Raw genomic sequence first — 288,358 nt, 5'->3', positions numbered from 1 at the left:
TGTTCCCATGAGGCACAGGGTCAGACTGATTTGCATATAGCCATGTCTGAACTGGGGTGGCAGAGTGGGCTAAAGAACGGTGATGGATCAAACCCAGATCTTTTGACTGGGTGTGAGTGTTTGATTGGTTCAGATGCTCCGTCCATCACCACCCCCTTTTGTACCGCTTTGGCTGCCATAAGTGTGGCAGGGTATGCTCAGACGTGAGTCCCTTGCTCACTTTGCCACTGGATTCAAGCAAGCCGGGCTGAAGACGGCTGTAATGCCTGAAACCGGTCCTCGGAAGCTTGTTTCCGGTCCAGGGAAGGCATGGTTTGGCAGTTCGGGCTGGACTGTTCCCATGAGGCACAGGGTCAGACTGATTTGCATATAGCCATGTCTGAACTGGGGTGGCAGAGTGGGCTAAAGAACGGTGATGGATCAAACCCAGATCTTTTGACTGGGTGTGAGTGTTTGATTGGTTCAGATGCTCCGTCCATCACCACCCCCTTTTGTACCGCTTTGGACACCATAAGTGTGGCAGGGTATGCTCAGACGTGAGTCCCTTGCTCACTTTGCCACTGGATTCAAGCAAGCCTGGCTGAAGACGGCTGTAATGCCAGAAACCGGTCCTCGGAAGCTTTTTTCCGGTCCAGGGAAGGCATGGTTTGGCAGTTCGGGCTGGACTGTTCCCATGAGGCACAGGGCCAGACTGATTTGCATATAGCCATGTCTGAACTGGGGTGGCAGAGTGGGCTAAAGAATGGTGATGGATCAAACCCAGATCTTTTGACTGGGTGTGAGTGTTTGATTGGTTCAGATGCTTCGTCCATCACCACCCCCTTTTGTACCGCTTTGGCCGCCATAAGTGTGGCAGGGTATGCTCAGACTTGAGTCCCTTGCTCACTTTGCCACTGGATTCAAGCAAGCCGGGCTGAAGACGGCTGTAATGCCAGAAACTGGTCCTCGGAAGCTTGTTTCCGGTCCAGGGAAGGCATTGGTTTGGCAGTTCGGGGTGGACTGTTCCCATGAGGCACAGGGTCAGACTGATTTGCATATAGCCATGTCTGAACGGGGGTGGCAGAGTGGGCTAAAGAACGGTGATGGATCAAACCCAGATCTTTTGACTGGGTGTGAGTGTTTGATTGGTTCAGATGCTCCGTCCATCACCACCCCATTTTGTACCACTGAGTTATAAAGCTGGAGAGGAATAGCAACAGGGGTTTCTGTAACTCAAAAATGACTGTTTGCATTTTGAGCAGCATTCAGTGAGAATTTATCAAAGTAATGGTATTGAAACAGCTAATTATAGCACTGCAATAGAAACGTCTCGAGGTACGATTATAAAAAATGTGCACTTGTGCAAATATAGAGTGGACAGTATTTGTTCTGCTTTTGCTAGTTACATAACTACAAAGCAGTTTTACCCCTACTTCATGATACATAAGCATGCTTGCAACAGGGGGAAAAATGGTGAAAACATATTGTAAAACTTATTACATATATAATAACATGTTCAATAAAAAACAAAACAAATTAATTAATAGCCTCTTTTTTCAAAAATGAATACAAATATATATTGCATTGTTTGAGTAATATTTTTTAATATGAAACGAAAATAATCTTAGCTAAAAATGTCTGTCTTAGACATAAAAAAATGGAGGAAAGTATGGGTGTCATTTATGAGGAACTGGCATAGAGTAGCGCCACAAGTCTTCTTGCTGCGCTGCCCTACGCCAATGTGAAAGGGTGGAAATGCACCGTATTTATGAAATACAGTGCATTCCTGTCCTTTCCCCCTGTTCTGGAGCACAATTAGCTACCTAGCGCCAGCATAGGCAGCTTTGCAACATGGTGCAAGGGTGTCTCCGTTGCAGGCAGGATTGTTTTTGTGCAGGAAGGGGAATCTTCCTGCACAAAAACAATCCCGAGAGAATGCAACAGACACGTAAAGAGGAAAAATGAGGAGAAATGAAAATATTTCTCCTTGTTACACCTGCTCTAGAGATGCGTAAGGTTTTAGCGCTGCCCCAGGTTTACATGAGTAAATCTGAGGCAGCGTCAAAATCCATGGGAAAACAGAGCACAACGCCCATGGAACACCTCCTTAATGCAGAATAAGGCAAAACAGCGACTTGCACAGCTTTGTCTTCTCCATATCTATGAGCCCATGCAAAGCAATGCAGAGAGGCTCATCATTGCCTCTTAGATATGATTGAGAGGCTTGCGCTGCTGTAATATCAAGAAAAGTGACGCTCCGGCAGCTCAAGCCTCTCATAAATAAGCCCCTACATGGTTCCTTCCTTATTATTGTCCTTATTCACAAAGCGTTAGTTGAAGTGGAAGGACATGTGATCCCGTTATTTGAGTGTTTGGGAACATTTTTTAGTAATTTACAAACATAGACTTTGCCAATGAATTCTATGCCGGTTATAGATTTCCTTGTGCTTTATAATGAGTAATATTTGCTAATGCAGGCAGTCCACCACGTGAAAAATGCTAAATGGATAATTGTGACGCAAATGCTCATTTTTACATGTAACTTTTTGGGAGCTGAGGTGGAATACATTTTTCTTCCTGTGGAAATGTATTCTGTTACACCCTATTAAATATGATGATTTTTCCTCCTCATGCCCACCCCCCAAACATTCTTAGAGCCAGTGTATTATTTAGTGCTTGCAAAATACTTGTCGCAATTTGCGGGAAGTATTTTTGCGGTCAATAATGATTTTCTGAAACGACATATAACCTTGTGCACATGTAATATATCACTCATTTATGTGCGTGCATCCCGAAGTACTCTGATGTCACATGAGGTCAAATGCTGTGATTCACAAAAAACAAAAATACAAAGATAAAATAATTTAAAGTTGTTTCTCATAAATACATAATCGTTCACTTTCAGCTATATATGGGAAAAGCTCTGTCAGGCTTAATTCTGGCTTGGACCAAAGGCATGGCTCTCATCCAAGTCTTGAATCAAATTAAAGAACGAGCCTTAGACCAGCCATGGTCCTGCCTCTTTCACCCCCTCAGCACAAACTGTTTTCTGTATAATAAAAGAGAGTGTCTGCAAACACACGTAGGTTTGCATGTATGTATATTCTATTTTTAAAATGTGAACCTCGCCAAAAGACAACAGAGTGCTTCTACATGGTCAAAAACAAGAATAATGTCAACACATAATACAAAAGGAAGCTGGGTTGTGCACAGTTAATGCAATGAGGATAATCTTCAATACTTTCCTAAACTGGAGCAGTGTTGGGGCAAATCTGACGGCTGTGGGGATGTTGTTTCAGATCCTGGGTACATAGGTGAAAAGGCCTGCTGTCTGGTTTTAAATTTTTTCCACTTCTGAGGACTTCATTTATATCCTGGTGGACTGCTTGTTGTACTGCCAGGGCCCAACAGATTTATTTTATAAATGACCGCCATGCTGTTGGAGGCTTGTAAACTTTCTTTTGCCTACCTGGACGCTGCTGGGCTGTGAGGTGTCCCTGATTCCAGCGCGGAGCGAGGAAAGCGCTGAAGGCACGGAGGAGGGCTGAGCATCAGAGGGAGTCGAAGTCCCAGGAGTCCACTGCCTAACTACACACCTGGCTCCACTTGAGAACTCCGCCCACAACTTGCCGCCGTCTCTAAACCAATTGCCTCATCCGCTGCGTGGGAGCACGCGGGAGCGTCCGGGGAGAAGCCCGGGACAAGGGCGGGCCATCTGTGGCCATCTGGGGCCAGACGAGGCCGGGCTACCTCCCCAAAATCTTATCTTCATGGACTTGGACTCGACCCTAGCTAAGTGACCCTGAAAGCTGTTATATTGTTCCACCACTGTATCCATATATGCGGGAGTAACTCTGTATCCGAGTGCTTATATATTTCATGTATTCGGGTTTAGTTGCAGCATTGTATGGTTAACTCGCCACTGTTACTTACCATTAAATCTACCGGTGAAGTATAATAGCGCATAATGGAGGAAAAGGGAGAAAATCTGTGACAGGTAGCATTGGAGGGACAGTTATTGGAACTTTGGACCAGTTCATTACAAGAGCTGCAGTCGTCCTAGAACGCAAAATTGCGTTAACGGAAAAAAGATTTTATTTGAGCCAATATTTTCGAAAAGATCTTCATTGGGCACTATTAGAGAAGCTGTTACACCTGAGCGGCCATCAGTGTATCAACCTAATGGTGGTTGGTTGGGACACTAGCGTAGAGATAGCTGGTTCTGATAGGTCCGTTGTTTGTACTTCGGCAAATTCCACCAGGGATAGTATAATAATTTTGGGGAACAAGCAGGGCGAGATAAATACTCATACAACATCTAGTACCTTGCTTGATTAAAGATCTAAAAAAGATAAAGATATAGTTACTGATGAACTTAAGAAATCTGGGAAGAGAAAGCGTGGAGGAGGTGCCCAAAAGGGTAGATGGCCGAAAATCTTTAAAACTACCACAACCATTAAGTTAGGGGGGAATAAGGGTAAGTCTACCCAAATGTCTGCTAACAATGTAACTCAAAACAAAGATCAAGGTAAACAAATATCTGAGCACCCACAATGCTCCCACTGATGACCCAAATTCCCGATGGTCTTCTGGGACATATTGAACACCTAATAAAGTCACTAATGCTACCCTTATTTGAAAGAATAAAATTAATTACGAAAATATGGGTAAACTAGAAAGAATCATTACGGACGATTTAAATTCCTTCCGGAAGGTATTGGCCACTATAGTGAATTCTGACTGTGTAATACAAGATAGAACAGCCTGAGAACCTAATGGGACTATAAATGGCACACTGCATAGAAAAGAAGTTAGTCTGAAAGGGCAACCAAATAATATTGACAATGGGGGTATTATTAAGGTAAAAAATGCAAAACAATCTAGCAGGGAGGGAGCAGGAGCATCTGGAAAGATGGTTAGTAAGAGCCTGCTACCCCAAAACTAGTTGGTGATGCAATCAATAAAGGGAGAAAGGACTCAGGCCCAGATTGTGGGAAAAAGAGGCACCCGTGTATTGATTTACCCCCAGAGTCTGCCCCATACACTGTGATACTGACAGGGGTGCCAGAGATTCAACAGGATAAATTAGAAACCCATAGGGAATTGAAAAACAAGGTCATTTTTTGGCTTAATAGTAATAGGTCGCTTCCGGGTTAAACAAACGCAGACATTCTGCATGTAAGAAGAGTGAGCTGGTTCGGACGCAGATGTAAGGATCAGGAGGGGAACTGTGTAATTGTGAACTTTAGTGACCCGAGGGTGGTAAAGTTTATATGTGATGGGAAATTATTTAATATGGAGAGTGGGATCCAAACTTTTGACTTGAGCTATTTTTATCCATGCTCAACATTTGGTACCCCACTTTTCTATGGAAAAGGGTTAGACATGCCACACATACGATCAAATATGGCATATAGATCAGAGTTTTGCCTTCCCCTATTCAATCGATTTGAGTCACTGCATGGATTGGAGGGAGTTGATTGACTGGGTAATAGCACTTTGGGTACAATCTCTGAGTCACTGATGTGCAATGATAGTTCAAACCAAGTTATGGCATCCAATAGAGTTAATATTTGTGTGGAGGATTTTGGAATAGAAATAGAGACCTTTGATAAAGTATGTCATGGAATTATGGGTCATGATATTAACAACTTCAGTACTTTGTCAGCAGTTAACTCAGGTATCCCGGATCGCACTGGTAGTGAGGTAGCAACATTAAAAGAGACATCTTGGCTAATTATGTTTTGCAATGTTGCGGGCCTCAAAACGAAACTCTCTAATTCTATATGTTTGAATGCAATCAAAGACTACAATATTGTAAGTCTACAAGAGACATGGGTGACAGAAGCTCAGCATATATGCGGTTTTAAGACCTTTCATTCACCAGCAACTCCCTCTATTTATGGTAGGGCAAAAGGAGGTCAGTGTACCTATGTGTCTAATCTGCTAAGGTGTAGTAAGATCGAGATGGTGGTTAACAACCAATATTATCAAATAATTAGGATCGTTGTTGAAAAAGATTTACACTTGGTCTTTGTAAATTTTTATAATAATGTGTTGGTGGCTGCCCTTGAACAGACGTTCCTAAGTTTGGGCAAAGACATAAGGAGTCAAATGGAAGGTAGGGCTAAATTTGTTTGTGTAATCTGGGGAGGAGATTTTAATTGTCACCTATGCAAATATCGGAAAAAGGGCACTTGTGGTTTAATGTTAGATAAGGTGACTAACTTCACAAATAAAATTGGTAAGAGCGAAGTCCCGTTTTGTCCAACATTTAATGGCAGAGACGCAAACTCCACCATAGACTTTATATTAATGTCAACGCGATATGGTGAGGAGGTGCTAGAATTTAAAACTCTTGGAAACCCCATGAGCGACCACTTCCCCCTAAGTCTGGAGATTGCCCAGCTAGGCAAAGATCCAATTAAATTTTGCTCCCCGGTTAAGGAAGCAAGGGATATAATTCTTAATCGCCAGAATGGATATACCCTTAAATGGGATAAAATAGTACCTGAAGACTTTCAAAATAAGGTGATTAAAGAATGTAATTTTAATATTTTAGCATGTCTTGAGGAGAATGCAGATGATTCGGATATCGTGTCCAATTTTAAATTTATAACTGAAAATATTAAAAAAGCCCTGTGGGTAGACACAAAAAATTCCAAAGCTAGGCATTCGAGCTGGTTTGATACAGTTTGTACCAAGACCTGCTCGAAGCTGAAGCGTGCTTTGAATGCTCCGGTCCGTGATACGGCCCTTGTAAAAAAGCTTAGAAAGGAGTAAAAGAAAAATCTCAAACTAAGGAGAGATATTATAAAAAAAGGAAGCTTGGGATGCCCTCTGTGAAGCATTGCAGAATAAAGATTCCGCAGCATTCTGGCAAGTGGCAAATGCTCCCCTCTTTGAAGATAAAACTAAGGCTAGGCTTGAGATAGCCATATCTGAAGTGGAGTGGGTAAAACACTATGAAGAACTTTATAGTGTAAAATCTACTGATGTTCATGCCCTTAGTGATGACTATAAGAGACCCGAGTGGGCGTAGAGTAGGGTCGACTTAAAATTATGTATTGCACTAAGTGAAGTAATACAGAGTATAAAAGAGAGTGCAGGTGGCAAAGCGCCAGGCCCCGATGGCGTTCCAGTTGACATCTATAAAAGCAACATGGATCTTTGGGGCCCGTTGCTTACGCAACTTTTTAATGCATCTTGTTCCTATGGGCTATTAGACTCGTGGTGCGAGTCAATAATAGTCCCTATTTTCAAAAAGGGAGATAGATCGAGCTGCCACTGTTATCGTCCCATCTCGCTTTTGGACTCTACCATTGAAATCTTGGGCAGGGTCATTTTAAACAGATTGCAATTATGGGCCGATGAACGGTCCATAATAAGCGACCTTCAATATTGTTTTAGAAAGGGGTTAGGCACCATAATAATAATAATAATAATCCACATTTGTAAAGCGCACAATCACCCGTAAGGGTCTCTAGGCGCTGGGGGCCGTCGGGAAGATTAAGCAAGCTATTGCCCAGAGTCACATGGTGCTGGGCTAATCTGCCGCCGGTGCCGGGGATCGAACCGTGATCCCCAAATTCCGGAGTCAGTCGCCCTAGCCGCGGCGCCACACCTCTTCGACCAATGCCTTAACTTGCATCTTTTATTGGACAAGTATGCTAAAGTAAAGGGAGGCCGAGTGTTTTTAACATTCGTTGACTTAACGTCAGCTTTTGACTGTGTCACCCATTCTAAGTTATGGCTGGTCCTTCGGAATCTAGGAGTGGAGATAGATATAATTAACTATCTCAGAGAGCTTTATATGGGGGCTACAGCGTGGGTCAGGTATGGAACAAGCGGAGAATGCACTGATCATTTTCCTATATCTAGAGGAGTGCGGCAAGGCTGCGTCCTCGCTCCATTTCTGTTTACACTTTACATTAATGGTCTTGAAAAAATTCTATTGGAGGAGTGTAGGGACATGCCTCTTGTTGGGAGTAGGTCTGCTCCTGTGCCTCCATACGTTGATGATGCAGTTTTAATGGCCAGGACACCGCTGGCCATGCAAATGGTGGTGAATTCTTTTACTGATTTTATGACGAATTTAAATTTAAAAATTAACTGCACCAAGACCTTTAGTATGACTTATGGCACTAGAAAGTTTAAGAAGGATAAAACATTATTTTTCGGCTCCAAAACACTCGAACAGACACTGACATTTCCATATCTTGGAGTGCTGTTTGACGAAAAGGGTAGGTGGAATGAGGCAATACAATCCAGAAGATTACTGTATATCAGATCGATTTCAGCGTTAAAAACATTTAGCAGAAAGATGGGCAAAAAACCTGTCAGGGAGCTTCTAATTGTATATAGAGCTACGTGCGTGGCATTTGCCACATATGGTGCAGGGGTATGGGGTTATGTTAACACAAAAAGCCTACAAGTAGTAGAGAATAACTTCTTAAAAAACCTGTTAGCACTACCACAAAGTGTGTCAACCTATGTTTGTCACGCTGAGTTAGGGGTCCCATATATAGAGGATATTATTAAGGTTGCCCCGGTATTATTGTGGCACAGGATTTAGTAAACTGAAGAATGCGTGTTTAATCGCTTAATTTTACAGGATATCATGGGTCTTGAGAATGCAGGGAGGATTGCATGGTTAACCTATGTAAGAATTTTCCTCACTAAAATAGGGCATAGGGAATACTATGAGGACCCACCATCTGTATGTGAAATATCCAGGAAACTATTGAAAGATGTATGCTTGAGTCATTTGCACAACTCTAGGTTTAACTTAGAAATAGTAAAGAAAACAGTAGCCGCACACCAATTGACCATGATTTCCGATCACATGCAACCATACATCAAGCTAAAGATGAGCGATTTTGAAAGGTTTTTATTGACTCGTTTTAGATTAAATCTGTTATATCGCTCACTTAGCTTTCCTGTAGTGAATACTTGGATTAAACAATTGATCAAATGTCCTTGTGACGACTTATCAGAGCAGTCAGACATACATATCCTTTTTTTCTGTAGATTTTACACCACCCCTAGGAAAAAATTGATTGTGCCCTGTTTTTAGATTTCGAAAGACAATCATTTAATGAATTAATTATGATGGGTTATTTTAAAGCTTTGTAATGATTTATGTATGATTATCTGTTTGATGATAGATTTTATGTACTTTTATGGTTGTTTTACTTGATAACCGAATAAAGTTAAACTTGACTTGACCGCAATGCTGGTGGTCATTTATAAAGCCATGCTAGGAACCTCTATGATGGAGGTTTCTGTCAATGCTTTTCGCTGTTTGGTGCAGGGCTCCATCAACATTACGGAGCCTTGCACCAAAGAGTTTTCAAACTGAAAATTCATAAGTGGACATTTCTTATTTAAATAAAAAGATAATGCCCCCCTTGCCAAAGGGGGGGGCATTATTCCTTTTTTTTATTGTCCATTACTGCCAGGGTTTGCCTGGCAATGACAGACAGTACAAAATGGCTATATATCAGCCCATCCTAATTGGGTCGAAGGACATATTGCCAATTCTCCAATGGTCCTTACTCCATTAGAGAAGTTTGACCACGGCAGTGACAGAGGACTCACCGCTGTGGCCAAACTTAGGTTCCACCCATGCTAGTGAACCACTGTATTGGCAGGGAGGGAACTATGTTGTGTTATGGCCCCCCTCCACCAACATATGAATCAGGCCTTTTAATCTGCAGTCTGATGGTGTTCTGGCTGCTCGTGCATTGAGAACTATCAGGGATGACGAGCTTATCTGCAAAATATGTAGGGGTGCGGTTTGTTCTGACATTTCTGAATGATACAGAAGTTTTTGAAGATAGTGTGGGCTAACAAGGAGAGCCAATACATTTAATTCAGGATAAGGATGAGGTGATAATATTACTTCAGGCCCCTGGATGAGAGGTGCTTTGATGTGTAGGATGACTCTAAGAGGTGCCAGTGTGGAGTCTGGAAGGTCATGTAGTATGGTATTACCACCACCCAGATGTAAGAGTATAAAGGCTTGAACAGCAGTTATGAAAGTGCTTTCTGGTTGAAATGGTTTGACTTTCTTTATAAGAGAGAGCTGGTACCAGCCCATCTTTGTGTTTTTTGGCAATATGTTACTTGAGCGTGAGGTTGGTGTCCAGAATGAATCCAAGTGACTTGACATTCTGTGAAATTTGAGGTTCAAAGCCATCAAGATTCATGCCAATAAATTAGGTTTCTGCTGTTTCTTCATCAAAACCACTTTATTCGATTAATTAAAATCATAAAAGTACACATACAAATCACACATCAAAAAATACATTTAGGGTGTTAGAAAAATATTAAAAATACACAGAATATCCTGATGTAATACAATTTCATATCCCTTAAAAATACACGATAAAAACAGAGAAATTCATGATTCAATCATAACTGGGCATCTTAATTTTCTCGACCAAACAGCTGCAACAAAATAGTTTGCGATAATAAAAATATTCCAAGGGTTATCCAATAATTGCAGATATAATAGAGCAGGATTAGCCTGTAAAACACCTTACCTCTTAAGAGTGGAGTTATAAACTTATTTCTAATATCAGAATAATGATCGCAAAAAATATAAAATGCATAGTATCTTGAATTGAGCTCCTGTCGCAATCACAAAGTGCTGCCTCCTCTGGTTTACTCCAGCCTTGAAAAGTTCCCAAAAAAAGGTGAATCTGATTAAAAAGGAATCTAGTTAGTAACCAGCGATGATATGGCCTTGTTACTAGCTTGATGTAGGGCTCAATAGATGGTGATGTAACTAGTAAAAAATGGGCCCTAACTAGAGAGGTTTTTAATTCCTCACCCTCCCGTTCCTGGGTCCTTAAAGTCAAGAAATGCTTTTTAACCCAAATATCACCTTTAAAAATACCCTCTGGCGTTTCAAAAATTTGTGGGCGCCCAAGTTTCACAAACATTTACTTAATGTAGGAGAGCCACTGTATTTCATTTCCCCTTTCTAAAGTGACACAGTCTTTTAAAATCTGGCGATTTAACGTTAGTTCTGGGTTAAGCCAGGTTTTTAGCCAACAGATATGGGAAGCCATGCTAATCAGGTCGCAAACATACCCCATCCCCAGCTCCTGATGGGTAGCAAATGTTGAAGTAGATTGGGGGATAGACAGGAGAAAGCAAAAAAATGTATTTTCGACCTTCTGAACCTCTTCAACTTGCTTATACCCCCATATTGCTGCACCATATAACGCTATTGCAAGGCATTTTGAGAATCGCCTCACAAGGCTTTCGCCCTAGTCGTTAGGCAAAACTTAATAGTGCTGATGATGATCTTCCTAAGGCATTCTTTTTTGCTAAACGCTGGGGAGCCCAGGAACATCTGTCATCAAACAAAACCCCAAGGTAAGTAAAGACCTTCACCCTTTTAACCTCGGCCCCCTTACAATAAAAGGTCCTAACTTTGTTCTTTACGTAACCCCAAGGACATAACATGTGATTAAGCAATGTTCACCACCAGATCCATAGAGTTCATAAACTCCCCAAAGGAGTTCAGTAGTCTCTGTAGACCTATCGGAGTGCGAGCTAGTAGGACGGCATCGTCCACGTATAGGAGAACCGGGATGGTACTGTTCCCTATACGCGGGATGTCCAAAGTAGCAGTATCCAGGGATTTATCTATGGCGTTAATATACAATGTAAAAAGTAGAGGGGCCAGAATGCACCCTTGTCTGACCCCTCTACCAGATTTAAAGTGTCTTGTGCAAGTGCCCTCCTGTGTCATCCTGACGGACGCAAGTAGATCCCGGTGGAGATCTGCAAGAAAAAATACCAAACAGGGGTCAATCCCTAATTCTAATAAAAGGGTCCACAGCTTTGATCTGTTTACCAGATCAAAGGCTGTGGATAGGTCCATAAAGCCTAAATAAATAGACCCCTTAGAGGCTACAGTGTATTTATTCGTTAATAAATACAAATTAAGGCACTGGTCAACAGTACTTCTGCCGGATCTAAATGCATATTGGAGATCGGACAGAATCCTATTAACTGTTACCCACTCTGACACCTTAGGCAAGATAACTTTTCCCAGGATGTTAACAGAGGAATCTATTAAAGAAATGGGCCTGTAACACCTAGGGTCCCCTCTCTGCCCTTTTTCAAATACAGGAATAATAATAGAGTGGGACCATGAGGCAGGAAACCCATGGGAAACAGTAGAATTAAAAACATTCGTTAAAATTTTAGCCCATAGTTTGACATTGCCCTTATAAAGATCGTCGGGGACGCCGTCTGGGCCTGGAGCCTTATTACTTGCAGAATCATTTATTGCTCTCGCCACATCCTTCACATCAAACACTAGTGTGCACAATGGGGAACTACTGGTGGGAGCTACAAAAGAATTGAATACCTCGTTACTCGCATAGATATCTTCAAAGTGAGTCAACCACACATCTTCTGGGATATTAATTTCCAATACAGCATTCTCTTCACCTGAAAGCAGTGGGCTGTTAACAATAGACCAAAACTTCGAACTATCCTAGTAGGACTTCTTTAGACATCAAACTATCCCAAGCCTCTGATTTAATTTCATTTTTACGATTCTGTATTTTTAGTTTATATTCTTTTCTGAGGCTAGCTATGAGGGCTTTATCCCTGAGTATAACTTTCAATGATTTTATTAGGTTTTGGTGCGCCCGAGAGCATTTAGAGTCAAACCATCTTTTTTCTTGTTTTCATTTAGGCCTAGAGGTAACGGTTAGATCTAAAGCAATCTGTTTACAAATTGCTTCAAAAGCTATGATAGTTTCCCCGTCTGAAGTAGAGCAGTCAGCACATTTTATGATATCTTCTTTAACCTTCGTATTAAAACTATCAAAAAAGTGCTCAGGAACTATTTTTGCCCATTCCAACCTCCTCCCTTGGTCTACGGTTATCACACAACTAGGTCCCTTGGCGTTAGCAGTGGCATCTATAAGGCAAAAGCCTTTATCCAGTACTAGGATGACCGGATTGTGATCACTGAAGGGAGAGCTGGTGGCATTGTAAAAAAATACGTGCCCTAACAGAGCAGGGGATAAAAATATAAAATCAATAATCGTCTCGCTTTCCCTAGCTTTCAACGTTACAACCCTCTCATTGATATCAAAAAAACTTGGCTCATAGAGGTCAGCATGTGACAAAAGTTCTTCGAGAGCCTCCCCCTTATAAGTATGTTCAAAGTGAGGTAGCGACGCGAAGGAAGGGCCATGAATTTCATTAATTCGGCAGTTAAAATTACACAAATGATTATTAAAATCACCCATAAGAATAATATAGACATAAGTGGTTTGCTGCGCTTTATATGTTTCTAAAAACTGTGTCAAGTGGCAGAGATGTTCGTTGCAATACTCACTATCCCCAGAATTATAAAAGTTAATTATCAGAGTTTTAAAATTATTCGAGGTAGTGAGCTCCGCTATTAAACAATTAGGAGAAGCAGAATCTAACAGCCTGATTCATGTACATGCCGTTTTGCGTGGCCCTAATAGCGAATCATAGCGACTCGCTATTGAGGACACGCAAAACGGCATTCATGTAGGAATTGCTAATAAAATAGCGATTCCTACATGTTCTTTATTTGCGAGTAGCAAATTGCTACTCGCAAAAACTCCCTATTCATTCGTATGGGCCAAGAGGCCCATAGGAATGAATGGGGAGTATCCCTTATTTGCGAGTAGCAATTTGCTACTCGCAAATAAGATAGCGATTTTAAGGGTGCCAGGGGTGTCCAAAGGACGCCCTGTAGCACCCCTAAAATGCACATTTGAACAGGTGGTGCGCACACACATGTCCAAAGGACATGTGTGTGTGCAACATGCAACTTAGAAAAATGCTTTTAAAAGCATTTTTCTGAGTTTTTGCTATTTACCGACAGGTCTGACCTCTCGGTAAATAGCGGCCCCAAAAGTTCAAAATCGCAATTTCTTGATGTGTCTTGAATAGCATTTGAGGAATCTCTATTAGAGATTCCTTAAATGCCATTCCTCGCAAATATGCGAATTCTTAAATAGCGATTTTTGCATTTGGGATTGTGAATACCAAATGCAAAAATCGCACTCGCAAAGGGCCAGATTCTCAGAATCTGGCCCTTTTGCGAGCGCTATTGCCTACATGAATCAGGCTGTAAGATCGTTACTGTGCCCTTCAATCTCACCGAGAAGAGGAGCATCAACCCTCCCTTGGCTCTGCCCGCGGGAGTTTGGCAGGCTGGTTGGAAGTAAGATTTAAAACCATCCACCTAGAAGTTATTGTCCTTATCCCAGGTCTCTTGCAGGGCTACAACATCACAGGCTCTAATAAGCTCTAACTAATTCAGGTCACCCCTTTTAGACCGAAGCCCTGCAATGTTCCAGCTCATTAGCCTAAATTAGCATCTACCTATGCAATGGATTCAGGCTCAGGGGGAGGGAGGCGAGGAATCACAAATATAGGCCTAGTCAATCGTTCTCGTTTAATCGAGACAAAGGCGAAAACCTATTAGATAGAACTAAAGTGTCCCTACTCGTGGTTACCTGAGTACATAGTGTTTTAGGTGAGGAAACGGCTCTAGAACTATCCCTGACAGAAAAATGTTCCCTCTTTATGGAGTTATAGGGAAGCCAACCTAGACTTCCATGGGTATGTTGTAGATAAGGTCTTATAATTCCTTTTACCCGACTAGGGGGGGGGGTAAAAAAAACCAATGATAATGCCCTAATACTTCCTTCCTCTCTCTTCAGATCAGAGACGTCCCACAATAGACGGGGTACAACATGTGGATTATTAAAATTGACTATGATGCAGTCCCCTTTGATTATCTTTTGGGAACTTCCTAACCAACCAACCCGCCTTGCCATTATAATGTTTGAGGAAATTTCAGTATCGCCAGAGCAATTATGGTCACACCATTTTTTAGTAACTGCTAATAGAGCATCTATAGATTCAACCTCTCCCTCCGCCAATGGAGGAACCCTTACAAGGACTACCACCAGCGGGACTGCTTTAGGGGGTAGCTTAATATTAGGTTGAATAACAGTTTTGTTCCTAGGCTGTTGATCCATTTCTTTCCCCGTGCACCTAGATGGGACTAAATTGCTTTGCATCTCTGGTTTCCTTACTGTACTTCTCTGTGATTCCCCAGCCCCATTATAATCACTACGACCCCTAGGTATGGCGGGTCCAGGCGTAGGATTTTCAACCAGTAGGGGTTTTACTGACCTATACCCTTCACCTTGTTCCACATTTTTCTCAGTGCCCACTTTAGAGTGACATATAGAGCGGCCAGATATCTGAACCGAACCAGGTACACAATCATGCAAATTTAAAAACGCATTGATTCGATCAAATTTTTCGAATAAACCAGCAACACAAATGTTCAAAGTATCAATAATATCCTTGGCAATACTGGTTAGAGCCAACTCCAGCCGAGAGGTGAAAATGTCCTCCACCATGTCCCATACAGTAGTCTCTATTGTATTAGATGTGGCAGGCCCATGATTCTGTGTGGTACTTTTTGGCTCTTTGTCCCGCTTATTTGTTTTCTTCGGGGCTTTCTTTGACACAGCACTCTGTTTCTTATACTGACCTTTAGAAATCGGCGTCTGACTGGGGGATTTACTAGGGGCATTACTTGTGGGTTGGTGAGCCCTCTCCTCAGCGACAACATGGTGTACTTCCTGTGCACGGGTTGGAGGATTAATAATTACACGGGGTTCCAGGGGAACAGGGTTTTCCGGGGTGACCTCCAAGGGGTGGGTTCCTGCTACTTGAGCGGCGGTCGAATCCAGCCCAAGTTCCCTCTCAGCGGTTTCAATTTCTGTTGTCAACACACCCACCGCCTTTTATGAGGACAGAATTGGCCGTGCAGGGAATAAGCAAAGGGAGATTTTTTCTATCCTGAAGGAACTAACGCAGCTGGAGGGTAAAGTCCAAATAAATGATCGTCCAGACTGTGATACCTTCCAGAAGTTTTTTCTTCAGAAAGTGCAGGATATCATTATGGATATCACAAGAACTCCGATCGACCGCATGCCCCTAGACCTACCCAATCCCCAGGAGTTGGCTTGGAATCTGAACTGTATTCCACGTTTGGATGAAAGGGAGTTTGGCAGCAATTGCGTACCAAATTAAATCAGGATCCAGTGTGGATCCCTGCCCTTCGAGAATATTCCAAATGGCCTTGCCTGGTTTGGAAAGGCAGCTGCTAAGTCTATTGAATGAGTCATTGGACTCAGGTTACCGGCCAGCGAATCTGAAGGAAGCCAGGGTTATCCCTCTCCTGAAAAAAGCAGGAGCGGATATCAAGGCTTTAAAAAAACTATAGGCCCATTTCCCAACTCCCGTTTATAGGAAAGATCTTGGAAAAGCAAGTCTTGAATACTCTGGCCTGCTACTTGGAGGAAAATGGTCTACTCCTCCATAGACAGGCAGGCTTCCGGTCACAGCATAGCACGGAGCTGGTGATGGCCACGGTTGTTGACGATCTGAGAATCAGGGCTGACAATAAACAGCCGTGTGCCCTGATTCTCCTGGATTTGTCAGCAGCTTTCGATACGGTCAGCCATGCCATCCTGCTGACTCAAATGGCTCAAATCCTTCCTTACTAGCCACACCCAGAGAGTGCAATTGGGAGACCAACTATCCGGTGCTAGTGCTGTGACCTGTGGCGTTCCCCAGGGGTCTGCATTGTCCCCTCTGCTATTCAATATTTATCTGCAACCTTTAGTGGAGGAACTGACGCACAGGAACTGCCAAGTCTTTAACTATGCGGACGACACTCAACTATTAGTCCAGCTCGAGACACCCGTCAGGCACAAGACTCTGTAAAGAATCTGCTTAGATTCACGGTTAACTGGATGACAAACAATCTTCTGAAAGTTAACGCAGAGAAAACTGAGGTGTTGGTCATCACTAAACAAGAAAGTTCCTGGTGCGAGCTTTTTTGGCCCCCTGAATTAGGGGAGGTGCCAACTCCAGGAAGAGTGGTCAAAAGTTTAGGATTAAAAATTGATGCAGATGTATCTATGGCCCCTCAAGTCTCGGCGGTGGTAGGCTCCTGTATTGGCCTGCTCAGGCAACTCCGGAAATTGGTGCCCATCCTTTCTGTCCCCACATTGCAAGCTATTGTGTCCGCCACAGTTATCTCCCGGCTGGACTATGGCAATGCCCTTTATTTAGGTCTCCCGTGGAAACTTCTGAGGCAACTGCAAGTAGTGCAGAATGATGCGGCCAGGCTGGTCTTTTCCCTTCCGAGGAGAACTCGTGCGACTCCTCTTCTTTTGAAGCTGCACTGGCTGCCTATTGAATACAGAGTGCAGTTTAAATGTCTCTGTATAGCCCATAAAGCCATCTATGGAGAAGCCCCTAATTATATTAAAGATCGTCTAAGGAAGTACACTCCGGGCAGAGCTCTGCGCTCTGGCAAAGCTTGTAAACTAACTCAACCTCGATTTAATCTTAAATCTAAGAGTGGCAGAGCTTTGTCGATACTCCTTCCGCAAATCTGGAACGAGCTACCTGCAACCTTGCAAGGGGACTCAGCGTTACTTTCTTTTAGAAAGGAGTTAAAGACCTACCTGTTTAAAAAGATAACATCAACACCCTAATTGTTTGTTTTGATGGCGGAGGGCTCTCCGGTTGCAGCATGTTGTGTACTTTTTTCTGTGAAAGCGCTTAGAGACCAGTGGTGATTTGCGATATACAAAAACATAGTAACATAACATAACATAACCGCCGAGGTCAAATAGGAAATGATAGTCGTAGACTTCCTAGGGACTTTGGCCTTAACCCCCGCCCTGATCTTGTGAAGTATGTAATTTCCGCTTACCCATGATGGAGTTCACGTTGAAGAGGGGTGGCCCGGCCCGGCCTCTTCTGGCCCCTGGTGGCCACAGACGGCCCGCCCTTTGCCCGGGCTTAGTCCGGCGCACGTCCCGCGCGTCCCGCGGGACGAAAATGACGATCCACCTTTAAGATACTACAAGCGGAAAGGGAGGGCTGTAGCAATCACAGAGTGCCCCCAATGGCTCCTGGGGCCAGTAGTCCTGGTGTCAAGCGCCCTCTCACACACCTGGCGCTGCATCTCCCGCGAAGCGGGAGGCGCAAGGTGGTTTTAAGCCGGTGCGGGCGGAAGGGAGGGCTGTAGCAATCACAGAGTGCCCCCAATGGCTCCTGAGGCCAGTAGTCCTAGTGTCAAGCGCCCTCTCACACACCCGGCGCTGTTTCTTGTTCTTGGCAAATAACAGGAATTCTGTCTTTGATCAGTTGGGCTTCAGATAGGCGCTGGATATCCAGGTCTGGATTATGCCACTTTCACTGACCAGAAATACAATCTGAAGTACTTAACAGTGTCTTGTTAATACATTTTATTAACTCAATCAAAGTGTGAGTCTTCTTCTGAAGCAATTTCTGTGGGTAGTCATGGAGGGCCCATGATACTGACATGTAAACGGAGGGCTCTGCTTTCCTAACATTTAAGTTTGCCCTATGTGATGTCTTCAGCACGTGAATTCCAACTTGGAATCACATGCATAGAAGAAGTTGTGGAATGTAATGGTGTGATGCTATGTCAGTTGCTCTTGCCTGTTATTGGGTGAGGTGTTCTTAAATAAACCTGCAATACAGTTATCACCCACCTTCTGTGTAAGTGCAGTTTTTATCTAATGTCACACCAAATGGTGACTAAAAGAGGAGCATGCCAATTCTTCTAATCTCTTTAGATTTCCCGAGTGTTCTATACTAATTTTGCAGATATTCTTCTGTGAATCGATCGCTCTTACATTGCCCAACTTGTTTCAATGTACGTGTACTATTTTACTTGTATACATTGATCAGTCAATTGGATTCAACATTTTGAACACAGTGTACTGTCAGCTCCTGAAAGACAGTTGTACACAAAACATTCTTATTTCGTATAATACTTGGGAGAGGTGGAGGTAACTCTCACAGGTGAATTGCATGAGCCGTGATTGAAAATCCTGGCTTTCACTAGACCAAATTGTGTGATTCTTGACCAACAGCTTTACACCACTAAATCTTATTTTCGTTACCTGCACATATAATCACTGTAGAGTTATCCCATTAAAAACTTAATAATTCGTAGTTTAATGGAGTTCAAAGTTGGTCCATTTATGATAATAGTATTATTGGCAATGTATACTATTTATATTATTCACAGCAAAGTATGGATCATGTATCGCAAACTCTTTCAATCCTTCTTTCTTTAATATTTTCAAAATATCAAAACTGTTTGCTAATGTAATGTATCAAATTGAAATGCAATATCTGTAGTGTGATGCATCTGATCGACCTTACGGTGGTTCAGCTCGTGCTTTAGTTCTTAGGACCAAGTCAGAACCTTGGCCCAGCCCCGGTTTAGCTCTTCCTGACATTCCGAGCTTGTTCTCCTTCTTTAATCCTCGACCAATGTTGTTCACCTGACCAAAAACACAAACGTATTATCCGGTCCAAATTTACATCCAGGCATTTCCAAAACTGTAAATTATGTCCTAATATCATTTAAATATCCGCCCTTTCCTCTTATAAAATAGATTGAAACGTAAAGGTACTGCTTTAATTCCCTCACATGGTCATGCTACGTTCACTCCAATTCATACCTTTAGTAAATTCAGACGCGAAGAAGGTCGGGACCTCAAGGAGTCATTAAAAAACACAGGCCTATTTACTTGTATAACAATCAATTCTACTCTGGAGTTCAAAAAACAAAAATAATACTTTAACTAATTAACATCTACCTCAAATGCCTAGATTGCAATTTTCCAGACAACCTTTAGATGGCAGTCGAGGCGAAAATATAATAATTCAGTAAAACACAAACCTTTAGCTGAGTCATACCTCGTCATTTTGTGAAACATGCTTATGAGTGATCCTGTAAAGTGAAGTTTTGTCACGACTGGTTAAAAATTTGGGAGAGAATATGATGCTTTAAACGCCTAAGCACCCGAAATATGGCTGGTTAGATCAAATGCAGGAACAGCATTGGCAAAGCCAATATGTATATCTATAGAGTGATGCTGAGGCACACGTAGCTGTTCTTAAATTCAAAGAAAAGAGTGTGTGCTCATGGTCATAACGTCTATTGCTCGTTACATAAATAATTAAAGCGGCACTCCGTGCAGACAGATTGTACACTCGAATGAACCGGTTTTAATTGTTCGAATCGACTAGAAAAGGAAAGTCACCCCTCCGTCGACCATCCCTCCTTTCATCATTCATGCAAACAGCTAAAGAATAGGCACAGGCAGGCTCCAACCGAATACGTTTTACAGATGATCATTCATTCATGCTCGTCATCGGCCTGCACCCGAGGACAGGAGCAATTGACTGTCTGTTAGCTGCAGCAGCTCACAAGTGCATGTGTCTGAAGTCAAGTGAAGTGTGTTCGGCTGCCAGTGAGTGTGCGCGTGGAACTTACTTGGAGGAAGGAAAGGCAAGCTGAAGCACATGATTATTTGGAACTTTATTACATGCAACTAACTTGAACTTAGAAGGATTTTAATGCCCCATGCCTGCCTTAGACTCCGCCTATTGTATGTCAAGAAACAGTGGTTCATGTGGCAAACAATCATATAAAATGATGATAATTATGCTGCACAATGGCATTCAAACACGGATCATATGGATGTCAGACCGAGAGGAGACCGAATTAAGGGGCTCATTAGGATGGAGGATTTTCCGCATCCTCCGGGCCGGCGGAAGCCACCTCCGGCCCGGAGGATGCGGAAAATCCTCTGCGGACCCACCAAAGACCCACCGCCACATTAGGATGGCTGTTGAGTCCTGGTTTCAGTCCGCCGCTTTTCCGCCGCGGTTGACTTACAACCGCGGCGGAAAAGCTGCAACATGGCTGGCGGTGTCTATCAGACACCGCCAGCCATATTAGGATAGTGTAAAAGAGATGCTTTTCCACGGCGGCTTTTCCGCCGTGGAAAAGCATACGGACTTTGACTTCGGGGGCCCGTTGCGGGCCCCCTGGGTGAAGGTGGGGTGGGGGTGCACATGGGGGGTACCCATGGTACCCACCTGCATTTGTATGCAGAAATCGGCAGGCACCACGCGGTGCCTGCCGCTTTCTGCATACAAATGCAATGTATGCATTTTTAACATTGCGGCGGGTGCAGCTTGAAGCTGCACCCGCCGCAATGTTAGAGATAGAGGATGTGACCGCCACCCTGGCGGTCACATCCTAGTCTTCACGGAGGGAACGCCGCTGCCCATGCGGACGTTCCCTCCTACTCTGGGGTCGCGGACGGACTCAAGTCCGTCCGCGATCCTAATGAGCCCCATAGTTTGATTGAATATTTACAATTTATATAACAGTTATTCAAATAGTTTTCACATATATACAAACAAATATAGTGCTTTGTGTCCCCAGTGTGTATTGGAACCAAAAATCAAAAAAGAACGAACTTGTGACAACATTGATATATACAATTTGGTTTCCTTCATAAGAGAAACGATCAATGAGAATAATAGTTATTTATCCAAACACTGTGTTCAGTAAACAATGCTGGTGTGGTGATTCATTTCTCTTTTAAGTCGACGGCGTTTCGACCCCTCTGCGGGTGTGTGGTTTCTTCAGGACCTAATAATGTAGGGACATCTGAAAATTTAAACGGGACAAAGGCATCAACTTCCAATCAAGGGGAACGTGCATGTTTCATATATCAGGAAATAGGGTGAAAGGGCCAAGATGTTACCTGAACGATTAAGGAACAATATGCGCAGCCACGTGCAACTAGTGAAGAACACCGGTGTATGAATAAAGTAAATAGAATACTCACACTGGACCCAGCAGGGTGCTACACGTGTGAGAAGGAATAAAGAAGTAAAGAAATAGTTAGAGAGGTGGTAGCAATGATAGTGGCACTGATCAAGGGGAGTGTGTCAGATGTAGCTTACCTCAGTGTGAGGCAGGAAAGGAAGTGAAGGCTGGCAACTAGTTGCGAGGGACAGTGGATACCGCTGTCTCTTAACAGTGCTTCTCCTGGAGTGCTGATGAGGCTGTAATTTCAATTGGTTTACAAGGGGTACAGCCGTGTTACCCACGATAGCCAGTCTGCAGAAAGGTACAACAAGTCGCTGTAAGCACCCGATGAATAATAAGTGAAATACACAGGATGTGTGCTGATACATTAATATCCATATAATCTTGGCCTTTAATCATTGCATGGTACTATTTAATATAAATACCATCTGTGGGCCGTTATTTATAATTCAAGACAATTGATAGTCAAGGAATCGAGAGTCTAACGGCCATTATTCAAATGCAGGGAAAATAGTCCGTCGTAAAATGGAGCTTAGACTTGTGGTAAAATATTCCCCTCCCCGCGGAAAGAACAGAGCATATTTGCTAAATGTACACTAATATCGGGGGAATAATGCCGCCACGAAGGATAGCTGAAATATTATTAAAAAGGACCTAATCGCATGAAACAGGGCGTTTCTTCTTACCTGCTTCAATGAGCAGTTTTCAACGCATGCAGCGGCTGCGCGTAGGTTCCACCAGGCACCTGATAAGGCAGGTGCTCGAGTTGAAGAAAGCTAACTTTGTAACCATTTTAGAATGGCGCTGGCAAGCTGCCAGTGTTGCAACTTGCAAGTAAGCAACTCTGGCAGCTTGCCGGCGCCATTCTAAAATGGTTACAAAGTTAGCTGCAACTCGGGCACCTGCCTTAACTTTGTAAGTGCTTCCTGTGTGCCAAAAATTAAACCTCAACAGGAAGCACTTACAGATATAAATAAAGCAGGTGCCCGAGTTGAAGCTCAAATTCAGTAACGATGTAATCAGCCCAAAACATTAGTGAGCACGGTCGAGGCTGGGCAAGTGTGCTTTAACCCCATATCTGCAGTCGAAAATTAGCTGTAATACTCGAGGGAGGTCTTTGCATCCATGAGTTTCTCGAGCGCAATCCCCGTGTAGTTCCTCGGACCAGGAGGCTGCTTTCTCCTCACCTGCTGCCCTTCTCGCTCTCTGACCCTTTATTCACAAGAGGCATGTTGACACGCATAGAAGCCCTGCACCACAAACTAGCGGTATCAAACGTCTTACTGCCCTTTCCCAACTATGATGGACAGCTCACTCAAGGCACCTCGGCGCCTTTTGGCGCGGTGGCAAAGTTACAGGCACACATGGTCAGTGGAGACAAATCTTCTGGCCCTTTGCGCAGCTGCAGTGTAGGAAAAGCACTATACATTTACCCAACGAGGTAGCACTTACTGATTAGCCAGTAGAAAGTACTCCAGTTGAGTAGACGGAAATCGCAAAAAAATCCGCAAGTTCGTGGGAAAATACACAAATTCGCGGACTTTTTTGCGATTTCGCACGAATTCGCGGACCGCAGATCTGCAAAATTCGCCCATACTTAGTGTCTATGGTCCTTATCAGATGCCAACTCTTGTGAATTATGTTTCTCAATTTATTGGAGTGAACCCCAAATGTGGTGACACAAATCAATTTATCAATATTCTCTTTCTCTTTTGGCCTAAGCAGCTCCTCCCTTGGACAGAATCAGGTCCTTTTTAAGGATCTCCTATCCTATCATATTGGGATATCCTCTGGCCATCAATTTTTCTTTAAGGACTTCAGCCTCTGCCATGTAGTCTTGTTTGTGTGTGCAATTTCTGCGGAGATGCAGAAACTGACCAAATGGTAATCCATCTCTCACTGCTCTGGGGTGCTGACTCTGGTAGGCAAGGAGAGTATTTCTCTCAGTAGGTTTACGGTGCAATCCATACTAATATTATAAAGAGAGAGCCCAAACCTTTGAGGCGGGTAATCTCAGTAACCACAGCACCAATCACAACACCCAATACAGCGTTGGAAAGGGCAGTTGCAGCAGAAGGAGTTTTATATAGCGCAAACTTGACCCAAACTGAATAAGGTATCAGAGCGCTTTACATAGCACCAGTTACGTTACATGAGGACACACATTCATTTTTGTTAGGCACGGGGAGATTAAGTGATTTGCCCAGAATCACAGGATGTTTGGCGTCGTTACCAAGACTCAAACCCAGATCCCCAGGTCCGAGGTCGAGCACCTTAGCCGTTAGGCCAACTCCTCTATACATTTAAAAAAGGTAAAAGAACCGTGCCAGCAAAGTAGTCCCTTGTGGGCGTGTCTGCGTTGTGCTGTGGGCGTGGGCTGGGGACGTGACTATCGCTGGGGGCGTGTGGTACGGCCATCACATCGTGGGCTGTGGGTGTGTGCTGTGGGTGTGACAAACGCTGGGGGCGTGACAAATGCTTGGGCGTGTGTCTGCCCTTCATGCCATGTGAGTCGTACATACAAGTGCCAATTACGTTGCTGTGAAGCATCAAGGGGCACGAGAAACACTGGGGGCGTGTGTCCGGCCTTCATGCCATGTGAACGCAATTGCGCCGCATCAAGGGGCACGCTGGGGGCATGAGAAACGCTGGGGGCGTGTGCTACGTTCTGCCCTTCATGCCATGTGGGTTGTACATTAATCAGAAGATCGTCTGCTGTGGCCGTGTGCTGGGGCGTGACAAACGCGTTCACCTGGAGGCCTGGTAAGTAACATTACTGCAGCCTCTCCTGCGCGCTGTTACTGAACTCTCTCATTCAACGAAATTACACGCGCCTGCTACCATCAACCAGGGCTCTAGCCGGGCTCAGGCTGCGGATCAGTACACTAGTTACACGCACCTGATAACATCAACTAGGGCTGCAGCTGGGCCTCAAGCGGGGGAACACGCGCCTGCTAACATCAAACAGGACTGCATCTGGGCCTCAAGCGGGGAAACATGCAAATGAGCGTGTCTATGGGGACAATTACTGCAGCCTCTCCTACTCGCTGTCACTCAACTCTCTCATTAAACGGATTTATCCGCGGCTGATAACTCTCTCATTCAACGACATTACACGAGCCTGCTAACATCAACCAAGGCAGATCACTACACAAATTACACGCGCCTGCTAACATCAACCAGGGCTGCAGCTGGGCCTTCTCCATCCCTATTCTAATGAAACAAATAATGTTGTCTACCGCGAGATTTTAAAATAAATTGCCCTTGCCAAATACACACATTACACACATTCTATTTCATACGGGCTGCTAGTGATGTATAAAATGAGCCCTCTTCATGTTTTATGTTGAGATCTAGGAACGGAATAGATGATTTGTGGATGGTTGAGGTGAAAGTTAAATGTCTCTGTGTGTTATTTAGATATGTGACAAAGCATTCGAAGTCAGTTTTAGTACCTGATCATATCAGAAAAATATCGTCAATATACCTTTTCCAACGTTTAATGTTGGAATGGTACATGTTGGTCTCATTTAGGACATATGTGTGTTCTATGTTGCACATATAAATGTTAGCCAGATTTGGGGCAAAAATTGCTCCCATGCTGGTCCCCGAGCATTGTTGATAATAGACCCCATCAGATATGAAGTAATTACTTTCTAGTGCAATGCGTAAAAGATTGGTGATGAATGAAGTGGGTACCTGTAGTGGTCTTTCTCTGGTCTCTAGTAGGTTCTCTATCAATCAATCAATCAATCATAACATTTGTATAGCGCGCTACTCACCCGGAAGGGTCTCAAGGCGCTTGGGGGAAGGGTGGCGCTACTGCTCGAACAGCCAGGTCTTGAGTTGTTTCCTGAAGGCGAGGTGGTCCTGGGTCAGCCAAAGGTGGATGGGGAGGGAGTTCCATGTCTTGGCTGCCAGGTAGGAGAAGGATCTGCCTCCGGCGGTGTCTCTTCGGATGCGTGGTACGGCGGCTAGGGCGAGGCTAGCGGATCGTAGCTGGCGGGTAGGCGTGTGGAAGGTCAGGCGGTCGTTGAGGTACTTGGAGCCCAGGTTGTGGAGAGACTTGTGTGCGTGGGTGAGGAGCCTGAACGTGATCCTCTTGTTGACGGGGAGCCAGTGCAGATTCCTCAGGTGGCCGGAGATGTGGCTGCGTCGAGGGATGTCTAGGATGAGTCGGGCGGAGGCGTTCTGGATGTGTTGTAGTCTTTTCTGTAGCTTGGCTGTGGTTCCGGCGTAGAGGGTGTTTCCGTAGTCCAGCCGGCTGGTGACGAGGGCCTGGGTGACCGTCTTCCTGGTTTCGATCGGGATCCATTGGAAGATCTTGCGGAGCATGCGGAGGGTGTGAAAGCATGAAGAGGAGACGGCGTTGACTTGTCTGGTCATGGAGAGGGAGGAGTCCAGGATGAAGCCCAGGTTGCGTGCGTGGTCTGTCGGCTTGGGGGCGGTGCCCAGGGCTGGGGGCCACCAGGAGTCGTCCCAGGCGGAGGGTGATGGTCCAAGGATGAGGACTTCCGTCTTGTCTGAGTTCATTTTCAAGCGGCTGTTCTTCATCCAATCAGCACCGTCTTTCATCCCTTCATGGAGGCTGGTTCTGGTGGTGTCGGGGTCTCTGGTGAGGGAGAGGATCAGCTGGGTGTCTTCGGCGTAGGAGATGATGTTGAGGTTGTGTTGGCGTGCGATGGCTGCGAGAGGTCTCATGTAGACGTTGAAGAGGGTGGGGCTGAGTGATGATCCCTGCGGGACGCCGCAGATGACTTCGGTGGCCTCGGAGCGGAACGGGGGGAGGCGGACTCTCTGTGTTCTTCCAGCGAGGAACGAGATGATCCACTTCAGTGCCTTCTCTTGGATGCCGGTGTTGCTGAGGCGTTGGACTAGGGTGCGGTGGCAGACGGTATCGAACGCGGCGGAGAGGTCCAGGAGGATGAGTGCCGCTGTTTCTCCGTTGTCGAGAAGGGCTCGGATGTCGTCGGTGGCTGCGATGAGGGCGGTCTCGGTGCTGTGGTTGGCTTTGAAACCAGACTGCGAGGGGTCGAGGGATCCATTTGTCTCGAGGAAGGCGGCAAGCTGTCTGTTGGCGATCTTCTCGATGACTTTTGCAGGAAAAGGGAGGAGCGAGATGGGGCGGAAGTTCTTGAGGTCGGTGGGGTCCGCTGTTGGTTTCTTCAGTAGGGCGCTGAGCTCGGCATGCTTCCAGCTCTCCGGGAAGGTGGCGGTGTCGAAGGAGGTGTTGATGACGTCTCAGAGTTGGGGTGCGATGGTGGAGTCGACCTTGTTGAAGACGTGGTGGGGGCAGGGGTCAGTCGGAGATCCGGAGTGGATGGTGTTCATCGTGCGGGCTGTGTCTTCAGTGGTCACTGCGGTCCAGGTGCGAAGGGTGGCAGTGGGGTGCGTTGGTTCGACGGTTGGGTGCGGGGATGGTGTGTTGAAGCTGTTGTGGATGTCGGCAATCTTGCGGTGGAAGAACGAGGCGAGGGAGTCGCAGAGATCTTGTGAGGGGGTGATGTCGTTGTTGCCGGTGCTGGGGTCGGAGAACTTGTAGTGTAGTTCCTATAGTCCCAATAGGCTCTGCGCATTGGAATAATATATTCAGTAGTTTAGACGTAGGACTGAGGTTAACTAGGTCTCTACTGACTATATTAGACTTATGTTTTTTGCCAGCTAGCTCAGAGTTCACTAGAAACTTTCTCGAATAAGGGAGGAGGAGTTTAACCACCCTGGATAGACAAGAAGGGATTTAGTTTCTGACAACCATAAAACATGACAACGTTGCTCTCCCTGATTAAGAGTATATCTCTAGAGTCGTGTGAAAACAAAAGACAGCTATTTCACTCGGTCAAAGGTGCGTACTTAGTTTCACCAGATTGCAGAGAAAAAGAGAGATGGACATTTTCAATAAAAGGTGTTATTTATTGAGCAGTCTCTTTCCTCATACAAGAGAAATGAATTGCTACAATTGCAATACTTATAGTTAAGTAAAGTGCATACAGTAAAAGCAGGATTATGAAATAATACTGTAAAAGCATTGATATGGTTTCTTAGCCATATGATACTTTAAAATGGATAAAATAGATACATACATATATACATTGACTAATTGTACTCAACTGGTGCTTCTAACTACGCCTAGCCCGGTGTACCTGACCTAAGCCTAATACGTGGGAAGGAGTAAGTAAGTAGCAGTTTAAGTTAAGTTTGTTTTGCCAAGAATCTGACTCAAGAATTCTCTGTAAGGGTTTAGTCAGTTCAGTACCTGGGTATTAGAAGGCAGGAGGGCTGGTATCTCTCTCTCAGGACTCGGTATCCCAGTCACCCGCAAGGGTAGGCTGTAAATGCCGGAGGCTGGATTTCTCGGCAGGAGAAAAGACAGCGTCTTTCTCAGCGCGTCAAAAGGGAGGGGCAGCGTCCGTGGGCTCTCGCATCAGCTGGGCTCTCGGGCAAGTAGTAGCTGCTCCAGACTCATCACCACCGTGTGTTTGCTTAAGGCAACGTTGGTATATTTATACCTGAAAGGTGCCGGGTTTGACGTAAGGCTGGACATAAGACGTCAATAAAGATGACACTGGTCGTTCTTACAGTGCTTTACAGGAGTTTTTCGGACGAAATCAAAACAAAGCAGCAGGGATTTCCCAGGTTGCTGGAGGCTTGGATTTGTTTAAGAACTCGGTGTGCTTTCTAGGGAGCTGGAGGAATAGGCTTGCTTAATGTGACAGCATGCGCTATGACTGAATTATGAAAAGGGTTTCTATGCCGTTGCAGGGATAATATTGATTTATAACCGGACAAGGGCAAAGAATAGGATATTGATTCAGGTACCTAGATAAAACACACTACACCCACTCCACGAATTCATGTCCATAATTACTAAACTAAGCCATAGTAAACATATCTAACGGTGCATGTGTATACCGATCCACCCCAAAATACATTATTTTGCATCTGAAATAGTATATGCGAAATACACGAAAAATGAATATAGGTACTGTACGCTTTCAAGCAGTGTAATCATTCAGTAAAAAGGATGCACATATATCAGCAGGAATGATTTGCGAAAATTACACATGAAATGGCTCTTAATACAGAAAAGAAAGTGCGAGACCATTCCATCACATATAAATACGGTTATTTGTAAATATGCTAGAGGCTGAGGTAATATATTGTCTCTAGAGTTCCTAAAAATAGAAGCTCTGTTCTCTAAGAATAGTTCTACTTTAAGCAGAGGATGAGTGCCAAAAAAAGGTAAATATTTTGGAATCGGGAAAAAAAATAATTTCGTTTTTCAGGGGAAGAAGTCAAAACAGTTCCAAATATTTTCAGAAGCTTTTGTTTTTCAAAACTGAAGGCCAAATTCAGAGTTCAGGGAACGCTGAGTGCTCGTTTGCTTAAAAGTTCTATTCTTTCTGTTCGGGGGAGAACATCATTTCAGACAGACTTTCAAAAAAGCAGTTTACCGCTTCAGGTGAAAGATCGACCAAGTTGGAAAATGCCGCAACTGTGCAGTCGTGAGAATGATTGCTATCATCGATGACAGGATCAGCAGTGCTCACAGAAGGTCCTACCTGGTTGATGCTGCTCTCATCTTGTACTTCACTACCCTTCAATCGCAGTGGTGAAGTCTCAACGAATGCCGTCATCAGGATGGGTAACCGCTGGGGACAACACGATGCGTGAGCCTTTACTGGGCTTAGCAAAGCATCTGTATCCAATGGTACTTCTGTATTTAGTGTAAGACAGACTTCTAACACGCATTCCTCTCCACACAGCATACATCTTAACACAGGTAAGATACAGTTCTGCCAGAGGGGTCTGAATGAAAGAAACCAGGTCATATTCAGATCTCTTAGCCAGGCTAATCCAAGGACTTTAGTTATGCGGTCCCGATAGCGTATAGCTAGGATCGTTTCTTCCATTGTTGCTGGAGTCTTGTCTGTGACATGGCTTGCCATAACGAAGCAGGAGAATCAAAAATGAAATGCCTGCTACGAGTCCCAACAGGAGTGGAAGGCCGCCAAAGAGTGAATGGAAAAAATTAGGAAAGATGCCCAGGACTGCTTTGAAAGGTGTCAACAGTCCCGAAAAAATTGTCTTAAATACACTCGCGATACCATTCGTATCAGAAATGTTTAAGATTTCATTTAGCATTTCTGCGAAGTGTAGGGGGCAATTTGTTGATAAAAGGTTATGTATCTCTGCCGTTGTCCTTGCAACTTGGAGATCATACGTTTCTTTTGATGACGTCAAGTGCACTGGCGTCTGTAGAAGAACAGACTTCATTCTGCTTAAAGTATCAATTCGAATAGAAGAGATTTTCAAACTGGGCCAAATTTTTCCCTCCCTGTCTGGAGTGTCATTGGGATACAATACTTGCTCACAGCAAGTGACCCTGGACGTTACACATACGAGATAAGCTTTTCCTGGCACCAGGCCACAACATCTGTGGTCCACTATTAGAATGTAGCTCCCGTTTGAAAGCCGTCTAAAGAATGGCTCTATTCGAGTTGCAGGTGTGCCAAGCGGGTGACATGAAAGGTCATTTGAAGTCCCCTCACAGGCCCCATGTAGATTTATACCCTTACACAGAAGTGTACCACTTAGTGATTTTTCACAATTATCACCACTAAGAAATACATTCTGTCCTTTTTCACTATAACATGTGTGAGTGTAAGGTAATTTCCATGATGACTTGATGTATCCTTTACCCAACCTTTCATACTGGCCTGCCTGTATATACTGTTGGCAGTATCGAAATTGGAAAGTTGTTATCGGAATAGTTATTATCCCGTGTATTATCCATTCAATGACAGGTCGTTCTGACACTGTCAATGGTAATCTCTCAAGTTTTTCAATGCTCAGAATTGTATATTCTGCTCCCTTTTGTGCCAAGCTGATTTGTATATCAGTAAGGTTAAAGATAGAGAATAGTGACGTTGTGTTGATTAAACGCCAGGGCACGTAGCCTGAACGCAGATTTTGTAACGTCCAGCCAAGCTGTACAATAGAACACAATTGGGACTGACCATGTTGTAACATTAGCATGTCCTGCTCTATTATATCGATTGCAGATGATACAATACTGTCCAGTGAATATATTCTGGAAGACAGAGTCATTAACCCATTGTCCACAGCAGAAAGTGATTTTTCCAAATTAATACGGTCAATTTCCCATATTTTCTCTGCTGTTTTAATTTGAGTTTCTTTCCAAACTTTGTTATAAGCTGCATATATAGAGGCCGCTATGAAACGTTTTTGACGCTGTTTGCGTGGTCCCATAATGAAATCACGCAAGTCAGCACCTTCTTTAAGTAAAGTCAAGTGTTGCTTAATTTCTGCCAGTGTGAATGTATGTAGCCATTCAAGGCAGAGTTTTCCTACACTGTATGTTGTTACAATCCCAGGATGTTGTCGCTGGGAGTATCTAGGGTCTGGCTTGGTCAATTTGAACCCCTGTATTTTGTTCAAGAATCTATCTTGACAGTTATTTGTATCTGTGGGCCAGATCAACCATTTCTTCCAATCAGGATGTGTTCTGTTTTGGTTAAAAATATGGGATATGTCTATTTCAACATCTGTAGTGCTATTACTGTCAGGTGTTGGCTTTGGAATAGACGGTGTGTTTAAGTCTTTAATTTTGGCTAGGCCAAGACAGGTTGTTTGTTGAATTGTGTCATTCAAAAATAAAATATGTTCTGGGATCATGCAGGCTCTGAATAATGATTCTATACCTTGGACTTGCCAGTCTTTAGTACCCCAGATTGTTTTCGTTTCAATGTTATTTTTCCAAAAATCAAAACCAAATGTATTCATTTTTTCATAAAATGATTCCGAATAGATTAATTTTGTATTTTCAGCATGGTTTTAATTCCTGTCTTATTTAACAGTTTGAAATAAAATGTTTCTGCTTCACTTGTGTTAAACCCTGAGAAGTACGGGAATTTCTCATAGAATGTTTTTTGAACTACCTTTTGGTGGAGTTGCACAATGTTCCCATTGATTATAATTTAAAACATTTCTAGGTTGAGCAGATTTATGCAAATAATGGTTACCATAGTGGTTGTAGCAGTACATCTGATCATAATTCGATGAACCCTGTAAATAATCATGTTCTGTAAATTTTGCTGACATAACTAAGTCTGACATCATATCATTAATACTTTCAAAGTCCCAATCATCAGAGAATGTACTCGGTTTTACAAAGTCACTTAATGAAACCTTAAATTGATGAGGATACTTCAAGAGTTCGACCGGGCCATATATATCGTAATCTGTTTTGTCCCATGCTACCCCACCGGGTAATGGATTGGCTGTAAAGTTTACTGAGGAAAGTTCTATTTTCTCGATGTGTGAAGACTTGTGTGGCTTTAGGACCAGGTTGATGTTCTGGCTTGCTGTGTCCACTGTAACATATTTTCCCTCAATGAAGTGTCCCAAGCATAGCACCATGTTGAGCCAAAGCAGGAGGAAAAGTACACCTAGCACCACCCAAAATTCAATCCATGGGGAAATCAGATAGGTCTCTTTTAGTTGATGAAAGAGTTTTTTAGTCTTGTCTTTAAAAGTTGTTGATGTTGGCTGTTCCTCAGGTTCGCTCGGATCCTCGGAAAAGTCATCGAAGTTGATGAAGTAGCCTGACGCAGTTCTGTCAATTATTGGAATTGCTTCTGGATTTTTCTTTGTTTTATTGGTATAGTCTGTGGCTACATTGTTGTAGACAGGTGTTTCTTGACGAATTGTAGCAATTTGGGTTTCAAGAGGCATAAGTTCCATGGCTTTGTTGCATAGTCCTTGTTGATTCACTGTAGGTTTATCAAATGTGATTAGTCTCTCAGTTTCAACCTCTTGATTTGTAGCAAACTTTGGTGTTCTGCTACTTCTTGGGAGTTCACTGGGCCTACTACTTACTATTGGCCACATGAATGTGGTTTAACCAGGTCGATGGATACAACTCGGTTCTCCTTTTTACCAGCAAGGGGTGGTAGTACAACTGATCTTGTTCCGTTGACAGCTAAGATAGGTACTGCTTTTCTGTAAGAAGGCCCAAATTCCTTCTTCACCGCGATTTTCTCTCTGACCAGATCCCCAATCTTTGGAATCCAGACAGGCCTTGCTGGGACAGGTGGTTTCTCTTCAGTGGCTGTTGGCTGTTGTTTCAACTTTATGTTGCTCAGGTCTTTTCTTGTTTCATTTAAGTCCTGTAAAATAGCCAAACGATCTTTGATATCAAAGCATTTTCTTTCTACCACTGAAGTTTGACTATCGAGGTCCTGGATATGCATTCTAGTCCCGAACAATAGTTTGTACGGACTGAAACCTTTTAGAGAATTTCTTGGCAGATTATTAAGACTACGTTGGACACTTATTAAATGTTTGACCCACCCAACACCCGAACCTAATACCTTTGCCGTTATAGATTGCTTTATGTCTCGGTTTTTTCTTTCCACCATCCCATTTCCCTCAGGAAGGAAGTGATAAGATTCCCGCAATGCAATGCCCATGCTGGTCATGTCCTCTTCATAAGCTCGAGAGCTAAAAGCAGGATCCTGGTCAGAATGTAGCATGCCTATTGCGTCTATGCCGCTATAGACTCGCAAATCTTTTTATAACAGTTCAGACGTCAGCCGAGTGCTGGGGTCTACATTTTAAGTGAAACTAGTCCGAAATGATATACATTGGGACGCATATTTCCTGTTTAATCATGCGTATAGATCGCCTTATGCTTTCTATTAGGTGTTCTGGCACTATGCAGGCCGGTTCGCCACTGCGATCTCTGTTGCAGTTTTCACAATTTTTTGCAAATTTGTGATTATCCACGCTCATTTCCGGCCACCAGTATTCTGATTTTAATTCTGTCAGAGATTCCTTGATCCTCTGATGCCTTAGACTAATCCCATATGTGCTTCTTGTATTAAGAAGCCTCTCCTGTTCGTGTTTGGAATCACTCTATCCCCCACTCCAGGGATTTGAGCAAAAGGAACGGAGTTTGCATCAATTATGTATGTATAATTGAGTGGATAGTTGACAGGTAGCGCTGAACAGTCGCCTTTTGATTACGTTTTTACCGCCAGCATCGTTTCCCCATCTACATATTTTCCTGAACGCTTTTTTGTAGCTACGGAAGCCAACTTAGTTGCTTCCGCTGTGGCTGTCTTAGCCAATGAATTCCCTGAAACGTGAACGCCATCACGTTCATGACTCAATGAATGTATCACGTGAGTCTTTGGTAGTTCTTTCTGTAAAAGAACTACTTGTTCCCAAAGCGATTTTTGCTTTATTGTGGCACCTGTGTCATCTTTGTAACCGTTTTGAACCCATTTCTGCAAGTCGTTATTGTATGATTTGACGCAGTAATATGAATCGCACACTATTAGTGTCGGGAATTCGCGATCCGCATTATCTAGCGCCATTTTTAACGCTATTACTTCAGTTTGTTTATCTGAATTATTTTCTACAGAGTGTGATTTTGTTACCAGAGGTCTCAATTTACCTCCGCGCCACACGTATTTAACAATCTCGCATGTGGCGTTATAGGCTTGTTTTCCCCAAACTGAGGGTTGTGCATGTCCGTCTGTATATATTACACAGGCGTACTGTTGTATGGGCCGAATGTCGATTGGCAGAGGATATTCTCTTTCATATTCTAGATTTTTTCATTTTTTCATTTCTGGGTCAAAATAGTATTTCACTTTGTCTGTAGCAAGAGAATTTTCCCATTGTATCCATTTTGGATTTAATGCCACAGTAGGTAAATGACATGGGCTTGTTAATGCCTCAAAGGCTAAATCTGCTGTTCTAACAGTAATCTGTCTGCCATCAGCGTGGTCTCTTTCTTTTGCTACAGCCGTTTGAACAGGAGGACGGGAGGACTCGGATTACAAGGTTGCGAGTGTTATCGCGTGTTTGCAATTTTGTTTTAGCTAACATGTCTGTTTGCAATGATCTCAAATTTTCTGTGTGTTTTTGAGTCCAATTGATTGTTTTAAAATCCGGTTTTATTAGTTCATAGAGAGGTTTAACCCTCTCTGCATAATTTAGAATGTAAGTTCTTCCGAAATTCAGGAAGCCTAGAATTGATTGTAAGTTTTTCAGCGTTCTTGGTGCTTGGATTACAGCACATTTCTCTAAGAAATTGTCTGCCAGGCTCTTGCCTTCACTTGATAATTCATATCCTAAAAACAGGACAGTTAGATGGGCAATTCGTGACTTTTTAAAGTTGAATTTGTAACCCTCTGCTGCGAACCCAAGTATTATGGTGTTCACTCATATCAAGTGAGTATCCAAGTCGTCATCTGTTAGATAGATGTTATCGACATAAGATAATGCCTCATCATCATACATTTGTAGTAACTCTGTTACTCTCGCTGAGAATAATCCTGGGCTGTTCTTGAACCCCTAGGGAAGTCGACAGAATTTTATATGCGAGCCCATTATTGAGAAAGCGGTCAAATACCTGCTTTCAGGTGCTATGTTTTGACAAAAGAATCCATTAGAGATGTCTAATGTTGTTTCGTACTTTTTGCGCACGATGTTATTCATTAGTGCTGCACTATGTGAGTTTTGTACTGCAAAAGTTTTGCAACATGAGTTAAGGTGTCTGTAGTCCAAAACTAGACGATATGAATCGTCTGGCTTGGAGACAGGAAACAAAGGATTGTTCATTTGTGAGGTGCATGTTTCAATCACCCCCTGGTATTCAAGTTGATCTAAGATCTCCCTGACCTGTTTTTTTTTAGCTTCTTGCTTAATTGGGTACTGCCTCTGTGCAGTTGGTTGATTTTTTAACTGGATTTTGTGAGGAGGAGAGTCCTCATCCCATCCAACATGGTTTTTATATAATGCAGGAGCTTGGGCTACTGCCCACTTTCTTGCAAGTGTATATTTTTTATGTATTGGAATGTGATTTGAGAAGGCAGGCATAATCATTTCTTCGCCATGAGGGCACTCCCTGACAAACTCCGGTGGCCAGTCTTTTTCAGCTAAAAGGATGTCATAGCCTTTGGAGAGGTTATCCCAAAATAGACCCCTTATTTTCCTAGTCTTATCTCCCCTATACGTAATGGTATTTCGTATATTTTATGAGGTTTGCTAACTCTGGTGTCTGCAGTTTCCACCTGAATGTATTCATTCGTGTCCACTGTCTCCAGATGATTCATCAGGATCTTGCGAGCTATGCTCACTTCTGCTGCGCTGTCTAGCATTGTCTGAGCCCACTCTCCATTTTTCAGCTGAGTCCTCAGGATCCTCGGCATGTTTGATTATTTTAATGCTGGCTACCTTCTTTTTTGGAAATTGTAGTTTTTTACTTTGATGAGCAGGTTCCTTGTCTTTGGACTTGACGTGCTCTTCCCTGTGTTCTGAGCGTCCTCTTCTTTCCGATTGCTGCGAGGAAGTCTGAAAAGATCGAGAGGGACGTGTATCAATATCTTGACATCTATCAGGTTTCTTCAAATTGTCCTTATTTCTAAGGTTGTATCTTTTCTCAGAGGGCTCCCTCTGGGGAGACTTGTGTCCTTGGTCCGGAGATCTTTCTCTCCGCCGAGGAGACTTTCCTCTGGACTGGAATCTTTTTTCTTTGGGAGCGGATTGTTTATTTTTAATAAATATCTTTTCAGGATTTTTAGTTAGTTGGGGTTTTACTGGTTTCCCACCCAAACTATCTCTTCCTAGCTCTTCATAGGATTTTTCTATGATTCTGGCAAGTTCAAATGGTTGTTCTGCTATATCTGTTTCCTTCAATTTCTGGCGGATCGCCACAGATGCTGCATCTCCTTTTATGTTAGATAATAATAAAGCTGAGACCTGCTTGAAGTCTTTCAGTAATTTCATACCCAGAGTTAAAGCAGGTTCTGGACCGTATTCATTTTGAATTTGTCTTAGCACATCGGGTATTACCGCCATGGACGGCACACCATGTGTTTTTGTGTAAATGGAAGCAAAGACTGTGCCCCAAGTGTCACAGTCCTCCACATGTGGTGCGATCCCCATTGGAAGGCAGATAGTCAGAATTCTGTGTTTCTCAGTAGGGGTAGTATCTGGAAATACTGCCTCTATTTGAGTTATTTTTTGTGCTAACCAGAATGGAATTTGTTCCCGTTTTGCGGGTACTTTACCCAGACATGACTGTATGTTCTGTGGTGTAATTTTGTTTCTGTTCCCCTGATGAGGGGTCAGCAGTGGAATGTTAATAGCTGGTTGGACTGTTGAAGTCCACATTACATATTGGACTAGTTGTCTATGTATTTTAATCAGTTGTTTTAACTATACCAAAAGTTCTGGTATTGACATTTTTTCAATGTCTGGATGAGGTGTGTAGCTGGCTAGAACCGGCCACGTTGCTCCTGGTCTACCTAGTGGACCGAGCCTGGTGATGTGATTATTATGTTTTAGGGCGCCTTTAAACCAGAGCAGGTGCTCTTGGTATTTTAATGGGATTTCCACCTCCTCGAAAGTGGTGTACTCATCCGGTGGTTCCTCTATTTTGTAATAGTGGAACTCATGTGTGACAGCGTTTGCTGCTGGAAAGTTTATCCATGAATAGAATACCTCTGTCTGCCGATATTCATGTGCCTCAATTACGAATATGACTGTACCACCTCTCGATGTTAGTCCATTTTCTATTAGTTTAAGAGTTATAGTTTTTCTTATGCTGACCGGGATGAGTATTGCCTCCGGGTCTTGCTGTAGGAGACTTGTGTCTTCCGCTAGGAGTTGAGCTGCTATTCTAGCTGTCTCCCTATCTCCATCATTGTCTGACATTTTACTGACAGGAAGTTTTTTTTGTTGCAGATCAAGTTCTCAAGGAAACAAAGATTAGGTGCACAATATTTTGGAACACTGTATCCTTCAACGTTAAATAAACCAAAAACTATACATGGAAATCTCTTCCTACTAAGTTCTGGCGGATTTTAACCTTTGACCCACTCCAGACGTCTTTGGAGTATTTACGGGAGAAAGGGTCTGTGTGAAAAAGAAAGACTGAGTTACTCCAACGTCTTGCGTTAGATTTATCGCCTTACCAAATGTTGGGCGCCATGTAGTGTAGTTCCTTTAGTCTCAATAGGCTCTGCGCATTGGAATAATATATTCAGTAGTTTAGACGTAGGACTGAGGTTAACTAGGTCTCTACTGACTATATTAGACTTAAGTTTTTTGCCAGCTAGCTCAGAGTTCACTAGAAACTTTCTCGAATAAGCGAGGAGGAGTTTAACCTCCCTGGATAGACAAGAAGGGATTTAGTTTCTGATAAAACATGACAACTTTGCTCTCCCTGATCAAGAGTATATCTCTAGAGTTGTGTGAAAACAAAAGACAGCTATTCCACTCAGTCAAAGGTGCGTACTTAGTTTCACCAGATTGCAGAGAAAAAGAGAGACGGGCTTTTTCAATAAAAGGTGTTATTTATTGAGCAGTCTCTTTCCTCATACAAGAGAAATGAATTGCTACAATTGCAATACTTATAGTTAAGTAAAGTGCATACAGTAAAAGCAGGATTATGAAATAATACTGTGAAAGCATTGATATGGTTTCTTAGCCATATGATACTTTAAAATGGATAAAATAGATACATACATATATACATTGACTAATCGTACTCAACTGGTGCTTCTAACTACGCCTACCCCGGTGTACCTGACCTAAGCCTAATACGTGGGAAGGAGTAAGTAAGTAGCAGTTTAAGTTAAGTTTGTTTTGCCAAGAATCTGACTCAAGAATTCTCTGTAAGAGTTTAGTCAGTTCAGTACCTGGGTATTAGAAGGCAGGAGGGCTGGTATCTCTCTCTCAGGACTCGGTATCCCAGTCAAGGGTAGGCTAGAAACGCCGGAGGCTGGATTTCTCGGCAGGAGAAAAGACAGTGTCTTTCTCAGCGCGTCAAAAGGGAGGAGCAGCGTCCGTGGGCTCTCGCATCAGCTGGGCTCTCGGGCAAGTAGTAGCTGCTCCAGATTCATCACCACTGTGTGTTTGCTTAAGGCAACGTTGGTATATTTATACCTGAAAGGTGCCGGGTTTGACGTAAGGCTGGACATAAGACGTCAATAAAGATGTCACTAAGAACTGGTCGTTCTTACAGTGCTTTACAGGAGTTCTTCGGACGAAATCAAAACAAAGCAGCGGGGATTTCCCAGGTTGCTGGAGGCTTGGATTTGTTTAAGAACTCGGTGTGCTTTCTAGGGGGCTGGAGGAATAGGCTTGCTTAATGTGACAGCATGCGCTATGACTGAATTATGAAAAGGGTTTCTATGCCGTTGCAGGGATATTATTGATTTATAACCGGACAAGGGCAAAGAATAGGATATTGATTCAGGTACCTAGATAAAACACACTACAAACTCCTTGACGATGCTGAAGAGTTCCTTGCTGTCGTGGGAGTTGTTGTCCAGTCGATCCTTCAGGGATTTCTTCTTGGTGGTGCGGATGAGCTGGTGGTGCTTGCGGGTCGCGTCTTTGAGGGCGGTCATGTTGTCTGTGGTCCGTTCGAGGAGCCAGGCTTTCTCGAGGGTGCGGAAGGTTTTCTTGGAGTCCTTGAGTTCGTCGGTGAACCAGGGGGCCTTCTTGCTTCTGGGTTTGCTGGGAGGGTTCCTCAGTGGTGCGAGGTCGTCGGCGCAGGCGGTCAGCCACTGCGTGAAGTTGCGGGCTGCTTCGTTGGGGTCCGGTGTGCTGGCAGGTGGGTTCTGGCTGAGTGAGGCGGTGAGCTGGTCGGCGGTGATCTTGCTCCAGCTTCTGTGGGGAGCCTGTTGCGGGTGGTGGTGGATGGTGGTTTTTCTGAAGCTGAAGTTGACGCAGCTGTGGTTGGTCCAGTGAAGTCTGGTGGAGTGGCTGAGGGCGATGTGACTGCATGGATGGGAAGACGGGGTCAAGCGTGTGGCCGGCGTAGTGGGTGGGGGTGTTGACCAGTTGCTTGAGTCCGAGGTTGGCGAGGTTGTCCAGCAGGGTGACGGTGTTGCGGTCCTTGTTGTTCTCCAGGTGGAAGTTGAGGTATGACTTTGATGCTGTCCCCCTGGGGTATAATGGTATAGAGTGAGGTGATATCTAATGTTGCCTGCCAGTCAGTATCTGTATATATATTGTAGGGCATACCTTCTACCCGGTTTATCATGTACATTGAGTCTCTAATATAAGATTTCTGTGTGGGCACAAATTTCTTAATGAAATAATCTATGTTTTTCCCAATCGGTTCTAGTACTGAGCCACAGCCGGATAAAATTGGACGTCCCGGAAGGTTTGACGTACTCTTGTAGATTTTGGGCAGGGTGTATAGGACCGGGGTTCTGGGATTTTTGCCATTTAGGAACTCATATTCCTTTTTGCTAATGTAGCCTTCTTCTTTGCCTAGGGTGGTTATATTAAGAATGTGTGTACATATGTCATTAGGTGGGTTGCTGTTCAGTTTCTTGTAGTGTCTAACCTCACTTACTTGCTTGCCAATCTCATTGTCATAGTCTACTCTATCTTGCATCACTATTCCCCTACCCTTATCCGCGGGTTTTAGGATGATAGAGTTGTCATTGTCAAGGTTTTTGAGAGCCTCTCTCTCTAGTCTGGTGATGTTATATGGTACAAAGTAATTGGATTTTGGAGATTCTCAAGGCCTGCTAGAATGATTTTCTCAAAGACCAAAAGTTCTGGGGGCATCATACCATTGGTAGGATAAGATGTAGACGGTGGTCTCAGACCCGTGACCGAGTCAGGTGGCATTTCTTCTCTGTCCCTAAATAATATTCTTAGTCTTATTTTTCTGAAGAATTGATATATTTCAGTTTTCAAATCAAAGAAATTAGTCTGCTCGGTGATAACAAAAGATAGGCCTTTGCTTAGCAGGGATATCTCTTCAGACGAGAGGATATGTGGCGATAAGTTAAAAATGGGTATTGTATCAACACTGTCTGTTACTTGATTTAGTAAGGCTGGGGGCCCCACTGGTAATGTTTGCGCCTGGTATGTCGTTCCCCTGTGTATTGGTGCCATGGTCTGCCTCAAGTCTTCCCTCCTCGTTCTAAAAAAGGTTGTGCCTGGCGACTGTCTTGGCAACTGGTGCTTGGTTGAGGATCTGAATCGCTAGACCCACCAAATGATTCGGAGAATGTGACTGGCTGGTTTCTTTTGAACCTACCCCAAGTGTTCTGCCTGTATTGTGGTCCTACTGTGGTATAGTAGTCCTCTCTGAGATAAGGATAGGCTCTTTCCTTACTAAAGTTTTTTATGTCTTTAGTCACTTATCTGCCTTCTTTTTCAGCACAAATGAATTAAAGTCCTCTATTGTTTTGTTGAGTTTGTCTAGCAGTATTTTGGCTTCGGTCACTCCGTCACCTCCTAGTAGTTGTTTTTCTAAATATTCAATTTCTTTTAGCTCGAGTTTTGCGTGTTCTAGTGCCGTCTCAACCCCTAGCACCATCCAATGTCTTGAGCAGGTGGTCGAGATGTTACTAGATTTGCCCTTGAATTTAGAGTCTTCTCAGAAAATACCAGGTATGTTTCTTATTTGGAGTCCTTGGGGAGTTATAACTGCTTTTAAATAATCTGTTAACATGCGGGCATGCAACTCTGTTCGAACGTGTTTTTTCTTGGCCTTTTCTAGTTTTTCTAATAGTTGCTGCCTGGGACTGGTAGTGATGATAGGTTGGATGGAAAAAAGGGATGGGCCACTAACAATTTTAGTAATATACTCCTCAGTGTATAAGGGTGCCTCATTGTCTGACATCATGACCCAGGCACAAGTGGAAACCCTATGGTCACATAGGGTATGGGAAAGAAATTCTTATGGAAAATATCTCCCTTGCGGTGCAGCCACCGCTCTAAAGCTACTCACAAGCAACCAGGGTGGTTACTGTATGTCAAGAAACAGTGGTTCATGTGGCAAACAATCATATAAAAATGATGATAATTATACTGCGCAATGGCATTCAAAAATGGATCATATGGATGTCAGACAGAGAGGAGACCGAATACAGTTTGATTGAATACTTACAATTTATAACAGTTATTCAAATAGTTTTCACATATATACAAAACAATATAGTGCTTTGTGTCCCCAGTGTGTATTGGAACCAAAAAACAAAAAAGAACAAACTTGTGACAACAGTGATATATGCAATTTGGTTTCCTTCATATGAGAAACGATCAATGAGAATAATAGTTATTTATCCAAACACTGTGTTCAGTAAACAATACTGGTGTGGTGATTCATTTCTCTTTTAAGTCAAAAGGGTTTCGACCCCTCTGCGGGTGTGGGGTCTCTTCAGGACCTAATAAAGTAGGGGCATCTGAAAATTTAAACGGGAGAGTGGCATCAACTTCCAATCAAGGGGAGCGTGCGTGTTTCATATATCAGGAAATAAGATGAAAGGGCCAAGACATTACCTGAACGATTAAGGAACAATATGCGCAGCCAAGTGCAATTAGTGAAGAACACTGGTGTATGAATAAAGTAAATAGAATACTCACACTGGACCCAGCCGGGTGCTACACGTGTGAGAAGGAATAAAGAAGTAAAGAAATAATTAGAGAGGTGGTAGCAATGATAGCGGCACTGATCAAGGGGAGGTGTGTCACATGTAGCTTACCTCAGTGTGAGGCAGGAAAGGAGGGGAAGGCTGGCAATTAGTTGCGAGGCACGGTGGATGCCACTGTCTCTTAACAGTGCTTCTCCTGGAGTGCTGATGAGGCTGTAATTTCAATTGATATACAAGGGGTACAGCCATGTTACCCACGGGATTGGTGTCACTACAATGCATGCTTTTACCACGCATGCCTTTACAACGCGGTTTTTACCACGCAGTCCATTACAACGCATAATGCTTTTAGGCGCTGGATAGTGAATTATTTAATTTACTATTCCAACTCCAGTCCCCGTGGATAGCAGGGAAGGTGTTGGATAGTATATTAAATACATTCCCTATCCTAGAGCGCCCCCCAGCGCATTGCGTTGTAATGGTTTGCGTGGTAAAAGTTGCGATGTAATGGTAGTGCGTTGTAAAAAATTCGTTGTAACCGTGCTACACCTACCCACGATAGCCAATCTGCAGAAAGGTACAACAAGTCGCTGTAAGCACCCGATGAATAATAAGTGAAATACACAGGATGTGTGCTGATACATTATTATCCATATAATCTTGGCCTTTAATCATTGCATGGTACTATTTAATATAAATACCATCTGTGGGCCGTCATTTATAGTTTAAGACAATTGATAGTCAAGGAATCGAGAGTCCAACTGACATTATTCAAATGCAGGGAAAATAGTCCCCGGTAAAGGGAAGGCTGCAAACTAGTTGACTCCGCCTAGGCACACACATACTTGCTTGTACTTGTGACTGCTGTCGGTGGCTGGGCCACCTAGAGCAGCTGCATTTCTGCATACACGCAGGCCCCCTTACTCGCCTTTCTGTTTGCCGGCCGCCCTCATCAGGCTCGCTTGGGCCGGCTATCAGCTGCAGGGGTCGCGGTCATGATTACCACGGCACCGCAAACTCATGATGCAACCTTCTGAATTGCCGCCAGCTCGTACCATGGGATGGGGGCAGGCTTCGTAATGACCCTCACTCATATCTCGAGGGGACCCATTGGCAGACAATAACTTGAAGCCAGTCAAATATGCTGTGCCGCGGTGATTGAATGAGGATCCAGTGTTACATTGTAGTGAGGTGAGCTCAGCTCAGCCCCACCTCCTCAAGAAGTCTAAAATAAATGAATGTAGGGGGTCTGTTGAAACCCTCCGGCCCCAGGGACCACCACCTACTCAGGACTAACTTCTATGATTGAGGGGGCTGCATGGCCCCCTTCATGGAGCCATTTAAGGCCCTGGGGACCTCCATTCCCCGGGGCTGGCTCCGGCTACCTCTTGAGCGCCCACCTTTGGGAAGTAGCTGTTTGCTTTGGCTTGGTAGGAGCTGATAGCTCTCACCAAGCAGAAGCAAACATAACTCCACTGTCTGCGAGCCGGAGCAATCAAACAGCTACTGCATGCAGAAAGCAGAGTTTTCATCTGTTTTCCTGCATGCAAATATGCGTGCAGGGGAATAGATGAAAACATTTTCTCTGACAGACAGGGAGCTTCCTCTCAGCAGCCCCCTCCTTGTCAGAGCAATGCCGGCTCCCACAGTAAGCAGGGAGACAGGTGGGGCAGCAGGGCATTAGTGCTCTCCCATGGTCCATTGCACACTGGGTGCCCTGGGGCATCCGGGTGACATGGCTGGGCCTCTGGGGATAAGGTCCCTGGGGCTGGAATCTACCCAGGGCGGGAGGCCGTGCTGCCCCTCCCTCATTTAATTGTGGTTGGGGTCCCCAGACCTAAATCGGCCGGGGAGGGAGGGGTGCACGGTCTCTCCTCATATTATATTGGCTGGGCTCAGGGGTCCCCAGGGGCCTAAACCAACCCACGGAGGGGAGCCACACAACCCCTCCTCCCTGATTCTATTGCGACCGGGCCCTGGGAGATGCGTCCACATGGCTGAAATAGGCCCAGATAGCATGGTCGCATGGCTATTTTCCTCCATTCAGTTATAGCCGGGCACAGGGATAGGGTCTGCCCAGGCTGAAATCAGCCCAGGGAGGGGGGCTGCATGGCTCCTATCCCCATTCAAATGTGGCCTGGCCAGTCACACACTCACTAACAGACCCACTTACCCACTCACAGACCCACACAGACACACACACACAGTCCCAGACCCACTCAGACACTCATGCACCCCCTAAGAGACCCACTCAGATTCATGCAACCACTCAGAGGCCCACTCAAAGACTCACACACTCAGTGAGACACTTATGCAGACACTGCCAGAACCACTAAAACACTCACATACCCACTGACAGACCCATACGAATACTCACTCACACAACCATTGAGACACTGATGCATTTACTCACACACTCAATCTCAAAAGCTATAGTCTACAATATGGAAATAAAATTAAAAAGCCTTAGAAATTCACTTAAAAAATCAAAGCTTACCGGGACGTTATTGTTAGGAAATAGACTTAAAAAAACATAGGAATTCACGGAAAAAGCAAAGGTTACAGAGACGTTATAGTTAGGAAGTAGAATTTTTTTAAAAACCATTCCCTGAAAAAAACCAAAGATTAGACGGACGCTATAGTTAGAGTCACATTTCACTCATACAAAACTAGTGAAATTCAGCAGTTATAGTTACGTAAGCTAACTGTACCTTACGCCCCTCAATGCGCTGCTTATGACCTCATATATTACATCACTCATGACATGGTCAGTGACATCTCAGATGACATCACTGATTACATCTCAAAAGACACCAGGGATGACACCACTTTGACATCATTCACAAAACCACTCACACACCCTCTCAAATTCCATTAAAAGTCTCATATACCGACTCCCACACAACAACTCACTTATCCATTCACACAGTCACACACCCACTCCCTCATCCATAGTCACACACACATCCAGTCACCCATACACCCACTCACATATCCAGTCATATAGACAGGCACTTACACACAACCTCATACACTCTTACAGCCATTCAATCACCTATACAGAAATTCACTCAGCCACTCACTCACCCCATACAGGCACTCACACACCCACTCACTCACCCATATAGCCACTCATACTGCTTCTTACTCACCAATACAGCTACTCACACACCCATTCAGCCACTGACATACCAAAATACTCAACCTTAAAGCAACTCACAATGGCATTCACTCTCCAATACAGCCACTCCCACCCACTCACCTATACACACACAGCTACTCACTCATCCAAACAACCGCTCACACAGCCACTCACACACCTATGCAGCCACCCGCACAGCCACCACAGTGACGGATACACTCACTCCCACATACACACTCACCCACCCATACAGCCACTCACACAGTCACCCATACTGCTACTCACATACCCACTAAGACATCCATAGAGCGACTCGCACACCCACTCATACACCCATAAAGCTCGTCAGACACCAACTCCTCCACTAATACAGTCACTCAGATGAGATATATTATACAGTAGCACTCATTAGTAGAACAAGGATGGTAATTTTCAGCCTTCCGCCGTAATTCTCTAAGGCGGATTCTTGCTCGCTGTTTCTCAGGCGGAGCTCTCTTTGTACCTTATTGGGATCAACATACCTTACTAGATCGCATTTCCCGGTCCTCCAACGCCTCCTAAGAACCAGCCAAAGTCCCTTCCTCGGGCCGCGATGAAAACTCCTACCCCAGCAGTAGCAGCAGCGGGAACATTGGTACCGGCGTCGGCCTCCGTCTCAGCCATACCGATACCCCCCACTGCCCTGCAATTAGACACTGCGAAGAAGGCACAAACAGGGGCCAGCAGATCTGCAAAGGTGGCAACTCCAGTGATGTTTAAGCCTCGGGGAAATCCAGCAGGAAAGAACCTTTCCAACTAAGCAGCCTCCCTCACGGCTCCGGCAGCCCCTGCAGCTGCAGCTGAAACCGGTAAGACGGATGCAGGTACTTTGTTTCCCTCCCCTGTAGCAATATGTGATAAGGAAGTTGGGGGTAATTGCAGGAGCTTCAATCACACAAAGTGGCAGTGCGCAGGCTGCGGCCAACTATCCAGGGGCACCTTCAAGTACCGATTCTGTTTTGGGCTTGGTAGCACAGCCAAAGGGGATTCTGGGAGATGTAGTCCTACAGAGTCCAATGTTAAATCCACAGATTACAGTCTCCTAAAGCCCCACATTAATGACTGAATTTTCAAAAGCACCTACCTGACGCCATACCAGGGGACATGAACGCCGCCACCGGCCAAGAGTCACTTCCCACATTTTCATTGCGCCGCTGCCCAGGGACCACAATCCCGGGAAGCCTCAGCGGCGGCGCACTCTTCTGACCATGCACCAGCGCCACGAGGCGCTTTAAATCTGCGCTGAGGTCCGCTTCGTGAGACGCGAGCGGGACGCCGGGTGAAGCCCGGGCAAAGGGTGGGCCCTCTGTGGCCCTCAGAGGCCGGAGGAGGCTGGGCAGGGCCACCCCATTTGACTCTCACCTGATTTGTGCTGGAAAAAGGAGGTAAACCGAACTAACCCTCCACAGTGACTGACTCTACCTACATTTTGGCTCACCCTAAAGGATTACTTTCTGGTTATTAAGTTACGCACCCGACCAGCATAGGTGTCTGTTGTCGTTATATTTACACTGCTACACACACAAAAGCAAGCCACACTATGACTGGTAAAGGGGTTCCAAAAAATATTATCTCTCAGGGGGGCCACGGAAGGGGACATTGGACAACTATTTAACTAGGGCAACATCGGCAATCGAACGCAAAATAGAGAGAGCAGAACAAAGTCTTTCCATCGAATCCACATCTAGTATCCAATCTCCTCTGGTGGCAGCAGACCAAATTAAAAATTTCACATTACTGGAGGAATTAAATCAGATCTGTAAGACTATATATACTAATGTAGAAGAGGGAAACGAGCAAACCGGTGCTCCTACATGTGTAATGAGAAACACAAGTCCCCAGTTTAGCACTCCATCCCAAATAAACATAAGCCATCTTGGTTCCCCCCCTTTATTATCAGCTAAAAACAATACCCAATCGATAGCGAACCTTCAGGCCCCCTTTGTTAATAGAAAGCGCAAAGGTGCTAAACAAAGGGGAAGACTAGTAAAAATAACAAAAATTGCATTTAAGTCCCCCTTCGGTCATTAGCAACACCCCAAAAACATCTAAGGTATGTTCAATTCTGGAATCCCCTTTATCCACTATATCATCTGACTTACTGGTCCAGATTGAACTGGCAAAAATAATTAAGGTAATAGTGGAAAAGGTCGCAAGTATAGAGGAAACAACTAAGGCAAATGCGATACTTATAAAAAGAATGGTAGGATATAAGCAAGTAGAGTCCCTAGTCGCTATTGACATCCCCAACACCTCTGCACAAAGTAATACTGCTCAAATTCACTCAGTTGCCCCAAAAACATCATTAACATCAAATACTCAGTATGTAACATCAAACACCCCAATAGTCCAGAGCTCTGCCATCAGAGTAGGGCTGACTAAAGAATCCACGCTCACAGAGGGGATATCTTCCAACTATGGCAACATGCAAAGAAAGCTTAAACAAATAGATCTACTGCCGGAGGCGGCACCATTTGTGTGCATCCTCTCAGGCATCCCTGAACTTACTAATGGCAAAATGGAAGGACAACAGGAATTGGTAAATAAGGTATCTTTCTGGCTAACCAAAAACAGACCTCTTCCACCCAACATCGATGGAAGAATCTTAAATGTCAGAAGGGTGAGGTGGTTAGGATCCCTTCCGAAAGATATTCCTGGAGACCTGGTTATAGTAAATTTCAGGGACTCCCATGTCGTCCCATATCTGCTGAGTTGGCAGCCACAAATGTGTGACGGCCCAATAGTAACTTGAGAACTGTGCGACTTTTACCCTAGAACTATATACCTGCCCCCTGTAAGATCAAATGTAAAAAAGAAGATTACTTTTTGGTTATTAAGTTACGCACCCGACCAGCATAGGTGTCTGTTGTCGTTATATTTACACTGCTACACACACAAAAGCAAGCCACACTATGACTGGTAAAGGGGTTCCAAAAAATATTATCTCTCAGGGGGGCCACGGAAGGGGACATTGGACAACTATTTAACTAGGGCAACATCGGCAATCGAACGCAAAATAGAGAGAGCAGAACAAAGTCTTTCCATCGAATCCACATCTAGTATCCAATCTCCTCTGGTGGCAGCAGACCAAATTAAAAATTTCACATTACTGGAGGAATTAAATCAGATCTGTAAGACTATATATACTAATGTAGAAGGGGGAAACGAGCAAACCGGTGCTCCTACATGTGTAATGAGAAACACAAGTCCCCAGCTTAGCACTCCATCCCAAATAAACATAAGCCATCTTGGTTCCCCCCCTTTATTATCAGCTAAAAACAATACCCAATCGATAGCGAACCTTCAGGCCCCCTTTGTTAATAGAAAGCGCAAAGGTGCTAAACAAAGGGGAAGACTAGTAAAAAAACAAAAATTGCATTTAAGTCCCCCTTCGGTCATTAGCAACACCCCAAAAACATCTAAGGTATGTTCAATTCTGGAATCCCCTTTATCCACTATATCATCTGACTTACTGGTCCAGATTGAACTGGCAAAAATAATTAAGGTAATAGTGGAAAAGGCCGCAAGTATAGAGGAAACAACTAAGGCAAATGCGATACTTATAAAAAGAATGGTAGGATATAAGCAAGTAGAGTCCCTAGTCGCTATTGACATCCCCAACACCTCTGCACAAAGTAATACTGCTCAAATTCACTCAGTTGCCCCAAAAACATCATTAACATCAAATACTCAGTATGTAACATCAAACACCCCAATAGTCCAGAGCAATGCCATCAGAGTAGGGCTGACTAAAGAATCCACGCTCACAGAGGGGATATCTTCCAACTATGGCAACATGCAAAGAAAGCTTAAACAAATAGATCTACTGCCGGAGGCGGCACCATTTGTGTGCATCCTCTCAGGCATCCCTGAACTTACTAATGGCAAAATGGAAGGACAACAGGAATTGGTAAATAGGGTATCTTTCTGGCCAACCAAAAACAGACCTCTTCCACCCAACATCGATGGAAGAATCTTAAATGTCAGAAGGGTGAGGTGGTTAGGATCCCTTCCGAAAGATATTCCTGGAGACCTGGTTATAGTAAATTTCAGGGACTCCCATGTCGTCCCATATCTGCTAAGTTGGCAGCCACAAATGTGTGACGGCCCAATAGTAACTTGAGAACTGTGCGACTTTTACCCTAGAACTATATACCTGCCCCCTGTAAGATCAAATGTAAAAAAGAACCACTGCATGGGTAGCAGAGGCCCTGTATCTAGTAGCTACAACATACCCATTCACAATCGATTTGCTTTATTCTCTGGTATAGATCTGGTATACTGACTTGTTAATCTGATTTCTGAATGGTTTGTTAATAATGAAAATGACAACCACCCACCCTAAGCCTGGGGTTGGTCCTTACTAAAGTAAGCATCTATGCATTTTGCTCTTTTGCACATTCTGAAGCCTATTTGTTTTTATTCTTGTCACTATAAATTGTTCAAATCAAACAATACTACATGTAATACTGCTGCGAGTCTACCATTGCTGCTGGGGTTTGTTTATGCTGAATTATATTAACGATTTTTATTTGTATAATGAATTTGCTCCTAGAAAGTTTGTATAGGGAGTTTATTTTATTTTAACTGATAATGTTTTTTAAAATGTTCTTTTATGGCTTTCTTCGAAAATCGAATAAAGATAATTTTGAATTGAAAACAGTAGAACTCATTGGTAGAACAAGGATGGTAACTTAGCTTATACAGTAGCTCAATATATATCTTTAACTTTCAGAAACTTTGACGAAGCACTTATACTAGCGGGATGATGTCATCAGTGATGTCATTTGAGATGGCATTAGTGATGTCATCAGTGATGTCACTGACCATCACACGTGTGATGTAACATGTTAAGCCATAAGCAGTCCGTTGTGGGGCATAAGTTATTGCTCAGGCAACTATAACTGTTGAATTTCACTGATTTTGCACAAATAAATTGTGACCCTAACTATAAAGTCTCTGTAACATTTGTTTTTGTTTTCTCAGTCATTTCACAGATGACACTGCTTCATTTCCAAAAACATCTTGAGTGAAGATTCCATTTGGAACATTGAATGAATGCAGTCTGAGATCATCTGTGGTGTACCCCAAGGCTCATCCCTCAGCCCAACGTTGTTCAACGTCTGCATGGCACCGCTCGCCCACTTTGCACGAAGGCACGACCTCAACATCATCTCCTACGCCGACGACACCCGCTGATCCTCTCCCTCACCAAAGACCCCCATCCCACCAAAACCAACCTCCATGAGGGAATGAAGGCCGTCGCCGACTAGATGAGTAACAGCCGACTGAAGCTGAAGTCGGACAAGTCGGAGGTCCTCATCCTTGGATCCACCCCACTACCTGGGACGACTTCTGGTGGCCGACTGTGCTAGGAGCACACCCCACACCCACCGACCACGCACGCAACCTTGGGGTCATCCTCGACTCCACCCTCTCCATAACTAAGCAGGTCAACGCCGCCTCCCCCTCCTGCTTCATCACCCTCTGCATGCTTCGCAGGATCTTCAAGTGAATCCCCACCGAAACTAGAAGGACGGTCACCCAGGCCCTCGTCAGCAGTAGACTGGACTACGGCAACACACTCTACTCATAAGCCCCAGCCAAACTCCTGAAACGGCTCCAACACATCCAGAACGCCTCCGCACGCCTGATCCTCGACATCCCTCACCGGAGCCACATCACACCCCACCTGAGAGACCTGCACTGGATCCCCATCAACAAGAGGATAACCTTCAAGCTCCTCACCCACGCATACAAGGCACTCCACGACACCAGATCAGCGTACCTCAACAGCCAACTCAGTTTCTACACCCCCACCCACCAGTTCCACTCCGCCGACCACGCCCTCACCACCGCCCCCCGTATCCGAAGAGTGACCGCCGGCAGCAGATCATTCTCCCACCTCGCCGCCAAGACATGGAACAACCTCCTAACCTTCAGGAGACTCCTCAAGACCTGGCTCTTCGAACAGTCGCAGCACCCCCCCACCCTAGCACCTTGAGACCCTCACGGGTATGTAGTGCACTCTATAAATACCTTGATTGATTGATTGAGTGAGGCAGTAATCAGATGGTATTGTCAGTGATGTTCAGTCTATCTGGATGCAATGATTTTAAACAGTACATCCAAATGTTTTCTCTGGAGTCTAATAGTGCTTCCTGTAAGACATGTTCCAAAGGTAAATTCTTCAAATCTTACAGCAAATCGTCCACAAGATTTAAAGTGATTGGCTATAGGCTGTCGAAGTTTCTTATTATTTATTGCTGAATTGTTGTTCCTGAATTGTGTACAGAGGTCATTCACTGTTTGCCTATGAATTGTTTTTACAGCTTTGGTTTTTTATACCTAAATAACATCATTTAAATTGTTATCAGATATATACGGGATGGCTAGAAGTATTACCAATTACACAAAATATTGCAACAATTGAAAAAGTGGAGTGTTTTACATTTTACTATATCTCTGGCTGACATTGAATACTAAGATACAGGGCCTGTGCTGTGATTCATACTTTGCGAATGTTATGTAAGATGTACACATACCTCTCTAAGTCTAGACATGGGAAGTAGAAGTCATCACTTCATAGAGTCAAATATCTAATTCTAACTATCACCTATAAGTAGGGCCCCACTCTGCAGATCACCATCCATTGCTTGGATAGTAAAAGGGCCAAAGTTGTAAAGTGCGTTGTGGATTGCGGACCATCCTTGATATAGCCAGTAGTGCCACTGCTGGAGAGAAGTATTTTGATCACACTGTTCCCCGATTCTCTATAGCTCTCCTTCAAGTAAGTTGCTACTCCTGGACACCAGCAGACCACGCTAAAAACATTTTTCTCATATGAACATTTAACACATATGGTCTACATGGCTAGACTGAATGCTTTGAGTCTTGCAATGTGAAATAGACTCATTGGATGAATTTGAAATGAAGTTGCCTATATCTGCTTTCAAAGGATATACCCTTTATAAGGGAGCAGCAGTATTTCCACTGCACCTCTGAAGTCTTGCCATAGGTCTGCCTCACAATCCCATCTGGCTCCATGTGGCACAAAGTCTTGAGTCAATTAGGACTCTTGTATAGTTGGATACAAGAGGTCGGGCACTAGGATTATTAATCAGAGTTGTGAGAGAAGTAAGAGGGGGAAGTTCTTCGGGAAACTGTGGGAGAAGAGCTCTTAATGAGTTGTGCATTCTTTGGTATAGGAATTCATTCAGTGGTTTTAATGTAGGATAGTCTCCTTTGAAGTGATCCAAAGTTTAATATGGCCCACTGTGAATAGGTCTCCTGTTCAAGTCATCCACAGTTTCTTGGGTTGTTTTTTCACTTTAGGTTTCAATATTAACGGTAACCCAAAAGTTATCCCTAATTGGCACCAATGGGGACTAGGATCTTTGCTAACCCAGTTGTTGTATTCTAATTCCTATTATTACTTTGTTTTATCACTCTCTTGGTTCCTTTCCCCCTTCACCATTTCTGTGAGTATGGGTTCCTCCCTGAATGTTTAGGCTGGAACGTTCTATGAGAGACAGTCAACGTCATTCATTTTTATTGAACATGAGAAGTGAAGATGGAATAGAATTTGCTTGTCAATCTACCTGCTTCTGCCTTGGTGTGGGTTATTACACCAGTCTACCTGCCATACTGTTCCATAAGCCCACCACGCATAGCACCCGATCCAGTTAGCCCCCTGCTAACCAGTCAGTAAAAGCACGACCATTCTGAGAGAGCTGTCTCTATCTCTGTTCCAACATGGGAAAGTCCCTGAGATCCATTAATCTAAAAAGTGGGTAAATCTCACCGGAGCCACACAAACATATAGCTCAAAGTCCATTACAGAGAGCTATCGGGCCTCAAAGTGCAAAATAAGGGTGCTTATTTTGACCATAAGCTGTCCATCTGCCTGAATCAATCTAACCATGAATGAGTTAAAGTGTCTAATAAAGGCTCATGTTGGTGTAATTGGTATGCTAACAAAGAGGCGGATCGGCACAGGTAGAACTATAATTGTAATGAGTGCTATGCAACCAGCCATACAGATCGGCAGCATAATCTAATGGTTCACCCATTCAAATAACGTATTAATCATTTCCCCATAGTCATACATGAAGACCACCGAAAAGTCACGGTGCACCACCCCTTGGGATAGTGATTGAGTCCTCTGCCCAATCCAGCAACTAGTCTACACTCATTCATGCTACTGGTCAGGAAGAAGATTAAGGGTTTTTCCAACCGAGCTTGCGACCGGACAACACAATCAAATCTAATAGCCTTGCTTACTATCAGGGAGAGGTTAAGCCTGGGATCTCAAACATGCAGTAGGATGTGAAACAGAGAGATGAATATACACTGCCCTGACAATCATAGACCCCCTCCATGCATGATGGCCCTGTAACACGATTGCTAAAGAATAGCCCTGATGGTTGTTCCTGTCAATGAAGAACAGTTATCATAATAGCTGCACTCATATATGAGGTAAAATACTATTAAAGATGCTGTAGAAGAGCATACTGACAATAATTAGCACAAACAAACCTAGCCAGTCACAGATTTACGGTTCAAATAACGTGTGGCCTTTATTGTCACAATTAGCTTTGCTTTTGAAGATAAGACAATTATTTTCACTGAAGTCGTCCCAATATACATGACAAATGTGCAGGATTAGGATTTTAATGGCCATACTTTTTCCTTGTTGGCAATCCTTGTGGAATATTATTGTCTTCTAAAACAACCATTGGTTGTCTGTTCTCCCCCCTAAAAGGGTACACGTCACTAACGATGACTATAACCCTCTAGGGACTTGTCCATGTGGTTTATTGTATAATTTCGGGGAAAAGGATTTGGTCTCGTTCAATTTCCTCACTCTCTAGTTGTTTACAAATGAATATTATTGTCCACAATGGTTTCATACACTCCTCTGGATAATACTACAGATGCGTTAAGTGTCATGTAAAAAAAACAATTGATGGACAGAATGTTGGACAATATTACACATTCACCCCATTACAGAGATCTGGCCTAATCCATTGTTTTTTACTTCCCATGCCACTTGAGTTTAAACCTAGCCATATGCAAATCAGTCCTGACCCTGCTCCCAATGGGAACAGTCCAGCCCGGCTTTCCAGGCCAGGTCCTCCCTGGACTGGAAACAAGCATCAGCCAGGCTAGTGCGACTCTAGTGGCATGGAGAACACGGGACTAACGTCTGGGCATACCTGTCCCACTCTGGGTAACAAATTCAAAAAGAACAATTGATGGGCAGATTGTTGAACAATGTCAAACATTCACCCCAGTACAGAGATCTGGGCCTACATCCACATTTTTGTTTTCCAGTTCTTTGTGCTTTTGTTGCCCTAAGTACGAAGGGTATGCCCAGACATGGGACCTGCGCTCACTCTGCCACTGGATTCAAGCTAGCCTGGCTGATGAGTGGTAATGCCCGCAACTCGCAGGATGCTTGTTTCCCGTCCAGGGAGGATCTGGCTTGCTGTTTGGGATGGGCTGTTCCCACGAGGAGCAGGGCAAGGCTGATTTGCATATGGCTGGTTCCAAACTGGGGTGGCGTGGTGAGCAAAAGAATAATGGTTTAAACCCAGATCTTTGTGACTGGGGGTGATTGTTTGCATTGTTCAGCATTCTGACCATCATTTTTTCTTTTTGCTGATGCATTAAGTTTCATAGGGGAGCATATTCACTGGAGATCTCAATCAGGGCAATATTCCTTGGGGTTCTGCAATAACAACTACATATAATAACAGGTGTTTACAATGGGCATTTTCAGAAAAAAAATTGTACAAAGCGACACTGTGTAGTACTTTGTTTGGGGAGTCAGGGAGTAAGCATTGATCACTCACGTATCACAGGTCTTATGTTGGTCATCGTTGCTTCTTGTCTCTCCTGGAAAAACAATGGATCATTGCATTCATTTTATTTTTACTATACACAAACAAGACTAAGGCCGATTTCCATCTATACCTGAAATGTGAATCAGGCCATGACACTCCTTCGATTTCTTCTTTCTGGGTTCCTGTTGCACATAATGCAGCATCAGGGTCATCGCTCTCTCCTCTCTGCAGGCAGTTGCATTATGGATGTCTTCAATAGACAGAGCACTTTTCATTCCTTCTCCTGAGCTTCTTGTATACTCATTTGTGGTGCACAGTCTCCTTTTGCCACAATTCTGATGCAGAAATGAAAGCGGTACATTGGTCTGTTTCATATCCCTCCGAGGACATTTGGGCACATTCCTTGTCCTTAAACTATGGTTGCTATGGGAACGGCAATTCTCTTCTGGCAGTCTTTCGCTCTCGACTTCTGTTTCTTCAACTCTCACTAAGCATTGTCCTTTTTTCTGTTGAGCTTTTGACGTTTACTGAACTGGTCAATACTAAAGTGAATGAAGTATGGAGTGGGTGAGTTTTAGTGTCCTGACTGAATCATTCCATAGGACACTTAGTGATGTTGCTATCCTATGGATATGGTGACTCTTCCAGAGTGGAGTTTTTGTCAAAGATTTCTCTACCTCCTCAATCTCACAGTATCTCGAGGAATGCTAAAATTATATTTTAGGCAACTCCTGCAACTCAATTGGTCAAAATAGGTCAATCCGTGAACATTACACCATATGGCAATGCGCCTTCAGCTGTCCATTAAGATAGCTAATCATTTTCTGGCTTTCTCTGAATAGTGTTCAAATATCATTAAGACTACAAGTAACCCATCCTTGTATGTCATTGCTTAGGTCTCATTGTGCTCATCAGTTATCACAACCCTACGCACCCAGCGTGCCTGAAATTGAGAGTCTTTTTCATATCAGGAGCCACAGGGGATAATGTTGGAACACAATACGCATAAACTACCCACAGAACCATTGAAACTGTTTGACTTCATTTAAAAAAAAAAAGTAATTGCTCTTATTATTGGGATAAGGATTTGCCACGTATATCAAGATCGTCACCCTTTTGTGCCACTTAAGTATGTTTGAAAGCTAGAAGGTGGTGTGCTAGTTTGCTAAATGAAGTTGGTTTTGATGAAAAGAAATTTACAGGCATATTTATCAAGGGTTTGCTCTGGCCTTGCATCATGTAGTGTGAAGCAAGGGCAACACAAGCAGTAAGTCAAGTTTATCAAGCAATGCAAAAGCCCAAATATGTAATGCAACAATAAAAATGATTCAGATTGCTGTGCATTGCCAATGCAGGCATAGGAAATGATTCAGTGGCAGCATTATAACTATCTCAACATTACAGTACACTTTGACAAGCTCATCTACGCCATGGAGGTTGTCACATTGCAATTGGAATTAGGTAAGAGACAACCACATAGGCAGCAAACGAAGACATAGCTTGTTTTCGTTCAGTGCATATCCGTCATTGACTCATTGGTAAGGAAAGCAGATTATTCAATATGCCATAATAAATTGTAAACTATGATATATTAGCCATCTCTATGTTTGTGTTTGGATCTTATGTCATGTGTGCATAGTGGTAGTATTTCACTCAAACAAATATATCATTGTGGGATTACCTGATTACGCAATTAAAGTTGAAAAATATCCACAGTGAAAAGTATTGTGTCATTCCACATTGTGTGAGTTGACAGTATCACAATATCTGCAATGGCATAGACATCGACTGACAAATAATATGATCAACAAATATTTTTTATCTAAGGACAAATAATAAATCCTATAAATGTATGAGACGTGAGTATGTACAATGGTGTAGCAAGTCAGTAATAGTAAAAAAAATAATGTGGTTGAACAAATCTTGTTATCCTAAGCATATGTGTTACATATGGCAGTAGATATGTAGGATGATCAAATTGTTATAAACACAAATGGAAAATGCACATCAACAATTGGGGACGCCTCGACACAAGCCACTGCCCTGGTCACGCCATAAGTCTGCGGCTGTACTTTTTACCTTCTGGAATCTTCAGTATTCCTGCTCCCATTCCTGCTCCAGCGGACTGCCTCAAAGACTACCATTCCCAGGGGGCATAGCAGCAGGAAGACACGTATCAGCACCGCGCCAGCCGGCGCTTAAAACTCAGTAAGGCCTCCCGCGGCGCGGAAAGTGCGGGCTCACCCGGGCCAAGAGCGGGCCCGTCCTTGCCTGTCTGTGTCTGGATGAGGCTGGGCTGGGCCTAATCTCTTGGTTTTTCCCCTGGACTGAGTGAATGTTTGATCATTGGCATGGACTCATCTCATATGCTCAAGTAACTTTTTCACTTTTTAAGTATTACTGCTGGTTTTTACCTAGTCTCACTGTATAAGGGAGGAAAAGGCTAATTAGTTGCACCCTACTGCATATGACTATCTTGTTCCCATAAGTTTCAAGAACGCACGTATTTTTAATATTTGTTGACCGGAAGGGGATAAAGTAACAGATGGGGGCCTTCAGAACCAATCATATTATATTATAGGCATTTTATCCTGGCTACAGGAATTAACAATGGGTAAAAGAAAGTTACCAGCATAACCCACAAAGGGTCTCCAGTGAGGCACAGCAAACGCTATTGAGTTACCTTACAGGGGCAATGGGGACTCTGAATAAACAAATATCTTCTGTAGAAGAATCATTAGAGGCAGGCATGACCTGCGCTATTATTGAATCAGGTAAAAAACGTGAGGTACAAGAATCCAGAGGGTTAAGGTCAAAGGACAATTTATCTTGTAATGGCTGTATTCAACACGTATCTGAAGAAATGATATTAAGTGACTCTGACTCCTATCTACAACCCCCACGGAAAAAATTAAAAAATCCGACTATATCTGATAAAATGAATGACAAGTTTGAAGGGGGTATCACATACAAAAACATCAAAGAATTTGGACTCTACCACCCCAAAACAGTGTAAGTTGGGGGAAAAAAGAGTGGGGACAAGAAAAGGCTCCTGGAAATGTAAGGATGAAATCCATAGAAAGACCGATTCTTATGGTAACAACCTAAATAGTTTAACAGTTTTGGCCGGAAGATTAGATCTTTACCTACGAATTTCACTTGATAAAATGGGTGAACGATTATCTTTAATAGACGCCTCCTTGACCAATCATACCCAAAAGGGAAGCAGTAAAAAATTTACAGCCACTGATCTCAGAAAAGAGAATAGCGATAACTGTGTTAAAAGTAGGAATCGGGACCTGTTAACAATAAATCCTCACTGCATTCAAGTAAAAGAGGTTTTAGCCCCCAGTATGAGCAATCCCTCAGAAAATATTAAAGCCTTAAAAAAAGACTTCTATCAACAGAATAAGACTGATTGTCCAGATACTAGTGCAGAGAAAAGGGATAGAAAGGGTTGTGGTACAGATAAAGTCCTAGACAGTAGGTCTAATGATCCCACTCGAATTCAACATATTGGGCAACAAGCTGGGGTATCATCTCTAGAATTAAATCATGATCATACCACAAGACATCAACACCTAGACTTACTACCAGAGGCAACACCGTATATAGTAATCTTAGCAAATGTGCCAAAATTGGGACTATCTGAAAATGAAACTTGGGAAATGCTAAGGAATAAAGCATTGCATTGGCTATGCAGGAGGGTTGGGTCCACTGAACAACTCTTTGCCGAGTTTAAGATGCCAAGGAGGGTCCAGTGGGTTGGCAAGGGTAGGAAAACATTACCAGGGGATTGCATAGTATTAACATTTAAAACACCCCTATTGGTTGAGAATATCCTGTGGAAGGAAGGTAATAATCCTATATCAACAGAAGGGATCAATACACTACAGTTGGGTTTCTTTTATCCACCACTCTCTAGACCAGTGAGAGGTGACAATTTTAGAAAAGTAGAGGCGATGCAAAGCTATCATTATAACATCCCGACTGTTAACCGGTTCACCATGCTCTCAGGCCTGCAAGAGATAGATTGACCGGTCCAGTCATATGATACCCATTCTAGGAATGATGCAGGGTATATCTCTCCCGGAATACACTGTACAGACCCCATTCCTAACCCCAGCCCCCATGCCCCACGTTCAGAAACTAACTGAACGGCAGATCATCCATACAGAGAGTAAATTAGTAAGTTGTGGGTTAGCACCACATTTAAGCTTGGACAAAGATCAGGGAACATCTATGGACACAAGTCAAGTTGAACCCCAAATTAGCTCCACTGTAGCCGTCACTAAGTGGGAAGGAACCTCTAATGAATTTAATTTAAAATTTATATTCTGGAATATAGCGGGCCCATGATAAAAAATGATCAATGACATATGGCTTGATTTTGTTGGAAACTTGAATGTCCTTTGTTTATAAGAGACATGGGCCACCACTACTGAAACGCACATCGATGGGTACAAGACATATTACACACCAGCTATTCCATCTATTTCTGGGAGGGCAAAGGGGGTCCTGACAGTATATATTTCAAACCTGTTGAAGATCAAGGAAACCATTTTTACAAAGTCAGAACCTAACTTTCAAATAATAACCTTCAACATGAATAACCAATATAAGTATGTATTGGTTAATTTCTATAACAACATACACAAGGAACTGTTGGTGACAATATTAAAACAAATTAGAAATGTCCTGTTGGAAATTCAGAATAACTGTACCCAAAACGTTTTTCTTAAATGGGGGGGGGGGGACTTCAACTTAATGGCATGTGGACAAAATAGCGATTTAACATGTGGTCTAATTGATGAGAATAATAGTAACTTAACCCCTTTCCTCCACACAACACATGGTGACTGTTTAAATGAGATGCTATTTGTTTTAGAAATGGGTTTTGTGAACGAGTTACTTTCTCCACCAGTTCCACTCACACAGTCTTTTAATGGCAGAGGAGCAAGCACTATCATAGATTTTATTCTTATATCAAACAGGTGCGACTCCCGCCTGCTGAATTTTACCACCCACAATAATGCCACTAGTGATTATTTTCCAATCAGTGTCCTAATATATTGTCCGTATAAAACTGGTAAGAGCGAGAATGAGAGAAGGTATGGGCAAATAAATTTGGAAATGCAAAAAATAAATTCTATAATGAACTGCCTAAATCCCCATACCCCACACCATGAGGTTTTAAGTAGCTTTATGGAGATAACAAACGAAATAAAGGAAACACTGAGGGTCCAACAAAAACAAAGGAAAGACAAGCGAAAATGATGGTTTAACAAGATCTGAACAAAAGCATATGCCAATCTAAAATTTGCCCTACATAAAAAGGAGAGTGACAGACAAGAGATCAAAAAGCTTAGAAAAGCATATAATCAGGCCGTGAAATTGAGAAAAGGCGAATTAAAAAAAGAACCTTGGGAGGAACTACATAAAAACTGTATAAATAAGGACAGCACTGTTTTTTGGCGGGTTGTTAAATCCCCTTTTCTTTCATCAACTATGGATAAGCCAACCATAGAAATTGCTGTAGATGAAAAACACTTAGTGGATCATTTCTCTCAGATTTTTGGTGTAAATATCGAGGAGAATCATGTAATAGAAGGTAGGGATAACATCAGTCCTCACGCCAACTCGGTTACCTTTCCTATAGCTCTCAACATCACTTTAACAGATGTCGAGCTAGCCCTTAAGGCTGGTAAAGGGGTAAAGGCCCCAGGACCAGACGGGGATCCAGTTGACCTTTTTAAGCACAACATGGACTTATGGACCCCCGTACTGACCAGGGTGTTAGAAGCCACCTGTACAGCTGGGCTCATTGAATCATGGTCCAAATCAATTCTGGTCCCGATATTTAAGAAGGGAGATCGACAGAATCCAGCCTGTTATCGCCCTATTTCATTGTTAGATTCACTGGGCAAAGTGGCAGGTCGTATTGTCCTCAATCGCCTACAACAATGGTCAGACGATAATAAAGTACTGTCCGATCGCCAATTCGGGTTCAGGGAGGGATTGGGTACCATGGCTCAAGGCCTTAACTTGACCCTCTTAATGGAAAAATATGTTAATGCAAAAGGGAGAAAGTTGTATATGGCCTATTTAGACCTAACAGCCGCATTCAACTGTGTAAGTCACGCCAAATTATAGAGGACTTTAGAAGTGATGGGCGTGGAGATCCCCAGAGTTAACTTTTTAAGAGAATTATATGCGAATGCAACTGCTAGGGTGCAGTTTGGTATCAATGGGGAGCTTAGGGTGCCGTTCAAAGTGGAGAGGGGGTCAGGCAGGGTTGTGTCCTGGCACCCTTTCTTTTTACACTCTATACAAATGGTCTCGAGCACTCAATGTTGGATGGGTATCGTTATCACAGGAGAGAGAGAGGACTAGATAGCTAGTCCATATCCCCAAGGTTTATATGTGAAATCAATAAGGACTAGCCTATTTGTGAACTTTTTCGTAGACTCAAAACTGTATGACAGAGTACAAACCATTTTGTTTGTTCATGAAGCCCTCACCCACCAACCTAATTGGTGGCATGCTTCATCATCGGGCCCACCCAGTGACACTGAATGTGTCCCGGATGTGCTACGACGCCTGGATACAGTGGAGCAGGTATGTTACTGAGTGTGCTGTGTAGTGGCGTGAAGGTGAACGTTTAAAAGCTATACAGGGGTCCCAGTACATGAGGGTAAATTACACTTTAATAACTAGGTCACTCTTAGCATTAAAAAGGCTGGTGGATGTCATGGGAGTATCTATTACGGTCTCCTGCATCCAAGTGTGGTCTACATGTTTCAGCCAGGCCTTTATGATTAAAACTGGCTTTCCTCAGGACCAAAGTGTGAAGGTGCAATCTTAATTTAATTTAATGTGTAAATTTTGAAAAATGTGAAGCACTCGCTAAGGTGCTCTATATGTGCAAGAGGGATTACCTCTTAGAGCACCACTCGTCATACAACATAAGTGACATTACAAACATACAGGGGAGAGTCTTAGTATGGTAGCATATATTCACAAAACAGTCTGATTGCCGATTCCTATTGTGCTGTGTAGACGATAAAAAAGCGGCAAATGGTGTGACCATATTGGTGGTATGGCTAGAGTGAAAATTATCGTTCATGCATAAGGCTTTGTGGTGGGCTAGACATCTTAAGCATCACACGCACAAAAAATGGAGTGATAGGTGCATGAAGAGAATATTATCCTCACTTTGGCTATTTGCCACAAATGCCCCATGGAGTAGTCCGGCAGAGGTATGGACCCTAGAAAGATATAGGGTCCTCGGGAGGTTAGCGACCTGTAAAGAAAGAACCTACCCGGGCCATCGCTGAAGCTCACGTTTACTCACGAAACATTCGGTCGGGACCTGCGGTGAACCTGTTGCTCTCCATTCCGTAAGAATGCCATGAGAAGTGCTTTGGCCTTAAGTATTGTACAGCGGATTCAGTTCAATCATTGACACTTATAGAGCGCGCTACCTACCCGTAGGGTCTCAAGGCGCTGGGGGGGGGGGTGCCGCTACTGCTCGAACAGCCAGGTCTTCAGCTTCTTCCTGAAGGAGAGGTGGTCTTGGGTCAGGCGCAGGTCGGTCGGTCGGGAGTTCCAGGTCTTGGCGGCCAGGTAGGAGAAGGACCTTCCTCCTGTAGTCGCTCTTCGGATGCGGGGGACGGCGGCGAGGGCGTGGTTGGCTGATCGGAGGTGGCGTTTGGGAGCGTAGAAGTTGACTCGGCTGTTGAGGTAGCTCGGGCCTTGGTCGTGTAGGGCTTTGTGTGCGTGGGTGAGGAGGCGGAAGGTGATTCTTTTGTTGACGGGGAGCCAGTGAAGGTCTCTCAGATGTCCGGAGATGTGGCTAATTCGTGGGATGTCGAGGATGAGTCTGGCTGAGGCGTTCTGGATCCGCTGGAGTCTCTTCTGGAGCTTGGCGGTGGTCCCGGCGTAGAGGGCGTTGCCGTAGTCCAGTCGGCTGGTGACGAGGGCCTGGGTGACGGTCTTCCTTGTCTCGGTGGGGATCCACCAGAAGATCTTCCGTAGCATGCGTAGGATGTTGAAGCACGCCGAGGAGACGTTGTTGACTTGCCTGGTCATGGAGAGGGAGGAGTCCAGGATGAAGCCCAGGTTGCGTGCATGGTCTGTCGGTTTGGGTGCGGTGCCCAGGGCGGGGGGCCACCAGGAGTCGTCCCAGGCGGAGGGTGAGGAGCCCAGGATGAGGACCTCCGTCTTGTCCGAGTTCAGTTTCAGGCGGCTGGTCGTCATCCACTCGGCTACCTCTTTCATCCCTTCGTGCAGGTTGGCTCTGGCGGCGGCGGGGTCGTTCGTCAGGGAGAGGATCAGCTGGGTATCGTCGGCGTAGGAGATTATGCTGAGGTTGTGTTTGCGTACGATGGCCGCGAGGGGGCTCATGTAGACGTTGAAGAGGGTGGGGCTCAGAGATGATCCTTGGGGGACGCCGCAGATGACTTCGGAGGCCTCTGACTTGTACGGTGGTAGGCGGACTCTCTGTGTTCTTCCGTCGAGGAAGGAGATGATCCATTCCAGTGCCTTCCCCTGGATTCCGGCGTTGTTGAGACGCTGCACTAGGGTGCGGTGGCAGACCGTGTCGAAGGCCGCGGAGAGGTCTAGGAGGATGAGGGCCGCTGTTTCTCCATTGTCCATCAGGGTTCGGATGTCATCGGTGGCGGCGATGAGGGCGGTCTCGGTGCTGTGATTGGCTCGGAAGCCGGACTGTGAGGGGTCGAGGGATCCGTTCGTCTCGAGGAAGGCGGCCATCTGCTTGTTGACGGTCTTCTCGATGACTTTGGCTGGAAACGGGAGGAGCGAGATGGGGCGGTAATTCTTGAGGTCGGTGGGGTCCGCTGTTGGTTTCTTGAGTAGAGCGCTGAGTTCGGCGTGCTTCCAGCTCTCCGGGAAGATGGTGGTGTCGAAGGATGTGTTGATGATGTCTCGCAGGTGGGGTGCGATGACAGCGTCGGCCTTGTTGAAGACGTGGTGAGGGCAGGGGTCGGTCGGTGATCCGGAGTGGATGGAGTTCATCGTGCGGATGGTGTCTTCGGTGCTGATCGGGGTCCAGGCGTGGAGGGTGGTGGTGGGGGGTGGTTGTTCGGTCCTGGTGTGCGTTGGTTGGTTGTTGAAGCTGTTGTGTATGTCCGCGATCTTGTTGTGGAAGTATGAAGCGAGGGAGTTGCAGAGGTCTTGCGATGGGGTGATGTCGTTGTTTCCTGCGCTGGGGTTGGAAAGCTCTTTCACGATGTTGAAGAGTTCCTTGCCGTTGTGTGCGTTGTTGTCCAACCGGTCCTTGAATGCTGTTTTCTTGGCGGCGCGGATCAGCTGGTGGTGTTTCCGGGTGGCAAGTTCGAAGGAGGTCCTGTTGTCTGGTGTCGGTTCCCTTCTCCAGACTTTCTCGAGGGCTCGGCAGTTCTTCTTGGAGCTCTTGAGTTCGTCGGTGAACCATGGGGCCTTCTTGCTGCCGGGTCTGCTAGGCGGGGTCCTCAGTGGGGCGAGTTCGTCCGCGCAGTTGCTGATCCACTTCGTGAGGTTGTCGGCGGCCTGGCTGGGGTTCGCTGAGCTGGCAGGAGGGTGCTGGCTCAGGGAGGTGGCGAGCTGGTCTGCCGTGATCTTGTTCCAGCTTCTGCGGGCGGCCTGTTGCTGGTGTTGGTGGGTCGTTGTTCTCTTGAAGGTGAAGTGGACGCAGCTGTGGTCCGTCCATTGAAGCTCTGTGGCGTGGCTGAAGTCGATGTCTGTGCTGGAAGAGAAGACTGCGTCGAGTGTGTGTCCGGCGAGGTGGGTGGGGGTGGACACCAGTTGCTTGAGTCCCAGGTTGGCGAGGTTGTCGAGCAGGGTGCTGGTGTTGCGGTCGTTGTTGTTCTCCAGATGAAAGTTGAGGTCTCCCAGGAGGATGTAGTCAGCGGAGGGGAGGGCATGCGGGCTGACGAAGTCGGCGATGTCCTCGCTGAATTGCGTGCGTGGTCCAGGGAGTCGGTAGATCAGGGTGCCTCTGAGGGTGGTGTTCGGGTTGGTGTGGATCTGGAAATGCAGGTTTTCGGCGCTGGTCAGAGTGTTGTCGATGCTGGTCGTAAGACGGATGGTGCTCCTGTGGATTATGGCGATGCCTCCTCCCATCTGGTTGGCGTTTCGGTCCCTCCGGACGATCTTGTAGCCCTCTGGGATGGCGATGGCGATGTCAGGAGCTGACGAGGCGTTCATCCAGGTCTCCGTGAGGAAGGCAACGTCAGGGGCTGTGGCGTCTAGGAGGTTCCAGAGTTCGATGGCGTGTCTGTGGACGGAGCGGGTGTTGAGCAGGATGCACTTGAGGTGGGTGCTGCTGGTGTTCGACTTGGCGGGTGCTGGTGCGGGGCAGGTCCGGGTGCAGGTGAACTTGCAGGCGTGGCAGCTGAAAGGTCCGTGGGTACGTCGTGGAGTGGCTTGGTGGCAGTCTGGAAGTCGGCCGGTGTTGAGTGCGATGAGGGTTGCGGCGGAGTACGTCAGGCGGGTAGGTCGGGGTCTTCGTGGGCCAGGGGTCCTGGCGCTGGGCGCGGTCCAGGCGCGGCCGGGCGTAGACGGGCTTACCTTTGGCGCGCCTTCGGCGCACAATCGGCGCGCCCGCTGCGCGTGACCGCTGCGCGTTCGCACGGTCGCCATTTAAGGCGAAGTGCGCGGGTGGGCGGAGCAGCTGGGAGGCGGGAGCGGGGAGGGAACAGAAGAGAAAAGGGGCGTGGCCACAGGCGGTGGCGGGAGGCGGGAAGCGGGGAGGGAGAGCGGAGGGCGGCGAGGTAGGCGGGCAGACAGGAAGGACACTGGACACAGCAAAGAGGATAAAATTACAATTAACAGGCACAAATGGAGGGAAAAATAAGGCAAAAACAGGAAGGAAAAACGATGGTACAGCACAAGGGAATACAGGCACAATAGACGGGCAAAACAGAGGAAAAACAGCTAAAAAAAGCGATCGGACGGCACAGAGAAAAACAAGCACAAATTTTGGGCAAAACACTGGCAAAACCAGAGGGGAACGGCCAGGCGTCAGCGAGGCCGGCGGCGAGGCAGAGGGCAGGCAGAGGGAGACACACGCAGCAGCTGGTGGCCGTGCGGCGCGGGGGTGTCCCACAAGTGGGTCACACTCACCTGCGTCGCACGGTCGCCATTTAAGGCCAAGTGCGCGGGTGGGCGGAGCAGCTGGGAGGCGGGAGCAGGGAGGGAACAGAAGAGAAAAGGGGCGTGGCCACAGGCGGTGGCGGGAGGCGGGAAGCGGGGAGGGAGAGCGGAGGGCAGCGAGGTAGGCGGGCAGACAGGAAGGACACTGGACACAGCAAAGAGGATAAAATTACAATTAACAGGCACAAATGGAGGGAAAAATAAGGCAAAAACAGGAAGGAAAAACGATGGTACAGCACAAGGGAATACAGGCACAATAGACGGGCAAAACAGAGGAAAAACAGCTAAAAAAAGCGATCGGACGGCACAGAGAAAAACAAGCACAAATTTTGGGCAAAACACTGGCAAAACCAGAGGGGAACGGCCAGGCGTCAGCGAGGCCGGCGGCGAGGCAGAGGGCAGGCAGAGGGAGACACACGCAGCAGCTGGTGGCCGTGCGGCGCGGGGGTGTCCCACAGTTCACCTGTGCATGCGAGGACGTAAGGAGAGACTTTCCTCAGTGAGTCATGCCTGTAGTGCGCGTGTGCGGGAGGGAAGTGTCTTCCCCATGTGCGCATGCGTGGTGCTGTTTGTTGGCGCCTGCGCATTGTGTACATTCTTCAAGAAACTATACCGGGTGTAGTTCCTGGCTGAACAGGAGTTTGGCCAAGTGTAAATTATGAATTAAAAATTGAAGATTAAAAGCGCTATTGGTATTAGTGAGCCAGATGTACTGTTACTGGCTACTGCTAGCAAGCTGGAACAACAATTGAAATAACAGTGAATTGGGACAACCATTAAAACGGAGAGAAAAGAATCAAGGGTGGTGAGTCATACTCAGGGCATTGTCATGGTTTCAGTGAACTCCAAGGTATGGAGTCATTTAGGCCCTGTCACTGTGTTGAAAGATGGTAGATCCATCTTTGTTCTTTAGTAAGCAGGATCCGGACATTGTTTGGTTGGTTGGTGCCAAACTGCTCAATGACAGTCCAGGACATGTCATTGGGAGTATGATGTTTAGTGAGGTAATGCTCTGTCAATCTGCTGATGTTTTTGCCACACCTGATCGTGCTCCTGTGTTCAACCACTCTAGTCCTGACTTTATGGGTTGCCATGCCTCCATAGCGGAGCTCGCAGGGGCATGTTATGAGGTACACCAGATTGCTGGAGTTGCAGTTAGTGTGTTAACGTTTGCTGGCAGTCCCACAAGGTACCTCGACATTCGTCTGCCATTCAGGACTGGGAATACCGCATATTAGTGACATAATAAAAGCTCAACCCATTCTATTATGGCACCGCATTTGGTCATCCTCAAAAACATCATTTAATCAGGAGGTTTTGAAGGATTGTCTTGGTCTTGAGAATGCACATAAGATTGGGTGGCTCACGTCCGTGAAAAACTTCCTGTCTTACCTGGGCCTGTTAAATTACTATAACAGTCCCACACAGATTGCGCAGATCCCCAGGAAAAAGTTTAAAAAACAGTGTATGAGCCACCTGGTGGAGGTTAGATTTGCCACTGATGCAAATAAGCGTTCGGTGCAAGACAACTTAATGATGCAAATTACCCTCACAATTCAACCTTATCTAACGTTCACTCTGAGCGGATATGATGGGTTTGTCCTAACACGCTTCAGGCTGAATATATTTCATCATCTGGTAACCTTCCCTAAAATGAACGATTGGGCCAAAACTTTACCAACCTGCGCCTGTAATGAGGTATCATCTCAAACATCAATGCACATGGTTTTGTTCTGCAAATTCTTTAAAGAACTGAGGGAAAATGGATAATACCTATTTTAAAAATTTGGGGTATGAGACAATGTCGCCCAGCATATCTCACTCTGTAATTTCTTGATATGGATTGTTTTGCGAAAAACATTTCCCAATTTTTGAAACTTAGTGTTAGGCACAGAAAAAATCTATAAAAGAGATAGCGGTTGTAAATTCTGTCTGTGAATAAGATGTTCTTCTATTTTTCATTTTCACCACAGTTGCCTTTGAATATGTTTTGTTTGATCTTGGCATCCATTAATGTTGTATTGAATTTCATTGACTGATTTGAATCCTTTTAAATGATTTATTGTATATAGAGAATGACAATTGTCATTTTTTAATCAATGTTTTTAAAACTTTACTTTTATGTTTTTTTTGTATTTATATGAAAACCGAATAAAGGAATTCATTGACATCAACAATTAATGCTGGGCATGCACTGAAAGAGTAGTATTAAATCATGAAATGAATTTGTACTCTAGGTACATATGTGATACCAAATGAGCAAAGGGCAGCAAATTTCCAGATGTCACAACATTAAAAATCAAAATGTACACCTAGGTAATAATCCTCATTGACATAGTTATAAATTGGATACATGACACATTACTTGCCTCAAGTTACCCATATTTGCTGCTTCTCAGTTTTCCAAAGTAATAGTGACATAATGAGTATATAGGCTTACTAATACGTGATACATTAGGAAACCAACATAAGGTATCATAGACTACTCTATTGACAATAAAAATAAGAACTTTCTTTTGCTAAAGAAATGGTGTAAGAATTGAGGCATATAAGTATATATTCACAAACCAGGAAAAAATACATAGATACATGTATATACAGGAAATGTTGTGGAAATGTCTGTAGAACAATGTTACTTATTTCAACATCATTTGGCTTCATGTGAAAAATGGCTATGCTGTCATACCTATGAATCATTCTAAGTTCATCAAGACAACTTACAGTGCAAAACTCATTAGCTGATGTATGAAAAATCCCAATTAAAATTAGGGATGTGTGAATAATTCGGCTTCTCTGGTGGAGTTTTCTCTTTTGCGCGGTTAGCCAATGTTAATTTGGTGAGCGCGAGTGAGAATTGATGTCCCCTAGCATGTTTTTCGGGTGCTAGAACGCCTCCCAGTGATATTTCTTAATGAGGGTAGTCATGGCAGGTCACGACCATTTGCATTGAGAAAGCTGCAGCTCAAGTAGAAAATCTACTCAAGTGGCAGAAAGAAACAGTGCCATATGGTGCACCATGTGGTGCCATTCGTGCTGATTTTACAAACACAGAACAAGCTCCCAGGCTGAAAATCAGTTTGAGCAATGCAACTTGCTGTATTCCACCTGCTTGCGAAACCCCTCGGAATCTCACAGAGTTTTTATTTCACACCGCAGAAGTCCACAGAGTAAATTTCTACGAGTTTGGACCACCTCTAATCAAAATTTGCATGTAGCATGTTGAATAATGTCTATGTTTGCCAAGCAACTATCCATGCAAACCTATGTCAACTAATCTATGGCTGTACAACACTTATGTAGACAAACAAGGACATCATAGATGGAATTAGGAGAAATGTATGTGTAAGTCTTAAAGTTGCAGTCACTGTCCCTACCTAATCGCTCATAATGTATGCAAGATAACATGATCCAAAGTTAGAAACATACATACATATTGAGTGCAATTCTCATTGAGCTGAATCAAATATTCCAACTTTCTTAAAATACTAATCTGCTTAATAAACATCAATATTAGTATGTTGATGTGTTGTGAGTGTTACACTATGTACAATATGTGCAATGAACTATATATGTTGAACATTAACGTGTAAAGCAATGGTCCACAATATCCAAGACTTTTCAGCTTAAAATTAAGAGAAATGTGCAGGAAATTTCCAACACGCCTATTAGACATAGCTTGTTATGTAGAAGTAGCAACAAATCAATTACTTGAATGGTGTTTTCTCTCGTTTCAGGTAACTAAGGATATGATTTCCAGCCATAGATCATGACCCCCTATTAAAATTCCCTGACGGATTAACATAAAATATCTAATTCTGACCTGAGCAATGCTACAAATGTTGTGGAGTGCATGTTTAGGGAATTAAAGTCCAGTTTTAGATGCCTCAATCAGTCTGGTGGTAGCCAACTGTACTCACCACCAATATTTTGCAAGACAAATTTAATCTGTGCAATGTTGTACAACATATGTCTGACCAGGAAGTGGTGGGACCACACTGCTGACCTCCCAGCACAGTTCGCCCCTTAGCATTCTGATAAATGCAGTTTGCAGTACGTTTACTTGGTATTTTGATGGAGTGTTCCACTAAAGTTGGTACAGATTAGTGCTGTCATCTCTAGACACGTGTTTCTGGATTTTATCCGTCATCAGTAGAGATCAAAAAACGATTTTCTTCTGGGATTGCTGAGCAGGTTGCCAAAATTCTTACAGGTCTCAGTACCTCTCACAGGCGCACATGTGCATCTCCACTAGCTCGTCAGCTCAGTGGCTCAAGGAAACCTTTTTAAACAGGAAGGGGTGGGAGCACACTGCTGACCTCCCAGCACAGTTCGCCCCTTAGTATTCTGGTAAATGCAGTTTGCAATACACGCTTACTTGGTATTTTGCTGGGGTGTTGCATCAAAGTTGGTGCAGATTAGTGCTGTCATCTCTAGACACGTGTTTCTAGATTTTATCCGTCATCAGTGGAGATCACAAAACGATTTCTTTCTGGGGTTGCTGAGCAGGCTGCCAAAATTCTTACAGGTCTCAGTACCTCTCACAGGCACAAAGGTGCATCTCAACTAGCTCATCAGCTCAGCGGCTCAAGGGAGCCTTTTTAAACAGAAAGGGGTAGGAGCACAATGCTGACCTCACAGCACAGTTCGCCCCTTGGCATTCTGGTAAATGCAGTTTTCAGTGCACGCTTACTTGGTATTTTGCTGGAGTGTTACACCAAAGTTGGTGCAGATGAGTACTGTCATCTCTAGACACATATGTTTCTGGATTTTATCCGTCATCAAAAGAGATCAAAAAACTATTTTCTTCTGGGGTTGCTGAGCAGGCTGCCAAAATTCTTACAGGTCTCAGTACCTCTCACAACCGCACAGGTGCATCTCCACTAGCTCATCAGCTCAGTGGCTCAAGGGAGCCTTTTTAAACAGGAAGGGGTGGGAACACACTGCTGACCTCCCAGCACAGTTCACCCCTTAGCATTCTGGCATGTATTAAGAACTGCATTTACCATAAGGTTAAGGGGCGAACTGTGCTGGGAGGTGAAGCAGTGTGCTCCTACCCCTTCCAACATATGTCTAAAGACAAATGTTCCATGGGACTATTACTGTGCAATCCTACCTGATGATGATGACGAATCATAAGCAGATATTGTGCACACAATGGCAGGTGATGTGAGACGTGACTGAATTGTGGCCATTTATTTTGTTAATATTTGTCAAATCATTTTTAACGGATTTTTGATTTGTGACCTTTAACAATAAATATTTTTTCAGACTTCACAATGTCTTAAACTTTGTATTTTTCTATATTTGTTAAAAATATTGTACACCTAATCATTGTGACTGTCATCCAAAATGATGTGAAGACATATCATACAGACATTTGACATACCAAGTTATTTTGTATTGACAATATTTGGAACTTCAGAATTAGTTAAGTGTGACGTCTGATCCACTATCAACACATACTGATTGAAATGGCCATATTTTATGAGCCCACATAGATACATCACCCTCAATGAATAAATATTGTAAAACTACTTATTTAACATAAAATAGAATCCTACCACAACACCATCACTGTGAAGCTGTCAACGCTTTACCATACAAGTACTATTTCTATCATTTAACTTCACAATGCAAAATGACTGTGCAATTACTTTTTCAAAGGGTGACGTGTCTATATCAAGTCCCCATGTCGTCTGTCAAACATATGTCACTCATAGAAAATTATGTCTCACTCAGATTGTGATATGCAACAATCAGTTGCATACTTTAGCAATTGTCACAAAGACGTTTATCACCCAATGAGTAATGTAATGTGTTTGAATCCATCCGTACATATACATGATGAAGGTGATCATGTAATGGATCCCACATTAATTTTGAGGGCAATGAATAGTGCAATATTAACCCAGTTGGTGGAATACTCATCACATTTACATGCAAAAGAAAAAGTGCCACTATAGCTGTAACTTTCAAATAAAGTAATAATCAGTGGAGTTAAAAAAGAAAAAAATATGTGTACACAGTTATACATACACTATTTTGTGCATACAAAGTAACTCACAATCAATGCCTATCCTATACTGATAATCACACTGAAATTAAAATGTATAGACAAAAGTACTGGTAAAACATATCATCTGAGCAATGAGAATGCAAGGGAAATCAGAGAACAAACCAAAAGCATCTTATTATTAGGTTTTGGCAACAAGTCTATTTATTTGAACTTACAAATACCACCATATGGGCACATCATCACCAGTATGCCTGCAAATGACAAAAACGGTCTACAATTATGTGAGTGCAAAGTTAGGGCCAAATTTACAAGCCCCCTATGACACTTTTGCACCATTGTTGCATCACTTTTGTGATACAGCGGGGGCATACACAATGCAGCCAATTTCAAAATCTTTATTTCGGTTAAAATATAACCATAAAAGACATACATACAATAATTAAATCAGAACCAATTTATCATACCGGGCCCTTTTCCCACAATTCATTTGAGACCAATTGAGGTTCATTCAAAGGGATTTGCGATTATAAAACGATAAATACATTTGTAATTTTAAAACAATAATGCAAATCATCATTCTTAAGAAGTATTTACAATCACAAGTTAAAAATTTGTATTTCATTAGAGCCTAGTTTATATGTGAATTATTACTCTGTTTCCTATTGATAGAAAAATGGGTAAAAGGTGCAAATATTTATGACAATTGCGTTACATAAAACTAGCTAAATGGCATTACAGCTTAAGGCCATGTCTCTTCCGTACTATCGCCAGAGAAAAGAGGTATCTACTCACACTAAAAACCATTGGTTGAGTTGTTTCTGACCTAAGAATTCTTTCTGCCTCGCAATAGCGCCTAAAACCCAAGAGGCGGCAGATAGGTTTTATCCACTTTCTCCTCTGGTATGTGTATGCAGTGCAGAAGAATAATAAATGTGCTTCATCCTCTCTGGCATTGCTGTTACATAATTCACATTTAGTCAGGTCTTCCTTCCCTACATTACCCTCGTGACATACCCATCTCTCGGTGTTAACTTTGATTTGCAATATGCCATATCGCAACTTTAATTACAGTGATTTCGCTAGGCCTGGGTAGAATCTCATCCATAAAGGGTTCGAATCTACTCTCTGTCTTCATACTCAGATATTTGAGTTAAAAACCCGAAATTCGGGTTATGTAGTTTTAAATTTAAGACAAACTCCCAGTATCGTTCCTTTAGCAGTTTTTTGCAGCTCAGAGTAAGACCCTCAGGATCCACCCAGTAATGACTCAGCCCCAGCTTAAACAACCACTCCTTAATATGGTGTAACCATACCAATTTCGTGTTATTTTTTATTTTCATAATTTCTTTCAGGGCTTCTCTGTAGTCTACTAATTCATCAGTTGATACAAGCCAACCCAGTACAACAGGGGTTGTATAGCCGTGTGGTCATCAGCTCGATGAATACCAAGGTCCATTGTGAGTGGGAATAAGGGTGTGCACTGTGGAATCGCTAGGATAAGGTATTCTCGTGTACCATAAAGGCATGTTTAGCAACATGGCCCCATAACTCCGCCCCGTAAAGTGAGGCCGATTGTGCTTTGTACTTATACAACTTTAAAGCTGGAGTGACAGATTTCGAGTAACTAATCTTGTGGCGCCTTATTATTGGTGCTACATTTTGCGAGAGGATCATTTTGCTTTTATCTATCTGGGTCTTCCAATTTTATTTGGTGTCCATTGTAATACCTAAATAATTAAAATTCAGAACGTGTTCAATCGATTCCGCATTAACAGTTAGTGTCTTTTTAAAAGTTCTGTGGAGATTAACCGCCATGTACTTGGTTTTTGACGAGTTAATCTCCAGTCCTTTAGCTTCACAGTAAGACCGAAAGGTATCTAATAAGTTTTGCAGTCCTTTGGGTGTCTGTGGAATTAAAATGGTATCATCTGCAAATAACAAAGCAGGCACATGGACACCACCCAGCTTGGGAGAGTCATGCTCGCAGCCCAAGAGGGTGTCTGGTATATCATTAACATACAAGGAGAACAATGTTGGTGCCATCACGCATCCTTGCCTGACACTTCTATTTATATTAATTTGATCTGACAGTTCTCCATTTGGGCCCCATCTCACCCTAGAGAAATTTGCCTCATGCAACCTGACAATCTGTCCCAAAATTTCCCCAGGCACACCCTGGTCCCTTAATCTTGACCAGAGTAAGTTTCTGGGGATCAGGTCAAAGGCTGCCTTAAGGTCAACAAAGGCCACGTACAAATGTGCCCCCTTAATTTTTATATATTTCCAGATGATACATAAGAATCTGAACACCTGATCGATTGTACTAATCCATTCTCTAAAACCTGCTTGGTACTTGCTTAAGGTGTTTGTCTCCTCAATCCAAGAACCAAGCCTATTTAAAACCTGCCTCGCAAATACCTTCTGTGAACGTCAATTAGACTAATTGGTCTATAGTTGGCCGGATTCATACGATCCCCCTTTTTGAAAATTGTTACAATCTCAGCGACCCGCCACGTATCTGGAATAGGGGCATCCTTGGCAATATCATTACAAATGTAATTAACATATGGGGCCCACAGCATATTTCCATGCTTCCATAGGTCCCCCAGGATCTTGTCCGGTCCGGGTGGCTCTCCCAGTTTAATCGCTTTAATGGCTTCAATGGTTTCTGCCAAACTAAAAAACAGAGGTGTAACACTTACGTTCGGTCCTGGGTCATCAGTAATAAATGTGGATTCAGTATTGCTAGGGGAGTATAGCTTTGAAAAATAGGAGGCCCAAACATTTGCTTCAAGGAACCTATCCCTGCTGGGGATTCCACCTCCAGAGCCTTTAGCGATCAGGCCCCAAAATAAGGTCTGATCATTTGCCTTACAGGCTTCCAATAATTTGGACCAGTTTTCTTCCTCCCAGCGTTTCTTTGACTTGGCTATTATGCTCTTGTAGCACCTCCTTTTCTCCCTCAGCACTTGTATATTGTTGTTCTCTGCAGCCATTATAAGTTCCTTTTTGGCATTTCGGCAGCTTTTATCATACCATGTATCCCCTTTTGCTAGGTTTAGCTGACCCCTTTTACAATTTTACAATTTACAACATGACGCATCTAGGGAGATGAGTAAAGTTTGAAGCCCTGCTTCACATTATACTTGCATCCGGTATAATGTATGCAGGGTGGGGATTCCCACGCAGGAAAGCCTTGTAAGAATGATGCAGCGAAATCTACAAGATTTCACTGCATCACTTCTAGCTTCCCACTGCGTCAAAACCCTATGCCTACTTTAGGCAGGCTTAGGGAGTGACACAGTATAGTGGGAATAGGCCTCAAAATACATTGCTGGAGTTGCCTGGCGCTTGCGACATGACTTTAGTAATTCGTGACTTTGCCCCGACAGATGCATCAGAAATTCTGGCGCAGCTGTCAATCCTTGCTCCATGGTTCGCCGTATTGTAAATATGGCACATCCATGGTGGCGCAAGGGTGTCTAAGGGTGGCACAGGGAAATTGCATCACTTTTTTGTAAATCTGCCCTTTAGTCTTCTTACTGCAGAGTGATGCGTGAAAAGGAGAGGGCAGGAAAGTGGCACATTTTATATGAGATATCAGATTCCTGCTCTCTGCCTGTACTGGCACACATACTACTGCCTACTGCCAATGCAAACACCCTTGCACCATAGTGCAGGGGGGCCTGCTTGTTGCCTGGAATGGTTTTGGTGCAAGAAGTGATACCTGCCTGGCCATAACTAATCCTCATAGGCATTTATGTCTTGCTAAGTGTGCTGCATATGGCAGCTCACTTAGAGAGTGGTCACCACAAGAAGATACTACCCTATATCTCTTCATTAGCCCTCCCCAGTTAGTTGTAGCATAGTTATAGGTTCCCTGCTCTAACACTAATGCAACATATGTGTGTGCTACTAAATTATTGTATGGATGTGAGGGTACACACATGATCAAGACATGTACAGAATCAAGCATCAACGGGCGCGGAACCAGTGGGCACTGTGAATCTAAAATTGAATACAGTGAAAATGGTAAAGCAGAAGAAGAAGCTCCAGGCAGTTAGAAAAAAGCACCATGATAAATATAATTTTTTTAGAAGAATTCATATTGAGAAACCGGGAGAAAAATAAACAAAAATGACAAACGGAGAGAGAAAAAGTGAGAGGAGGAAGAGGAAAAGGAAGGGGCAGCAGAAAAAAAGAAGAGGAAGGCCCGATAAATAATGTGCCCCAATGAAAATAAGAAAGAGGGGACTCAAATTGGAACAGAAATGGAGAACACAATGAATGCGGTAGATTTATCTTATCGAACATTAACTAGTACTGATGTAAATGTAATGAAATTGAATTTATCCTTCAGTCCCATAAACGCATTCAACTATGTTCAGAGGCACATCGCATTGATCTTTTCAACTTTACTATAAAACTTAAGTAACACCAGTGGTACACACTAAAGGGTGACTGTCCTACTATGAAGACCCAATGAGGCTTTTCAAGTAATCTCAGTATCAGGGATGCAGCATTTTTAACATTGGTGCAACTGGACCCTGAGAGTGGGAACACTGGTGACAATTATTTTGACCTAGAGCACCTGGGCAATGAGCTTGGTAGGAGTTGTCCCAGTTATTTCAGGGCCAAATCTACCATCATTCCTACCCTTCCTCATGATGAGATTGATTCTTTTAAATCTTTTGTTGTTCAAGACTTAAATACATTGTTGAAGAAAAATAAATGGCAAGGTGCGAATCTGAGCCACAATGAGAGGCAAGCTATTAGAAACCTATAGACAAATACTAATTTTGGTTTAGGCAATTGGATAAAGGTGGTAATGTGGTTAATTTATCCAATGATATGTATCTGAAGAAGGTTATACTCAATTAAAAAATGGACAGTGGTATGAAATGGTACAAAAATGTGATATTTCTATTTCATCATGTATATTATCACACACTGATTAATAGTGTATAGAGAACATGGTCTGATTGAATGGAAAGAATATACGTTTGTGCTTTGTAAACATCCTTATATTCTGATCTTTTATTTGCTCCCCAAGATACATAAGGATGCTATAAATGCCCCAGATAGGCATACATTGACAAATTCCATCGTCCTTTTGTCACTTCCCTACCATCCTACATTCAGGACCATCTGGATTTTCTTGCCTGCATTTAGGGCATATATTTGGAGGATGAGTACCAATTATTATACTAGATGCTCGTAGTCTTTATACGAATATCAGTCATAGGCGTTAAACTATTTCTTAAAAGCAAGATCATTGTCATTTTTATTTCACACTAAAATGATTACAGAAAGGATTTGATTTTGCCTGCACAGCAATTTTTATGTGTTTGATGTCAAATATTTGGACAAATTTACACTCATGTGGTCACTTGAATATGACATATTGATGATCTATTTGTGGTATGGAGACGTAATAACATCAAATCCACCCCATTTGTAAAGAAACTTAATGATAATTAGCTGAATTTAAAATTCACCAGGCACATGAGCAGAACTGACATTGAGGGCCTTATTTATGAAAAGTGTTGCATCGCTGCGTGAAATCAGCGATGCAACACTTTTCAGTGCACTCTCCTTGTGACACTATGGGTGCACCGTATTTACTGTACGGCACTCCGTGTCACAAGGATTTACAGATAATTCAGTATTCCTGATGTATCTGTAGGCGCAAAAGTGGCGCATTGCTGGGGTGTCTGAAAACAGACGCAACTCCAGCAATGTGTTCTTTCACATTGACAAGCCCCATGTGAAAAGGGCCTTCATCAGTCTTACGCCTGCTGTGAGGCAGGCGTAAGCATTCAATGCAGGGGCATCCTAGAAGTGTCGCAACACTTCTATGACCCATTTTAGTGAGGGAACACCCACCCTGCATTCATTATACCTGATGCAGGTATGATGTAGCGCTAGGGGTTTATGAAGTGAAGCATCTGCTTAGATGCATCACCTTGTAAATATGTTTACATGTTTATTTTATGCCACCGGTGCATCTCTAAAAGGGACACCGCGGCAGTGCAAGGGGCTCATAAATAAGTCCCTGAGTGTTTAGAGTCCAAAGTGGAGGTAGTGAATAAAAGGTTCACTACTAGATTGTTCAGAAAGACCACAATAGGTAACACTCTTTTGCATGCTCAGAGTAGTGTCCCCAGAATACTTAATTTGTAGTACTGAGGCAGCCTACAAGTGGAATGCAAAAATAAAGATTCAAAGAGAGGGGTTACTCTGCTTATACACTAGATTGTCCCTCCAAATGGTACAGAAGGTACACAGAGAAGAACTGCTTATCTCCAAGACAGTTACACCAGCTCCCTATTCAGCACCTGCTTAAATTCATCACTACTTACAATCATAAGACTAGTGAGGTTTGACATTCTATGGAAGCCCAGGCAAATTTTGATGAGTGAAGAGAGCCTGGTTGATGCAACTGAAGGACATCCAAGACTGACATGTAGAAGAGGTGGGACCTTGAAGAACAGCCTGAGTAAAAATGCCATCAGCAACATCTACCCCTCAGACAATACCAGAGTAGGTTTCTTCACTTGCGAGCACTGTAAAGCTTGTAGAAACAGCACAAACATCAGCAAATATTATTCGCCTCTACGTGACATGGAGAGAACTATCGACAAACATCTTACTTTCACCTCCGATTTTGTGCTCTGTGTTTTAATTTGCCCATGTGAGACATGGTATTTGTGCAGCACAATTCACCCAATAAAAAACATATTTTGGAACATCTCAGAGCCATCAACCATACCAACAAATATTATCCTGTGGCTAGACACTTCACACAGATTCATGAAGGCAATAGAAATTTATTTTGATTTTTTGCCATTAACAGAATATTGTACATGGAAAGAGGCGGTGACAGAACACAGTCTTTGAGACATTTGGAATCCAGGAATATCCTGGAACAAGACACTAAGGCACTGAATGGGCTCAACCCTGATGAGGAATTGAATATTCATTTAGGTTGATGACTTTTCTTGCTGACATTATCCTAGCTTGTATGTATAACACTGTTTTTAACCGATAACCTGCTGTTTCTTTCTTCTTGTAAACCCAGTGCAATTGTGTTTCTAAAATGTTTTAATTACCTTTGCTTTTACAACACAGGGCAAGTGGAATTTAAGTAAATGTGGGCTGAGATTCTTCTTGAGATGAGGCTGCTGCCGTCGCACACTATGATGGAATAAATCAGTTACACTAGCAACTTTGAAATGCACGTTCTTTCTTTTTGTCAAAGTGGGAACTTTGTGCTGTGCAATGGATATATATATAACATTTCCAGCTAACTATAACTGGTGTGAAACCTATGGTTTTTTCAGTGAATATATATATATATATATATATATATATATATATATATATATATATATATATATATATATATATATATATATATATATATATATATATATATATATATATATATATATATACATATATATTACCTACTGGCGGTCGCCAGTAGGTAGTTATAGTTAGGACCTAGTTTCCATAGGAAATCCTCAACATTCTATTTGGATTAACTTTGGCCCTGGTGGATGAATCTTTGCGAATTTCTCAAAGAAGATGGCTCGGTCCGCTGCGCTCCTTCCCTGACAGTTTGGGGGGGAATGGTGAAGTGGAGGCTGAGATAAAAGGGGGGTCCCAAAACATGTTTTCTCCATTTTATTTTCCATAGGACGTTTAGACACGGCTACAGGTCGAACGGCTGAATGGATTTATAAGAAATTTGGCAAAACTATAGAGTCCGGCTCGCAGATTACGCTTTTTTTGGAATGGTGTAAATCTGTTCAGTAGTTGCTGAGAAAATTAAAGTTAAAGTAAATTATATATCTATAAGCGCGCACTCAAGCGGCTGCGCGCGAGCTGAATTTTTTTTTTGCTGCGTGACGTCTGTTAACGTTCGATTCGAAGGAAATCAGGAAGTGTTGACCGCCATTTTGTCACTGCGAGTAAATATATTGTCATTTCAAAGCGTTGGAACATGGAAAGGGGAGAAGGTAGAGATTGTTTTGCTGCGTAGGTTCTCTCAGGGTGTGTAGTAAGGCCCTTAAAAGCGAAAATATATATATATATTTTTTTTAAAGTTGCGGGGTGCGCGCACTTGGGCACGCACACCTATTTACAAGAGTGTGAAAATGGAGATAAATCAGAAGTTTGAGTGCTTTGATATAAGGTGGCTCTGAAAAGAGCCCTTGTGTTAATTGAGTTTTTTCTGCATTTATAAGTAAGTACCTATGCAGAGTCTGATGTTGCAGAGGAAGATTCTGTTTCCCTCATCCGTGAAATGAACACCATCTGTCCTATAGATGTCTTGCATGTGGTAACGCAAGTTGTTGTGGTAAATAGAACCCATGCTATAATCTCTGAGGAAAGCAGAAACAGATTTATTAACATGTCTCCTTGCTTTCTGAATTTGTGCACAATGTTGATTGGACCAATTCCATTTCTGTCTTTGGCATATATTGGAATATACCAAGGCAGTTCGAGGAAAAAGTGTCATCAATTGTCGAAAGGTGTCTTTTAGAAGCATTTCCAGACCTACCCCAGTCAATGTGCCTAGATCGTTCCCACCACAGTGCACAATTATAAGGTCTGGTTCTGGGAGATGCATAAAAGTTTTCACCAATGGTATTAATTGGTGACATCTTAATCCTCTTTGCCCAATCCACGTTATCTGCACATTTGGTAAATCAAGGTTGGAAATTCGTCTGCTTGCTGCATATTTTCCACTCCAGTGAATATAGCTGTGTCCTAAAAGCCAAACCTTCATTTTCAAGGCAGATGCACTCGTACTCCGATGGGTTCTGGAAGTGGAATGGCAGTTAGAAGCTAGAAGTCAGGCTAAAAAAATGGATGAAGCTTGGTGTGGTTGAAAAACGAAAAATGATTGGTTGATTCTAATACGTGAAGATTGAAGACTACGTTGCATGTTAATGTTATGTAAAAGAAAAAGTAGTATTGGGTGTGAAAAAAATGACATGTAACAGAGCTATGGATAGGCAGGTGTTTCTGGAGGGAAAACAGTGTTGTTAGTTTGCTGTAGAATGTTGAGATATGAACTTTTGACCTGTGCCTTCAGCCAGGTGCAGAATGAGGTGTTACCATGGAAACAGCCAGAGATGGCAGTGGGTGATGGGTGACTTTTATGTGACATTGAAAATATTGTGAGGGACAACCAACTGAAATGTAAATTTGAATACAAAATTTTGCTGGAGGAAATATGATTGGCTGAAGAGACATATATGAGTCTGTATTGACTGGATATCTGTGCCATTGAATTTTGGTTGCAGTGATAGCAGCATAATTGAGACTTCCGTCAAACGAATATCTATTTTGTGACTGTCACTGTTGTACATCGTACAAAGCATTGGTAAAGGTAAGTCTGTAACTGTTTGTTTTGTCATGTACCGTAAAATATGGTTTACTCACAAACAATGATTGATTTTCCTCATAGTTTGAAACTAAACTCATTTTTGGCTGTCATAATGTGTTGTATTTCTAAAACTATTTTTAATTTAAATGTGAAATATGAAGTATAAAATATGTTTAATATAAAGAGTAATTATTTGTGTGATTTTGAAGCCTTTATATATAATGAGAGAAGTTGTTTATGAAGTGAAAAAATGATATTAGCAGAGAGACAGATAATGCAGATAGAGAGAGAAATGGTAAATTACATGTGATACCGTCGTGAACAAATGTTAATGGTTAATGAATTCGTAAACTTTCTGTCACACGACAAAATTAGAGTGCGGTTTCTGGACGCGGCCTGCATTGGTGGGTGTAGGGTGAGAGGGGCAGGTGGTTGAGTGAAATAAAATGAAAAGTTGGTATATTACATGTGATACCGTGTTGAAAAAGTGGTAATGTTTAATGAATTCTTAAAGTTTGTGTCAGATGACAAAATTATAGTGCGGTTTGTGGCCGCGGCCTGCGATGGTGGGCGTAGGGTGAGAAGGGCAGGTGGTCGAGTAAAATAAAATGAAAAGTTGGTACATTACATGTGATATCGTCTTGAAAAGGTGGTAATGCTTAATGAATTCTTAAACTTTCTGACAGACGACAAAATTACATTGTAGTTTGTGGCCGCGGCTTGCACTGCTGGGGTGAGAGGGGGAGGTGGTCGAGTAAAATAAAATGAAAAGTTCTGACCATGAGGTTGTACACAGATTTGTGCAGTAAATGTGTTCGTAAATTGAGGTACCAAACGGAGTATAAAAATATCTCTCTCACTCCTGCTGTTTGAGTGCATCTTCATCTCCCTTCTGTTTTCCGTCTCCGTTGCCCTGTGTTATCTTATTGTGTGTGTGTCTGTCTGTGTCTGCCTTCAGTCCGGGTTGAGGAACTTTGCTGTGGAGGCACACACAGATAGTCTCATCAAAGTAGTTGGAACGTTTTGAAAAAACTATTTATATAATTGAAATGCTTTTTTGAAGCGCTAGTGAATGTTTTCTTTCACAATTACCGCTCAGTTGTTTCCATAGAGCAGAGGGTATGTTGTATTTCACTACTTAGTGCCTCTGCATCTGCACTCTGTTCTCTGGTGGCTGGCGGAGAAGTGTTTGTTATTGTGGAGATTAAAGCGTGATAAGGAGTGAAATACGACATAGCGTCTGGTCTGTAGAAGCATGGGAGCAGTGATTAACACTGAGAGAAGCGGAACTGCGGTAGTGCTTGGTAAGAGTAATAAATTATTTTTTTACAGAGGTACAACTGTCTGCATGGTGCGCGACCTAGTAAGAAAGGGTTCACGGGCTGTTATAGGCCTGTGGGTTCTAGTATGAGTAAATCAGGTCGACAAAAGAAAATATTAAGTTAGTACAGCTGAAGTTACGTGGAACACATGAATACTGTTTCAATATACAATCATTTTAGTTGAGATTATGGATTAAAAGAGAGAACGTGTATATTTGAAATGTTTATTCAGAAATGCACTGTTTTCAAGGCAAGTTTCTTATCTAATACGAGTACAGACATTGCAAAAAACAAAGTAATCGGTATAGCCACTAGTACATAAAATACAAACGGTATAGTTGATGAAATATGAATATGGTTTAGCAAAATTAATTATACACTCTTATGAGGAAGTATATTGGGGCACATTTATGAAGGCCTTGCGCCGCCGGTGCGTCACTTTTAACATGGGAAAAAGTGACACACCGGCGGCGCAAGGCCTTCATAAATAAGGCTCATTATATGTTAATAAATGGAAGAAGGTCTCTGGCCTTTCAGTTTAGGAACGATACATGAAAATGCTAGTGGTTAGACAATATGTCTTTATCAATGAGCTCTCTGCATGCGAAGCACTATCCCGTTTCTGTTATGCTATTGTGTAAGGGAAAAAAAACGCGCCAAAACCGACAAAATGGCGAGAGGTGCATGTATGTAATGTGTTGGATCGTTCGCAAATCAGTGTTGAGAAGAACTACTGTATTGAGATATCTTTTGAAGGTTGCAGTATTGCATTTGACGTACAGTACGAAAAACAATGGAAATATTATTGAAAGAACATATTTTTCTCTTATGTATTAGAAAATATTTTAGTTTATGGAAAATTAAACGAGCAGAGGTGTGTGAGGCGGAAATAAGCAGTTCAAATGCGAAATGGCGTTTACAGTTATAAAAAACTGATTCTATATTTACACATTAATTAGGGCACATGTAGCATATATTACCGAGTTTTGCTTCGAGTACGTTTGAAAGAACATAAGATAAGATATACAATAGAATTGTTGAGATTAGACTTTAATAAAAAATAAAGTTCAAAATCGAGTAGCTGAAGAAAAAAAATTTAGTCCACAGAAAAGATCAAAATTTAACCAGCAGGAAATCATAATGTCCACTGTTAGTAAAGCCAATAGGTCTGTTCATGTTAAGAAAATATCCAAGAAAACGTGAAAAAGATAGGGAGGCAAAACGAAATGTGGACGTCAATGGCTTGTATAACAGTCATCCAAGTATTGTATAGGCGAAGTAGGCAGCAACTGCTTCTAACAGGAAGTCACTGTTATGATCCGAAACCATGTCAGCCATCCAATTGAAAAGAGGAAAGCAGCATTCATGATCTGTTATTATCGGAGCCTCTAGTACCATCAGAGGACAGCTCGGTGGGTTTTCAATGTAGCTGTCTGTCAGGAAATCTTGCGCCGCTGCGAATATATTCCAATGACCTAGAACTCCTTGTATCGCTGCAAAGGCCATAATCCCTCCGTTGCAACATAGCTGTTCATGATCAATTAACGGATTCATGAGATGATTGTAATTCACTTCAGGAGGTACCAAGTTGCAAAGACATAAGTCCAGGGCCCACATGAAATCACAGCTCAGGCAATGAAATACAGGCTCTACACAGGTGAAATAGGAATGTCGAAATGATAATCGATATGAAGTATTCAGAGTCGAGAGTGCTAAGATGCCGTAGTAGTCAAGCATCTTCTGACGAAATAGTTCTAAGTGTTCCGGCTTGTTTGCGAAGACAGGAGGGACATCCATTTTGAAATAAACGAGATGGGAACACAAACGTCGCAGCACTGGCAGTTCAACAGGAAGTCCACAGAAATAGGTCGCAGAGCATGGAGTGAAGAGTAGCAGAATGACTTGATATAATTTTTGGCAGTCCGGTCACTAAACCATTGCTTAGTAGTTATACAAAAAATAGCCTGTCTTGAAGTGGAGGATGCGTTTAAAATTAAGGGAGTCACCTCAGTACATTGTAAAGGAAGGCCACTCTTTTATAAGGAATGGTGTTGTCTGTGAATATTAGCTAAGTGAAAGATATGTTCGCGAACAGATGCTACGCTAACTTCTTTTTGTGACAATAAGGCTGTTGTTCATGTCTTGTGATTCAAGGCCGGAATTCGCTGCCAGATGGAAACATCAAGGTTCAAATGCGTGGGGTAGATAAACTACATTCTTAAAGGGAAGCAAATGCAGAGTGATTTTTACCGCGTAAGCTTTGTCGTTTAAAAAGTCATAGTGATTTTCATTATATGTAATAAATAATATCACTGATGAAGAATGAAAAAAAATCGTTATAATAATAGGCACTGGTGTATTTTTGGGAAGATATGCAACATTACAGGGATTCAACTTAAATAAGTCATGTAATTGAAAGTGCCTGCATGTGGACGACTAAATACATGTTTAGGCGTTTAATATGCAGCTTTGAAAAAAAACGTGTGTATGGTTTAAAAATGAAATGTAAAGGTTTAAAGCAGGAGTTTCCAAAGCGGTCGTGGAGGGCCAGATGTATGGTAGATGAAAAAAAATTACTACATGTTTTTCAATTGAGTTATCTAAAAATATGTTTCATTATCTACTGTGTAGTTTTTCAGCATGTTGCTTATTGTTTGAGTTTTACTATTGCTGTGTCTTATACATTTTCAAGGGGCGGATCTAGGGTCATGGTGGCCGTGGGCAGGGAGCGTAGGTAGGGGGCCCTGTAACAGGGGGTCCCGGCGGGGCGGAGTGCGGAGCCCAGTGAAGAGGGGGGGGGGCAGGGTGTTTGGAAGTGGAACAGAGCCAGAGGACGCGTAATTCTTGGCATGGGCCATCACAGAAACATGTATCTATTGTCAGAGAATTATTATATTAAGGATATATATTGGCATGGTGGCCCCTGGGGTTTGGTGATCCAGTGCAGGTGTACAGCTTGCATATGCCTAAGGCCAGCTCTGCATTTTCTGTGTATGCAGTTGTTGTCCGTTACATGGGTTTTTACAAAACGTGTGTGTGGTGAAAATGAAATGTAAAGGTTTAAAGCAGGAGTTTCCAAAGCGGTCCTGGAGGGCCAGATGCATGGCAGATTAAAAAAATTACTACATGTTTTTCAATGGGGTTATCTTAAACATATGTTTCTTTATCTACTGTGCAGTTTTTCTGCATGTTGCCTATTCTTTGATTTTTACTGTTGCTGTGTCTTATACATTTTCCAGGGGTGGGTATAGGGTCATGGCAGCCCTGGGCAGGGAGCGTAGGTAGGGGGCTCTGTAACAGGGGGTTTGGGCGGGGCGGAGCGTGCAGCCCACTGAATAGGGGGGGGTGGATCAAGGTGTTTGGAAGTGGAACAGAGCCAGAGCACGCCAAATTCCTGCCATGGGCCGCTACGCAAATATGTATGCATCCTTAGAGGATTATTATATTAAGGATATATATTAATATGGTGGCTCCTGGGGTTTGGTGGTCCTGTGCAGGTGTACTGCTTGCATATGCCCAAGGTTGGCCCTGTATTTTCTGTCTATGCACTTGTTCTCCGTCACATGGGCTTTTAGTTATGAAGGCCTTGTGTCGCTGGTGCATCAGTTTTAACATGGGAAAAAGTGACATATCTGTGGCGCAATGGTTTCATAAATGAGACATTTTGTATCTTATTGTAATGATAGAGAATCTTGGGAAATGTATCTGTTATGCTTGTTCTTTGCTATAATGGCTCTATGTTGTGTAATAAATAAGTCTGTAATAACTTAATTAAATTTTATTATTTTCTTTTTTACAGTGTTTGGTGGTGAAAAGCAACAACCTGCCTTCTGAATTACACAATTTGAGGAATTATATTCTTTTTTTCAGGTGAGTTGGTATTTTTGCATAGGCAATTTTTTTGGGTGCACATGAAAATAATGAAGAAGATTTTTTTAAATGTTTGTAAAATTTCATTTTGAAATATTATTTTATTTTGAATTATTCACATGGGTTGTATCTGCTTATACTAGATATGTATTTTGAGATATTCTCCACTGACAGTTGAAATTATCTTTTAATGGGCTTGGTGCATGTGTTGTTTTTGATGGAGTTCAGATTTATGGATCATTGGGGTATAATTCTTTCATGTTTCCATTACTTAAATCTTGTGAAGTGCTCATGATTTTTGAAATCTTGTTGCATTATGTTTGGCAGTCTTTCTCCTTTTTTTACAGAGAGGTATTATGATATGGTTCTAGGTGTGATGGGTATCTTTCCTGCATATCTGTGATTATACTATGTATAGGTATTGTTTTACATATTCATGCAGAGGTTTATTATGAGGTTGTTCTTCATGCTTAGTATGACATTTTGTATATGCTATGACATTTACATGGTGAGTATGCTGTTGAAACATAAAAGGAACTGTCTCTGTGGAAAGTAGTAATCTGTTAAGTGAATGCTATGGTTTGTATAGTGTGAGCCTTCTCTTCAGAGTGCATATAGTTTAAATAGCTCTTTGTACTGGTGAACTGAAAAAATGGGTCTCTAAAAATTAATTCTACAGTTAATCAATATTTGTGATATCTAGAAAATCTAAAAAGAAATTTTACCGTAAAATGTCTTTTAAGAACAGTAATTATTTAATGGAAAAAAAAGATCAGTGTTAATGTTTAGGGTTATATTGCCAATTTCTTTTCAAAACAAGCGGAACGTGGTATCTTAATATATATACAGTTAATAAGTTAGAAATTATAAAAATATATGTAGTTTAAAAATTAGTAAAGGTACTTTTAAGTTATACATTTATGAAAAAAGATATAATTTAGTCTGTATATTTTTTTAAAAGGATACAGAAGAATAAACTGAGTCTAGTTATGGAGAATTCCTCAGAAGAGAAACAAATTCATTTTGAAATCATTAACAAAGTGATGGAGGAAATTTTAGATGCAGTCTTTGAAGAGGAAATTGATGAAAATAATGATTTTATGGACATGTCTTTATACTCAGCTTACTTAGAGATGGTAGAAGGAGATGAGGACTTTGGACTTGAAGAAGTTACTGATGATATAATGCTGGAAGTTCTACTAGATTATGAACTTTTCAATGAATAAAAAATTTTTTGATAGTAAAGCATTCTTGAAGACAGTTTTCTTGTCCTATTCATGGATGATGTGCTTTATGAGAGTGATAAGACATGTTCTCATGAAGTGTAAAAGAGATTGTAGTAAAAAAGGTTAAAACATCTACGATGACCCATAGTTCTTGAAAAAAGTGTACTGTTTGTATGCTTTAAAAATTAGAATTAAAAACTGTCTATAATGTTAAAACAGATATGGAGTGTGATAAAATTAAGAACCAACATTTACTACAGGATTTCCTACTCTGTTCAGAGACTTTCTGTTATTTTCTTTATTCTACTTAGAAAATGAATCTGTGGTTTAAATTTGTACGTTATATGCTAGTAGTCAACTATAATATTTGTTATGTTTGTGTTTTACAGATTGAGAATTTCATCAAAATCTTAAATTAAGATGCCGACCAGAACTGAAAAAAGAAAGCTCTATTAACGGACTTACAATTTGAAGAAGAAAGGAATTGAAGAAGTATCAAAAGAACATAGGACGGATAAAAAGAAGAGTGCTTCTGGTAAGCAAACCAAAAAGTTTTTGAGAGCAATATGTGGAAGGAAAAATGTTAGTATTGAAGTCCACAAGGAAAAAAGTATACCAGTATCGAGAAGGAGACATGGAACCAAAGATAAAAATGTTTCTGGAATCAGCAGACAGGAAAATCTGTACAGTAAAACTCGGATGAATCAATTTAGCCAAATCAGCAAGCGTATGTTTTACAACAGAGTAGTTTTGAATTTATTACAAAAGGAGAAAGTTTCTAAAAGAAGATCTGCTTTTCTTAAGAAGAAACAATATATAGAGGGTATTGTTGAGCGCACGTTTGAGACAAAAAGAAAATTATTTATTTTAGTACTTAATAGAATAAATACGCTAAATAAGGCAATACGAGTTTTAAAAGCTAAAAGTAAATGGAAGAGACACATAAATAGGAGTAATTTTTGTAAAGTGTTTTCTGGGAAGTGGATGCATACTTCAACTTCTGAACCATTTTTTAATGAAGAGAGTTACTTTCAAAGTAACGATTTGTTGCATGCTGTTGACACCAGGGGTCGAGGATATGAGGTGAAGGAGGGATGTGTAATTGAGAAAGAGAAAATTGTGGTTAGAAATGCAGAAGAGGTGATGGCTGGAGAAGCTTCAGGGGGACGTCCTAATGTTCCTGTTTACAGTTGGAATTGTAGTAGCATTTGTAGTGTACGACAGGATTCAATTGATTTCTTTCGCAATTTCTTACGTAAGTACACTAAAGAAAGTCTTAGAAAAAAAATTGTTATGTTGCAAGAATTAGATCATTGCAGAGTGCGAGAAAAAATAGGTCTGCAAGGTCATTCTCTGGCTTGTCTTTCTAAAAAAATATGCCAGAGTGTGTTTCATCACTTCAGGATGTTAGCAGTGCATCATACTAAAATGAGAAAATTAGTGAGAAAGTTGTATTATGCAAAAAGTCCAGCACTTAAACTTAAACAGTTAAATAGTGCTCTTTTGCATGGATGTGAATTAGATGTTAAGAAGATTTGTGCAGAAATTGAGGTAAGTCATTTTGGTCCAGAGGAAGATAATGCAGAAACTGATATAATTATAGAAGGAAATGTGTTAGAAAATGTTGGACATGTTAATATTGAAAATTTTGAACAGGAAATAATAAAGTTTAAGGTAATTGCAGGTGAGAAACCAAATTTTTCTTGTGTCTGTTGTCGACGCATTCATTACAAAAGTCAAACTAGGTTAGTTGACTTATATTTAAAAAGTGAAGATGAAAGTAATGGTCAATGGAAAGATTTAGCAACTTATTTGTTGGTGGAAAACTATTTTGATTTGGGTTTTGAGCGTATTTGTAAATATTGTTATAATAAATTAAATGAAAATAAAATGCCTGCTAGAGCTGTTCATAATAATCTAGAGTTGATAAATATTCCATCAGAATTGATGGATTTAAATACTTATGAGACTATTCTGATCCAATGTGTACATCCTTTTCAGGCTATTGTTCGTATGGAGCCTAAGACTGGTAAATTAAATCCTTCAGATTTACAAAGAGGATTAAAGGGTAGAGTTGTATATTTGCCACTTGATTTAAAAAAAATATGGAAACAATTGGTGTTGAAAATGTAGAAGAGGAACCTCTAGTTATTCTAGTTAATGGTGTACCTACAAAGAGTAAGAAAATCTGGCAAGATTTAGTGGATGTTAGAAAAGTCAAAAAGGCAACGTTGTATTTAGTTCAAAACAATAAGTACTATAAAGATGTATACGTAGAAGAAGAAGATGTAAGTGAAGAAGAGGAGAGTGATTTGTCTATTGGACAAATTGAAAAAGTTGACCTATCCAGAAGTGAAGACATTTATGAACATTACAGTGTTCATCCACTGCATTCCAAAGAAGCAATAGGGAATGCTATTGAATTATTTCAGATGAAAAAGGCGAAAGGAAATCCTATTAGTGTGTGGGAAGAAAGTTTGGAAGGTCGTTGTTTCCCACAGTTATTCCCTACAGGTGAAGGTACACGATATGATGATCGACCTATGCAGATTCCTGCATCTGAATACCGGACAACAGGATTATATGCAGAAGATCCGAGGTTTCGCCAATGCATTCCATATTTGTTTCATCTTCTGTTTGAGAGTGACTTATCTGGTCTCTCTTATGCAGTAAACCATATCTTAAAAAGTGGAGTTCATCTGCATAATATTTCAGCAAAGGAATTTATGGATAAAGTGCAACAGAAAGACAGTGTTTTGGATTCACATCTAATTAATTTAATGGCTTGTCCGTGTGGTACTAATGAGTATTGGTACCGTCGTCATGGAGATTTGAAGTGCATGCCTAGAAACTTAGGAGCACCAACATGGTTTTTAACTCTAAGCTGTGCAGAGTATGCTTGGGAAGATTTACTTGAATTTCTTCAGGAGGCGAATGCAAACATAGAAAATATAAACTACAAGACACCCGGAGAACTGTGTTCGTTAGATCCGGTTAATGTTTGCAGATATTTTAATCATAGATTTGAAGCTATGATGTCTTTTCTTACAAACAAGAAAAATCCGCCTCTTGGTGAAGTAGTGGATTTCTTTTGGAGAAAAGAATACCAAGCAAGAGGTGTTCCTCATATTCATATGCTGTTATGGATCAAGGATGCTCCTAAATTTGGAAGAGACTCGGATGAGACTGTACTGTCTTTTATTGAACAGTATGCCACTTGTGGCATACCTAATAGTACAACTGATAAGGACTTAAGAGGAAAAGTGTTACGCTTTCAAAGTCATCGTTGTGGAAAATATTGTCGGCGAAAATTCAAATCAAAGAGTAAATTCTACACCAAATGTCGTTTTGGATTTGCACGACCGGTACTTTCAAAAGGAAGAGTCAACAATTTGATGTCATCTTTGCGACATAACATCAGAAGAAGGTCACCTAAAAATACGTACAATTTAAGAAGAGGTGAAGAATCCAAATATATAAATGACTATAACCCAGTTATTTTGCCCATGTAGAATGCTAACATGGACATACAATATGTTGCAGACAACTCTATTGCTGTGGCTCGATATGTAACGTCTTACATCACAAAATCTGAAAAGACGGAACTGAAGGAGATGTGGGAAGACATTTCTCATGAAAAGAGCCTAAGCAAGAAATTGTATACGTACAGTTTGAAGATGTTGTCTCATCGAGAAATTGGAGCATATGAATGTTGTGACCGATTATCATCAGCAAGTCTTTATGCTAAATCAAGGACTATTCTCTGGGTGAGTTTGGGTCTTGCAGAAACACGAAACCGTGTTCTAAAACCTGTGCAAGAAATTGAATATTTAGCCCAGAAAGAACCAAACAGTACAGACATTCTGAAAACAAATATGTTGGATACATACTATCCAAATAGAAGTACTCATCTAGAAAACATTTGTCTGTATGAAATTCTTCAAAACTACACTTTTAAAAGGAATGTTACAGAGAACATTGATAAAGGTGTATACGCTGTAATTGGACAGGAAGGATGTCTGGTGAAACAAAGAAAAGGACACTTGATTAATCATCGGAAACTGAGTTGCGAAACACCTGACAAAAGAGAAGTTTACTATTTTGCTCTTTTGCAACTCTTTAAACCATGGCGTAGAGAAGAGGAACTACTTGGGGAGTTTCATAGTTATGAAGATTCATTCAACGCTTCTAAAAGTTGTATTGAATGTCCTGTTTTTAGTAATTATCTCCAAATGTTGAATGATGAAATAGAGCAAGAAGCGACAATTGCAGCGGAGATTGCTAGAGATAGTTCACAAGATAGTCAAAGTTCGGCTTCATTAAGTCAAGATCCACTGGGACAACCAATTATCCAAAATGAAGCAGCCACCGCCATGGATGAGGTGGAAAGAGCAATGCAGCAAGGTCAAGAGGAAGCAATCAACTTAGAAGAATTAAAGAAGCAATTTAATGTTGAGCAAAGACAGATATATGATGAAGTGACAGAGCACATTGAGCATGGCTTTCGTCATGAGAGAAAAGATTGCTCATGTATGTCATTTCAACCTATTCGATTATATGTAAGTGGAGAAGCTGGAACTGGTAAAAGTTTCCTAATTAAAGGAATTACTACATATTTACAGCAAAGAACTCAGTCAACACTGTCGTGTGTTGTTACTGCTCCAACTGGATTGGAAGCACATAATATTAAAGGTATTACTTTACATCGTTTACTGATGCTGCCTGTTGAACATGAAAATAAATTACAATATCACAAGCTATCTGGAGAAGCTTGTTTTGAAGTTTCTAGAGTGCTTAAAAAAATGAAACTTCTTATTATTGATGAAGTAAGCATGGTATCTAATTTAATGCTTGCTTTTGTGCATTTAAGAATGCAACAGATACTTAAGACAGAGTATGATGTGTTATTTGGAGGTAAACATGTCATAGTTTTTGGAGATCTACTCCAACTAACTCCAGTGAAAGGACAACCTGTATTTGAAACTGTTACGCATGAGGAGACTAGAAAGTGCCTGGGCAGTATTGGAAATGTTAATATATGGTCACATTTCAAATATACTGAACTGATTCAAAATATGCGACAGGCAAAGGATACTAAATATGGAAATATTCTTCAAGATATAAGGATTGGAAAACTAACTGAAGATGCGAAACACACTCTACGAACACGATTACTTTCCAAGCTGTTTCCTAATGAAGATAATGTACCTGAGAAAATATATAGTAAAGAGGTAGCAGATAAATCAGTGATATGCTTGATGCCAACTGTGAAAGAATGTTCAGTTTTTAATGAGAAAATGTTGAATTTAGAAAATCAAGAAATTAGGAAACTGGAAGCTAAAGATAGAATAGAGCATGAAGGTAGTACTACTGTTTTGTCTGAAAAGTTGAAGTTAAAATTGGATTCTCTTCAAAAAAGTATATCTAAAACTGCTGGTTTAGAGAAAAATCTGTATGTATGTTTAAATTGTCGTATAATTTTAAGGAGAAATTTACATGTAGAAAGAGGATTGGTAAATGGAGCAATGGGTAACGTTGTTGGTTTTGTCAATTATACAAATAGAGATGAAATTGAATTTTTAAGAATAAAATTTGATGGAATTGAGGAAGCTCAGAAAATTAGTCGCTGTTCAAATCGTTTTTTGCTTGTGAAAGACTTATATGTCCGTCGGAAGCAATTTCCAATTTGTTTGGCATATGCAGTGACTATTCACAAATCTCAAGGTTTAAGTGTAGATTGTGCTTTGGTAAATATTGGAAGCACTGTATTCAAAGAGGGTATGGCATATGTTGCTTTATCGCGAGTTAGAACTTTATGTGGACTTTATTTAATTGATTATGATGAGACAAAGATTAGTGCAGATTTAAATTGTGTGAAGGAGTATAATAGGTTAAGAAGAGAATATGCTCCAAGTTTACCTCAATATCCTTTAATTGAAAGGCGTATGGTTGGTCAGAAAAGGAAAAATGAGGTGAAATGTGCTGAAGTAGTTGAGAAACGACGAAAGAAAGATGTAGCTGTTGTTGGTAGGCATAAGAAAACGGTTAGTATTGAAGAGATTGTTGGATTTAAGTTTGAAAACAGGTCTGGTGTCAACTGTTATGCAAATGTAGTAGTTAATGTTGTTTTTTTTCTAAAAAATGTTAAGGAACAGATTGTAGAAAATCAAGAGCAAACATTTTGCTATTCCTTAAATTCTATATTTGAAAAATGTAGTAGTGGTGAAAGTGAAGTAGGAAGTGTTTCAGAACTAAGGAATGTTTTAGACATATGTGCAGGAGTAAATCAATTTTCACAGAATATTCAGCAAGATTGTCAGGAATTTATTATGTATATGTTTACAGTTTTGGAAGATGAAGGTGTAGATATTGATAATCTTTTTGGCCTTTCTTATAAATGGGAACATAAGTGTGATAATTGCTCATTTTCAAGTAATACTGATATACACAGTGAAAGATTTATATATTTAACATTACCAGACTGTAAAGAAGTGTCTTTTAATAAACTAGTAAAATATGCGCATCAGAACATGGTCTGTTCTCAATGTAAGTCTGAAATGTTATCAACTTTATTTATCCATAGATATGGACAATATGTAATATTAATGTTTCAACGATGCAGAGCTGATGGGAGTAAATTGTCAACTTTAATAAAAAATTTTGTGGCTACTCAAGTATCTATTTCTAGAAGAACATTTGTAACTGTAGCCATCATTTTTCATGAAGGGCCTTCCACATCATCAGGACATTATACAGCTTATTTGAAGTGTGGAAGTGGCTGGACGCTTTGCAATGATACCCAATTGACTTTTAAGAAACGTTTGCCTTTTGCCTTAACTAACTCCTATCTGCTATTTTTGGAACCCAAATTTCAGTAGAATCACTTGCTGTAGGAAGATTAATACTGTAAAGATATGAAACTTTCTTGTTTACAAATATCATGTGACTGAGGGTCTACAAATCTATAAATGAAATTTGTGTTTGGTATAGTGATAACATCAGGTAGAAATTTAGTTAATGTTTGATGGTATAAAACATGTTACAAATTGTTACTGTAAAGGTTCACAAAAGAATAGATAAGATTAAGATTAAGAAATTTCAGAAAAAAACTACTTAACTCATAGTATTTGGCCATGTGGAAAAATATGAGAGAAGAAAATGAGTACTTTAGATAATTATTTTAGAACATATATGGACGCAAGTTTTTGGGAGAGGTATTTAAAAGATAATGAGTTAACTTATACAATTTGGCCACGCGGAAAGGTATGAGAGAAGAAAATGTATAGTTAAGATAGATTTTTATAGGAGATACTTGCACGTGTTTTTTTGAGATATATTTAAAAATAGGTCGTATAGTTTAATTAGTTTGTAACTGTGGAAGATGTAGTGTGCTTACTCAAGAAATTGCGAATTTGAGAAAAACATTTAAGATATGTTTTTTTCAGGTATTTATAATATGTATGGAGATTTTGGATGGGTTTTTTAAACACAATCATTTTGATTGTGTTTTTTTTTCCCCGCTGTTATATGATGATTAATATTGAAATCACTGTTTATAGTGAAAATCAATGTATTCTGAGGACAGCAAAAATAAACCATTTAATATGTTGTTTGAGTTATTTTGTTACATTGAATTTAGAAATATGTATTAAAACATATTTTTTTACTGTCTTCCACAGATATTATATTTATAAGGTAAGTACAACTAATAACATCCGAGAGTTTTCTCTGCCTCTCTCTTATTGACTCCTACTTTTTTTTATTTTATGAAATGTACATTATAATCTTATTTTTACTTTTCTTCCACAGGTACTACGTTTTTAAAAGAAATTTACTTTACTTTTTTACTATTTTTTAGGTAAGTATAAAAAATAAAGAAACTTTTACATCACTGTGTCATTTCTTTGTCTATCCTGCTTAAAGCAATGTCATGTTTAATATAAGCACTTCCACATAGGATTGGGTGCATTGTTATAAGGCATGCTTTAAAAGTGATTTAATGAAATGAGCGACATTTTACTGAGTGAGTTCAGCAACACTGATATATGAAAACATTGGTGGGAAATGATATTAAATGTTACATGTTGTTCTTTCCAGGAGTTTAAGTCCTTCGCTGCAGTGGCAAATCTGCCTCAGCATTAGGGGGCCGGGGGGCTGAGTGGTACTTCTATGCTCATGATAGAGGTACTCCTTCATGAGCCACGGTTGAGATCTGTTCATGATACAGTGGTTCTGTCATGGCTCTGCTTAGTCAATAGAACGTGTCATGGAGGTACAATATTAGTGCTGTGCAAGCACAGCGGCAAGCCCATGACAAAACTGGTCTATTCTGAGGACAGCTGAGGCAATGCTCGTGATGGAGCGGCTCTGTCATGAGCATGGAAGGACTTAACAGGTGTTAAAAAAACATGAGGGGTCTCTTCAAAGAGAGTGTTGGTTGTAATTTAAAGGGCACTTTAAAACACATTGTAGCAGCTTTATGTTGACGTTGCGTCTCTTTGCGCCACAATTTCGTCAGTTTATTTAATACAATGACAGTGGAAATAATGTACCATATTTACAACGTTATGGATCTAGGAGATATGTCACATTCTAAAGCCCTGCACCATAAGGAAGTGTTCCTCTGAAAGAATGCGTCTTGAAAGTGGCTGACTGTAATGCATGATATTTCACTCAGTGACTTTCAGGCCCATGCTGTTTCAAAACTGTGCATGTGCTTGAAGCAGGCGTAGGTATTGACGCAGCATTGTGAATATAGTACATTGGTGAGCCTTGCTGGAGCTGCATCACAGTTGCGATGCAAAATGTATTACTTTTTCAGCACAGATGTGTTACGCATGTATGGTGTTTTTGTACCATGGTGCGCCACATTTCAAATGTGGCACACCATGGGTAACGGAGCACTAGCATACTGTGGTGCACATTAACTGGTGCATATCTGGGTATGAAGTAGTTAACATAAATCTGCCCCATAGGTTACAAATCCACGTTTAGTAGACTGTTTGGCCTTTGTAGTTTTATGTTTTTTCTGTTATTCTATGTAGGTATGTAATATTGCAATATTTTTGTCACGAAAAAGAAGCCATGAGTATTGGGTTTGTGAAAGATTGCAAGATTTTTAAAATTAAAAAGCAACAACCATGGCATTGTTTAATATAGTATTGTAAATACTTATCTTTAACAATGATGAGAGAGTAAAAAAAGGTTAACCTGATGTTTTAAAGTTATTCACAGGCTTCTTTAGAGGAAGTATTCTATATGATTGTAGCGTGGGTGTTTCACTTTTTTATAGGTAATACCATGCATTCTGTATGCTGTAGCAGGAGGAGTACTACATGCTTGAATAGCTTATTTTCATTTCGTAAGTGGTATTGAGACTGACACAGAACTTCAATGGATCGGAGGGGCTGTTCCTGTGCATCGGGAGGACTGCCAAGCCGTTGCAGCAGTGGGAGTGCGGCCTCTCACGACAGAGAACTTCAATGGATCGGAGGGGCTGTTCCTGTGCATCTGGAGGACTGCCAAGCCGTTGCAGCAGTGGGAGTGAGGCCTCTCACAGGGGCGTAGCGCAGCTCCTTTTGATGCTCACAATTGCAGATAACAGGGTAGAGATGTCTGTGGCATTTATTGATGGTTAGTCACACTAGAGTGTGGGCGGCGCCCCTAGCACTTCATTACGGCACACAGGGGAGCCGCGTTGCACAGTTTGAGAATCAGAGACTTAGGAGATAAACCTTCATAATAGGAAGGCTTCTAAGTGATAAAAATCGCCGGTGCTCGGCGTTAAAAATATCACTGCTATCGGTGGAATTTTCCACGGTGTTAGTGCTTCTACAGCAATGGGAACACAATACTGATAGAAAATCCTGTAACAATCTCAGTATTTCACATTATCGCGTGAAAAGAAAGTCTTTCGAAAGATGTTGAACGTTGTTCTCTTTTGAGAGTAGAAAAGATAGTGAGATAAGTGGGTGGAGTGCTCCGTGTAAATTGCAGAATAGAAACTACTAAGAACCAATTGGAAGTGTTGTTTTCAAGTCACATGACTTCACATGCGCGTCTCAGGACGTGTACGCGGTGATAGTATCTGGTCACGTACGCCATTTGGAAGTAGCGGTCTAATTCAGCAAAGTTTCAAAACGTGAAAAGGAGTAAATCCAAATATATCCGGATTTAATATATCTTCTGAGCTCGATTCAAGCATACAATTGTTAAAGTATAAAACCTTTTATATATTTTTTTAAAATATCAAGGTGTGTACATTCGGTCACGCACGAAAGTTTAAAAAGACATTCGGCTCCATTTAATGAAAATTTTCATAATAATAAAAAAGAAGCCTAGGTTTAGTGTCTTTGACGTAGTATAAGTTCTTTGATGGGTCTATGAAGAAATTTAATAAGTTGCAATTGCAAAGTTTTCACGAAATATATAGGCGGGTGCGCGCACACGGTTGCGCACGAACGAAAGCCAAAAAAGCGGAGATAAACCCCCTTTATAATATGCTCCTGGAGCTCTTTTTGGTAGAATGAGTTAGTTCTGAAAAGAACTTTTTTTTTAATTTTTTTTAAAACAAGTGTTATGTTGTTTTTGATTTTTTAAACTTGCAACAACATTTTCATGTGTGACACAGGATCAAAATGAAATGAAGAAATTTATCTTTTCTCGGGGCATTTATGACTCTCAATTTTTAGTTTAGTAAGAATGAGGCTCTGCTTTCCGTACAGAAGAATTTCTCCACACTCGTTGCATTTCATGTGCACCTTTGCAAGATATGGTCTCAAGTCCATCACAGCACTCGATGGAGATACAGGTCGTCCACCAGAAGATGTGCTGGCCACCTCTGATGGTAATAGCGTGGCCAGGGCTCTTGTCGATGCCTTTGCAAATTCCACAGGGTGCACTTGTTTGACATGCCGCACCATGGTATGTATGGAAAAGGAATATTTTATTCTTGGATTTCCTCTTGAGAGAACCGAATTGCATATCGTGCAGGTAACTTTTGGCGCATTCACTTTCTTTTGTTCTTCAGGATAAGTGAAAAATTGCCAAATACAAGATTCCTTTTTTCTTTTTAAAGGTAGTCGCTCATTTCCTTCAGATTCGGAAGATGAATGCGGGGCGGCAGCCATTTCAGCAAAGTCTTCCGAAGGGTGTTGAACGTCGTTCTCTTTTGAGAGTAGAAAAGATAGTGAGACAAGTGGGTGGAGTGCTCCGTGTAAATTGCAGAATAGAAACTACTAAGAACCAATTGGAAGTGTTGTTTTCAAGTCACATGACTTCACATGCGCGTCTCAGGACGTGTACGCGGTGATAGTATCTGGTCACGTACGCCATTTGGAAGTAGCGGTCTAATTCAGCAAAGTTTCAAAACGTGAAAAGGAGTAAATCCAAATATATCCGGATTTAATATATCTTCTGAGCTCGATTCAAGCATACAATTGTTAAAGTATAAAACCTTTTATATATTTTTTTAAAATACCAAGGTGTGTACATTCGGTCACACACGAAAGTTTAAATAGACATTCGGCTCCATTTAATGAAAATTTTCATAATATTAAAAAAGAAGCCTAGGTTTAGTCTCTTTGACGTAGTATAATTTCTTTGATGGGTCTATGAAGAAATTCAATAAGTTCAGATTGCAAAGTTTTCACAAAATATATAGGCGGGTGCGCGCAGTCGGTCGCGCACGAAAGCCTGGAAATGCGCTATCCATTTTATTGAGAACTGTTGCCGAGAGTGCGCACACCGGGTCGTGCACGAAAGTTTAGAAAGGCTATTTTTATTTACAGGCAAATTTTAATGCGTTGAAAAAAAGGCAAGGTACAGACTTTCTAATTCTGTATCGCTTTACAAGGAGTCTCTATGCAACTTGAACAGTGAAGAAAACGGCTTGTTTCCGAAAAAAATATTGCCAGAACTTTATTGACAAAAGTATAGGTTGTATACATGAGATATTTCTGAATTAGCATTTTAAAAACCAATGAAATTCACTGAAAAAACCATAGGTTTTACACACGTTATAGTTAGGAAGTAGCATTTACAAAACCTATGAAATTCACTGAAAAAACCATAGGTTTGACACCAGTTATAGTTAGCTGGAAATTTTACTGATATAAAACCAATGAAATTCCATGTTATAGTTAGTTGGACTCACTATAACTTGCGCGTGTAATGCACTGCTGATGACGTCACATATTACATCACTCATGACATCACTGATGACACCATCCTTGTGACACAGTGACAGACCTCCTTTCACTGTAATCTAACCCTTGAAACACATATTCAAAAATAGAAACTAAAATTTTCAAAACAATGGAGATACCGATACCAGTTACAACAACCAATTCAATAATTCCACCATCTATATACACATGCACTAATTCACCAACAGTTCTATATAGTCACTCATACATATATTCACTAATCATATGTAGTGATACACCTACACATCCTGTTACACACCGGCAGTCATCCAAAAGTTATTCACACACATACTCACACATGCAAATAAACTATTGAACATCCATTTATTTGCATAAACAGCTATACACACACTACCACTTTACTTCTAAGGAAACTTACACATACTTACTCTCTTACAAAATCACTTATAGAAACACATACTAATTTAAACAGGAACTCTTACAATCCCTCACTCTCACATATAGTCACTTATATACATCAATATTCACATATACTACATTAAAACATATGTAGTTACTGATAAAGACACTAATAAGACAGTCATTCACTCACTAACACAGACATATACACACCAATCCACCCATACAGTCCTTCACATATGCTGTCTTCAAAACACATACAAACAGAGACTCAGTCATTCTTGCATCTATGTACTAAGTAATACCTCCACCAAACCATGCAAACACTCATACTGATACTAAGAAAAACATCTAATAACCTATATACATACACATGTACCTACTCATCAACCCTGCAGCCACTTATACACAAAGTGAAACACTAATACATATATTTAAATATTTAAGCATTACTCAGTAATATATGTATTCACTAAGATATTCTATAATATATACATATATAACACATATTTATTTTTCAGAAAGACACACATTCACTGGATGGTGTCATCAGTGATGTCATGAGTGATGTAATATGTGACGTCATCAGCAGTGCATTACACGCGCAAGTTATAGTGAGTCCAACTAACTATAACGTGGAATTTCATTGGTTTTATATCAGTAAAATTTCCAGCTAACTATAACTGGTGTCAAACCTATGGTTTTTTCAGTGAATTTCATAGGTTTTGTAAATGCTACTTCCGAACTATAACGTGTGTAAAACCTATGGTTTTTTCAGTGAATATATATATATATATATATATATATATATATATATATATATATATATATTACCTACTGGCGGTCGCCAGTAGGTATATATAGTTAGGATTTTTTCTCTATGGGTTTTTTGAAAATTCTATGTCTAATAACTTTGGCGTTTGTGGACGGAATTGGCTGAAATTGTAAGGAAAATGGCACATTTTGTTTCTGAGCAGCCCTTGAAAATTTGGGGGGGGTTCGTCAAGGGGGGGCCGAGAAAAAAGGGGGGTCCCAAAACGTGTTTTTAACATTGAGTTTTCCATAGGGCGGTTGGCCTCACTTTTAGCCCGAACGGCTGAATGGATTTGCACGAAACTTGGCAAAATTGTAGGGACTGGTAGCCCGATGTGCCTTTTGTAGGTCTCAATATATGTGCTCCAGTGGATTTTGAGAAATTACCGTTTAAAAAAAGATATATATCTGTAACAGCGGACCGGGCAGCGCACTGGTTCGCGGACTTTTCGCGCAACGGAGCTTTGTGAAGCGAAGCTGATTGGTTCTCCGGCGTCTGTCAACATTCCAAACAGTCCGTAGCGGCCGCCATCTTGTCTCTCGGTAGGATCGAGAGACAAGAGGAGGTCAAAACAAAGGGGGAAATAACTATAAGGGGGCATAGTAGATCCTCGCTGACCCCCTAGTTTTGATGTGGAGGTTTTAAAAGGGCCCCGCGGGGCAAAAAAAAAACAAAATAATAATAATCGAACGGCTGAATGGATTTGCACGAAACTTGGCAAAATATTAGGGACTGGTAGCCCGATGTGCCTTTGCTAGGTCTCAATATATGTGCTCCAGTGGATTTTGAGAAATTAACGTTCAAAAAAAGATATATATCTGTAACAGCGCTCCGCTTCGCGTACTTTTCGCGTTACGGAGCTTTGCGAAGCTGATTGGTTCTCCGGCGTCTGTCAACATTCCAAACAGTCCGTAGCGGCCGCCATCTTGTCCCTCGGTAGGATTGAGAGACAAGAGGAGGCCAAAGCGAAGGGGGAAATGACCATAAGGGGGCATAGTAGATCCTTCCTGACCTCTTAGGTTTGATGTACCATTTTGCCAAGTTTGGTGTAATTCCGTTCAGCCATTCAGGCTGTAGACGTATGTAAATGTCCTATGGAAAATTGCATGGGGAAAACACATTTGAAAGTGTTGAAATTTAGAACCAATTAAAATGTTACTTTGGTTTTGTATTTGTGTGTGATGAAAGTTAATTGGTTATGTATATATGTCAAATGAGAGGAAACCACAGCCATTTTGTGATACTACTGTCTGAGGTACATTTGTGAGGAATTTTTGGTGGTGAATTTCTGGTGTTTGATTTACACAGTACTAACACTTCTGCTACTTTTAAAAAGGTGAGTTGTTAATTTGTAAGGGGAACTATGTTGTACACTTGAAGATAATTTGAAAAATGTTTTCTGTTATTTATTTGCAGTCCTTCTGTTATACTAAATACTTGATAAAGTTAGTTTTATATTATGTATTACTAAAAACGATAAATGAAAGTGATTATTTTTTTCTGCAATTTACAGCAAGCAATTTCAAAATAAAATGGCTCACAATGAAGAGACCGTGGCAATTTCTTTTGAATTGTCCAACACATTGATTGAAATTGAGAGCACCAATAATGAAATATTGTCACAAGGAGGACATGACTTGTATGATTCCATTAGATTGATTGAAATGGACAGCACCAAGAATGAAATATTGTCACAAGGAGATGACTTGAATGATTCCACTACATTGATTGAAATTGAGAGCACCAATAATGAAATATTGTCACAAGGAGGAGATGGCTTGTATGATTCCATTAGATTGATTGAAATGGACAGCACCAATAATGAAATATTGTCACAAGGAGGAGATGACTTGAATGATTCCACTACATTGATTGAAATTGAGAGCACCAATAATGAAATATTGTCACGAGGAGATGACTTGAATGATTCCACTACATTGATTGAAATTGACAGCACCAAAAATGAAATATTGTCACAAGGAGGAGATGACTTGAATGATTTTTTTGATCAATCTCTTGATGGCGAATTTATCGAGTGTTTGGAGACCATAGAGTTACAAGAATCATCATTGGAGACTTTTAATGAGGACATTGCTGATGAGGACATGTTACTAGTTCTTTCAAATTTAGAAAATTCTGAAGAATAAATTTATATTTAGAAATCAAAAATTGTTTGAGACATTATTCATTTTTATTTTTAATTTATGAGGTTGTAGGGAAGTGATTGTAGTATAAAATGAGACTTATAGTATAGAGTGCAACATTTTTATGTTACATGGTAAGTTTACTCATATTTACTTCCCTTCTGCCACTATATTATCTCCAATGTGTATTTGACATGTCTTCTTCATCTCCGGCCTCCTTTCTCTCACTGTGTGTCTCCGATGCATCTTATCGCTGGTATTTTGTGTAATTACAGAAGAGAGTAAAATAAAATAGTTCGGAACGTGAAAAGGGGGCAAAGTAGAGTACTCCTCACCCCCTAGGCCTTTTTAGGCGGTCCCAAAAGGATCAGTTTCTGCTTTCCTGAGAGATTATGGTATGAGTTCCATATACCACAATAACTTGCATTACAACATGCAAGATATCTATCTCCTATTACCAACTTTTGGAGATATTCGCGCTAAGCGCGAATATCTCCAAAAAGTAACACCTGCCCTGAGCAGTTCTTAGCCATGTTATCCAATGGGAGGTGGATAACATGGCTAAGAGCATTAGCTCGGTAATGCATGAATATCGCTGAGTTTTTAGCGATATTCATGCATTGCGGCCGTTTATTATCGCATTTGCGATAAACCTTGATAATAGTAAGGTTTATCTTCGATAATTTCTGACGATGCTTAGTGGTAAAAAATTGGTTGGTAAGCATCGTTAGCGATAAATATCGCTTAACTTTGGTAATATGCCCCAACGTCTGTTAACGTTCGATTCGAAGGAAATGAGGAAGTGTTGAAAAACATTGTCTGCGCCATCTTGCCTTTTTTGAAATGCCACACTTTTGTCGTGCACGGCAGCAATTTTAGGTGTCTTGACCAGACCCACTCTCTGCACGCTGTCGATTCGTAGCATGGCTCCTCACCCACGCAAGCATCTTCCCTAGGCACTGGTCACCACCGCTCTCTGTCTTATGCATGGGCAATAAACCTCCCCCCATCTGCGCTGCTCTTCCCTGAGAATCACACTCTGTGCCCGCCCAACACCTCCCTTTCGCCCTATTCACTACCGCACCCTCTGACACTCCTCTTTCTCTGTGTCCGATTGTCCAGGCTATCAGCTAGCCCTGCAGATGTAGTTTATGGCCCCAGCTGTAAAGAATCACCCCTCTTCAAAGGAGTTATAGTAGATCAAGGCCCACACTCGATGAGATCCGTCACACCACACGTGTTCCTACTATCTGAAAACCATCCTGTATTGTGATTGGGGAGGGGACCGAGCCTGAAGGGGAAGATTCCAGGAATGACTCTTTGTACATCAAAGTTTTTACAATTATGTGTCACATTAAAAATATATAGCACTCCAACAAAGTAGTAGGAATATAAAACTTTAATAACATATAAATATATACAACAAAACAAAAACAGTAAAAACATTTAAACAACGAAGAGACCGTGGCAATTTCTTTTTAATTATCCAATAGATTTATTGAAATTGACAGCACCAATAATGAAATATTCTTGTCAGTAGCGGTCTGTTGTGCGAATAGTTCCAAGGCAGCAGAACGCGCTGAAATCTAGATGGCACGAAAGTGATGTCTAGTAAGTTGCCGCCCAGCCAAAAACGGCGTGGGGCGCCGCGGGGGTGAGTGAGTCCAGTAGGCACCACAGCTATTCTTACCGGCATTGCAGAATTACTGCTGGGGACAATGCCTGTGCTGTAGCAGGGTCACAGCAGAAACAAAAAGGATTCTGTTGAAGATGTTGTTGGTTTTCAATTTGAAAACAGTTCTGGTGTCAACTGCTATGCTAATGTAGTGGTTAATGTTTTGTTTTCTCTAGAAAATGTAAAAGAGGGGGAGGCAGTCCAAAGTTCCGTTAAAAGGGCAAAGGAAAGGATCGGTGGTTTGAACTATCAGTCAAAAAGGGGAGGGGGTGCAATAATTTTTCCTACCGGGTCACACTGTGCTTTCACCGGAAGTGAGGTCTGCAGGATTCTAGTAATTCAAAGTGAGGCTGGCGCCAGCATGGGAGCGCCGACGTCCCGCGGATACAGTTTCGTCACTCCACGGGCGATCATGGCAGTCATTCCCCATCGGGGGTCGGAGACTCCCGCGGCTCCTCTAGAATCTTCAAGGTCGTGGAGGACTACGGTGGTGGAGTCAACCAGTGACCGGGCCATTTCTTTATGCTGGGCCCGCTCTTGCCAGGTCGACCGCCATTTTGAGAGTTCGGCAGCTACCGGCGATCGCGGGGTCACATGAGCGGACGGGCTCCACCCTGCCGGGCGAGACGTTGCAGCATGGCCACAGTGGAAGAACCGTTTTCCGGGCGCCTGGAGCGCTGAGGGTGCAGCTGGGAAGTCTCCACCTGGGGAGGCGGGAGAGGCCTGTTCGCACCGTCTCTCCCTCCCAGTGCACCCCACGGCGTCTCGCTTGAGATTTGTTATGGCCGGACCAGGCGATGAGGACGAGGGGGGGGTCGGAGGCATGTGCAAGACATCCCCCCCCAGTGTTGTCGCAGCCATTATAAAAGAAAGAAGTGTCCCGTCCGTCTTCGGGCCGGGCTTCCGGTGGATGTCGGCCGGACGCCCCTGGCTCTGGCCCCATGAACGGGTTTCTTGGTTTATCGGCTGCAGCCGGATCCCGTCGGCCTCGGCCCCCCGACCGTTGGTGGTCGGACCGGAAGAGCATGTGGCGGGACTACCTGCAACTCTCAAGGGCCACCGCGGCCGGACTGGGAGAGAGAGGGGAGGGTCGAGGAGACATCCCCCCCCCCTGCAACTGTTCAGCGTTGTAAAGGCAATCCCCTGGCCGGGTCCCGCTGGCCTCGGCCTCTCCTTCGGCTACACCCTACGTTAGGATCTCCTGGCCGAGGCGTGGCAGCAGGACCTGCCTTATATGGGCTGCTCCCGGCTGGGCGTAGCCGGAACCCTGCCCCACCTTGGAAGTTTCCAGAGTGGGGGTGGATGTTCTACTGACTTGCATTTTCCCTAGTCTATCGATTTTTTTGGTGTGGCAGGCGGTGGGACAGCGAGGGGTGATTTGATTTCTCTTACTGTTTTTCTGGTCTCTCACCACTGGCATATTTTAACGTTTTCTTGTTTCTAGGACATTAATAGGTTTTATCATTACGTTATGTTATCGTTTCTTTGTTCGTTGTTTAATAAAAGTTCATGTTCATCAGTGGCCTACTGATTTTCGTTTTCCTATTTTTTTCTTTCCAGGTTGTTTCATGGTAAAGTTTCTGTTAACAGGATACAGTGATCACTTCGTTATTATTGCATATGTCCTTTTCACTAGGGGTGCTCTCTGGTCGGGCCAGATGACGTATCTCTAGTAAATGGTCCGGGTGAAAAAGGTGCATCAATCAGTGGGGAGTAGATAGGCATGACAGATTACAACGGGGGAGAACGGTCCGCATTACGTACCCTTTCACTACTTGCAAAGATTTTCCTACGTTTATTTGCAAACAGGGAATACCTCCAAAAAGAACTAATTCCAAACAGTCAATGTTCGGACAATCAATCAATCAATGAGGAATGAAATAGGTACGACGTGTTAAAGGCTTGCGTTACCTACCCTTCACTATCTGCAAAGGGAGATAGAATATTCCTATTCTTCCTCGTTTGCAGGTAGAGAAGATCCTTAAGAGAATTAACTTCGAACAATTCAATGCTCGATTGAAACAATCAACAAGGGGTACTGTGAACACAAATGAACGCCGCTTATATACATACGCATTGCTATTTTCAACAGGTTGTTCCTAATGTTTCTATTTTAGCGAGGTCAAAAGAGATCCCATTAGTGGCCTACTGATTTTGCTCGATTCCTTTTGTTTTTTTACACGATTTTTCGCTATCTGCAAAGACTAAACAGAGTATTGCGACTCTGTGCTTGTTTGTAAATAGAGAATGAACCAAAGAGAACAATCAATCAAATGGAGAGAGAAGCAGGCACGACGGATTACAAAGGGGGCAAAGGGCTGCGTTAACTACCCTTCACTATCTGCAAAGAGAGAGTACTCCTAATAGAAATGAGGGGTGGGGGCAGCAATCAAAGCAGATCAGTGTGCATAAACACGAAAATGTTTTTACTTACCACGTACTTGACATTCGACAGCTTATGATATTTGCTATTAAAAAACCATTGAAATTCACTGAAAAAACCATAGGTTATAGACCATATATAGTTAGGAATTAGCATTTACAAAACCTTGAAAATTCACTGAAAAAACCATAGGTTATAGACCATATATAGTTAGGAATTAGCATTTACAAAACCATGAAAATTCACTGAAAAAACCATAGGTTATAGACCATATATAGTTAGGAATTAGCATTTAAAAAACCTTATTTTACTCACACAAAACCATTGAAATTCCATATATAGTTAGTTGCACTAACTATATATCGCGCACCCGCAATCCACTGCTGATGATGTCACATATTACATCATTCATGACATGGTCAGTGACATCACTGATGACATCACTGATGACATCTCAAATGACATCACTGATGACATCACTGATGACATCTCATTTGACATCAATGACCACATCACTGATGATATCATTCATGTGACAATACAATGCATCTCCTCACACTTTAATATAACCTCTGTTACACCCAGTGTTAAATACAGAGTATAATTTTTGAAACCATTGACACACCAATACTAGTTACTACATACGCACTCAGTGATTCCTATGTTTACACACACATCCACTCATTTACCCATACAATCATTCATACATACAATCACTCATCTTTACAACACTATCATATGCACTCATACACCTATACAGACTCTCACACTCTGTCACTCATCCATGGAGTTACTCACACACCTAGTCAGTCCTGTAAAGAATCAATCACACTTCCATTTTCTAATCTATACAGTTAAACATAGAGCACCTTACATTTTGAAACATATACTAACACATAATTACTCTCTTATACAATCATTGATACAAGTACACATTGATCTGCACAGAGTCACACACCTCCCAGCCAGCCACACACACACTCAGTCTCCCATACAAATACTTGGGCAATCAATCAATAACCCATATAGTTACTCATATAGCTACTGATCAACACATGCAGCAGTTTACAGAACAACAGACATAATGATGCACAAATTAAGACAGTTTAGTCACTAACCCATGCACTCAGTGAGACACATTTAATCACTCACTCATACAGTCAGTCACGCACCTACTAAATCCTTCATCCAGACACTTCTACATCTACTCATTCTTCAATATGTAAAACATATTTAAACTTTACAGAAACACACAGTCACTGGATGATGTCATCAGTGATGTCATTTGAGATGTCATCAGTGATGTCATCAGTGATGTCACTGACCATGTCATGAATGATGTAATATGTGACATCATCAGCAGTGGATTGCGGGTGCGCGATATATAGTTAGTGCAACTAACTATATATGGAATTTCAATGGTTTTGTGTGAGTAAAATAAGGTTTTTTAAATGCTAATTCCTAACTATATATGGTCTATAACCTATGGTTTTTTCAGTGAATATATATATATATATATATATATATATTCACTGAAAAAACCATAGGTTTCACACCAGTTATAGTTAGCTGGAAATTTTACTCGCATAAAACCATTGAAATTCCCACGTTATAGTTAGTTGGACTCACTATAACTTGCACGTCTGCAATGCACTGCTGATGACGTCACATATTACATCACTCATGACAGTGTTTTTAAAAAAAATTGATTGGTTAACTGGCTTATTAAGTGTATCTTAGTGAATACATATATTAGCGAGTAATGTTTAAATATTTAAATATATGCATGAGTGATGTAATATGTGACGTCATCAGCAGTGCATTGCAGACGTGCAAGGTATAGTGAGTCCAACTAACTATAACGTGGGAATTTCAATGGTTTTATGCGAGTAAAATTTCCAGCTAACTATAACTGGTGTGAAGCCTATGGTTTTTTCAGTGAATTTCAAAGGTTTTTTAAATGCTAATTCCTAACTATAACTGGTGTGTAACCTATGGTTTTTTCAGTGAATATATATATATATATACAATTTCTATGGCAAAATGAAACCCCTCATTTTGTTCCTTTTCAAATTAAATGTATTAAGTGTTACCACTTTATTCCAATCAAGATGACTTCAGGTGTGCCATACTTTTGTCATAAGTAAGACTGTTAGCGTTCTAGGTGTTCTTTAGAACACTCTGGGACATTCTGTCATTGGGCTATAGTTGGGCTACACCTGGATGATATTTGGGCTACATTTGGGCTCTTTTGTCTCTGGTGGCCATCTTGGGAGACTGCATATCAGAATTTTTTTGATGAAATATAAGAGGATTTGAGAAGTCACTCAAAATGTGCCCTAATTTTTCTTTCTTCAGCACTAATCATAATTTCTATTGCAAAATGAACCCCCTCATTTTGTTCCTTTGCAAATTAAATGTTTTAAGTGTTAACACTTTATTCCAATCAAGATGACTTCAGGTGTGCCATACTTTTGTCATTAGTAAGACTGTTAGCGCTCTAGTTGTTCTTTAGAACACTCTGGGAATTGGGCTATATTTGGGCTACATCTGGCTGATATTTGGGCTACATTTGTTTTTTTTTTGTCTCTGGTGGCCATCTTTGGGCTACATTGGGCTACATTTGGGCTCTAACATATATATATAGCCCAATGTAGCCCAATATATATTTTTTCAAAGTTAATTTTCTCTAAAAACCACTGGAGCATATATCTTGAGACATAGCAAATGCACATCGGGGTACCCGTCCCTACAATTTTGCCAAGTTTGGTGGAAATCCATTCAGCCATTCGGGCTAAAAGTGAGTCCAACCGCCCTATGGAAATGAACATGGGGAAAACACGTTTTGGGACCCCCCTTTTATCTCGGCCCCCGCTTGACGGATCCCCCCGAAACTTCCAGGTAAGGAGCGGAGCACAGCGAGGCAAAGTTAAGGAAAATTACAGGCAGATCCCTGATTTGGCGCCAAAGTTATTCCCAATAGAATGTTGCGGATTTCCTATGGAAAACAATCCTAACTACAACTACCTACTGGTGACCGCCAGTAGGTAATATATATATTTTATTATATGCCCATTCAGGGCAACGATAAACACATCAAAAACATATATAATTGTGACCTAACAGAGATTAATGCACATTAACAATGTCTTTATGGAATGTACTCATAAATGAAATGTTTGTGGTTCCAAAATTAATGTTTCTTTTAAAATGAGCACTTAAGCACTTTATTGATCGCCATTTAAAACCTCTAAAATTTTGGTAAAATATAAATACTACAAGATGGCCACCGCCTTTACAAATGAAATCTTTTTCTATTTCGTTGAAAGAAACGATGATGGGCAGGGTTTAAAATGGCGTAATTTGGTAGTACACGAACTGACACTGACGAAGCTAGTAGAGCGAAACGCGTCTGTCTGGGGTGAAGGGGGTTTGCAATAAACAATATTTGAAATCGGACACCAGTGTGCTTACCATTTTTTCAACTGGATGAAGTTGACTCGTGCTGCGGTCTGTAAGCGTTTCACCAACGCTGGTTAAGAGCACCCGGCAAGTAGGAGGAGCGACGGCAGTGAGGAACCTGTGCCTGAAGTTAATATGGCCGTCTGCCCCGAGGCGATGTAAGCAACTCGAGCATTGGAGGGACGAATATCGGCCTTCGAGAGGAACGTGAAAGAAACGAAGCTGTTTTCCGCTGCGCAGGAGCGGCCACAGGGGAGACGTCGGCCGACCTCTGCCCAACGCCAGCCCCGGCAGCGGTGAGTGAAGCTCCGCCCAAATCGGGTTCACGAACACTATTTGCTTAGCCTCTGTCCTGCTTGGTACCGTGTCTAAAAATTGCAAACCCCCGAAGGAAGTGGTTTATCCACCGCCCTTAGGTAAAATTGAATCGGAAGAGTACTTTCCATACTGCACTGAAATGTCGAATATGGAGGATATCACAGGAGAGAGAGAGGCAGCTGCCAAAGCAATGTTTAAGTCCACCTCAGAGAGACCGAGAAGTACAGAAAACATAGAGGCAATATCCCTAGTGAACAGCAATTTAAAGACACTCTATACCAAATTGGAAAAGTTAAAAGAGAGAGAGGTTAGGAAATGGTGGGAAGCCACCTCTCTTCAGCGGTATATAGAGTGTAATAGAATCCCTAGAGGACTGCGGATTTTTATTATACCGTCTTATGAAAATCCTGACCCAGCGCTCTTAAAGGACTGGGCGGAATATACAGCTGAGTCTTCCAAAGGGATGGTACGCATGCTTATCCAATATGCGTGGAGCGACCGGGATAACTGCATGCAAGAAATAACTGAATTGGACGACCTCATTGCTAAAGATAAAGATACACAGACAAGTGAACAACTAAAAACCACCATGTTAATAAGACTCAAGGAGTATGAACTAGCCATTAGGAAAAAGAAACAAACTAAATTCTTACGTGATGAGCAAGATTATCTAACAGGCAGAATCTTAACCTTTGCTTTAGGATTTGATGCGACAAGAAGACGACTTGCCCAAGGCAATGCAGCAACCAATGCTGTGGACACTGAAGAATCGGAGGTAGAAGTCTCGGATGAAGAGCAACATCCAATGCTGGCAACTAAAGATAAAACAACTAAACAACCTTTTTTCGACGAATACCAAATTATGAAGGAGAACCGCCAAAGACCGCAACAAAGAAATCACCCTCCACCAACAGGCCAAAAAAGAGGACAAGGCAGGGCAAAAGGGGCAAAGGCAAACACACAACAAGTTACCTCGCCAAGAGTGACGCGGAGTGCTGCCAACCGCAAGAGAAGATAACACCACAAGAAGATAACAACGTCATTAACCTGTCCAAAAGAATTCTAACGGGTGATGAAATTAAGGTATTGAAGAAGGGACTACGTTTTTGTCCGTCAAGTGATTTCAATCTTGTTGATACAAAGATAGATCTGTTTAGATACACACGCAAACTCAAGTTAAAAAAAATCTTTCTCCTGAATCCAAAAAATACGGCTGTGGGAAAGTATTCAGAATCCGCCATGGAGGAATCTGCGGAAGAACAACCCAATACCCTATTACAAGTCTTGTTGACTCCCACACAAGAGCTTCTTGAAGGAGGAACACAAAATGAGGGAAATGGCGTAGTATCTCCAACACAAACAAGAGCTCCCAGCAATCTTAAGAATACATTTAAAAGACTGCCAAATGCTTGTCATGATGCCATAGATGTTTTCAGTGAGGCGTTGTTTTCTGATCTGGAAAGAATGGCAAAGGATAAGATGGATATGAGGACGTCCAACATTACACGAAAGGAATGGGAGGCAATCAAATACCTCAAGAATGATAAATCTATAGAGATAAAAACTTCGGACAAAGGGGGGAATATAGTGATTTTTAGCAAAGCCAACTATGAACAAGAAGCACTCAGGCAATTGAAAGACACAGATTGTTATATGGTCATACAAAGAGCTGAGTATGTCAATAGCCTGACGCAATATCAAGCAATGCTAACAGAATGGAAGAACAAAGGCATGCTAAGCACAGAGGAGTTTCTGTTTCTTCAATGCGAATCACCAGTACTACCCACATTTTATCACTTGCTGAAGATCCATAAAAATGCCAAAAGGCCACCAGGGAGTCCTATAGTGTCAGCAATTGGAGGTCTTTTAGAGAACATATCCCGCTTCATTGACTCATATTTGGCCCCATTTGTCAGGGACTTGTCCTCCTACGTGAGGGACACACAGGATTTCCTCCGGATGATGGACAATATCTCCTGGGAACCGGACATGCTCCTTATAACACTAGATGTGGTAAATCTTTACACCTGCATAGCACATGAAGAAGGCCTGAAAGCGACGAAGTGGTTCCTTGATAAGAAACCAGAGAAATACAGGACACATAGCAGTATGTTGTTAAATATGATACGTTTTGCCTGTATAATAAAATTTTTATCTTCTCTGGACAATTGTACAAACAAATCAGGGGGACCTCGATGGGCTCGTGCTTCTCCCCCAGCTATGCGAACTTGTTCGTAGGCTGGTGGGAGAAGCACGAGGCATGGGGAGCAGCGAACGACAGATGGAGTGACAGAATACTTTTGTGGACTAGATATATAGACGATCTGTTCATTGTGTGGAGGGGTGATCAAACCTCGGCTGAGGAATATATCGCCACCTTGAACAACAATAACCTGAACCTGAGATTCTATTACAGGACCGGAGGCTTCGGATTATGCTTCTCTTTCTTATATTTGCTACTCACAGCAGCCAATGAAAAACGTTTTGTATGCAAATAAAAACTACATTTCCCATGATGCTTGTACATACATCACATCCTGTATAGCCCCATAAGAGCTGCTGTATCCAATGTATCCTCCTCTTTCTTTGCTGCTCACGCAGACAGTTAAGTGCTCACAACATTGTACCATGCTTAATGTCTTAATTGGCTGTTGGATTGCCTTTGATGTTATTACCTGTATGTTTGCGCTCATATCGCGCTGTTTGAATGCTTTGCGCTTATATCGCGCTATGTAAAAAATGCTCGGCAGCTTTTGTAGCGCTGTATTTACTGCTTGTGACAAGGACGTGTTTTTGATGCTGACCGTATCTTTTATCGATTTAAAACAGATTTACCATGCTTTGTCTTAGCGCTCGCGGGCGCCATTGATTGTTTTATGTTAAGCGGAGCGGCTCCCGCTGAGAGCGGCGTACTCCGGGGAAGCTTTTACTTAATTGACTGTTCGGCCTCTCCGGCCACGTTTTCCGTCCCCCGAGGGCCTGCGGGCATGGCAGTGTTTCTCGAGGGGGCGGCGTATGAATGTTGAGCCAGCGAGTCTGTCCCTGTTGGACGCTGAACAATACAGCTTCATGGCTCCCCTTCATAAAGGCAGGCGCGCGTCGCCTCGTTGTCTCCTAGGACTGTGAGTAGGCGGTGTAGCCGATACGCGGGTGGCCTTATCAGTCGTCCTGTACTCCCGCTGATTTTCCAGGGCCGTGCTGCCCTGCAGGGGGCCTCCTTAGCTTCGCCATGATTGGTTTACACGTGGCTTCGGGGCAAGGCTGTTGCCTCTTATCACCATGGTTCAGGGTTCGATCCCAGGTGCCTCCACTTTATATTTTCCAATTGCCACATGAAATGTAATGTTTATAATTCTATTTTCGTACTTTTATTACTATTTAGGTTTGATATTCCCCTGCTGCATGTTTTCATTATTTATACTGGAAGACAGGAGGGCCGAAAAGCCTCCTTAGCTTCGCCATGATTGGTTTACACGTGGCCTCGGGGCAAGGCTGTTGCCTCTTATCTCCATGGTTCAGGGTTCGATCCCAGGTGCCTTCACTTCATATTTTCCAATTGCCACATGAAATTTAATGTTTATAATTCTATTTTCGTACTTTTATTACTATTTAAGGTTGAGATTCCCCTGGTGCATGTTTTCATTATTTATAATGGTAGACAGTAGTGCGCTTGGTAGCGTTTTTTATTTCACCCACCAATACAAGTTTCGGATCGCTCCGGCAGGAGTGGTGAGGAGGCCTGACTCGGCCACAAACTGACTCAAACGCTCCTCCGGAGCTGAAATGCGGCGCTGGCATGGCGCCATGATGAAATGGGTACCGATGGCTTGTGTCTAGAATTTTAGCTCCTAGATTAGGTTCCAACTATGCTGTTTCCACATTGCAATAGATTTTCATGTCACTTCCATAGGGTTGGTTAATGGGTTGAGCAGCACTTTGAGCAAGATTGCGAAGGATGTACCAATTATACATGGTTCCCCTATTACTGCCTTACTTTATGCGGATGACGCAGTATTAATGGGGCGTACACCTAATGCTTTACGAATTTTAATTATTGGGTTTGTTGCTTTTATGTCCGATTTGGGTTTAAATACCAATTTAAAAAAATCTTTTATTATGAATTGTGGACCCAAAAATTGCAACATTACCTCAATTAAATCAGGTGACAATATTTTAAAATGTACCAGCACTTTTCCTTATCTAGGGTTATTATTTTCTAACACAGGCTCTTGGCAGCAACATGTTGCCTACGCGAGAAACAAGATTCGTAAGTCAATCAATTCAATCTTATCTCTCCGACAACCCAAATTGGCAGATGTTGTTACCCCCCTGCTCAATATTTATCGAACTCAATGCCAACCAACGGGGACATATGGAGCAGAAGTGTGGGGCTATTGTAACAGCATGCCTCTCCAGTTGGAGGAAAATAGATTTTGTAGGAGGGTGCTGGGGGGAGTTCCCTGTGCCCCCACATTTATTTGTCACAATGAGCTTAGGTTGCCATATATTGTTGATTTTATTAGGTCAAGGCCCGCGCTCTTTTGGATAAAAATATGGTCAAATCCAGCTGCTTCCCTAACACGCAGCATAATATCTGACTGCTTACTATGCGAAAGATCCCATCATATACCTTGGTTAAATGCTGTCGAGAATAGCCTGTTGAGCGTGGGACAGGGGTCTCTGTTTAGCTCTCCTAATACCATTGTCCCTGTTCACAAAAATAGTGTAAAACGGGCATTGCTCGACTTATACAAGGAGGAACGGACGAGATCTGAATTTGCCAAATCTGTTGTCATTAAATATTTGCCTTTTACTGATTCGGGTAATGATGATCTAAACAAGCTGAGTAGATACCTGTCAATCCCAATAGGAAGATGGAACCGAAGCCTTTTATTCCGGTTCCGGGATGGAAGCATTGTTAATCTACTAAGCTTCCCCCTTGGTTATAACAAAAACTTAGAAGAGTTCGACTGTCCCTGTTCTGAAGGTGGGAAACAAAGTTTGTTGCATTACTTTCTTTTCTGTGGCCATTATAAATTGTATATCCGCCAATATTTAATGCCGATTTTCCGCAAACATAACCTAAGGGATTTTAATCTGGCATTGAGATTTTTACAAATGTTGTCAACAGATGAAGTCATATATACTGTAAGCTGTTTCATAAAAGTCTGTGTGAGATCAAGGGCAAGTATGGAACATGCATAAGGGGCTACAGTATTGTGCTATTGAACGCACATTGCACTTTACTATTCTGATATAATTTCCACACAGATTCAATTATATATGTGTCTGGATATGTATGATTATTTTAGAGAGTGGATATATTGAAACCTATGATTAAATGTATAAATAGATCAATGTTTCTCCTTATTATGTACTATGCACCTTATGCCATATATGCTGCTTAAACTCAATTGGAAAATCTTGTTTTTAACTTTTATATATGTCTTTTATGTGCGTTTAATGTGTTTCATTCTGTATGTACTTTTATGGATGTACTAAATTCCGAATAAAGATCATTTGACTTGACTTGACATAGGGTTGGTTGAATTATTGCGCGGTCTCGCGCTTTCTCCGCCAAAGGCTTTCCCTAGTAGCCGAGTGCGGTTATGGAGTCATAACGCTCCGGTGTGCGTAACCCACTTGGGCACAATTTTGGGCTTAATTTTGGGCACTTTGGCCTACGCATGTCGCATGCGTCCCCAGTTTGTTTTGTTTTGAGGTCTCAGTGCCTCCTGCTTTATCTGAGCAGAGTGCCTGGTAGCCTCCAGGCTTTAACAATAGGCTGGCCCTCGGAGTGCGCACACGCTCCTTGTATTTTACAATGACTCCGACGCCCTCTGGGCTGGTATAATGACTACAGCTTTGCTGAGGAGCCGCTACATTATTCATTCTCTGTTTTAGTGTGCACAGGGTTGGCTCCCCCTCTACTCCTCCATTGCGCTGTGCTTTGCACTACCATATATATTAAATACGGATATCCCTTGAGGGTGATGGTGGGACATGTGTATATATATATGTATATATTGGAGGATGACAACTACTGATAGGAGCGCAAGAGCCTCCTGGACTAATTATGTTGACACCCAAGTTCTTTCCGTTCTTGTGTGATCAACAGGGCCTCGAGTATGACGTTACCTATCTAAGGGTGACAGGGCTTGATTGACGCCCACTTTTCATTCTGATACCACAAATCCTTGAGCATGATTTTTTATCTCTTTTATTTATTATATATTTTATTTATTATTTCATTTATTATTTTCATTTCGTATTTCTTTTTCGCCAACACGTAAGGCAGCAGCGCGCGTGTGACGGGATTTAGCCTAGGGCGTGCGACCCCCCCCTTTTTTGGGGTATAGCTGAGGAATTGCCCGACGGCGTCGCCAGACTTCTTTTTTCTAGTCATCCCTGAAAGGGACTCCCAGACTCGACAGGCTGCGAATCTAGTTTGTAGTCAGCCACGATCGGCGCCAGATCGCCGAGTGGCACATAGCCTTTCATATGGTTGGACACCAGCGCACCAGATCCAGGTGGGCCTTTTTGCGTCAGATCCCTATGGGACAGATTCATTATCGTTGAGTGTATAAAGGGTAGACGTTTTTTGCTTGTGGTCACATTCATACTAGTTGGTATTCGTTTCCATCGTTTTCCGCAGCTTTTGGCATATGGCGTTCAGGAGTGAGTCTGGTGATCTCCTCCTTCCTTGCAATGGCAGTTGTTCCGGTGGCGGTTCTAATGGTTGAGGCGAGGTATAGGTTGTCCCAAGCTCTCAACTCTCTAGTACCCTCCGAGTACCGAATTGATTTACCTTTCAAATTGGATACATTTATGTATGGATGGGTCTATCTTACCAGGCCTTGGCCTAACCTTTCCGGACATCGGATTGATGTGCTGGATTAGCCCGGTTATTACCTTCATGCATTTGTGGCTCTTAGTTTAGGTTCCAGGCTTATCTCCTTCCTACGCGACTCAGGGGTGGTATGACCCAATCTACATTGCGAGGATGAATTTTCCGATGGTATCAGTGCCAGCGTTCCCTTCATAGGGGTGCCATGGTAGCGGTGTGTTGGACACCATCAGTCCAATTATTGTTTCCGATCCTTCAGCTATTCGGGCTCTTTATCGTGCACGCCCCTGGAGGCTTACTGTTCAGCATTGCAATATCTCGACGGCGGTATCGATCAGCGGATATGGGCGTTTAGCTCATCTTCTTAAGTGGTCTTGTTCCAGGACTCCGGCCATTCTGCCGAAACGTTCATATTTAGGTTGCGGTATACCTCCTTAGCCTTCATGACGGTAAAGGATTGTTCCATCCGGTTCTTGGTATTTTTGGCGACTGAGTCGCAACTTTCGTGCAGGGTGGACTCCATTTTGACATTTCAATGCGTCTTGGGTTAGCGGAAACAGGTTCGATTTCCTGCCTGACCGTATTATTTTTCTTTTTCTCATGACGTAGCGCTCATGTAGATCAAGGCTGTTGCCTTTATGGTTCACCGGGGAGCTACGGCCCGCAGGTTCATCGTGGCCGTTTAGTAAGCACAGGTCTGGGTTTGACTCGTGGCCAGGTGGTAAGTACAGTTCTTCCCTAGGGTGTATGTATTCCAACTTACTTTGTTTACGATCAAGTTTCTGGTACATACAATACTTTTCTGGTTTTTCGAACGCGCTGAGGGCGTTCATTTTGTACTCTGGGTCCTTCCTTCCTGACATACGTTTCAGCGATAGAGGGTCGCTCTGTTGATGTGTACGCCTTTTTGGCGGCTTTGTGGGGCCTGATTTCCCTACTTGTGAATTATTTTTCAAATATTGTACGGGGACTTCAATACCGTGCACCTTATAGCCTCCATTTTTACAGTTTTTCTGCGGCTCATTCTCGGTCCAAGGCGAGTTACTGAACTTGCGTCGGGGTTTTTCCTTTTTATTACTAGGCATATAATCGTATGTCGACTGGACAGTAAATATTGTCAGGCTGTGTTACGAAGCATTCCGCCTTCAGGTGTTCCTATGGCGAGGCAGGGCCCGCGTTTTACAGGTACAGTATCTACTCTAAAAAGTTGCTCTGTCAGCGAAGTCTGAACTGCATGTGGTCAGGGCCTGGTCACACGAAGTCGAGATAAAGCACTTTATGAGTGTTTCTTCACACGCCTCATGGCTTACAACGAGGATTCTCGGATTTACTATCTGAGGTTTTCGAGTATATGTTCATATGTCTGTTAATGATCATTGACATTTTATATGTGAGTACGAGGCTATTACAGCCGATGATTGAGGGCCTTTTGCCGGAATGAGTGTTAGAACCAATTGTGAGACGCAGTTTGCTCAAGTACAATACTTACCATTCTTGTTTTGATAATTCCCATTGTTGTGCAAGGTTTAATTCTTCTGATGGAGTTTCTCAGACTCTATTTAAACTGTATATTATGTACCGGTGGGAGATTAAGACTGTAGTTGTGTTAATAAGCGTTAAACTACTAGCATAATCCGAAGCCTCCGGTCCTGTAATAGAATCAAAAATTAGCTAGCATTCGCGCCAAGAATTTTCAATTCTATTAAGGACACGGAGGCGAGGATTATCCCACCCGGTTTATTACAGTATTGGTAATAATTGCCCAACCGCATGTACTTGAAATTCTGTATCAGCAGAAGTTACGGGTTTTTCCTGTCTCATTCTTTTCAGCTTCGAGTAAAGATGAAGGAGCAGGTGTTCTTCTGGCTTAGAAGACGTGATATTTCCAGTTGCCGATGGTTCTCCATGTTGAAGGATGTTATTGAGACTCATATTCTGTGAAAAGGACTGGATTTATTAATGTGTGGACTGTATATGTTCGAGCAAAGAAAGAGGAGGAGACATTGGGTACAGCAGCTCTTATGGGGCTATACAGGATGTGATGTATGTACAAGCATCATGGGAAATGTAGTTTTTATTTGCATACAAAACGTTTTTCATTGGCTGCTGTGAGTAGCAAATATAAGAAAGAGAAGCATAATCCTCGCCTCCGTGTCCTTAATAGAATTGAAAATTCTTGGCGCGAATGCTAGCTAATTTTTGATTCACCAGTACAATCAGTTCAACCGGTGTGTGTTATTTGGATTTGGAGGTATTCATACAAGATAATACCCTAAAGACCAGACTGTATAGAAAACCCACAGCGGGTAGCACCGTGTTACACGTGGCAAGTTATCACCCTAAGAGTCTGATCAAGAACGTACCCTACGGTGAATTGCTGCGATTAAAAAGAAACTGTTCAGCAAACACCGATTACCAACAGGCACGACGAATAGAGGCCACTAAAAGATTTCAAAATAGAGGGTACTCCAGTAACATACTTAAATCTGCTGCAGAGAAAGTAGAAACAGTAAACAGAAGGGACCTCTTGGTGGCCAAAGAGGCCAAGAAGGAGGAAGATCAGGTCAGAATGATCACCAACTTTAACACTAAGTCCGGTGAGCTGGTTCAAAGTTTCAAGAGGAACTGGCACATTTTAGCCACAGACAATGTACTAAAGAAACATCTTTCGGACAGGCCTTTAATAACATACCGCCGATGCCAATCATTATCTGATCACCTAGTCCACAGTCACTTTTCACCTAAAGCCCAGCCCCAAAATTTGGCAGGTATAAATGGATTTTTTCCTTGTCTTCGCTGTAAAGCTTGCAAATTTAGCAAGAAAGCCGCTTTCTATCCAGGTAGAACGGGGACGGGTGAACTAAATAGAAAAATAGCCAAACTCTTAACCCCTTCGATGCTGGTGGTGGAACCTTTCCGTCATCAGTTACAGCTGAGCTGTGCTGATGACGGAACGGTTCCGTCACGACCGCGCCCTGTTCTGGAATGTCCAGCACAGGGCGCGGCTACGGCGCCGCACGGAAGCGGTTAAACTGTAATTCGGACTATACTATCTACTGCCTAGCATGTCCCTGCAAAAGCGATATATAGGGAACATCATTAACCCCACAAAACTTAGGATCCTGGAACATATGCGAGCAATCGCGAATAAGGATCGATCTTATCCGGTCGCTCGCCACTTCGCAGAATATCATCAAAGTAACAGGGATCTTCTTAGTTACTATTGTATTGACCAAGTAACCCGGTCAGAACGTGGGGGAGACAGGGTCAATGCACTCCGAACTTTAGAGTCTAGATACATCATCGACCTCAAAACACTGACACCTTGGGGTCTGAATAATGATGATGAGATGTGGGTTCACCTTTAATTTCATACATGGGATCATGTACAACGAAAGCCCAATCTACCGGAATAAGAGATTAAAAACAGTTAAAAAATATAACCATAATTAGGTTCCCTGTGATACCGTAAATGAGACAAAACAGTTCAGTCAACAAAAAAGGTGCTAACATTGCCCATTCAGGGCAAAAATAAGCTGTTAATAATGCCCATTCAGGGCAACGATAAACACATCAAAAACATATATAATCGTGACCTAACAGAGATTAATGCACATTAACAATGTCTTTATGGAATGTACTCATAAATGAAATGTTTGTGGTTCCAAAATTAATGTTTCTTTTAAAATGAGCACGTAAGCACTTTATTGATCGCCATTTAAAACCTATGAAATGTTTGGTAAAATATATATACTACAAGATGGCCACCGCCTTTACAAATGAAATCTTTTTCTATTTTGTTGAAAGAAACGATGATGGGCAGGGTTTAAAATGGCGTAATTTGGTAGTACATGAACTGACACTGACGAAGCTAGTAGAGCGAAACGCGTCTGTCTGGGGTGAAGGGGTTTGCAATAAACAATATCTGAAATCGGACACAAGTGTGCTTACCATTTCTGGATGAAGTTGACTCGTGCTGAGATATATATATATATATATTACCTACTGGCGGTCGCCAGTAGGTATATATAGTTAGGATTTTTTCCCTATGGGATTTTTGAAAATTCTATGTCTAATAACTTTGGCGTTTGTGGACGGAATTGGCTGAAATTTTCAGGAAAATGGAACATTTTGTTTCTGAGCAGCCCCTGGAAATTTGGGGGGGGTTCGTCCAGGGGGGGCCGAGAAAAAAGGGGGGTCCCAAAACGTGTTTTTAACATTGAGTTTTCCATTGGGCGGTTAGCCTCACTTTTAGCCCGAACGGCTGAATGGATTTGCACGAAACTTGGCAAAATTGTAGGGACTGGTAGCCCGATGTGCCTTTTGTAGGTCTCAATATATGTGCTGCAGTGGATTTTGAGAAATTAACGTTCAAAAAAAGATATATATCTGTAAGCGCGGACCAGGCAGCGCCCCGGTTCGCGGACCTTACGCGTATCGGAACTTCGCGTAGCGAAGCTGATTGGCTCTCCGGTGTCTGTCAACATTCTAAACAGTCCGGAGCGGCCGCCATCTTGTCTCTCGGTAGGATCGAGAGACAAGAGGAGGCCAAAACAAAGGGGGAAATAACCATAAGGGGGCATAGTAGATCCTCGCTGACCCCCTAGGTTTAATGTGGAGGTTTTAAAAGGGCCCCGCAGGGCAAAAAAAAATAAATTTTTTTTTTGTTTTTTTTCGTGGTTAGCGCCCGGTCCGCGAACCGGGAAGCGTTCTGGGGAGCGTACTACAATGAAAAATGAATGATAGTCTTTTTAAATGCTGTATGTTAATTGATTGTTGGATTTGTTGATTATTTTTTATTTCCTTTATCTTCCCAGGGAGCGACCCGGTACGCGAACCGTTGAGCGCCTCGGTTCGCGGACCTTAAGCGTTCCGGGAGTCCACCATTTTGTGTTTCGGTCGAATTAAGATACAAGATGGAGGGCAAATAATGTTCAGAATGGGTAGAAGGGGGCACGGTAGAGTTATCTTGACCCCCTAGGTTTTCTGAGGGTGGCTGAGGAGGCTTATATGTGCGAAAAAAAAACATTTTTTAAAAAAAATTTCGCGAGGTTAGCTCCCGGTACGCGTACCGGGTAGCGCCCCAGGGAGCGTACTTTGTTAAAAATTAGTGAAAAAAGTTAGAGTAAAATAATAATTGTGAGTGATTAGATGTAGGGTAGCTCTGAGAAGAGCTTTTGGGTTTATGGTACATTTAGGTACTTATAAGTAGGTACCAATGCACATTCTTAAATTCAGAGTGAAAATTCTGTTGCCCTCATCTGAGAAGTGAACTCCATCTCCTCTGTAGATATCTTGCATGTAGTAATGCAAGTTATTGTTGTACAGGGAGCCCATTCCATGGTCTCTCATGTAAGCTGAAACAGATTTGTTTACATGCTTCCTCGACTTCTCAATTTGTGGACCAAATTGGTTTGACCACCTCCATTTCTGTCTTTGGCATATATTTGAATATACCAAGGCAGTCTGAGGAAAAAGTCCCATTAATTGCTCAAAGGTGTCCTTTAAAAGCATTTCCAGACCTACACCAGTCAAAGTGCCCAAGTCATTACCTCCACAGTGCACAATTAACAGGTCAGGTTTTGGCAAATGCATAAAGGTTTTCACCAATGGTATCAATTGGTGACATTTTAATCCTCTGTGGCCAAACCACTTAATTTCCACATCTTGTAAATTGAGGTTAGGTAAATTCCTGCTTTCAACGTACCTTTGAGCCCAGTGAATATAACTATGACCAACAATCCAGACAGAAAACATGGTGAGAGAAGGTTCTCCTGCAGTCAGATGAAGTGTGGCAATGAAATGGCAGTTGAAAAAATGAGAGTGTAAAATGAAAAAAAAACTGTGGAGTTTCTGTGTTCATGAAGCAGTAACAGTGATTGGTGGATTTTGATTGATGAAAACAGAAAGTTAGGGTGCACAGATGTGTTCTTTGAAAGATGTATTTTGAGTGGTCAATAAAAAATCATTAAATGAAAGAATGCACTGGATATGCAGGTGCACTGAGAGTTCAGAGTTCAATTGCAACATTGTTGTGTGAACTTGCAAACACCAGAGGTCTTCCAAGAGGTGGTTGCTATGGAAAATAGGCAGAAAGGGCAGAGGGGGAAGGGTTTTCATTTGAAAAAAAGTGAGGGAAGAGTTTTGATTGGGTGACATGAGAAATATGTGTGAAGAATTACAGCATTTCTGTGCTTTTGATAGCTGCAGACTCTGGAGTGCATACCTTTTGCTCTGCTGAAGACAAATTGGTGTGTTTCTGAGACTGTTTTCAAACTCAAAGTATTTGCTAAGGTGAGAAAATATTTCTTTAATTTAGATAGAGAATAGTGTGCTTTAAGGAGAAAATTATGATTTATGTGGCGCAAATTGCTTGTAAATATGCTCTCACATGTGTATGGAAAATTTTGATTTTGAATGTTTGTGTTACATAGCCATGTTAAAAGTGACCCAACCATGCTGGAAAGGCAATCAAAAAATGCTTTCATGTGTTTTAATGACATTTTAAGTCATTTTCCCATGTGCAGTGTTTAGAAATTATGATTTGAAAATCGTTTTTGGGGAAAAGGAATTGTTTTTAAATTCATGACAAGGACATAATGGTGTATGCTTCTTTATAAGGCAATTGACTGTCCCTGATGTTATTTTTCTCATTTTAGTGTAAGACCTTTCTCTGTGGCGCAAATTGCTTGTAAATATGCTCCCACATGTGCATGGAAAATTTAGATTTTGAATGTTTGTGTTACATAGCCATGTTAAAAGTGACGCAACCATGCTCGAAAGGCAATCAAAAAACGCTTTCATGTGTTTTAATGACATTTTAAGTCATTTTCTCATGTGCAGTGTTTTGAAATTATGATTTGAAAATCGTTTTTGGGGAAAAGGAATTGTTTTTAAATTCATGACAAGGACATAATGGTGTATGGTTCTTTATAAGGCAATTGACTGTCCCTGATGTTATTTTGCTCATTTTAGTGTAAGACATTTCTCTGTGGCGCAAATTGCTTGTAAATATGCTCCCACATGTGCATGGAAAATTTAGATTTTGAATGTTTGTGTTACATAGCCATGTTAAAAGTGACCCTACCATGCAGGAAAGCCAATCAAAAAACGCTTTTATGTGTCTTAAGGACAATTTAAGTAATTTTCCCATGTGTAGTGGTTTGAAGTTATGATTTGAAAATCGTTGTTGAGGTAAAGGAATGTTGTTAAAATGTATGTGCGCCATATGCCCCCAAATTTCTTTTTTAGGGGTGCAGCAGGGTGTTCTTGAGACACCCCTGCACCTTTGGAATAAATTCCTAATTTGTGATGAGCAAATTGTTAATCGCAAATTGCACCTTCATTTATATGAGCCTCCTAGCCCATGGAAATGAATGGGTAAAATAGCAATTAGCAATTTTCTCATCGCAAATTTGGAATGGTAAAAAATCGCTATTTATTCCTTAAAATTCGCTTTTTTGGAAATGCAAAATAGTTATATGATACATATGGCGGTTGATGTCTAACAAGATAAGAAGATTATGGATTCATTTATGGTGACTGGCGCAATGAAGTAGACATCACTTACTTCATTGGTAGAGCTTTACATGTATTATCTCCTCTGTATTCTTCATCAAGCGTAACTTTAATCTGCAATCCTGAGTAGGCCTCACTTTAAACAAACCTCTGGATAGGCTACATCTTATTGTTATCCTGTATTAATCATTTAAAATGCTAGGGACAGATTTATGATAGGTGTATGCCTCTTTTGCGCCACTTAGAAAACATTGTCCATGGGGAAATGACTTAAAATGTCCTTAAGACACATGAATGTGTTATTTTAAAACGTTTGCAATTTTTTTGGGTCACTTTTAACATGGCTATGTGACTGAAACAGTCAAAATCTAAATTCGCAATGCACAGGTGGGAGCATATTTACAAGGAATGTGCTCCATGGGGAAAGGTCTTATAATGTAATATGGGAAAAATGACATCAGAGACACTGAAATGCCTTATAGAGAAGCATACACCATTATGTCCTTGTCATAAATTTGCAAACCATTACTTTTCCCCAAAAACGATTTTCAAATCATATTTTGAAAACACTGCACATGTGGAAATGACTTAAAATGTCAATAATTCAAAATTTGCGATTCCTTAAATGCAATGTATCAAACAAAAAATATGTAAAAAATGATATTAAGGATTTGGAAACTACCACCAACTTCTAGTTTGTGGTAATTTGCGAATTCTTTTCAAAAAGCATTTTTTTCTAAAAAACAAAAGGTCCCATATGACGCCCATACATGCCCTTAGGGCATGTAGGTGTGCCATATGCCCCCAAATTTCTTTTTTAGGGGTGCAGCAGGGTGTTCTTGAGACACCCCTGCACCTTTGGAATAAATTCCTATTTTGTGATGAGCTAATTGCTAATCACAAATTGCAACCTTCATTCCTATGAGCCTCCTAGCCCATGGAAATGAATGGGTAATTTGCAATTAGGAATTTGTTCATTGCAAATTAGGAATAGTAAAGAATTGCTATTTATTCCTTAAAATTTGCTATTTAGGAAATGCAAAATAGTTTGATGGTACATATGGTGGTTCATCTGTAACAAGATAAGAAGCTTAGGGATACATTTATGATGACTGGCGCTATAAAGTGCACATTACTTACTTCATTGGTAGGCCTTTATATGTATTATCTCCTCTGTATTCTTCATCAAGCGTAACTTTAATCTGCAATCCTGAGTAGGCCTCACCTTAAACAAACCTCTGGATAGGACACACTTTATTGTCATCCTGGATTAATCATTTAAAATGCTAGGGACAGATTTATGATAGATGTATGCCTCTTTTGTGCCACTGTGCGTCACTTTTATGATGCAGCGGTGGTGCAAAAGATTTGCTATGAGGCGACAACATTACAAATTGATGCATTTAGGCAGATATGTCATGGTGTAAAAAAAACGTACCACATAAAACCCAAGCAGCAGTGATGCAAAAGATGCACCATGTCGCAAGACAGGCCTCACTTGGGGCCATATGTATCAAGCTAATTAGAATTTGCAAAGATCAAAATTCTACGAATTTCGGCCTTTGCGAATGTTAATTAGACAAATGGTATGTATCAAACAAGTTTGATGCAAAATAAGGAGTAGCAAAATTTGCTATTCCTTATTTTGCAATTGCACTGAAGGATTTGCAAATTTTGTGACTACTTAAATGCAATGTATCAAACAAAAACTATGTAAAAAATGACATTAAGAATTTGGAAACTATTGTGGTAAATTGGTGGTAATTTGTGAATTCTTTTCAAAAAGCTTTTTTTTCAAAAAAACAAAAGGTGCCATATGACGCCAACACATGCCCTTAGGGCATGTATGTGTGCCATATGCCCCCAAAATTGTTTTTCAGGGGTGCAGCAGGGTTTTCTTGAGACACCCCTGCACCCTTGGAAAAATTCCTAATTTGTGATGAGCAAATTGCTAATCGCAAATTAAACCTTCATTCATATGAGCCTCCTAGCCCATGGAAATGAATGGGTAACTTGCAATTAGCAATTTGCTCATCGCAAATTAGGAATGGTAAAGAATCGCTATTTATTCCTTAAAATTCGCTATTTAGAAAATGTAAAATATTTTGATGATACATATGGCAGTTCATCTGTAACAAGATAAGAAGCTTAGGGATAGATTTATGATGACTGGCGCATCACCAGGGATGTGACAGTCATCCTGCGCCGCTGTTCCGCCACCCATGGTGTGCTGCATTTACAATGCGGCGCAGCATGGGGCAAAAACGGCACAGATGCGTGACGCATCTGTGCCGTAAAGGTGGCGCATTGCTGGAGTTGTATCGCAAGTGCAATACAGCTCCAGCAAGGCTCAGGGGTGCCCCATCTCCACAATGCTGCGTCAAGACCTATGCCAGCTTCAAGCAGGCACAGGGTTTTGACGCAGCTTTCTCCTATCTGATTGTAAATGCGGCACACCATGGGTGGTAGAGCAGTGGTGCACGTTAACTGGTGCATGCCTGGGGATGTGCCATTTAATATAAATCTGCCCTTTAACATTTAAGTATGTGCAGGGGACACAGAGTCGGTGAGGCTTATCCAAGGTTAAGAAGAGATGAGTCCTGTTCAGTGAAAAATTAGACATAGGCTTCACCTGCTCAGCATTGCTGGACATGGCTAAATAATAGCTGCAAAATGTTAATCTTGTTAAACAATTTTACTATTATAATCTCTGAGATTTGTCTCTTACTCTGCAACATCTCATTGTTGTTATCTTTCTTTAAAGATAAAGACAACCTCAACATGAGCGACAATCTGCAATCAGTTGATTTTGACCTCATCATTGAACTTGTAATTGAAACATCAGTGGATGTTGATCCTTTGGATGATTTAAATCCTGAGGATGAAGAAGAGCGTGATGAGGATGCAGATTTGTCCGAATTATATGATATAGGATGGGAAGCTGACCTGCTTGAGCCTTTGGAAATATAAACATTTATTTTTAAAATTTATAATCAATAAAAAGTAAAAAGGTAAACTGTTTAATTTAAAAATAAAGACACCTTCAAAAACAGGTTATGTGTAGTGTCTTCAATAAAATATTAAAATATGCTCATAAAATTAGATCAGATTCACATATAAAATAGCATAGGTAACATAAATATAAATGTCATTTCTTTTTTGGTATTTCTGTATTGTAAAATTGCCAATGACTAAAAAATCTTGAAATTAAAATGTCAAGTAGTGTGTTAAGTTTTTGATCACTGTTACTGATTTACTGTTTGGTAATAATGTTTAATAACATTTTTTATTATATTTTTCCACAGATTCAACTGCAGATCATTTCAAGATTTCACCATGCCTACAATACAAAGACAGATAAAGGCTGCAAAACGTCAAAGACAGCAGGTGAAAAAAAAAACGCAGCAGTCCTCTAACAAAAAGATTTCTCAAGCCACGAAGAAAGCACCGGGTAAGAGCTCTAAATATTTCATAAGAAATATTTGTATTAAAAAAAATATTACTACAGAAAATGTTTCAGTCCATAAAACGAGAAGGAAATCAAATGGAAAGAAAAGGACAATGAAAAATGTTACTGCTAGAGCAAGAGATAAATCTGTGCATGATAGTAGAAGGAAACAACAGTTTAGGGAGATTCGTAAACGAATGTTCCGCAACAGGATAATTGGCAATTTGTTAAAAAATATTAAGAAAGGTCAACAGAAACTAGTTTTTTATAAGAGAAAAAAAAAAGTTGAGAAAGTTATTGATCAGGCATTTGAAATTAAACGTAAGTTATTTATTTTGATAATCAATAGAATTAGGAAGCTAAACAAGGCAATTTTTGATTTCAAAAGAAATAGTAGATGGAAGAGAATAGTTAATCGTAGTAATTTTTGTGAAGTTTTTTCTGGAGAATGGATGCATAGTTCAAGCTGTGAGGCATTTTTTAATGAGGAGAGTTATTTCCAGGATAATGATTTGGTGCATGCAGTTGACACCAGTGGTCGTGCTTATGAAGTGAAAGATGGTTGTCCAGTTGAAAAAGAAAAACTTGTGACAACAGAGGCAGAAGAGGTGTTAGGTAATGAGGTTTTAGGAAGACGTGCTAAGGGTCCTGTGTACACCTGGAAGTGTAGTAGTATTTGCGGTGTGCGACAGGATTCCATCAATTTGCTTTGTGATTTTGTACGGTCATTTAACAAAAAAAGTTTGAAGCAGAAAATGATGTTGTTGCAAGAATTAGATCCTTGCAGAGTAAGAGAAGTGACAGGTTTGCATGGTCATTCACTGGCTTGTCTTTCCAGGAGAGTATGCCAGAGTGTTTTTCATCATTTCAGGATGCTAGCAGTGCATCATAACAAAGTGAGGAAATTAGTTAGAATGTTGTATTATGCTAAGAGTCCAGCAATTATGCTGAAACAATTATGCGCTGCTCTTTTGCATGGTTCTGAAATAGATGTGAAGAATATATGTGAAGAAATTGAGTTTTGTTACTTTGGAAGTAAAGAGGAGAATGTTGAAATTGAGCAAGAAGTAGAGGGTCATGTGGAAGATAGTGTACAGGTTTCCAGTACAGATAATTTCCAGAGGGAAATTGTGACGTTTGACGTGAAATCAAGTGAGAGGCCTAATTTCACTTGTGTGTGTTGTCAACGCACTTATTATAAGAATCAGACTAAGTTAGTGGATTTATATGCAAAAAGTGAAAGGGAAAATAATAGTGAATGGAAGGATTTTGCAACATACTTGATGGTAGAAAATTGTTTTGATTTGGGATTGGATCAACGTGTGTGTACTTATTGTTGTAACAAATTAAAACAAAACCAGATGCCTGCTAGAGCAGTTCATAATAATCTGGAATTGGTTGAGATTCCTTCTGAATTGAAGGACTTAAATACTTATGAATCTATTTTGATTCAAAGTATCCATCCCTTTCAGGCTATTGTAAGAATGGAGCCAAAGACAGGGAAATTGCCTCCATCAGATTTACAGAGAGGATTAAAGGGAAGAGTTGTTTATTTGCCTCTAGATTTCAAGAAAAACATTAACACAATTGGAGTAGAAAAAGTGGAAGAGGAACCTCTGGTTATCTTAGTTAATGGGGTTCCGACAAAGAATAAGAAAATATGGCAAGATTTAGTAGATGTTAGGAAAGTTAAAAAGGCAACATTGTATTTGAAAAAAAATAATAAATACTATAAGAATGTATATGTTGCAGAAGAGGAAGTAAGTGAGGAAGAGGATAGCGATTTGTGTGCTGGTCTAATTGAGAAAGTAGAACCCTCTACTAGTGAAGAAATATATGAACATTATAGTGTTCATCCTTTGCATTCCAAGGAAGTCATGGGGAATGCTATTGAGTTGTTTCAAATGAAACAAGCCAAAGGGAGTCCCATTAGTGTTTGGGAGGAAAGTTTGGAAGCTCGGTGTTTCCCACAGCTTTTTCCAACAGGTCAGGGAGGAAGATATGATGAGCGACCTCATCAAATTCCTGCTTCTGAATACCGGACTTTGCGATTGTATGCAGGAGATGCTAGGTTTCGACAATGCATTCCTTATTTGTTTCATCTCCTGTTTGAAAGCGATCTGTCTGGACTGTCATATGCAGTGAACCACATCTTGAAAAGTGGTATACACATGCAAAACATCTCGGCAAGTGATTTTATGGATAAAGTCAATGTCCAAGATAGTATTTTGGATTCTCACCTGATTAATCTCATGGCGTGTCAGCGTGGTACTAATGAGTACTGGTACCGTCGTCATGGTGATTTAAAATGTATGCTGAGGAACTTAGGTACTCCCACATGGTTCCTCACTCTGAGCTGTGCCGAGTATGGCTGGGAAGACTTACTTGAATTTCTACGAGAGGCAAATGCTAACGTAGATAACATCGAATTCAAGACACCTGGAGAACTGTGCTCTTTGGATCCAGTCAATGTATGTAGGTACTTCAATCATAGATTTGAAGCTATGATGTCTTTCATCATGAATAAGAAGAATCCACCTCTTGGAGAGGTGTTGGATTTCTTCTGGAGAAAGGAGTACCAAGCAAGAGGTGCTCCTCATATACATATGTTGCTGTGGATCAAGGATGCACCTAAATTTGGAACGGATCCAGAAGACTCAGTGATGAGTTTCATCCAACAGTATTCTACGTGTGCTGTTCCAAACGCAAAGGAGAAGAAAAGCCTAAGAGAAAAAGTTCTGCGTTTCCAAAGCCATCGATGTGGAAAGTACTGCCATCGTAAATTCCGAAACAAAGACAAGTTCTACACTAAATGTCGTTTCGGCTTTCCACGACCGGTGATTTCTAAAGGAAGAGTAAACAGTTTGATGTCTTCGTTGCGACACAATGTCATGAAGAAATCACCTAAAAACACTTACAATTTGAAGAGGAACGAAGAGTCCAAGTACATCAACGACTACAACCCGGTGATTTTGTCCATGTGGAATGCTAACATGGATATACAGTTTGTGGCTGATAACTGTATGGCTGTGGCTCGGTATGTGACGTCTTACATCACCAAAAAAGAGAAGACAGAATTGAAGGATATGTGGGAGGACATTTCCCATGAAAAGAGCCTCAGCAAGAAGTTGTACAGTTTCAGTCTGAAGATGTTGTCGCATCGAGAAATCGGAGCGTACGAATGTTCTGACCGGTTGTCTTCAGCAAGTCTCTATGCCAAGTCCAGGAGTATCGTTTGGGCGAGTCTTGGTCTTGCTGCAACGCGTAATCGAGTTCTCAAACCTGTGCGGGAAATTGAGTATTTGGCGGAAAAGGAGCCAAACAGTACCGACATTTTGAAGACAAACATGTTGGATACATATTATCCAAATCGAAGCAGTCACCTCGAGAATGTTTGTCTGTATGAGGTTCTGCAAAATTACATATTCAAGAGGAACATCAAAGAAGATACTGAGAAAGGAGTGTATGCTGTAATAGGAAGTGAGGGATGTCTGGTCAAGCAAAGAAAATGCCACTTGGTAAACCATCGAAAATTGAGTGGCGAATCTCCTGAAAAAAAGGAGTTTTTCTATTTAGCACTTTTGCAACTTTTCAAGCCTTGGCGTGCAGAAGAGGAACTGCTTGGAGATTTTCTCTGTTACGAAGACTCTTTCAATGCCGCCAAGGAGACCATAGAATGTCCTGCTTTTCCCAAATATGTAGAAATGTTGAATGCGGAAATTGAGCAGGAAGCAACGATTGCAGCCGAGATTGCCAGAGACAGTTCTCAGGACAGTCAGAGTTCTGCTTCATTGAGTCAGGATCCACTAGGAGGACCTGTTATCGAAAATGAAGCTGCCACTGCTATGAATGAAGTGGAAAGAGCCATGGCACATGCTCAAGAGGATGCGGTTAACTTAGAAGAGTTGGAAAGGCAACTCAACGTTGAGCAGAGGAAAATATATGACGAAATTACCATGCAAATTGATCATGGATTAAGTCATGATAAGAAAGAGTGCTCATGTACGTCGTTGAAGCCTGTCCGACTGTACGTGAGTGGAGAAGCGGGAACTGGAAAAAGTTTCCTCATTAAAGCAATTTCATGCTATTTGCAGGAAAGGACAGAGTCATCGCTGTCTTGTGTTGTCACTGCTCCAACTGGACTGGCAGCACATAATATTAAAGGGATTACTTTACATCGTTTACTGATGCTGCCAGTGGAGCATGACAACAAATTAGAATATCACAAGCTATCTGGAGATGCTTGTTTTGAAGTTTCAAGAATCTTGAGGAAAATGAAACTTCTTATCATTGACGAAGTAAGCATGGTTTCCAATGTCATGCTTGCCTTTGTGCATTTGAGGATGCAAGAAGTTCTCAAAACAGAGTATGATGTGTTATTTGGTGGCAAACACATCATTGTTTTCGGAGATCTTCTGCAGCTGACACCAGTGAAAGGGCAACCTGTGTTCAAAATGCTCACGCATGAAGATACCAGGAAGTGCCTAGGCAGCATTGGCAACGTCAATATATGGTTAAACTTCAATTATGCTGAACTGCATGAAAATATGCGTCAGGCGAAGGATGAAGTTTACAAGACTATTCTACAAGATGTTAGAATTGGAAAAGTGACCGAGCATGGGAAAGAAGTTTTACATGCACGATTACTGTCAAATTTATATCCAGAACAAGATGTTGTGCCTGAGAATATTTTTCAGAAAATTACTGAAAAGAAATCTGGAATATGTTTGATGCCAACTCTTGCAGAATGTGCCAAATTTAACAACAAAATGTTGCATTTAGAAAAGCAAGAGATTGTGAAACTGGAAGCTATTGATAGAGTAGAGCATATGGGATCAACAATTATTTTGTCTGAGAATCTGAAAACAAAATTGGATTCATTAGAGAAGAGTATATCTAAAACTGCAGGTTTTGAAAAGACTCTGAATGTGTGCTTGAACTGCCGTATAATTTTAAGAAGGAATTTACATGTTGAAAGAGGTCTGGTAAATGGATCAATGGGTAATGTTGTTGATTTTGTGAAATACAGAAATAGAGATGGAATTGAATTTTTAAAAATTAAATTTGATGGCATTGAGGAAGTACAGCTAATTGCTCGTTGTTCTGCTAGATTTTTGCTTGTAAAAGACGTATATGTTCGCCGTGAGCAGTTTCGAGTTTGCTTGGCATATGCGGTGACAATCCATAAATCGCAAGGTTTAAGTGTAGACAGTGCATTGGTGAATATTGGCAGTTCTGTGTTCAAGGAGGGTATGGCATATGTGGCATTGTCACGAGTTAGAACTTTATCGGGATTGTACTTGATTGAGTGTGATGTCACAAACATTTGTGCAGATCTAGATTGTGTTAAGGAATACAATAGGTTAAGAAGAGAGTATGCGCCACATTTGCCTCAGTTTCCTTTGTTTGAGAAACGTGTGGTAGGCCGGAAACGAAGAAATGAGAACAATACTGGGGAGGTTGTAGCAAAAAGACAAAAAGTCAATGAACCTAAAATTACAAGCAGAAACAAAAAGGATTCTGTTGAAGATGTTGTTGGTTTTCAGTTTGAAAACAGTTCTGGTGTCAACTGCTATGCTAATGTAGTAATTAATGTTTTGTTTTCTCTAAAAAATGTAAAAGAAGAGATTGTGGTCAATTCTGATCAAAGATTTTGCAGTTTGTTAAATTCTGTGTTAGAGAAATGTACCACTGATAGAAGAAACATAGAAAGTTTGTCTGAAATTCGAAATCTGTTAGACAGATGTTCAGGCCAAACACAATTCTCTCAAAATATTCAGCAAGATTGTCAGGAGTTTTTAATGTATATGCTTGATGTATTACATGCTGAAGGTGTAGATGTAGATCAGCTGTTTGGGCTTTCTTATCAATGGCAGCATGACTGCGAGAACTGTATGGTATCAAGTACTACTAGTGTAGACTCAGAAAGATTTATATATTTAACTTTGCCAGACAGTAAATCAGTCTCCTTTAATAAGCTAGTAAAAGCTGCTAATCACAACATGGAGTGTAGCCAATGTAAATCTGAAATGATGTCCACATTATTTATACGAACATATGGCCAGTACGTCATTTTAATGTTCCAACGATGTAGGCCTGATGGAACAAAATTGACAACTTTAATAAAAAAATTTGTAGCTTCGCAGTTGTCAATATCAGGAAGGACTTTTGTAACTACAGCAATTATATATCATGACGGCCCTTCAATAACATCAGGACATTACACAGCTTATTTAAAGTCTAGAAATGGCTGGTCATTCTGCAATGATTCTGTTTTAATTTTCAAAAAAAAATTGCCGTATGACCTTAAAAACTCTTACCTGGTGTTTTTAAAACCAAAATTTTAGGGAAATAATCTCGGGATGTGCTCTGTGGAATTTCAAGAAGTTCTAATGGCTCCTACACAATTTGGCCTTGAGGATAAGTGTAGTTCAGAGACATAACTTCTAATCATAGGACTGGACATCATGGAGATATATGTGCACTTTGAATGAGTTCAGAAAAACTGTTTCTTTTTATAAGCTAATTGAAGCAGCCAATCAAAACATGGAGTAGAGGGAATGTAAGTCTGCAATGCTGTCTACTGTTTTACATTGCTTTGTGATTAAAAGTGATGTAGAGAATTAAATAATTGTAGTAGTCATAGAGGTAGTGTAAGTCTGCTTCATATTAAGCAGTATCAGTGTCATAGGAAATGTAGAACATGACTGAGCAAGAAGGGGAAGATATTACTATTCCAGGATTGTGAAAATGATCTTCAACATTTTAATTCTGAAAGTTGCGGAAATGCCAAATGATGGGATTGGCTTACAAGAAATCCAAGAGTTATAAATGGCTCTGACTAGATTTGGCCTTGTGGAAAATAGTGGTAGAGAGCAAGAAGTCATTTATTGCATGTAACGTGTTTTTAAAAACGATGGAGGTTTTCTTTCAGAAAGTGGCGGGCTGAAAGTAATAACAGCACAAAAGAGTGTAAGCTGTTCATAGGACATCCTTGGACGTCATGGAAAGTAAGTTAACTTTAAGGAGTTCTGAATTTTGATTTCTGATGTTGTATGGGTTTTTTAAACACAATCATTTTGATTGTGTTTTTTTTTTCCCCGCTGTTACATGATGAATACCTTCAAGTCACTGTTTTTAGTGAATTTTGATACATTCTGAGAACAGCAAAAATAAACCATTTAACATGTATAATTAATTCTGTACTGTTTGCATTTATGATGTATATGTAGAACTGTGTAGGAGGCATGGAGAAGGTGAGGCTTCTGTAAGTGTCAAAGTTGTTGCATGCAGTGCTGCACTTCTACGTATTCTTTCATATGCTGGACTACATCTGCACAATGAGATACCTAAGCAAAGGAAACACAAGTGATGTGATTGTTAAATTAGCAAAATAAATTGCTCATATTTCAATTACATCACCTGTATTTCCTATCATTATGAATCACATTGTGCAGATCAAGTTTAGGTCTGTCCAGGGAAACATAGGAGGTTTCTACTTTGTTGAAGAGTGCAGTGGACATGACTCACTTCATTGGTAGACTTTCACAGATATTATCTCCTCTGTACACTTCAACAAGTGTAAATCTCATCTTGAACTCTGAGTAGGCCTCACCTCAAACAAATCTCTGGATAGGAGACATGTTATTGGCATCCTGAAGCGACACTTTTCTGAAACAAGAGCAATGCAAAAGATGCACCATGTTTTAAGATAGGCCTCACTTCATCTGCATCAAGATACTGTTAGTTTAAAATGTATATCTTTAGGACTGTGTAGGGGACCTGGAGAAGCAGAAGCTTCTGTCAGTGTCAAAGTTGTTGAAAAACTATTTGTCCTTCAATCTTTTCCCTTGTCTTTTGTAATTTTTAAATACATGTTTTAATATTTTTCAAATGTTGGTTCTCTCTTTCACAGATTGAAAGTATAAAAATAAAAAGTGATTAATTTAACGGCAATTATAAGGTAAATAGTTGTACTCTTTTCGTTACATTTCTATCACATTCACCTACTATTAGATCCACTGCTTCACTTCTTTAACCCTCAGTTTCCTGCCTTTGCTACTTTCCTCATTCCTTTCTCTATTACCTACTTACTCAACTCCTTTCACTCTTTTTCTCAGTCCCTCTGTTCTCATAGTTCCTCAGTCTTGTTCACTCACTCCGTCTCTATTACTCTTAGTGTCTGTGAATTACTTTCCCACCTTTTTTTTTGGACCGCTTCCCGGGAAGTGGCCCGGTTCGCAAACCAGCAGCGTTACGGGAGTCCACCATTTTGTGTTTCGGTCGAATCAAGATACAAGATGGAGGGCAAATAATGTTCAGAATGGGTAGAAGGGGGCACGGTAGATGTATCTTGACCCCCTTGGTTTTCTGAGGGTGGCTGAGGAGGACCATAGTTCTTCACTCTTGTTCACTCTCTCTGTTTCTATTAATGTCACTGTTTCTGACTGATCAAAAAATTTTTTAAAAAAAAAGAACAGTAACTATAAGGGAAGGAAACAGACAGTTATGTTAAAAGAAAGACAGCTATAGGGAGTAAACTAAGGATACTGTTACCCGCAATCCACTGCTGATGATGTTACTGACCATGTCATGAATGATGTAATATGTGACATCATCAGCAGTGGATTGTAGGTAACAGTATCTCTTGTTTACTCCCTAGAGCTGTCTTTCTTTTCACATAACTGTCTGTTTCCTTCCCTTATAGTTACTGTTCTTTTTTTAAAAAAATATTTTTTTGGGTTAGCTTCCGGTACGCGTACCGGGTAGCGCTCGGGGGAGCGAACTAAGAGAAATAGAGGTTGGCAGAGTTCCAAATATTCTACCAATTTTTTTATAACGGGGAGGTAGTTCTGAAAAGAACTTTTTTTTTTATGTTTTTGTTGTTTTATATTTTTTTTAGTATTTTTTGAACATTTTTTTACTTTTTTTGTATTTTCTGAACGTTTTTATATTTTTTTTGGGTTTTTTTGGGGGGGGGGAAACAAAAACGATCCATTGTAAAGGGCTCAACAGGAGCAACAAAAAAAAAAGAATTTATTTTTTGGGGCATCTCGGACAAACATTAACATGATTCTGAATAGCTCTCATAATCAAAATGATGCTACTTTCCCTGTAGCAGATGAAATCGCCGCAGTGCACGCACACTTGCTTCACGTGCCCAAACAACATTTGGATGTTTGGGATCATCTCCCTCGCCTCTGGTCCCGACACCTCTGGAACAACCGATCTTCTTGCCATTGGGAGGGGATTTTGTTGCTCATCACGTAGCTGGGCAGCACTATAATTATTTGGGTGCCACCTACTCATATGCCGATGCATAGTGTGATTGCCGTAACTGTATTTTTTTTCAGTTCCCCTTGACAATCTATCACCGCATATACGGCAAAACACGTAGCGTGCATTCACTTTTTTTTGCCCCTCAGGAATTCTATAGAATTGCCAAATGTAATTCTCCTTTCGATTGTACCTCCTGGGCTCCTCTGGCAAAAACCTTGGCTCTTCCTCCTCTTCCTCCTCTTCCTGTTCTTCCTCTTCTTGCAAAATTACTTCAGCAGGTGGTCCTCTCTTTCTTGGATTTGGTGGAGGTGGTGGGTTAGAACCAGCTGAAGCTACTAATGAAGCCATGTCAAAGTGTAAATAAAGGGTCTTTCTCTCACCAAGATGAAAGTCAGAGTGAGGAAAGAAGGAGGGGTTTTCATCATTTGGGAAAAGCAAAAGTTGTAAACCAATGAAAAGTGTTCATTTTAGATCACATGACCTAGTATTACATCATTAGGAAACCAAAAGTGAAATGAACCAATGAAAAGTGTTATTACCGAGTCACATGACCTGCTGTGTTTATGTTACGCGGTCGGCGCCGCGCCGCGGATAGCTTCCGGTTCGCGTACCGGTGCGCTTCCGGGTACGCTAACGTAGCACGTAATATGACGTATTACGCGAGAACGCGAAACGTCATGGTGACGCGACGCGTCACGATGTTGTTTTCTAACGCGAGAGGTGCGCAAACGGAACGTTTACCGGTTCGCGGACCGGGTCGCGCCTCCGAATTGAGCTAACGGGAAGCTAACCGGTTCGCGTACCGGGAGCGAAACAAAAAAAATAATAATAAAAAAAATTGTATTAAAAACATGTAAAAAATATTTTTCTATTTAAAGAAGAATACATTGTAAAGGTTTTGATATTAGCTGTTAAAAAACCAATGAAATTCACTGAAAAAACCATAGGTTATAGACCATATATAGTTAGGAATTAGCATTTACAAAACCTTGAAAATTCACTGAAAAAACCATAGGTTATAGACCATATATAGTTAGGGATTAGCATTTACAAAACCTTATTTTACTCACACAAAACCATTGAAATTCCATATATAGTTAGTTGTACTAACTATATATCGCGCACCCGCAATCCACTGCTGATCATGTCACATATTACATCATTCATGACATGGTCAGTGACATCACTGATGACATCACTGATGACATCTCAAATGACATCACTGATGACATCACTGATGACATCTCAAATGACATCACTGATGACATCATCTAGTGTCTGTGTGTTTTTGTAAAGTTTAAATATGTTTTACATATTGAAGAAAGAGTGGATGTATGGAAGACTGAGTGTGTGTGTGGCTGGCTGGGAGGTGTGTGACTCTGTGCATATCAATGTGTACTTGTATCAGTGATTGTATAAGAGAGTAAGTATGTGTTAGTATATGTGTGAAAAAGTTTGGTGTTCTGTGTTTAACTGTATAGATGAGGAAATCGAAGTGTGATTGATTCTTCACAGGACTGACTAGGTGTATGAGTGCATATGATAGTGTTGTAATAATGAGTGACTGTATGTATGAGTGATTGTATGGGTGAATGAGTGAATGTGTGTGTAGACGTAGGAATCAGTGAGTGCGTATGTAGTAACTGGTATTGGTGTGTCATGATGTCATCAGTGATGTCATTTGAGATGTCATCAGTGATGTCATTTGAGATGTCATCAGTGATGTCATCAGTGATGTCACTGAAGTATGGTGTTCTGTGTTCAACTGTATAGATGAGGAAATGGAAGTGTGATTGATTCTTTACAGGACTGACTAGGTGTGTGAGTAACTCCATGGATGAGTGGCAGTGTGTGAGTGTCTGCATAGGTGTATGAGTGCATATGATAGTGTTGTAATAATGAGTGACTGTATGTATGAGTGATTGTATGGGTGAATGAGTGAATGTGTGTGTAGACGTAGGAATCAGTGAGTGCGTATGTAGTAACTGGTATTGGTGTGTCATGATGTCATCAGTGATGTCATTTGAGATGTCATCAGTGATGTCATCAGTGATGTCATTTGAGATGTCATCAGTGATGTCATCAGTGATGTCACTGACCATGTCATGAATGATGTAATATGTGACATGATCAGCAGTGGATTGCGGGTGCGCGATATATAGTTAGTACAACTAACTATATATGGAATTTCAATGGTTTTGTGTGAGTAAAATAAGGTTTTGTAAATGCTAATCCCTAACTATATATGGTCTATAACCTATGGTTTTTTCAGTGAATATATATATATATATATATATATATATATATATATATATATATATATATCTATTACCTACTGGCGGTTGCCAGCAGGTAGTTATAGTTAGGACCTATTTTCCATAGGAAATCAGCAACATTCTATTTGGAATAACTTTGGCGCCGATTGACGAATGATCGCAAAATTTTCAAAAGTTGTGGGGAGCTCTGGTCTGCTCCTATCCTTAAAGGTTGGGGGTGGTTTATCAAACGGGGGCGAGAAAAAAGGGGGTCCCAAAGCACGTTTTTCCCATGCAATTTTCTGTAGGAACCTTTAGCCGCAGCTACAGCCCGAACTGCTGAACGGAATTACACCAAATTTGGCACATTGGTAGCCCTTGGTTCAGACTCATGCCTTTTTGTTAAATGGTGTAAATCTGTTCAGTAGTTACTGAGAAAATCACATATATATCTATGGGCGCCGTGGATCCACGCACCCTGTGCGCACCCTGCGTGTACCCTCCCGATCACAAGTTGCATGCTAATTGGCTGTCAACTGTCTGTCAACACCCCAAACCAGGAAGTGTTGGCAGCCATTTTGTTCCTTGGTAGAAGCAAAGCACAAGAAATCAGACCAACAAGCGTGCAAAACGTAAAAAGGGGTCAGGGTAGAAACACCCTGACCCCTTAGACCTGCTTAGGGGGTCACACAAGGACCCCAAGGGCCCCAAAAATTCTTTTTTTTTTTTAAAACGGCAAAATGCGTGAATCTTGCTGTGAAAAAAAAACGAAGCGCGGACTCCCGCGCTTCTTTAATAATTAGCCCCCTGGGGGGCCAAATTACAGAGGCAAAAATATTTAATGTAATGGGGGGCCAGAGGGGACCCCCAGCCCTGGGGACCGCTACCCCCGGGGCTACAAAATAAAGGGTTTCAGGGCTCAAAGGCCCCCCAACAAAATACATGGGTGGGGGGCTCAAATGCCCCCCAGCACCGGGGACCGCTACCCTCGGGGCTTTCAAATAAATGGGTCGTGGGTCAAAGGCCACCCAAGCCCCAGGGACCACCACCACCCAGGACTTTGTACATTGTGGGAGGGAGGGCCGTGCGGCCCCCTCCTGGAGCCTTCGAGGGCCGCACACGGGGAGCTGCATGTTAGCAGCACCTTGGGGGCATTGAGGCTCACCCCACGGTCCCCAATGTTGTATATAGGCCCCGGGGGATGGGGTCCCCAGGGATAATAGAAATTAGAGGTAGGTGGTAAAAAGAAATTACGGTAAAATTAGGAGTCGCACACCCATTGTGCAAGCACTGGGTGCGCGACTCCCAGCACGGTCCCCTGGTCTGAACATGTTGGGTGCGCGACTTCTAACACGTTGCGTGCATGACTCCTAACGCGTCGGGTGCGCGACTCCAAGCAAAAAAAAGTAATATTTTTTAGATAAATATCAAGCTTATGTGTTTAGATCTTGGGTGGCTCTAAAAAGAGCCTTTGTGTTTATTGGGAGATTTTGGTACCTACAAGTAAGTACCGATGCAGAGTCTAAAGTTGTTGAGGAAGACTCTGTTACCCTCATCTGAAAAATGTACATCATCTCTCCTATAGATGCTGTCCATATTAAAACACAGATTGTTGTTTTAGATGGACCTCATTCTATAATCTCTGAGAGAAGCAGAAACAGCTTTATTGACATGTTTCCTAGCTTTCTCAATCTGTGGACAAAATTGATTGGACCAGGTACATTTCTGTCTTTGGCATATGTTAGAATAGACAAAGGCAGTTTGGGGGAAAAGTGACATAAATTCTCCAAAGGTGTCCTTCATAAGCATTTCCAGACCTACCCCAGTCAAAGTGCCTAGGTCATTGCCACCACAGTGCACAATTATGAGGTCAGGGTGTTGGAAATGCAAAAAGGATTCAACCAATGGCATCAATTGGTGCCACTTTAATCCTCTCTGTCTAATCCATTTAATGTCTACATTTGGCAAAGCTAGGTTTTTATCAATACCTGTTTTCTGCATACCTTTGGCTCCAGAAAATATAGCTGTGTCCCACAATCCACACTCTAAGCATCTTGAAGGGAGGTCTGTATGTGAACTGGGCAGTTTGAAAACTAAGATTTTTCTAAAATGGTGTATAAGATGCAGTTTTAAAAAAAATGAAATGAATGGCTGTTTGAGAACATTATAGACTAAAAAATAGGGTGCATGTTTCTGTGTTTCAAAAGCATGTTTCTTATTGGTTAATGAAAACTGTGTGAAAGACACATTACATAGGATAAACTGATAGTTTGAAATGTCACGTATTCTTGCTGTTTGGATTTCCAACATTGTGTGCTGAACTTGTGATCTGTGTGTTCAGTTGTGTGTTCCATGAACTGTTACTATGGTAACAGGCATTATGCAGAGTGGGGGTAGGGTTCAAAGTTATGTCAATAGTAAAGGGTTGAAATGTGTAACCAATAGAAATGTGTGTTAGCTTTTGAATTAATGTGAGAAGCAATATGATTTGATATTTACATGTATATGTGTGCAGAATGAGAGGGAACGTTTGCCTGTTTTTGGGTTAGCTAAGAGCAGTGCACTACAGACATTATGTATAGGAAAATCTGGTGTGTGATTCACTAATGAATTCGAAAGGTGAGTTATTAATTTGTCAGTTGTTGTATGTGGTGCCTTTGTTTTGAATTAGACTAGTATGTTTCTTCTGCTAAAGTCCAGGGAATAGTCTTGCTTGTCTAGTATCAGACTGTGAGTCTCTCTGCATTTGGGCAAGCACTGTGAGAGAAGCATTTGGTAACTTCATGTCTTTTCTGACACATAGCTGCTTAAAAACCTATCCTGTTCTCAAGTTTTAGTAGAATTAGAAGCCAGTCATTGCTTATGCATTTGCAGAATGAGTCAGGCATTCACACTAGAGTGCAGAAGTGAAATATGTAGAATGTGTGCAGTCACCTTACCCCTTCCAGACTAGTGAGTTTGTTTTGCTAAAGTCTATGGAATAGTATTGCTTGTCTAGAATCAGACTGTGAGTCTGTGTGCATTTGCACAACCATTAGGAGAGAAGCATTTGGTTACTTCATGTATTTGCTGACACATAAGTGCTTAAAAACCTATCCTGTAGTCAAGTTTTAATAGTATTAGAAGCCTGTTATTGCTTATGCATTCGCATTGCATACTTTTGTACGGTGCGCTGTTGAATCCCGTGCACTCGTATGGCACAACATTGTAATGCGTATTTCGGCAGGTCGTGAGGCATTCAAACTATACCATGAGAGTGCCGTTTGGTGGTGGTGGTGGATGCCACTTTATAATATTGTCTGCTGCGGCCCTTGTGGCAGACTACATAAGAACACATAGACACAGTTACCGCACTTCCTGAACATGGGTATGTGGGAGACACCCCGTTTCCCTTGTCAAGTAGGCATACCCCTATGCTGAATTGTGTTGGCCGGACCAGCACACGTGTGTTGTGCTTGCAGGAGGATGTGTGCGTAGCTACATGTCCAGGGTGACTGCTAACGCTGAGGTGACATGGTAACATCTGCTGAAGACAGCACATTGTGATATTGCAGGGTATTTGCTTATTATGTTAACACAATGACCACAGGGACACACTTGATCAAATGCGGGTTTAGGGGGGCGTTGGTGGTCCTGGGGTTGTTGTGGTGAGTCTTGTGGCCCTCATGGGTATCCCTGTATTGTGGCCATTGACTATATGGCACCTGTGGGGGTTCTGGTGTGTCTCTTCGCTGTGTTTCCTTTCATGCTGCAGGTAGTCATGCTGCTTAACAGCAGTAGAAAGCATGTGTAAAATTCTTGCTAGTAATGTGGGTTATTGCCAGAATTAATTTTGTATTGTAGTTGTCAAAGTTGTGATGTCATTTGTTCATGTGTAGACCAATATACAGACTGGGTAGTGTATCCTGTCAAGATCCAGCATATGACGCACTATTCCTAATCAATATAAATACAATGAGACTTCTTCATTGATTTTGTGTGTACACTGTAAGTGCAGGTACTATCTCAGTGCAATTCAATGCAGGATTTTAGTATTTAGAATAAATCGCAAAGGTGCACCTCGTGTCTTTTTGCACGGGAACGGCAACTCTGCATCTCATTATTAGAACTTTAATGCAACTAAAGATGAGATAAATGTAATACAGTATTTAGAAGTTGCTGCTAACTGGAGAGATTAATAGTATTCTTGCGATAAGTGCACTAAAATTTAACACCATGATGGATACCAGTAAATAACAGTTATAAGAACAAGAAAGAGTCACACAGCAGTGAAGAAAAAAAATCGAAAAAGTTTATAATTTTTTTGTCAAATTTTCCTTTTTATATGAAGTTATATAAATCATAAACTATTCTCAATTTTTATTTTTGTATTATATATATATATATAAAAAATAAAGCAATAAATAAAATTAAAAAAATATAATAGAAAACAACAAGGTGGAAGATTCCTGTGGGGACCATGGAGGCTGAAGACAAAGCTTGGAAAATAAAGCACAAAATAAGGACGTGTGTAATGTGCATATGAAAGGACTGAGAGAGAAAAAAAAAGAAAAAAAACAAGTCAGAGAGAAAAAGAGAGGGAAGGAAAGAAAGCAAGTGAGAAAGGGATAAGGGAGAGAGAGTTAGATGGAAAGGAAGAAGAGAGCGAAACAGAGAGAGAGAGAAGAGAGGGAAGTGAGAGAGAGAGAGAGAGAGAGAGAGAGAGAGAGAGAGAGACTGTTGCCTCAGCACATCGATTAGCAAATAATTACTTGGTGCTATTGGAGTGTGCAGCAGTGGGCGGACTGCATGTGCCTGTCAAAACCTCGCAGATATCAGATGTGTTGCAGAGTCCTGAGTCCTGAATGGCGGACACCACATTACATTGTGCACACATGTTACAGATGTCTGTGAGTCTTGAATGGTGGAGACCACATCAGGTTCTTCACGGATCTGATAGATGTCACTGAGTAGTGTATGGTGAAGGCCACTTGAACTTCTGCTTGGCCTGGCATATCTCACACATGTCACTGAGTCATCAATGGTGGAGAGCACCTTAGGGTTTGGTGCTGCTAAGTTGGTGGAACTCAAGTTAGTGGCATGTGGTGGTAGGCTCCTGATGGTCGCATGAGTTTGGGGTGGCAGTAACTCTATGCATATGAAGTCCGCGCCAAGGTGATGGTAGGCCGCTGGTGGCCATATAGTTGAGGGTGTGACTAACCTTATGTGCACAGTAGACACAATGACGTGGACAGCTCTTAGTACTGCATATGTGACTCGAGCGAACGGGCCGCAGCTGTCACTCTGCGAACCCGGGTCGGAACGGTTCATAGTTCACACTACAGAAGTATTCAAAAACTATTTTGTGATTCAGTCCGTCAGCTGGTATCTGTCCGAGATATTTGTTAAAAACAAATCGGAGTTCTTTCTGTGAGTGATACCCCTTTGGACGCTCCCTCTTCCCACATTAGGAGGTAACGTACCCTTTTTCCACATTACTAACAAACCCCCAACAACCTTCTTGGGCCCAGAAGTATCCCTGTGCAGTTGAACAAAGAAGAATCTTAGTCATGTATAGATTTACATACAAAAAAAATGTATTTTAAGAAAAGAACAACAAATAAGACTGGAGGGAGTCTGGTGCTGTGGTTGCTGCCACGGAGTTGGGGGTCAGTGCTGGTCAGGACTCAGGACACAGTTAGATATGTGGGATTTGTTTGTGTTAAATAGGGTTAGTGTTACCAGAAGCATTGAGAGTGTAGGAGCTTGTGATGATGTTTCATGTTGACGGGTGGAACTGGGAGCAATGTGTCTTGCCTACTAGACTGCATCATGTGAAATCAGGACTGTATCTGAATTGTGAGGACGGCTGACCATACTGTAGGTCAGAGGTAATGATGAGAAAGGGCGTACTGCCTTGTGCATATGTTGGTGGTCCCATCGGACTGCATGGTGCAGGTACAGTGGCACCACTTGTCAGCAGACTTCAATCTGTAAATACTCCTCACTAATCGTAGGGTATGAGGTGCTGTGGTTGCTGACACGAAGTTGGGGTCACTGTTGTTCAGGACTCAGTTAGATATGTGGGATTTGTTTGTGTTAAATAGGGTTAGTGGTACCAGAAGTATTGAGAGTGTAGGAGCCTGTAATGACGTTTGATGTCGACGGGTCACACTGGGAGCAATATGTCTTGCATACTGGATTGCGTCATGTGGAATCGAGACTGTATCTGAATTGTGAGGACTGCTGACTGTTGTGTAGGTTAGAGGTAGCAATGAGGAAGGGTCTACAGCCTTGTGCATACGTTATTGGGGTCACCGGCATGCGTAGTGCAGGTTTAGTGGCACCACTTGTCGGTAGACTTCAATCTGTAAATACTACTTACTAATCGAAGGGAGTGAGGTGCTGTGGTCACTGCCATGAAGTTTGGGTCGCTGCCATTTAGGACTCAGTTGCACATGTGGGATCGGTTGGTGTTACAGAGGGCTAGTGGGACTACGTATCGGCATAGCATATGGACATTTGCCTCACTGATCGTAGGGAGTCTGGTGCTGTGGTCGCTGCCACAGAGTTGGGGTCACTGCCATTCAGGACTCAGGACACAGTTACACATGTAGGATCGGTTTGTGTTGAACAGAGTTAGTGGCAGCACGTGTCGCCGGACTTCCATATGGAAATATGCCTCACTGATCGAAGGGAGTCTGCTCCTGTGGTTGTCTCACGGAGTTGCAGGTCACTGTTATTCAGGACTCAGGAACCAGTTACACATGTGGGATCAGCTTGCGTTGAACAGGGTTAGTTGGCACCACGTGTCGCTGGTCTTCCACATTGCAGGCCAGAGGCAGCGGTAAGCAAAGGTCCACAGGCAGGTGACGCTGACTTGAGCTGCACAGATTGTGAGCATTTGGTCTTCTTAACCTATTATAGTCTCTACACAATTTACTTCGCTACTAATCTAGAATTGTGAACCATGTAACCACGGTGTAGGCCAGAGGCAGCGGTCAGGATGGGCGCACAGCCACGTGGCATTGACTTGAGCTGCACAGTTTATGGTACCTGGAGTACTGGGCGTGTGCGCACACTGCGATGATACGTGGTCTCGGAGGTCCAAAGTGAGAGCAATGCCTTGACTTGATAAGGTCACATGGAGATGACTTATGGTGCAGTGAGTTAGTAGCACCTGAAGCACACAGCGTCTGCACATTCTACGATGAGAGGTGGTCTCAGTGGGCCGCAGTGGGTGCAATGTGTGTTGCAAACTGCACTGCGTCATATGCAATCGCCACTGCGTCTGAATTGTGAGCCCTGCTGTCCGCAGTGTTGATCGAAGGCAGTAGTTAGCAAAGACATGGAGGAATGCTTTTTGTCACTTCTTCTTGAAAAACATTGAGGACATAGAGTACAATTCTCTTTGCATTTAATAAATCAAGGCTGAATTCAATGCTGTCCGTATTGTAGATCCAAAGCTGAATTCAAGTTGTGAAACCTGCTGTCTGCAGTTCAGATCAAAGGCAGTAGTTATTATAGACATCGAGGAATACTTTCTGTCGCTTCTTTTTCACAAAATACGAGGACTTAGAGTACAATTCTCTCTTAATTTAATAAATCAAGGTTGAATTCAATGCTGTCTGCAGTGCAGATTTAAAACCGAATTCATGTTGTGAACCCTGCTGTCCGCAGTGCGGATCGAAGGCAGGCGTTATCATAGACATCGAGGAATGCTTTTTGTAACTTCTTTTTCACAAAATACGAGGACATAGAGTACAATTCTCTCTGCATTGAATAAATCAAAGCTGAATTTAATGCTGTCCGCTTTATAGATCCAAAGCTGAATTCAAGTTGTGAACCCTGCTGTCCACAGTGCAGATCGAAGGCAGTAGTTATCATAGACATCAAGGAATGTTTTTGTCACTTCTTTTGCACAAAATACGAGGACAGAGTACAATTCTCTCTGCATTTAATAAATCATGGCTGAATTCAATGCTGTCCACATTGTAGATCCAAAGCTGAATTCAAGTTGTGAACCCTGCTGTTCACAGTGCAGATCAAAGGCACTGATTAGCATAGACATCGAGGAATGCGTTTCGTGACTTCTTCACAAAATCCGAGGACATAGAGTACAATTCTCTGTGCAATTAATAAATCAAGGTTGAATTGAAGTTGAGAACCCTGCTGTCTGCAGTGTAGATCGAATGCAGTAGTCGGTACAGACATAAATCTGCGGTGTTGTCGCGCTGCATTCGCAGGGGGCTTGTGTGGAGGAGGTCTGCGTTCATGGCCGCAGCCACATGCCAGGGTGAGGGCCGCTCTCTGGCAGACTCGTTTATCTTTGCACAAATGAACCACGCCCAGAGTGTGCCCTATTTATTTATACTCTTACGCTGGAGTTGCATACGATGAACCAGCCCACTCCACTTCTGCTTCAAGAGGGAGGGACCACACAGCTACATCACCGAGATGTTACCCATTGTCTGAGGTACTATGGTTGCATCCACTGTGCAGTATACTACATGTATTAATACTATATCGCCACATGGAGAGGTTTGTGCTTTGAGTAGTGAGGTCTGTCCAGCACATCACTGGTACACTTGGCATTGTATATCATTAGCGTTAGTTGTGGCTATGGTTTGTGGTGGTTTTGTTGGCGGATAGTATCGATGAAAGAGTGTTGAGATTTGCAGTTTTTACCACGTTGAGAATAGGATGATAATTAAAAAAGACCGAAAAAAAAGATATTCCTAATGAACATTATAATTAGAAACTAGCATTTGAAATTCACTGAAAACCCATACTAGGCACTTCATGTATTTGCTGACCCATAACTGCTTAAAAACCTATCCTGTTGTCAAGTTTAGTAGTATTAGAAGCCAGTTATTGCTTCTTCGAGTCAGGTATTCACTCTAGAGTGCAGTAGTGAAATATGTAGAATGTGTGCAGTCACCTTATCCTTTCCAGACTAGTGAGCCTGTTTTGCTAAAGTCCAAGGAATAGTGCTGCTTGTCTAGAATCACACTGTGAGTCTGTGTGCATTTGGACAACCATTGTGAGAGAAGCATTTGGTTACTTCATGTTTTTGCTGACACATAACTGCTTAAAAACCTATCATGTTCTCAAGTTTTAGTAGAATTAGAAGCCAATCATTGCTTATGCATTCGCAGATTGAGTCAGGTATTCAGTGCAGTAGCAAAATATGTAGAATGTGTGCAGTCACCTTACCCCTTCCAGATTAGTGAGTTTTTCTTGCTAAAGTCCAGGGAATAGTCTTGCTTGTCTAGAATCACACTGTGAATCTGTGTGCACTTCTGCAACCATTGAGGCAGAAGCATGTGGTTAGTTTATGTCTTTGGTGACACATAAGTGCTTAAAAAAGTATCCTTTTGTCAAATCTCCAGTCAGTATCCATACACTTCCAGCCAGCAAACACCCTGTCACTCTCCTTGTACTCCTCCAGTGACCCATTCAGCAACATGTAATAATCCATTCATGCGCCAAACCCCAACCACTTATAAATTCACCCAGGCATTGTCTTTGTAGTACTCCAATCATTCAGTCAGTTCCCAAGTACTCATGCAGTGACTCAGGCCTTACCACATAGACTGCTTCAAACCCCTATCCACTATGTATACAGTCCTCTAAGCACCTACACATTTGTCTTTCACATCTTCAGATACCCAGTCAGTGTTGATACACTCCAGCAAACACCCTGTCATTCCCTTTGCACTCCTCTATTAACCTATTCAGCACCATGTACTAATCTATTCACTGCTCCAAAACCCAACCACTTATAAATTAACACAGGCATTCTCTTTGCAGTACTCCAATCATTCAGTCAGTACCCAAGTACTCATGCAGTGACCCAGGCCTTAGCAAGTAGACTGATTCAAACCCCTATCCACTATGTATGCAGTCCTCTAACCACCTACACACTTGTCTTTCACACCTTCAATCCCCCAGTCAGTATCCATATACTCCAGCAAACACCCTGTCACTCCCTTTGCACGCCAAGGCCTTAGCACATGGACTGCTTCAAACTCCTATGCACTATGCATGTACTCCTCTAACCACCTACGCACTTGTGTTTCAGGCCTTCATTTCCCCAGTCAGTATCCATACAGTCCTGCAAACACCACTGCCTCCGGCCTAAACCGGGGTTACACAGTTCACATTTCTAGAATAGTAGCGAAGTAAATTGTGTAAGAAACTATAATAGGTTAAGAAGACAAAATGCTCTCAATCTGTGCAGCTCAAGTCAGCGTCACCTGCCTGTGGACCTTTGATTATCTCTGCCTCTGGCCTGCACTGTGGAAGACCAGCGACACGTGGTGCCAACTAACCCTGTTCAATGCAAGCTGATCCCACATGTGTAACTGGTTCCTGAGTCCTGAATAACAGTGATTCACAACAACCACAGCAGCAGACTCCCTTCGATCAGCGAGGCATATTTCCGTACGGAAGTCTGGCGACATGTGCAGCCACTAACTCTGTTCATCACAAACCGATCACACATGTGTAACTGTGTCCTGAGTCCTGAATGGCAGTGACCCCAACTCCGTGGCAGGGACTACAGCACCGGACTCCCCACGATCAGAGAGGCATATATCTATATGCAAGGCCGGCGATACATAGTCCCACTAACCCTCTGTAACACCAACCGATCCCACATGTGTAACTGAGTCCTAAATGGCAGCGACCCCAACTTCATGGCAGCGACCACAGCACCTCACTCCCTTCGATTAGTAAGTAGTATTTACAGATTGAAGTCTGCCGACAAGTGGTGCCACTGAACCTGCACTACGCAGGCCAGCAACGCCACTAACGTATGCACAAGGCTGTAGACCCTTCCTCATCGCTACCTCTAACCTACACTAAGGTCAGCAGTCCTCACAATTCAGATACAGTCCAGATTCCACATGACACAGTCCAGTACGCAAGACATATTGCTCCCAGTGCGACCCTCCACATCAAACATCATCACAGGCTCCTACACTCTCAATACTTCTGGTACCACTAACCCTATTTAACACAAACAAATCCCACATATCTAACTGTGTCCTGAGTCGTGACCAGCACTGACCCCAACTTTGTGGCAGCGACCACAGCACCTCACTCCCTACGATTAGTGAGAAGTATTTACAGATTGAAGTCTGCTGACAAGTGGTGCCACTGAACCTGCACTATGCAGTCCGATGGGGCAACCAACATATGCACAAGGATGTACGCCCTTCCTCATCATTACCTCTGACCTACACTATGGTCAGCAGTCCTCACAATTCAGATACAGTCCCGATTCCACATGATGTTGTCTAGTAGGCAAGACACATTGCTCCCAGTGCCACCCGTCCACATAAAACATCATCACAAGTGCCTACACTCTCAATGCTTCTGGTACCATTAACCCTATTTAACACAAACAAATCCCACATATCTAACTGTGTCCTGAGTCCTGACCAGCACCAGACTCCCTTCAGTTCTTTTCACAACTAACTTTTCTGGTTAAAAAAAGAGCTATATTTGTATCATAGTGTGTGGATGTTTGGTTAAATGTATGCATAGTGCATAATTGACTGAAAGAAGGCATTACTAGTGTATGGTGGATGTTTAAGTGCAGAACTATAAGGAAGTGCTGGAGCATGACACTGTTAGCTCTTTAGCTGCAGTGTGCTGTGGTACTTCTGAAGCACAGGGATGCAACATATGTACATAATTATGTTGCAAATCTACCATTCACTCTGCACTGCTGCTTAAACTGCAGCCATGTGGTGACACAGGCACCCTTGCACCATGGTGCAAGGATATCTGTGTCATACAAATTTGTTTTTGTGGGGGAAGACACACCTTCCTGCACAAAAACAATTAGTGAAGGTATTTTTCTCCTTCAATGTATGCTGTGCAATCCAGCATATATTGAAAGAGAAAAAATGAGGATAAATTAAGACAATTCTCCTTGTTGTGCCTTGCTACACCTACTGGAGGATGGTGCCACATTCACACACATCTCCAGATTTATGATTTCTGATAAATCTGGAGATGTGTCTTGTTCTATGAATATTGTGTACAAACACCCACAACAACACCTATAGAATGCCCCTTCAACGCTACGTGGTGTGTATGATAAGGTCATATTTACATGGAGAAGAAAAGCTACACAAAGTGCCTTTTCCTCTCCTTGTAAATATGAAACAGTGTCTTGCGCCATCACTGTGTTACAAAAAATTTCATATTGTTGGCACAGGATGCTTCTAAATTTGCCTCATAAGTTCTTAGGTATTGGCAGACTGTTACAATAAGGACATATTACTAGTTGATTGATTGAAAAAATTGCATGAGAGTAACAGGAGGTAAGCACAGAGTTATCTCTCCAAAGATGCTCAAAGAAGAATGATTGAAATGGTTGCGGTCCTTCAATAGGTACAAAGGGAAATGTTATGAACAAATCAAATCTTTTTTTTCAGGTCACATGGAATCCTATGACAGAGAGATTTCAAAACTACATAGGTATAAAGTGGGTATTTTGAAGACTGTATTAATATTTGGTAGCTTCTTGCAGGTCTGCATGCATAGTATATAAAGAAATTGACTTGTACTAGGGTTAGTGACCAGGCCAATCCTTAAGTATATGACTAATAAGTAGAGTAATTTCAGTACTGCAAAGAGAGAACAAGATACATTTATAAGTACTTAGGTTTTGGCAAAGTGATAGGACATGTTTATAGAGTGGTAAAGGGAGGGGATGGGGCCTGATGTGACATGTGCAAACACACTCTGTGACATGTTTTAGGTTAAGGAATTTAGTCACTTTTAATCTTGAAAGTCCCTGGGTCCTACTAGCCCACCATGTCTCTCTATTGAACACCATACAGCTGCATTGCAGAGAGGTGGTCCGAAGCCATGGCCCATTTTACACCTCTCTGCAATGCAACTCTCTGGTACTTTCTGCACGGGAAACAGCCTTAATCACAACTCTTTAACAACAACGGTACTAAACAACGAATTTTAACAACAACGTTTCCTGAACAACTAATCGTTTAAACCACGGCTCACTTGAACAACGACTACGTGAACAATGAAATAAACTTACCTGCTTCAATCTGCTGCATGCGGTTCGCACTTCTGTTTCCAAATACATTCTTAACAAAAGCGGATGTCTGGGTGAAGAAAGTTATTAATCTTGGATTGTTCTGCCCCCACTATATTTTAAAGATAGGCAGCCACATTATTGGTTTACTAATTTATTTGAAAAGTGTATGTAGCACTGCCCGTCGTGCATAAAATAGAACTGGGAAATAAAAAAATGAATTATTTAAACAAAATAGGAACTCTTAAAGAATTAGATGAAAAAATACACGCTTTTGGCCACAAATCTGTTTTTTTAGTCATCTTTCACATTAGGATTTCAGAGCCTGTCCCTTTTCTTTCCATGCTTATGGAAATGATGTGAATGTTTTAGCGCAAGGCTAGCTGCCATAGCATACATTATTATGCCTGTGTTGACAAAAAGGTCACAGGTCAGCTCTCCTGGAAACGGGATCTGGAAACTTGAGTTACAAAGTGACATTTCGAGCTCCTTGATAATTTCTAGTTACAAACCATGGACTGTGACTAAAAAGAAATCTGATGTCATCTCACAGGCAAAGTTTCTCTGACACGGTTTCGAGTGGAGAGGATTTAATGTACTTTTATTTACTACGACACCCACCTCAGATGAAATACTTTACCTATTTGATTTCACAGATGAATGGACTTCGCTTACACATGCCAGGTTGCACTGGAGACATTTCTTCACAGTTGACGAAGTCGACTCACTGAGGCACTTCTACGTGTTGTTGTGCTGAGTGATGGGACAGGTGTGCTTTGGTAAATAGTACAGGAAGGCACTGGGGGTATAATCGGGTAATTAGCAAAGTGTATATTTGTCGTGGTTCAGGAAGTCGTACTTAAAAATGTAGTGGTTTAGAATTGTTCGAGGTACAGCATTCGTGGTTTAGGAATTCGTGGTTTATGAGGTAGTGGTTTAATCAAACAACCTTCTGCACATATCTGGTGGGTTAGTTGGTCCCCAGGGACACTCAGGATTCAAGGCAACTTTATCCCTTAACCCCTTCCACGCTCATGACGAACTGGGCTCGTCATGCAGTAGCCTCCTGCTACACTGATGACGAGCCCAGCTCGTCATGAATAATGGTGTTCCTGTATTTACAGCACAGGGGAAAAATCCCCATAGCGTTCAAGTGGTTAACTTAAAACACCTACAGAGCATGTTTCCACACATATCTACTCCGTCCATCCCCCTTTCTTCACCAGTGTGCGAACACAGCCAATTGTGCATATAAATACTTAGTTAATCTTACCTTCATAGTAATAGATATAAAAAACGCTAAACAATTTTTTTTTTTATAATTTAAATTTCTGAAAATTTCACATTTTAGAATCAGGATCTGTAAAAGAGAAGAAAAAATACAGTTATAATATAAAATATTATATTTGTTACATTATATAAATTATTTTCTTTGCCTTTTTCTGTTCTCAGAATACATTGAATTCCACTACAAACAGTGATTTCAATGTTACTCATCACATAACAGCGGGCAAAAAAAAACCAATCAATAAGATTGTTTAAAAAAAACAAAAGAGTACCTAAAATATCTTTAATATAATCAACTATTTCTGAACATTCCATAAAATTAACATCCTCAATAACGTACCATGTAATACAAATCACACATATATAAAATGCTTCCTTCTAAGAGAATGTTCTTACTTAAATGTGAAAGAACTCAAATAATAATTCAATGAACAATTATTTTTAATTCTTATACACTTTAAATGATGTTCTTTAAAAATATATGCTGTGAGAAAGTGCAAGAAAAATTCCTTAATTGAAATGTATACTTTTCCTCTAGGCCAAATAGTATTCCTGAAATTTTCTATACTGAAATTGCCAAATAGTAATTGTATTTATACTTTTTAATATATTCCTCATAAGCTGAATTATCTTGTTAAAACTTTGGCTTTAAAAATATTAGATACGAATTTGGTCATTCGCTAGGCAAACGGTGTTTAAAAACCAATTGAGCAGCATTACAATATGTTCATCCTTTACTGCATTTTAAACAGACAGTGTAAAGTCCAGATGTTGTTGAAGGACCATCATGAAAAATAATTGCTACTGCTACAAAAGTTCTTCCTGATATTGATACTTGACTTGCTACAAAATGTTTAATTAAAGTTCCACATTTTCTTCGATCAGCTGTACAACGTTGTATCATTAAAATTACATATTGTCCATATCTTTGTATAAATAATGTTGATAACATTTCTGATTTGCATTGGCTACATTCCATGTTTTGATTTGCTGCTTTAACTAGTTTGTTGAAAGATACTGTTATACAGTCTGGTAAAGTCAAATATATAAATCTTTCAGTATCTATGTTAGTGCTACATGAAAACATACAATTTTCACATTGATGACGCATTTATAACAAAGGCCAAAAAGATTTTCAATTTATTTTCCTTCATTTTCCAATACGGCAAGCATATACATTAGAAATTCCTGAGCATCTCGGTGGACATTCTGAGTAAACTGTGTAGAACCAGAACATATATCCAAAAGATTACGAATATCAGAAATGCTTTGCATTTTACTTTTATCAGTTCTCAATTTTTCATAAACAGAATGCAACAAGGAACGATATCTTTTTTACGATTCTCCATAATTTGCTGTTACAAACTTTCAAGAAAAAAAAACATTGACCACTACATTAGCATAGAAGTTGATACCCGAACTATTTTCTAACTGATAACCAACAATCTCTTCAATAGTGTCCTTTTTCTTTTTGCTTGCAATCTCAACATTATCTTGATTTTTTTCCTTCTCTATAACTTCACTACAGATATTCTCATACCTTTTTTTTCGTCCTATTACACGCTTTTCAAACACAGGATATTCACCTAAATTAGGAGCATACACTCTTCTTACCTATTATACTCTTTTACACAGTTGGCATCTGCAATAATATTTCTCTCATCAAAATCAATCAAAAACAATCCAGATAAAGTTCTGACTTGAGACAAAGCAACATATGCCATACCCTCTTTAAACACGGCACTTCCAATGTTCACCACAGCATTGTCTACACTTAATCCTTAAGATTTATGAATAGCGACTGCATGTGCCAGAGAAAGTGGAAACTGTTTTCTACAGACATATAAATCTTTAACAAGCAAAAAATTAACTGAACAACAACCAATTTGTTTAAATTCATCAATTTGATCAAATTTAATTTTTTAAATTTCAATTCCATCTCTATGTTGATAATTAACAAAATCCACAACTTTACCCATTGCTCCATTTACTAATCCTTTTTCTACATCCAAATTATTTCTTAAAATTACTCGACAGTTTATACATATTTATAGATTCTTTTCTAAACCAGCAGTTTTAGATATCGAGTTTTCTAAAGAATCCAATTTTGTTTTCAATTTTTCTGTCAACATAATAGTGATTCTAATACCTAAGTGAATGCATGAGTTGCAGGCATAATGTCTGGCGGATTAGAAAAATGCATAGTTAATACCTCAGTAATTGCACAAGTGTAGGGTAATGTCTTGCTGTTTTTGAAGACTGTAGGGGTAGGGCCTGGGTGATTGGAAGACTGCATAGGTAGTGCCTGAGTGATTTTAAAATTTGAAGAGTTCTGGCTGGGTGATTGGGGAAATACAAGAGTAGTACTTGGGTGATTGGAGGAGTGCATATGTGGTGCCTGAGTGACTGAAGGAGTGCATGGGTAATGTGTGGGTGATTGTATGGCTACAGGGGTAAAGTCTGGATGATTGGAGGAGTGCATGGGTAATGTCTGGGTAATTGGAAGAGTGCCTGGGTACTGCCTGACTGATTGAAGGAGTCCATTGGTAATGCTTGAGTGATTGCATGAGTGCAGGGGTAATGTTTGGGTGATTAGAGGACTGCATAGATAATGCTTGGCTGCATGGAAGAGTGCATGGGTAGTGCCTGAGTGCACGGAGAAGTGCATTAGTAGTGCCTGTATGATTGCATGAGTGCATAGGTAGTGACTGGATGATTTTATAAATGCACAAATACTGCCTAAGTGATTGAAGGAGTGCATAAGTAATACATGGGTGATTGTATGAGTGCCTGGGTAATGTTAGGGTCATTGGAGGAGTGCATGTGTAATGGCAAAGTGATTGCATGTGTTCAGGGGTAATGTCTGTGGCATTACAGGACTGCACGGCTAATACCTAAGTAATTGCATGAGTGCAGGAGTACTGTCTGAAGGATTAGAGGAATGCATAGTTTATACCTGAGGAATTGCATGAATTAAGGGGTAATGTCTTGCTGATTGCAAGAGTGTAGGGGTATGACCAGGGTTGTACCTAGGTGATTGGAGGACTATATAAATTGAGCTTGGGTGATTTTATAGGTGTATATGTACTGCTTGAATGAATACACCATTGTATAGATGCTGCCGGGATGTTGAAAGAGTGCAAAGGTAGTGTATTAGTGGTTGCATGAGTGTAGGGATCATGTTTAGGGGATTGCAGAAGTGTATAGGTATAACCTGGAACATTGGAAGAGTTACAGGTAATGTGTAGCTGATTGCGTGAGTTTACAGATAGTGCCAGGGTGATTGGAAGAGTACATAGGTAATGTATGGGTGATATTATAACTGTGTGGATGCAGGCTAGGTGATTTGAGAAATGCATTGATAGTGTATATATGATGGCAAGAGTGTGGCAATAGTACCAAACTGTATAGATCAGTGCATGGATAGTGTTTGAAAAAATACATGAGTGCAACAAAAGTGACTGTAAACATTACTTCATATTGTTATGCTTATTACATTATTTCATCTTACCTTCTTTATTAAAGAAGATACAAAACTCCATGAAAATACTTTCTAGTAGTTGTGTTGTAAACTGAATTGAAAATCTTTTCAAGCTTTAGTATTATTTTCTGTAAAAAAGGAGAAAAATAGTTATAGCATATAATATTATAGTTGTAAGAACACAACATAATTTTGCATTTACATAACATATTCAGTTTCTCTTTTTTGCGGTTCTCAGATTCTACTGAATTTCACCTTACACAGTGAATTCAATGTAGATAATCATATAACGGTGGGGAAAAAAATACAATCATTGAGATTGTAAAAAAGAATCTGCGTTGAAAATACTTACAACAAGTTCAACTATCTGTTTACCTATCTGCAGTTTCTGAATCGCATTCTTCAACTACAATAAATCATTTCTTTCTCCGAAGTACATTTCTTAAATATACATTCTCATTTACATTGTGTATAATATAAAAATCAAATATATAAACTATTTCTTTCGAACACAACTTTGCAAATGCAATAACAATTAGAACAAACAATAATCCAAACAGTAATTCTTCACATCTTCCCATTAGGCCGAATAATATTTCCAAATCAATTTGCATTTAAAATATGCAAAATAAACTCCTTATTTTGTGTTTACATCTTCCGAATAGGCCAAATTATGTTTTTAAAACTTTGGCATAAAAAATCAGATATGAATCTGGTATTTCGTAAGGCAAACTAAATTTGAACTCCAAACGGGCATCAATGCAATGTGTTCATCCTTTATTGCACTTTGAATACATGGAGATAGTGTCCAGATGTTGTAGTAGGTCCATCATGGAAAATAATAGCCACAGCTTTAAAAGTTCTTCCTGAAATTGATAGTTGACTTGCCACCATTTTTTTTATTTTGGTTTCCAATTATCTTCCATTTGCTCTACAACGCTGTATCATTGAAATGACATATTTTCCAAATCTTTCTAAATAAAACGTTGAAAACATTTTTGATTTACAATGACAGCATTTCATATCTTGATTAGCTGATTTTACTAATTTATCAAAAGACACTGATTTGCAATGTGGTATTGTCAAATATATGAATCGATCAGTGTCTATTTCAGTGGTAGAAGAAAATGAACACCCTTCACATTTACGATCCCATCTGTAACTAAGTCCAAACAAATTTTCAATTTCCATTTCTTCATCTTCCAATACTGCAAGCATAAGCATAAGAAATTCTTGTGCATCTTGTTGTATATTGAGTGTAAACTGCGAAGAACCAGTACATATATCTAAAAAATGCCAAATGCCAGAAGCAGTATGGATTTTAGTTCTATCAGTTACCAACTTTTGGAAAATATAATGTGATAAAGAACAGAATCTCTTTTCTTGATTTTTCATGATGAAGATATTCTAGATAAAATGGAACATTCACAATTACATTAGCATAGCAGTTGATACCTGAACTATTTTCTAACTGGTGTCCTACATTATAATCAACAGTGTCCATTTTCATTTTCTTTCCAGCTTCATTATTCTCTTCAATTGTTTTTTTTTTAAATTTCACTAGCATGTTTGTCATGTTTCCATTTTGGACATATTACACGTTTCTCATATATGGGATATTCATCTAAATTAGGAGCATAAAGTCTTCTTAACCGATTATACTCTCTTACACAATTTGCATAAGCACTAACCTTTTTCTCATCAAAATCAATCAAATACAAACCAGATAATGTTCTTGCTCAAGACAATGCAAACGTATGCCATGCCCTCTTTGAACACTGTACTTCCTTTGTTTACCAGAGCATTGACTACACATAAACCTTGAGATTTATGACTGGTCAATGCATATGCTAAAGAAAGAGGAAACTGTTTTCTACAAACATACAAGTCTTTTACAAGCAAAAAACAAACAGCACATCGTCCAATCTGTTTTACTTCTCCAATATGACCAAATTTAATCTTCAAAAATTCAATTCCGTCTTTGTGCTGATAATTAGCAAAATCAACAACTTTTCTCATTGCTCTTTTTACTAAAACTTTTTCTACATCCAAATTACGACATAAAATTACCCAACAGTTTTTACATACATATAAAGTCTTTTCTAAACCTGCAGTCTTAGACCTCGACTTTGCCAAAGAATCCACATTTGACTGTAATTTCCCTGAGAGAAGAATAGTAACTCCTTTGTGTTCTTATTTATCAATGGCTTCCATTTTCACTATTGTTTTTGTTCCAGTTTCAAAAGTTCTTGATTGAATGTAGAACCCTCTTGCAGTGTTAGCATTAGGCAAACTATTGAGTTCCTTTCTCCAATTTTTTTTACATTATTTCAGATGCTATATTCTCATTTGGAAACAAGTTCATTATTAGCCGACTTTGTAAAGCTTATTTTCCATGTATTGTCAATAACACCAATTCTTATATCTTGAAGAATGTTTCCATAATGGTCATCACTTGCTTGTCACATATTCTTAATTAGTTCTTCACATTCAAAATGAGAGCAAATGTTCACATTTGCAATACTTCCCAAAGATTTCCTAGTTTCTTCATGGACAAGTGTTTTTAAAAACTGGTTTCACAGGAGCAAGTTGCATTCTTAAATGTACAAAGGCATGCATTAAGTTTGAGACCATGCTCACCTCAACAATGATCAGAAGTTTTATTTTCTTGAGTACTCTTGAAACTTCATAACAAGCTTCTCTTGAGAGCTTGTGATATTCCAACGTATTTTCTTGTTCAACTGGTAGCATGAGTAAACGATGTAATGCAATCCCTTTAATGTTGTATGCTGCTAACCCAGTTGGAGTAGTTACAACACACAATAAATGTGATTCAGTGGTTTTCTGTATATAACTGGTCAAAGCTTTAATTAAGAAACTTTTTTCCTGTTCCAGCTTGACCACTAAAGTACATTCAAATAGGTTTAAATGATGTGCATTGGCATTCTTCTTTTTCATGCAATAAGCCATGCTGTATCTGTTCTGTCACTTGCTGATATATTTCTTTTTATTCAATATTTAGTTGTTCTTCCAAGTTTCTTAACTCAACAATATCCTGTTGTGCTTGTTGCATAGCCGGTTCTACTTCATTCATGGCTATTGCAGCTTCAATTTCAAGAATTAGTTGTCCTAATTGATTTTGCCTAAGAGGAGCAGAACTTTGACTATCTTGAGAACTGTCTCTATTTATTTCAGATCTACTAGTAAGTTCTCGTTCAATCTCTTCATTTTAAAATTTGTAGATAATTTGGAAAAATTGTGCATTGAATGCTATCTTTATATGCATTGAAAGAATCTTCATAGCAATAAAAATCTCCAAGTAGATCCATTTCACTACGCCAAGGTTTGAAATGGTGCAGAAGTGCCAAATAGAAAAATTCCCTTTTATCTGGAGTTTACAACTGAGTTTCCTGGGGTTAATCAGATTTCCTTTGATATGTTTCACCAAACATCCCTCTAATCCAATTACTGCATATTTTTTTTCATTTAAATGTAACATTTCTTTTAAAGCTGTAATGTTCCAGTACTTCATAGAGACATATGTTTTCCAGAAGTGGACTTCTTTTAGCATAGTACATATCCAACATATTCGTTTTAACAATAGCTGTACTTTCTGGTTCATTCAATGCTAAGTATTCAATTTCTTGTGCAGATTTACATACTCGATTTCGTGTTGCAGCAAGACCTAGACTTACTCAAATGATTCCTCTTGACCTTGAATATAAACTTGCAGAGGTCAACCAATCCGAACATTCGTAGGATCCAATCTCTCAATGGGAAAGCATCTTCAAATTAAAGCTGTTCAATTTGTTACTAAGAGTATTCTCTTGTGAAATTTCTTCCCGCATTTCTTTCATCTCCGTCTTTTCAGATTTGGTTATATATGACGTAACATAGCGAGCAAAAGCAAACGGATTATCTGCAACATACTGGATATCCATATTTGCATTCCACATTGTCAAAATCACTGGATTGTAGTCATTATTATACTTTGAATCTTCAGTTCTTTTTATGTTGTAAGTATTCTTCGGAGATTTTTGAGTTATAGTATGCTTTACTTCTGACATGAAACTGTTGACTCTTCCTTTTGTAATTACTGGACGTGGGCATCCAAAACGACTTTTTGTTTAAAATCCTATCTTTATCTTGTATTTCTGTCAACAGTATTTCCCACATGGATGACTTTGAAACCATAAAACTTGCTGTCTCAAGTTGTTTTCTCCTCCTTCTTTTGAAATGGCACAGGTAACATATTTTTCAATGAAACCCTTTCATCAGTATCAGTTCCAAATGTTGGTGCATCCTTGATCCATAATAACATGTGTATCTGAGGAGCACCTCAGGTTAGGTACTCCTTTCGCCAAAAAAATCAATAACTTCTCCAAGAGGTGGATTATTTTTATTGCAGATAAAAGACATCATAGCCTGAAACCTATGATTATAATATCTGCACACATTTACATGATCCAAGGAACAAAGTTCTCCAGCTGTCTTCAATTCGAATTTTTTTTCATTGGAATTTGCTTGTTTTAGAAATTCAAGTAAGTCGGCCCAGCAGAGCTAAGCGTAACAAACTATGTAGGGGTTTCTAAGTTCCTTAACATACATTTGAGTTCTCCTTGACGACGATACCAATACTCATTAGTACCACGTTGACACGCCATCAAATTAATTATCTGAGATTCTAAAAGATCGTCTTTGTTGAACTTTGTCCAAATAATTCCTTTGCAGAAAGATGTGTAAGATGAACTCCTGTTTAAATATTTGTGGTTCACTGCAGATGAAAGTCCAGACCAATCACTTTCAAACAGAAGATGAAATAAATATGGAATACACTTATGAGATCTTGGATCTTCTGAGTACAATCTTGTATTACGATATTCTGAAGCTGGGATCTGCACTGGTGGTTCATGATATCGTCCACCTTTTCCAGTGGGGAAGAGCTGTGGAAAACAACGAGCTTCCAAACTTTTTTCCCATACACTCATGGGAGTTCACTTTCCTTTATTTATTTTGAATAATTCAATAGTGTTTCTGTTGGAACCTAATGATGTCAGGTCACCTAGGGTAGCCTGGCCTAGGGTGAGGCAAAAATCAAAAGAGGCACATGTGTAAAGGTTGCAAACCACCCAGCAGTAATCCAATGCAATATCACTCAAAAATGACGCTACACCAATGTTTGGAAAAATACGAGCTTGTTTATAAAAATATTCTTTGCTCTCTTGTCTTCAGAAATCACAGTTCAGTCTATTACATTTATCCATGAAACTATTATGATTTTCAAAGTTGCCAAATCATGTCATTAAGCAGTTTTTCAACCTAACAGCACATTACATTTAGTCATGAGTTTAGTAAATTTCTCAGAATTGCCAAAACAATCACACTACTTGGCTTTCTAACATTGCATCACATTACAGTAGTTCACAAGAAGCAGTGTCTGCACTTCCCTAGAAAAGGTTTGCACATTTACTCCCTCTCCACCACTAACATCCTGAAGAATTGGTGAGCCTTACTCACTTTAGTTGCCCTATAAAAGCTCCTCACCAGATCTAACCAAAGCAAGGGGGAGGGATTGGTATAAAGTAGTCTAATCACTGAGGGGGAGCATCCTGCATTGAAAATTATGTCTCAGTAGTTTCTTACAAGAAGCTTGATGGCATTCCCAGTACCAGCCCAATCCTTGTTTGGTCAACTGGAAGTCTTTGTTCCTTTGAAGGAGACTCTATGGCCTCCAACGTTCCCCTCAAAACCTCCTTACTTCATTTGTGTTGGGCCCCCGTGGGCCTGTGTTTCTGTCTGGCAGGGGTGGAAGGAACCAATCTTCCCCGGCACTTGATGCGGTCCTTCGCCCATCCTCCCCTGCTCAAGTCCGCTCCTTCTCGTTGGAGCATAGGCAGAGAAAGGGGTTTCACAAGCGGAGAAGCGCCGGTGCTCGCTTCCCGCCCGCTTCCTTGGGGATCTCCCGTCAGCCGATCCGCGACGTATCCCCCACAGCGGTACTACCGCGCATGTGCGGGAGACTAGCGGACCAAGACCGGAGTCTGCCCCGGCCACCTACCGCTGGTAGTGGCTCTCCCGCGGGCCTGCTCGCTCCTAGGCCCCTCCTGACAGGGAGAACTGAATCCGCCTAGGGCATGCGCAAAGGCGCCCGACTTCCGCACAACCAGTCCCCTTTTCCTCAGGTCAGTGGCGCCGCCTCACCAACGCGGCCGGTGCCCCAGGGGTCCTGATCACGGCTGAATCGGCGCTGCCACTAGGATTCCGACACCCCTCTCCTTCCTCTGACTCATGAGTGGAAAAGGTGATTCGCCGACTGCACGACCGGTAAGGGACCTCAGGGTCACAAGGGCAGTAACCTACTTTAACCCCCAAGGAGATGGGTAATAGAGATGAATCTCCTCACGTATAAGCTCCCAGTTCTCTATCCTTATCAGGGACCTACTATCTCTCTGTACTGGACAGGGGCTGGTGATAGGGGGGCACTCAGTTCCGTTCTCACAGCAGGGACCTTCGCAGTTCCACAGTCCACTGGCATTAACCCCTTCACCTAACTGTCCAGGGTCAGCAGGACGAAACTAACTCGGCTAGGACAACAGGAATGGGGGGGTTGGTGAACCCAGACAGAGGGCAACCCTTGTAGAGCAGTCCACCCTTCAGGACCCTACCCCTTCCAGACCTCAGCCTTCACGCTAGCTGTTCCTCACTAGCAAGACAAAATGGCTGTCCAGCATTCCGCCTTTTATAGGCTGACCCTCAGAGGTCCAGAAGGGACCAGAAGGTTCTGGAATACCCTATTATATCCTATGGGACAGGTTCCAGGTATGTCAGTTATGACAGTTGGTAGCCACCATTTTGTGACACCCAGGAAATTCCTGTAAGGAAAGGCCTCTAGGCCTGAGGTGAAAAATTATGAGGGCGAAAGAGCACCTATCCCCTAGACCAACACCTTGAAAAATCTAGTGGACACAAAAATAAATAAAGGCATGAGGGGCAAAAAGGGGACAAAATAAATAATAAATTGGAGGGACTACGCAAAAAGTCAGACAGGTCTAACAGTTTCCTATCACTTCTAAGGAATGTAGAAGAGGTATACTATAATGTATATACATTTCTTCACTCCTTGAGTTATCCACTTTTTCTATTTATCCAGTTGGAATTTCTCTTTCATCTTCTAAAGATATTTTTTGTTCTTTCACATATACATTTTTATAATAAATATTGTTTTGCACAAGATATAATGTAGCTTTTTGAAGTTTGGTGATATCTACTAACCCTTGCCATATTTTCTGAATCTTTGTTGGTACACCATTAACTAGAATAACTACAGTTTCACCTTCCTCTCTGTCTACACCCTCAGCTTCAATGTTTTTCTTAAAATCTAAAGGTAAATACTCAACTTTTCCTTTTAAACCTCTCTGTAAATCTGTTGGAGGCAGCTTACCTGTTTTAGGCTCCATACGAACTATAGCCTGAAACGGGTGCACAAATTAAATAAGAATGGACTCAAATGTATTTAAATCTACCAGTTCCAGAGGAATAGCTAACAACTCCAGGTTGTTATGTACAGCTCTAGCTGACATTTTGTTCTCTTCTAATTTGTTGTAACAATATTTACAAATACGTTGATCACTACCCAACTCAAAACGACCTTCCACCAATAAATAAGCACCAAATTGCTCCCACTGATCATTGTTTTCATTTTCACTTTTTAAATACACATCACATTCCTAGTTTGACTTCTATAGTGAGTATGTTGACAACAAATACAAACATAGGGCCCCATTAGGATGGCGGGTGGATCGCCCCCGCTGGGCTGGTGATAGCCACCACCGGCCCGGAGGGGGCAATCTGTCCGCCATCCTCTATGCAAAGACCCCCGCAATATTACAATGGCTGGGGGGTCCACGGCGGACAGAAAGACCGTCCGCCACTTTTCCGCCCATTGTCGACCGGGCGGAAAAGGGTTTAATATGGTGGCGGTGTCTGTTAGACACCGCCAGCGATATTAGGATGTGTGCTGGGACATGCCTTTCCGTGGTGGCATTGCCGCCACGGAGAGGCATGCGGAATCTGCCTGCGGGGGCCGTTGCAGCCCCCAGGGACTACAGGGGGTGGGGTGCACATGGGGGGTACCTATGGTACCCCCCTGCAGTTCCATGCACAACATGGCAGGCACCATGTTGTGCATGGAACTGCACGACATGCCTTCCTGGCATTGTGGCGGGCAGTGCTGAGTGTAACGCCCACCACAATGTCAGGAATGCAGGATGCACCTGCCACTGTGGCAGGCATATTCTAATAGCCCACACAGGAACCCCGCTTTATGAGAGAGAGTGTCTGTGCCCAGCCAGAACCATTTCTGCCTTCTCTGTGGTAGCTTCCTTGCAGGAGGTGGAGACGGCATTGTCAGAGGCAGACCACGCCCATTCAGATTCAAGGAAATCTCTTCCTCCTACTCTAAATGAAGCCCAGGTCTATTCACCCCTTTCCTGACCCACCTAGACTATGCGGAGCCACTACTGCTCCCCAGCCCCTGTCTTCCAAACCCAGAGAGTCAATCCACAAACCCAGCAGAAGCCTGCTGGATGGCTGAGCAAAAAATTACCTACTTTGTAAAAGTGGTATTTTCAAACACAGAATGTAAAAAATACCTTCACTAAACAATGCATCTTTAGATTCTGAGTTCAGGCATACTAAACTTTATTTTCCTACCTAGTTCCCAGGGCCAGTTATGTTTATAAGATGTTATAAACAAACTCCCCATTCTGTCCTATGGGAACAGGTAGCCTTGCAATAGTGAAAAACTAAATTGACAGTAATTCAATATCAGGACATGCCACACACCAAGGCATGTCCTACCTTTCACCTACACTGCACCCTGTCCACAAGGGTACCTTGGGCCAACATTAGGGGTGACTGACATGTAAGAAAAGGGAAGGCCAGGGCCTAGCAAGTGGGTGCACTTGCCAAGTCGACATGGCAGTACCAGACTGCACACAGGCTCTGCAATGGCAGGCCAGAATTATATTTACGGGCAGTTTGCGTGGGTGGCAAAATCCAGTGCTGCGGCCCACTAACAGCATGTGATTTACAGGCCCAAAAATACTCAGTGCACTTACTAGGGACTGACACATAAATCAAAAAGGCAAATCCTGGAAACATCAATCCATAACACATTTTACTACAGGAGCACTTGCACTTTATCACTGATCAGTAGTGAGAAAAGTGCGCAGAAACACCAAGCCAGCACAAACAGGGTAAAAACCGGGAGGTCAGAAAGAAAAAACTCTGGGGAAACACGCCAAAAAATGGCAAGTCTAACACATGTCCCCTCCAGATGAAAGTAGGGAGAACTACCGAACTGCCTGGGAGTTCTCTTCACTAAGGCGGAAGAACCTGGACTGACCATCTTCATTGGAGTGCTCTGTGCCAGGGTGGTGTTCCACCGTAAAGTTCATTCCCTATAGGGAGATAGACCAACTCAGCAGTTTTGGATTCTCACCCCTCATTTGCATCAACCACCTGAGGGGCCTGTGGTCTGTCTGAACCCGGAAGTGAGTCCCAAACAGGTATGGTCTCAGTTTCTTCAGTGCCCAGACCAGAGCAAAAGCTTCCCTTTCTATGGCACTCCACCTCTGTTCCCTGGGGAATAGTCTCCGACAAACACAGACGACAGGGTGGTCTAGGCCCTCTTCGTTCAGTTGTGAGAGCACTGCTCCCACACCATGCTCTGAAGCGTCAGTCTGCACAACAAATTCCTTGGACGTCATGCACATGGCAGCCTTCAGGGCAGGGAAAGCCTTCTGACAGGACTCAGTCCCGATCACGTTCTTGGGCTACTTCCTGAAAGTTAGCTCTGTTAAGGGGCAACACTGGTGCCATCACCTTAACAAACCTCCTGTAGTACCCGGTGAGACCTAACAAGGCTCTCACCTTTGTCTGGGTCTTGGGGAGCTCCCAAGCCAGAATGGTGTCAATCTTGGGTTATAGGGGCGCCACCTGGCCACTTCCTACCTGGTGCCCCAAGTACACCACAGAACACTGCCCGATCTGGCCCTTACTGGCCTTGATCGTGAGGCCTGCCCTCTGCAGAGCACTTAACACTTCCCTGAGGTGTTGCAAGTGTTCTTCCCAGCTGGAACTGAACACTGCGAAGTCATCTAGGTATGCGGCACTAAATTCCTCCAGTCCAGCCAACACCTCGTTGACCAACCTCTGAAACGTGGCAGGGGCATTCTTCAACTGAAAGGGCATCACACTGAACTGGCAATGTCTTACTGGGGTTGAGAATGCTGACCTCTACTTAGCCCCATAGGGTAAGGCAATCTGCCAGGACCCAGACGTTAAATCAAACGTGCTGAGAAACTTGGTAGCTCCCAACCGATCAATGAGCTCATCAGCTCTGGGGAGGGGGTGCGCATCAGTTCTGGTGATGGCATTGAGCCCATGGAAGTCCACACAAAACCGCACCCAGTGCAGCAGCCTTTAGGACCAAGACCACTGGCATGACCCAAGGACTGTTGGAGGGCTTGATTACCTCTAACACCAACATCTTAGAGACCTCCTCTTTGATGTTGGCCCTGACCCGGTCAGTCAACCTGTAAATCTTGTGCTTCACAGGAGGGCTGTCACTGGTGTCCACGTCATGGGTATATCAGTGAGTAACACCCGGGGTCAGAGAGAACAGTGGGGCAAACTGTCCCAACAACTGGTGACAGTCGCTCTGCTGCTCTGGGGCCAGTGTAGGGGAGAGGATCACACCTTCCACTGACCCATCGTGCTCCTTGGTAGACAGGAGATTAGGGTGTGATGTATTCCTATAGGTTCTGTATCGATCCCCCTATTCCTGACCCTGTTCTGGTTAACAAGTTAACTAGCAGCCATCCCATGAGGCAGAAACCGTTATCTGATGAAGCCACACCACGGCACAGGAACGTGTTATCTGATTATGTCATAACGCTTGCCATCTAATTAGACAAGCGATATTCCTCCAGCCCCTGATAAGGCATACGGAGTTCTCAAAACAAATCAAACCTATGACAACCTGGGAAAAACCCTGCGGCCATTGTTTTGATTTCATCGAGAACTTCAGCAAAAGAATGTGCTAACGACCAAGTCGTATGACATCCTTATTGACGTAACTATGTCCATCCTTACGTCAATCTCGGCACCTTACAGGTATAAATATTACCGGTATTGCCTTAAGCAAACACACGCGGTGGTGACGAGATCGGAGCAGCCAGACTTGCCGAAGCCCAGAGCAGAGCAGACCCCGCTGGCGCAGCCCCGCCTTCCTGACGCGCTGAGAACGAGACGCTGCTTTCTCCTGCCGAGAAATCCAGCTCCGGCGCTTCCGGGTAGCCCTCGCAGGCAGCCTGGAATATCGAGACCAGAGACGAGAGATACCATCCCTCATTCAACCTAAATTCCAGGTACAGAACTGAATAACCCCTCACAGAGAATTCTTGAGTCAGTCACTTGGCAAAACAAACTTAACTTAAACTGTTACTTTCTATTCCCGCCCACGTATTAGGCTTAGGTCAGGTACACCGGGGTAGGCGTAGTTAGAAACACCAGTTGAGTACGATTAGTCAAATGTATATGTATATATATATTTTATCCATTTTAAACCTGCATATGGCTTAGAAACCATATAAATGTTTTTACAGTATTATTTTATACTTCTGCTTTTATTGTATGCACTTTACTTAACCATAAGTATTGCGATAATATCGATCCATTTCTCTTGTATGAGAAAAGAGACTGATCAATAAATAACATCTTTTATTGAACACGCCCGTCTCTTCCTTTTCTCTACAATCTGGTGAGACTAAGAATGCACGTACTGACTGAGTAAAATAAGTTGTCTTTTGTTTTCACACGACTCTAGAGATACACTCTTGATTAGGGGAGAGCAAAGTTGTCATGTTCTATGGTTGTCAGAAACTAAATCCCTTCTTGTCAATCCAGGGAGGTTCAACTCCTCCTTGCCTATTCGAGAAAGTTTCTAGTGAACTCTGAGCTAGCTGGCAAACCCAAAACTTTAAGTCTAATATCGACAATAGAGGACCTAGTTAACGTCTGGTCTAGGCCTATACTATTGAAGGTATTATTCCAATGCGCAGAGCCTATTGGGATAATAGGAACTACACTACATGGCGCCCAAACGTTTGGAAAGGCGATAAAACTAACGCAAGACATTAGAGTAACTCAGTCGTGCTTTTTCACTCAGACCCCTTTTTTCCCATAATACTCCAAAGACGTCTGGAGTGGGTGAAAGGTCATATCCGCCAAACCTCGCAGGAGGAAACTCCTATGTATGGTTCTTGGTTTAGTCAACGTTGAAGGATACACTGTTCCAAAATATTGTGCATCTAATCTTTGTTTCCATAAGAAACCTGATCTGCAAACAAACAAAATAACCTTCCTGACAGTAGAATGTCAGATACTGAAGAAGAAAGAGAGATAGCTAGAGTAGCAGCTGAACTAGTAGCAGCTGATAATACTCTGCAAGAAGCAGACCCGGATTTAATACTCATCCCGGTCAACACAAGGAAATCTATAACTTTAAAACTTATAGAAAATGGACTGACACCTAGAGGTGGCACAGTCATATTCGTAATAGAGGCACACGAATATCGGCAGACAGAGGTGTTCTATTCATGGATACACTTTCCTGCAGCAAACGCTGTAACAAAGGTCTTCCACCATTACAAAACAGAGGAACCTCCTGAAGAATACACTCCTTTCGAGGAGGTGGAAGTACCACTTAAATTTCAAGAGCACCTGCTCTTGTTTAATGGCGCCCTAAAACACAACAATCACATCACCAGGCTCGGTCCATTAGGTAGACCAGGAGCAACGTGGCCGGTCCTAGCCGGATACACACCACATCCAGACATCGATGGGATGTCTGCAGCAAATCTTTTAATACAATTAAAACAATTAATAAAAATACATAGACAATTAGTCCAATATGTAATGCGGACTTCAACAATCCAACCAGCAATTAAAGTTCCACAGCTGACCCCTCATCAGGGGAACACAAATAAAATTACACCACAGAAAATACAGTCCTGCCTAGGTAAGGTACCAGCTAAAAGGGAACAAATACCATTCTGGTTAGCACAAAAAATCACCCAAATAGAGGCGGTGTTTCCAGACACCACTCCTGTGGATAAACACAGGATTCTGACTATCTGTCTTCCAATGGGAATCGCACCACACGTGGAGGACTGTGACACTTGGGGTACAGTCTTTGCTTCCAGCTACACAAAAACGCATGGTGTCCATCCATCTCGGTAATACCAGATGTGCTAAAACAAATTCAAGACGAATACGGTCCAGAACCCGCTTTAACTCTTGGTATGAAATTACTGAAAGACTTCAAGCAGGTCTCGGCTATATTACTAGCCAATATAAAGGGAGAAGCAGCAAACGTGGCGATCCGCCAAATGTTAAAAGAAACAGATATAGCAGACCAACCAGCTGAAATTGCCAGAATCATAGAAAAATCCTATGAGGAACTAGGTAGAGATAGTTTAGGTGAAATACCAGTAAAACCCCAACTGATTGAAAGTCCTGAAAAAATATTTATTAAAAATAATTTAACATCACAAAAGAAGAACTGGGATGGAAACAAACAATCCAATCCGAAAGAAAAGAGATTCCAGTCCAGAGGAAGGTCTCCTCGGCGGAGAGAAAAATCTCCAAACCAAGGACACAGGTCTCCCCATAGTGAGCCCTCTGGGAAAAAATACAACCTTAGAAATAGGGATAATATAAAAAAAACGGATAGATATCAAGATTTTGATACACGTCCCTCTCAATCTTTTCAGACTTCCTCGCAGAAATCGGAAAGAAGAGGACGATCGGAACCCAGGGAAGGGCACGCCAAGTCCAAAGACAAGGAACCTGCTCCTCCAAATAAGAAATTACAATTTCCCAAAAAGAAGGTAGGCAGTATTAAAGTATTCAACAATGCCGAGAATACTGAGGACACAGCTGAAAAACGGAGAGTGGGCTCAGACAATGCTAGACAGCGCAGCAGAAGTGAGCATAGCTCGCAAAGTCCTTATGAATCATCTGGAGACAGTGGACACGAATGAATTCCTTCAAGTGGAAACTGCGGACACCAGAGTTAGCAAACCTCACAAAATATATGAAATAACATTACGTATAGAGGGGGATAAGACTAGAAAAATAAGGGGACTATTTTGGGATAATCTCTCCGAAGGGCTATGACATCCTTCTAGCTGAAAAAGACTGGCCACCAGAATTTGTGAGGGACTGCCCTCATGGCGAAGAAATAATTATGCCTGCCTTCTCAAATCATATCCCAATTCATAAAAAATATACACTTGCAAGAAAGTGGGCAGTAGCTCAAGCTCCTGCTTTATATAAAAATCATGTAGGATGGGATGAGGATTCTCCTCCTCACAAAATCCAGTTAAAATCACAACCTACTGCACAAAGACAGTACCCAATTAAGCAAGAAGCTAAAAAACAGGTAAAAGAAATCCTAGACCAATTAGAATACCAGGGGGTGATTGAAACTTGCACCTCACAAATGAACAACCCTTTGTTTCCTGTCTCCAAACCAGACAATTCATATCATCTACTTTCGGATTACAGACACCTTAACTCATGTTGCAAAACTTTTGCAGTACAAAACTCGCATAGTGCAGCACTAATGAATAACATAGTGCGCAAACAATACAAAACAACATTAGACATCTCTAATGGATTCTTCTGTCAAAATATAGCACCAGAGAGCAGATATTTGTCCGCGTTCTCAATAAATGGCGCTCAGAAACAATTAGGTCGGTTACCCCAAGGGTTCAAGAACAGCCCAGGATTATTCTCAGCGAGAGTAACAGAATTATTACAAACATATGACGAAGAGGCATTATCTTATGTCGACGACATATACCTAACAGATGATGACTTGGATACTCACTTGAAGAGAGTGAACACCATAATACTTGGGTTCGCAGCAGAGGGTTACAAATTCAACTTTAAAAAATCCAGAATTGCCCATCTAACAGTCCTGTTCTTAGGATATGAATTATCAAGTGAAGGCAAATGCCTGGCTGACAATTTCCTAGAGAAATGTGCCGTACTCCAAGCACCTAGAACACTAAAAAACCTACAGTCAATTCTAGGCTTCCTAAATTTCGGAAGAACATACATTGCAAATTACGCAGAAAGGGTCAAACCCCTTTATGATCTAATAAAACCAGATTTTAAAAAAAAACAATTGGACTCAAATACACACAGAAATTCTGAGATCCTTACAAACAGACATGTTAATTAAAACAAAATTAGAAACACGTGATAACACACGCAATCTTGTGATTCGAGTCATCCCAGGAAGATGCGGATTCACATACCTGACCTCTAACGAGGGAGAAAAGGTACCAATTGCATTCAAATCACACTTGTACACAGAAGCTGAAAAGAAATTCAGCATTAAAGAAAACATTGTTCATGCAGTTCAAACCGCAATAGCTAGAGAAAAAGATAAAGCTGACGGTAGACGTATCACAGTCATAACAGCAGAATCAGCCTTTGAGGCATTAACAACCCAGTGTAATTTACCAACCACAGCATTAAATCCAAAGTGGATACAATGGGTGAATTCAATTACAACGGACAAAGTATACTACTACTTTGATCCAGAACTAAAGGAATTAAAAAATCTAGAATATGAAAGAATATTCCCTCTGCCGGCCGACATTCTGCCATTACGACAGTACGCTTGTGTAATCTATACAGACGGGCATGCTCAACCCTCCGTTTGGGGAGAACAAGCATACAACCCCACATGTGAGATTACAAAAGAAGTGTGGCGCGGAGGTAAACTAAGACCTCTATTAACAAAAACACACTCATTAGAAACTAATTCAGAACAACAGACTGAAATAATAGCATTGAAAATGGCGCTAGATAATGCGGATCGCGAATTCCCGACACATGTCCGATTCATATTACTGCGTCAAATCATATAACAAGGATTTGCAGAAATGGATTCAAAACGGTTACAAAGATGACACAGGTGCAACAATAAAGCAAAAACTGCTTTGGGAACAAATAGTTCTGTTACAAAAAGAACTACCAAAGACTCACGTGATACATACACTGAGTCATCAACGTGATGGCGTTCACGTTGCAGGGAATTCATTGGCTGAGACAGCCACAGCGGTAGCAACTAAATCGGCTTCCGTAGCTAGGAAAAAGCGTACAATGAAATACATTGACGGTGAAACAGTGCTGGCGGTGAAAACGTCATCAAAAGGCGACTGCTCAGCGCTACCGATCAACTATCCACTCAATTATACATACATAATCGATGCAAACTCCGTCTCTTTTGCTCAAATCCCTGGAGTGGGGGATAGAGTAATTCCAAACATGGACAGGAGAACTTTGTTAATTGCAGACGCACATATGGGCGAGGGTCTCAGACACCTCAAACTAAAAGATTCTCTGGAAGAACTACAATCAGTGTACTGGTGGCCAGGCATGAGCCTGCAGCATGACATTTTTGTAAAAAAATGCCCGGACTGCAACAGAGATCGCAGTGGCGAGAGAAACGGTATACTACCTTGGCGTTTCACTCCAGAAAGAATCGACAGTAAAAAGCAAAGCGTCCGATTAACATATACAGGCTAGTTTCCACTTATAATGTAGATCCCCAGCACTCGGCTGATGTCTGGACTGTTATACAAAGATTTGCGAGTCTAAAATGGCATATATGCTAGGAGCATGCTACGTTTGACCAATGTTTTCACTTTAGCCCTCAAGCTTGGGGGAAAGCTCGGCCAAATGAGCATAGCATAGCGGGATTCTTCTCACTTCCTTCCTGAGGGATACGGGATGGTGTAAAGAAAAAACCAAGGCATAAAGCTATCTATAACGGAAAGGATATTAGGTTCGGGAGCTGGGTGGGTCAAACATCTAATAAGTGTCCAACGTAGTCTAAATAACTTGCCAAGAAATTCTCTGAAGGGATTCAGTCCGTACGAATTATTGTTTGGAACTAGGATGTTAGTCTTAGATCTTGACAGTCAGACTTCAGTGGTGAAGGAAAAAAGCTTTGATATCAAAGATCGTTTGGCTATTTTACAGGACTTAAACAAAACAAGAAAAGACCTGAGCAACATAAAGTTGAAACAGCAGCCAACAACCACTGAAGAACCACCACCTGTCCCAGCAAGAGCTGTCTGGATTCCAAAAATCGGGGATCTAGTCAGAGAAAAGATTGCGGTAAAGAAGGAATTTGGGCCTTCTTACAGAAAAGCAGTTCCTGTCTTGTCTATCAACGGGACAAGATCAGTTGTACTACCGCCGCTTGCTGGTAAAAAGGAGAACCGAGTTGTATCCATCGACCTGGTAAAACCACAATCATGTAGCCGATAACAAACAGTAGGCCAAGTGGACTCCCGATGAGTAGCAGAACACCAAGGTTTGCTACAAATACAGAGGTCCAAACTAAGAGGCTAATCACATTCGAAACGCCTACAGAACAACAACAAGGACTATGCAACAATGCATTGGAACTCAGACCTCTAACAACCCAAATAAAAACATTTAGTAGAGACACACCAACCTACAATGAAGTAACAAACGAATATGCAAGAAACAGTAATCCTGAAGCAATTAGAACAATTGACAGAACTGCATCCGGCTACTTCATAAACTTCGATGATTCCTCTGAAGACCTAAGTGAATCAAAAACACAGCCATCATCAAAAACCTTTAAAGATAAAGCTACAGAACTTTTGAAACAACTGAAAGAAACATATCTAATTTCTCCATGGATTGAATTTTGGGTGGACTTTGGTGCATTTATCCTCATACTTTGGCTCATCATGATACTAACTTTGGGACGCTTCATTGAGGGAAAATATGCTAAAATGGACACAGCAAGTCAGAAAATCAACTTGATCCTCAAGCCACACACATCTTCACACGTCGAGAAAAGAGAACTTTCTTCAGTCAACTTCACAGCCAATCCTATACCAGGTGGGGTAGCATGGGACAATACTGACTACGAAATTTATGGTCCGGTTGAAATCCTGAAATATCCACACCAAATTAAGATCTCGTTAAGTGACTTTGTAAAACCAAGCTCATTTGCTGATGATTGGGACTTTGAAAACATAAATGATATGATGTCTGACTTAGTGATGTCTGCTAAATTTACCAAACATGATTATTTGCAGGGTTCGACTAATTATGATAGTATGTACTGTTACAACCACTATGGTAACCATTTTCTATATAAATCTGCACAACCTAGAAATGTTTTAAATTATAATCAATGGGAACATTGTGCGACCCCTCCAAAAGGAAGCTCAAGAACCTTTTTTAACAAATATTCATACTTTTCAGGGTTCAACACAAGTAATGCTGAAACATTTTATTTCAAATTGTCAAATAAGACAGGGACAAAGATCATGCTAACAAACACGAAATTGATATATTCAGACTCATTTTTTGAACAAATGAATACTTTTGGTTTTGATTATTGGGACAAAAATGTTGAAGTAAAAAGTGTTTGGGGTACAAAAGAATGGCAAGTACAAGGTATAGAATCATTGTTTAGAGCCTGCATGATCCCAGAACAAATTATATTTTTGAATGACACTGTTCAACAAACTACCTGTCTTGGCTTAGCCAAAATCAAAGACTTAAATAAACCGTCTATTCCAAAGCCAACAATGGACAGCAATAGCTCTACAGATGAAGAGATAGACGTAAACTATGTATTAAACCAAAACAGAACACATCCTGATTGGAAACAATGGTTAATCTGGCCCACAGATACTAATAACTGTCAAGATAGATTCCTGAACAAAACACAGGGGTTCACATTGACCAGGCCAGACCCTAGATATTCCCAAAGACAACACCCAGGGATAATAACCACCTACAGTGTGGGCAAATTATGCCTTCAATGGCTACAAACTTCCACACTGACAGAAATTAAGCAACACCTAACTTTACTTACTGATGGTGCTGACTTGCGTGATTTCATTATGGGACCGCGCAAACAGCGTCAGAAACGTTTCATAGCAGCCTCTGTATATGCAGCTTACAACGAGGCCTGGAAGGTGACTCAAATTGAGACAGCAGAAAGTATACGGGAAATTGACCGTATTAATTTGGAAAAATCACTTTCTGTAGTGGACAATGGGTTAATGACTCTGTCCTCCAGAATTTTTTCTTTGGACAGCATTGTGTCTTCAGCAATCGACATTTTATCGCAAGACTTACTGTTGTTACAACACGGTCAGTCTCAATTGCGTTCTATTGTACAGCTTGGCTGGACGTTACAAAATCTGCGTTCAGGCTATGTGCCTTGGCGTTTAATCAACACAACGTCACTATTCAATATCTTTAACCTTACTGATAAACAAATCAGTATGGCACAAAAGGGTGCTGATTATACAATCCTGAGCATTGAGAAACTCGAGAGATTACCAGTGACAATGTCAGAACAACCTGTCAGTGAATGGATAATACATGGGATAATTAATATTCCAATATCAACCTTCAGGTTTCAATACTGCCAAAAATATATACAGGCTGGCATGTACGAAAAATTGGGAAAAGGGTACATTAAGAAAACATGGAACTTGCCCTATTCACATGCATGTGTCAGTAATAAAGGACAGAAAGTGTTTCTTAGTGGCAATAATTGTGCGATGTCACTAAGCGGTACACTTCTGTGTAATGGAATTAGTTTGCATGGAGCCTGTGAAGGGAACTCAAATAACCTTTCATGTCACCAGCTAGGCACAAGTGCAACAGAGATAGAACCGTTTTTTCAAAGACTCTATAATGGGAGTTACATTCTAATTGTGGACCGCAGATGCTGTAGTCTTATGCCCGGGACTCCTTATCTCGTAACTACGACTGCGAAGGTCAAGTGCTGTGGACGCTTATTGTTCCCCAGCTCCTTTCCAGACAGGGAGGCAAGGGCATGGCCCAACTTGAAAATGACTTCTATTCGAATAGACACTTTAAGCAGAATGAAAACAGTGCTTCTTCAGACGCCAACCAGGCTCACGTCATCAAAAGAAACGTATGATCTCCTAGTCGCAAGGACGACTGCAGAGATTCACTCATTGTTATCAACTAATTCCCCCACACATTTCGCAGAAATCCTGAATGAAATCTTAAATATTTCTGATACCAGTGGAGTCTCAAAAGTATTTAAGACCGTATTCTCAATGGCATTAACACCATTCAAAGCCATACTGGGTATTTTTCCAGATTTCGTCCATTCGATTTTTGGCGGACTTCCCCTCATTTTGGGACTAATTGCAGGAATCCTATTCTTGGTCCTAATATTTCGTTATGGCAAACCGTGTCACAGACAAAACACCTGCGACAAGGGAAGAAACAATCCGAGCCATTGGATACCGGGACCGGATATCAAAAATCCTGGGACTAACCCGGCTTAGAGACCTGAACATGACTTGGTTTCTTTCATTTCGACCAATGTGGCATCGATGTGTTTTACCTGTATTAAGGTGCTTGCTCTGTGGAGAAGAATGCGTGTTGGACACCTGTCTGACGCTACAATCGGATGCGCCAATGGATGCAGAAACATTGTTGAGCCCAATAAAGGCTCATGCTTTGTGCTGCCCTCAACGGCTGCCAATCCTGATGACGGCATTCGTGGAGACTTCACCGCTACGAATAAGGGGTAGTGAAGTTCAAGATGAAAGCAGCATCGATCAGGTACGACCTTCTGTCAGCAATACTAATCAAACCGTCAGTGGAGACAATCATGCACATGAATGCATGGTTACATCCTTTTCCGAGTTAGTGGAACTCTCACAGGAAGCTGTTGACAGCTTTTTCGACAGTCTAAATGATATGATGTTCTCACCAGAGCAGAAATAGAGACTTTTGAGCAAGCTAGCACACGGCGTTCCCCGAATTTGGCCTTCAACTTTCATAACAGAATACCATGAACAATTTTCCCTCCAGTTCACGGACAGCAATTTTTTAAGCAGCCCCAAAATATTTTTAGGATTTTTCGGGACACTTATCTTCTGCTTAAAGTAAGAACTATTCTTAGAGAACTAAAATTTCTATTTTTAGATACTTTATAGACATTAGCTGCCCGCTGGTATGTTCATAATTATTTTATTCTGTGATGAAATGGTCTCGAACTTTTTCTTCTGTATTAAGAGCCATTTCATGTGTAATTCTCATATTCGATTAATAATCATGTATACATATGCTTGATTACTTTGGCATTATTCTACAGCTTGAGTGCATATAGTACATGTGACTATTTTTTTTCGTATATTAGATAAATTCGAAATGCATTATATGTATTTTGGGGTGGTAAGGTATACACAATACTCTACAGTATGTTTTACTATGCCTAGATTCGTAAACATGGCCATAGTTAGCGTGGAGTGGGTGTGATGTATTCCTATAGGTTCTGTATCGATCCCCCTATTCCTGACCCTGTTCTGGTTAACAAGTTAACTAGCAGCCATCCCATGATGCAGAAACCGTTATCTGATGAAGCCACACCACGGGACAGGAACGTGTTATCTGATTATGTCATAACGCTTGCCATCTAATTAGACAAGCGATATTCCTCCAGCCCCTGATAAGGCATACGGAGTTCTCAAAACAAATCAAACCTATGACAACCTGGGAAAAACCCTGTGGCCATTGTTTTGATTTCATCGAGAACTTCAGCAAAAGAATGTGCTAACGACCAAGTCGTATGACATCCCTATTGACGTATCTATGTCCATCCTTACGTCAATCTCGGCACCTTACAGGTATAAATATTACCGGTATTGCCTTAAGCAAACACACGCGGTGGTGACGAGATCGGAGCAGCCAGACTTGCCGAAGCCCAGAGCAGAGCAGACCCCGCTGGCGCAGCCCCGCCTTCCTGACGCGCTGAGAACGAGACGCTGCTTTCTCCTGCCGAGAAATCCAGCTCCGGCGCTTCCGGGTAGCCCTCGCAGGCAGCCTGGAATATCGAGACCAGAGACGAGAGATACCATCCCTCATTCATCCTAAATTCCAGGTACAGAACTGAATAACCCCTCACAGAGAATTCTTGAGTCAGTCACTTGGCAAAACAAACTTCACTTAAACTGTTACTTTCTATTCCCGCCCACGTATTAGGCTTAGGTCAGGTACACCGGGGTAGGCGTAGTTAGAAACACCAGTTGAGTACGATTAGTCAAATGTATATGTATATATATATTTTATCCATTTTAAACCTGCATATGGCTTAGAAACCATATAAATGTTTTTACAGTATTATTTTATACTTCTGCTTTTATTGTATGCACTTTACTTAACCATAAGTATTGCGATAATATCGATCCATTTCTCTTGTATGAGAAAAGAGACTGATCAATAAATAACATCTTTTATTGAACACACCCGTCTCTTCCTTTTCTCTACAATCTGGTGAGACTAAGAATGCACGTACTGACTGAGTAAAATAAGTTGTCTTTTGTTTTCACACGACTCTAGAGATACACTCTTGATTAGGGGAGAGCAAAGTTGTCATGTTCAATGGTTGTCAGAAACTAAATCCCTTCTTGTCTATCCAGGGAGGTTCAACTCCTCCTTGCCTATTCGAGAAAGTTTCTAGTGAACTCTGAGCTAGCTGGCAAACCCAAAACTTTAAGTCTAATATCGACAATAGAAGACCTAGTTAACGTCTGGTCTAGGCCTATACTATTGAAGGTATTATTCCAATGCGCAGAGCCTATTGGGATAATAGGAACTACACTACAAGGGAGAGGTTCACTCTCCTCTTCCACCCTATCATCTGTCGCCAAGAGCATGCTCACTTCGTACCTCTCGAAGTGGGGCTTGAGGCGGTTCATGTGCAGGACCCTCAAAGGGTTCCTTGGAACTCGCAAATCTACCAGGTAGGTGACATCACTTTTGCACTCCACCACCTCAAACGACTCTGTCCACTTGTCCTGCAAGACACAAGGTACCACTGGGGCCATGACCCACACTTTTTACCCAGGTTGAAATTCAACCAGAGTGGCATTCTGGTCATACCACCTCTTCATTTCTTCCTGGCTTGCTTGTAGGTTCGCCTGAGTGTTTTTCCTGAAGCGGGCAGTTTGGTTTCTGAAGGCCAGCATGTAACTAAACACGTCCTGGGGAGTTTTCCTAGGATCTGCCTCCCAGCCTTCCTGCACAAAACTCAGAGGTCATCTCAGAGGATGGGCATACAGAAGCTCAAAGGGATTGAACCCTAGAGACTTCTGTGGCACCTCTCTATATACAAAGAGAAGGCATGAAAGGAGGACGTCCCAGTTACGCCTCATGGGTTCTGTTAGACTCATAATCATGTCCTTCAAGATCTGTTTGAATCTCTCCACCAGATCGCTACTTTGTGGGTGATAAGGAGTGGTGAACTTGTAGGTTACACCACAGTCCTTCCACAGGGATGTCATATACTTGGATATGAAACTGGTCTCCTTGTCAGATACTACCTCTCTGGGGAACCCCAAGCGGGAAAAGTTCCCCATTAACGCCCGGTCCATCACTGGCGCCGTCGTTGTCCTGAGAGGGATTGCCTCTGGGTACCGGGTGGCATGGTACACCAGGACCAGAATGTACCTGTTGCCCATGGCTGTCTTGGGATCCAGTGGCCCCACAATGTCCATCCCTACCCTTTCAAAGGATGTTCCAACAACTGGAAAAGGTTGGAGAGATGTCCCCCAGTTCAGCTACCTGCTTCCCTGTAGGCACCGGGCGTCTCCCTCAAGGTCCGCCTACACCTGGTCCGTGGGAACTTCAGGGCCAGTTTTCCGCACCCCTTGCCCTTTCTCTTGGCAGGGATGTGGGCCACAGGTTCAGGCTCCAAGTCCTTTTGATCACCCTTTCCGGCCACCATTGACCGAGTGGACACGCATGCCCTCTCTAGCAACCCAGCGGTACAAAAGGGGCTGGATTCAAGCAAGCCTGGCTGAAGATAGCTGAAATGCCAGAAACGGGTCCTAGGAATCTTGTTTCCCGTCCAGGTAAGGCATGGCTTGGCAGTTCGGGATGGACTGTTCCCATGAGGCACAGGGTCAGACTGATTTGCATATGGCCATGTCTGAACTGGGGTGGCAGAGTGGGCTAAAGAATGGTGATGGATTAAACCCAGATCTGTTGACTGGGTGTGAGTGTTTTATTGGTTCAGATGCTCCATCCATCACCACCCCCTTCTGTACCACTCTAGCAACCCAAGGATCTCCAAGTGAGACCTGAACTCAACATCCTTCCACAAGGACTTCCCCATGTCGTTACCTAGCAGAAAATCTACAGTCATGGTCGGGCTCACAGCCACCGTCAAGGGACCTGAGACCCCACCCCCCCATTCAAAGGGAATCTAATTTGCCCTGCTTTTATTCCGCTACTGCCGCGACCCCCCCTGGCCCTTACCGCACTATAAAACTAAGTACAGCACCGCAACTTAGCGGGTCCGGGCTCCTGGGTTCCTGTGTCACGTGACTACGACGTGACGACGACGCCATCTTGGGAAGGCTGGTTCCTTCCCTGCTGGGGGTTAGCGCGCTAGCGCTTGTTACTGCCATCCACCTATTTAAGGTGAGCTTGCACTCGGGGTCAGCCTGGAGAAGGTGACCACCGCGTTTTGGGCGCTCAGTGTAATTACTGAACCGCGCTGCGCTGTGACTCGCGCTTTACATTTTAAAATATCCTATTTTGTATTTTTGTTAACCTGAGTTCTAATTTGCCCTGCTTTTATTCCGCTACTGCCGCGACCCCCCCTGGCCCTTACCGCACTATAAAACTAAGTACAGCACCGCAACTTAGCGGGTCCGGGCTCCTGGGTTCCTGTGTCACGTGACTACGACGTGACGACGACGCCATCTTGGGAAGGCTGGTTCCTTCCCTGCTGGGGGTTAGCGCGCTAGCGCTTGTTACCGCCATTCACCTATTTAATGCTCGCTTGGAGCGCAGCGGTCCAGCGCAGCGGTCGCGCCTTCGCTACGCCTGAGTCTCGCCAGAGTCCTGCCCGTCTGCGCCCGTCAGCGCTAAGGCAGGGCTAGGGCAGGGGACTCCGGCGTACTCAGGATGATTACCTCTGAGACCTTGCGATTATTGCAACATCAGGTATGTGACTGCTGCCATGGGTTTCTGGATCCTCTTAGTGGACCTTTCCAGTGTCCATCTTGCCCTTTTAGACTTCCTATAACCTTGCTTATTAAGAGTCTCCGTTCGAGGCCCACATCGGACAATCAATTAGTAGGTACTGTAGGCACAGTTAATCAATCGACTCTGAAAGTCATGCATTTGAATGTTAGATCATTGTCATGTCACTCCTTGGAAGTCCATTCTCTGATCACCGATGATAATCCGGATATCCTCTTCCTTACGGAAACTTGGCTACATGATCAGTCTATGGCGGTCATTAACCTAGCCCTTCCTGTGGGCTACACTTTTCACTCTCTTCCCCGCAAGGCGAGAGGTGGAGGTATTGCAGTCGCGGTGAAAACATGCTACCCCTGCATTTGGAAACCTATCACCATAGCCGGTTGCGAGAGTGCGCTTTTTAACATCTCTGTGAATCCCCATTTCACCTTTTCGGGACTACTAATTTATAGGCCTCCCGGTTCTGACGCCGCTTTGTGCCAAAGCCTTCCGGAGGTGATTTCCTCCTTAGCTTTAAAAACTGCCAATTTTACAATCATTGGTGATCTGAACATGCATATGGATACTCCTCTTTCTAACTCGGTCCATGGCCTGTTAGCTGATCTCGAAGCGTTTCAACTGATCCAAATGGTACAATCACCAACTCATACCGGTGGACATCTAATCGATCCTGTCTTGACGAATCTTGGTATGAATATTTCAGTGTTCCCTCCCAGACCTATGGCTTGGACCGATCATCATCTGATTGAGTTTAGTATCATAACTACCTTTTCTCCTCCAAAAAACAAATCCCCAGCCAGTTTCAGACGCTCTTGGAAAAACCTAAATTTAGAGCATTTCCATCAGTTATTGATGAAATTTCATCCTCTTCCGCCTACTGAAGTTTCTCGCGGCTACGACAGCTTCTGTGAGTGGTTAAATCACTCATTAGATTTGCTTATCCCGGCTAAATGGAGTAAGACAAGATCTAGTCCTTCCAGCCCCTGGTATGATGAGTCCTTAAAGAAACTTAAAGGCTCTTGTAAAAAAGCCGAGCGCGCGTGGCGCAAAACGTATGATACTGACCTCAAGGCAGCCTATAGGGCCTGCACTAGAGTGTATCACCGGGCCATTTGCGCGGCTAGGGCTGCTTTTTACTCTCAAGAGATAAGGAACAGTACCAACCCCACTAAGGTCATCTTCAGGGTGTGTAAGGACCTTACTAGTAAAAGGAGTGATGCTGCTGCTCTTCAACCCTCTATGACCCACTGTGAGGATTTAGCCTCGTTTTTTGTCGAAAAGGTGGAGGCTATCTATAGGTCATTCTCTCAACTCCACAGTGTGGATGAAAGTCCTACGTTATTGGTTCATAAACCATTATTGATCATTCCTAGTCCGACCTTGGATGAGTTTCTAGCCTTGACGACAAAAGTTAAATCAGGCTCCCCAGATGACCCCATGAGACCCATCCAATTCAGGGAATCTGCTGAATGTTGCTACCCTGTTTTGCATGATCTTATTAATCTGTCCTTCAGTACGGGTAGTGTTCCTAAGGCATGGAAACAGGCGACGGTCGTTCCAATTCTTAAAAAACCCGCCCTTGATCCCACCAAGCCTGAACACTATCGACCCATTTCTCTTCTCCCCTGGCCAGCCAAGTTAGCAGAATCACATGCTAACGCTATTTTATCATCTCACCTGCAGGAAGTGAATATATTAGATAATTCCCAAAATGGGTTTCGTGCAGGTCATAGCACTGAAACTGCCCTTTTGGCTGTGGTGGAGCACATCAGGAATCTGTTGGACATGGGTCAGACGGCGGCACTGATCCTTTTGGGTCTTAGTGCCGCCTTCGACACGGTGTCTCACCAGATTCTTTTACATCGCCTGATGGAGGCAGGAGTTGGAGAGATGGCACTTGAATGGTTTCGTTCCTTCCTTAAGGATCGAGCCTTCAAGGTCTCCACCCCTCCTTTTGTTTCTGCTTCTCGTCCCATACTTCAGGGTGTTCCCCAAGGGTCGGCCCTTAGCCCTACCTTGTTTAACTTATATGTTCAGCCATTAGCGGAGGTAGCCCACAATTTTGGTCTCTCCTTGGTGTCATACGCCGATGACACGCAGCTGGCGGTGGCACTTAATGGCGACTCCAATATGGATGCCCCCACTTTCCAGTCAGCTCTAAAAGCTGTGGCTGGCTGGTTGGCGAACAATCGGCTCCAACTAAATGCCTCTAAGACTGAGGTCATTATTTTTGGTAGGGAAAGGGGATTATGGGGAGATCAGTGGTGGCCTTCTGATCTTGGCCCCGTTCCTTCTCCCGTGACTGAGGTTAGAAATCTCGGGGTCTGGGTTGATAATAAACTATCTTTTATCTCCCATACAAAACGGGTGGCTGGCACCTGTTTTGGTACTTTGCAGTGTCTGCGACCAATTTTTAAGTTTTTCGACGCAGAGACCAGACAAATTATCGTCCAAGCTCTGGTTCTCACCAGGCTGGACTATGCTAGCTCCTTGTTTCTGGGCCTAAATCAGGCAGAGCTATCTCGTCTTCAGAGAGTCCAGAACGCGGCTGCCAGGATGCTTGTCGGTCTCCCGAAGTTTGTCTCGGCACGTCGGACTATCCAAGATCTCCATTGGCTGCCGGTGGGGCAGAGAATTAAGTTTAAAGCTCTTTGCTTAACTTTTAAAATTCTCAAAACAGCTTCTCCTCCCATTCTTGCACAGACTATTCAGCACTATGTCCCAGCAAGAGCCCTTCGCTCCGCCGGCTCCAATCTTGCCATTGTGCCACGTTTTAAAAAATCTCGAACGGGCGGACGCTCCTTTTCAGTGTTGGCAGCAACACTTTGAAATTCTCTGCCAGCTTCGCTTCGTTCCATCTCTGATTTACTCCCTTTTAGGAAGGCACTTAAAACTTCTCTTTTTTCCACAATTTAGGCTTTTTTTCTTTTTCCTTTTCTGATGCGTTGTGTTATTGGTCTCCAGAAGCGCCCGGACGCCCCTTTGCTGTGGCATCTGCGCGCTATATAAAAATAAATAACATAACATAACATAACATAACACTGGCGCTCCGAGTTGTCTACAGCAACAACTTTGGTGGAATGTCCCGGGGACTAACTCCTCCTTAGAGACCAGGTGTCACCAGACAGAGGTCATACTGTCCAGTATCGCTGAGAGCTTCTACCCTTTTCCCATTGATGGTCAACCTGGTGCTGTATTTCTTTGTGTTAGGGGGCACCCGGTTTCCTGTAACGATCTCACTGTCCCCTTGTGAGACGAGGGTCATTTCTGTGGGATCCCCACCCTCCTGTGGGCACCCATCCTCCTCAAGTGCTACGCTAGCCACTACCTTGGTCTGTCCAGCAGTGAGTGACTGTGTCCTCTTGGGACACTTGGGATCCCCTCCATGTGACCCACCTGCTCACAATCAAACACTTGCAGGGGCGGGTCTCCGCAGGCTTTCCTTAGGAGACCACAGATTTCTTGTCTCCTGGGGATGGGAATCTTTACCCTGGGCATTAGTTTGGGGCCCTTTAGAGAACTCCTGTGCTTTACCCTTGTCCCCCCACTCTTCTGCTGAGAAACCTGCCCACCTTTGACTAAGTCTCCCCAAAACATTTTCTTGTGCACCCTGGTACTCACCCAGTAGTCCACCTCCATAGCAAGCCTCCTTGGGGTCAGTCAGCTTACTATCAACTAGGTGCTGGTACAGATCTGCAAAGCATAGACTCGACAAGTGCTCCCATGCAATCAAATTGTAGAACCCCAGAAAATCTGTCACATTACTGCCCTTCACCCAGCCATCCAGTGACCTGCTAAACGAATCTACACATTCCAACCAAGTGTTGGCATCAGACGTCTTACTGGACCTGAACTGGTCCCTGTACTTTTCAGGAGTGAGACCATACTTAGTGAGAAGGGCCTCCTTCATGTAAGCATAGGTAAGGTTACAACCCTTACCCAAAGCTAACAAAGTATCCCTTGCTCCTTCTGGAAAGACAGGCCACAATCCAGCTCCCCAATTCTTCTCAGGGACCCCATTCATGTGTATCACTGCCTCGTAACCGTAAACCACCTTTGTATGTCATCCCCTTTCTTAAATTCTTTGCCTACATTCTTAGGGATGTGCACAATTCTGTCTGCCTGTCCTGACGGGTTGCTGCCACCATCTGAGCTGGATCTACTTCACTGATCTAGCTCCTTTATCCTGATCTCATGGTCTAACATCATCCTTTTCTCCTCAATGGCTAACTTAAGCTTCTCTAGTTCTGCTGCAACTCTCCTTGCTTCCCACCTGTCCCCCAGCACCTCTGGGGACAAACTGCTGCTGCCTGGCTTTTTCTTCTGTTGCAGCACAAAACATCCAGTTCCCAGTGCTGAGGGCAGAAGAGCTTGAAGTCTTTACTGTTCCTGAGACTTCTTGAACAGGGGGCGAGATCTACCTCAACCCTTTGGAGAATCTCACAAAAGTAGATTGCAGAAAGTTCAGTCCAGTCCTTTCACTCCCCAAGACAGAAGCAGACACTGCAGGTCAACACAGAAAAGCACCCAGCAAAGTGGTAGTTCCTCCTCACAGCATCTCCAGCTCTTCTTATGGGCAGTCTTCTTGGTCCAATAGAGTTCTAAAGTTCAGGGGTTTGGGATCCACTTTTTATAGCCCAAAATCCTTTATCCTCTCAGGCAGAGAATGTCTGTGCCCAAGCAGAACCAGTTCTGCCTTCTCTGGGTTACTTCCTGGCAGGAGGTGGAAACAACATTGTTAGATGCAGACCAGGCACATTCAGGTGCAAGACAATCTCCTTCCCCTACTCTAAATGCAGCCCAGGTCTATTCAGCCCTTTCCTGACCCACCTAGATTATCCGGAGCCACTGCTGCTCCCCAGCCCTGTCATCCAAAACCCAGACAGTCAATCCACAAACCCAGCAGAGGCGCTGGATGGTTAAGCAAGAAAATATCTACTTTCTAAAAGTGGTATTTTCAAACACAAAATGTAAAAATCACCTTCACTAAAAGATGCATCTTTAGATTTTGTGTTCAGGCATACTAAACTTTATTTTCCTACCTAGTTCCCCGGGCCAGTTATGTTTATAAGATGTTATAAACAAACTCCCCATTCTGTCATATGGGAACAGGTAGCCTTGCAATAGCTGGGTAATTGCAGGAGAAGATGGATAGTGACTGGCTAATTACATAAGTGCACACATAAAGGTTCACTGCATGGATAAGTGTATAATAGTACCTGAAGGCATAGATGACACTAAGAAGTGCCTAGGCGAATAGATGAGTGCAACAGTAAGGCCTGGATGATTCAATGCAAATCCTCAACACACGTCTGTAGTGTATCTAAACAGTTATCTGCACATTGTATGCATAAATATTAACACAGTATTTTGAGTTTCTTGGTTTTCATTCTTTATTCTTATAGTTTCTCTTCAGCCGAAACGTGTTTCGTTGCATACCCTGGGAAATCGTCCCGTGACTTTCTCAAGGCTCTACAATCTTTGGTATATTCCTTTTTTTATTTGGTGATAATTCCAACCCACAATGGGCACTCGAGAGTGACGGTTGTGGGATATGTTGATGACGGAGCTGTCCTTACGAGCTCTTGGATTGGTCAGAGAGAGAATGAAGAACCGATTTTAATGCAGAAAACAGATATTTTACCCATTGTGGGTTGGAATAATCACCATATAAGAAATGAATATACCAAATATTGTAGAGGCTTGAAAAAGTGCATAGGCAGAGACTGCATTGATCTATAACTGTAGGGGTAGTACACAACTAGTGCCTAGGTGATTGCACGAACACTGCCTGGGTGATTATAGAAATACTAAGGTACTACCTGAGTGAATACAGGAGTGCAAAGGTAGTGCCTCTGTGAGTTTATGGGTGCATGAGTATTGCCTGAGTGATTACATGAGTAGTTCCTCTGTGATTGAGAGAGTGCAAGGATAGTGCCAGGGTGATTGAAGCACTGTATATCTAAAGCATTGGTGATTGCATGAGGACAGAGGTAATTTATGGGGGATTAAAGGAGTACATAGCTAACGCCTGGGTGACAGCATCACTACAGGAGTAATATCTGGTGATTTACATGACTACATAGAAAGTGACTGGGTGATTTTAGAAGCGCATGGATACTTCTTGGGTGATTTTAGAACTACTGAGATAATGCCTGAGTGAATAAATGAGTGCAAAGGTAGTGCCTGGGTAATTTCATAATACCATGACTACTAGCTGAGTGATTACATAAGTACAAGGGTAGTGCCTCTGTGATTGAAAGAGTGCAATGTTAGTGTGTGAGTGATTATATAAGTGCATCAGCAGTGGCTACATGATTCAAAGAGTGCATGGGTGATACTTTGGTGATTCCATGATGGCATAGCTCGTGCCTGGGTTATTGTATGAGTGTAAGGGTAATGCCTGGGTGATTGCATCAGTGCATATGTACTGCCTGGATCATTAGAAGACTGCATGGGTAGTACTAGGGTATTTTATAACTGCATGAGTGTTGGGCCTAGGGGGGGCGTGGCTTAGCGCGCAATGGAGGAAGACGTGCCCGGGTAGAGCTCCTGCCTGAGCTCCTCTACCCCGGGTCATTTCTCCGGCCAAGACTATCCTGTTTGGTCTGGCACTGCTGGCAAATCTGCCCGCAACCCCTGACAACACACAGGCCGAATTTTGTAAGGATCGGTCGCGGAGCTCCGCACCGAGGCTGGCGACGCCAACACAGCCGGCCTGACTGCGATACAGCTGGGGACGAGATTACGCAAGGCTTCTCGCGGGCTACTGGGCCTCACGCTGCGGCCCACCAGAGACGGCCCAACAGCTAGCGGACACGGATGGAGAAGGGTGCATCGACCCTAGACACAGTGCAATTGTAGCCCCCACATACCAGGCCCCGAAGAGCATCGGTGGGGATGACGACGGACCAGAGGCAGCCGGAAACCGACGCGGATCGAGTTTGGAGGAGACAGACCTGCGGGAGCGCAGAAGAGTGAGGGCGAGCACCCGCCTCCCGCAGACACAGCTTGGGCTGGGACACGAGAGCGGCGCAGCGGCGCCGAGGAACGAGCGGAGCCTTCTTCCTTCTCCCCCTCCAGTGCTGCACGCTGCCTCCCGCCAACATCACCGGCCAGGGACCGTGGAGCCTACGGGACCTCGTGGTGGCACAGTGAATAAACGGACCGGGGACTCCCCCCCCCGTGGAGGGAGCTGCACACCGAGGGCCCCGGGGACTTTGACCGGCCATCTGTGCCCCCACACACCTGCAGCAGCGCTACCCCGAGAGACGCCCTAGCAGTGACGACTGCCCTGGTGGGACCCGGGTAACGGCTGGGTGCGGCGGGAGACATTCGATCTCCAGAACCGGCCTGGTGCCCCGGCCTGCTGCAGCATGCGACCCACCACACCACAGGCCCCAAACGCCTGATTGTTACACGCATTGCGGGGCTACCACGTGGGAGCTGGGCGAGTGGGTGAGAACATGAGGCCTAGCGGAGAGATTCGAGACACCTAGACACTTGAGTGGGGAGCACCCCCTCGGCGGGGGCCTGACAGTATCCGGAGTGAACCCTGCTTCTCCACCACGCCAGGGGGCGGCAGTACTAGCGGACCGGCACCGTCGATGACGCCCTGATTATCCACATTGCCTGACACACTACAGACGTGGCCCAATGACTCGCCTGCTACCCTGAGCTCAATTGGACAGACGCAAGCCTCGCTAAAGGCACTGCCTGTGCACACCGCTTGCCCCATGTCTGGAGGGGTGATGACACGTACCGGAACGGGGAGTGCATCGGTGAAGGAGAAGACAACGAAGACATCATCCAAGATGGACGCTGACCATGTGGCGTCGAAGCTGGACTCAGTTCTTGCAGCTATGGAAAGGATGGAAGAGTCCCTCCAGCAGATGCGCACCTCCTTGGAAACTAGAATAGACAGTGTGGCAATAGACCTGACTCACCTCAGGGCTGACCACAAAAAACTGCAGGAACGCACCACAACGCTGGAAGGCACGATGGCAACGCTGGAACCGAAGGTGACCCAGTCAGACAAGCACATACAAGATCTCCTTAACCGCGTGGAATTCTTGGAAGACCGAGCGGAGGATGCAGAAGAGCGGGCGAGGAGAAACAACATCCGCCTGGTGGGTATTCCGGAGAAATGGGAGGGGATGGACCCCACGCAAAGAGTGGAGGACTGGCTACGAGAACTGCTGCCAGAAGACACGTTGTCACCCCACTTCGTGTTGGAACGTGCCCACCGAGTGCCAACGAAACCCCTCTCTGCTGGCTCGAACCCCAGGCCTATTATCCTGCGAGTCCTAAACTACTGGGACCGAGATGTGATCTTGCGGGAAGCCAGGAAACTAGGCGAGATCAGAATTGACAACACCACAGTCATGTTCTTTCCGGACTACACTGTGCAAGTGCAAAGGCAAAGTCGCTCCTTTTTGGAGGTGAATAGAAGACTGCGACAGGCCGGACTTCAATACTCACTGCTCTTCCCTGCTAAACTACGGGTGGTGGCGAAAGATAGAACACACTTTTTCATGAATCCTGACGAAGTTGAGGCCTGGCTTGATGAGAACATGCCTGACGTACCCAGGCGGACACAGGGGACCGCTACCATGGAACGCGCACGGGAGCACGCCGGCGCCGCCGGCGCAGATCTCCCACACCTCCCTGAGCTCGAGAGTCACCGGCTCCCTCCCCATCTACACATGAGATGCTACAAGGACAACGGGATGCTCTCCGCAGTGTGGCGGAAATCAGCAACACTCCGGCTCCGTCCCCTGCCCCGAACACCAGCCCGGCACCCCTCCCGAGCGATGATGAGGCAATCTATGGTTTATCGGACTCCCAGCGCACTGACGATCTCCCAGACGTCACTCCTCAAACTGCCGACCTATTTGGCTGAACTGGTCCAAGTAGTTTCCTGCTTCCATGCACCAGAGCGACCATGACTATGTAAGTGCTCCATGGACCCCCCTTCACAGGTAATGACCTGCACAGCTGTGCACTGCTGGACCCCGATCACCTTCGAACCCTGAACTTCAACCAGGTACTGTGATTACTGTACATACACGGCCCGACCGCCCACTGCCACAAACTAGACGCCTACTCTGTAGCATTGTACATGCCAGGTTGACACTATCTGGGCCGTCCAGGGAAGTAGATCTCCTCCCGGAAACCTCGCCCCCTCCACTTGATGCCTGAGAGCGACGCCGGCTTCGCACTGTGAGACAAGACCCGCGCAACTGCCAGGCAGCAGCAGCCTCACCACCCTACCCGGGAGGGATGCCGCACACCCTATGGACTACATTGTAGTCTCTATTGTTATAGCATAAACCACACGATACCCCCTAGAACTGTATAGTTTGCGAGCTCAATTGAGCGTTTGGACGGCGACATGTTGTGCAGCCGACCTTTTGGCATTTCAGGTTATGTTGCCATGATGAGGCTATATGTTTCCCCCCCTATTCCTACCCTTCTACACCACTGGAGATCACCACACTCTGTACTGAGACCTTGGAGCAACTATGTGCTGGGGGCGGGACCCAGGGCCCGGTGGGAAACACTGTTTGAGGATCTGACTCACGGGGGGGCTGGAGGTGCTTACGCATACGGAAACTATGTCTGAGATACGAATATGCACTTGGAACATCAGGGGAATGCACACACCAGCCAGGCGTTACCAGATTTACTCATACCTAAAACGACACAAGATAGGCATCGCACTGCTTCAGGAAACGCATTTGAACAAGACAGAGGTCCTAGCACTACACCGTAAATGGCGCGGGTAACTATATGCCACAACCCACTCCTCATACGCCCGTGGCACACTGATATGGGTCTGACCTGGGATCCCCTGGACAGTTACAGACACTACGATAGACCAGGAGGGAAGGTTTGTTGCGGTACAAGGCAGGCTAAATGGGCAGCAGGTAGTGCTGGTATCACTGTACGCCCCAAACACTGACCAGGGAGTCTTCCTGGCGCGCCTTTCCACGGTGATGGCGACCTGGCACGCAGTCCCGTGGATACTGGGTGGAGACTATAATTGCACACTAGACATAACGATAGACCGCTCCTCTCCGCCTCCCATAGGCGCACGACACATGGAGCCACGAAGGCGCTGCTGGTGTGGGCAGAGCAGTGGGTCCTCCGTGATGTTTGGAGGTCGCACAACCCTGGGACACGGGTCTACTCCTATTACTCAGGCGCCCATGACTTGCATGTCCGTCTAGACAGATTCATGGCGTCCACTGAACTCCTACCCCTTGTGACCGACACATTATATATGGGCCGCACGCACTCAGACCACAACCTACACTTTTTATCTATGGCTTGGGACCGCCCACGCCCCCCATACCCACCTGGCGACTACCACCAGCGCTCCTGCTTGACGCAGCCTTCCGCGAATCCCTCCTTACACGCGCTTTCTAGTACTTTGAAGACAACACGGGCACGGCATCCACCCAACAGGTGGAGTGGGATGCCTTCAAAGTAATGATCTGGGGACACTGCCTGAGGACACAGGGCCACATGAGACAACAACTAGAAAGTGAACTGACCAGGCTAGAATCTGACCTACTCGACAGGGAGGGAGAGGCCATTGAAGGTAGTGCTGACTCACTGCAGGGGGCGCGCGCAGAACATGCAGGCCTACTGGAGCGACTCCGCGACATCAACTATGCAGCGCATTCGGCGAGGACACATCACCTGAGTGACAGACCTGGCAAGTTACTGGCCTGGCCGATTTCACAGGAGACCCGCTCGACCCCAGTGTTAGCAATATACGTAGAAGGGAAGGGCCTATTGTACTCGCAACACCAGATTCATGATGTGTTTACCGGTCACTATGATGCACTATACCGCTTCCGACTGCTGCACCCACGCCCGAACATTGCTGACTACCTCTCCCCTCTGCAAATGCCGCAGCTGACTACTACACAACAGGACGAACTGGGAGCCTCGCTTGAACCTGATGAGGTACGCGAAGCAATCTTTAACCTATCTAACGGTAAATCCCCGGGCCCAGATGGGCTCCCGGCCGAATTTTATAAAGCGGGCTCGGATATACTCATCCCAGAACTTCTGAGAATGTACGCTGCAGCAGCGGAGGATGCAGCCTTGCCCTCAACGTTAAATGAAGCAACCCTGATCTCCATCCCCATTCCTGACAAGGACTGCACACGGATGGGCTCTTATCGCCCCCTAGCGCTGTTAAACACGGTCTATAAAATACTGGCCTCCACACTGGCCCGGAGACTGGCCCCCTATGTGCCCCGCCTTGTGCACTAGGACCAGAACAGTTTTGTCCCGACACGCCACACCTCCCATAATATCCGCCGCCTTTTCCGGATGCAGGAGTATGCTACCCAACAGTGGCCCAGAGCAGGATGCCTGATATTAGACCTAGAGAAGGCCTTCGACTCGGTTGAGTGGCCGTACTTGGGAGCAGTACTGGAAAAGTTCCAACTGGGAGGAGGCTGTGAAGCCATGGTGGGCCTGCTGTATGACAAACCAACAGTCTGAGTCCGCACGGGCACACTGCTCTCGGACGCCATTCGGGTACGGAGAGGCACCAGACAGGGCTGCCCCCTGTCGCCTCTATTGTTCTCCTTGGCCATGGAACCCCTGGCCACAATCCTCAGGACCCAGGGGCTTGAATGGGGGATTCCACTAGTGGATGGCCTACATACAGTGTCGCTGTATGCAGACGACTTACTGCTGTACGTCAGAGACATAACCGACATCCCTGCCTCCCTGGCCGACGTCTTTCGGACCTTCGAAGAGATGTCAGGCTTAAGAGTTAACTGGTCCAAATCGGGGGCTTTTTCCTTTAGCCCGGACACGCCCGAGTGCGACGTGTGCCTAGGTGGAGGCAGATTGCAGTGGCATCCCACTACGTTCCGCTATCTGGGGATACGAATATATCGGAATCCAACAGACATCCTAGAGGGGAATCTCCTGCGGGCCATTGCCTCGGTTCGGGCGCAGATCAAATTCTGGAACACCCTACCCCTCAACGTAAAGAGTCGTATAGCACTTACCAAAATGATAGTACTGCCTAGGCTGCTGTACTATTTCGCCAATATACCCACGTACGTACCGAATAAAATATTTCGAGACCTAGAGATTATGCTGTGTAACCTCATCTGGAACACGGGCCGGCCCCGCGTAGCGCTGACCAAACTCTACATGCCAACAGAGCAGGGAGGCCTGGCGGTTCCTAACATGGAACTGTACTACCTTTCGGCACAGATGCAATGAGTGACGGGGTGGCTCAGCGGCAAACATCTCGAAGATACTGCCTCAGGCACTGCTGCCTGGACGCAAACGCAAATCTGCAGGATGTTCCACCCGATAACCCGAACTCCCTGCCCCTCACAGTTGCACCTGGCTGTGGCGCGCAGATGCTTCCTGCGATGCCTGCGACTCACCCGGGCAATGACGCCATATGCCCCGATACTACCCATTCTAGGCACTCCAGGACCGGCGGACGCACTGACTGTGACTCGATTGGCAAGCTGGACGCAGGCAGGGGTGGACACTCTGGGAGACCTATACACTGACGGAACGCTACTCACCTTTGCGGACCTGTCCGCTAGCACGGAGCTCCCAACTGGCCAGTTCCTGCTACACGCGACTCTGTTACGCACACTTACTGCATCCTGGGGATACATGACCGTAGAATTGCCGATGCATAGCTTCATGCAGTATCTACATGTCATGGGAAATGGCTCGCATGTCATCCATTGGTTGGCGCAGGCCCTACAGATGCACTCGCAGCCATCCACGTTGTCACTACGGGAAAAGTGGGCGACAGATAGGGGAAAGGCCTGGACTGATAAAGAATGGGCGATGATCTTAGCTGGACCGACATATATCCCACGCAACCCTCGCTTCAAAGTTATTCAATTCTACATCTTGCATCGAGCTTATCTTACACCCAACAAGATAAACAGATACTTTACAACAACTGATGCCGCTTGTTTGCGCTGCTCTCTGAATGGAGCAGACCTTCTACACATGCTGCGGAACTGTCCTGACATACACACATACTGGGACGAGGTAGTTACGTTCCTCACACGCAGCACTGGCGAGCAGATACCACACAATGGGAATCGTGCATCTTGGGGTTGTACAAGCGCACGAGACTCAACAAAGTGCAGACGCGCTTCTGGGACATGGGGCTCATAACGGCCAAACGCCTGCTTACCAGGCATTGGAAGGCTGCGACCCCCCCACACTCGGCACTGGCGCGCTTCCTTTACTAACTGGGCTCACGCGGAGAGTACGGTGCTCCTTCGAGAGGAAACGGCGGGGCTGCGAAAGTTCCCTATGGCTCAGCTCTGGGACGACCTCCTCAAAGCATTTCAGTGCACCTGCCAGGAACGGGGGATCACTTGAGATAGGAGGCTTCATCGCCCTTGCAATGCCAATCACCCCCGGGAGCGGACGCGGCCCTGTCCCCCTCCCACCCACCCCCTCACCTCTTTAGATCTCACGACCTACACTGACGGATACAGACGCCTATAATTCTCAGATCTACGCCAGACGCCCACACAGCGCCGCACACCCACTGCTGCCCCTGCCCGACCCGCCCGCGCCGACTGTAGAAGCTGACGGGGAGACGCCTCCCCCCCCTTTCCTTTCCCCCCCTCCATACAGAAGGACGGCCACCACATCAACAGATGGCACCAACGCCCTGCGAAGCGCTAGCTTGCACCCTGACTATACCCCACAGGCAATGCCTGCCAGCTCCAGCTCGGGAACGACAACCCCCCCCAATTCACACTTCACACTGCAAGATGCCCTGCCACGCCCCGCCCCGCATTTGCTGCCACATATGAGACCCGTGACGTTCTCTCTCTTCCCCCCCCTCTCCTTCCTACCCCAGGTTTTCCCCGCCATAGTATAGGCATCGGGACGGTTTGTTTGCTGGTCATGTTCCCCGACCAGACCCACTTCTTAACCCAAACGAGGACACTAGAAGCAACATGTCACTATCAGGAAGCGATACCCTATTGCCCTCCTGCTATCCACACTTTGCAGAGAAACGATGACACTTACGCACCGCGTAGAGTATTAAACGCTGCCGCGTCCTCCGCAACCTCCCAACACCAACACCGGGACGACATGCAGACATCACATTGCTGGCCATCTGAGCCTTGATCGAAACGGCTGCAGACTAACCCTGCCGCACATCATTGCCTGTTACTATGCCTCAGTGAGCTATACCAATATACATCTTGCCTATTCACAGACAGCATTACGGACACGCATATGATGAAACACCTCATGCTAATCCCGCCCCCACCATCGGCTAACCGCAACTGCCTCTTGGGCTATTTGTGGGGGCCAGGGAGATTGCAATCACGGCACTAATGCTGGGTGAAAACTGTATAGCTACTCTTGACAACGTAAGACAAAATCACAAGATCTGTCGCTTATGTAACTAGATACCAGATGACTGCAAATGCGTTTACATAAGATTCGCCGCCGGACCCCCGGGTTGCCGGCTAAATGGCTGTGTCATCCAGTTAGAGGTTTCTCTGATTGTTCTCTGTTCGGCTGACCCCTGTGAGCCGTTACATGTATTCTGTGTGATGCAAACCTTCTGCATAATAAAGGTCTTCTAAAAACAAAAAACAAAAAAAAATGAGTGTTGGGCCTAGCCAAATATAAAATAGCAGACTATTACATGACTCAACCATCCATCTCTCTGTATCGTTAAAAGCATGCATATATATGTCTCTACCTTTTCAAATCATCATCATATCTAAAGGAAATGTGTATACAATATTTCTGAAATATAGTGAAACCTAGAAACTGAGACATGTACTAGATCTGCTTGAGTGATTGCATAACTCCATGCATAGTCTTTCGATGATTACATGACTCCAAAGGTAGTTGCTAGGTAATTGCAGGAGAAGATGGATAGTGACTGGCTAATTCATCAGTGCATACATACAGTTTGAGTGCATGGATAAGTGTATTAATAGTAACCCTGGGCGAAGCACTACGCTACGCTCGCGGAGTTTGCGAAGTTTTCACAACTTCGCACTACGCGAGCTGCACGTAGCACAGTGCGAATATGCGTAGTGCAGCGTAGCGTAGTGCAGCGGTAATTTTTTGCTTGTTCGCGGTCCTGAACGTCATGTTCACGACCGCGAGCAAGCAAAATGACATCCCGGTGAGATTCTCAACGCGAGGAGGTCAGGTTTCTCATTGTGAGTGGTTGCGCATGCTCGCAACCGCTCTCAATGAGAAACTACCTGTTCGCGTTGAGAAAGCTGCCGCTCGAGTAATAATCTACTCGAGCAGCAGAAAACTACAGCTCGCACTGTGCAAGATGCCGTTTTCAATGCTTGCACAGTGCCGGATGCTTGTCCGCACTGTGCAATCATTGAAAACGCATCTTGCACAGTGCGAACATGCTACTACGCAGCTCGCGTAGTGCTACGTGAAGTTCGCGTAGTGCGAAGTGCACTTCGCGTAGCGCTACTACGCGAACTACGCCCAGGGTTAATTAATAGCACCTGAAGGCATAGATGAGTCACTAAGAAGTGCCTAGGTGAATAGATGAGTGCAACAGTAGGACCGAGATGATTCTACAAATCATACAGGGTGATTGTATGAGTGCAGGGATAATATCTGGGTGATTGGAAGAGTGCATGGGTGGTGCCTGGGTAGTGCATGGGTGCATGGAGTAGTGCATAAGTAGTTCCTGGATGATTGGAGGACTGCCTGAGTAGAATCTGGATGATTGCATGAGTGTATGGGTAGTGACTGGGTTATTACATCAGTGCATAGGTACAGCCTGCATGATTGCATGATTACAGGAGTTATGTCTGGAGGATCCGAGGAGTACATAGGTAATGACTGGTGATCCCATTATTACAGGGCTAATATTTGGGAGATTACAGGAGTACATAGCAGCATATGCTAGCAGCATCATTAAAAAAAATAATATGCAGATAAATGTATAACTATGTTTTCTTATTCTATCATCTATGCACACATAACACGTACCATAATACATATGCATGTAAGCAGATATCTCAGTCACAACACCATCCACAGCTCAAAACGTCACAGACTTCACTTCAATTTTCAAACAGACACTAATAATTATGCGGTATATATGAAATATAACTTTCCTCACATCATACAAATTACTCTAATAAATAACATCCCTACAAAAATATCAAACTTCACTTTCAAACTGCTGCTTTACCATTCTACAACTACTTATAATGGTACTCTACTGGACAATGGAGACACAGTCGCCCTCATCCTCCTCGACCTCTCTGCAGCCTTCGACACAGTCTGCCACAGCACCCTTTTACAACGCCTCAGAAACATCGGAATACAAGGAAAAGCACTTGAATGGATCACCTCGTTCCTCACCGGAAGAACCCAGAGAGTCCGCCTTCCACCATTCAAGTCCGAGGCCACTGAAGTCATCTGTGGCATACCACAAGGATCCTCACTCAGTCCCACCCTCTTCAACGTATACATGAGCCCCCTCGCGGCCATCGCCCGCCAACACAACCTCAACATCATCTCCTACGCGGATGACACTCAACTGATCCTTTCTCTCACCAATGACCCCAGCACCGCCAAAACTAACCTACATGAAGGAATGAAAGAAGTTGCCGAATGGATGAAACACAGCCGTCTGAAACTGAACTCAGATAAAACAGAAGTCCTCATCTTAGGTACATCCCCCTCTGCATGGGACGACTCTTGGTGGCCGGAAGCCCTTGGAAAAGCACCCATCCCGACAGACCACGCACGGAACCTAGGCGTTATCCTGGATTCTTCACTCTCAATGAACAGACAAGTCAACGCCGTATCCTCATCCTGCTTCAACATTCTCCGCATGCTCAAAAAAACATTTCGCTGGATCCCCACCGAAACCAGAAAAACAGTCACCCACGCTCTTGTCACGAGCCGACTGGACTACGGAAACACCCTCTACGCAGGTACTACCGCTAAACTCCAGAAGAAACTCCAACGAATCCAAAACGCCTCAGCCAGGATCATATTAGACATCCCGTGCAACGAACACATCTCTGGCCACCTGAAAGACCTCCACTGGCTACCCGTCAATAAGAGGATCACTTTCCGACTGCTAACCCACGCACACAAATCACTCTACGACATCGGACCAGAATGCCTCAACTCACGACTGTCCTTCTACACCCCCTCCCGCCAACTACGTTCTTCCAGCCAAGCCTTCGCCACTATACCTCGCATCAACAAGACCACCATGGGAGGCAGATCCTTCTCATACCTGGCTGCTAAAACATGGAATTCACTCCCCACTCACCTTCGCCTTACCCAGAACCACCTAGCATTCAGAAAGCAACTTAAAACGTGGATATTTGACAAGTAATCCTCCTCCCCTCCCTAAGCGCCTTGAAACCCTCTGGGTATGTAGTGCGCTATATAAATTCTTTGACTTGACTTGACTTGACTACAGCTACCCAAATACAAAGCAGGAACCCTTCACATGCCTTTGCTAAAAGTCTCACCATATTCCTGAAAGCATACATGAATATGTCTGTACCATAACACTATCCGAACATTAAAAATTCACAGAACAAACTTCCAATTTCAAGCACACACCAAAAATGATGTGGCATATTTCAACTGTACCTCTCTAAAAACTTAGAAAAAGAACCCTATTTAATAATAACTTATGTCAGCATCTTTCAAACCACACTATTATGCTGCATCTTCACCATTCCACTACTACTCACAGTCTTCAGATGACCACATAAAAGCAACAACACCTCTTTGTTAAACATCATGCACCTTCAAATGTATAAGACATATGAAAAGACATATACAAGTAGAAACATACTGGAGACAGAAGTCTATGCACACCTTAAAACTTGACAGACACCACCTCCAATTTTAAAGCAACAGCAAAAATGATGCAGTATACTACAAACGTACATATCAATACACTAAAACAAACTACCACAATCACTAATCCAACTTCCAATATACACATATTACTATACAGAATCTATTTCAAACAACATTTAACTACAATAAAACAAACTACAATACATATCTCTACAGTTAATATATATTTCAAATATCACAGTTCATCAATAATTTTTAAAGATTAACAAAAAACCTAATACATGATACACCTCATACATTTAGAACTCACATTCCAAATTGATTTATAAAATTTAAAATATGACAAACTCATAAAAGATTTTCTTATGCACACAATCAATGTAATGTACCACTCTCAGCAAGGTAAAACCAGTAATGGCAAACTTTCCCGCTCTTTCACCACACACATACATGTAAATAACAAATCACATTTACATTATTTCAAATTATAAAACACATTTCTATTAGTTAGACATATTAACCCTTACCGACTGAGTTCTAAAAGTGCCAAACTGGTTCTGGAAAAATTAGGAGTCACGATTCCACCGTACACCAGCGTGATGGAGCCACGGATCCATACAGGAGTTCAAAAATATATTACAAATAAAAATACCACAATTTTTTTAGGAACACACCACTTCTAAAGATAGTACTAACTAGGGAAATTTTACTTTAATAAGATATCACTTATATATACATTACAACTTCACATTTTAAGTCCACAGTTAAGTTTCAATCCTTTCCCCATTCTGCTTACTGCCAGGTTCCATAGTAACCGTTCATGGAACATTCAACTACATTGACAGGTCACAAGTTCATCATATTTTCAAGTTCACCACACAAGGTTACAAATGCAAACAGCACTGTGGTTGACATTTGCAAAAAATTACCTTATCCTATCTACTGTACCTTTCAAACATTTTTACTAACTAATAAGACACATGCTTTTTAAATAAAGTAACAAGCACCCTATTTTTGAATGTACGATGTTCTTAAGCATCCAATCAATAGTCTACTTTTTTAAAAACAGCATCTTTCCCACCATTTTAGATACCTCTCATTATACCAACTGACTACCTCAGCTACAGACATCTATTCATTACTTCCAGACATCCCTTCAAGATGCTTACTGTATGGATTGTTGGGCACAGCTATGTTTTCTGGTGCCAAATTTATGCTGAGCGCAGATGTATTGACAAATACCTAGCTTTGCAACATGTGGATATTAAATGGATTGCACAGAGAGGATTAAAGTGGCACCAATTGATGCCTTTTGGTTAAAAGCTTTTTGCATCTCCAACCCCCTGCCCTCATGATTGTGCACTGTGGTGGCAATGACCCAGGCACATTGACTGGGGTAGGTCTGGAAATGCTAATGAAGGACACCTTTGCACAATTGATGTTGCTTTTACTGCAAACTGTCTTAATGTATGCCAAAGACAGAAATGGAAGTGGTCAACTCAAAACTGCCCACAGTTTGAGAAAGCTAGGAAGAATGTCAATAAAGCTGTTTCTGCATACCTCAGAGATCATGAAATGGGGTCCATCTACAACAACAATATACGTTTTGATATGGATGACATCTACAGAAGTGATGGAGTACACTTCACAGATCATGGGAACAGTCTTTCAACCTAAAGCTGTGCATCCACACTTACATGTAGCTACAACAAACTCTTAATGAAAACAAGGGCTCTTTTTAGAGCCACTGTATAAATTAATAGTAAATGCATATTATTTTTTTCACATACAGATATTTTTTATTTTTTGTGTGGATTCACGCACTAGACGCAAATCTGCAAAAGCAAGAATTCAATGTACTATAACACAATACACTTTTTAAGTTTAACTATTAATTTTTAATTTTATATATTTCTAACAACTCTATACATTGTAATCTTTTTTTAAGTGTAATCCCAGTAACTCTTTAAAATATTTCGACAAATAAAACACTACCTTCTAAATTATATACTACTTAATTATTTATTTAAGGTGAATTTGCGAATCCAACATGACGTTACACGGGGAGGCCGCACTGAGATCCGCGTTGGGGTCGCGAATTTAAAGTCCCCCAAAAAAACCTGCCTCTCTTTCATTATTCGATATTCGTCCCGGGGGCCCCATTCCTCAGGGCTTTCCAGCAGTTAATATTCTACAAAAATAAGAAGGGGGACCGCATGGCCCACTGCTCAGGCCAAATAATGGCCCTGGGGACCCCATCCCCCGGGGTCTGTCACTATTTTGTGTTTTTTAAAAGAGGGGGACCGTGTGCCCCCCTCAGGCCAATAATGGCCCAGGGGGGGACCTGGCCTCAGCGTTGGGGACCATGGGGGGAGCCCCAATGCCCCCACGGTCCCTGCCAGCTCCCCGCCTCCTGCCCATAGTCCCGGGGTGGGCACCAATGGACATTGCAGGAGCCGGCCCTGGGGGATGGCAGTCCACAGGCCATCAAAGGCCTGTGAGGCCCCCCAACCTATTATAATAAAGCCCTGGGGAGGGGGTGGTACCCGGGGATTGGGGGAGACCATGAGGCCCCCCACCCTTATAAAAATAAAGCCCCGGGGAGGTGGCAGTCCCCAGGGCTGGGGGGGCCCATAAGGCCCCCCACCTTCATAAAAATAAAAGGGGGTGGCGGTCCCCGTGGCTGCGGGAGGCTGTGTACCCCCAAACATTTTTGATAAAGCCCTGGGAAGGTAGCGTTCCCCGAGGATAAGGGGGCCCCTACGGGCCTCCACTATATAATAACACATTGTCTCCCAGGACCTGGCCCACCCAGGGGCTTAAAAAAAACAAAGGACGGGAGACCGCGCTTCTTTTTTAAAAAATTTCTCTGCAGGATTTCGCACCAAGCGCGACTTCTGCCGAAAAAAATGCTTTTTATGGCCTTGGGGGTCACCCTGACCCCCGGACCAGCCCTAGGGGGTCAGGGTGCTTCTACCCTGACCCCTTTCCTACATTGACAAAAATGTTCAACCTTTTTCATGTGACTCAGTTCTACTGAATCACAAAATGGCTGCCAACACACTCTAGTTTAGAGTGTTGGCAGCCAATATGAATGAAGCTCGTGCTTAGGAGGATTTCCGGTTCCTCCTTGGTGCTCAGATTTCGATATGTTTAATTTTTTAATTTCTCAGGAACTACAGAACGGATTTACACCATTTAAAAAAAAGGGTTGCTTTCTGAACCAAGAGCTACATTTTAGCCAAAGTTGGTGTAATTCTGTTCAGCAGTTCGGGCTGGAGCCTGTTCAAATATTCCTATGGAAATTAACATGGGCATTACGTGTTTTGGGACCCCCTTTTTTCTATGTCCCCGCTTGACGAATCACCCCGAAACTTTCAGACAGGAGCTGACCTGAGTGAACCATTAGTTTTTAACATTTCGCTAAGATTTGTCAAACGGCGCCTACGATATTGGCAAAAGAAAAAATGCTTTTTGAATAGAAACAAGGTTCTAACTATAACTACTTACTTGCGACCACCAGTAGGTTATATATATTACCTACTGGCAGTTGCCAGTAAGTAGATATAGTTAGGACCTACTTTCCATAGGAAATCCACAACATTCTATTTCGAATAACTTTAGCGCTGGTAGACGAATCTTTGCGAATTTTTTCAAGAAAATGGCCTGCTTGGCTCCGCTCCTTCCCTGAAAGTTTGGGGGTGATTCGTCAAGTAGGGGCCGAGAAAAAAGGGGTGTCCCAAAACGTGTTTTCCCCATGCAATTTTCCATAGGGATCTTTAGCCAGGGCTACAGCCCGAAAGGCTGAACCGAATTACACCAAATTTGGCAGAGAGGTATTGTACAGTACGCAGATTGTGCTTTTTGTTAAATTGTGTAAATCTGTTCAGTAGTTCCTGAGAACATTAAAAGTAAAATCATAGCGATATCTAGAGACGAAGTACCGCACGTGTACGGAAATCGTACAATTACGAACATGAGCTGCATGCTGATTGGCTGTCAACTCTCTGTCAACGCTCTAAATCAGGAAGTGTTGGCAGCCATCTTGTGCGTCGCTAGAACTGAGTCACAAGAAAACAGTAAAACAAAGTTGAGAAATAAGGAAAGGGGGTAGGGTAGAATCATGTTGACCCTCTAGGCCTGCTCAGGGGGTCCCACATGGATCTTTAGGCCCCAATTTTTTATTTAAAAAAAAAAAAATCGTGGGGTACGCGTACGTGGTGGAAAAGGAAAAAAACCCTAGAAGACTCTTTTATCCTTAATCCCTGCTAAATCCCGGGCGCATTCTTTCCATAATGGGGGGCTTTTAAGGCACTCTGAGACCTGGGGAAAGGCACCCCCTGGAGTTTTATTTTGAAGTATGGACGCGGGGAGCCGTCTGGAATCGTGGGGGCATTGCGGCTTAAAAAAACCCGTTCTTTTTGAGGACTAACTTTACTGTTTAAAAAAAGAGCTATATTTCAATGATAGTATGTAAAACTTGATTTTTTTTGTTTACCAGTTGTACTCTCTCCGCATGCGCAGCCTCGTTTCCAAGCCCATGTTTCTTTTTTTATCTTCAAGTTCGCCAAGCAAAGCTGTCCTCATTTCAGGTATTAAATTTGCCGCTTTCTTTACCCAGGCCGTGTTTGTCATCCGCTGCTATACTTTTATAATATATTAAAAATCATATTCTATCTATATTTATTTGAAACGTATTGCCGAGGCACCAAACGTTGATTACATACTCTGTCCACTGCCATTTTAGTAGTTTTCTTCCGTTATTTTTATTATACCTGCTACTTTCATTTTACCCTCCGCCTATCTTCTCTGTGATCCATGAGATTTCCTGCCATAGACACCACGGTGTTTGTCCTTGGCCTCCAATGTTATCAGACTTGGTCACACGCATACCTAAAAACTAATTTGAAGCACGTAAGCCACAACTATTACAACGCGTGTCCGTCATCATAAAGCCATTAGGATGTTTGTGGCTTTATTATGCATGGTAAATGTATAGTAGTTGTAAAAGAATGCATGGTAAAGGCACGTGTGGTAAAGTCACATGCGTGCTAATGGATTTGTGGTGATGGTCACGCATGCTCATGACCGTGTTGTAATGGCTGTTTCCCCCCAGGACACTGCAGGAACCAGGTCTGGGTGTGACGGAGTCCAGGGCATCAGGTGGTGGGCCACGCAGCCTCCCTCACACTATATAGAAATCTCCGGGGTGGTCGTTTTCGTGGTTTGAGGGTTGTCATTGAGGCCCATATAATTAATTTTGTAGGGGGGTAGGTTTGCACGAGAAAATGTCGCAAGAGATTTGTAAATGTGGTTCACATTGTTTTACTTTGATTTCCTTTCTATGTTGTATTCCATCCAGAGAAAATATAAGTTATTGTACAGCCAGTACTTTTTAACCCTACTGTCAAACATCTTACTATAGTACTTCAAATTATAAATATTATTTTTGTTGTAGACCATCCTCCCTCCCCCCCAAAAACAAGAATATCATTTTTTTATTAACTTTTAATAAAATAACAATAACTGTAAACTTAACTTAAAGATAATGTAATAAACAACTAGAAAAATAACTTTAATAAAACAGTATTATAAACAAATTGTGTTGTGGACTCCAAAAGACGTTGGGTAGGTAATCTGCAAAAGAAAAAAGAGTTTAAAGTTATGCAGATGTGACTAAATAAGTTGAAGCATTACAAGTGAAGGTAACAGTACGATTTTACGTATGCAGTGTGCCTAGTACATTTCACTTCTGTTATAGTCCCACGTTCAAGTGGTGCCTGTATGGAAGTGCCTACTGCGTTACTGACACAAAAGTGGCACAACGGGATTGTAAATACGCCGACTTATTTCCAATGCATTGCAATGGAGGCATATTACCTTGCATAAACACTGCGGCCACCGGAGTTCACAACTTGTATTCAACTGTGCTTCTACACGTCAAAGTAGACAGCAGTGTCTATAACTTTAAAAGAGAAAGAGAAATGATGTCACAGAGAGTGAGAGAGCGATAGAGAGAAAGAGAGAGAAAAGAACAATAAAACTATCTCACAGAGTCTGGAGTTGGGATTTTTTCTGGAAAAGTCAGACGCAGATTTACCAGCTCTTTGTGCCACTTTTCCTATGTTAAAAGTGACACAAAAGTGGCGCAATAAGCTTATAGATCTGTTTCTGAGACTGTTGTAACCTATGTAAGTGAAGGTACACTACGATTTTACGTGTGCAGTGTGTCTAGTACATTTGACTTCTGTTATAGTCCCATGTTCAAGTGGTGTCTATATGGAAGTGCCTACTGCGTTACTGACACAAAAGTGGCACAACAGGATTGTAAATACGCCAACTTATTTCTAATGCATTGCAATGGAGGCATTGTATATCTAGGCCACTGTGCTTACCTTGTATATTTAGTGCGGCCAAACAGTGCGGCCACCGGAGTTCACAACTTGAAGACACCTTTGCTTCTACACGTCAAAGTAGACAGCAGTGTCTATAACTTTAAAAGAGAAAGAGAAATGATGTCACAGAGAGTGAGAGAGTGAAAGAGAGAGAAAATAACATTAAAACTGTCTCGCAGAGTCTGAAGTTTAGATTCTTTCTTGAAAAGTCAGATGCAGATTTACAAGCTCCTTGCGGGCGGAGGCTTAACTTCAAGGAAAAAGAAGATTGGAGCTGCAAGAGCTGTAAAGGAGGGACATCAAAGCATCATTAACAAGCAAAATGTCTTTAAAAGACCTGTGAAGTACTCGGATGCGACTGTGTGTGGGCCTAGGAAGCTATCTGATCCTAGCTGAAGTCCCGTTAGCCCAATGTGTGTATTGCGCACCTGCTGCATACTACACATTGTCTCCTTTCACAGATAACTTGTTGTTATTTCGGAAACAAGCTTCTTTGCTCACCTTGTGCCATTGCCGTCGTACTTCTTACATAATCTATCACGAAGCTCTACATCTAAAAGATATTAAAAGAAAGATGTTATGATTGGTAATTGTTACCATATTAATTTGGAGTTAGATAATATCGCGCTTTTATACACATTCATTCTCACATTTCTACAAACTGTTTGTATTGGTAATATTCTGGACATTTTAGCGATTATAAAAACGTTACTGCTATTGGGAAAAAAATGTATGCATGTAAATTAATACACTATATAGGAGTGTGTTTGTCTAAAATACTAAGTCGCGTTTTTGTATCTAGTCTGCTACAACCCTTACTCTCTCCGATGCGTACTCAAGCCTCACTGCTCACCTTTTCGTGGAAAAGATACCTTCTTCATGATGTTGTCCCGATCTCCAACAAAGAAGTCTCATATATGGTGCCGAGTCTTGATATCTCTATGGCTAACGACATACTTGTGCTCCAATCATCATCATCGCAGGTTCATCACCCGCTCGGAGCTTCGGGCACCACTAACTCAGTGACGAAAGAGGCCATGCTTGTAGTAGTGGGCCCCTAGTTTGGTGCTTTGGGAACAGCTCTAAAATGGCATACAACACGTGCGCTCTGTCTTTTTTATTCATAGGGTCACGTGTGTAGTGACGGATATGCTGAATGGGTGTGGTGGGGGTGTATACCAGCCATGAGGGAGTGTGTGTGTGTCGATCTGACAACTAGACCTGTAACTAAGAAATCACTACAATGGAAATTTGGACCTTGTACTGTTGTTGTGTTTTCCTGGTAGCGTAAGAGTGGCTTTCTTTTTTCTATGAGACGTTACTATACAGTCACCATGTATGTAGCCTATTTTGTGACGCATTTTATTGTACAATGCGTTTCAAAAACTAGTTGTGGTAGGGTGCTTTTAAATTAAACTGTGTACTCTGCTTACGAGTTTGTTGAGTGTAGAAGTATTTTTTTTTCAATTCTCTATTCTATCATAATTGTGCTGACTTTTCTTCTTTAGTGTGCAGTACTATATTATTTTATAAAATGTATAACTGTTGAAATCATCTTTGAAAGAAGAATGTAAGCATATAAGCTGCTCTCTGTGACGAAAAGCAATGCCGGCTCCCGCAGGGAGTGGGGAGCCGGCTGGTATTGTGGAGGCCTTGGGGCTCTTCCCACGGTTTGCAACGTTACATTTGAGCCCCGGGGGATGGGGTCCTCGGGGATTAAAAAAATAGTGATAAAGGCTATTTTTTTATGGTAGATTTATCGTGCGCGTACCAAGCACGTATGGACGACGTACGGTGCGAAGATTGGAAGTTGTCCCATAAGTGTACTGAAGGAAGAAAAAGAAGAATATTTTTCAGATATTTATGAAGTGTATGTGTTTAGATGTTGGATGGCTCTAAAAAGAGCCCTTTTGTTTATTGGGAGATTTTAGTACCTACAAGTTAGTTCCAATGCAAGTTCAAGAGGAAGACTCTGTTACCGTCATCTGTAAAATGTACACCGCCTCTCCTATAGATGTCATGCATATTGAAACACAGATTGTTGTGGTAGATGGACCTCATTCGATAGTCTTGGAGAAAGGCAGAAATAGATTTATTCACATATTTCCAAGCTTTCTCAATCTGTTGACAATAGTGGTTGGACCAGTTCCATTTCTGCCTTTGGCATAAATTAGAATAGACAAAGGCATTTTTGGGGAAAAGTGTCATCAATTGTGCAAAGGTGTCCTTCATAAGCATTTCCAGACCTACCCTTGTCAAAGTGCTTGCCACCACAGTGCAAAATTATGAGGTCAGGGTGTTGGAGATGTAAAAAGGATTTCACCAATGGCATCAATTGGTGCCACTTTAATCCTCTCTGTCCAATCCATTTAATGTCTACATTTGGTAAATGTAGGTCTTTGTGAATTCTTTTCTGTTCTGCGTACCTTTGGCTCCAGAAAATATAGCTGTGTCCCACAATCCACACTGTAAGCATCTTGAAGAGAGGTCTGGATGCACTGTGATGGTTTCTGTAAATGAAATGGCAGTTTGAAAAGTAAGATTTTTCTAAAATGGTGGACAACATGCAGTTTTGAAAAAAGAAAAGAAATGATTAGTTGTTTGACAACATTCTACACAGAGGTAGGATGCATGTTTCTGTTTTTTAAAAGCCTGATTTTTATTGGTTAAGAAAAACTGATAGAAAAGGACGTTACATAAAATAAGCTGGTATATTCTCAAGTAAAGTACACTTGCTGTTTTAATTTGCAAAAATGTATGATGAACTTTTCACCTGTGTGCTCAGTTAGGTGTTCCCTGAAGTGTTTCTATGGTAACTGGGAGAATGTGGAATGGGGGAAGGGTTGAAAGTTTTGTCAGTTGGAAAGGGTGCAAAAGTTCAAGCAATATAAGTGTGTTTCGTTTTGATTTAATAAGGTAATAAATGTGATTTTTTATTTAATTTATATGTGTGTAGATTGAGTGTGTAGATTGACAGGAAAAGTTTGCTATATGCTATAGGACTTCCTGACCCCCTAGGAGTGCTTAGGGGGTTTTACAATGATCCCCAAGGTCAGAATCTTTGATGGCCTTTGTTGAACCTTTGATGGCTCTGGGGAGCAACACCTTCGAGGTCCGGCTCCTGTCGTGTTACGGGGTGCGTATTCCCTGGACACTGCTGTTTGCTATGGTAGGACAAGAGTTCTCTTTCAAGTAGGAAAGCAGATTGCTTTTCGTCTGAGAGAGCAGCATGTAAGCTGGTCTCTCTGACAAAAAGCAATGCCAGCTCCCGAAGGACGCAGGGAGCCAGCTGGGACCGTGGGGGTTTTGGGGCTCACCCCACGGTCCTGAACGTTATATTGAGCCCCGGGGGATGGGTCTCCGGGGATTGTAAAAAATTACAGATAGAGGCTATTTCTTTTTTTTATAGTATATTTACTATACGCGTACTGTGCGAATTCTGAAAGTCGTTCCATAAGCGTATGTAAGCAAGAAAAAAACAATTAAAAATATATATTTTAAGATATCTATCAGGTTTATGTGTTCATATGTTGGTTGCTTCTAATGAGACCTTTTCTCTTTATTGGTACTTAAAGTAAGTGTTTATGCATAGTCTAAATTTGTTGAGTAGCAGTATTTTATAGAGTGCTGAACTTTTGACCTCTGTTAACAGTTGACTTTTGCATGATCTGTTGAGGGTAGGGTGGAAAGTCATGTCACTTGGAAAGGTTTGAAATGTTGAACCAAAATAAATGTGTGGTTCGTTTAGAATTAATGTGTGAAGGATTTTAATTGGTTATTTACATATGTATGTGTAAAATGAGCGGGAAAATTTTCCATTTCGCGGTTCTGCTGCAAACACTGAACTAGAGAGATTTTGTATAAGAATATCTACTGTGTGAGTGGCATTCTTGTTAATCTAGAAATAAAGAAGAAGAAGAAGAGTAGAGCCTCTGAAGAGTAGAGCCTCTGAAGAAGTAGTACTACGAAACGCGTCAGGCTGACTTTTCAAGTTGCATTTGCTGTTTTTGCATCCATTTCACAAGCTGCACCCTACAAAGAATTAAAAGCTGAAATCCTTACCTTGCTCGTGGGCTCCTCTTTCTTGCAGGCAAACTTTACGTTTGGATATTGGAGCGGCGTGCATGAGCTGCGGAGTTCAGCCCCCGATGGAGACGCTTAACAACGCCACCGATATGGGAGCGAGGAGATTTTGTTGGGGGACAATGGACAGCTGTGGCGTTGCGTTGTGATGCTGAATACCCCACTGTGGTTTTATTTTCTTTAATAATTAGTGTGCTGCAAGGCAGGCAACTCACTGAAGGAGGACAGGACATTACACTACAGATACCATGAAGCCATTCGACCGGCCACGCCCATTGAGGCGGGTATTATATTGCTGTGTAATTGCCAAGAAAAATGTTTGCCTTGGAGTTCGAGTCAGTGCATCTGAAGAAGTAGTAATACGAAATGCGTCAGGCTGACTTTCAAGTTGCATTTGCTGTTTTTGCATCCATTTCGCAAGCTGCTCCCTACAAAGAATTAAAAGCTGAAATCCTTACCTTGCTTGTGGGCTCCTCTTTCTTGCAGGCAAACTTTACGTTTGGATATTGGAGCGGCGTGCATGAGCCACGGAGTTCAGCCCTGGGGCTGTTTCAGCCCCCGACGGAGATGCTTAACAACGCCACTGACATGGGAGCGAGGAGCTTTTGTTGGGGGACAATGGACAGCTGCGGTGTTGCGTTGTGATGCTGCATAACCCACTGTGGTTTTATTTTCTTTAATAATTAGCGTGCTCCAAGGCAGGCAACTCACTGAAGGAGGACAGGACATTACACTACAGATACCATGAAGCCATTCGACCGGCCACGCCCATTGAGGCAGGTATTATATTGCTGTGCAATTGCCAAGAAAAATGTTTGCCTTTGAGTTTGAGTCAGTGCCTCTGAAGAAGTAGTAATACGAAACGCGTCAGGCTGACTTTTCAAGTTGCATTTGCTGTTTTTGCATCCATTTCGCAAGCTGCTCCCTACAAAGAATTAAAAGCTGAAATCCTTACCTTGCTCGTGGGCTCCTCTTTCTTGCAGGTAAACTTTACGTTTGGATATTGGAGCAGTGTGCCTGAGCCGCGGAGTTCAGCCCTGGGGCTGTTTCAGCCCCCCACCGAGACGTTTAACAACGCCACCGATATGGGAGCAAGGAGCTTTTGTTGGGGGACAATGGACAGCTGCGGTGTTGCGTTGTGATGCTGCATACCCCACTGTGGTTTTATTTTCTTTAATAATTAGCGTGCTCCAAGGCTGGCAACTTACTGAATAAGGCCAGGACATTATACTATAGATACCATGAAGCCATTCGACGGGCCAAGCCCATTGAGGCAGGTATTATATTGCCTGTGTAATTGCCAAGAAAAATGTTTGCCTTGGAGTTCGAGTCAGTGCCTCTGAAGAAGTAGTAATACGAAACGTGTCAGGCTGACTTTTCAAGTTGCATTTGCCGTTTTTGCATCCATTTCGCAAGCTGCTCCCTACAAAGAATTAAAAGCTGAAATCCTTACCTTGCTCGTGGGCTCCTCTTTCTTGCAGGCAAACTTTACGTTTGGATATTGGAGCGGCGTGCCTGAGCCGCGGAGTTCAGCCCTGGGGCTGTTTCAGCCCCCCACGGACACGTTTAACAACGCCACCGATATAGGAGCAAGGAGCTGTTGCTGGGGACAATGGACAGCTGCGGTGTTGCATTGTGATGCTGCATACCCCACTGTGGTTTTATTTTCTTTAATAATTAGCGTGCTCCAAGGCTGGCAACTTACTGAATAAGGCCAGGACATTATACTATAGATACCATGAACCCATTCGACCGGCCACGCCCATTGAGGCGGGTATTATATTGCTCTGTAATTGCCAAGAAAAATGTTTGCCTTTGAGTTTGAGTCAGTGCCTCTGAAGAAGTAGTAATACGAAATGCGTCAGGCTGACTTTTCAAGTTGCATTTGCCGTTTTTGCATCCATTTCGCAAGCTGCTCCCTACAAAGAATTAAAAGCTGAAATCCTTACCTTGCTCGTGGGCTCCTCTTTCTTGCAGGCAAACTTTACGTTTGGATATTGGAGCGGCGTGCCTGAGCCGCGGAGTTCAGCCCTGGGGCTGTTTCAGCCCCCCACGGACACGTTTAACAACGCCACCGATATAGGAGCAAGGAGCTGTTGCTGGGGACAATGGACAGCTGCGGTGTTGCATTGTGATGCTGCATACCCCACTGTGGTTTTATTTTCTTTAATAATTAGCATGCTCCAAGGCAGGCAACTCACTGAAGGAGGACAGGACATTACACTACAGATACCCTGAAGCCATTCAACCGGCCACGCCCATTGAGACGGGTATTATATTGCTGTGTAATTGCCAAGAAAAATGTTTGCCTTGGAGTTCAAGTCAGTGCCTCTGAAGAAGTAGTAATACGAAACGCATCAGGCTGACCTTCCAAGTTGCATTTGCTGTTTTTGCATCCATTTCCCAAGCTTCTCCCTACAAAGAATTAAAAGTTGAAATACTTACCTTGCTCGTGGGCTCCTCTTTCTTGCAGGCAAACTTTACGTTTGGATATTGGAGCGGCGTGCCTGAGCCATGGAGTTCAGCCCCTCATGGAGAAGCATAACAACGCCACCGATATGGGAGCGAGGAGCTTTTGTTGGGGGACAATGGACAGCTGCAGTGTTGCATTGTGATGCTGCATACCCCACTGTGGTTTAATTTTCTTTAATAATTAGCGTGCTCCAAGGCAGGCAACTCACTGAAGGAGGACAGGACATTACACTACAGATACCATGAAGCCATTCAACCGGCCACGCCCATTGAGGTGGGTATTATATTGCTGTGTAATTGCCAAGAAAAATGTTTACCTGGGAGTTCGAGTCAGTGCCTCTGAAGGAGTAGTAATACGAAACACGTCAGGCTGACTTTTCAAGTTGCATTTGCTGTTTTTGCATCCATTTCGCAAGCTGCTCCCTACAAAGAATTAAAAGCTGGAATCCTTACCTTGCTCGTGGGCTCCTCTTTCCTGCAGGCAAAATTTACGTTTGGATATTTGAGCGGCGTGCCTGAGCCACAAAGATCAGACTTGGGGCTGTTTCAGCCCCCCACGGAGACGCTTAACAACGCCACCGATATGGGAGCGAGGAGCTTTTGTTGGGGGACAATGGACAACTGCGGTGTTGCGTTGTGATGCTGCATACCCCACTGTGGTTAATTTTCTTTAATAATTAGCGTGCTCCAAGGCAGGCAACTCACTGAAGGAGGACAGCAGATTACACTACAGATACCATGAAGCCATTCGACCAGCCACGCCCATTGAGGCCGGTATTATATTGCTGTGTAATTGCCAAGAAAAATGTTTGCCTTGGAGTTCGAGTCAGTGCCTCTGAAGAAGTAGTAATACGAAACATGTCAGGCTGGCTTTTCAAGTTGCATTTGCTGTTTTTGCATCCATTTCGCAAGCTGCTCCCTACAAAGAATTAAAAGCTGAAATCCTTACCTTGCTCGTGGGCTCCTCTTTCTTGCAGGCAAACTTTACGTTTGGATAGTGGATCGGCATGCCTGAGCCGCGGAGTTCAGCCCCCCACGGAGACGCTTAACAACGCCACCGATATGGGAGCGAGAAGCTTTTGTTGGGGGACAATGGACAGCTGCAGTGTTGCGTTGTGATGCTGCATACCCCACTGTGGTTTAATTTTCTTTAATAATTAGCGTGCTCCAAGGCAGGCAACTCACTGAAGGAGGACAGGACATTACACTACAGATACCATGAAGCCATTCGACCGGCCACGCCCATTGAGGTGGGTATTATATTGCTGTATAATTGCCAAGAAAAATGTTTACCTGGGAGTTCGAGTCAGTGCCTCTGAAGGAGTAGTAATACGAAACTCAACAGGCTGACTTTTCAAGTTGCATTTGCTGTTTTTGCATCCATTTCGCAAGCTGCTCCGTACAAAGAATTAAAAGCTGAAATCCTATCCTTGCTCGTGGGCGCCTCTTTCTTGCAGGCAAACTTTTTGTTTGGATATTGGAACGGCGTGCCTGAGCCGTGGAGTTCAGCCCTGGTTCTGTTTCAGCCCTCCACGGAGACGCTTAACAATGCCACCGATATGGGAGCGAGGAGCTTTTGTTGGGGGACAATGGACAGCTGCGGTGTTGCGTTGTGATGCTGCATACCCCACTATGGTTTTATTTTCTTTAATAATTAGCGTGCTCCAAGGCAGGCAACTCACTGAAGGAGGACAGGACATTACACTACAGATACCATGAAGCCATTCGACCGGCCACGCCCATTGAGGCGGGTATTATATTGCTGTGTAATTGCCAAGAAAAATGTTTGCCTTGGAGTTCGAGTCAGTGCCTCTGAAGAAGTGGCAATACGAAATGCGTCAGGCTGACTTTTCAAGTTGCATTTGCTGTTTTTGCATCCATTTCGCAAGCTGCTCCTTACAAAGAATTAAAAGCTGAAATCCTTACCTTGCTTGTGGGCTCCTCTTTCTTGCAGGCAAACTTTACGTTTGGATATTGGAGCGGCGTGCATGAGCCGCGGAGTTCAGCCCTGGGGCTGTTTCAGCCCCCGGCGGAGATGCTTAACAACGCCACTGATATGGGAGCGAGGAGCTTTTGTTGGGGGACAATGGACAGCTGCGGTGTTGCGTTGTGATGCTGCATACCCCACTGTGGTTTTATTTTCTTTAATAATTAGCGTGCTCCAAGGCAGGCAACTCACTGAAGGAGGACAGGACATTACACTACAGATACCATGAAGCCATTCGACCGGCCACGCCAATTGAGGCAGGTATTATATTGCTGTGCAATTGCCAAGAAAAATGTTTGCCTTTGAGTTTGAGTCAGTGCCTCTGAAGAAGTAGTAATACGAAATGCGTCAGGCTGACTTTTCAAGTTGCATTTGCTGTTTTTGCATCCATTTCGCAAGCTGCTCCCTACAAAGAATTAAAAGCTGAAATCCTTACCTTGCTCGTGGGCTCCTCTTTCTTGCAGGTAAACTTTACGTTTGGATATTGGAGCAGTGTGCCTGAGCCGCGGAGTTCAGCCCTGGGGCAGTTTCAGCCCCCCACCGAGACGTTTAACAACGCCACCGATATGGGAGCAAGGAGCTTTTGTTGGGGGACAATGGACAGCTGCGGTGTTGCGTTGTGATGCTGCATACCCCACTGTGGTTTTATTTTCTTTAATAATTAGCGTGCTCCAAGGCTGGCAACTTACTGAATAAGGACAGGACATTATACTATAGATACCATGAAGCCATTCGACGGGCCAAGCCCATTGAGGCAGGTATTATATTGCCTGTGTAATTGCCAAGAAAAATGTTTGCCTTGGAGTTCGAGTCAGTGCCTCTGAAGAAGTAGTAATACGAAACGTGTCAGGCTGACTTTTCAAGTTGCATTCACTGTTTTTGCATCTATTTCGCAAGCTGCTCCCTACAAAGAATTAAAAGCTGAAATCCCTACCTTGCTCGTGGGCTCCTCTTTCTTGCAGGCAAACTTTACGTTTGGATATTGGAGCGGCGTGCCTGAGCCGCGGAGTTCAGCCCTGGGGCTGTTTCAGCCCCCCACGGACACATTTAACAACGCCACCGATATAGGAGCGAGGAGCTTTTGATGGGGGACAATGGACAGCTGTGGTGTTGCGTTGTGATGCTGCATACCCCACTGTGGTTTTATTTTCTTTAATAATTAGCGTGCTCCAAGGCAGGCAACTCACTGAAGGAGGACAGGACATTACACTTCAGATACCATGAAGCCATTCGACCGGCCACGCCCATTGAGGCGGGTATTATATTGCTCTGTAATTGCCAAGAAAAATGTTTGCCTTTGAGTTTGAGTCAGTGCCTCTGAAGAAGTAGTAATACGAAATGCGTCAGGCTGACTTTTCAAGTTGCATTTGCCGTTTTTGCATCCATTTCGCAAGCTGCTCCCTACAAAGAATTAAAAGCTGAAATCCTTACCTTGCTCGTGGGCTCCTCTTTCTTGCAGGCAAACTTTACGTTTGGATATTGGAGCGGCGTGCCTGAGCCACGGAGCTCAGCCCTGGGGCTGTTTCAGCCCCCCACGGACACGTTTAACAACGCCACCGATATAGGAGCAAGGAGCTATTGCTGGGGACAATGGACAGCTGCGGTGTTGCATTGTGATGCTGCATACCCCACTGTGGTTTTATTTTCTTTAATAATTAGCATGCTCCAAGGCAGGCAACTCACTGAATGAGGACAGGACATTACACTACAGATACCCTGAAGCCATTCAACCGGTCACGCCCATTGAGACGGGTATTATATTGCTGTGTAATTGCCAAGAAAAATGTTTGCCTTGGAGTTCAAGTCAGTGCCTCTGAAGAAGTAGTAATACGAAACGCATCAGGCTGACCTTCCAAGTTGCATTTGCTGTTTTTGCATCCATTTCTCAAGCTTCTCCCTACAAAGAATTAAAAGTTGAAATCCTTACCTTGCTCGTGGGCTCCTCTTTCTTGCAGGCAAACTTTACGTTTGGATATTGGAGCGGCGTGCCTGAGCCATGGAGTTCAGCCCCTCATGGAGAAGCATAACAACGCCACCGATATGGGAGCGAGGAGCTTTTGTTGGGGGACAATGGACAGCTGCAGTGTTGCGTTGTGATGCTGCATACCCCACTGTGGTTTAATTTTCTTTAATAATTAGCGTACTCCAAGGCAGGCAACTCACTGAAGGAGGACAGGACATTACACTACAGATGCCATGAAGCCATTCAACCGGCCATGCCCATTGAGGTGGGTATTATATTGCTGTGTAATTGCCAAGAAAAATGTTTACCTGGGAGTTCGAGTCAGTGCCTCTGAAGGAGTAGTAATACGAAACACGTCAGGCTGACTTTTCAAGTTGCATTTGCTGTTTTTGCATCCATTTCGCAAGCTGCTCCCTACAAAGAATTAAAAGCTGAAATCCTTACCTTGCTCGTGGGCTCCTCTTTCCTGCAGGCAAAATTTACGTTTGGATATTGGAGCGGCGTGCCTGAGCCACGGAGTTCAGACTTGGGGCTGTTTCAGCCCCCCACGGAGACGCTTAACAACGCCACCGATATGGGAGCGAGGAGCTTTTGTTGGGGGACAATGGACAACTGCGGTGTTGCGTTGTGATGCTGCATACCCCACTGTGGTTAATTTTCTTTAATAATTAGCGTGCTCCAAGGCAGGCAACTCACTGAAGGAGGACAGCAGATTACACTACAGATACCATGAAGCCATTCGACCGGCCACGCCCATTGAGGCCGGTATTATATTGCTGTGTAATTGCCAAGAAAAATGTTTGCCGTGGAGTTCGAGTCAGTGCCTCTAAAGAAGTAGTAATACGAAACATGTCAGGCTGGCTTTTCAAGTTGCATTTGCTGTTTTTGCATCCATTTCGCCAGCTGCTCCCTACAAAGAATTAAAAGCTGAAATCCTTACCTTGCTCGTGGGCTCCTCTTTCTTGCAGCAAACTTTACGTTTGGATAGTGGATCGGCATGCCTGAGCCGCGGAGTTCAGCCCTGGGGCTGTTTCAGCCCCCCACGGAGACGCTTAACAACGCCACCGATATGGGAGCGACAAGCTTTTGTTGGGGGACAATGGACAGCTGCAGTGTTGCGTTGTGATGCTGCATACCCCACTGTGGTTTAATTTTCTTTAATAATTAGCGTGTTCCAAGGCAGGCAACTCACTGAAGGAGGACAGGACATTACACTACAGATACCATGAAGCCATTCGACCGGCCACGCCCATTGAGGTGGGTATTATATTGCTGTGTAATTGGCAAGAAAAATGTTTACCTGGGAGTTCGAGTCAGTGCCTCTGAAGGAGTAGTAATACGAAATGCGTCAGGCTGACTTTTCAAGTTGCATTTGCCGTTTTTGCATCCATTTCGCAAGCTGCTCCCTACAAAGAATTAAAAGCTGAAATCCTTACCTTGCTCGTGGGCTCCTCTTTCTTGCAGGCAAACTTTACGTTTGGATATTGGAGCAGCGTGCCTGAGCCGCGGAGTTCAGCCCTGGGGCTGTTTCAGCCCCCCACGGACACATTTAACAACGCCACCGATATAGGAGCGAGGAGCTTTTGATGGGGGACAATGGACAGCTGTGGTGTTGCGTTGTGATGCTGCATACCCCACTGTGGTTTTATTTTCTTTAATAATTAGCGTGCTCCAAGGCAGGCAACTCACTGAAGGAGGACAGGACATTACACTTCAGATACCATGAAGCCATTCGACCGGCCACGCCCATTGAGGCGGGTATTATATTGCTCTGTAATTGCCAAGAAAAATGTTTGCCTTTGAGTTTGAGTCAGTACCTCTGAAGAAGTAGTAATACGAAATGCGTCAGGCTGACTTTTCAAGTTGCATTTGCCGTTTTTACATCCATTTCGCAAGCTGCTCCCTACAAAGAATTAAAAGCTGAAATCCTTACCTTGCTCGTGGGCTCCTCTTTCTTGCAGGCAAACTTTACGTTTGGATATTGGAGCGGCGTGCCTGAGCCGCGGAGTTCAGCCCTGGGGCTGTTTCAGCCCCCCACGGACACGTTTAACAACGCCACCGATATAGGAGCAAGGAGCTATTGCTGGGGACAATGCACAGCTGCGGTGTTGCATTGTGATGCTTCATACCCCACTGTGGTTTTATTTTCTTTAATAATTAGCATGCTCCAAGGCAGGCAACTCACTGAAGGAGGACAGGACATTACACTACACATACCCTGAAGCCATTCAACCGGCCACGCCCATTGAGACGGGTATTATATTGCTGTGTAATTGCCAAGAAAAATTTTTGCCTTGGAGTTCAAGTCAGTGCCTCTGAAGAAGTAGTAATACGAAACGCATCAGGCTGACCTTCCAAGTTGCATTTGCTGTTTTTGCATCCATTTCCCAAGCTTCTCCCTACAAAGAATTAAAAGTTGAAATACTTACCTTGCTCGTGGGCTCCTCTTTCTTGCAGGCAAACTTTACGTTTGGATATTGGAGCGGCGTGCCTGAGCCATGGAGTTCAGCCCCTCATGGAGAAGCATAACAACGCCACCGATATGGGAGCGAGGAGCTTTTGTTGGGGGACAATGGACAGCTGCAGTGTTGCGTTGTGATGCTGCATACCCCACTGTGGTTTAATTTTCTTTAATAATTAGCGTGCTCCAAGGCAGGCAACTCACTGAAGGAGGACAGGACATTACACTACAGATACCATGAAGCCATTCAACCGGCCACGCCCATTGAGGTGGGTATTATATTGCTGTGTAATTGCCAAGAAAAATGTTTACCTGGGAGTTGTAGTAATACGAAACACGTCAGGCTGACTTTTCAAGTTGCATTTGCTGTTTTTGCATCCATTTCGCAAGCTGCTCCCTACAAAGAATTAAAAGCTGGAATCCTTACCTTGCTCGTGGGCTCCTCTTTCCTGCAGGCAAAATTTACGTTTGGATATTGGAGCGGCGTGCCTGAGCCACAAAGTTCAGACTTGGGGCTGTTTCAGCCCCCCACGGAGACGCTTAACAACGCCACCGATATGGGAGCGAGGAGCTTTTGTTGGGGGACAATGGACAACTGCGGTGTTGCGTTGTGATGCTGCATACCCCACTGTGGTTAATTTTCTTTAATAATTAGCGTGCTCCAAGGCAGGCAACTCACTGAAGGAGGACAGCAGATTACACTACAGATACCATGAAGCCATTCGACCAGCCACGCCCATTGAGGCCGGTATTATATTGCTGTGTAATTGCCAAGAAAAATGTTTGCCTTGGAGTTCGAGTCAGTGCCTCTGAAGAAGTAGTAATACGAAACATGTCAGGCTGGCTTTTCAAGTTGCATTTGCTGTTTTTGCATCCATTTCGCAAGCTGCTCCCTACAAAGAATTAAAAGCTGAAATCCTTACCTTGCTCGTGGGCTCCTCTTTCTTGCAGGCAAACTTTACGTTTGGATAGTGGATCGGCATGCCTGAGCCGCGGAGTTCAGCCCTGGGGCTGTTTCAGCCCCCCACGGAGACGCTTAACAACGCCACCGATATGGGAGCGAGAAGCTTTTGTTGGGGGACAATGGACAGCTGCAGTGTTGCGTTGTGATGCTGCATACCCCACTGTGGTTTAATTTTCTTTAATAATTAGCGTGCTCCAAGGCAGGCAACTCACTGAAGGAGGACAGGACATTACACTACAGATACCATGAAGCCATTCGACCGGCCACGCCCATTGAGGTGGGTATTATATTGCTGTATAATTGCCAAGAAAAATGTTTACCTGGGAGTTCGAGTCAGTGCCTCTGAAGGAGTAGTAATACGAAACTCAACAGGCTGACTTTTCAAGTTGCATTTGCTGTTTTTGCATCCATTTCGCAAGCTGCTCCGTACAAAGAATTAAAAGCTGAAATCCTATCCTTGCTCGTGGGCTCCTCTTTCTTGCAGGCAAACTTTTTGTTTGGATATTGGAACGGCGTGCCTGAGCCGTGGAGTTCAGCCCTGGTTCTGTTTCAGCCCTCCACGGAGACGCTTAACAATGCCACCGATATGGGAGCGAGGAGCTTTTGTTGGGGGACAATGGACAGCTGCGGTGTTGCGTTGTGATGCTGCATACCCCACTATGGTTTTATTTTCTTTAATAATTAGCGTGCTCCAAGGCAGGCAACTCACTGAAGGAGGACAGGACATTACACTACAGATACCATGAAGCCATTCGACCGGCCACGCCCATTGAGGCGGGTATTATATTGCTGTGTAATTGCCAAGAAAAATGTTTGCCTTGGAGTTCGAGTCAGTGCCTCTGAAGAAGTAGCAATACGAAATGCGTCAGGCTGACTTTTCAAGTTGCATTTGCTGTTTTTGCATCCATTTCGCAAGCTGCTCCCTACAAAGAATTAAAAGCTGAAATCCTTACCTTGCTTGTGGGCTCCTCTTTCTTGCAGGCAAACTTTACGTTTGGATATTGGAGCGGCGTGCATGAGCCGCGGAGTTCAGCCCAGGGGCTGTTTCAGCCCCCGACGGAGATGCTTAACAACGCCACTGATATGGGAGCGAGGAGCTTTTGTTGGGGGACAATGGACAGCTGCGGTGTTGCGTTGTGATGCTGCATACCCCACTGTGGTTTTATTTTCTTTAATAATTAGCGTGCTCCAAGGCAGGCAACTCACTGAAGGAGGACAGGACATTACACTACAGATACCATGAAGCCATTCGACCGGCCACGCCCATTGAGGCAGGTATTATATTGCTGTGCAATTGCCAAGAAAAATGTTTGCCTTTGAGTTTGAGTCAGTGCCTCTGAAGAAGTAGTAATACGAAACGCGTCAGGCTGACTTTTCAAGTTGCATTTGCTGTTTTTGCATCCATTTCGCAAGCTGCTCCCTACAAAGAATTAAAAGCTGAAATCCTTACCTTGCTCGTGGGCTCCTCTTTCTTGCAGGTAAACTTTACGTTTGGATATTGGAGCAGTGTGCCTGAGCCGCGGAGTTCAGCCCTGGGGCAGTTTCAGCCCCCCACCGAGACGTTTAACAACGCCACCGTTATGGGAGCAAGGAGCTTTTGTTGGGGGACAATGGACAGCTGCGGTGTTGCGTTGTGATGCTGCATACCCCACTGTGGTTTTATTTTCTTTAATAATTAGCGTGCTCCAAGGCTGGCAACTTACTGAATAAGGACAGGACATTATACTATAGATACCATGAAGCCATTTGACGGGCCAAGCCCATTGAGGCAGGTATTATATTGCCTGTGTAATTGCCAAGAAAAATGTTTGCCTTGGAGTTCGAGTCAGTGCCTCTGAAGAAGTAGTAATACGAAACGTGTCAGGCTGACTTTTCAAGTTGCATTCACTGTTTTTGCATCCATTTCGCAAGCTGCTCCCTACAAAGAATTAAAAGCTGAAATCCCTACCTTGCTCGTGGGCTCCTCTTTCTTGCAGGCAAACTTTACGTTTGGATATTGGAGCGGCGTGCCTGAGCCGCGGAGTTCAGCCCTGGGGCTGTTTCAGCCCCCCACGGACACATTTAACAACGCCACCGATATAGGAGCGAGGAGCTTTTGATGGGGGACAATGGACAGCTGTGGTGTTGCGTTGTGATGCTGCATACCCCACTGTGGTTTTATTTTCTTTAATAATTAGCGTGCTCCAAGGCAGGCAACTCACTGAAGGAGGACAGGACATTACACTTCAGATACCATGAAGCCATTCGACCGGCCACGCCCATTGAGGCGGGTATTATATTGCTCTGTAATTGGCAAGAAAATTTTTTGCCTTTGAGTTTGAGTCAGTGCCTCTGAAGAAGTAGTAATACGAAATGCGTCAGGCTGACTTTTCAAGTTGCATTTGCCGTTTTTGCATCCATTTCGCAAGCTGCTCCCTACAAAGAATTAAAAGCTGAAATCCTTACCTTGCTCGTGGGCTCCTCTTTCTTGCAGGCAAACTTTACGTTTGGATATTGGAGCGGCGTGCCTGAGCCACGGAGCTCAGCCCTGGGGCTGTTTCAGCCCCCCACGGACACGTTTAACAACGCCACCGATATAGGAGCAAGGAGCTATTGCTGGGGACAATGGACAGCTGCGGTGTTGCATTGTGATGCTGCATACCCCACTGTGGTTTTATTTTCTTTAATAATTAGCATGCTCCAAGGCAGGCAACTCACTGAATGAGGACAGGACATTACACTACAGATACCCTGAAGCCATTCAACCGGCCACGCCCATTGAGACGGGTATTATATTGCTGTGTAATTGCCAAGAAAAATGTTTGCCTTGGAGTTCAAGTCAGTGCCTCTGAAGAAGTAGTAATACGAAACGCATCAGGCTGACCTTCCAAGTTGCATTTGCTGTTTTTGCATCCATTTCTCAAGCTTCTCCCTACAAAGAATTAAAAGTTGAAATCCTTACCTTGCTCGTGGGCTCCTCTTTCTTGCAGGCAAACTTTACGTTTGGATATTGGAGCGGCGTGCCTGAGCCATGGAGTTCAGCCCCTCATGGAGAAGCATAACAACGCCACCGATATGGGAGCGAGGAGCTTTTGTTGGGGGACAATGGACAGCTGCAGTGTTGCGTTGTGATGCTGCATACCCCACTGTGGTTTAATTTTCTTTAATAATTAGCGTGCTCCAAGGCAGGCAACTCACTGAAGGAGGACAGGACATTACACTACAGATACCATGAAGCCATTCAACCGGCCATGCCCATTGAGGTGGGTATTATATTGCTGTGTAATTGCCAAGAAAAATGTTTACCTGGGAGTTCGAGTCAGTGCCTCTGAAGGAGTAGTAATACGAAACACGTCAGGCTGACTTTTCAAGTTGCATTTGCTGTTTTTGCATCCATTTCGCAAGCTGCTCCCTACAAAGAATTAAAAGCTGAAATCCTTACCTTGCTCGTGGGCTCCTCTTTCCTGCAGGCAAAATTTACGTTTGGATATTGGAGCGGCGTGCCTGAGCCACGGAGTTCAGACTTGGGGCTGTTTCAGCCCCCCACGGAGACGCTTAACAACGCCACCGATATGGGAGCGAGGAGCTTTTGTTGGGGGACAAAGGACAACTGTGGTGTTGCGTTGTGATGCTGCATACCCCACTGTGGTTAATTTTCTTTAATAATTAGCGTGCTCCAAGGCAGGCAACTCACTGAAGGAGGACAGCAGATTACACTTCAGATACCATGAAGCCATTCGACCGGCCACGCCCATTGAGGCCGGTATTATATTGCTGTGTAATTGCCAAGAAAAATGTTTGCCTTGGAGTTCGAGTCAGTGCCTCTGAAGAAGTAGTAATACGAAACATGTCAGGCTGGCTTTTCAAGTTGCATTTGCTGTTTTTGCATCCATTTCGCAAGCTGCTCCCTACAAAGAATTAAAAGCTGAAATCCTTACCTTGCTCGTGGGCTCCTCTTTCTTGCAGGCAAACTTTACGTTTGGATAGTGGATCGGCATGCCTGAGCCGCGGAGTTCAGCCCTGGGGCTGTTTCAGCCCCCCACGGAGACGCTTAACAACGCCACCGATATGGGAGCGAGAAGCTTTTGTTGGGGGACAATGGACAGCTGCAGTGTTGCGTTGTGATGCTGCATACCCCACTGTGGTTTTATTTTCTTTAATAATTAGCATGCTCCAAGGCAGGCAACTCACTGAAGGAGGACAGGACATTACACTACAGATACCCTGAAGCCATTCAACCGGCCATGCCCATTGAGGCGGGTATTATATTGCTGTGTAATTGCCAAGAAAAATGTTTGCCTTGGAGTTCAAGTCAGTGCCTCTGAAGAAGTAGTAATACGAAACGCATCAGGCTGACCTTCCAAGTTGCATTTGCTGTTTTTGCATCCATTTCGCAAGCTTCTCCCTACAAAGAATTAAAAGTTGAAATCCTTACCTTGCTCGTGGGCTCCTCTTTCTTGCAGGCAAACTTTACGTTTGGATATTGGAGCGGCGTGCCTGAGCCATGGAGTTCAGCCCCTCATGGAGAAGCATAACAACGCCACCGATATGGGAGCGAGGAGCTTTTGTTGGGGGACAATGGACAGCTGCAGTGTTGCGTTGTGATGCTGCATACCCCACTGTGGTTTAATTTTCTTTGATAATTAGCGTGCTCCAAGGCAGGCAACTCACTGAAGGAGGACAGGACATTACACTACAGATACCATGAAGCCATTCGACCGGCCACGCCCATTGAGGTGGGTATTATATTGCTGTGTAATTGCCAAGAAAAATGTTTACCTGGGAGTTCGAGTCAGTGCCTCTGAAGGAGTAGTAATACGAAACTCAACAGGCTGACTTTTCAAGTTGCATTTGCTGTTTTTGCATCCATTTCGCAAGCTGCTCCGTACAAAGAATTAAAAGCTGAAATCCTATCCTTGCTCGTGGGCTCCTCTTTCTTGCAGGCAAACTTTTTGTTTGGATATTGGAACGGCGTGCCTGAGCCGTGGAGTTCAGCCCTGGTTCTGTTTCAGCCCTCCACGGAGACGCTTAACAATGCCACCGATATGGGAGCGAGGAGCTTTTGTTGGGGGACAATGGACAGCTGCGGTGTTGCGTCGTGATGCTGCATACCCCACTATGGTTTTATTTTCTTTAATAATTAGCGTGCTCCAAGGCAGGCAACTCACTGAAGGAGGACAGGACATTACACTACAGATACCATGAAGCCATTCGACCGGCCACGCCCATTGAGGCGGGTATTATATTGCTGTGTAATTGCCAAGAAAAATTTTGCCTTGGAGTTCGAGTCAGTGCCTCTGAAGAAGTAGCAATACGAAATGCGTCAGGCTGACTTTTCAAGTTGCATTCACTGTTTTTGCATCCATTTCGCAAGCTGCTCCCTACAAAGAATTAAAAGCTGAAATCCCTACCTTGCTCGTGGGCTCCTCTTTCTTGCAGGCAAACTTTACGTTTGGATATTGGAGCGGCGTGCCTGAGCCGCGGAGTTCAGCCCTGGGGCTTTTTCAGCCCCCCACGGACACCTTTAACAACGCCACCGATATAGGAGCGAGGAGCTTTTGATGGGGGACAATGGACAGCTGTGGTGTTGCGTTGTGATGCTGCATACCCCACTGTGGTTTTATTTTCTTTAATAATTAGCGTGCTCCAAGGCAGGCAACTCACTGAAGGAGGACAGGACATTACACTTCAGATACCATGAAGCCATTCGACCGGCCACGCCCATTGAGGCGGGTATTATATTGCTCTGTAATTGCCAAGAAAAATGTTTGCCTTTGAGTTTGAGTCAGTGCCTCTGAAGAAGTAGTAATACGAAATGCGTCAGGCTGTCTTTTCAAGTTGCATTTGCCGTTTTTGCATCCATTTCGCAAGCTGCTCCCTACAAAGAATTAAAAGCTGAAATCCTTACCTTGCTCGTGGGCTCCTCTTTCTTGCAGGCAAACTTTACGTTTGGATATTGGAGCGGCGTGCCTGAGCCGCGGAGTTCAGCCCTGGGGCTGTTTCAGCCCCCCACGGACACGTTTAACAACGCCACTGATATAGGAGCAAGGAGCTATTGCTGGGGACAATGGACAGCTGCGGTGTTGCATTGTGATGCTGCATACCCCACTGTGGTTTTATTTTCTTTAATAATTAGCATGCTCCAAGGCAGGCAACTCACTGAAGGAGGACAGGACATTACACTACAGATACCCTGAAGCCATTCAACCGGCCACGCCCATTGAGACGGGTATTATATTGCTGTGTAATTGCCAAGAAAAATGTTTGCCTTGGAGTTCAAGTCAGTGCCTCTGAAGAAGTAGTAATACGAAACACATCAGGCTGACCTTCCAAGTTGCATTTGCTGTTTTTGCATCCATTTCGCAAGCTTCTCCCTACAAAGAATTAAAAGTTGAAATCCTTACCTTGCTCGTGGGCTCCTCTTTCTTGCAGGCAAACTTTACGTTTGGATATTGGAGCGGCGTGCCTGAGCCATGGAGTTCAGCCCCTCATGGAGAAGCATAACAACGCCACCGATATGGGAGCGAGGAGCTTTTGTTGGGGGACAATGGACAGCTGCAGTGTTGCGTTGTGATGCTGCATACCCCACTGTGGTTTAATTTTCTTTAATAATTAGCGTGCTCCAAGGCAGGCAACTCACTGAAGGAGGACAGGACATTACACTACAGATACCATGAAGCCATTCAACCGGCCACGCCCATTGAGGTGGGTATTATATTGCTGTGTAATTGCCAAGAAAAATGTTTACCTGGGAGTTCGAGTCAGTGCCTCTGAAGGAGTTGTAATACGAAACACGTCAGGCTGACTTTTCAAGTTGCATTTGCTGTTTTTGCATCCATTTCGCAAGCTGCTCCCTACAAAGAATTAAAAGCTGAAATCCTTACCTTGCTCGTGGGCTCCTCTTTCCTGCAGGCAAAATTTACGTTTGGATATTGGAGCGGCGTGCCTGAGCCACGGAGTTCAGACTTGGGGCTGTTTCAGCCCCCCACAGAGACGCTTAACAACGCCACCGATATGGGAGCGAGGAGCTTTTGTTGGGGGACAATGGACAACTGCGGTGTTGCGTTGTGATGCTGCATACCCCACTGTGGTTAATTTTCTTTAATAATTAGCGTGCTCCAAGGCAGGCAACTCACTGAAGGAGGACAGCAGATTACACTACAGATACCATGAAGCCATTCGACCGGCCACGCCCATTGAGGCCGGTATTATATTGCTGTGTAATTGCCAAGAAAATGTTTGCCTTTGAGTTTGAGTCAGTGCCTCTGAAGAAGTAGTAATACGAAACATGTCAGGCTGGCTTTTCAAGTTGCATTTGCTGTTTTTGCATCCATTTCGCAAGCTGCTCCCTACAAAGAATTAAAAGCTGAAATCCTTACCTTGCTCGTGGGCTCCTCTTTCTTGCAGGCAAACTTTACGTTTGGATAGTGGATCGGCATGCCTGAGCCGCGGAGTTCAGCCCTGGGGCTGTTTCAGCCCCCCACGGAGACGCTTAACAACGCCACCGATATGGGAGCGAGAAGCTTTTGTTGGGGGACAATGGACAGCTGCAGTGTTGCGTTGTGATGCTGCATACCCCACTGTGGTTTAATTTTCTTTAATAATTAGCGTGTTCCAAGGCAGGCAACTCACTGAAGGAGGACAGGACATTACACTACAGATACCATGAAGCCATTCGACCGGCCACGCCCATTGAGGTGGGTATTATATTGCTGTGTAATTGCCAAGAAAAATGTTTGCTTTGGAGTTCGAGTCAGTGCCTCTGAAGGAGTAGTAATACGAAACTCAACAGGCTGACTTTTCAAGTTGCATTTGCTGTTTTTGCATCCATGTCGCAAGCTGCTCCGTACAAAGAATTAAAAGCTGAAATCCTATCCTTGCTCGTGGGCTCCTCTTTCTTGCAGGCAAACTTTTTGTTTGGATATTGGAACGGCGTGCCTGAGCCGTGGAGTTCAGCCCTGGTTCTGTTTCAGCCCTCCACGGAGACGCTTAACAATGCCACCGATATGGGAGCGAGGAGCTTTTGTTGGGGGACAATGGACAGCTGCGGTGTTGCGTTGTGATGCTGCATACCCCACTATGGTTTTATTTTCTTTAATAATTAGCGTGCTCCAAGGCAGGCAACTCACTGAAGGAGGACAGGACATTACACTACAGATACCATGAAGCCATTGGACCGGCCACGCCCATTGAGGCGGGTATTATATTGCTGTGTAATTGCCAAGAAAAATGTTTACCTGGGAGTTTGAGTCAGTGCCTCTGAAGGAGTAGTAATACGAAATGCGTCAGGCTGACTTCTCAAGTTGCATTTGCTGTTTTTGCATCCATTTCGCAAGCTGCTCCCTACAAAGAATTAAAAGCTGAAATCCTTACCTTGCTTGTGGGCTCCTCTTTCTTGCAGGCATACTTTACGTTTGGATATTGGAGCGGCGTGCATGAGCCGCGGAGTTCAGCCCTGGGGCTGTTTCAGCCCCCGACGGAGATGCTTAACAACGCCACTGATATGGGAGCGAGGAGCTTTTGTTGGGGGACAATGGACAGCTGCGGTGTTGCGTTGTGATGCTGCATACCCCACTGTGGTTTTATTTTCTTTAATAATTAGCGTGCTCCAAGGCAGGCAACTCACTGAAGGAGGACAGGACATTACACTACAGATACCATGAAGCCATTCGACAGGCCACGCCCATTGAGGCAGTTATTATATTGCTGTGCAATTGCCAAGAAAAATGTTTGCCTTTGAGTTTGAGTCAGTGCCTCTGAAGAAGTAGTAATACGAAACGCGTCAGGATGACTTTTCAAGTTGCATTTGCTGTTTTTGCATCCATTTCGCAAGCTGCTCCCTACAAAGAATTAAAAGCTGAAATCCTTACCTTGCTCGTGGGCTCCTCTTTCTTGCAGGTAAACTTTACGTTTGGATATTGGAGCAGTGTGCCTGAGCCGCGGAGTTCAGCCCTGGGGCTGTTTCAGCCCCCCACCGAGATGTTTAACAACGCCACCGATATGGGAGCAAGGAGCTTTTGTTGGGGGACAATGGACAGCTGCGGTGTTGCGTTGTGATGCTGCATACCCAACTGTGGTTTTATTTTCTTTAATAATTAGCGTGCTCCAAGGCTGGCAACTTACTGAATAAGGACAGGACATTATACTATAGATACCATGAAGCCATTCGACGGGCCAAGCCCATTGAGGCAGGTATTATATTGCCTGTGTAATTGCCAAGAAAAATGTTTGCCTTGGAGTTCGAGTCAGTGCCTCTGAAGAAGTAGTAATACGAAACGTGTCAGGCTGACTTTTCAAGTTGCATTCACTGTTTTTGCATCCATTTCGCAAGCTGCTCCCTACAAAGAATTAAAAGCTGAAATCCCTACCTTGCTCGTGGGCTCCTCTTTCTTGCAGGCAAACTTTACATTTGGATATTGGAGCGGCGTGCCTGAGCCGCGGAGTTCAGCCCTGGGGCTGTTTCAGCCCCCCACGGACACCTTTAACAACGCCACCGATATAGGAGCGAGGAGCTTTTGATGGGGGACAATGGACAGCTGTGGTGTTGCGTTGTGATGCTGCATACCCCACTGTGGTTTTATTTTCTTTAATAATTAGCGTGCTCCAAGGCAGGCAACTCACTGAAGGAGGACAGGACATTACACTACAGATACCCTGAAGCCATTCAACCGGCCATGCCCATTGAGGCGGGTATTATATTGCTGTGTAATTGCCAAGAAAAATGTTTGCCTTGGAGTTCAAGTCAGTGCCTCTGAAGAAGTAGTAATACGAAACGCATCAGGCTGACCTTCCAAGTTGCATTTGCTGTTTTTGCATCCATTTCGCAAGCTTCTCCCTACAAAGAATTAAAAGTTGAAATCCTTACCTTGCTCGTGGGCTCCTCTTTCTTGCAGGCAAACTTTACGTTTGGATATTGGAGCGGCGTGCCTGAGCCATGGAGTTCAGCCCCTCATGGAGAAGCATAACAACGCCACCGATATGGGAGCGAGGAGCTTTTGTTGGGGGACAATGGACAGCTGCAGTGTTGCGTTGTGATGCTGCATACCCCACTGTGGTTTAATTTTCTTTAATAATTAGCGTGCTCCAAGGCAGGCAACTCACTGAAGGAGGACAGGACATTACACTACAGATACCATGAAGCCATTCAACCGGCCACGCCCATTGAGGTGGGTATTATATTGCTGTGTAATTGCCAAGAAAAATGTTTACCTGGGAGTTCGAGTCAGTGCCTCTGAAGGAGTAGTAATACGAAACACGTCAGGCTGACTTTTCAAGTTGCATTTGCTGTTTTTGCATCCATTTCGCAAGCTGCTCCCTACAAAGAATTAAAAGCTCAAATCCTTACCTTGCTCGTGGGCTCCTCTTTCCTGCAGGCAAAATTTACGTTTGGATATTGGAGCGGCGTGCCTGAGCCACGGAGTTCAGACTTGGGGCTGTTTCAGCCCCCCACGGAGACGCTTAACAACGCCACCGATATGGGAGCGAGGAGCTTTTGTTGGGGGACAAAGGACAACTGCGGTGTTGCGTTGTGATGCTGCATACCCCACTGTGGTTAATTTTCTTTAATAATTAGCGTGCTCCAAGGCAGGCAACTCACTGAAGGAGGACAGCAGATTACACTACAGATACCATGAAGCCATTCGACCGGCCACGCCCATTGAGGCCGGTATTATTTTGCTGTGTAATTGCCAAGAAAAATGTTTGCCTTGGAGTTCGAGTCAGTGCCTCTGAAGAAGTAGTAATACGAAACATGTCAGGCTGGCTTTTCAAGTTGCATTTGCTGTTTTTGCATCCATTTCGCAAGCTGCTCCCTACAAAGAATTAAAAGCTGAAATCCTTACCTTGCTCGTGGGCTCCTCTTTCTTGCAGGCAAACTTTACGTTTGGATAGTGGATCGGCATGCCTGAGCCGCGGAGTTCAGCCCTGGGGCTGTTTCAGCCCCCAACGGAGACGCTTAACAACCCCACCGATATGGGAGCGAGAAGCTTTTGTTGGGGGACAATGGACAGCTGCAGTGTTGCGTTGTGATGCTGCATACCCCACTGTGGTTTAATTTTCTTTAATAATTAGCGTGTTCCAAGGCAGGCAACTCACTGAAGGAGGACAGGACATTACACTACAGATACCATGAAGCCATTCGACCGGCCACGCCCATTGAGGTGGGTATTGTATTGCTGTGTAATTGCCAAGAAAAATGTTTACCTGGGAGTTCGAGTCAGTGCCTCTGAAGGAGTCGTAATACGAAACTCAACAGGCTGACTTTTCAAGTTGCATTTGCTGTTTTTGCATCCATTTCGCAAGCTGCTCCGTATAAAGAATTAAAAGCTGAAATTCTATCCTTGCTCGTGGGCTCCTCTTTCTTGCAGGCAAACTTTTTGTTTGGATATTGGAACGGCGTGCCTGAGCCGTGGAGTTCAGACCTGGTTCTGTTTCAGCCCTCCACGGAGACGCTTAACAATGCCACCGATATGGGAGCGAGGAGCTTTTGTTGGGGGACAATGGACAGCTGCTGTGTTGCGTTGTGATGCTGCATACCCCACTATGGTTTTATTTTCTTTAATAATTAGCGTGCTCCGAGGCAGGCAACTCACTGTAGGAGGACAGGACATTACACTACAGATACCATGAAGCCATTCGACCGGCCACGCCCATTGAGGCAGGTATTATATTGCTGTGTAATTGCCAAGAAAAATGTTTGCTTTGGAGTTCGAGTCAATGCCTCTGAAGAAGTAGTAATACGAAACGCGTCAGGCTGACTTTTCAAGTTATATTTGCTCTTTTTGCATCCATTTTGCAAGCTGCTCCCTACAAAGAATTAAAAGCTGAAATCCTTACCTTGCTCGTGGGCTCCTCTTTCTTGCAGGCAAACTTTACGTTTGGATATTGGAGCGGCGTGCCTGAGCCGCGGAGTTCAGCCCTGGGGCTGTTTCAGCCCCCCACGGACACGTTTAACAACGCCACCGATATAGGAGCAAGGAGCTATTGCTGGGGACAATGGACAGCTGCGGTGTTGCATTGTGATGCTGCATACCCCACTGTGGTTTTATTTTCTTTAATAATTAGCATGCTCCGAGGCAGGCAACTCACTGAAGGAGGACAGGACATTACACTACAGATACCCTGAAGCCATTCAACCGGCCATGCCCATTGAGGCGGGTATTATATTGCTGTGTAATTGCCAAGAAAAATGTTTGCCTTGGAGTTCAAGTCAGTGCCTCTGAAGAAGTAGTAATACGAAACGCATCAGGCTGACCTTCCAAGTTGCATTTGCTGTTTTTGCATCCATTTCGCAAGCTTCTCCCTACAAAGAATTAAAAGTTGAAATCCTTACCTTGCTCGTGGGCTCCTCTTTCTTGCAGGCAAACTTTACGTTTGGATATTGGAGCGGCGTGCCTGAGCCATGGAGTTCAGCCCCTCATGGAGAAGCATAACAACGCCACCGATATGGGAGCGAGGAGCTTTTGTTGGGGGACAATGGACAGCTGCAGTGTTGCGTTGTGATGCTGCATACCCCACTGTGGTTTAATTTTCTTTAATAATTAGCGTGCTCCAAGGCAGGCAACTCACTGAAGGAGGACAGGACATTACACTACAGATACCATGAAGCCATTCAACCGGCCACGCCCATTGAGGTGGGTATTATATTGCTGTGTAATTGCCAAGAAAAATGTTTACCTGGGAGTTCGAGTCAGTGCCTCTGAAGGAGTAGTAATACGAAACACGTCAGGCTGACTTTTCAAGTTGCATTTGCTGTTTTTGCATCCATTTCGCAAGCTGCTCCCTACAAAGAATTAAAAGCTCAAATCCTTACCTTGCTCGTGGGCTCCTCTTTCCTGCAGGCAAAATTTACGTTTGGATATTGGAGCGGCGTGCCTGAGCCACGGAGTTCAGACTTGGGGCTGTTTCAGCCCCCCACGGAGACGCTTAACAACACCACCGATATGGGAGCGAGGAGCTTTTGTTGGGGGACAATGGACAACTGCGGTGTTGCGTTGTGATGCTGCATACCCCACTGTGGTTAATTTTCTTTAATAATTAGCGTGCTCCAAGGCAGGCAACTCTCTGAAGGAGGACAGCAGATTACACTACAGATACCATGAAGCCATTCGACCGGCCACGCCCATTGAGGCCGGTATTATATTGCTGTGTAATTGCCAAGAAAAATGTTTGCCTTGGAGTTCGAGTCAGTGCCTCTGAAGAAGTAGTAATACGAAACATGTCAGGCTGGCTTTTCAAGTTGCATTTGCTGTTTTTGCATCCATTTCGCAAGCTGCTCCCTACAAAGAATTAAAAGCTGAAATCCTTACCTTGCTCGTGGGCTCCTCTTTCTTGCAGGCAAACTTTACGTTTGGATAGTGGATCGGCATGCCTGAGCCGCGGAGTTCAGCCCTGGGGCTGTTTCAGCCCCCCACGGAGACGCTTAACAACGCCACCGATATGGGAGCGAGAAGCTTTTGTTGGGGGACAATGGACAGCTGCAGTGTTGCGTTGTGATGCTGCATACCCCACTGTGGTTTAATTTTCTTTAATAATTAGCGTGTTCCAAGGCAGGCAACTCACTGAAGGAGGACAGGACATTACACTACAGATACCATGAAGCCATTCGACCGGCCACGCCCATTGAGGTGGGTATTATATTGCTGTGTAATTGCCAAGAAAAATGTTTACCTGGGAGTTCGAGTCAGTGCCTCTGAAGGAGTAGTAATACGAAACTCAACAGGCTGACTTTTCAAGTTGCATTTGCTGTTTTTGCATCCATTTCGCAAGCTGCTCCGTATAAAGAATTAAAAGCTGAAATTCTATCCTTGCTCGTGGGCTCCTCTTTCTTGCAGGCAAACTTTTTGTTTGGATATTGGAACGGCGTGCCTGAGCCGTGGAGTTCAGACCTGGTTCTGTTTCAGCCCTCCACGGAGACGCTTAACAATGCCACCGATATGGGAGCGAGGAGCTTTTGTTGGGGGACAATGGACAGCTGCTGTGTTGCGTTGTGATGCTGCATACCCCACTATGGTTTTATTTTCTTTAATAATTAGCGTGCTCCGAGGCAGGCAACTCACTGTAGGAGGACAGGACATTACACTACAGATACCATGAAGCCATTCGACCGGCCACGCCCATTGAGGCAGGTATTATATTGCTGTGTAATTGCCAAGAAAAATGTTTGCTTTGGAGTTCGAGTCAATGCCTCTGAAGAAGTAGTAATACGAAACGCGTCAGGCTGACTTTTCAAGTTATATTTGCTCTTTTTGCATCCATTTTGCAAGCTGCTCCCTACAAAGAATTAAAAGCTGAAATCCTTACCTTGCTCGTGGGCTCCTCTTTCTTGCAGGCAAACTTTACGTTTGGATATTGGAGCGGCGTGCCTGAGCCGCGGAGTTCAGCCCTGGGGCTGTTTCAGCCCCCCACGGACACGTTTAACAACGCCACCGATATAGGAGCAAGGAGCTATTGCTGGGGACAATGGACAGCTGCGGTGTTGCATTGTGATGCTGCATACCCCACTGTGGTTTTATTTTCTTTAATAATTAGCATGCTCCGAGGCAGGCAACTCACTGAAGGAGGACAGGACATTACACTACAGATACCCTGAAGCCATTCAACCGGCCATGCCCATTGAGGCGGGTATTATATTGCTGTGTAATTGCCAAGAAAAATGTTTGCCTTGGAGTTCAAGTCAGTGCCTCTGAAGAAGTAGTAATACGAAACGCATCAGGCTGACCTTCCAAGTTGCATTTGCTGTTTTTGCATCCATTTCGCAAGCTTCTCCCTACAAAGAATTAAAAGTTGAAATCCTTACCTTGCTCGTGGGCTCCTCTTTCTTGCAGGCAAACTTTACGTTTGGATATTGGAGCGGCGTGCCTGAGCCATGGAGTTCAGCCCCTCATGGAGAAGCATAACAACGCCACCGATATGGGAGCGAGGAGCTTTTGTTGGGGGACAATGGACAGCTGCAGTGTTGCGTTGTGATGCTGCATACCCCACTGTGGTTTAATTTTCTTTAATAATTAGCGTGCTCCAAGGCAGGCAACTCACTGAAGGAGGACAGGACATTACACTACAGATACCATGAAGCCATTCAACCGGCCACGCCCATTGAGGTGGGTATTATATTGCTGTGTAATTGCCAAGAAAAATGTTTACCTGGGAGTTCGAGTCAGTGCCTCTGAAGGAGTAGTAATACGAAACACGTCAGGCTGACTTTTCAAGTTGCATTTGCTGTTTTTGCATCCATTTCGCAAGCTGCTCCCTACAAAGAATTAAAAGCTCAAATCCTTACCTTGCTCGTGGGCTCCTCTTTCCTGCAGGCAAAATTTACGTTTGGATATTGGAGCGGCGTGCCTGAGCCACGGAGTTCAGACTTGGGGCTGTTTCAGCCCCCCACGGAGACGCTTAACAACACCACCGATATGGGAGCGAGGAGCTTTTGTTGGGGGACAATGGACAACTGCGGTGTTGCGTTGTGATGCTGCATACCCCACTGTGGTTAATTTTCTTTAATAATTAGCGTGCTCCAAGGCAGGCAACTCTCTGAAGGAGGACAGCAGATTACACTACAGATACCATGAAGCCATTCGACCGGCCACGCCCATTGAGGCCGGTATTATATTGCTGTGTAATTGCCAAGAAAAATGTTTGCCTTGGAGTTCGAGTCAGTGCCTCTGAAGAAGTAGTAATACGAAACATGTCAGGCTGGCTTTTCAAGTTGCATTTGCTGTTTTTGCATCCATTTCGCAAGCTGCTCCCTACAAAGAATTAAAAGCTGAAATCCTTACCTTGCTCGTGGGCTCCTCTTTCTTGCAGGCAAACTTTACGTTTGGATAGTGGATCGGCATGCCTGAGCCGCGGAGTTCAGCCCTGGGGCTGTTTCAGCCCCCCACGGAGACGCTTAACAACGCCACCGATATGGGAGCGAGAAGCTTTTGTTGGGGGACAATGGACAGCTGCAGTGTTGCGTTGTGATGCTGCATACCCCACTGTGGTTTAATTTTCTTTAATAATTAGCGTGTTCCAAGGCAGGCAACTCACTGAAGGAGGACAGGACATTACACTACAGATACCATGAAGCCATTCGACCGGCCACGCCCATTGAGGTGGGTATTATATTGCTGTGTAATTGCCAAGAAAAATGTTTACCTGGGAGTTCGAGTCAGTGCCTCTGAAGGAGTAGTAATACGAAACTCAACAGGCTGACTTTTCAAGTTGCATTTGCTGTTTTTGCATCCATTTCGCAAGCTGCTCCGTACAAAGAATTAAAAGCTGAAATCCTATCCTTGCTCGTGGGCTCCTCTTTCTTGCAGGCAAACTTTTTGTTTGGATATTGGAACGGCGTGCCTGAGCCGTGGAGTTCAGCCCTGGTTCTGTTTCAGCCCTCCACGGAGACGCTTAACAATGCCACCGATATGGGAGCGAGGAGCTTTTGTTGGGGGACAATGGACAGCTGCGGTGTTGCGTTGTGATGCTGCATACCCCACTATGGTTTTATTTTCTTTAATAATTAGCGTGCTCCAAGGCAGGCAACTCACTGAAGGAGGACAGGACATTACACTACAGATACCATGAAGCCATTCGACTGGCCACGCCCATTGAGGCGGGTATTATATTGCTGTGTAATTGCCAAGAAAAATGTTTGCTTTGGAGTTCGAGTCAATGCCTCTGAAGAAGTAGTAATACGAAACGCATCAGGCTGACTTTTCAAGTTATATTTGCTCTTTTTGCATCCATTTTGCAAGCTGCTCCCTACAAAGAATTAAAAGCTGAAATCCTTACCTTGCTCGTGGGCTCCTCTTTCTTGCAGGCAAACTTTACGTTTGGATATTGCAGCGGGGTGCCTGAGCCACAGAGTTTAGCCCTGGGGCTGTTTCAGCCCCCCACGGAGATGCTTAACAACTCCACCGATATAGGAGTAAAGAGCTTTTGTTGGGGGACAATGGACAGCTGCGGTGTTGCATTTTGATGCTGCATACCCCACTGTGGTTTTATTTTCTTTAATAATTAGCATGCTCCAAGGCTGGCAACTTACTGAATAAGGACAGGACATTATACTATAGATACCATGAAGCCATTCGACCGGCCAAGCCCATTGAGGCAGGTATTATATTGCTGTGTAATTGTCAAGAAAAATGTTTGCCTTGGAGTTCGAGTCAGTGCCTCTGAAGAAGTAGTAATACGAAACGTGTCAGGCTGACTTTGCAAGTTGCATTCACTGTTTTTGCATCCATTTCGCAAGCTGCTCCCTACAAAGAATTAAAAGCTGAAATCCTTACCTTGCTCGTGGGCTCCTCTTTCTTGCAGGCAAACTTTACGTTTGGATATTGGAGCAGCGTGCCTGAGCCGCGGAGTTCAGCCCTGGGGCTGTTTCAGCCCCCCACGGACACGTTTAACAACGCCACCGATATAGGAGCAAGGAGCTTTTGCTGGGGACAATGGACAGCTGCGGTGTTGCATTGTGATGCTGCATACCCCACTGTGGTTTTATTTTGTTTAATAATTAGCGTGCTCCAAGGCTGGCAACTTACTGAATAAGGACAGGACATTATACTATAGATACCATGAAGCCATTCGACCGGCCACGCCCATTGAGGCGGGTATTATATTGCTGTGTAATTGCCAAGAAAAATGTTTGCCTTGGAGTTCAAGTCAGTGCCTCTGAAGAAGTAGTAATACGAAACGCATCAGGCTGACCTTCCAAGTTGCATTTGCTGTTTTTGCATCCATTTCGCAAGCTTCTCCCTACAAAGAATTAAAAGTTGAAATCCTTACCTTGCTCGTGGGCTCCTCTATCTTGCAGGCAAACTTTACGTTTGGATATTGGAGCGGCGTGCCTGAGCCATGGAGTTCAGCCCCTCATGGAGAAGCATAACAACGCCACCGATATGGGAGCGAGGAGCTTTTGTTGGGGGACAATGGACAGCTGCAGTGTTGCGTTGTGATGCTGCATACCCCGCTGTGGTTTAATTTTCTTTAATAATTAGCGTGCTCCAAGGCAGGCAACTCACTGAAGGAGGACAGGACATTACACTACAGATACCATGAAGCCATTCAACCGGCCACGCCCATTGAGGTGGGTATTATATTGCTGTGTAATTGCCAAGAAAAATGTTTACCTGGGAGTTCGAGTCAGTGCCTCTGAAGGAGTAGTAATACGAAACACGCCAGGCTGACTTTTCAAGTTGCATTTGCTGTTTTTGCATCCATTTCGCAAGCTGTTCCCTACAAAGAATTAAAAGCTGAAATCCTTACCTTGCTCGTGGGCTCCTCTTTCCTGCAGGCAAAATTTACGTTTGGATATTGGAGCGACGTGCCTGGGCCACGGAGTTCAGCCCTGGGGCTGTTTCAGCCCCCCACGGAGACGCTTAACAACGCCACCGATATGGGAGCGAGGAGCTTTTGTTGGGGGACAATGGACAACTGCGGTGTTGCGTTGTGATGCTGCATACCCCACTGTGGTTAATTTTCTTTAATAATTAGCGTGCTCCAAGGCAGGCAACTCACTGAAGGAGGACAGCAGATTACACTACAGATACCATGAAGCCATTCGACCGGCCACGCCCATTGAGGCCGGTATTATATTGCTGTGTAATTGCCAAGAAAAATGTTTGCCTTGGAGTTCGAGTCAGTGCCTCTGAAGAAGTAGTAATACGAAACATGTCAGGCTGGCTTTTCAAGTTGCATTTGCTGTTTTTGCATCCATTTCGCAAGCTGCTCCCTACAAAGAATTAAAAGCTGAAATCCTTACCTTGCTCGTGGGCTCCTCTTTCTTGCAGGCAAACTTTACGTTTGGATAGTGGATCGGCATGCCTGAGCCGCGGAGTTCAGCCCTGGGGCTGTTTCAGCCCCCAACGGAGACGCTTAACAACGCCACCGATATGGGAGCGAGAAGCTTTTGTTGGGGGACAATGGATAGCTGCAGTGTTGCGTTGTGATGCTGCATACCCCACTGTGGTTTAATTTTCTTTAATAATTAGCGTGTTCCAAGGCAGGCAACTCACTGAAGGAGGACAGGACATTACACTACAGATACCATGAAGCCATTCGACCGGCCACGCCCATTGAGGTGGGTATTGTATTGCTGTGTAATTGCCAAGAAAAATGTTTACCTGGGAGTTCGAGTCAGTGCCTCTGAAGGAGTCGTAATACGAAACTCAACAGGCTGACTTTTCAAGTTGCATTTGCTGTTTTTGCATCCATTTCGCAAGCTGCTCCGTATAAAGAATTAAAAGATGAAATCCTAAACTTGCTCGTGGGCTCCTCTTTCTTGCAGGCAAACTTTTTGTTTGGATATTGGAACGGCGTGCCTGAGCCGTGGAGTTCAGACCTGGTTCTGTTTCAGCCCTCCGCTTAACAATGCCACCGATATGGGAGCGAGGAGCTTTTGTTGGGGGACAATGGACAGCTGCTGTGTTGCGTTGTGATGCTGCATACCCCACTATGGTTTTATTTTCTTTAATAATTAGCGTGCTCCGAGGCAGGCAACTCACTGTAGGAGGACAGGACATTACACTACAGATACCATGAAGCCATTCGACCGGCCACGCCCATTGAGGCGGGTATTATATTGCTGTGTAATTGCCAAGAAAAATGTTTGCTTTGGAGTTCGAGTCAATGCCTCTGAAGAAGTAGTAATACGAAACGCGTCAGGCTGACTTTTCAAGTTATATTTGCTCTTTTTGCATCCATTTTGCAAGCTGCTCCCTACAAAGAATTAAAAGCTGAAATCCTTACCTTGCTCGTGGGCTCCTCTTTCTTGCAGGCAAACTTTACGTTTGGATATTGCAGCGGCGTGCCTTAGCCGCAGAGTTTATCCCTGGGGCTGTTTCAGCCCCCCACGGAGATGCTTAACAACGCCACCAATATAGGAGTAAGGAGCTTTTGTTGGGGGACAATGGACAGCTGCGGTGTTGCATTGTGATGCTGCATACCCCACTGTGGTTTTATTTTCTTTAATAATTAGCGTCCTCCAAGGCTGGCAACTTACTGAATAAGGACAGGACATTATACTATAGATACCATGAAGCCATTCGACCGGCCAAGCCCATTGAGGCAGGTATTATATTGCTGTGTAATTGTCAAGAAAAATGTTTGCCTTGGAGTTCGAGTCAGTGCCTCTGAAGAAGTAGTAATACGAAACGTGTCAGGCTGACTTTTCAAGTTGCATTCACTGTTTTTGCATCCATTTCGCAAGCTGCTCCCTACAAAGAATTAAAAGCTGAAATCCTTACCTTGCTCGTGGGCTCCTCTTTCTTGCAGGCAAACTTTACGTTTGGATATTTATTACCTACTGGCGGTTGCCAGTAGGTATATATAGTTAGGATTTTTTCTCTATGGGATTTGTGAAAATTCTATGTCTAATAACTTTGGCGTTTGTGGACGGAATTGGCTGAAATTTTCAGGAAAATGGAAAATTATGTTTCTGAGCAGCCCCTGAAAATTTGGGGGGGGTTCGTCAAGGGGGGGCCGAGAAAAAAGGGGGGTCCCAAAACGCGTTTTTCCCATGTTAATTTCCATAGGGCGGTTAGACTTACTTTTAGCTCGAACGGCTAAATGGATTTGCACGAAACTTGGCAAAATTGTAGGGACTGGTAGCCCGATGTGCCTTTGCTAGGTCTCAATATATGTGCTCCAGTGGATTTTGAGAAATTAACGTTCAAAAAAAGATATATATCTGTGACAGCGCTCCGGGCAGCGCTCCGCTTCGCGTACTTTTCGCGTTACGGAGCTTTGCGAAGCGAAGCTGATTGGTTCTCCGGCATCTGTAAACATTCCAAACAGTCCGTAGCGGCCGCCATCTTGTCTCTCGGTAGGATCGAGAGACAAGAGGAGGCCAAAGAGAAGGGGCAAATGACCATAAGGGGGCATAGTAGATCCTCCCTGACCCCCTAGGTTTAATGTGGAGGTTTTAAAAGGGCCCGGCGGGGCAAAAAAAAAATAAATAAAAAAAAATCAAACGGGTGAATGGATTTGCATGAAACTTGGCAAAATTGTAGGGACCGGTAGCCCGATGTGCCTTTGCTGGGTCTCAATATATGTGCTGCAGTGGATTTTGAGAAATTAACGTTCAAAAAAAGATATATATCTGTGACAGCGTCCAGGGTAGCGCTCCGTTTCGCGTACTTTTCGCGTTACGGAGCTTTGCGAAGCAAAGCTGATTGGCTCTCCGGTGTCTGTAAACATTCCAAACAGTACGGAGCGGCCGCCATCTTGTCTCTCGGTAGGATCAAGAGACAAGAGGAGGCCAAAGCGAAGGGGCAAATGACCATAAGGGGGCATAGTAGATCCTCCCTGACCCCATACGTTTGATGTGGAGGCTTTAAAAGGGCTGCGCGGGGTAAAAAAAAAAAAATAAAAAAAGTTTTTTTTGGTGGGGTGCGCCTGGTTAGCGTAACGGGAAGCGGACTGGGGAGCGTACTACAAGGAAACAAGAATGATTGACTTTTAACTTATTGTATGTTTATAGACTTTTTTTTACTTTTTTTTCTGCCGAGTGACGTCTCGGCCTATCTCCACGGGATGCAGTCCCTACCATCTCGGCGTTTAAGCCCAGGGGGACCGGTAGTGTGGGAGAGATAACGTCTGTTAACGTTCGATTCGAAGGAAATCAGGAAGTGTTGAAAAACATTGGCAGCGCCATCTTGCCTTTTTTCAAATGCCACACTTTTGTCGTGCACGGCAGCCATTTTAGATGCCTTGACCAGACCCACTCTCTGCACGCTGTCGATCCTTAGCAAGCATCTCCCCCAGGCACTGGTCACCCCCGCTCTCTGTCTTATGCATGGGCAATAAACCTCCCCCCATCTGCGCTGCTCTTCCCTGAGAATCACACTCTGTGCCCGCCCGACACCTCCCTTTCGCCCTATTCACTACCGCACCCTCTGACACTCCTCTTCCTCTGTGTCCGATTGTCCAGGCCGGTCCCAGGCTATCAGGTAGCCCTGCAGATGTACTTTATGGCCCCAGCTGTAAAGAATCACCCCTCTTCAAAGGAGTTACAGTAGATCAAGGCCCCCACCCGATGAGATCCGTCACACCACACGCGTTCCTACTATCTGAAAACCATCCTGTATTGTGATTGGGGAGGGGACCGAGCCTGAAGCGGAAGATTCCAGGGATGCCTCTTTGTACATCAAAGTTTTTACAATTATGTGTCACATTAAAAATATATAGCACTCCAACAAAGTAGTAGGATTATAAAACTTTAATAACTTATAAATATAAACAACGCAACAAAAACAGTAAAAACATTTAAACATTTTTAGGAAAAAAGAAGGAACAATGGTCAGTAGCGGTCGGTTGTGCGAATAGTCCCAAGGCAGCACAACGTCCTGAGTTCTGGACGGCACCCAGGTGATGTTGCCTGGGTGCCGCACTGGTTTTGGGTATCCTACAATGCTGCTCCGAATAACGGCGTGGGGCGTCCCGGGGGGTGGCTCGTCAGTAGCGGTCTGTTGTGCGAATAGTCCCAAGGCAGCAGAACGTGCTGAGATGTGGATGGCACCCAGGTGATGTCAAGTAAGTTGCCGCACTGGTTTTGGTATCCCACAATGCTGCTCCGAATAACGGCGTGGGGCGCCCCGGGGGGGGGGGGTGAGGCGGCGTGAACGGGCCTCCCCAGGTGGAGGCTCGTCTGCTGTAGTGGGGCGCCCCTTTACCGTTTCAGTTGCCATTCCGTGGGGCGTCCTTGGGGGTGCAGGGGGAGGCCTCGTCAGTAGCGGTCTGTTGTGCGAATAGTCCCAAGGCAGCAGAACGCGCTGAGATGTGGATGGCACCCAGGTGATGTCCAGTAAGTTGCCGCACTGGTTTTGGTATCCTACAATGCTGCTCCGAATAATGGCGTGGGGCGCCCCGGGGGGGGGGTGAGGCGGCGTGAACGGGCCTCCCCAGGTGGAGGCTCGTCTGCTGTAGTGGGGCGCCCCTTTACCGTTTCAGTTGCCATTCCGCCCGCTTTTGGTACACTGTGCCAAAATCCGCCATTCAGCTGAGTTGCGCCCACTCTTGCGGTGCAGCGATAGGCGGCTGCCACAGGACTTTCAAAATGGCGGCAGGCTCTTTCCTTTTTGGGCCTGGTCCACTGAAATGGCCCTGGGACACTTTGGAACTCGGACGCTTGTCTACTAGGTCTTGGACCCCATTCTCGAAAGCGTCCCCTCAGCTTTGAGGATTCTACAAAAGTCTTGGGGGCCCCCGACTCCTGCAGGCTTCCGGTGGGGAGCGGCTGCCATGATTGCTCGCGGAATGACCACGACGGAGCCACGAGATGGTGGTGCTCTCATGCTGACGCCAGCTTCAGTCTGAAACATCCAGAAACAAGGTGGGGCTTTCATCGTTTTTGGGGAAAAAAAAAGTTTTCATCCAATGAAAAGTGTTATTTTTAGGTCATATGATCAAGCCTTCCATCATTAGGAAACCAAAAGTAAAATGAACCAATGAAAAGTTTTATAAACAAGTCACATGACCTGTTATGCGGCATAGGGTATAAAAAGCGTAGAAAATCCATTGGCACGTGAAGCGGCGTCAGTAGCGGACCGATGTGCGAATAGGCCGAAGGCAGCACAACGCGCCAAGATCCGGATGGCACCGAGGTGGTGTCTAGCAAGTTGCCGCACTGGTGTGGCCATCCTACAATGCTGAAAGTCGGCGTGGGGCGCCCCGTTGGCCTGTGAGTTCGCGTCAGTAGCGGACCGATGTGCGAATAGGCCGAAGGCAGCACAACGCGCCAAGATCCGGATGGCACCGAGGTGGTGTCTAGCAAGTTGCCGCACTGGTGTGGCCATCCTACAATGCTGAAAGTCGGCGTGGGGCGCCCCGTTGGCCTGTGAGATGGCGTCAGTAGCGGACCGATGTGCGAATAGGCCAAAGGCAGCACAACGCGCCAAGATCCGGATGGCAACGAGGTGGTGTCTAGCAAGTTGCCGCACTGGTGTGGCCATCCTACAATGCTGAAAGTCGGCGTGGGGCGCCCCGTTGGCCTGTGAGATGGCGTCAGTAGCGGACCGATGTGCGAATAGGGCCAAAGGCAGCGCAACGCGCCAAGATCCGGATGGCAACGAGGTGGTGTCTAGCAAGTTGCTGCACTGGTGTGGCCATCCTACAATGCTGAAAGTCGGCGTGGGGCACCCCGTTGGCCTGTGAGATGGCGTCAGTAGCGGACCGATGTGCGAATAGGGCCAAAGGCAGCGCAACGCGCCAAGATTTGGATGGCAACGAGGTGGTGTCTAGCAAGTTGCCGCACTGGTGTGGCCATCCTACAATGCTGCGCCGAAAGTCGGCGTGGGGCGCTCCGTTGGCCAGTGAGTTCGCGTCAGTCAGTGGGGGTTGTTTGAGGATCTGACTGCATTGGAAAGCAATGTGATGCTGTGCGTCGCTCCCAAGATGAAGGTTCCTCGGCTGCAGTGGGGCGCCCCTTGGTGTTTCACTCGCTATGCAGCTGAGTTGCGTGCGCACTTGTGGCGAATAGGCCGAAGGCAGCACAACAATGTTTTCGGAATGGAAGACACCACAAGGCGCTGAGATTCGGTTGGCACCGAGGTGGTGTCTAGCAAGTTGCCGCACTGGTGTGGCCATCCTACAATGCTGCTCCGAATAACGGCGTGGGGTGCCCGAAGGGGGGGGGAGGCGGCGTGAACGGGCCTTCCCAGGTGGAGGCTCGTCTGCTGTAGTGGGGCGCCCCTTTACCGTTTCAGTTGCCATTCAGCTGAGTTTCGGCTGCTCTTGATGCTACAGCGACAGGCGGCTGCAACAGGACTCTCAAAATGGCGGCCTGTTCTTTCGATTTGGGCCTGGTCCACTAAAATGGCCCTGGGACACCTTAGAACTCGGACGCTCGAATTTTTTTTCCTTTCCTCTACATGCAAAAAAGGTAAATGCCCGGTACGTTACCTGCCTCATCTGCCACGATGTACTCTCCAGAGGAACCGAAAAAAAATATAGTTATGGTAACTATACCATGCATCGTCATATGGAGAGGTGGCACCGATTAATTATAGTGCTGCACAAAAGAGAGATTTTGAGGAGAACCCCCGACCTGCCAGTACATTCACCAAAGAAGTGGCACTGACAGCATCAGAGGCAAGGGAAACGGTCCCAAATATTTAGAAGAACTTTGGAAAGATTAAAATGACATGTTTAGATTGTGGCAAATTAATTTCATGTGGACAGATGAGTGTTACTCTAATAAATACAGCATATGAACATCATCATAGTCGATGGTTGGTAGAGACATTTTGACTATATCCTGGACCTGCCCGTCCTCGCCCAAAATGGCGCCGGAATAAATGGGACTCGTAACTCCTTGTTGTGTACTGGTTGCTGAACCTTGAAATCACGAGATACGTATGCAGTTTTGAAGCACATGGCGGGCGGGGACGAGAATTGATTGAATATTTCGACATCCCTATTGATATTAAGTTCTGATGTGTTATTGATTACTGTACTATTCAAAGTTCGAATTAACGTCACCCATGGTACTTGCCCGCAAATGTATATCTAGATAATTTTATTGTAACTGGCTCTGTCGTATTTTAATTATAAAATGTACGTCCACCGATTCCGCAACTGTTAGACACCTTAGTTCTTGCAACCTAATGGCCCGCCCGTTACGTTCCTCTACAGTGTAAATGTCTACTCATCATATACGATTACAGTTTGCTCCGTGGCCGGCCCACGTGGTTATAGGCCCGTATTTGTATACTGACATTTTCACAATAAAGGTTTTTAAAAGAAAACATGGTAGTAGTATTTACATTGGTAAAGTTTTTAATAATAGTCACTGTTTTAGAATCAGTAAAAGGCAAGTGAAATAAAGCAGTCCAATTTCATGAAGGGTAAAAGGTATAATACGCAGGAACGCAGTAAAGATAAATGGTCAAGGGCTGTTGTGTTTCTACTTCTGCAACATAAAGTGATCGATAAGAATCTGATATTCAGGCGTATCGGCGACTAAGACAGCAGGCCGAGCCTCTTTTGCTCAACGGCTCCGTCATGGGACGAAGAAACGTCCTTTTTCTCGAAAAAGGAATATATTTTACTTGCAGGACAGTTGTAAATTTTCCGGGAAAGTACATTAGCCTGGAACATTATAACATATATTTAAGAAAATAATAAAAAGCGTAATTTTTAGGTCATATGACCAAGCCTTTCATCATTAGAATAAGAAAAGTAAAATGAACCAATGAGAAGTTTTATTAACAAGTCACATGACCTGTTATGCTTACGTTACGCGCTGCGCGCCGCGCCCCAGATCGCTTCCGGGAAGCTGCGCTTCGCGCACCGGAGCACTTCCGGATGCGCTAACGCGGCGCGTCATATGACGCATTACGCGACAACGCAGGTCCTGAATATAGTCAAAATGTCTCCACCAACCAGCGGTCGGAACACAACCCCTTTCAGCAGGCTAAATAGTTCTGTTAAATGACAACAGAAGGGACAGGCAACAAGAACCATCAGTCAAAGAGGGGAGGGCAAGTTCTTCTCTACCGGGTCACGTTGGGGCGCTACCGGAACTGATCGAATTGGTAGTCTAAAGTGTGTCTGGATGTTTCAGACTGAAGCTGGCGTTAGCATGAGAGCACCACCATTTCGTAGCTCCGTCGTGGCCATTCCACGAGCAATCATGCTAGCCGCTCCCCACCAGAAGCCTGCGGGAGTCGGGGGCTTGAATCTTCAAGGCTGAGGGGACGCTTTCGAGAATGGAGCCGAAGCTCTAGCAGACAAGCGTCCGAGTTCCAAGGTGTCGCTGGCCCATTTTAGTGGACCACACCCAAATCTGAAGAGCCGGCCGCCATTTTGAGAGTCCTGTGGCAGCCGCCTATCGCTGCACCGCAAGAGCGGGAGCAACTCAAGTACATGGTGAGCGAGACGCTGTAGTCGAAAGAGCGGGCGGTAAACAGCTGAATAGCGGAAGAGGCACAGTGTAGCAAAAGCGGGCGGAATGGCAACTGAAACGGTAAAGGGGCGCCCCACTACAGCGTGTCTTTAGGTGAAACGGATTGTGGGACAAGGTCAAGAATGGAAGAGTCACCAAAAGGCAAAAAGTTCCGCTTGACCCCGGGAGCCGGCCACCTATGTCGGGGGCGATCTCAGGCCACACCAGGGCAACACGACTTGCGGAGGGGGCCGGAGCCAAGCGCCCCCTCCGAGTCCGCGCCATGACACCGTCCCTCGGGGGCCTCCGTCAAGCGGTTCAGGGTGGCACCGCATCACATTGTTTTCAAATGCAGTCACGTCCTCAAACAGCCCCCACTTACATTGAGAATAGTGAAGCTGTAGCAAGTACAAATAGGCTTCAGACAGTGTTACAAGCACTCCTCAAAACTTTGAACTATCAGAGTGCATGAGTTTCATGCTCGATCGATTGAGCTAGCCGGATCGGGCAACAAAAAGTATAAAATAGTTATGTAAATAGTTATTTAATAAAATGTTTTACCCTGTTACTTTGCTGGTGTGTTGTATATATTTGTAATATTTGCATAGAGTTTATCGTTATTTTGGGCGGGGTGGGTGGCGGAGCCGAGCTGTCTTGCAGCCATCATGGTGAGGAGCTCACTTCATCTCACTAGTTTCGTATTTCTCATGAGGGGTTGTTCCTAATGTTTCTATTTTAGCGAGGTCAAAAAGAGATCCCATTAGTGGCCTACTGATTTTGCTTGATTCCTTTTGTTTTTTTACACGATTTTTCACTATCTGCAAAGACTAAACAGAGTATTGCGACTCTGTGCTTGTTTGTAAATAGAGAATGAACCAAAGAGAACCAATTCTAAAACAGTAAATGCTTGGATAACAATCAATCAAATGGAGAGAGAAGCAGGCACGACGGATTACAACGGGGGCAAAGGCCTGCGTTAACTACCCTTCACTATCTGCAAAGAGAGAGTACTCCTAATAGAAATGAGGGGGAGGGGGGGGCAGCATTCAAAGCAGATCAGTGTGCATAAACACGAAAATGTTTTTACTTACCACGTACTTGACATTCGACAGCTTATGATATTTGCTATTAAAAAACCATTGAAATTCACTGAAAAAACCATAGGTTAGAGACCATATATAGTTAGGAATTAGCATTTAAAAAACCTTGAAAATTCACTGAAAAAACCATAGGTTATAGACCATATATAGTTAGGGATTAGCATTTAAAAAACCTTATTTTACTCACACAAAACCATTGAAATTCCATATATAGTTAGTTGCACTAACTATATATTGCGCACCCGCAATCCACTGCTGATGATGTCACATATTACATCATTCATGACATGGTCAGTGACATCACTGATGACATCACTGATGACATCTCAAATGACATCACTGATGACATCACTGATGACATCTCAAATGACATCACTGATAACATCTCAAAGGACATCACTGATGACATCTCAAATGACATCACTGATGACATCACTGATGACATCTCATTTGACATCAATGACCACATCACTGATGATATCATTCATGTGACAATACAATGCATCTCCTCACACTTTAATATAACCTCTGTTACACCCAGTGTTAAATACAGAGCATAATTTTTGAAACCATTGACACACCAATACTAGTTACTACATACGCACTCACTGATTCCTATGTTTACACACACATTCACTCAGTTACCCATACAATCATTCATACATACAATCACTCATCTTTACAACACTATCATATGCACTCATACACCTATACAGACTCTCACACTCTGTCACTCATCCATGGAGTTACTCACACACCTAGTCAGTCCTGTAAAGAATCAATCACACTTCCATTTTCTAATCTATACAGTTAAACATAGAGCACCTTACATTTTGAAACATATACTAACACATACTTACTCTCTTATACAATCATTGATACAAGTACACATTGATCTGCACACAGTCACACACCTCCCAGCCAGCCACACACACACTCAGTCTCCCATACAAATACTTGGGCAATCAATCAATAACACATATAGTGACTCATATAGCTACTGATCAACACATGCAGCAGTTTACAGAACAACAAACATAATGATGCACAAATTAAGACAGTTCAGTCACTAACCCATGCACTCAGTGAGACACATTTAATCAGTCACTCATACAGTCAGTCACGCACCTACTAAATCCTTCATCCAGACACTTCTACATCTACTCATTCTTCAATATGTAAAACGTATTTAAACTTTACAGAAACACACAGTCACTGGATGATGTCATCAGTGATGTCATTTGAGATGTCATCAGTGATGTCATCAGTGATGTCACTGACCATGTCATGAATGATGTAATATGTGACATCATCAGCAGTGGATTGCGGGTGCGCGATATACAGTTAGTGCAACTAACTATATATGAAATTTCAATGGTTTTGTGTGAGTAAAATAAGGTTTTTTAAATGCTAATCCCTAACTATATATGGTCTATAACCTATGGTTTTTTCAGTGAATATATATATATATATATATATATATATATATATATATATATATATATATATATATATATATATATTTACTGAAAAAAACATATGTATTAGGGGTGTTATAGTTAGCTGGATATTTCACTCATACAAAACCATTGCAATTCCTCCATTATCATTAGTTGTACTAACTGTAACTCTCGCGCCCACAATCCACTGGTGATGATGTCATATATTACATCACTCATGACGTGGTCAGTGACATCACTCATGACATCACTGATGACGTCTCAAATGACATCACTGATGTCATCATCCAGTGAATGTGTGTCTTGCTGATGACGTCACATATTACATCACAGTAGTAAATGTGTTTTGGTAAAATGCATGGCCTTTAAATGTTTTGGGTAATATCACACTGTGCATCTGTGTACATTAAGGAATTATATTCGCCCCTTTTTGCATATTTTCTACACTCTTTTGTCATACTCCCTCCTCTCTCGTCTTACTCCTTCTTCTCTCATTATACTATCTTCTTTTTCTTATATTCTGCTCTCTTTTTATACTTTTTTTTTCATACTGGCTCCTCTTTTTGTATATTTCTCCTACTCTTTATATTCTCTCTTGTCTATATATTCACCACTGTCGTCATAGTTCTTACTGTCTTTTCATAGTTCTCCTTCTCTCCTTATACGCTCAGTCTTCCCTTATATTTGTTTTTCTCACATTTTTGTCTCTGTGTATCTTTACATTCCTTCCTCTTTCTTCATATATACTCTTCTGTTCTTATATTCTCTGTTTCTTCTTATTCTTGCTGTTCTTTGCAGGTAGTTGGTATTGTTTTCTCATACTTTTCTATTTCTTCTCATACTCTTGACTCTATAGTCACATTTCTCCTCTCTTTTGTTATACTTCGCACTCTCTACTAATATTGCCATCTTTTCCTATTGTCACATTCCTCTCCTCATTTTCCACCCTGTTCTTACACTCCCACCTGTTTTCATATTCTCCTCTCTCTTCTCTTACTTCTCCATGTTTCGTCATACTACTGCATTTTTCTTATATTCCCTTTTGTCCTATACTCCTTCTATCTGTGTTCATATTTTCCTCTTTTTTCATATTTCTTTTCTATTTTAATTTTCTGTCCTCTCTGTTTATACTTCTTAAATCTGTACATATTGTTTTCTCTCTTCTCTTACTCCTCCTTGACTCCCTGCATACACTCTGCAGCACTTTCCTCATATTCTCCGTCTTTTCATACTGACCTCTCTCTTTATATTTGTTTCTCTTGTCATACTTCTGCCTCTTTCGTCATACACTTTTTTCTCTTCATAATCCTCCATCTGTTTATACTCCTTCTTTTCTCCTCATAATGTATCCTCTATTCTTGTACACCCCTTTTATTCCTTATGCTCCACTTTAACTCATATTCTCCATTCTCTCTTCTGGTACTGTTCTCTCTCTCCTTATACACACTGTCCTTTGCTAGTATTCCTTTTTTGTTCTTATAGTTGCGCCTCTTTTCACATATTCCTTCTTTTTTCTTTATAGTCTTTCTTTCTCTTCTTATAGTGCCCCCTTTGTCGTCTCACTCTCTTTTTTTCTTCTTATACTCTTTCTTCTCTCCTCATATTTCCATCTTTCTCTTCATACTCTCCCTTACCTATTCATACTTTCCAGTTTATTCATACTCTCTTTATCTGCTTATATTGCTGTGCCTGTTTATACTCCCCTTTTTATAATATTTCCCTTGTTTCATACTCCTTCCTCTCTTGTTGTAAGTCCTTTTATTTTCATAGTCCCACGTTTGTCCTCATAATTCTCTCTTTCTTCTTATAAGTAATATAATAGAATATTTCATACATTTATTTTTGTAATGTTATATATTTTTTTTATAACAGATTCTGTTTATCAATACCGAAAAAAGATTATCATGCCTACGAAAACTCAAAAGAGGAAACAACGAAAGAAAGGTGTGTATTTGAAGAGAAGTCATCCAGAAGATTTACATGACGAACAATGTGTTTACAAAAAGAAAAAAAGTCCTGGTAAAAGAAGGAACACTTTTCTGAGGGAAATATTAAAGAGTAAGAGCAGTGTGCAGAAAGAGAAAAATAGTATAAGTGTATCTGCAACGAAAAAGAAAAAGAAGAATAAAGAGAATAATCATGGAAAATCAACTGCTGAAAAATAGTGTATAGTAAAAGGAGGAAAAAACAATTTATGGAAATTAGGAAAGAAATGTTTTTTTAATAGAGTTGTTTCAAATTTAATTAAAGACATTAAGAAATGTAAAAATAACAGCATTTAATAAGAAGAAGAAGGGTATAGAAAATGTAGTTGAGAAAGCTTTCGAATTGAAAAGAAAACTATTTATTTTAGTAATCAATAGAATTCGATCACTAGATAAGCCATTCCATTTAATGAAGGCCAGAAGTAAGTGGAGAAGAGTAATTAACTGAAGTAATTTTTGTGAGTTTTTTTGGGTGAATGGAAACATAGTTCAAGTTCTGAGCCTTTTTTTAATGAAGAAAGTTATCTTCAGAGTAATGATTTGTTGCATGCAGTTGACACTAGTGGTCGTGCTTATGAGGTTAGAAATGGTTGTCCTATTGATAAAGCGAAAAATGTTCCTAGAAATTCAGAAGAGGTGCTAGCTGATGAAGTTTTAGGGAGACGTCCTAAAGGTCCAGTGTATACTTGGAATTGTAGTAGTATTTGTAGTGTACAGCAAGATTCTATTGATTTTTTACGCAATTTCTTACGTAACTATACTATGAAAAGTGTTAAACAAAAGATTAAGATGTTGCAAGGACTAGACCCTTGCAGAGTGAGAGAAAATACTGGTTTGCAAGGTCATTCTCTGGCTTGTCTTTCTAAAAAAGTATGTCGAAGTGTTTTTCACCATTTCAGGATGTTAGCAGTACATCATTCTGAAATGAGGAAATTAGTCAGAAGATTGTATTATGCAAAAAGTCTAGCACTAATGTTAAAAAAGTTGAACAGTGCTCTATTGCATGAATCTGTATCAAATGTAATGAACGTTTGTGATGAAACTGAGGTTAGTTATTTTGGAACTGAGGAAGACAGTGCAGAAATTGAGATATTAATAGAAGGAAATGTAGAAAAGAATGTACAACATTGTAGTACAGAAAATCTTGAGCAAGAAATTACAAAGTTTAAGGTGATTTCAGCTGAAAGGCCAAATTATTCTTGAATCTGTTGTTGACGAACTCATAATAAAAATCAGACCAGGACTGTTGATTTGTATTTAAAAAGTGAAAAGGAAAATAATAATGAGTGGAAGGATTTTGCAACTTATTTGTTGGTAGAGAATGGTTTTAATTTGCATCTGATCAGCGTATTTGTAAATATTGTTATAACAAATTTGATGAGAACAAAATGGCTGCTAGAGCTGTGCATAATAACCTTGATTTGGTAAATATTCCTTCTGAACTGATGGATTTAAATACCTATGAGTCTATTCTTATTCAATGTGTGCATCCATTTCATGCTATTGTTCGTATGGAGCTTAAGACAGGAATATTGCCTCCTTCACATTTACAGAGAGGATTAAAGGGAAGAGTTGTATATTTGCCTCTAGATTTAAAGAAAAATATTGAAACAAGTGGTGTGGAAAATGTAGAGGATGAACCTTTAGTTATTCTTGTTAATGGCGTTCCTACTAAGAGTAAGAAAATCTGGCAAGAATTAGTGGATGTTAGGAAAGTGAAAAAGCCAACGTTGTATCTGGTAAAAAATAATCAATATTATAAAAATGTGTATGTGAGAGAAGAAGAAATAACTGTAGAAGAAGATAGTGGCTTGCCAGCTGGACAAATTGCAAAAGTGGATGTGTCCAGAACTGAAGAAATCTACAAACATTACAGTGTTCTTCCACTGCATTCTAAAGAAGTGATGGGGGATACTATAGAGTTATTCCAAATGAAAGAAGCAAAAGGAAGTCCCATTAGTGTATGGGAAAAAAGCTTGGAAGGTCGTTGTTTCCCTCAGTTGTTTCCCACAGGAAAAGGAGGACGATATGATGACCGATCTGTGCAGATTCCTGCATCTGAATACCGGACACCAAGATTATATGCAGAAGATCCAAGATCTCGACAATGTGTTCCGTATTTGTTTCATCTTTTGTTTGAGAGTAATTTGTCTGGACTTTCTTATACAGTAAATCATATATTGAAAACAGGTGTACATCTGCAAAATGTTTTGGCAAAGGAATTTATGGATAAAGTACTGCAGAAAGATAATGTTTTGGAATCTCAGCTAATTAATCTCATGGCATGTCAGCATGGTACTAATGAGTACTGGTACCGTCGTCATGGAAAACTGAACTGTATGCTAAAGAGCTTAGGAACACCTACATGGTATCTTACTCTAAGCTGTGCTGAATATGCTTGGGATGATTTACTTGAATTTATTCGAGAGGCAGATCCAAATATACTAAATATTGAATACAAGACACCTGGAGAATTGTGCTCTTTGGATCCAGTTAATGTATGCAGGTATTTTAATCATAGATTCGAAGCTATGATGTCTTTTATCTCCAATAAAAAAATCCTCCTCTTGGAGAGGTTCTGGATTTCTTTTGGAGAAAGGAGTATCAAGCAAGAGGTGCTCCTCACATACATATACTGATATGGATTAAGGATGCTCCCAAATTTGGAACTGAGTCAGATGATACTGTGCTATCTTTTATTGAAGAATATGCTACATGTGATATACCCAAAAGTACACAAGATAAGGACTTAAGACAACAAGTCTTACGATTCCAAAGCCATAGTTGTGGGAAATACTGTTGTCGAAAGTACAAATATAAGGACAAGTTCTACACCAAATGTCGTTTTGGATTTCCACGTCCTGTAATATCGAAAGGAAGAGTGAACAGTTTTATGTCATCTTTGCGACATACTATCACAAGAAAGTCTCCAAAAAATACCTCCAACTTAAAAAGAAATGAAGAGTCAAAATACATAAATGACTACAACCCAGTCATTTTGTCCATGTGGAATGCTAACATGGATATTCAATATGTTTCCGACTATGCCATCGCTGTTGCTCGATATGTAACATCCTACATAACCAAATCAGAAAAGACAGAATTGAAGGAAATGTGGGAAGAGATTTCCCACGAGAAGAGTCTAATTAAGAAATTATATAGTTACAGTTTGCAGATGTTATCTCATTGAAAATTGGAACATATAAATGTTTAGATCGCGTATCATCTGCTAGTCTATACTCCAAATCTAGAAGAATCATTTGGGTGAGTTTAGGTCTTGCTGCAACACGAAATTGAGTACTTAAATCTGTACAAGAAATTGAATATTTAGCTGAAAAAGAGCCAGAAAGTACAGATATTGTGAAAACCAATATGTTGGATACATATTACACAAATAGAAGTCATCATCTTAAAAACATGTGTCTATATGAAGTGCTTCAAAACTATATTTTTAAACAGCATGTTACAGAAAACATCAATAATGGTATATATGCTGTGGTTGGTCCTGAAAGAAGTTTGGTGAAACAAAGAAAAGGACATTTGATTAATCACCGTAAACTGAGTTGTGAAACACTTGACAAAAGGGAATTTCACTATTTAGCTCATTTGCAACTTTTCAAGCCATGGCGTTCAGAATTAGAATTACTTGGAGATTTCAAGAGCTATGAAGATTCCTTCAACGCAAGTAAAGATACTATAGAATGTCCTGTTTTTGCTAATTATGTGAAAATGTGGAACGACTAAATAGAGAAAGAATTTACAATTGCAGCTGAGATTGCTAGAGACAGTTCTCAAGACAGTCAAACTTCTGCTCCGTTGAGTCAGGGCCCACTAGGAGAACCAATTGTTCAAAATGAAGCAGCAACTGCTAAAGAAGAGGTGGAAACAGCAATGTATCAAGCTCAAGGAGATGTAACAGACTAAGGAAACTTGGAAGAACAACTAAATGTTGAGCAGAAACAAATATATGACCAAGTGAGAGAACAGATTGACCATGGATTACTTCATGAAAAGAAAGAGTGCTCTTGCTCATCATTTCAACCTATCCGAATGTACATGAGTGAACAAGCTGGAACAGGAAAAAGGGTTTTTAATTAAAGTAATTACAACTTATCTACAGAAAACAAATGAGTCGCATTAGTCTTGTGTTGTCACTGCTCCAACTGGGTTGGCAGCACACAATATTAAAGAAATTACTTTACATTGTTTATTAATGCTACCAGTAAAGCATGAAAACAAATTAGAATACCACAAGCTGTCTGGAGAAGCTTGTTGTGAAGTTTCAAGAGTCTTGAGGACAATGAAACTTCTCATTATTGATGAGGTAAGCATGGTATCAAACTTAATGCTTGCCTTTGTGCATTTAATTAGTTTTTGGAGATCTTCTACAACTTACTCCTGTAAAAGGACAACCAGTGTTTAAAACACTGGCGCATGAAGATACCATAAAGTCTTTGAAGAGCATTGGAAATGTAAACATTTGGTCATATTTTGAGTTTAAGGAACTTATTACAAATATGCGACAGGCAAATGATGCTGATTATGGAACTATTCTTCAAGATATAAGAATTGGAAAAGTGACTGAATATGGCAAACGAGCTTTACAGAGACGATCGCTTTCCAATTTGTTTCCACATGAAAATTTTGTCCCACAGAAAATATACATGAGAATTGCAGAAAACAAATCTGTAATCTGCTTAATGCCAACACTGCGTGAATGTTCTATATTCAATGAAGAAATGTTAAAGTTGGAAAATGAAGAAAATATAAAATTGGAAGCTATTGATAAAATAGAACATGAAGGAATCACTATTATTTTGACTGAAAAGTTGAAGAGGAAATTGGATTCTTTAGAGAAATCGATAAGTAAAACTGCTGGTTTAGGAAAGAATTTATATGCATGTGTAAACTGTAGGGTAATTCTACGACGTAATTTGACTGTGGAAAAAGGTTTAGTGAGTGGAGCAATGGGTAAGATCGTTAATTTTGTTAATTATGTAAATAGAGATGGTATAGAATTTTTGAAAATCATATTTGATGAAATTGAAGAAGTACAACAATTTTGTCGTTGTTCATCTCGGTTTTTGCTTGTAAAAGCTTTGTATGTTCGCAGAAAACAGTTTCCTATTTGTTTGGCGTATGCGGTGACCATTCATAAATCTCATGGTTTAAGTGTAGATAGTGCTTTAGTGAATATTGAAAGTACTGTGTTCAAAGAGGGTATGGCATATGTTGCTTTGTCTTGAATGAGAACTTTATCTGGATTGTACTTGATTGATTTTGATGAGACAAAGATTAGTGCAGATGCAAGTTGTGTGAAAGAGTATAATAGGTTAAGAAGAGAACATGCACCCAATCTAGGTCAATATCCAATATTTGAAAAGCGTGTGGTAGTTAGAAAAAGAAGTTTTGAGAAAATCTGTAGTGAAGCTGTAGAGAAATGAAAAAATCCAAATGAAGTTGTGATTGCAAGCAGAAAGAAAAAGGACAGTGTTGAAGACAATGTTGGTTATCAGTTTGAAAATAGTTCTGCTGCCAACTGCTATGCTAATGTAGTTGTTAATGTTATTTTTTTTCTTCAAAGTTTGCTACAGCAAATTGTTGAAAATCGGAAAGAAAGATTCTGTTCGATGTTGTATTATGTTTATGAGAAATGTAGGAGTGATAAAAGTAAAATACAAAGTATTTCTGATATTCAAAATGTTTTAGACACATGTTCTGGTTCTACTCAATTTACGCAGAATATACAGCAAGATTGTCAGGAATTTGTATTGTATATGCTTGCTGTATTGGAAGATGAAGGTAATGATATTGAAAATCTTTTTGGCCTTTACTTATAAATGGGAACATAACTGTGACAATTGTTTGTTTACATGTAGCAGTAAAATTGACAGTGAAAGATTCATATATTTGACTTTACTTGACTGTGAATCAGTGTCTTTTAAAAATCTAATTAGAGGAGCAAGTCAAAACGTGGAGTGTGGACAATGTAAATCAGAAAAGTCATCAACATTATTTATACAAAGATATGGACAGTATGTAATTTTAATGCTGCAACGTTGTAGAGCTGATGGAAGAAAATTGGAAACTTTAATTAAAATTTTTGTAGCTGGTCAAGTTTCAATATCAGGAAGAACTTTTGTAGCTGTTGCAATTACTTTTCATGATGGACTTTCTACAAAACCTGGACATTACACTGTTTATTTAAAGTGTCTGAAAGGTTGGATACATTGTAATGATAGTCAATTGGTTTTTAAACAACGTTTGCCTAAAGCATTACCAAATTCTTTCCTAATATTTTTAAAGCCAAAATTATAGGAACAAAATTTGGCCTTTCAGGATTACTGCTGTTAAGGTAGGTTAGTCTGTGTTGTAGAGTATTTTGTAAGTGAGGGTGAGGAGCTTGAAGGTGATCCTCTTGTTGATATTGAGGCAGTGTATGTGTATCAGGTGGTGGGTGATGTTGTTGCAGCAGGGGACATTGATGATCACTCAGGTGGAGGTCTTTTGGATTTGTTGTAGTTGTTGTAGATGTTTGTCTGGAATTCCTGTGTAGAGTGTTTTGCCACAGTGTAGTCTGCTGCTGATGAGGGCCTCTATCATTGTTCTTCTTCTTTTGGTTAGGATCCACTTGTAAATGTTGTGGAGCATGTGGAGGGTGTTATAGCAGTACGAGGAGACGGTGTAGACTCGCATACACATGGAGAGGGAGGAGTTGAGGATGAATCCTAGGTTGTGGACATGGTCGGTAGGTGTTGGTACTGTTCACAGTATAGTCAGGTACCAGGAGTCGTCCGAGGCTGAGGGGGTGGGTCTGAGGATGAGTACCTTCATCTTGTGCGAGTTCATGTTTAGAGAGCTGCTCTTTATGTAGTTGGTGACGTTCTTCATTGTGTCGTGGAGGTTGCTTTTGGTGGTATGTGGCTTCTTGGTGAGGAAGAGGATGAGCTGGGTGTTGTCGGCGTAGGAGATGATGTTGAGGTTGTGATAGGGGGCCACTTGTTTGAGGGTGGCCATGTAGATGTTGAATAATGTCGGGCTGAGGGATGAGCACTGGGGGACGGAGCAAATGATGTCGGTGGTTTTGGATCAGAAGGCTGGGAGGCAGACACTCAGGATTATTATTGAACAATTTCCAAACTAAGAATTTGACGAATACTATTTGGCCGTGCGGAAAAGTATGTGAAACCATTAAGGACATTTTGTTCTATATTTTGTCAGCATATATTTGTAAGTTACAATATTTACAGTGTCTGAAAATTAATCATAATGTTTTGTTATTTTATGATTGTTCGAGATGTGTCATATTTACGTAAGAAATTGCTCTTAGAACAAAACATTTAAGATATGTTTTATTTCTATTTTTTAGATTGTTATTGAGAATGTTAAATGTTTTTTTTAAGATAATCCCTTTTACAGCCTGACTTTCACCTCCTTGCTCTGCTGCTCCTGATTGCCGGTTGCCACGAACGTTCCCGGGAGGGGCTGCACCGTTCTTGGCTGCACCTAGGGGGTGAGGACTATGAGGACTACACCTCCCAGTGTCCTCCAACGCCTGTCATTGACGGCCAACACCGCGTCATTGCAAAGCACCAGAAGGCGCTTTAAAAACACCTCAGGGCGCCCTCAGCGCGGGTCCCTTTTACAGCCTGACTTTCACCTACTTATTCTGCTGCTCCTGATTGCCGGTTGCCACGGACGTTCCCGGCAGGGGCTGCACCGTTCTCCGCTGCACCTAGGGGGCGAGGACTACAAGGACTACACCTCCCAGTGTCCTCCAACGCCTCCCATTGATGGCCAACACCGCGTCATTGCAAAGCGCCATGAGGCGCTTTAAAAACACCTGAGGGCGCCCGCAGCGCTGGTCCCTTTTACAGCCTGACTTTCACCTACTTGCCCTGCTGCTCCTGATTGCCGGTTGCCAAGGACGTTCCCAGTAGGGGCTGCACCATTCTCCGCTGCACCTAGGGGGCGAGGACTATGAGGACTACACCTCCCAGTGTCCTCCAATACCTGCCATTGACGGCCAACACTGCGTCATTGCAAAGCGCCAGGAGGCGCTTTAAAAACACCTCAGGGCGCCCGCAGCGCGGGACACAAGCGGGCGAAGCCCGGGCCAAGGGCGGGCCTGTCCTTCCCCGTCTGTGACCGACTGAGGCCGGGCTGGGCCTACCCTCTTGGCTCTGGCACCTGGAAGGAAGCCCGCTCCTATCAGTAAGGCCATATCAAGTATCATTGATTGACTCTATTATTGGGACATGTATTCACCGTCCATGTTGATTTAGGACTAATACTGTAATAGTTTGTGAAGATAATATCACTATTTTAAGGGGTCGGCGACAGATGTGATTTGCAGATTAGGTGTAATCTGATGTTCCTGTTTTTAGAACTAACATGTTCAAGAACAATCGCAGGGGTGTGTGTGGTTCGGGGGTTGTGGGGACATTAGACGCATTTCTTCTGCGGGCTGAGTCTATTCTTATGCATGAGATCAACATTACTGAAAAAAGACTCTCCTTAGATTCTCCCCTTCGGGCCCATGCCGGATTGAAATCCGCAGTTCTTAGAGTGATTAATCTCATGGACAGTATAATATTTTACTTCGGGTTGATGGAATGAGAGCATCACTTAAGTAAACCTGGGCTTTGCCTACCATGTAGGTGCTATTCAGCGGGACTTGAGTGGAGAGATTTGAAATCAAGATGGAATGAAATTTCGCCCACTTGTTTATTTATAGCTCTTTTCCAGATGATTATTGGAATTTCCGGCCTCGATGTGCTCTCTTCCACTATGTTCAATGCCTTTATTGCTTTGTGCAGGGCGATGTGCCAGAGCGTGGTGGCTCTTCAAAGATAAATATCAGTTGGTGCTTTAATGAATTTGCTGGGGCCCTTAAAATCCTGAGATAAAGTTTTATAAAGTCCCCCTGACACATCAAATTGGGCCTTGCCAAGCCTAATTCCAGCCTTAGCCTTGCGTTCTTGCTGACCTCGGAATTTGGAGCACCGTTTTATAAGCTTTAGATTGTATTGAAGCATCATTTTATAAGCTTTAGATTGTATTGCATAAGCATTAGATCATATTGAATAAGCTTTAGATTCTATTGAATAAGCTTTAGATTGTATTGAATAAGATTGAAAAAGATTGATGTATGGTACCCTGGTATAGACTTACAATTTGACGCTTGGTCAGAGAATTTGGACCTTACATTCTTAGTGAGAAGAGTGTGAAGCCTAAAGTACAAGCCATGGTTGTTAGAAATCGCCCTAGGAAACCATGGGAGGAAATAGCGTTTGATATATTGGGCCATATTCAAGGAAATGGAACGGAGGCATATGTCCTAGTTCTCATTGATATGTATATTAGGGGGCCTGAACTTAAGATATTAAGAGGAATTGAAACTAGACATGTAATAGCGTTTTTGAGAGAAGTTATTCCAAGAGAGGGCTTACCGAGTTATTTTCTTACGGACAATGGGGTCCAACTGGTATCTAAAGAGATGGAGGATTGTTTGAATGAATGTTCTATCAAGCTCAACATTTTTTTCCTGTATCATCCCAAGACTAATGGTGTGATAGAATGTTTTAACAGGGTCTTGAAAGAAACCATTGCCATTGCAAAGCAGAATAATCTTCATTGGAAGGCTGAAATAACTATGAAGATAGAGGTGTATAGGGTTTACCCACACTCCATCACGGGGAGGACACCGTTTAAATTGTTTAGGGGTAGATTACCTAACACTTTAGTTGCTCCTAATTGGGTTAATGATGTTGAATCTCATAAAGGTTTGATGTTCTCTGATGAAGGATGGAAAGTTAAAGAAGCTAAGAAGATTGATGCCAGGAAAATCAATTATGATTACAGAAAATCTGTAAAAGTTACCCCTGTGCATGTTGGTGATTGAGTCATGATTAGAGCTCCTTTAGGGAGAAAAACTTCTGGTATTTTTAAGAAACCTCATAAAATAATTAAAGTCTACTAACACACACATACACTCACAGGCAGAAACAGAAAGTCACACACCCACACACCCACTCACACACCCACTCACAGATCCATACAACCACTCACAAGCACACTTACAGACCGTAACACCACTCACACACCCACTTACACCCCCACACAACCATTCACACACCCATTCACACACCCAGTTAGGAAATACAATCTTAAGAACCATATAAATTCACTGAAAAAACAAAGGTTACAGTGGAGTTATATTTAGGATCAGATTTCACACATACAAAACCATGGAAATTCAGCAGACATAGTTATCTGAGCTAATAATAACTTATGCCCCATGCAATCTCCTGCTTATGACCTCACATATTACATCACTCATGACATAGTCAGTAACATTGTTGATGACATCAATAATGACATCTGAAAATGGCATCACTCATGACATCATTCACAGAACCTTTCACACACCTGCTTAAACACCCATACAACTAGTCAGACACCCACTCACACACTGATACAACCACTAACACACCTATACAACCCCTCACACACATACAACCCCTAATACACAGACTCACAGATCAATAAAACATTCTGAGAAACACTTTCAAACCCTTACAACCACTCACACAGCCACTCATACACTTACACAAACATTCACACACCAACTCACAGACACATACAACCACTCACACACCCACACAGCTACTCAGACACATGCTCAAACACCCACACAACCACTCACACACCCCTAAAACCACTCACACAACCACTCACACACCCATACAACCACTCACGCACCCACCCATACACCACTCACACATCAATAAAACCACTAACGCAACTACTCACCCACCCGTACAGCCACTCAGACACCCACTCACACAAGGATGCAGACAATCACACAGCAACTCAGATGACATATGTTAGAAATAGTATCACTCATTAGTAGTACAGATAGAATAATTATTCAACGTATGCATTCGCTTAGTATAAATCTTGAAGTCGCAGAAATGTTACAAAACACTTGCACTCACTGGATGATGTCATCAGTGATGTTATTTGAGATGTCATGAGTGATGTCAATGACCATATCATGAGTGATGTAATAAGTGAGGTCATAAACAGTGCATTGCAGGGGTGTAGTTATAGTCGCGGGGGTAAAGAGCACCAAAATACTTGCCGTCCATGGTAATCTGTGAGATTACAAATAACATGTTACAAACTTCAGTACGCTTTAATACAGAGTAATGGACATCTGCCATTAAATGCCTTTGACATATGCATTTTGCAATCAATATGAGTCTAATAACGATTACTATAGTGCGAACTAACTATACCCTTGGTTGGTTCAGGTGGGTCACCAGCACCAAAACCCTTGCCTACTGCAATACTTTGTGATGCTCAATGTAACAAAATGCCTGCCTACAAACTTTAGCACAGTGTAATAACAATCCACCCTTAAAAGCTGATGTCTTTAACGCATACATTTGACAATAATTAGGTAAGGCCTACTTGCTTTGTCATACCTTTTAATTATAAATCACACCTAAGCCATAACCTTTCCCAGTGTACGGATAACCCCTTTACCCTTTACCAATTGCTAGGCTGTATATTCAAGTCTGACCAACAGAAGCACTCGAAAGCTGGCAACCATCAGGCGTACAATTATAAAATTACATATATGTATGAATTACATTTGCCAAAATAATCTACGGCCCCTCTCAATAGGGCCTACAAGACTCATCACAGGGACATTTTACTCCCTCAGAATTTGTCAGAGTGAGTGAGCAACAGCATGACCATTGCTTACGATTTTAACCTGTGAGATTAGATGTAACCAAATACCTTTCTGCGCCCTGTAATATAAGGTGACCATAATCCACTGTTAGAGATTTCCTGATTTAACCATTTGCTTTTCACAATAAATAAGCCAGGCCTACTGCCTTTGTATTATTTTTTTATAAAAAAAAACAGGCCAGACCAATGTAATTTGGCAAAACATTTTCCTATACATCAATCAAGCCTATAGTTGTTATTATTAACCAACTAAGGCCTCCTGCACTGATCATACGCTTTCCCACAAGGGGACCATCAGGCATAAAGTTATAAATTGGAAATGTAGACAACAGTTGGCAAACCAAAATAGAATCTCTTCAAACAGGGCTTAACAAGGATTATCGCGGTTCAAGTCTTCTATACTTATGGTTTGTCAGAGGTGGCAACCAACACCAAAACTCTTGCCTATTAAGGTAACCTATGAGATTCTGTGTAACAAATAACCTATTTTAAGCTTTATTTTAGATTAATAACAACCCACTCTTAAATGGCTGCTGACTTTATTATTTCACAATCAATATGTTAGACCTCCTGCCTCGATTGTGACCTTTCATAATAAACTATCAGGCATATAGTCTTAATTATTGGTCTGTCACCATACCTAACGTAATCCTATTGTCCTGAGTGTAAGTAGTACAAAAGGGGGTGGTGAAGGACGGAGCATCAGAACCAATCAAACACTCACACCCAGTCAAAAGATCTGGGTCTGATCCATCACCGTTCTTTAGCCCACTCTGCCACCCCAGTTCAGACATGGCTATATGCAAATCAGTCTAACCCTGTGCCTCATGGGAACAGTCCAGCCCGAACTGCAAAGCCATGCCTACCCTGGACCGGAAACAAGCTTCCGAGGACCGGTTTCTGGCATTCCAGCCGTCTTCAGCCTGGCTTGCTTGAATCCAGTGGCAAAGTGAGCAAGGGACTCACGTCTGAGCATGCCCTGTCACACTTATGGCGGCCAAAAGCGGTACAAAAGGGGGTGGTGATGGACGGAGCATCAGAACCAATCAAACACTCACACCCAGTCAAAAGATCTGGGTCTGATCCATCACCGTTCTTTTGCCCACTCTGCCACCCTAGTTCGGACATGGCTATATGCAAATCAGTCTGACCCTGTGCCTCATGGGAACAGTCCAGCCCGAACTGCAAAGTCATGCCTTCCCTGGACCGGAAACAAGCTTCCGAGGACCGGTTTCAGGCATTCCAGACGTCTTCAGCCCGGCTTGCTTGAATCCAGTGGCAAAGTGAGCAAGGGACTCACGCCTGAGCATACCCTTCCCACTTATTGCGGCCGAAAGCGGTACAAAAGGTGGTGGTGATGGACGGAGCAGCAGAACCAATCAAACACTCACACTCAGTCAAAAGCTCTGGGTCTGATCCATCACCGTTCTTTAGCCCACTCTGCCACCCCAGTTCAGACATGGCTATATGCAAATCAGTCTGACCCTGTGCCTCATGGGAACAGTCCAGCCCGAACTGCAAAGCCATGCCTTCCCTGGACCGGAAACAAGCTTCCGAGGACCGGTTGCTGGCATTCCAGCCGTCTTCAGCCCGGCTTGCTTGAATCCAGTGGCAAATTGAGCAAGGGACTCACGTTTGAGCATACCCTGCCACACTTATGGCAGCCAAAAGCGGTACAAAAGGGGGTGGTGATGGACGGAGCATCAGAACCAATCAAACACTCACACCCAGGATGCTTATTTCCGGTCCAGGGAAGACATGGTTTGGCAGTTCGGGCTGGACTGTTCCCATGAGGCACAGGGTCGGGCTGATTTGCATAAAGCCATGTCTGAACTGGGGTAGCTGAGTGGGCTAAAGAATGGTGATGGATTAAACCCAGATCAGTTGACTTGGGGTGAGTGTTTGATTTGCTCAAACGCTCCGTCCATCATCCCCTTTTGTATCGCTTTGTTCGCCCTAAGTGTGGCAGGGTATGCTCAGACATGAGTCCCTTGCTCACTTGGCCACTGGATTCAAGATAGCCTGGCTGATGAGGGTTATGAATCCGAAACCGGTTCCAGGATGCTTGTTTCCGGTCCAGGGAAGACATGGCTTGGCAGTTCGGGCTGGACTGTTCCCATGAGGCACAGGGTCAGACTGATTTGCATATAGCCATGTCTGAACTGGGGTGGCTGAGTGGGCTAAAGAATGGTGATGGATTAAACCCAGATCAGTTGACTGGGGGTGAGTGTTTGATTTGCTCAAACGCTCCGTCCATCATCCCCTTTTGTATCGCTTTGTTCGCCCTAAGTGTGGCAGGGTATGCTCAGATGTGAGTCCCTTGCTCACTTGGCCACTGGATTCAAGATAGCCTGGCTGATGAGGATTATGAATCCGAAACCGGTCACAGGATGCTTGTTTCCGGTCCAGGGAAGACATGGCTTGGCAGTTCGGGCTGGACTGTTCCCATGAGGAACAGGGTCAGACTGATTTGCATATAGCCATGTCTGAACTGGGATGGCTGAGTGAGCCAAAGAATGGTGATGGATTAAACCCAGATCAGTTGACTGGGGGTGAGTGTTTGATTTGCTCAAACGCTCCGTCCATCATCCCCTTTTGTATCGCTTTGTTCGCCCTAAGTGTGGCAGGGTATGCTCAGACGTGAGTCCCTTGCTCACTTGGCCACTGGATTCAAGATAGCCTGGCTGATGAGGATTATGAATCCGAAACCGGTCCCAGGATGCTTGTTTTCGGTCCAGGGAAGACATGGCTTGCCAGTTCGGGCTGCACTGTTCCCATGAGGCACAGGGTCAAACTGATTTGCATATAGCCATGTCTGAACTGGGGTGGCTGAGTGGGCTGAAGAATGGTGATGGATTAAACCCAGATCAGTTGACTGGGGGTGAGTGTTTGATTTGCTCAAATGCTCCGTCCATCATCCCCTTTTGTATCGCTGAGTGTAAGTAAGCATTCCACAAAGTAATTACCCAGCAGTCATAAAAATACAAATGCATATAAAAGTACAGTTGGAAAATCAAAATATTACCTGTCCTAAGAAAGTCTAATGAGGATTATAGTGCATACCTTCTCCACAACAATTTATTTGGATAGTACACCAATACCAAAACCCTCATCTACTACAGTAATCTGTCAGGTTCTATATAAGAAAGCACTTGTCTACAGGCTTTAGCCCACTGTAAAAACCAACTGTCCATAAAAGACTATTGTCTTTAACACACGCTTTTCACAATAAGTAGGTAAGGCCTACTGGCTTTTTCATAATTTTTCATTATGAACAGATCAAACCTATGAAATCTGGCATGCTTTCCCCAATGAACTGATGAAAAATGTACCCTTAAACATTGACTTTACACTTTACCCAACACTGGCAAATTCAAGTTCACAATAAACTGACAACCATCATGCATTCAGGTATAAATTTACAAATATGTAGAAAAATGCAGGTGGCAAGACAATATACAACTTCTCTCAAAAGGTCCTAACAAGAATGTTCACCGTGAAATCACCCCGTGATTGTCAGAGTGGGGTGCCAACATCAAAACCCTTGCCTACTACAATATTCTGTGAGATTCCGTGCAACAGAATGCCTATTTGTAGGCTTCAATATAGAGTAAGAACAATTATCACCTGAATGACTATCGACCTTAACATATGCTTTCCACAATACATATTTCAGACCCAGTGCCCTTATCAGAATATATTTCATAAACAAATCAGGCCTGTCACCGTGATCTCTGGCTTACCACCATGATCAACTCAGTCTTGCTGCATCAAGTAAAAACTTAGCCACAAACCAAAAAGTGCAATACATGCAGTCCTTTTAGTGGAAGCACAATCAAATTCTGCCCCAGGGAGACGAACATGTGAGTGATGCCTAAGCCCTCTCTCAGTAAATTTCTTTTTGGTGAAGTGTGTGGTAGTTACACTTCAAGCCAGACCTAAAAATATATGTAGGTTAATGACTGCCCTCCTAGCTGTGCTGCTGCCAGAGAAAATCACTGTTAATTAGGCTGTAAATTATCTGGTTATATAAGACACTTTGATAGCATTACAATCATGTAATATGTGAGCTCCTGAAAGTTCAAGCTCTGGAGGGCGGATAAATAAACAATATGATCACAGCTACATGGAGGGCAAGCACACAATTTCTGCCAAATTAAAACATGTATTCCTGGCTCTCAACATGAGGGCTGAGACAAAAACAATTCTCCTGGCCATTCTCAAATAGTTGTCTGGCGACACGTGCTGTAATGCCAGAAGATAAAAATGGCCACTGCAGCATCATGACGCACACGTGCACATGCATAACAATGCATACACATTTGCCATCGCACTGGGTCAGCAATGAAGTGTTTTCTTTTTTTTTTTGCTGCTGCTTTAGCAGCAACTTTTCATGCCGACGATACAGCACTGGCATCAAGCATTGCCAAGGCGCAGCTGTTGAGTAAAGCATAAGGAAGTGACACCTATGAATTTTACTAATGCTTGTTTACCTTGATAGGGCTCAGCCCTGGCAGTTCTCTTTCCAGCTAGAGCAATGCTAACAATCTGATTAAGGCCACTTCAAAGAGCATCTCAAATATGAAAATAAAGTAATTGCCACTACAGTAAACGTATAGCCCCTGACTATGATTTTCGGCAGTTAATAAAGTGACGCACTTTCGGTTCACTATATAGAATTCTATAGAATACATTGAAAAATCTCGCCCTTCTTACAGTAGGCAGGTCCTCCCACCCGCCCATCTCGTTTTCCCACAAAGATACCCATAGCCAAATAGAGTTCCACTTCCTTCTAAAGAGGCTTAGGTTTGCAGCGCTGCACGCTAGGAGCTGTTTACTTTCTCTGCGGTCTGGCGCTGCTGGCAGCGAATGAGCAGTCTGCTTTAAAGGCAGGATTTTCGGTCATTCGTACTGACTCTTCGGCTGGCGGGTGAGTGACTTTGTTCTTTCCTTATGATGTTACAGCCCCAGAAAATAAATTAAAAAAAGATGACATGTGCGCAGATGCAGTGGCGTAGCTTTCAATGAAGCAGCAGGCGCAGTGGCACTGGGGTCAAATTCCTGTCCTTTGTCGCAGTTTCTTCTAGAGACATGGTGGCCCATTGACTCTGCTGGCGTTGGGTACCATTGTCCTCTTGCTGCGCAGATGCGCCTTCAAAATAGGATATCTAGCACTGGAATAGGCTGCTTAACTAAAAAAAAAAAAAAAAAAAAAAATAAGTGCATGGGCTTCACTGGTTAAGTTGATGAATACTAAAGCTGCCAAGCCTTGGTTACATCACATGCCTCTTTCTTCACGCACCCTACACTAAATCTCTATCTCACTTTTTCAGTTTTCCCCCATCTCTGCTTTCTTCTATTTTTATCCCCTTTTATTTGTCCTTCGTTCTCTCCTTTCTGTCATTCGCTCATCTCCTGTGAGTCAAATTGGGACCCTGAAAAATAAGTCCCTGTTCCCAAAGTGAATCCTGTGCCCACTACCTGAAACCACCTGCACGAATTAAGCACTGAATACGTCTAGGCTTTCGTGGGAGCCAGGTTCTCCAAATTATTAGTGAACCCATACCAGGAAATATGTGCTACTTTGAGGTCAGTTTTCAAGCAGCACCTTGAGGTATGCTTAGATTTCTTAATAATCCTGTATTTATAAACCACTAACAAATCACCCCTAAGGGTCTTAAGGCGTTGGGGGATATCGGGAAGGTTAAGTGAGCTATTGCCCAGAATCACATGGTGCTGGGCTGAGTTGGGGGGATCGAACCGTGAGCCCCATGCTCCAGAGGCAGCTTCCCTATCCGGCTCTGCCGCACTGGTCCCACAAACCAAGGTAACCAAGATGTGTGTATCAACCATTATATGTGAATCTCATTAACTGAATATTGCTGAAGATGTATCATCTTTTTCATGTAATTGTCATATATTAAAGCGAGTCATGGGGCATTTGTGCAGCTCTCCATACAGGAGTTTCAGAAATTTGTGACCATGCTTTGTTTTCATTAGGGCTCTGAAGTGTCCTCTTGATGTGAGTGCTGTACAAAATGACACAATAATTAGCTATTTTGGCAAAAAATCCTTTATATAAGTAAGCATATATTTTGTATGTACCACATAATAGGGTTGTTTTCAGTAAAACAGTGATGTTTCGAACATGTTTCTTAGAAGTGATTGCAATAATGTTCTAATAAACATCAGAGATGGCTTCTAGCCACAGCCAGGTGTGAACCTCCCCAAATAAACACATTTTTGGCTTGGTAGTTGGGTCTGGGTGCCATTAGTCGGCTCTGGTATGTCTTTTTTGGGTTTTCTTTTCATCCTGATTTCCCAAAGACATTTTAACTTGTTCATTTTTTGTATGAGAAACTTAGATACATATAGAGACTAGTTTATCAAAAAAGTTGCACATTTCAAAGACATTGGCAGTAGTAGGCTTGGAAAGCTACTCTAGTCTCAGGTTTCAGGCATACTATTGGCAATCACACACCCTAAAGGTCAGAGGACAAATGATTGCAAATAGTCTAACCCCTGGCAATCAGTCTGGGCAACATTCCAAGCCATGGTTTTTACCCATTCTGCCAGTCTAGACAGAGGGCCTGAGTTAGGCTTTGGCAGACGGAATAAAGGTACACAGAGTGGCAGAGGACTTTACTATGTTTACTCCTCCCACCAAATTTAGAGAAGTACGGCGACCCTGCAGATATCTCTATACATTGGCAAGAACCGCCTTCATTACAATTCATGTCAATGTAGGAAAAGTTTGACGGATGGCTCTTTCAAACAACACAGCTGTCTGTCAAACTTCTCCAAAGTTTTTATTTTTCAAAAACAAAGTCCCAAAGAGGTAATTTGTTATTGAAATAATTAAAAAACGAATGACCCCTACACCCTGGGAGTTTTCTCAAATGTTGAGGGGTAATTCTTTTTTACTGTCCTTCGCCACCAGGATGCACCTTCCAGTGACTGACAGTAAAAAACGACCGATGTTAAAGGTAAGCAACGCGGACCAGGTGCACGCCTCACCATTGTGGAGGGAGGTGCATACATAAGACACTAAAATAAGGGGCTGTGCAAAGATGGAGGCATCTGAGGAAGGCAGGTCGCCGAAACGCGTTATGATTGAATCGATTAATAGAGCTCTTTGAATCCCCGCTGTGTCCCTTATCTGCTCGATGGGAGGAGAATCGTTTGCTATTTCTTGCATGTTTGCCAGTGACACGCTAAAGGGACCCTTTCCATTAAGAGGTCATGACACATTGGCTCTTTGGGACTTTTTTTCTACTGTGGCAGCAGAAAGTCGTGACCCGCAACCTGACCCCTGGAGCCGGGGATGTGCCTGCAGGACAGGTCCATGACTTCATGGAATGGCGCAGGCATTGTATTGACGCCTTCTTTTGCTGGACTCCAGACGGCTGGGTGAGCTGGAAAGTAGGGGACAAAGAGCTTTATTTGCACTTGCCTAGTCCTCTCCCTGAACCGCGTACAAACAGCTACACTCGCCAGGACACTCTGCCAACACCTTGCTGCATTGTGGGACCGGTAGTTTTCCAAACACGAACTACCGATGTTAACCAGCAAGCAACGCGGACCAGGTGCGCGCCTCACCATTGTGGAGGGAGGCGCCTACTTAAGACACTAAAATAAGGGGCTGTGCAAAGATGGAGGCATCTGAGAAAGGCATGTCGCCGAAATGCGTTATGCCCGAATCCATTAATAACACTCTTTGAATCCCCGCTGTGTCCCTTATCTGCTCGATGGGAAGAGAATCGTTTGATATATATGTGATCAAGCTTCGTTGGAAGCGAAACGCGTTATGGCGGCTGGCTGGCTGGCTGACAATAAAGCACTTTGATTAAGCACTTTACTTTGGGTCTGCTTTTCGTCATTTTCAAAAAGGCCGGAGCCTTGTCCCGGTGCCGAGTTACCTTCATAAATATAATATATATATATATATATATATATATTTACATTTAAAAGTGTACAGAGTACTGCAGTACTTACTTGAAAATACTGTGCTACCTATAAAAATAAAAAAATGTATGAAAAAAGACAATGCACACAAGTGTCCCACCTAAAGTTCCAAATGTAGCGTGCTTGTGAGTACTTGTGAGTTGTGTACATATAGCTACAGAAGACGTAGCTCCCCATTTTCAGAGAGTGGATAGGTCCTCTCTACCCTCCGGATCTAAGTAGGGGCCACCACCCCTCCAACATCCTAGTGCATAAATGACAATCTACAACACACCACTTCACAGCTACTGCGGTACTATTGAAATGTAAATATAAAAAATAAAATGATGCTGTTGTACTCTCTGCCACTACACTCTACACCAATGCACTCTTCAACACTGCTCTATACGGCACACTACTGTAGTCTGCACAACTCTACTCTGTGTCACTCTACTCTGTATACAGTACTCTACTGTAGTCTGCACAACTCTACTCTGTGTCACTCTACTCTGTGTCACTTTACTCCACACCACTGCACTCTACGCCACTGCACTCTATGCTACTGCAGTTTGCGCCAATTCACTCTGCATAACTTTACTCTATGCGACTGCACTCTACGCTACTGCACTTTGCACCACTTTACTCTGCACCACTCTACCCTATGCCCCTGTACTGTATGCCACTGCATTCTAGGCACAAAATCATTTTGAGACGCTTTTTCAGAACACTTAGGGTCTCATTATGAGTCATGCATAATTTGGGTGCAGTAATACCACACTGAATGCACACTGATACAGTGTGGTGCTGTCAGCTCACAGAGTGGTACAATTATCTTGGCATAATCTTTAATGTGTCTTGAACAATAAATTGCCATTCCCAAAAAGGATTATAAAGTCTGATATATCTTTTGTTTTAGTTGTTACTTATCTTTTGTGGATCAGGTCTCGTTCGATGACGAAAGAAAATGTGTTATAAGAAAATAAATTAATATTTGTCTACCTCATATTGAACAGCATTTCAAGTTAATCCAGTGCTATTTAAGTGCATGTGAAGGTAACATAGTAATTGGTCTTGTCCTTCCTGGTTTAAAAAAAAGAAGCTAAAACACCACCACTTTAGTTAAGGAAATTCGATTAAGGTCAAAAGGTTTTGCAAATTGTCTCCTTAAAAATGTTAATACTGCTGTGGAGACTCCAATGCTAAGTCACTTTTATCTACATAGGCATTGATGAGTAAAGAATGTACCGGTATAACATGACTATCTAGGGAGTTTCTTGGATTCCCCATATTATAGGGAGTTTCTTGGATTCCCCATATTATCAGATATTAAGGGTATCCTGGGGATCTTTGGAAAATTTAGCTATTATTAACTTCTATAATAATATCCCGATAGCACAAGTGGAAACCACAATTAAGAAATTGTCAAGCACCCTTAAGGCGATCGTAGATAGCTGTCCAGGGGATTTGGCCCTCATGTGGGTAGGGGACTTTAATTGTCCATTATGTTCAAGGAGCCAACAGGGAGTGTGCGGTTGGGAAGATGAAACTACAGGGGCAACAAGCCACTTTGCCCATACAAAATTAGGGGACCTGCTTAATAATTTAGTGGTGGACCATTCTATGGCATTTATTAATGAGGCTTGTTCAGCCACTAAAACATTTGCACCTACATTTAATGCAAGAGGGGCAAAGTCAATTATTGATTTTACCCTACTCTCGTCACTCTATGCTCCATTAGTTAATAATTGGGAGACACTTACAAGTGGCATCAGTGACCATTACCCCATCTCAGTTACTTTTAAGCTAAATCTGGATACGCGGACCCTTAATACTCAATGTAATTATGACTTTAACCCTGTTCTTGGTCAGCGTAACGGATTTTGCATTAAATGGGAGAAGGTAATACCAGAGAGTTTTCAAAAAAATTTAGTGACTATTTCCCATAAGGAAATCGTTAAGTGCTTGACTTTAGAAGAGGATGATGAACAAGTTCTGGTCTCCTTTAATAAAATCTGTTGCTTAATCAAACACCTCCTGACTAGAAATCCGCGTAATATAGTTAAGAGAACCCCAGGGTGGTTTGATCCAAATTGCTCCAGGGCATTCCGGGAACTAAAAAATGCATTGCATGCTACCCCACTAGACAGAGTACAGGTCCAAAGGGCAAGGCGTAAGTACCGTGCCGCTTTGATTAGAAGAAAGAAAGATTTAAAAGTTGAAGCATGGGAAGCCCTCCATGCAGCAGCAACACAAAAGGACACTGTTGCTTTCTGGAAGGCTGTGAATGCTCCTTTTTATCAAGACGACCAAGGTCCTCGTCTAGACAATGCCATCACGGCTCAGGAGTGGGTATCCCACTTCCAAGCCCTGTATGGCACTACGGTTCTGCCTGTACTTTCCTCCGAAACAGCAATAACTACGAAAGTTGTGGATTCCCCGCTCCCTCTAGACATTCAATTTAAACTAGAGGAGGTATATAAAGCTCTAAGGGAAAGTTCAGCCTCGAAAGCACCAGGACCAGACTCTGTCCCTATTGGTGTGTTTAAAATGTACCCAGACCTGTGGGCTCCTTTACTCACCAGAGTCCTGAACTGCATGGCCAAAAGAGGTTTTATCCCAACATGGAAGGAGGCAATTTTGGTCCCGATATACAAAAAGGGGGACAGGAATGATCCTGCCTGCTATCGGCCCATCTCTCTGTTAGATGGCTTTATGAAGATGGCAGGCAGGGTCATTCTTGCTTGCATTCAGGACTGGTTGGAGGGACAGGAAGTGCTATCACCTTTCCAGTATGGGTTCAGGGGTGGGCGGGGGACAATTGAGCAGGGGCTAAACCTCTCCCTAATCATCTTGAAATATATACATGCAAGGAAATCGAATTTGTACGTGACCTATGTGGACCTCAGTTCTGCATTTGATTGCAATCTACACGACAATCTCTGGCAGACTCTGAGGGATATCGGGCTGGACAATAAAATATTAGACTACATCAGAGAACTCTATGTGGAGGCAGGTGCTCGAGTTAGATACGGTCCGAGGGGGGAATGCACAGAGCTTTTTAAGATTAATAGAGGGGTAAGGCAGGGCTGCATCTTGGCCCCCCTGCTATTTAACCTATATATCAATGGTGTGGGTTCTTGCTTAACACAACAGTATTATGATTACCCCGTAATCAATGGCAAACCCATCCCCATTTTACTTTATGCTGACGATGCGGCTATCCTCTCACAGACTAAGGTGGGTCTCCAGAAAGCTGTACAGACCTTCACCAACTTCATGAACACTAGAGGGCTACGTGTAAACGTCTCGAAGACGTTCACTATGTCGTGCGGCCCAAACAAACATAGATTACCATGCCCAATCGTTTTAAACGAAAGGAAGGTGGAGTTAGCTGATATCTTTTGTTATTTGGGGGTTCACTTTGATAGGCAAGGCACCTGGAAATCTGCTGTGAATGCAAGGGCCGTGGCATTTAATAGAGCAATGGGGAGAGGTGTGGCGCCGCGGCCAGGGCGACTGACGCTGGAATCTGGGGACCACGGTTCGATCCCCGGCTCCGGCGGCAGGTTAGCCCAGCACCATGTGACTCTGGGCAACAGCTCGCTTAATCTTCCCGACGGCCCCCAGCGCCTAGAGACCCTTACGGGTGATTGTGCGCTTTACAAATGTGGACTTTACTTTACAAATGTGGACTCTTATGAGTTTTGCAAAAAAAAATAGGAAATAGGCCAGTTAAGGAGCTCCTTCAATTATTCAAATCGAAATGTGTGGCTATTGGGACCTATGGGGCTGGCATCTGGGGCTGGCAGCAAGTGGAGGCGATTCAGCGAATCGAGAATAGGTTCCTCCGATTTATAACTGCTACACCTAGGAGTACTTCTATATATGTATTACATGCCGAAGTTGCTCTTACTTTTATCACAGACATTATAAAACTTGCCCCAGTTTTACTTTGGCATAACGTCTGGACCAACCCTGCCATAGAACTGAACAGATCTATCATAGAGGACTGCTTAAGCTGTGATGGGTTGAAAAACATCAAATGGCTTATTTACATTAAGAACTTTGTCAGTGAGATTGGTCATCCTGAATATTTTACTGACCCAGCCTCATTGGAATTGCTCTCGCGATCTATGCTCAAAAAGATGCTGCTGGAACATTTGGAATTGCAAAGGTGGAAGGGTAAAAGGACCAAAAAATCTGTCATGAGCCATGATGAAGTGACATCTCAGAGGGGCATCAAGTTGTATCTTGTAATAGATCACCCCCTACAGCATTGTAGGCTCCTGACATACTTTCGCCTGGAATCCTTCTATAGACTTGTATCATTCCCGACCTGCAATGACTGGGCGAGAGTAAAAAGGCGGTGTCCTTGTGATGACAAATCATTTCAATCAAATATACACTGTACTCTTTTCTGCACTTTATATAGCCATTCCAGAAGACAAATTGTAAAACCTCTTCTGTTAACTTGGGGCCTAAGGAAAGCAAGAGATGCCTATAATAAACTTAGGTCCTTAGATGACTGTCTTACTATCAGTACAGTGAGCCTCTTTCTGAATACAATTTTAAGAGTGAGATGGACCATCGCCATGGGATAATAAGAGTTAGTTACGTTTTTTTAACTACTATGTATTTTAACTGATTGAACTGTTTTTATTCCTTTTAAACTTCTTTTTTAACTGTAAGAAATCAAACCTTAGTAATGTTTAACCTAGAATGGAAAAATGAAATTTTAATTGTGATTTTTATCTGTATACTTTTATGAATTGTGATTTCAATTCGAATAAAGTCCTTTGAACTAGAACTTGACTATCCACCCAGTTCTTGTGTCTTTCTCTCTCAATATCTGTATTAGGCTTTTCATATCCACACAGATTCTAATTTTTCTAGAATTTTCTGTCAGTACAGCAACAACTGGAGACACCCACTGTGTAGGTCGTGTCACTCGCTCAATTGTGTTTTGTAATACATTTCAGCTCTTTCTCTACTTTCTAGTTGTGTACAGGTACTCATTAGTGTCTTTGAGATGTAGATCTCACAACCTTGTATATAACAAGTGTGATTCATGTGTCTCTTAGTTTACCAAGTCTTTGAAACAAAATTGGAAACGTCCCTTATGTTAAACAAGCATTTGCAATGCAATCGGTCTCGCCTTTGGGACCTTATACGTATTTAGTTATGCAGCACATTAGCCTAGGTGCTGAAACATCTGCTGTTCATTAACATGGAGGGAAAGTAAGTACTACACTGCGTGACACGCCAGGTATGGGAACACATGGATAGAAATGTTGCCTTTCAGTGAGAAATTGTATACTCCAAAGCTCGTTTTTTAATATAAAATCAGAGCCTTCGATGGTCATATCACTGAACATGCATGATTTGAAAAAAACATTATTGACTACGGGTGTTCGTGGAAATCAATTTCTATAGACTGGAATGTAGTGAATGCTAAAGTGATTCGGGTATTTTACTGACCTCTGCTGGTCGTTTTCTATTAAGAAAGTTAAAAAGAGGCAGTTGCCAGAAAAATAAAAAAAAGAAATTCCCTCAGCAGAAAGCAATTCTGGTAACTTACTCACCTCTAGTGGACATTTTCCATCAAGACAGTTAAATAGAGGCAGTTGAACAAGCAGAAAGCAATTCTGGTATGTTAATGACCTCTACTGGTCGTTTTCTATCCAGACAGTTAAATAGAGGCAGTTGAACAGAAAAAAAGTCCCTAAGCGGAAGCAGACAATTCTAGGGATGATCTACAGAGCCCACAAAGTACATACACATATCAGGATATTCTAAAGTATATACAAGAGGTCTTGAATGCTCGACCGAAAAATGGCTCATATACCAATCAAAGTGTGAAAGAGTTTATTAACTTAAGAAAAAATTATAGCATGTGACACACACGTCCAGCAAGCCAGAATTGCCTCTGATAAGCTCATATGGTGCATCCTCAGTGTGCAAAGTATTTCATATGGTTCTTCAGTGGGGAACATGAGATGAGGTTAGACACAAGGATAGTACAGGTATACAGGTATCTGAGACTGAGGTCTTGAGAAAAGGAGAGGACTACCTTTAGTTTCTCAGCAAAATGTAAACATTTTGGCTAAGCAATTCCAGGGGTAGTAAAAGAGAGGCTCAAAACATCAGACTGGCAATTCATTAGGCGCGTGTTAGCATAAGCTGATAAACATGACCGAAGCAGGTTATATGTACACTAATGAAAAATTATTACCCACTGTCAGTTGCAGTATAAGTTAGGAACATGAAATGTCATAGATTAAACAGAGAAGTTGAGGTGTTACATTGCTCAAAAAACAGGGTGCAGGCTAAGAGGGGCTACTTCCCCCCGTAGCTCATGCATTTGTTCACTTGACATATTTCTACATACCAATGTTTACTTGAGTTTTCCAAGATTTTCCATTGGATGGCATGCACTCCACTGTAAAACATTTACATTTGATAGTGACAATGTATGGGTTGTGAGCATTTATTCATATTCTGAATCGCACATAATATTACAAGAGGCACCACTATCGAGAATGAATGGAACAAGTTATCGCCCAACTTGTAATGCTATGACACAGTTTTATATATATCTTTTATTTCTAAGAGTCTTCATCCCCATCTGGCATATACTGCATCTTATTCAGATGTTATTTTACACTCCTTAGAGTAGAAACTTTCTTCGTGACTTTTGGATCATGTGCTTCTATTTGCCTAGTTTTTCTTGTGTTTCCAGTCGCTCATTAGTAAGTTATGAAATTCATATTTCATTTTGCTTTCACCTCTTAATTTTATACACTTGCAAAATGATTGTTTTTTGCACATTTTTGGAAACATTCTGCTGGTCAAGAGCCAGTGTGATGACTTATTAGTCAATATCTGTGGCAACGTTTTGCTCCTTTTTTTACAATTTCTGTTTTATCTTCTGTCTGCACTTCACTGCCTGACATTTTACAAACTTGCCCTACAGTTCTTGCTAGATCCGCTTCCATGACTACTGCAGGGCACAAGCCCTAGCTTGATCACAGGCCTCTTGAAAATTGTTGGATGATCAAATTGTTCTTTAAGTAACTTTGAGTGAAATTCGGTGAAGTGGCATCCTTCAATAGTTTTCAGCCTTATTGCTTCTTCCTTATCAAAAATAGGAAATTCACAATGAGAATGACAAACTTTAATAGATGAGTAGCAAAATCATCCACTGATTTCTTTAGATCTTCACATGCTGTATTAAACTCTACCTCTCTAATTCTATGTTATGCACTGTATCAAACCTTTCAAGACATTTTAAAAGGCTTTTTATGATTGAATATCTTCTGCTGTAAAATTCATAATTATTTCATCTCCTATTAAGTTAATTAGAAGATATGGTGCCAGTTCAGGCAATTTTTTTTTTTACATCTTGCGTTCAGACTGGCACCGATTTTCCAATCTGTTTGGAAATCTGACATATCAAAAAGTGGTGGCTGCCAAAAAAATAAAACTAGAATTGTTTTTTTCTTCGTCCATGTTGCCATGTATTGGCTCTGCTGAAGTGGTTGATGTAGCATTACTTGTAGACATTTTTACATAACATTTTCTGCTTTGTTAATACACAATTAAAAGATATTGCTGCTCTGCCAGACACTTTTTATTGGATCGTTTATATAAATAATAACAAATGTGTTCTTAAGATAGCATTTTATTGATTATTCAACTGATCTACTTGTATTTTGTTCATGTGCACTGTTTCTTACACTTTCTTTTGTTTCTTAATGTCTTTTTGCCTGCACAATGCCCGCATGTTCCTATCATTTGCCTATATTACTCGAATGTGAATGGTGCTTTCTGTTTCTTTTATATCTACGCCTGTTTCTTTGTTTGCTTTTGGTCTCCATTTCGGTTCTTTTTGCAAGATGTGTTTTTCTTTACTCAAGTGGAGCACTGCCAGCTTTGTCTAATGGTTGTGTGCAGATTCCTCTCAGTTCCTTATTCAGCCCTCTCACGTGACAGTGCTCACTAATTTGTTTACTCAAGGAGTTCCTGCTCCACCTGGTTGCACAGAATCCTCTCGTTTTTTTTCAAACTTGACACGTGCCAACATTGCTCTGAGCTTAACACCTCAGAATAGAGATAACACATTTAAACCGTATGGTAAAACGCATTCTGAGGTGTGAAAACCCAGATTTCAGTGCTTTCCCCCTCTGGAATGTGTAGCTAATAGGTGTGTTTTCATATATGATACATTTTTTGCCAACTGGTATTATTGACATAAATAAACTACCCACTACCCCTGTCCTAAGTGAGATTATTTATTATACCAGATGACCACATGCAGGACAGACCGCGTACTTTTGCGGATTTACACTTCATTTGTGAAATTACTCTTAACTTAGATCGCTGCAGGAGTATATAGACCCCTTTTTTAAAACTTGACTGGCTTGTTAATACAGTATGTAAAGATTTTGAATTATGACTACCATAAAGAAATCAAAGCCCTGAAGAAGTCCGGTAACGGACAAAACGCGTTGGCTATTCCTTTTATAAAGAAATTTGAATAAAGAACTTATTGTACACCTGAAGAGCCTTCATTTGACTTCTCTTGGGAAAACAACTGATCATCTATGAATTGCCTATGCTACGAATATTGCTAAGAACTTCATTTAATGATGTAATGAATACTTGAAGGGTGCAGGGCTATTCTGTGTATGTTATTTATTATATTACACTGCCCATCAGAGCAAATAATATTTATATTGAAAAGATAATGGACCTCATTTATGGGTTTTTTGCCGTAGGGCCTTGTTGCTGCGCTGCCCTTCAGCAAAAGAAAAGGGCAGGAATAAGCTGTATCTATTAGATACGGCGAATTCCTCTTCTTTTCCCCTGCGTCGGCGCACAATTGGCTGCCGTCCGCCAAAGCAGACACCTTTGCGCAATGGTGCAAGGGGGCCTGTGTTGTGGGATGAAGGGAAAGGTTCACGCAAAAAAACAATCACAAGAGGCTTTTACCTCTTTCTATATGTGTTTCAGAATGCAGCACACATAGAGGAAAAATGAGGAGAAATAAAAATATGTTTCCCTGTTGTGCCTCCTTTATGCCTCCCCTTGGGAGGCGTACATTTTTGGCGCTGCCTTAGATTTGCGATTTTGCATAAATCTGGGTCAGTGTCAAAAAGCCATGGATGTTGCTGGGCAAGACTCCCATATAAATATGCACCCCTTTCTTATGGAAAGTATGAGGTCTATCCCTTATTCTGACACCAAAGACAAATTATTTAAATGCCAAAAAAAGATAAAATGATAAGTAAATAAATACTACAGACCATTGAAATGATTGTTGGCCTTAGTCTGTTTAAGTACAGCCGTTCAAATGACGGGCAGATAATTTGTTGCTCCGATTTCGATAGGCCCTACCTAGTCGGAGGTAATAGGGCCCAACCGCTTTATCAGTAAAGTTTAAGAGCGGGTAGCTTTCCACGAGGGTGTTTACATAAAATTTACAAAAATACACAATCATAGAGTCTAGTGGTACAGGCCCCAGGGACCTGTCACCACTTGAACACAATGTCAGACAGGGACACACTTTCTTTCACAGAGGGGCACATAAAGAATGTAATTTCTACTCCCTCTCCTTTTTCTAGAATTACCCTGATTACCTCAGGTAAGCAACAAAATGAATCCGATAATATAATCCGCCTGCAAAAAAAACGCATAAGGACAGAATTACATATAATTTAGATGGAGAATTCAATAATAAGGACAAAAACTTGCATGACTAGAGACACAGGCGGCAATGGGAAACGCAAAGCCACAATAGGTACCCCACATGATATAATCAGAACCATAACATTGTAGATATCTTTAAAACGAATATCTTTAAAACGAATTTAGGAGAGTCTAGAAATTAATGATTGAATATTCTAGACCTCTCATTAAAGATTGTTCCCAGTCTAAGCCTTGAAGAGAACCCCACAAATTGTACCGGGTCTCAAAACGCATTGGCAAAATTCACCACCAGGGGAAACACTTAATTGATTTGTACTTTCTCATAGGGAAAAGCTACTCATAAATTACTGTCCCGACAAGCTTGAATAGTGTTCCCAGTGGTTAGCAACCTCATAAAAAAAAATGACTATCTGTTAAACGAATCAGGATAATGGTCGCTGCTTATTCAAAATGATGACTGGTTTAATAATGAATGTAATCCATTTCACACAAATATATTGTATGTTTGTTACATTTTATTTTGTTAAAACATGATTTAAATGTATGTTTATTATAGGAAGTATGAGGTCTATCCCTTATTCTGACACAAAAACATATGATTTAAATGCCAAAAAAAGATAACATGATAAGCAAATAAATACTGTAGACCATTGAAATTATTGCATAACCTGAGTCTAAGTAAAAAGCAGCAGTTCAAATGACAGCTAGGTAATTGGTTGCTCTGACTTTCAGAAAGTTGGCATTTTCTTGTCCTAACTACTTGGTATCTGCTGCCTCTTTCCCGGGTCACACGACTAGGTGTGGTTGGCAGTTGGTCTTTGTGCATCACTCCCAGGCAGTGACACAAAGGACCGCAGAGGTTAGCAGGAAAGGCCACCTCTGACTTGATGATGGAAACAAGCTGTCATCTACTACACATGCATATCACAAAGGCTCTGCCTGAGCACTCTCACAAAGGAAAAACTGGGACCAGGGCAGAGAAGCAGAAAATTCCAAACAACCCTGAGGGATGGAATCCTCCAGAACCTACTCCTACTTTAAAGCCGGTGCCAGGTATGAATATTGGAACATAAACCCAACTCTTCGGTACGCCTCTAGACCTGTGCAATATTTAGAAGGACTGCTGTGCTGCTCTGCCAAAAGGACTGCTACTCTGTTGCCCTGCCGCCCTGATGCCTCATTGAAGTAATGGACCTGCATCTTGCACCCATGACCACCAAAGTGACTCCAAGGGTCAGTTGGCTGGCAGGGACAGAACTGGCTGCAGCCATCTGGACCCCAGTTCTTCATCCTTCGAAGTGCACCTGAAGGTGCTGTGACAGCCCAGCTTTGATCCTGCAAGAAGAACCACAACACATCTCCTCGCAACCAATTCAGAACTGTCGCAGTGTGACACATCCTTGAAACAGGACTTTGCATTGCAGCCCAAAGCCTCTTGGGAGCTGCTATTGCGCGATGCATCCTCGATGCAGGCATTGGCATCACACTGAATTGATCAATGAAGGCATAAAGATACACTTGTCATCCTTGCCTTAATCCTCTGACTACAGCCTCCCCAGACATTCTGTAATGCAAAATAGCTAACACAGCACCCCAATAAGGGAATGCAGATAGTAAACACATTACGAAACAAGGATTTGAGTCATAGGCCTATGCCAATCCCCTCATGAAATCGACCCTATCATAGGAGGTTGAAATTGATTAATCATTGAATGTGGAAGAGAATGACTGTGAGAAGGTGACCTGGTATATGCTGTCCACTAATTAAAGTGGGCACCTTGTACCAGTGCACACGACCTTTATGATGTATGAAGTCAAAGATAATCTATAGAAAACTATCCTAGTGGTAGCTGTGGACAGCAGCCTTCAAGCTTAATCTTGATGGAATGTACAGCAGCTTGTTTTACCAGAATATAACCTAATATGACCAAATGAAAGGAGAACCACACAGTAGTTATATAAAAATATGTATTTATTACTATAACACTGTCTACTAACCTCTTCACGAGATTAGAACATAAAGCACACAATACTGAATCAATAGAACATTCGTAAGTAGCACAACACACAGCGGACTCCAGGGGGAGACTGAATCATATACTAAAAAAAAATGGTATAACAATCACAACTTGACTAGAAACTGTGCCTAGTGCACTTAGAATCGCTGGGATCACGAGGAACCACCAAAGGTAGTGACACAGGGAGCCCACGGAGGACGGGTGCAGTGAGGAAACACGAATGCCTGCTCCGTTAAACTCTATGGGAAAGTCGCGGTTGTAAAGTTACAGTTTAAGGACACTTCAAGCAAACCCTTTGGAACATAGGAGGTTCTAGAGCCAACCCACCACTGAGAACTGAGGTACCCATGTTACCTATCCTAGAGGAGCCGGGTGCATAGGGGTCAAGTGGTGTCGGAAACCTTCGTCATTTTCAATGGAGAGCTGCTAGAAATTACAGCTACCAGGAAGGCGAAGAGTGTCCAGTGGAATCCAAGCCTGGATTCTAAGTGAGAGGAACCTGAAAGCAGAGGGGACAGAGTCTGGGTCACTTCAGGTGATGAGGGGCTGTGAAGTCGAATGCCCACCGATGTCGGGTGCTTCAGGTGCGAAGAAGATATACTTGGCTCTGCAGCCATTGGGACTAGGAGATGTCAAGGACAACCAGGTTCTGGAGGTGAGTTGTCCCACAAAGGATGTCGAGTGCTGAGGGGTCAATGCCTGGCTTGAGCACCAAAAAACCTTCACAAATGCAACCCACGCCGGCAGAGCAAACAGATTACGGTGTGGACCAGCAAGGTCCAGGAGACTCTCCAAGCAATGGGGAGTCAGGGTACATCTGGAGCAACCAGGGAAGCCCAAGAAAAAACAAGGTAACCCTCACCAGGACCCACAGATCAACTAACCAGGGATCGCGAGGAGACCTCGAGCAAAATTACAAACCGCCAGCCCACAGAGCCCTTTGTGAGTGGAGGCCCAATATCTTCAGTGCAAATGCTGCTCAAGGTCTGGACTAGACGGAGTCCAATGCACAAGCTCAGGAATTGTCAACAAGGATATGCATGTGCAAATTTAAGCGGTGTACAGGGGTTCGGGTTGCACGGTCCACACGAGGGATACTGGTGTCAGATTCACTGAGAGGTCAGATCTATTTCAGAGACGTTCAGGAATCCACCTCCTGTGTTGCTGAAATCTTCAGAGTCCTCAGGAGCTTGGGAGAAGCAAACTGGTCAGATGCGCTAAGTACCTTGCCTCTGCAGGGGAGTAATTTCTTTACTCCAAGGGAGATTCTTCAGTCATACAGCATCGTGCAGACAGTTGAACTACTTGGCTTCTTCTTAGCAGAATCATGTCCAGGTAAAATGTAAAGTCTTGTAGCCAGGTATTTCACTTTATACCCACGGGAAAGGGTTGGACGGCTTTAGGGGACCCTCCTTGGGGAGGGGCAGGACAGAGGGTTGGCTACACCCATGTCCTTTGTCCAGTTTTATCACCAAAACAGGAGCAAATGGCTCCCAGAACTGGTTTGAGCTGGACTATGCACAGGGACACCAATGTGCCCCCAGTGCAGGGTTTCTGGTACTCTCAGAGTGCACCTACCCAGCCCCAATACACTAAACCCTGTCCGGGAGGTGGTCACACCTCCCTGTGACAGGATGCATATTGTCATGCCTTCCTCTGCTCAAGCTTAGCTCAGCAGCGGGAGAGCAGAATCGTCTTTGTGGCTGGCAGCGTCCATTTTGGGCTGCCCGGATCAAGAAGACTGTTACCAGGTAGTCCGGTGACCCACACATGTCCCCTTTGGAAGGGTGGAATCATACCTCCCACACCAGTTACTAATGTGGAGGTATGATTCCAAGGTTTTTGACACCAAGCACATGTTTCTAAGCAGCCCTTTTAAAGTTAGCATTTACTGCAAGGTTATAATGCACTTAGGCATAGATTCATCAACCGAAATTGCGATCGCAATAGCTGCGAAACAGAAAATGCGATCGCAATTTCAGCTTCCGCAATTCATGAAGCAAAATCCCACCAATTTGTGAATTCGCAAACATAAATTCGCAGAATCAATGTGGACCCCCCTTAGCGAATCTGTAATAGCGATTTTCCACTAATTCTGCGAATTAATTTGCGCATTCGCAAATAAATTGCTAATACAATTCATCAAACATCGCAAATTGCCAAAAATAAAAAAATCGCCAAATGCGAGTCGCAATTTAAGGAGAAGTCAAACTAGGTGGTAACCATGAAGTTCAATTGGAAAAAAAATAATAATAATTCAAACAGGAACAATGGGCGGAGCAAAACAAACACACTTAAGGAGACACGTACATGAGTACATTCACAATGCCAGGTCTATACATCGTGGCAAGGCGGCTAAGGCTCCAGCACACAGCCCGGAACCAACGCAGGATTCAGGAGTGCATCTTCCAGCTGCGGATAACACTCCTGGGCCAGACTGAAGAGGAGATATACTCCAAATACAGGCTAAATGGGGCAATGATTCACAAGCTCATCAGAGACCTTGACCCCCCTGATGCAGCACCCAACAAGGAGGACCAATGCCTTGCCCACCCATGTCCAGGTCCTGTGCTGCCTGCACCTCCTGGCCTCCGGAAGCTTCCAGGGGATAGTTGCATATGCAGGGGGATCTCCCAGAGCACACTGTCACACTGCCTACGGTGTTTCCTGGACGCCATGCTGACCCGGATACACCACTACATAACCTTCCCAACCACCCAACAGGACTTAAATCAAACAAAGCTTGCCTTCTACAACATTGCGCAATTTCCCCATTTAATTGGATGCGTTGACTGTACCCACATCCACATCTGCCCAACCGCTGAGACAGAGTACATGTACCGGAACCGCAAGTCCTACCACTCACTGAACATCCAGATGGTCTGCAATGCAAAGACAATCATCACTGACATAGTGGCCCAATACCCGGGGAGCACGCATTATTCCTTCATCTTCCGGCACAGTGGCATACACACCCGCTTGGCCAGGGGTGACTATGGCAAAGAACACCTCCTAGGTAAGTACACATGCCGACATACAGTACGTCAAGACCATGTAACTGCGCATAACAGGCACTGACCCTCTGCTCCTTTCATTCAGGTGACAGCGCCTACGGCCTCCGTGAGTACCTCCTCACCCCATACCTCAACCCTGCCACACCACAGGAACGGAATTACAATGCTGCACACATTTGCACTAGAAATTGCATTGAACGGACATTTGGGCTGTTAAAGAGCTGATTCCGCATCCTACATAAGACTGGTGGGGCCCTCAAATACCAGCCTGAGGTCTGCTGCCGCATCGTGGCCGTGTGTGCCATACTCCACAATATTGCTACCAAGCGGAGGATACCTGTGGAGATCTCTGGCAGTGAGTCGGAGGGGGACAATCGCCCACCTGCACATGTGC

Source organism: Lissotriton helveticus, chromosome 8 (assembly GCF_964261635.1).
Source record: "Lissotriton helveticus chromosome 8, aLisHel1.1, whole genome shotgun sequence".
NCBI lineage: Eukaryota > Metazoa > Chordata > Amphibia > Caudata > Salamandridae > Lissotriton > Lissotriton helveticus.
Note: the sequence above shows the minus strand (reverse complement) of the source record.